This window comes from Natator depressus, chromosome 2 (assembly GCF_965152275.1).
Source record: "Natator depressus isolate rNatDep1 chromosome 2, rNatDep2.hap1, whole genome shotgun sequence".
In the NCBI taxonomy this organism is placed as follows: domain Eukaryota; kingdom Metazoa; phylum Chordata; order Testudines; family Cheloniidae; genus Natator; species Natator depressus.
Genome location: NC_134235.1, coordinates 208,955,061 through 209,243,418, shown reverse-complemented (window position 1 = coordinate 209,243,418; position 288,358 = coordinate 208,955,061). Strand labels below are relative to the sequence as shown.

Below are 288,358 nucleotides of genomic sequence, written 5' to 3'. Positions count from 1 at the left end.
GGAGAGAGACAGGCACTTGAGAATGGGATCCACAAAGGCTAGCACACTAGACAGGGAGACAAGAAAGGCATCATTTTCACTGAGATTCATCTCGGGCTGCGTTTAAGTAACGGAGCAGAACAACATGCCATGCAAGTAAATGAAAAACTTTTACTTTTCATTTCAGCCACCTGGGTACGAATAATGTTAGGGCTTACCGCTTTTATTTTATTTGGAGGGACTATTTAAAAAAAAAAAACAGAAGCAGGAAGGAGTTTTTGGACCCAGTAAGTCACAATGTATAAATAGCTCTACTCAGAGCATAACAAAGGCTCTATTGTACTATTGCATTAGCACAGCCAATAATATCTGCCATTTAGGAATATAAAAATTCCTTACCCTTACTTATGACATCTCTAACTTCAAATAAAAGATTACAAAATCCACTGTAGAAATTCTACCAAAAGTACATTATTTTTGATGTACTGTGTAGAAGATATTAGAAAATAATTGGACTAATTTAATTTCTTTTAAAATGTTTTTCACAGACACTTAAGAAATTTGCTGTTTTGTGATTAAATGAGGTCATGGTTAATTCATCTTGAATCATACTACACTTATGAAAATATAAAGTTTTCTCCATATGGTTTAATATTTATTTCTGCAAGGTGAATATGACTGGAAAATGTTTTTTCAAAAAACTACACACATACACACACCAAAAACCCAGTAGATTTCCTAGTAAGCAAAGAATTCTCGGCGTTATTCCCAGCCAGTTGAAGGAGGTCTGAAATATATTGGCTTAAGTACATCCATCTTTCCAGCCAAGGCCCTTTAAAGAATGGTTTCATCTGTTTTATTTACATTCAGGAATTTCATCTTTCACATGCCAGGACTGTCAAATCCTTGGGCTGCTCATTCTTATCATATATAACCATTAGGAAACGTTTTGGGGGTGATTTTTAGCCAAGTACCATTTTCAAATCCAACTCAGCTTATATAACAGGCCAATTTTGTGCAATAAAAAGTAGCTAATTTAGTTTTCCAAGGTAACAAGTATAAATGTGTGTCAATTCATTAATTGTTTTAAAAGGTCTAATATGTCAGTTTCCATTCCCCCCGCCCCCCCCCAGTATAGGTCAGCTCATGTATCATGCTCTGTAAGGACTTGATCCAAAGTTCATTGAAATCAGTGGGAATCTTTTCATTGATTTAAAAGGACTTTGGCTCATTGCCTAAAACCCTGGCCCTGCAAACACTGACACACCAGTCATTTTGATGAAATGCATCCTAGAATACTCAAGGACCTGACTGAGGAGATATCTGAGCCATTAGCAATTATCTCTGAAAAGTCATGGAAGATGGGAGAGATTCCAGAAGCCTGGAAAAGGCCAAATATAAAGCCAATCTATAAAAAGGGAAATAAGGACAACCCAGGGAATTACAGACCAGTCAGGTTAACTTCTGTACCTGGAAAGATAATGGAGCAAATAATTAAGCAATCAATTTGAAACATCTAGAACAGTGTTTCCCAAACTTGGGACACTGCTTGTTCAGGGAAAGCCCCTGGCGGGCTGGGCCGGTTTGTTTACCTGCCGTGTTCGCAGGTTCTGCATCTCTGGGGGTCAATGTGGACCACAGCTAAATATAGGTCAACAGTGTAACTCTGTTGCAAAAAAAGCAAACATCATTCTGGGATGTATTAGCAGGAGTGGTGTAAGCAAGACACAAGAAGTAATTCTCCTCTACTCCACTCTGATTAGGCCTCAACTGGAGTATCGTGTCCAGTCTGGGCACCACATTTCAGGATGGATGTGGACAAATTGGAGAGAGTCCAGAGAAGAGCAACAAAAATGATTAAAGGTCTAGAAAACATGACCTACAAGGGAAGATTGAAAAAACTGGTTTGTTTAGTCTGGAAAAGAGAAGACTGAGGGGGGACATGTTTTCAAGTATGTAAAAGGTTCTTATAAGGAGCGGGGAGAAAAATTCTTGTTCTTAACCTCTGAGGATTGGACAAGAAGCAATGGGCTTAAATTACAGCAAGGGAGGTTTAGGTTGGACATTAGGAAAAACTTCCTAACTATCAGGGTGTGTAAGCACTGGAATAAATTGCCTAGGGAGATTGTGGAGTCTCCATCATTGGAGATTTTTAAGAGTAGGTTGGACAAACACCTGTCAGGAATGGTCTAGATAATACTTAGTCCTGCCACTAGTGCAGGGGACTGTACTAGATGACCTCTTGAGGTCACTTCCAGTTCTATGATTTTATGCCTGTGATTTGTCATTGAGTTGTGGGCTGGGTAAGGACCCATAGTGGCTATTGAAGCCAAGGGCTGCAGAAGCTGCCACTGGGCTGCTCTGCAGCTTCTCTATTAGAGGTGTGTGAATAAACAACAAAAAAGTGGGGGTGGGGGTGGGGGGGGAATTCATTTCGAGCGGACCCAAAATAAAAATTTGTTCTTTTACTTTTTGGTTTGCAAAAATAAAAATAAAATAAAAAAGTTTGGGGGAGAAAAGGTTTCATTCAACCAGAAATAAAACATTTCATTTACTTTTCAGGAGACTTTTAAGTAAAACTTAAGTAAAATTGAAAATTAAATGTCATTTTGAATTGGAAAAATCGAAATGTTTTGTTTAAAAATGTTGAAACAAAACATTTAGATTTTTTTCAGAATTGTTTTTTCTGACGAACAATTCACCAAATAAAAACATGAATTCAGAAAGTGTCTTGGTAAACCTGGGTCTGCATTTTTCACCTGAAAAAAGTTTCAGCTGGAAAATGTCACCCAGCTCTATTCTCTGTAGCTCTGGGCAAAGGCTTTCCACTATTTATGACAAGTGATGGATTAGTCCCATGTTGCCAAAAGTGTGCTAAGGCACTTTATTGCAGCCTATTGTTAGTGACTAGATAACTAATCAAGAGATAAATCTCAGCACCTCATTTTTCTCTGCCTAGTAAAATAAGCCTTTTCCCATTTGGCAAGAAGCAACAGAGCATTGATCCAGGCTTCTACATAAGGTGTTGATTTGCATTTCCAGGTCAATGAGTATTATTTTTTTAGCTGTCATTATGGCTTTTGGGAAGCATTTCTTTCTTCCTGTATTTAGAAAATGTAAAGCACTATTATTTCCAAGTTTAAGAGCAAACAAATCTCAAACCACGCTAATCCCTGAAGTCAAGAAAATTCTAACTTCTTAGAAATAGTGCTAAGAGTACCAATGACTTTCTTCCTCTGCTTAGAATGATGCAGATTGATAGACTGATGACAGTTGCTTCTGTTTTCTTTTGAGAGTGAATTAATGAGCATTACGCCAAAATTGAATTATGGGCTTAGCATTTTACTCTTTTTGTCAGTACATTTACATTTTTAAAAATAAAATATTTATGTACTTTTTGAACTAAGTAAAAAACAAGTCAACTGCAAGCTCTAGTAGGGTACTCTGTCTAACCAATCTACAATTTTCAAACTTTTCATTGACTTTCTTTAAATATAGTTAATGAAATACTCTGAGGTAGAATATGCTGATGAAATTGTTTCTGGAACTGAGTGAAAGGTTCTACAAACTTCCCATCATTTAGATAGGAAGACTATTTGAAAATGGTTTGTGGGTTAATATATTTTGGTTTCCAAGTACTCTCTAAATGGGGCACCATCACCAAATGAGGGTGTTTCTTAGGGGGGCTCCACAGGGATTGGTGCTAGGGCTTATGCAATTCAACATTTGCATCAATGATTTGGAAGCAAATATAAAATGTGTAGATGACAGAAAATTTGGCAGAATGGTCAATAATGATGAGGAGAGGGCAGTTGTTTAGAGCAATCTGGATCACTTGGTAAATGGGAGCCATTCACACAAAATGTGTTTGAATGCAGTCAGACATAGAAACAAGGAATTTAGGCCATACTTGCAGAATGGGGATTGTATCCTGAAAAGCAGGGATTCTAAAGAATTTGGGGATCAGAGCAGACAAGCAACTCAACCAGCTCCCAGTGGGTTGTTGTGGCAAAAAGGGTTAATGTGATCTTTGGATGTATAAACAGATGAGTAGCAATAGGTGATTTTACCTCTGTATACCCATACAGCATTGGTGAGACCCCTATTGGAAAACTGGGTATAGTTCTGGTATCAACATTTCATAAAGAATGTTGAAAAACTGAGAGGGCTCAGAATATTTTTTAACAGTGAGGGTGATTAACCGACCATACAAACTGCCAAGGGAAGTGATATCTTCAGATCAAGACTGGATGCCTTTCTTGAGATATGCTTTAGCAAAACCACAAGTTATTGGGCTCAATGCAAGAATGCATGGGTAGAGTAGTTCATAATCAATCAACTGTAATAACTTCATTCTCCAAAAAAAGTAAATTAAGATAATCCATTTTACTAAATATGAATCACTGAGGAGTTCAGCAATATTGTAATGAAAAAGAACATTCCTCCCAATCACTCCACACACTCCAGTGCTCTTGGCTACGAGTTGGGACTAAAACTGTTCATGACTTATTTATATTACAGTCGCACCTACATGTTTCAGGTGACATCAGGCCCCATTACACTAGGTGCTGTATATACATAGCGAGAGACATTCCCTGCCCCCAAACAGTTTACAATCTAAATAGACAAGACAAAGAGTGCAAAGTAAACAGAGGCACACAGAAATTAAGTGACTTGCCTAAGGTCACACAGTGACAGTGGCCATAGCAGGAATAGAACCCAGGCCTCCTAACTCCCAGTCTAGGACCACATTGCCTAAAAATGAGCCTGTGATTAAGCGAAACTCCAGAAGCTATCTACCCCCGCCAGAGTGGAGAATAAGCAAAAAATTCTTCACTGTATTTCAGGATATCTTCACTTTCATCGGAGAGTAAATAAGATCCTTCTTACATTCACATTTGAAAGACTGTTGTACGTCCAATGAAAACAGAAGCTGAAGCCCTACTGAAGAGTACTTTTAATTTGATAGAGTCTCTGAAATGTCTGGGGAAATCTGCTGTCTATGAATGACTGCATAAATCCTGCTGTTGCTTTGTACAGTACAGCAAAAAGAAAGTTACCCAGCATCATTCACAGCAGGAAATACTTTCAACCTACTCCTATCCACAGCCAATAATTCATAAGTTAATATCTGCCCCTCCAAGCATTTCAAATTGTATGCTTTATGTGGTAGTCTAGTAAGAAATGTGTAACCTCCAGAAATGGAATGTGTGATCTGTACCATCTCTTCAGGAACTGTCTTCCTTTTCTTATTGATCTTGTTTACTGTATCATAGATGGATGTTTGGATAAAAAAAATTCGATGTTATTATGGTTAAAGGAGATTTTCTTGAATCTCCTTTTTAACTTTAATTTTTTAGCCAAGCAAAGACAGAAATATCCCATGCACCCACTAGCTTATCTCCACTCCAACCTTACTCAAATCCATCCCATCCACCCAGACTCAATCATCAGACACTGATTCCATTCATTGAATATGTCAATAGACATCTATTGACATCACATGGCTATAGAACATAGGGGCAGAATTTTCAAAAACTCTGAGCACCACCCTAACTTTGTTCCCACTGAAGATTACCATTGACTTCAATGGGAGAAGAGATAAACCACCACTGAGCACTTTGAAAAAAAATTTCACTGGAGCTATTTATCAAATGTGCCATACAAGGTAAAGACACTTTTGTCTTAACCAAACATGAAATACAAGGTGTACCAACATTCCACCAGTCATCTTCGGGTTCTCACAGGTGTATGATTAGTAGATAGTCAATGGGACCAATGTATATTTATCTGGTGCATGTGTATTATATCCACTCCCACACCCACACATATACAGAGACATACATTTCACATATTTGGTTGTGAAAACTGCATTTATCCTCCCCGTTTGATCACCTCACTTTCAATCTACCTACTAATCCAGCTTTACCAGGCCTACTTCTAACATACAATAGCCAAATCCTGAAGTGATTTAATGGAGCTGACAGTTTACTCCAGCTGAGGGTCTGGCCCCAAATCTCTAAACAGTTCAAAAAGTTGTCATTTAAAACTTACCAGAGAGATATCCATGTGATAAGCATGAATATAATGAAAAATGCATTAGATAGTTTGTAAGTACTTTTGGATTCTGTGGGATGAAATGTGCAATATAAATGACAGAAGATATTTTTATTTATTATAATGCACTTTCTCTGTGAACTTTGTAAGACCTCTCAAAGACAACACAAAAACCACAGGCTAAAAGATAGAACACTAAAGTCTCTTGATGCTATACATTTGAGTTGTTTGGACGATTATGCTAAAAATGACTCATTTGAAATACTGTCTTGTACTTTACATTTTAACATTAGTTTAAGGATTATGCATTTCTGGAGCAGACAATATCCACTCAGAAAGAGATCACCATAAAAAGTCTTTTATATGAAAAACTGGGGAGAAGTATGAACGTTAAGCTCAAAGCTATGTCTATTTTAACCGTGCTGACCCAATCTGTGCTTAGTGCATCTAGGTTGAAAGCCTTGTTGGATTTGAAAGGTCAGAAAGTGTAGGGAGTTATTCTTTATGGACTGTTTTGTTGCTGTTGGATGTTTGATCATACAAACTAGACTTTGAAATTGCTCTAGCAAATAGACCTGAGAGTTTTAATATATAAAATCATATACTCTGACTTAAAAAAAAAAAGTATCTCAATCTGTAATAGAACCCTCTAAGGATGATTTTCCCTTATTTGTTCAGATTTTGAGTGACTGCCTGTTTCATTCAGGCCAAGCAGCCACCACTCCCAGTTCCTGGGCCACAGCCAGAAGTCTCAGGCTCATTCACAATTCCAGCACTAACTTTCCACAATTATTTTATTTCCTTAATATTCTCAGTTGCTGGTTCTGCCCCAGGTGGGCCTCCCTTTACTCCAAGTTCAATAAGACTGAGTCTCTTAGTCCCTCAGGTCTCCATCTCCTCCAGTTCTGACTTTTGCTGGCTGCCTCATGGTATCTTTTCTGTTTCTTTCTCACGCACACACCCACCCACATCGGAAATATCACTATAATTTTCAAAAGATCAGCAAAAAAGACAGACAGTTCTCCCACAGCTAGCAAAGGGGGAGAAGTAAAACAGAAGATGCAGTGAAAAGGAGGTTTCAGGGAGAAGGCAAGAGCAAAAGAAGTGGAGGCAAAAAAAAGTAGACGGGTGCAAATCCAGCAGCCAGTAAACATTGACAAAGCATTACCAAACAGACTGAGAGGAGGAGGAGGATGGGAGCAAGGGATAATAGAAAGGGACAGAAAAATCAAAGGATGCGTAAAAAAACCCAAAACCCAAATGGATGAATATAGCTATTGCCTTTTCTATTATCCATCCACCCTGCACTAGTTATTTCAAGTAGTACGTAATCTTTTGTTGGCTAGCTTTGTTATCTTGTAATTTAATAATTTTTGTCTACATATGAACTTACGATATTTTCTTTTCAGTTTGTTTCACAGTTTTGTAACACTCCAAAAAGTTAAGCATTGGGCTTTTTTCCCACAACATGTAAACCTCAAATGTGATGTATGTGATTATGCAAATATCCTGGTTAGTCTATCAGGCCTCAACTCAGCTAGATATTTAAGTAGGTGGCTTACTTGAAGCCAGTGGGACAAAATGTGTGCTAAAATTACACTCGCACTCAAGTGCCTTGCTTGCTGAATCAGAGCCTTGGTAAGAAACAAATTATAGCCCCTCATAATATTTTGTGCATCTAACTTTTTACAATATTATCTATTTAAAAATTTGTAGTGGTAAGAGAAGCAATAATGTTGGATATTACAAGAAGAAGTAAGGTCACTTAATTTAAAAATAAATTTTAATCTAATGTGTCATACTTAAAAGAGAATGGAATTACAACAGGAAAAAATGGTAAATGACACTTAGGACTGTTAATAACAGCAAGATCATTTATGTGCTCAAATCACCATGCACTGTGCTGGAAATGTATTCCTAGGTGTCACTAGTTTATGCACGGCCATCTGTATTTTGTCAACAATGGTAACTCACTTTTTAATGAACATTTAAACTCTCAACTCTCACAGGAGCAACAGCTATTGAGAACATCAGCTATTACTGAAAGAAATAAAATTCAAGGAATAAACTAAATATTCCAGAGTGGTAAACTGGAATCAGTGACCTCATTACTCTGGAAAATATCTCCTTTTGAACCAGAAGGAAATTTGACAAAGTGGAAAGATTTGATCTTGAACAATGGTGTTTCACAGAAATTCTGTTCTTAATTCTGTATCGTATAACATCATCTTGTGCCTTGCTTTAGCTTGGCTGAATCTTTATTAGAAAAGGGCCAGAAATAAAATACAAATATAAAAACATACCAGAACTTCCAAGACATTTGGGTCCAGATATGAAATGTGCAGCTCAAACCCATTACTAATATGTCTGGTTCTCAAAGTTGTATATCCTTTATCCTTTTCCTGGGGTGTTTTTTTTTTAAAAGGAAAATATTTAAAATGGCAAATAAAATTTCAGTCTTAAAATATTTATTCACTGATTTTGTTTGCTTTTGTTTAAAAGAACAATGTGAAGTAGGTTATCCCCCAAATTTTCCATCTTTAAAATTACTTTCTTAGCCATAATTATTCCTTTATCTGGCAAATAAAATCAATAAAAAGTTTCGCACTATAGACTTTAGCACTCTATGGATACATGTTATGCTCTTGTCCTAAAGTGAAGGGATTTCCTTTTTTTGGGCATGAATTATAGTTTAGTGTCTTGCTGTCCGACATTGTGAGCTGCACTGGATTACTGAGTTGTTGGACACAAAACCGTATAAAGCAGGAGATGTCATTATTCCAGCGACAATGGAGGAGAAAATATCCAGTGCTGACAGGCCTACTCACTTACAAGTCCACTGGTGTCAACATGCAGAGCAGAAGAGACAGAATAGCTTAGGAAAGGTTTGCTACATCTGGTAAAAAGGAAAATGTAAGCGCTAAAAGGGAGCAATATACTGTATGTCAATATTTGCCCTACCTAGGAACAGCAGACTCACACTGGATCTGAAAGATACCATATATAAAGTGGTAACTAACTACACGTATTATTTCAGCCTTGTGCCCCAGCTGTAAAACATTACTTGAAGTTATAATGGTTGCACAGCTGTGGGAAGGGTGGGGGTCAGCCATTGTACATATTCTAATTAGGAATGCAGTGCTCCTGGCCCGGAGCAGCCGCACAGCCGTGAAGTAGGCATGAAAGAAAAGCCAGTCATGGGAACTAAGGGAGCTCCTTTCCTAATTACTCTTAACTTTTTAAGACACTTGATTACCCAGAGATTTTTTGCTCCTTAATTGGTGGGTCCTCAGTCTCTGCAGACGTAATTCTATATTGCATCCTGTTGTGGTAGAGGAGACAACAGGAGGCACTAGAGGCCTTTAAAATGGTGAATACTACCTTAAAATACAGGAGGGAGGAGAGAAAATTCAATATTGTCATATCAAAATTAACTGCAATTAATGAAGGATAGATTCTTCCACTCTTATGCAGGCTGAGCAGTCCCTTACTCAGAAGTAAATCATGGAGCAGGTCCTCAAAGAATCAATCCTGAAGCACTTACATGAGAGGAAAGTGATCAGGAACAGTCAGCATGGATTCACCAAGGGAAGGTCATGCCTGACTAATCTAATCGCCTTTTATGATGAGATTACTGGTTCTGTGGATGAAGGGAAAGCAGTGGATGTATTGTTTCTTGACTTTAGCAAAGCTTTTGACACGGTCTCCCACAGTATTCTTGTCAGCAAGTTAAGGAAGTATGGGCTGGATGAATGCACTATAAGGTGGGTAGAAAGCTGGCTAGATTGTCGGGCTCAACGGGTAGTGATCAATGGCTCCATGTCTAGTTGGCAGCCGGTGTCAAGTGGAGTGCCCCAGGGGTCGATCCTGGGGCCGGTTTTGTTCAATATCTTCATAAATGATCTGGAGGATGGTGTGGATTGCACTCTCAGCAAATTTGCGGATGATACTAAACTGGGAGGAGTGGTAGATACGCTGGAGGGGAGGGATAGGATACAGAAGGACCTAGACAAATTGGAGGATTGGGCCAAAAGAAATCTGATGAGGTTCAATAAGGATAAGTGCAGGGTCCTGCACTTAGGATGGAAGAATCCAATGCACCGCTACAGACTAGGGACCGAATGGCTAGGCAGCAGTTCTGCGGAAAAGGACCTAGGGGTGACAGTGGACGAGAAGCTGGATATGAGTCAACAGTGTGCCCTTGTTGCCAAGAAGGCCAATGGCATTTTGGGATGTATAAGTAGGGGCATAGCGAGCAGATCGAGGGACGTGATCGTTCCCCTCTATTCGACACTGGTGAGGCCTCATCTGGAGTACTGTGTCCAGTTTTGGGCCCCACACTACAAGAAGGATGTGGATAAATTGGAGAGAGTCCAGCGAAGGGCAACAAAAATGATTAGGGGTCTAGAGCACATGACTTATGAGGAGAGGCTGAGGGAGCTGGGATTGTTTAGTCTGCAGAAGAGAAGAATGAGGGGGGATTTGATAGCTGCTTTCAACTACCTGAAAGGGGGTTCCAAAGAGGATGGCTCTAGACTGTTCTCAATGGTAGCAGATGACAGAACGAGGAGTAATGGTCTCAAGTTGCAATGGGGGAGGTTTAGATTGGATATTAGGAAAAACTTTTTCACTAGGAGGGTGGTGAAACACTGGAATGCGTTACCTAGGGAGGTGGTAGAATCTTCTTCCTTAGAGGTTTTTAAGGTCAGGCTTGACAAAGCCCTGGCTGGGATGATTTGACTGGGAATTGGTCCTGCTTCGGGCAGGGGGTTGGACTAGATGACCTTCTGGGGTCCCTTCCAACCCTGATATTCTATGATTCTATGAAGTAGAAGTTTTCCCTTCCATTAAGATGTCATCGAGACTACTTGGAGAGTAAAGGGCTACTCAGCCTGAGCAATGGGACACAATCTGGTCTCTAATTTTTTATATTAAACTAACAGTGGGTCTTTTTGAAAAATAACAATACATTAGAGAATCATGAACTTGGAGCTCCTGAGTCCAGTCTCAGGGAGGGAGCATTGGCAGCCATAGCCTTGTAAAAAGAAAAGGAAAGTTTTTTTGTTGCCTAAAGTAAACAGCCACTCAACAGTAAAATTGTGTGAGGTGTGATCCTTTCTGAACAATTTTTGTTGTAAAAGGTTATTGCTGGAGCATAGACTTGTCACTTGTTCTAATGAGATGACAGGTGATGGTTCAAGCTCCACAATTCTCCTTGTAACTACCCTCTAATAGCTTTACTAAAGTTGGCAATTAACCTATGAAGTTACCTGGTGTTCATATTGACAAAACGTTTTACCACCTATAGAAAACGATAACACCTAGGATGAAGCAAAAGAAGTGGTCACTGAGATAACTTGGCTCTAGCCCATTCATCTTTGAAAATAAAAAAAGAACCTTGAAATTGACTCAGTTGATAACTAATGTATAGTAAAATGCAAAGACCCCTGGAGAGGTGCTCATATTGCTTAGAAGCTCATTTGCCTGTTCAAATAGCTACACATGTAAATGTATGACCTGTATGTACAATGCTCTATACCTGTTCTTGCTAGATTCACAGCAAAATACTTTTATGCTGGAAGGTGTTAATGGCTGCCATCAGTCGAGTCTTTGCTCTATAGACAATCAAGGACCAATGTGTGCGCTAAACGCTGTTCTTTCAGGCTAAATGGAAGGAGCAATTAAGCCTTCTTATGTAGCAAGATATCTGGAAATAGTGGAAGTCACCATCCAAGACAATGGGCCTCATAGCAAGACCTGATCAAAAACTAAGCCATGTGGTCTAAGGGATCCCTGAAGGTCAACACAAGGGTTGGCAGATTGACAAATTATGTGGGTTAGAGGCAGAAACGCCTGAAGAAAGTCAGCAGATAGCAAGAGAAGTAGTCATGACTGTGGCCCTGAGAAAGAACAGAGGGAGAGAGCACCTCTGGACACAGAGCTGACTGGAGGAGAAGACTTGGAGACCATGAGCAAGGACTGCTGCTTTTCTACTGTGTTCATAGAAACAGAACTTTATGTACAATCTTTGAAAATAATCAGGATTGCACCAAAAATACACTTTATATTGGACATTTCTCTTCCTAATGGGAATAAACCTTCAAGGTCCCATGCTCCAATATTAGCTAACCACTCTGGACAAAGAGGCAACAATACTGAAGATTTATGAGGTTCAGACAACATAAATAAAGGGTGAAATCCAGGCCCACTATCCAGTCTTTTAGGTTCTTCTCCAAAACAAAACTCCAAACTTTTTGAGGTTTGTCTATCTTATCCAGAATCACAAGAGATTGGAAAGAAAAGGTGGGTGAGATAATATTTTTTACTGGACCAACTTCTGTTGATCAGAGAGACAAGTTTTCATGCTTACATAGAGCTCAAAGGCCCAGAAGCCAATAATTAACTAAGAAGATTACTCAGCACTTCTAGCCCACAAGGGAGAATCAGGATAGCCAGAAAAGGCACCATAAGAATGGGACATGAGCACATCATCAGCCTGTGAAATTCACCTTTGCAGGTTATTGTCAGGTAGGGAAGCCATACATAAAAAAGGAGAAAGGATTATAATTTTAGGACCAATTAATTATATTTTATACAACTGGGTGGAAAATGGTTTTCCTGTCCTGCAAAGGTTTGAGATGTCAAAAATTTTCCTGTTTCACATTGGGATGAAATCAAGACCTTTGAAAATTTTATTGTTTTTTGTGGGGGTTTTGCACAAAAAGTTAGAGAGAGAGATAGAGAGAAGTTAGGGATGTGGGAGGCACAGGTTCAAGTCCTGGCTCTGCCATTCTCCCACATGTCAGATGGATGTCCTAATCACTAAGCTATTGGCTATTCTGAGGGGAACAGGGATCTCTTTGTATAAATAGTTAAATATTCATTGGAGCAGGTACTTGCATCTGGGTCTCCTACATCCCGGGTGAGTACCCTAAGCACTGGGTTACATAGTCAGTCAGTTTCCCTCTCTCAGGCTTTGTGAACATTAAATTACGTATACATAGTGGAAGAGCTCCAGCAGGAGAGATTGAGCAAGACCAACTGTGATGCTATAGCCTGATAGTTAGGACACTCATCTAAGTTTTGGGGGATGTAGTGGCTGATTCAGAGCAGCGACTTGACACTTTTACATCCCAGTTGAGTGCTCTAACCACCTCTCTGTCAGTTATTCCATGTGTGAGTTCTCTATCTCCTGTCCTCCAACCCAAGAAGATCCATACTGTACTTGAGAAAGCCACCCAATGAAATTCTGTCAAAATTCATACAGTCTGGTTAAAAGCTTGTTTTGTCAAAAAAAATTCCCCAACCTTTTCCAGTACAGGAAACAATAAACTGAAGTAACAATCTCACAGTTCAATCAGCTGATTACTGCAGGAGCCAGAAACCAACCTCCCTTCCTACATCAAGTACATTATTGACTGAACTGACCAGGGCACCCACCTTCTGTTTAGCACCCACCGGCAACCAGCTCCTCCCCTGCTCCACCCTCCCAGTGCCTCCCACCCACCGCAATCAGCGGGACAGGGCACGCTCGGGGGAGGGGGTGGAACTGGTTGGGAAGAGGCGGGCGGGTGGGGGGGGTGTTTGGGGGAAGGGGTGGAGTGGGGGTGGGGCCTGAGGTGGAACAGGGTTTGAGCACCCTCGGGGCAAGGAGGAAGCCAGCACCTGTGTCTTCTGGGGTTATTTTTAACCTTCTTCTGAAGCATAAAATTATAGACCACTGCCAGAAAAATATGTCAGGGCTGGTAGACTATTGATCCAATCTAGTATGGAAAAATTTGGGTTTTTTAAACAATAAGGGGTTTGTCTGTTTTAATAAGCCCTGAAAGCCCAGGCTTCTGGTGAGTTTTCGCCATAAATGAAGAGTTTCATTTTTTAAAAGTGGGGGAAAAAGTATCTCACAAGACCAAAAAAATCTCAATTTTGAAAAATTAGTTGAAAAGTTTAAAAAAAGAGGGAGGTTTCATTCATTTGGGTAGAATGTGTGTAAAGATCTCACAGCTCTAACCAGCACTAGTTGTAAAGGCTAATGACTAGTACCTAAAGGCTCCTGAACTTACTGGATTTTACATCATGGATTCAGTTTTCCTCCTGTGTGTGGAAATTCCTGTGGGGTTCAAAACGAAGAGCAAAGCAGGAGTTGGGAGGAGGGAAATACAGAAAGCCGCGCTACCTGACCAGCAGGAAATTCAAAGTGCATCAATTGTAAGAGTCCAAAGAGCTGTTGAAATGTAAGATAAGGGGATTAGGGGTTCAGAAGGGGATTACTGTGTCCTGAATGTGATTTTTTTATTGAGAGAGCAGTGGTTAAATTACATTTTTATGAGCCAGCGTGGCATACCATCACTTTTTCATTTTACTGGGAAGCTTGCTGGTACTTCTCTGGTTCACAGCTGCAGAGCAACTTAATTTTATCCTCTCTTAAATGAGAGGGTCAATCCTACTATGGCTTCTAACTGGGAAGCAGCTTGTTAGGTTATTTTGAGGCCCGCCCCAATGATTACATCATCAGATAGAGAGGAAGAGACGAGCGGACCAAGCATTAAGGTGTTAATTCAGCAAAACAAACACTTAAGCATAGGCTTAACTTTAAGCATAGCTCTTCAGCAAAATACTAATGGAGAACCAGATTTACAATGGTGTAACTCCACTGACTTGCACCAAGGATGAATTTGGCTCTGTGTTTGAGCCCTGATTTAGCACAGCACTTAAGCATGTGTTAAAGATAAGCACAAGCTTAAGTCCAATTAACTTCAATTGAAGTTAAGCATCCTTAAAGCTAAACATTTGCTTAACTTTAATTATGGTCGATGGGACTGTAAGCACAAGCTTAAGTGTGTGATAAATCAGGGTTCAAAACACAGCCAAATTCATCAGTGGTGCAACTTCATCACTGTAAAACTGTTCTATCCCCATAAATCTGGCCCTCTTATTTATTTTGGGTATGCATTACTAAAAAGCATGTAAAGAACTGTGTGAAGAGAGGAATGGGTTAAATGTGAATTGAGTCTTAAAATAAACACTTTGTTTAACAGAAATGTCTAACAGACTCAGAGTCTGTTTCAGTGTACAATCAGGGGCAATTACACTAAAGTCAAAGCCAATGTAATTAAGATCAATCAGGTCCTAGAGAAAGGAGTTTTCTAAAAGTATTGATAAAATGGAGGAAGGAATTAAAAATGGAGAATGAGTCCCCAAAGAATATGATAAATGATGATGAGTTAGAAAATATAGACCTGCTTCCAAGAGAGACTTACGCCTCACTCAAGAGTAGATTTAATGCCATGAAATTAACTTATTTACTCTGAGAGCTTCAAGAGCATCAAACAGATACTTAAAAGGAAAGGTCACATTGCCACTGAGGACTAAAATGACTACTTCCCTTCCTGCAGACACAGAGAATCAGAAGAATGCTGGAGAAGCAACTAACAATGCAATGTTTCCAAAGTCAAATCCGTCTATGAGGTGTCTACAGTCACACCAGCTTTTTGAGCGTTTCCTTTCTATTCCAGATTACTCTCATTCAATCCCTGTGTCTCTGGCGCACTTTTTCTATCATGCTCAGCAGAAGAATCTCTTTAACAAACCTTACCTTTGTGATAAGATCATCCCAAGCCACTCTGTCATCTCAAACTACCAAAACCTGTGTGGTTACTGCAGAATTGTAGAAGGTGGCTATAATTTAAGAGCAGGGATTTTCCTCCCCTGCCCCCACTGTAGTGGTTCAATGTGTGTTGTGTACGCACGTGTGCCTCAGTGCAGATGGAGATTCAGATGAATATCAGACTCTTTGGTGTGAGTTCAAATATCCTGAGGTGTTGGAATGTCTGTAAAACATCAGATGCCCTTTAGGTTGTTGTTGGGGTTTTTTCTAAATACATTTGAAAAATGTGTCGGGGGGGAACATGACAGCATACTAAAAATGCTATTGTGGAAAAAAAGCTGAGAGTCTCTGGCAGCTACCTGCCTTTCTTAAATAAAGCCACCTAACTTTTCTATAGCCATGAAAGAGCCAGGTTTTCTTTGTGCTCTCTCCAGAAAGTAAGTTCAAAATATGTACGTTACTCCAAAGCGTTTTTCCCTTTTTTTTTTTTCAAAAAAAAAAACAAAAAAAACCAAAGATTATTGGTGGGAGTAGATGACCATTGTCATCTTTCTTAAGTTTACTCCTCATCTTCAGGAATCCTTTACATAAAGACTGAGGATAGTCTCTCTCTTCACCCCCTTTAGTGACTAAAAAAGCAGTTAGTTACCCTGTAACTGATTTGGTTTTGAATGAGCTACATCCGTTTTTGAAGAATAAAGGAAACCTTCCTGGCCTGTTGTCCTTATAGCAGTGCACAGCCTGCTTTGGTTGCTGCCAGCTGCCTTCGTCCCAAGCCTGAGGTGTAGTGTGTAGTTGACCAGTCAGCACCCTCCCTCCACCGCTGGCCAACAGGTGCCAGAGACTCCAAGTGTGGGGAGGATGCTGAGCTACCTGGAGTTGCTCACCAAGTGTCTGGCTCCTTCACTGCTGGGACTGTCCCCTTTCACCACCAGCCCCATCAAGTTACCCTACCTGTCTCAGATTTTTTTAAAAATTTTTTGGGATAGATTTTCTTCCTACTATGTTTTTGGACTATCAGGGGGAAAAAAGGGTTAGTTAACTAAGGGCTTGTCTGTATGTGAGAGTACCATTTTTACAAAATTGGTTTTAAACCAAACTAGTTAAACTGGTGCAAACTCCTGAAGTAGATGTACTTGAGCCAGTTCAAATCAGTTGAGATTATTTCAGTAATCAAAGTGAGGTTTAAGCTGGTTTAAGCAAGTCTACATTGGAGTTTTGCATCAACATTTATTTAAATCTAGTTAAACCAGTGTAGTTTTCTAAAGTAACCACGCCTAAAATGCTGCATTCCTGCTTGTTTCCAAAAGATGCACAAATGAAAAAATAAAACATTGTATACATAATGTGAGCAAAGCCAATGCTGAACAAACCTTTGTTTTAGATATATTCCTAAAAAAAGCAATAAATTCATCAATACATACATAAACCAAATGTGTCTTTCTACAAAATATACTTCTAAACTCATTTTGTCTGAGAAAAAACTCATTTTCCAGTATCACATATTTCATTTGCTACAAAAGAGGATTGACTGTAATGTAAGGTGAGTGGCTTCTCTAGAAGAAAGAGAAGCAATTTAACATGGTAGATCTATCATCCCTCTGCAATATCAAATTAATCCCTAAATTTTCAAAAGGATGCATTGGAATTTAATCATATGCTTCAATTAAAGCCACCAGTGCCTGCTCTCATGTGGTTCATGACGTCACCAGAACTTCCTGATGGACTTATAATGTAGTGTTGCATGGTTGGTTGTCTTTTATTTGCATCACACACAGCGGGGGCCTTATCCAAAGCCTATTCAAGTCAATAGGAGACTTTGCAGTAATTTCAATCTGCTTTAGCCCAGGTCTTGATTGTGGATGTATAGATATTTAGATGAATGGATAGATGAAAAAAAAATTACTAAATTGGTGCTAATTTAATGGCACATCGTGGTTTTTAGTATACTTCATATTCCTGCATAAGTATCTCGATGGAAATAATTTCTTCCGTTGGCCCTGTTGGAATTATCTGGTGGATGAGAAGAACACTAGGGAAAGTTATTTGGAGAAAGAACAGGACTTGCTGTGAGAATGCAATCTCAAAGTAATTCTTTCGAGTCCTAGACCCATTACACAGTGTATGATATACAGTATGCTTGAGAAATAAATGTTTTCCAGTGGACTATTATCTGTATATTTAGATTGTTTGTGTATTCACTGGGACAAATACTTGAATATCCATCAGATGCCAATGATCATCTGAAGACTGGCACCCATTTTAAGAACATAAGAACAGCCATACTGGGTCAGACCAAAGGTCCATCCAGCCCAGTATCCTGTCTTCTGACTGTGGCCAATGCCAGGTGCCCCAGAGGAATAATCAGAACAGGTAATCATCAAGTGATCCATCCCCTGCCGCCCATTCCCAGCTTCTGGCAAACAGAGGCTAGGGACACCTTCCCTGACCAGCCTGGCTAATATTTGATTAAATAAATTGAAAATGCCATATTTTAAAGTGATCTGTCATTGATATAACTGCATGGCATATTGATTTTAATAACTATTTCATAGCTTGAATATAAAAGTTTACTTTAGAGATACACTAAACACACTTAAAATTTCATTCCTGTTTTAGAGATATTCCAGGTTTCTGAGATATTCTCTAGAGTTGCACTAGGAATACTACTAGTAATCTCTAGAACTACCATGAACTTTAATGCCTCCACTGTATGCTTATTAAAACTGGATTTATTAGACCCTTTCCTAAGTGACAAACAGCAATTTTAGTTATTAAAATAAGAAACTGATTTTCAGTACATTTCTAGGGGAGTGTGTGTGCGTGTGTGTGTGTGTGTGTGCGCGCGCTTGTTTGATTTTGAGCAAGTGTTTGAGTGGAGTTCCACCTGATGACACCTTGTGTGAACTGGGTGACAAGCGAACCTAAATCTCTTGGTAAGCCATGTAGTTTAGTAATGTGGAAGTGTAGTAGTTGACATGGAAGGATAATTTGCAAACGAGATGCAAATATATATTCCAGTTATATTTATATTCCAAGTTCCTATTACTTAGCTGTTGTTCAGATACTTACATACAAATCTTTGAATATTAAATATATGCAGTAATATATTACATTTTTCGCCTGATTTATAGACCAGAGAGATTCAAATAAGCACCAGAACTTTTTGATATTCTTCAAACATTCAAGCCTTCTTTGCATTGTTCTTTACAGAGGTTCACCTGTGACATCATTATGAGATTTAGTAACATACCATTATAGTTCTTTTTATGCAGACACACATTTTTTCATCAGTTCTGATTGGCTGAAATATCATACCATGTGATTCCCAAATAGTTTTCAGTAATACTTAGTGGCGGGGTGTGCAGTATTTAACAAAAGAGGTATTTGATACCCTTGACTGAAATGACATGTGACCAGCTAGAAATCTCACAAGTATAGGATTGGCTGAAACCAGGAGGCATAGAGCTAAACAAGTATTAGCTGTTAGTAGATAGCTGGCTCTTATCCTTGCTGAGACCAACCACAAGAGGGAGACATGATCATTACTTTCTATTCAAGCCAGTGTGTATTACAACAGCAAGATGTGGGAAGGGACATAGGAAAGTGACGTTTTTCTATATGTCACAGTCTACATACACAGATTTTTTTTTTAATTTACTGAATGGTCCTGCTATAACTACAATATGGAATATATTGAACATCAATATGGAGGACAGGCTGATAACCATTCAACTAGAAATTGTTTTAGGAGAAAATCAACACTCAGACAATGAATCTTGGACAAGAACATGGAAATTCAAAGTCATTGCTGTGGTTATCACATTTAAGCTACTCAAAATGAACTTCAGTGTAAGATCTTCAGTTTGTAAGTGCATGCAACCTACATGCTGAAAGAAAAATTACTCCATAACTTTCAAGAGGCAGAAAGAAGTAGAGATAGAAGACTCCTTTTCTATTATTCCAAATCCACGCTTCCCCATAAAATTCAGCTACTTTCTTCTTATTGAATATTTTTAGTTAATTGTGTTTCTGATTATTTAGCAGCTTAGAGTAATGTGTATGTGGAAAAAGACACATATGATGTTTGGAAATGGGTTCCTAGAGAGAGTGAAAATAGAGCTGATTTTTACTAGCCAGTTTTAGAATACTAGTGGAGAAAAAAAATATTCTTAAAAGTACTATAGATGAGGGGGAACCATAGCCTAGATCGTTATATTAAGTTTGAATTTGTTCTATGGCATTTTGAACTTCTAGACTATATTAGTTATAGTGGGCTTTGATTCTGGAGAGGTTGACAGACAGAAGCAGAGGAGTGAACTGAGAGGCATATAGTATCAAGCGATAGAATAATCCATTGTTATGGGTTTATTGATTGGAAATTCAAACCCCTAGACAAAGGAAGCAGGAAAGCGGAACCAGGAAGTGGCAGGGATTGGTTCCAAATACTGTTTGACATGCCTACCTGGAGAGAAGCTTGTGATGTTCTTCCTGTATCTGAGCCATAACCAATGTTCTAATAAAATTGATGTTTTGTTTTAAGATCAAGTTCTTTCCATTTTCTCCCAGCACAATGAAGAACACAAACACCAATTGTAAGCTGGTTGAAAAGACTCAGGCTATTGATTAGTGTAACATCTTTCTCCATCACATGTGTTTGCTGTACACCTCTACTGCCTTGGTCAGCTCTTTTGTAAGTTTACTCTCCTCAAATATACTGATCTGAAACAGGCACTTGTAAGGCTTTTGAGTCCACAGATTAGCTAACTTTTACTTTCAGGAGTTTTCTCCTCTGTCCTACCATCAATCACCACCAACTTGTTTCTCTGATTCTATTTTAAAAAGTATTAATAGCAATCATTCATAATATGTGGAATTACAGTCTTCCTTATAGGAGAGGTGTTTACTAAATAAAAAACACTGCAACTTTTACAGACACAAATAAAATTACTTCTACACTCCTTGATTCTCAGCTTTGTCTTTTATTTACCAAATACCGCACCCTGTCTATATAACAGAGACCTAGTGACTAATACACTGTACACAAAAGATATGTTACCAAAAGAACAGACAAAACATACAGCATACATGACACAATGGCAGTAGACTGAGAAGTAAAATAAATAATACCATAGTGTTTTTATGTCAAAAGAGCAAGCCCATTGATTTTCATACTGGTTTAAGAGTTGAGATGTTGGAGCGGGTGATGATATTTTCCCCTTCTGCTAGAACTGCAAAATATCTGAAAGATACACTTCATGTGATTGCCTATAGAGTAAAGAGGAGGAGCTCTCCCCAGTCTTTCTGCAGCATACGCAATACAACTCATTGAAAACGCTTCTCAAGATTGTGTAGTACTAGACGGTAAATCAACATAATCTGCATTTCTGCAGTAGCAGGAAACTTTCAAATGATTACTGTAAATGGAGCACACTTTTTACGTATAGGTTACTATTTCTGGCAGTTCATCAAACCTCTTTGATCCGTACCCAATGGGATTTTATCCAGTGAGCAGGACAAGAATAAGAGGCCCAGATTCTTTCCTGTCCCAAGATCCATTCAGAACTGGAGAGAGGAAGCCAGTTACAGTCACACAATTTCCTGTTTGCTCCAGTGTCAGCTTGAGCCCTGGCATAAGTTAAAGAAGTTTAGGGGATTTTGGCTACTCTAATTTATGCCAGCTGGTTATGGCTCCTGTCATAAATATAAAGGGAAGGCTAACCACCTTTAAATCCCTCCTGGCCAGCGGAAAAACCCTTTCACCTGTAAAAGCGTTAAGAAGCTAGGATAACCTCGCTGGCACCTGACCAAAATGACCAATGAGGAGACTAGATACTTTCAAAGGTGGTGGTGGGGGGAAACAAAGGTTCTCTCTGTCTGTGAGATGCTTTTGCCGGGACCAGAGCAGGAATGCAGGTCAGAACTCCTGTAAAGAGTTAGTAAGCAATCTAGTTAGATATGCGTTAGATTCTGTTTTGTTTAAATGGCTGAGAAAATAAGCTGTGCTCAATGGAATGTATATTCCTGTTTTTGTGTCTTTTTGTAACTTAAGGTTTTGCCTAGAGGGATTCTCTATGTTTTGAATCTGATTACCCTGTAAGGTATTTACCATCCTGATTTTACAGAGGTGATTCTTTTATTTTTTTTCCTTTAATTAAAATTCTTCTTCTAAGAAGCTGATTGTTTTTTCATTGTTCTTAAGATCCAAGGGTAGGGGTCTGTGTTCACCTATGCAAATTGGTGAGGATTTTTATCAAGCCTTCTCCAGGAAAGGGGGTAGTGCTTGGGGGGATATTTTGGGTGGGAGACGTTTCCAAGTGGGCACTTCCCCTGTTATTTTTGTTAGACACTTTGGTGGTGGCAGCATAAAGGTTCAAGGACAAAGAGGTAAAAGTTTGTACCTTGGGGACGTTTTAACCTAAGCTGGTAAGAATAAGGTTAAGGGGTCTTTCATGTAGGTACCCACATCTGTACCCTAGAGTTCAGAGTGGGGAAGGAACCTTGACAGCTCTTGAGACACATCAGTTAAAATTTGCAGAGTGCAATTACACTCCATCCCACCTCCTAGCCATTCCCACATGCTTCTGACTGACCCCATGTGTCAGGGGAGGGGATCAGTTGGAGCAGGAGCTGTTTATACCACTTTACACCATCTGAAAGGTTCCATGAACAGGGAGAATTCTCAGTTGACCAGTTAATCCAGCACTTTGCACCACCTCAGCAACACAAAGTGATGGAAGAGGAAGAGAGGATCTGGTCTTCAAAATGGAGAGAGGGAGATGAAAAAAATGGAAAACCAGATGGCACTCTAAGATTAAAAAGAAAAGACCAGAAAGAAAATCCATAAAATAGAGTAGGTAACTTCCTGGCTGCAATGGGAGCGGAATTCTAAAATTCTAGTTGGTTCAGAATACTGCTGAGCAAGACAGGCCAGGGAAAGCATTTCACCCAAGTGCCAGCTCTCTGCACTGACTTCTCACTGAATACAAGGTTAAAGTCAAGAGCTGGGTCTTCATCTTCAAAACACTTTTGAAGGCTTAAGTGAGACTTTCAGTGGAGTATAGTCCATGGGCTGGCCTTCTGGAAAAGAGTGAATTTCAGCCTCAGTGCACAAAGAGAATGACCACAGTTAGCTGTATTGACATTTGAGGTCGCGCATCGGGATCCGTAGGACTGAGTGCTCAGATCCATAAAGTCAATTCGATCACTATAGAAAAGTTTCTTCTGGCAAAGAGAATTTCAAATATCTAATTTGCCTACTAAGATCTCATAGCAAAGTCACCTCTCGCTCTGAAATGCATTACATTTGTGGCACATTTATAAAATGCCTTTTCATTAGCCCTCCTTCAAATTATTCAAACTCTGAAATCTCTCTGTTGTCCAGAGTGACACAGTAATGCTCAGCAATAACTATTGTAGAGGTGTCTGGCTGCTGAACATGAAAGTATGGGTGCTGTTTGCTGGCTGGCAGCTAGCCCAGCATTTAACCCTGCTGTTTTAGAAAGTCATAAAATAAGCACTGTTTAATCTTTTGAAACCTTTTGGTCAGGGACTGATTTCCACTGAAAAATGACTTCAAAGAAAAAGACAGGCACTTTTGTTGATACCTTTTAAAGCAGTCATGCGTTCCAAAGTATTTTTTTTAAAGGAAGCAGAAACCTCAAATTTTATAACACCTCCTTGGGATTAGATGCTGAAGCAACATGTAGACAGGGCTTTAAAAACCACAAACCCATGATCCTGTACTAGTGATGAGCTCAGAGTGATATAATTAAGAAATAATGTCAATGGAAAAGAACATCACCGCAGGTAATGGTCTCCTGCTGCCACATAAATGCAAAGCCTTTATTTTATGAAAAAATACCAATATGAAGTTAAGGTATTTTCAAAGCGGGCTGTATGGAAAGCAGTCAATTACAATTGCTGTATTTCCACTTTGTCAAGGGACAGATGTAGATTTAACAATTGTACCTTGATGTACCAGTGTAATAGAATAGGGGGTCAAAATGCCACTGTATATTTGACGAATCCTGCTTGAACTATTAAAAGACAGCTTGTCTGTGAGAGTGCTGTTCATTAAAAGTACATTAAACTTTTATTAATAAGCTGCAGGTTTATAACTTGCTGAAGAATTGCTGTTTGAAGTTTAATTTGTGGGCAACTGTCAGTCATCAGATGGTTTGACAGAGATTTCATTTGACCTAAATCAGGGACCATGGAAATATCTAGGTATCAGCATGCCTAGGGAGAAAATGACTTCTTAGCTCTGTCAATTCCAATGGCATTATATCATATACGTTAGACCCTCAGAGTTACGAGCACCTTGGGAATGGAGATTGTTGGTAACTCTGAAATGTTCGTAACTCTGAACAAACGTTATGGCTGTTCTTTCAAAAGTCAATGTTCCATTGTAAACTTAATACATCTTTGAAACTTTACTATGCAGAAGAAAAATACTGCTTTCTTTTTATTTTTTTAGTAGTTTATGTTTAACACAGCACTGTACTGTGCTTGCTTTTTTTTTTGGTCTCTGCTGCTGCCTGATAGGGTATTTCCAGTTCCAAATGAGGTGTGTGGTTGACTGATCAGTTCGTAACTCTGGTGTTCGTAACTCTTGAGGTTCTACTGTAGCAAGAGATAATCATAGCTAGTTTTCCAAAGTGGAATCAGGGAGAGGAAGATACTCTGAAAAATTAAAAGTTATTCCCATTTCTGGGAGCTGATTTTTTAAAAAGCGCACAATAAAATACATTAGAATGTCTTTTGTTTGTCTGAACTAGAAGACAGAAGACATGACAGCTTGGTTTGACACTGGCAAAACAAAGCAATATGAACTGAGATATAGATAAGCCCTAATGTATCTTCCAATACTACAAAGAACTGTTTGCATCTTCGTGGCAGAGTTTTTCTGTTGTTTCACATTAACATCAAATCTCAAATTATCTTTTGCCTCTGGGATTGTGGTCTCACTCCCTTTGAACATTTGTAGGGTATTCCTTTGAATTCTGCCTTTTCACCCAAGCATTCTCTTGGTGGAGCTGTTGACAATGAGTGATTGGGGGGAAAGGATATAACTGCTAAGTAAATCAGCTCCCTAAAGAAATAATCAGGAGGCAGAGCTCAATATATAACAATCTCATGTAACCATGAAACTGGGTTAGCCAAGTGGAATTTGCTTGTGGCAATTCCTTGAGAACAACAGGTATGATCTTCTTACATTGAGTAAGGTTCATTGGGCCAGAATTTCAGCTGGTATAAATTGGGTAGCTCTTTTGAAATCAGTAGAGAGTTACAGCAACTGAGAATCTTGCCTGCTCTTTTTAAAAGTTCATTCCAAACCTAGAAGAAACAAATACCAAGAATATCACTCAAATAATATTGATATTTACATCCTGGGATACTGGTTGTTGTTATCACAGCTTCTGATATATTTAGTCACCATCACTTTCTGCTAGCTTACCCAATCACAAACTTAAAAGTAATTACTCTAATAGAAACCACAATAAAAATACCATTATTATAGAATATTGTAATATTATTTGTAAGCAGAGCTGTAATTCAGACTCAGTACAAAGCTCTTCATCCCACTCCTAGGGACAAATCCTGCTCTTAGCAGACCACCCGCACCTCCCTTTCCACTAAGGGCATGATCCAATTCCCATTGCAGTCAATAGACGGACTCACATAGACTTAAATGAGTTGGATCAGATGCTAAAATGAGAATCATGTGCATCTTTATGCAGAACAGCCACTAGTATTTATTTATAAGGCCTTCTAGTAGCATTCCTCCACTAGCACCACTAACTGACAAATAACATGCCTGATGGAGTCCCCCAGAACAGGTTAAAGTCCTCATCCAATCCTTCCTAACAGTTCTGCAAAGGTGATATTTACCCCGTGCAGAAGGCCAGCACAGTTCTCATGCACCATTTAAGTAACTGAACTGGTTATTTGGAAAGTCAAAAGATTTCTGAGGGCTGACAGAAAGAATGACATTTTTAATATAGAATAAAAGGACAACAGTGATCAATAAAGTAATAAGCCTTTCAGGGTTCTGGTCATTTCTTCTTGTCTCCTTGACCTCTGCTCAGGAGGTCATGAAAGCAACTGGCATATTCATTACATTGCATCTATACACTTGTGGTGGTAGTTGGTGTATAAACATTACTAATAAGCCTCTAAAAGTAGGAATGGGAAGCAGAGATTGTTGGTTATTAACTACTGGCTAACAATGCCTAGGGCATTATAGCACTCTCAGATATACTGTCATGTATTTCGGTCCCCCCCCCCTTTTAAAACAAAATAACTTTAAAATGAAAAAAAGTTACAATGTTCTGTAGTAATAACAGTGTTACTGTAGATCATGGGGCCAACAGTGTAGGATTTTGTTGAAAAATAAGTGCTATTACTTTTAAACATGTAGACTAGGAAACACACCAAGAAGTGCTAATGACATGCGATGTGGTGACCACCTCGGTCTTCATGACAGACTGCCACAGCTGCAGTAAGCAGGGGAACCGAAGCCAGATCCCCCTCACTATAAAAGGGAGGGGAAGGCTGGCAAGGCATTCTCGGAGGGCTCCTAGACTCTGGAACCTGTTCCCTCCCCTTGTCCATAATAACCCAAATTTGGTGACCTTCTGGGCATGTTGCAAAAATGGTTAGAAAGGGGTTTTGGAGAGGGCCGAGGGTATGCTTGCCACATTGATAAAGGGGTAGGAAATGAGCTTCTGTAAGTGTCAGGCTGGCTGAGATTCCTGTTGGAATGACCGTGTTTGGATTTCACTATATCGTTAGTGAAGTTGTTGGGGTACCTAGAGCCTTTGATAGATGCCTTTTTAATAGTTTTAAATCTAAATTAAAATGTTAAAAATAATCATAGGTTTTAAGTAGAAAATATGGTTTGCATGGAGACAGTGTGGCCTACTGGTCTGGGACTCAAGAGACCTGGGTACTGTTCCCAGCTCTTTAATATTTGGGCCAGTCACTTCACTACTCTGTAAATCCCTGAGATCTATGGATGAAAAGCACTATTGCTAATGAGTAACCCTGTAACAATGTATATTGTGAAGGTAACACTATATAAGAGCTAAGTATTATTATTATTTTTGTACATACAAAAAGTCAAACCTCCCCTAAACTGGAACCCGACCCAAAGCCTATTGAAATCCACTGAAAGATATCTACAAATGTACATGGACTTTAGATCAGGTACCTGATGACAGGAAACAGAAGATTACTTCTACACTAGAGTCTGTCCACTCTGAGTTTAGAAGAAGGGCTGTCCCTGCCTTTGGTTAAGTCAGTTTTTTAATTTTAAAAAGGTTTCCCTTTTATTTTCCTGGTACAGTTTCTCCTCCCTACCCCCAATGTTTTACAAGAAAATACTGAATGTCCTTATTAGCTTCAGGCCATAAATGCCACAAAACAGATTTGTGCACTGAAATAAGCCCAACCTAAATGCTTACTATTGGTGAATGTAAGGCCATACAAAACAGAGCAGTAAAGTCACCATACAATATCAGGAAAACCATTAAAAAAAAATCTGGAAAAGCATCAATATGGCTGGCCTCTTTGTAGTTTCAGCACAAAAATTGAGCCTTATTTCTAAATATTTTCCCTAGTGGGAAATAACAGCTTGAAAATAATCCCAGATGTATTCATTTGTGTAACATTTTGCTGCTTGCAACATACAGGCATGGAAAAATTATTGAAGGTTTCAATTCTGGACTTGTATTTTTAAAATGTCAACCTTTTGAAAAAAATAGCATATTTTTTTCTTTAAAAGCTATTCATTTACCTGGAATGTTGACCAGAAGGCATACATTATGGACTTGGTTTCGCGAAGATTGAAAAATTGCCCCAAGGCAAAAAAATGAAGTAGGCAATTTTTGGGGATCAAGCTAAATACTAATTCCAAATACAGCAGAGTAGATTTCTGCACTAGGGTATAAAACTATTCCACAAGAATGGGAGACTAAAAGTGGCCAAAGGCTATCTGAATTCTGTAAATAAAAAGATTGATTTTAAATAAGACAATAGAAACAAAATCTCTACCTTCAGATGCAAACAGTTAGCAAGCTTTTTTAAATGGCTGCTGAAAACAATACAAAGATACAGTAAATGCCTATAATATCTAAATAGTAGTTTGCATACAGGGTCAGCTGAAAATATGTTTCTATTTTCTTTATAGAGAAATTCTTTTCTAAAATGTTTCTGTTCTTTTGGATAAAAAAATACTAAAAGCCACAGGAAGATTTTTTGCTAAAGGAAGCATATTTTTCCTTTGTATCATATAGTCTTGACTGTGGGGCTTGAAAAGCTATTTGGCTGGGTGATATTTACAGTCCACTATTTTCCATGACTCATTTTCTATGATATACAGTAAGTAGTCTTATAATATAGGCTATTATAAATCACTTTAATGGGAAGGACCTATCAGTTTCTTTTCCTGCTGTGTGTGTGAAGTCTTTTAAATAAATAAATAAATAAATAAAAAATTAGAGCAAAATTCTGGCTTCGTAAGCCAGGGGCTTACTGGGAGTAAGCAGTTATAGTAGCTAATTGTACACATGGCAGCTCTAGAGGACTCAAAATCAGCACGTTCACCAGTTGCCTTTCTACCCTTTGAGGCCCTGATTCAGCATTTAGGCACACGCTTAAGTCCACCCCTGTTCAGTAAAGCACAGAGGTAGGTGCTTATTCTTAAGCTTGTGCTTAAGACCTATTGAAGGTTTTTGCTGAATTGGAGGACCTATTTCTGCTGCCACTAAGATCAATGGTAAAATATCCATTTATTTCAAATGGAACAGGATCAAGCCTTAACAGAAACAAAAACAAAAAAACCCCAAACCCATACACACAATGTGCGCTCTCCTCTTGACATCTAGCAGGCACACAGATAGCAGGATCCTAGTAATGCTCCTATGGTAGATGGTCATGCCCTCTTTGGGGTGTTGAGCACAGTTGGCCACACTATCCAGCACCCTCCTTGCACTCAGAGGGCTAACACAAGATCTGGGCGCTATTTAAGTTCTGGAAAGAGAGTGTATGTAGGGCTTGAGTGGCTTATAGGGCTTTTGCTGGCCCTCTACTGAAGGGTAAATTTCACCCAGACAGAACAGTCGTGTTCTGGCTGCCGACCACTTTGGTGCACAAGCTCCGTGTACATTTAGGTGTGCATGCGTGTGCATGTAATGACTCCCTGCCCTCTAACCCCCACATCACACCTGCAATTTTGCCACAATTTTGCCCTGAAGGTTTTTTAAACTGTTTAAAAGTTTCTGCCTTCTCTGTTCTCTAGTGAACAGGGCGTTAACTGCAGTTCAGCTTCCCCTTGACTCGCAAAGGGGCTTAGGAAAAGGTAGATAAGAAGTGGACTGCTTGTTAGACAAAGTAGGAAGAATGTCTTTAGGAACAGATGGTGCTACACTCCTAGGTATGAATACTTTTTCTGTTTATGCTAAAACTATTTTATCGACTTAGTGGGAACATCACTTTTAAACCCTCAGGAATAAATCTTAGGAAGAGAGCTTCCTAGTTTCTTTTCTGCTGAACTATTCCTCCATCTTACATGCAATTAATCTGGGGGGTGGGGGTGGTGATGTAGTAAAATGATGTAGCTATTAAGGGATTTATCTAGTGCCCACCAAAGCTAATGGGAAGACTCCCACTGACTTCAGTGGGCATTGGACCAGGCCACAAAGGCCTGATTTTTAGGGTTGCTGAGCGTCCACAGTTCCCATTGATTTGAATGGCATATGCAGGTGATCAGTGCCTCTGAAAAATAAAAAAAATCAGACCAATAAATGTTCTAGACAGTAAATAAAAAATTGAATTGATTTACAATGTATTTTTGCCCCTCTGCTGAGCAGTAGCAGATATCTGGGCTCTTGCAGGTCAGTTTCTCAGTGCACGAGAAGTCAGTTACATGAAGTCTGGCTATATTCTAAGTGTAATTCATTTCACTTAGATTTAAAACACCATCCCCAGAACAAAGGTGGTCAGACAGCATGCAGAAAATCCCTACTTTCAGGAATCTCAGCTCAAACACCAGTACCTTGATCCTAGGGTGCAATTCTGCTTCAAAAATTGAATCTATTCAGACCAAGACACAGAGCAAATTCTCCTGTCAACACACAAAACCTTGCATAGCCAAAACTAACAACAGCACACTTTCTCCCAAGACAGAACATTGGCTTACATACTAAGAAGAAGAACTTGGAAAACTCTAATAGTACCAAATGGTGCCACTTGGCATAACAATATAAGTGGATGCATTCTGAGGGGTCTCTGATAATGAGGCTGCACTTCTTTTGACTTTATGTTGAGTAGGCCAATGTATGATAATAAAATCCTCTGAGAAAAAAGTAAAGCCTTGTTAGGGGGCTTATTCCTTCACCCACCTACTTCCCTGGTTCTTCTCGCATGAACAGAGAGCAACAATACCCGAAGTCCAAAGGTGCAAACAATTCGATGTTTATTGGGGTGAACTTCCAGCAAGCATGATTCCAGTTTCCTTCCTTAGTATCCTCCTTCCCAGCTCTGACACCACAGAGCCTTACACCTGTGTCCCTGTTCCCATTTCTCCCTTTAGCCAAACAGGATTCCAGTTTCCTTACTCCCATTCCCTGTTCCCATTTCCCCCTTTAGCAAAACATGGTTCCAATTTCCTTACCCTCATTCCCTGTTCCCATTTCCCCCTTTAGCAAAACATGGTTCCAATTTCTCCACCCCCATACCCTGTTCCCATCTCTCCCTCACACACACACCCACCCCCTCCCACCAAGGCCCCCTCACTTCCTCATTGACTACAGATTATATAGTAAAACTTCAGTTCTGCTTAGCTATACCTTAACCAATCATTTTCCTGAAATTTAACTAACCAATCCTAACATATTGTAACATGATTATGTAACCAATTATATCCCACCACCTTAATTAGTTTACACCCAGCAAAATTAATTATACAGCAGACAGGAACAATCACAGAACCAGACAGAGATTATACAGACAAACAATAACAAAGTGGGAACTATAATGACAAAACAATACAGAAGTGAGGATTTCACATCCCAGTATTGATAAGTGAGTTCTTGCCAGACAGGATGCTGTTTCCTTTTTACATTTTCTAGGCACTTCCCTTTCTCTGGAGGCGATAGGCATTATCAGGACAGGATTGTATTCCTAACAGCCCAATAGCACCTTCTTTCAATGTGACTAGTTTGGAATGTGAGGATGTGACCTGTCGCTTCCTAGCTTATGGCTGCCTCTGCTGCTTAGCCAAAGGCCTTAGCCTAAGCACAGGGCCTCAGACTGTCACAGTAAGAGAAGGCCCTTACACCAGCAGACAGTGATTTTGATTCTTTCTTTTATACTTCTAGAACTAGCCAAGTGATAAGAATACCCCTAAATTCTTAAAGTACAGGCCTTTACAGACAGGCCTGAATATCTATATCCTAACAAGCCTTGATTAGGCCAGCAATTTTTTCCTTCCGTTTACATTACTTGCCGTGAAGATAGTGTAGAATGCAGTGCAATTTGGTTTATGCTTGAAATTTCTGAATGAAGTTATGAGACTTTCCTTACTCAAATTTATAGCTCAGTTCAGACGATTGAGCTTACAAGTAAAATTTATGGCGAAAGAGCAATAAATTAGAATTGGATAGAAACATAATTTTAATCCTCCAGCTGCTTGTACAGTTAGATTTAACACAAAAAATTGAGTATAATACTAACTTGTTAATAAAAGGAGTACAGCGCTGACATGTAAAAACAGTTTTATAATTGGTTGGTCCACTCCGTTAGCCTTGTTGACAACAATAAATTTTCAAAATGCTACCTTGGTAACATTAAGCTAACATTATAAATGCAGAAAGCTCATAAATGCATACAGCAGAAATTCATTTGGTCTTTGATTTTTGTGTGTCTGTCTTTAAAGTAAAAACTGTAAAATTACCACATCATAAAAGCCAGTACACTGAACACTAATTGCCCATTTATAAAAATCTTTTCCTACCATCATGAAGGTGTGAGGCATAAACCTTTTGGATTTTACTGAGCTACTATTTATGTTTTCAGTTCTGCTTCTCTCCATTGCATTTCATCTTAAGCATATAAACTAAGAATTTGATTTTATTAATCTTCATCAGCATTCACTGGACATTAAGTCTATGAAGATCCCGGCAGGGTTTTAATTGTGACTGAATTGTCAACAATAATTGGGCCTCCTACTAGCCACTGAGACCAGCCCACCCTGACTGCTGGGCACAAATGCTAGTTTTAAAAAGCTAAACCCAGTCACGATAGCCCAGTTTGTCAGCTGCCTGGAGCGAAGTTGTCAAGTCTGGGATCCTGCTGCTTTATTCCTATAACTATGTTTTAGAAACACCTCACAAGTGGAATTGTGGTTGCCTCATCCAGAAAATGTGGAAAGGATTAATGTGGCATGTAAAACAAATCACTCCTGAGCTCAGCTGAGAAAGTGGGTATTAAAAGCACTCCAGTCAAAAGAGCTTTAGTGAAAGGGTCATGGTGATATACAGTCAGCACATGTTGTGCTGGTAAAGCTGCAGGGTGTTTGGAAATGGTAATGGTCCATGGGTGTAAATTCTTTCAAGACCTCTTAAAGGCACATGTGTTTCTTGAGCATGTTCTCCAAACAAGGACCTGTTATGGGTTAGATTCACTGGAGCTTTTAAACTTTATTGATTGGTTCGTGGTATTCCAAGTTCACTTACTTTTTTAAAAAAATGCTGTTGATAAACACAAGAAAAGATCCTGGTTGAATCTAACTCTTATACAAAATCGATAAAGTATGTGGAATGTAGCCTTATTGTAACATATTTTTTCCATTATGGCAGTAGTCATTGGCTTCACTAGAGTTAAGAATTTATCAATATTTCATTTATGAACATAGGTTGAAACTTTTTTGCTTTTGAGGTTAAAAAAAGTCAGATCCTTAACTTTAACATCATTGTTGGGTGTTTATGTTGGTTTTAAACACACAACATTTTGTAGCATTGTTAAAAAGATGGTTTGAGGCAGCTTTTCTTATAAAGTTGAGATGACCTAAAGTGCTTAATTAAAAGCTTTATTTTACAAATTGCACTATTTCTTGCAAAACTATGCGGCACTCCATAGAATATCAGGGTTGGAAGGGACCTCAGGAGGGCATCTAGTCCAACCCCCTGCTCAAAGCAGGGCCAATCCCCAACTAAATCATCCCAGCCCGGGCTTTGTCAAGCCTGACCTTACAAACTTCTAAGGAAGGAGATTCCACCACCTCCCTAGGTAACGCATTCCAGTGTTTCACCACCCTCCTAGTGAAAAAGTTTTTCCTAATATCCAACCTAAACCTCCCCCACTGCAACTTGAGACCATTACTCCTCGTTCTGTCATCTGCTACCACTGAGAACAGTCTAGATCCATCCTCTTTGGAACCCCCTTTCAGGTAGTTGAAAGCAGCTATCAAATCCCCCCACATTCTTCTCTTCCGCAGACTAAACAATCCCAGTTCCCTCAGCCTCTCCTCATAAGTCATGTGTTCCAGTCCCCTAATCATTTTTGTTGCCGTCCCCTGGACGTTTTCCAGTTTTTCCTCATCCTTCTTGTAGTGTGGGGCCCAAAACTGGACACGGTACTCCAGATGAGGCCTCACCAATGTCAAATAAAGGGGAATGATCATGTTCCCCTCCATCTACTTTCTTCAGTAGGAACTTCATTGTTATTTAGTATTATTAATAAAAATATAACATTTGTATAGTTTATAGCTCCATTCTTCCCAAAGAAACCATTATCAAAGGTGTTCACGATTATCAAAGGTGCTGAGCAACTGCAGCTGTTATTGACTTTTATTGGAGTTGGGGGTACTCAATAATTCTGAAAACTAGACCCTGGATGTAGGGTGTGCTTTACCCAAAATTGAAATGCAGCCACTTCTGAGGAGAGCTAGTCATTTTTTTGTTTTGTTTTGACCAAAACTCCCATTTCACCCTGTCAAATTAAGCGTTCTGCAGAAATATTTTGCTTGCCACAAAAGTAGCATGGGGAAGTTCTCTCAGGTTCACAATAGAATTTCTGATTGAAACAAGACTAAGGAGACCAGCTAATAGTTTGGTGGTTAGGGCATTTGCCAGGGAGGTAGAAATCCCTGCGCCAAATCTGGCACAGCAGAACTTCAGCTTGGGTCTTCCATCTTCCAGGCAAGTGTCCGAACAATCTGGCTGTTGGGGGAAGGGGTATCTTCCTTCCCCCTCCCACTTGTGATAAATTTGGAAAGGTCTCATTTTTGTTCCACATTGGAATGAAAACACATTTCAAAACAGTGAAGTTGTTGTGAAAAAGAACTGTTGTTTTCCAGCCACCCCTAATTCAGAAGCTGCACGTGCCAGGTGGTTAATGGCACACAGCAATAGTTTTGGCCTGTGGTTGAGAAGTGGAAGTGAAAAAAAGAACACCGTGTCCAGTTATTCATTCTGTAAGGGCAAAAACTGTGAGGTCACATTATGGTTCCCCCACACACCAGTTATTTAGAGAGAAAAATGCATCCCCATTACAACTGGCCCAAATTCTGATCCCACTGAAGTCAATGAGAGGTCTGGCACTAACTTCAGTGGGATCAGGATTTGGCTTGGAGTGTGCAGCTCAGCTTAAGCACATTACAGACTGATTTGATTTTTCAGCCTTATTTATGAGCCTCTGCGGTACTGCATCTATACAATGCAGGTAGAAACCATTTACCCGGCCACTTAATTCATGCTCACATTAACATACATCTATCATAGAATCATAGAATATCACGGTTGGAAGGGACCTCAGGAGGTCATCTAGTCCAACCCCCTGCTCAAAGCAGGACCAATCCCCATCTGAATCATCCCAGCCAGGGCTTTGTCAAGCCTGACCTTAAAAATATTTAAGGAAATCTATGTCAAGGACCTTGAGAAATTTGTACTAGGGAACGTGAAAGTATGAGCAAAGGCTGCAGTTAGATGAGGTATGCAGCAAATGTATTTGTATTTAGAATCACTGATGCATTGTTCCTATTTTTGTTTTCCTGGAGACCCTCAGGACTGTCAAGCATTCAAGCTGCAGTTAAATGATAAAAAAAAACTACTCAGTCATGTTAAAAACAAACAAATGTATGAACATGGAAAGGTTTGGGTTCTCTTTAGGTTCCAATTCAGTGCCTTGGAGTTTGGCTCCAACTACAACCATGACTACAAATATTTTTTCACCAGCTTCAGCAATGACACCATTTGTTACCTCTGCTTTACTACAGTGCTGGCCAAAGTTTAAATCAATCATCCTCCCGCAGCATTTCCACTATGCAGTGAAGTTACAGTCAGAAAGGGACGGGACACATGGTAGATACGATGTCACTGTCTGGCACCTCTGTAAAATATCATAAAACATTGGAAATGCTACATTTCAATCCTGAGCTTCCTGTCCTCTTCCCTCCAGGAAGGTAGAATGCTGGTGTGTTTGTAATATTTTGTAACAGATGTCCTGTGGCTAGTTAGGTAAATGGCCAAGATACTTTTTAATGGACTGTGGAAAGATCTATACATGAAGTCTGAAAGGGACTCAAAAATGGGTGGAAGGCTAATAAGAGGTTTGTTGTTAGAATGTCATTGTTCCACTTTGCAAAAATGTACAGAAAACTGGACAACATTGTAATCTGTAAACCAAATTACTGGTTTTCTGCCCAAACATTTTAAACCCAACTATCTGATAGAAGCAGCCAAATATGCTAAACAGAAGTTTAGTTCTCCCATTTTACTTTTTTATTATTATTATTAATGCTGAGACCTAGGAAATGATTGAGTCTAACATGAAGAAAAGATTTTGAAGAAAGAATTTAAATTATTCCTATTAAGAACGTATAATTACTCTTTTAATCCAAGCATAAAATGTTTTCTGACCTTGTTTCTACTTTGGTTTTCATTTTTTAACAGAGTTATAACCAACATTACTATTACAATGTCTTCTCAAATGGCCACTTGAAGCACCAAAGACAACTGGGTAAAAGTAGATTTAATTCAGGGCAGAATTTGCTCCCTTGTCATTTTAGTCAGAGAAAATTCTGGCCTGATGCAGGAGAGCAGGTCTAGAAAGTTTAGATTCAGATTCAAAAAGCCATGCCAGTAAAAATCTGCTATGCCACTCAAAGGCTGAAACTGGGCTAAGAGGTAAAGAATCCTAGCTTTCATTTTTTTTAAATGATGAAAGAACCTGCATTACACTAATTTAACACAGTAACTTGATGGAGGCCATATGTATCTTTCTCTTGTGAGAAAGATAACTCTGAATATGCACAACTATAAAGTGATGTATACAGGTCAGTAGAGTTTAACATTTGTTGATTTTTTTCCCCCCTAGAAATCATCTCTCTCTTATCCCTGGAGAACATATTACATTTATAACATCAATCAAACAGCGTTCTTAACAGGGCAGGGCAGTCCGGATTAATCACTGTACACTACCTAAGAGAGTTCATTTGGAAAGTTCCTCATACACAACTCTTCTGTGCACCAGACTAGACAGATGGCTGGGGAGCCCCATGAATTCTGATGATTTTCTTTACAAGATTTTTTTCTTCACAGAAGAGGTCACTGCTAAACCTCAATGGGCATGTAGAGCAGGGTATGGCAAGGAGTTAGGAAAGCTAGAGCCTCCTCTAATTTATTTATATTGTGATATTTCTCAATAGACCCAATCAGGAATAGGGCCTCCCATTAGGCTAATCACCATACAAACTCATGATAAGAAGTGGTCCCTGCATGGAAGAGCTTACAGGTTTAACATCTAATAATAGCAGTTAATGAGCTGATTGACCCTTAACTGGAAACAGAACTCAAATGAGGAGATCACACAATGCCATGGGGTTTGTTAGTCTCTTAAGCAACTAGCAGACGGACTGCAGCACTGTAAATGTAGAATGGCCCTTCTACTGCCTTGTACAAGATGAGGATCAGCGTACCAAGAGCTTGAGCTCAGTTTCTGAAATATTCAGACAAGACCCCAGAACAAAGTTGAGTGGGTGGCTATCCCAACAAGAGCTCTCAGAGCACAGAGGTGTATGGTATTCAGGGGGAGAAAGATATTGGCAAGGAGAAAAAAGAGAAGAAAGGAGACAAAACTGTTAGGCTTCAGGCTGAGACTGTAATATGGGTGGGTGGGCGGGCAGAGAGAGAAGGAAAAGAGTAGTGTTGCTCATACGTTTTCTGATTGAACAGTTTAATTAAAAAAATGCTTATTTGCTGAAATCAATACATCTCAAAAGGAACATAGATTTAGTGGAAGTTTTCAACCAAAAATTATTGAAACCTTTCATCCTGATAAGATCAAAGTGCTTTGTTTCACTAAGGTCACAGCATGTCAGTTTGACTTTATATTATAATATACATTCAAAACAAAATTTAAGATTGTTTTTATTTTCTCCCCACCCCAATTTTCCTTTTCCCTAAGCAAAAAGTAAAAAGGGAGAGGAAAAAGTGCAACACACACCTCAAAACCTTAAATCTTCACAAAACTAATACAAAATTAAAATGTTAACATTAAATAAAATTAAACAAATCTTTTCATTTATGTTGGTTAAATTTGTGGACAAAAAATGAAGATACTGTTTTGTTTCTTTTAAAATCTTTCATGAAATATCCTTACCACTTTCTGCCCAGTTCTCTTATAGAGCTAAGCAATCCAGGACACAAGAACATTATTGCCCAGTCTTTCTTCAGAGACCCCACACTTTCTTTAACATCCCTTGTTAAAAGCTGCCACATGATAGGACTGCAGCGTCAGGGTACCTAATCTCAACAGTAGTAATCTGCAAGGGCCACACAGAAAAATAATTGTAACTCCCCTTCTTTTATCTCCTCCACCACAAACCATCATATCTTGGGTTGACAGTGAATGGTTGAACCACTGTCAGATAAAATCAATGGACCACTCATACTTAGGACTGGGCACTTAAGTACCTTGTTGAATCAGTGCCTCAATCATGACACTGGATGTGAGAAACATTTTACAGACCTTGTTTGATTGCTTTTGGGGTGTTGGCTGGTAGTACTTTACTATTCTCACTAGTCCTGGAAAAGTTTGGGGGCGGGGGCAAGTCTTGGTTCTCCCATTCCAATCCAAAAAAGCCCCAAGCACCACAAATTCAAGTCCTTTTTATAAATATGATTGTCATTGTTTTGTCATGAGAGAAGCACCACCAACCTGTGCTGCAGGGCTAGTGCAGAAAGTGTAACATTTGGAATGCCCTCTAATGATAGCTCATTATAATTCTTCTTAGTACAAGAAATGTGTATTTGATTACATTATCCAGATTCCTTGAGAGGGAGTAGGCGGTATCCATGTTTGGACAGTGAACAATGGATTTTTAGCAACACCAAAAACTTACAGACTCTTTCCTTATTAAAAAAATAACCCACGTGTGAACAATATGCTACAGTGGGGACTGTGGGGTGGGTGGCACCAAAGATAAAAATCATACCAGACCCAAACATACTCAGCTGAGTTCAGAAATATTTCAGCTTCAATGCTAGGGCTGTCTAAATCTCTATGCAGTTTCATGAAGGATATGGACACTCATACTGGGCCTGATCCAAAACCCACTGAAACGAAAGGGAGTCCACCTGGTGACTTTCATGGGCTTCTGGTCAGGCACAAAAAGGGCAAGGCAGATCTTCATGTTCTTCTCCTCTCTGCCTTCTCTTTTGATGCTGCTGTCACAGGTCACTTTCTGAAAATTTTCAGTGAGTGCTGCTCACCCAGGATCTCATGGAGAATATGAGTACATATCATTTAATAAAATAAGCAATCACAGATCTACTCTTTTGTCTGCCTACTTTTGCCATACTGCTAATCTTCCTCATTCTTCCCCCCCGCATCAGACTTCATGTTTACCTGACCAGTGCTCATATTTCTGAATATTCCCCTACTAACAAGACCTGAGAATTTGACTAATCACAATCCAAATATGTGAATGAAATTCTCAAAATGGTATTCCCTACATTGCATTAGCTATGGATTTTCTCATTGTAAGGGCTAAGAAGTCATCCAAAATTAAGATTAAAATATTACACAAAACAGAAGCATACTATACACAAAAATATTTTAAATTAGCACATTAATTGTAAAGTGCTCAGAATCACAATTTCTATTCCTCCATTCCCAGTTTTATATTTAAAATCCTCTTTTATTAGATGGCTGTTATCAAGTAACCTGAACATGATATTCATCTTTAAAGGGCAAATCAATAAACTGTACTAATCTCCCTACAGTTCTAAAGCTAAAGCATCGATTCACAGAAACCTGGTAGATGCGATGGAAAGAAAGTGCAATATGTGCACACCTGTACACCAGATGACTAAGTGATTAAGCAGAAACAAGCATTTATTCCTGCTTGTTTTAGTTTTGCATCTTACTCCTTTATATGTCTGCTAGAAAATCTTTTGGGCCAGAATCTCACTAATCCTGCTGATTTCCAGCAGTATACCTACTTTAAAATTTAGCAGTGGTAATTATTAACTTCGAACAACACCTTTAGACTCCAGGCTATTCTTCTCATAAAACTCCCCCCCCCCCCGTTTGTTCAAATGAGATCTAATATGAAAACACTGTGCTGGCTAATATTTAAACTACAGCCCAATGCAAATTGTGTTTGGGAGTGTAAATATTAGGATGAAATCTGTATTGTTAAATTGAGACGGAATCAGGTTTATAGCCTAGAGGCAAGTTGTGAATCCCATAAAGCATTGTTTAAGGGACCTGGTTAGTGTTCTGTACACCTGCTTTATGTTTTTTTCCCCTCCTTAGTCACAAAATGTCAAACTGCTCAGTAACGCATTGGAGTTTGAATGACAGCCATGCACTAGAGCAGCAGTTATGTTTTTTCACTACCAAATTGGACCATAAATGATGAAAAAGAGGTTAGAAAGGAAGTATGGAAGAATACAAATTTGAAAGGGGAAACTGCTAATAGCCATAAACCCTGTGCAATCAAAGGACTGGCAAGTCATTGTGAATTACCAGCTCCATGAATTATTGATCTAACTGCATTATGATATGGAATTTTCTAACTCCTTTCATCTGTGGTACCATGTTTTTTAACAACTCCCAGATCAAAAGCAAGGCTCTGCCGGCAAGATCGGGCGGGGAGAAGCCCATTGAGTTACATTAAAATACCCTATTTATTAAAAAATGTTATATGCAGGATTTGTTATTTATTGATTGGATGTAATGTAAATATGGTGCTTATCAAAGTTGAAGTAACAAAATAAAATGTGTTGCTTTTGCATACAAGTCAAAGAAGAAAGAATACTTACATGTACACATTGATGGCTTGAGATAGCTGCACGAGCAATAAGATACAGAACAAACTCTGGAATTATATAAACAATTAAGTACTTTGGAAGTGGAAAATAGGTTATAAAGCATATACTGCTAGTGCTATTTATTCTATAAGGACGATAGGACGGTGTGTACTTAAACAACAGTGCAAGATTAAAGACTATTCATTTCTAGGAGTATCCAGTATGTGCACCTGAGAACCGAATTTGGCCCATAGCTTCAATGTCACAACAAGTATTACTGTTAAACTGAACACAAAAAATGTTGGCCAGAGCACCAAATATTAAAAGAAATTCTCATCACCAACCAAACTCTTGAAAAATATGGTTTTGTGGCTTTGTTGCGAAAAAAATTGAAGCCTCAATACTTCTGCAAAAATTAAATGCAGTTTTTGCAGGCAGATCATCATTTTTCTTTAAAAAGCAAGTTAATTTCTATTTGGGACAGGTTTAGGATTTTGCTCAGAGGTGGAATTGTGAGCTCATTTTGATACGGTGACAGAATGAACACTGAACATCTCCTCCATACCGGTCATAGATAAATGTAGTTAGAAATAAACATTATGTCTGAGAGTTTGTAAATGCTCTGTAGACAACTAACCCCAAACCAAAGCTTATATGAAATTACCAGCCAGCGTATTGTTAACTTCACCTAAGCATCCCTCAGAGATGCAACAGAAGGACTTAAATTTAACCTTCCATCTGAAAGACAGTGAGCCAAGTTCTTCCCTGGCTTATTGTCTATACCACAAACATGGGCTTAGACTGGGATGTTTGGGACACTGAAAATACCTGGTTTCTCTTGAAAATGGCCTATGTTTCTGCCAAGTTGGAGGAACAGCTGCCATTTTAAAAATTTAGTATCTCATGAACCACCAGGGATAGAAGTGAATGCTAGGGACCATTGGAAAGTGAGGAATTCCAGTTTTGCTGGCTCTGGTGGTTCATGAGATAGCAGACCTTAAAAATCAGATCAGGCATCACCTTGCCTTGTTCGTTCCCACTTCAAATCCAATCTAATTTTACCAGCCATTATCTAGGCAACTATTAAAGCTAGAAACAAAGGTGAACACTGTTTCAAAGTGTGTCCTTCCAGTTTTCAAACAGAATGAAGTATTAATCTTTGTCTTCAGAGGTTAAATATGGCAATTAGAACTGAAAGAGGGGAGGAAGATTTTAATCAGAATAGTCAATGTTTAAAAGTGGACATTATGAATTTATGTTCATATTCAATAGTGTGCTAACATAATAAAAGGTTTCCATTTTCATTTTCCAGAGAAGCCTCAACTAACTGTACAATGAAGTGAGAAAACGTTTTTACCTAGAAGAAAAAGGAAGTGAAATCCTCTTAAGTTCATTGGGCCACTGCAGGTCCACCTCTGTGTGGAAGCAGTTTATGATGCACAAGCAGCACGGACATGGGACCAAAATGATCTCTAATACTTTCCTGGGTGCAAGAGTCACCTATAGGTCAAATGGTAAAGGGACAAAATCAACTTAAAATATCAATTCTCTGTCTGAATTTAAGCCATAGATTTTTGTTTTACTAATGTGGTCTGATTAGAGAAAAATCTTTTTCAGTCAGAGCAAACTAATTTTTCCATTTGTTTTCTTTATACATTTGACAGTACTTTGGTCCCTTCCATGGCTAGCCATTCCACATCTTTGTGTGTGGGTATCACTTAACAATGAAGAGAAAATGTGCATTAAAAAAGAAACTCATTGTAAAACCATAAAGTTTTAGAAAGGGTTCAGAAAAGTTACAGAATTATCTGAGTTTTGCAAGACATACCTTTAGTGAGAGACTTAAGAAGCTTGATCTAGTTAGTTTATCCAAGAGAAGGTTAAGAGGTGATCATCACTGTCTACAAGTACCCATCTGGGGAAAGAGATTTATAGAAGATGGCTCTTTTATCTAGCAGAAAAAGACCTAACATGACCTAATAATTGGAAGCTGAAGCTTGACAAATTTAGACTTGAAATAAGACAAATATTTAACATTGAGGGTAATTATCCATTGGAACAACTTACCTAGGAATGTGGTGGATTCTCCATCATTTGAAATCTTCAGACTGGATTCCTTCCTATTACTCAGCCAGGAGCGGTGGACTTGGTGCAGAAGTTATTGGGGGAGGCTGTTGATAGCCTGTGTTGTACAGGAAGCAGGGCCAGATTACACCTTATGTGCCCTTAGGTGCAGCATCTTCAGCACCCCCATCACATGCCTACAGGTGACCTTCATGTTGCAGACAGTTTTAGAGAGGTAAGATGTCCCTAGAAGGCTGGCACCCCAGACACATGCCTAATCAGAAGTCTGGCCCTGGCAGGAAGTCAGACTAGATGGTCATAATGGTCCCTTCTAGCCTAGGAATCTATAAATCTAATAACTGGCAGGAGACGTCTGGGGTGGGTGTAGTACTGGAGACTGCTTATAATTTAGTTTTCGCACTGACTGGATTTCACAACTGATGGTGTCTAACACTTCAATTTTATGAAACTATTGCGATTTTGTATAACAAACATTCAACAAGTATCTTGCTTCACAAGCACTTTCAGTTTTAGTGTGACTGTTCATGAAGTGTGATATTAGTTAACATGGGAAAGGGCAGCAGGATTGGGCCCTAGATTATTCCTTCGATATTTGTTTATATTGCATGTTAATTATGCAAAAGAAGGCTTTAATAGGTGTTTTGAGGTCCAAATGTGCTTTCTGACTCTGTAAACTTTTTACTAAGTACTGATCCTAAATTCAGTGCTTATGGACCAGCAGTCCCACCCATCTGCATCCACAGAGCACCACTAGACCTATAAAGCACCCAGCAGTGACAGCCCTTACCACACACCACTGCCAGCCGATGAGGTGGGTGATCTGTCTGAAGGAAGGAGGAGAATGTTTAACCAGTCACCAGAGCATGTTGCATGGCTCACTGGCCAGCTTGCAAGTGGCTGGCTGGAACAAGGGCGTGGAGGGAAGAAGGAAGAATGGAAAGGGGGATGAAAAAGAGGAGAAAGAGGTAATGAAAAACACGGCGGGGAAAGGGATAGATAGCTGTAAGAGGAAATAGAAAACACCGGTGTAGAAAGAGCAGAACCGCAAAGCCCCCACAACACTGTATTATAGTAAAAGTTACAGAACCAAAGCAGACCATCCCCTCCATCATCACAGAATCTAGAGTTGGGCCTGAAATAAACCCCAAATTACCAGTGCCCAATGTTTGGGGGCAGTTGGATCTGAACTTTGCATCTGGCACTGGTGTCTCTGCTCAGGCACTTAGAGCAAACGTAAACACCCTCAGAACTACCTTTGACAGGAACACTGGGAGCCCGGCTCACCTCTTATTCACTGCCAGGTCTTCCAAGTACCTCTCAGCCTAAAACATTCTTATACAATATATCACATATATACACCATACATCCAACATACAATGTCAAACATTTTGTACTGTGCATGTTTTTTGTAACAATTTGGCACCAAGAATTTCATAAAACAATTTTAAAAGATTAACTTGACCTCTCCTGGTTTTTTTGCTCTGCTCTTTATCTTCGCTTGCTTTTTCTACTTCCTTTTTTGGCTACTGGTCTCTTTTCAGCCCCTCCCGCCGCTTTTGTACAATCTGTTTTCCCTCTGATTAATGTTTCTTTTCCACTCTTCTCCCCTCTGTAAATCTCAGGAAAAATACTTTGGTCACTGACAAAATATTCTAGTTCAGATTTCATAATAAATCCCAGGTAGCCTCACCTTTTTACACACAGACACACACACACACACACACACACACACACACACACACAAAATCCCACACTTTGGGGGGTTTCAATGTTTTTAAAATAGTCTAAAATTCAGGAAATGACACATACTATTTTAAAGTTTCCCCAAGGGAGACCCCACAACCTAGTTCTCATGAATGATAGTGATACATGTATACATATGTGCCTCTCTATTTTGGCTTGGATATCTCTGTGCCTGAATCTAGTGTGTGACGGACTGTTCTTGGAAAGCAATATAAATTCACACATGCAAATAATTGTGCTAGAAGTGCCTGCACAATCATTCAATCAGGAAACAGAAATAACTTCTTGTAAGATTTATCTGACCAATCACAACTAAGAACTCCCTCATTTCCTTTTTTTTTTTTTTTTTTAATTTAGTCTCTGCCTATCTTTTTTGTTTTCCACCCTTGACAAGCTCTCCTCTCTCCTGATTCAGTGTTGCTTAGTGAGGAGTCATAGGGTATATCTAGCTGGAAGTTTCATTTCTGGCTCAGGTAGATGTAGGTATGTTAAGTTAGATGGAACTAAAAATAGAGTACCCCATGGTGGCACAGGCTAGCTGCCTGTCAGAGTGCACCTAGGGCTCCGGGTGGGCTCGTATTCATTCGCTAGCGTAGGCCACAACTACACTTCTATTTTTTAGCTAACTAGCCAAGGCCAGATTTACACCTTACACACCCCTAGGCACAGCATCTTCAGCACCCCCACCCTCTGCCTACAGCTGACCTTCGTGTTGCACACAGTTTGAGAGAGATAAGGAACCGCTAGGCATGCGCCTACTGTGCCTAATTGGAAATCCGGCCCTGCAACTAGCTCGATCAAAGTTAGCGCACAAATGCCTTCCCCAGCTAGACTTTACACCTCCAGCTCAAGTGTAGACAAACTCTGCCTGTAAGGGGAAGGTCAGAAGGGACCACCCAGATCATGCAGTCTGATCTCCTGCATATCAGACCATTCAATACTATCGCGTTACCTCTGTATTGACCCCAAATAACCTGAATTAAACTAAAATATTACAGCCCTCAGGAGACTGAACCAGCACGTACCACAGTTTAACAGTAATATTTATGTTTAACATTGAAGCTATGGGCCAAATTCTGTTCAGGTGGATATACTGGATACGCATATCAATAGTCTTTAATCTTGCACCTATCGTTAAGTACACAGTGATTGTCTTTGTAACCTTACATAAATGAATAGCACTATCAGTATATATTTAATTGTTTATAATGTAAAGTATTTTGGGTGACTTGAAGTCAAGGTCATACTACACAGAGGCAGCTAATTTTGTAAATCTGATGCGTTTGTGGAGCAGGCTGTATGGAGATGGCTGTGTGAATACCAATTTTGGCCATTTGCACCATCCAGTTGTGCAAGCATCCAGCTGAAGGGTTTTGATGAAGAAGACCCTTATCTGCGGGCAGCAGCCTCATCAACAGAGCATCCTCTTTGCTCAAGCTGTTAGGAGCCTGTGATAGCCTTTTCGGAGATGGGAATCTGCACTGGCTTGTGCGTCTCTTAAGGCAGGGCCCATAACTTCTTTTATGTCATCCTGAGTACGCTGTTGGTACTTAAAGATAAGAATCATTTTAAGTCACCATCTCTGTGCTGCTCTAGTATGATCACACAGTCTTCCTAAGTCCTGGCCTCGTTTGATTAACAGTGAATTCTTCCGACTTGTTATAAGGGCACAAAGGACACATTTTTACACAGAGTGTCTGCTTCATCCTCCAGCAGTGAGTCTAATGATGCAGTTATGAGCAAAACACACACCAAGAAATGTGCTCACAAATATGAGGAGGCTTCTTTCCTTATGGCTTAACCAGTGTTTTGGTCAAGGGCGAAGAAAGCAGCATTTTGGCTTATGTCACAAAGTTATCTAGCAAAAGCATGAAGCCTAGTAAACTTAAATGAGACTTGGAACCACTTCACAAGGAATACACAGGAAAACCAGCACCAGCAATTGCAATTCATGAGAGCCATGTCCATCTCTGACCAAGCTCAAAAAGGTATCATTTAAGGTGAGTTGCCACATTACATAGGCCAAGAGACCTCATACAGTAGGACAGACTTTGATTTTGCCAGCTGCAATTGATATGGTGAATATAACTGTGGGGGAAACTGAGGCAAACAAGCTCAAACCCATACCACGCTCCAGCCACACAGTGAAGCGAAGGATTGAAATGATAGCAGCAGATCAGGAAAACACACTGGGGGAGCATCTGAAAAACATAGATGCTTTTGCTTTTCAAGTTGAGGTGAGCACGCAGGATCATGATGCACATTTCTTGCTTTGTGAAATACATCTGGGAGGATGCAATTCATCCCAAACACGAGACAGCGCAAGGAATGTTCTATGTGAATGCATGGTGGGCTTCTACACACATGGAGCTTCATCTACCGAAGGCCACAACGCCGGCCTGCGTGCCTTGATACAGAAAGGTGCTTCGTCCCCTTTGTGCACCCACTGCCCGATTCACAGAGAACAACTGGCATCTAAAGCCCAGAGCTCGATGAAGTTTTGCAGCAGGTCTCATCTATTCAAACTACATAGAGACCCAGCCTCTTCACACAGTCATGACATGTTGTTCTACACTGAAGCTCGAGAGGAAACATTCTGGGATGATCTTCTGAACTGAGAGACAATCTGCATGCCTATGCAGCAGACTGCAAAGAGTGTGACTTCACTGATTTTCTATGTGGCCACAGGAAGATGTGCCTTCTTGCATAGGTGCCAACTCTGTGGGTGCTCTGGGGCTGGAGCACCCAGGGGGAAAAAATTGTGGGTGCTCAGCACCCATCAGTCACAGCTCTTTGGTAGGGCCCCGCCCAAACAGCTGATGGGTGGGGCTGCTGATCAGCCATTTGGCAGATGGGGGAAGGGCAGAGAGCAGCAAGTGGCAGGCAAGGACTTCGGGGAAGGGGTGGAGTGGGGGCATGGCCTTGGGGAGGGGTATGGAGTATCCCCAGTGAAAAGTACAACTCAACACTTACGCCTTCTTGCCTATGTCAGACATATTTGGGAAACTGAATACAAGCCTTCAAGGAAAGAACACCCACATCCTTCAGCAGAGTGATCAAATCACAGGCTTCATGAAGAAAATTGTTTTCTGGAAGAATAATCTATTGAAGACAAACTCTGAATCCGTCCCACAGCCTTGCAAATTCTTGGCTGACAAAGAAGTTATTCAGCCTCCCACACAGGTGATCTCAGCCAGCTGGAGGAACAGTTTGTCATGTCCAATTTGGGGGGGAAAGGATGCAAAGTATGATTGGGTGCAAAATCCCTTTAAGTGTAAGACTGATGCCATGGTTTGGCCAGCAGCTGAAAATCGAGCAATTCTTGCAAGAAAACATCTGCCTAACTTTCTCTCCCAGAGTTCTGATTCACTAAAAAGAATGAATATCTTGCACTCTCAACACAAGCCTTGAAACTGATGGAGCCATTCATGAGTATGTACTTGTGTGAAGCTGGATTCAGCACACTTTTGTCCATCAAGTCTTGGTATCGATGTACTGTTGACAGGGCTGGCCTTACCATGAGGTGAACGGAGGTGACCGCCTCGGGTGCCAGACTGTGTGGTGGTGCCACTAGGACCCAGAGTGTAGAAAATTGTGCCTGCTGCATATGTATTCTCTCTGCTCCGGATGCACAGAGATGGCAGAGTGCCCTCCTTTCTCCAGCACAGCACAAGAGACATAACAGGCCAGCAGAAGAAAAGGTGAGAGGAAACAGAAAGCAGCAGCAGCTGCTGGGAGAGAGAGGAGGAGGAGCCTCTTATGTACCTCTCTAGCACCCCCAGGAGCCTGGACTGATTAACACCAGCTTCTCAGGGAGCTTCCTGTTTCCTGCTGCTTCCCTAAACCCACTGGAGGAGAACCAGCAGTCAACTGAAGTAGTAGGAGCCAGTTAGGCCCTTAAGACTCTGATGTCTTCCCTCACTCAGGCCCTGCTACCAGCTTGTTTGTTTGTCCCCTTCAACTTAGTGTTGAGAGCCACTGTAGCTGGCACAGAACAGCAGTCATGAGTGAAAGAAGAAGACGCCCCTCTGGGGCAGCATTCAGAAAAAGAAAGAAAGCAAAGGAAGTTTTTCTATCTAAGCAGGAAGGAGTTCTCCTGAGATACATAGACACAAATGTTCACGGTGAGCCTTCTGGCCCCAGTGAGGATGTGAGTGGTGAGGAGATGCCTGATCTTCCAGTTAGTCAGAGTGCAGGTGACCTGGCAGCTACTGAAGCATCCATATCTCCATCTCAAATGGATGTAACCATGCACATTCCTGAAGAAAAAAGTGTAGATCAGAGAAGAGAGTGTGGTGGAGGTGCAAGAAACAGCTGCTGCTGAGTTTAGTTTCTTAAGTCTAGATGATCCAGGACTGTGGACCCACTTGTGCAGTAGCCTGAGGGACTTCCTTGTACTGCATGGGCCACAGCAAGTGAAAAACTTCATGTTCCCCAAAGACAATGAAAATAGAAGTTTCCATCCAACTCATTACTGGCGTGAAATCCCCAATGGTGACAAAGTGGAGAGGCCATGGCTTATGTACTCAAAAACCCAGAATGCTGCATACTGTTTTTGTTGCATACTCTTCCAGTCTAATGTTCCAGCCACATTGAGTTCTACAGGAACAGGGGACTAGAAAAAACTGGCTAGAAATCTGGCATGCCATGAGAAGGCAGCAAATCACGAGAGCATTCCATAGGTGGAAAGAGCTTGAGATGAGACTAAGGTTAAAGGCTACCATAGATGATCAGCATCAAGAGACGATTGCATCAGAGTCCCTTTACTGGCAAAAAGTTCTGAAAAGGTGTATTGCTGTTGTGAGAATGCTTGCTATCCAAAACGTAGCACTGCGTGGCGCTTCAGATCAGCTGTGTGTGCCAAACAGTGGAAACTTCCTTAAAACTGTGGAGCTGATGGCTGAGTTTGATGCTGTACTCCAGGAGCATCTAAGAAGAGTTACCACCCAAGAAAGGTACACACACCACTACCTTGGAAGAACAATTCAAAATGAGATCATACAGTTATTGGCTACAAAATTCAAACAGAAGATTGTGGTAGTTTGCTACCTTGTGGTAGCTTGCTTCAGAAGATCTGAAGTCAGCAAGATATTACTCTGTTATTCTGGACTGCACATCTGACATCAGCCATACAGAACAAAATGACTTTAATAGTGTGTTTTGTAACAATAGAACCTAGTGAAAATGTCCCCACAATGGTGACTGTCAGAGAGCATTTTCTAGAATTTATTGACATTGATGATACTATAGGAGCTGGGATGACAAATGTGCTTCTTAAAAAGCTGGAAGATACGGGAATTGCGATAGCGGACATGAGAGGTCAGGGCTACGATAATGGTGCCAACATGAGAGGAAAGAACAGAGGAGTGCAGAAGCAGATCCAAGAGTTAAACCCTCAAGCTTTTTTTGTCCCATGCAGTTCTCATTCATTGAACTTGGTGGTCAGTGATGCAGCATCAACTTCTAGTGAGGCTGCTGAATTTTGTAATGTAATTCAAAGCATCTATGTATTTTTCTCTGCATCAACCCATTGATGGCAAATTTTGAAGCAACATCTGGGAACATCCTCTCTGACGCTGAAACCACAGAGTGCCACATGATGGGAAAGTTGAGTGGAGGCGATAAAGCCTATCAAACACCAGATTGGGAAGATAGATGATGCCATAGTTGCCATTATGGAGGGTAATGCTATGACAGGAACTGTTCATGGAAGAACAGTGGCAGAGGGAGATGGAATCACCAGAAACATACATAACTTCAAATTTCTGTGTGGCTTAGTGTTGTGGCATGACATACTGTTTGAAATAAATGTTGTAAGCAAGAGGCTCCAAGGTGTTGACCTTGATATATCTGGAGCAATGGAACAACTGGACAAAGCAAAGTCATACCTACAGTCTGACCGGTCAGATGAGGGATTTCAAAACGTTCTGAAGCGTGCACAGAAGTTGGCAGAGGAACTTGACACTGAAGCTAGTTTCCCACCCATTCAAGAATACAAGAGTTACTGAAGACGATGACATTTTGATTACCCCAAACAACAATTCAAAGTTGAATTCTTTAGCCAGGTGCTAGATTGTTCAATACAGTCAGTTGAACGTTTCATGCAGTTTAAGAAACACAGCAGTATATCTGAGATGTTGTATGATATCCCCAAACTCCTCACCATACCTGAAGAAGACCTACACCAGCAATGCAGGGCACTACAGACAGTGTTGACACATGAGGACATGCGCGATATTGATGAGAGTGATTTAGGTGATGAACTGAAAGCCCTTTCAAGCAGGGCCGGCTCTACAGTTTTTGCTGCCCCAAGCAGTGAAAAAGACTGCCGCCGTGGATGGCAAAAGGGAGAAGCTGCAGCTGATTTGCCACCGGGGCCAGCAGAACGGAGAAGCTGCCACCGAATTGCTGCCGCGGCCGGCGGGACAGTGAAGCCACCACAGGAACACTGCCGCCCCTTTCTAAGTGCAGCCCCAAACACCTGCTTGGAACGCTGGTGCCTGGAGCCGGCCCTGCTTTCAAGATACATTTCAGCAGGATCAACTCCAAAGGCTGTTCTGGAATATATGTGGCAAATAAGATGACCACCCTCTTTCCAAATGCTTTCGTTGCTCTGTGCATACTTGTAACGCAGCTTCTCCAAGCTGAAGTTAATAAAAATACATCTACGCTCCACAATGACATAGAGGCTAGTCAGCCTTGCAACCATCTCAGAGCATGAGCTGGCCCAGACTGTGGAACTTCAGGAAGCAGTTCAAATCTTTGCAACCAAGAATGCACGGAAAGCACCACTTTGATTATTCAAACTGATAAAAATGTCAGTGTTTACTACGCAGACAAGAAAAGTTACCTCTGTTGCTCAGGCGTTTGAAAGTTAAGTGTTACTAACAATTTTTGAACAAGGCATTTTAAGTTGTTAGTTCTCCTTTATTGGAGTAGGTAGCAGAGCAGTACCATGAGAGGAGTAGAACAGGAAGAGGGCAGAATCAAGACCTTCCAAAGTTTTGGCCCAAGAGAGGGGGTATGGAGGCGTCATTTGAGCTCCCTGCCTCGGGTGCCAAAGTGTTGTGGGCCGGCCCTGACTGTTGATATCACAGTGATTAGATGTGCACTGGACTTTTGAGAAGGCTGTGTTGCAACACACAAGCCCATGTGTCACATTAAAGGACATTAAATGTACTTAATGTGTAAATTCCTTGGTCACTATGTTGATTTGTTGCTACCTGGAGTCACGGGAACTAAGTCTCAAAATGGGGTCAAGCATGCAAAAAGTTTGGGAACCCCTGAATTATACCCTGAGCATTTGACCAAGACCCACCAACCAAGTATCTGAGATTATGGATATGTTATTTCTCAATTGCCACACAAAGACTTGGGATTCTAAGCTGTTAGAATGCTGTTTTGATACAAAAAGACCATGGAAATTGTTACATCTTATTATAAGCACTTTCCTTCTATACAAATTCTAAAGAAGATACAGAGAAGAGCTATCAAAAGGAAGATCTCTGAATAAAGGAACAATAGGAAAATATGGACACTCCTAGAATAAAAAAAAGTGAAACTGGCTAGACTCAAAAATAAGTCCACCTGTCAAAAGATGACTCCAACTAGAATTGCTCAGGGGAACTCAGTTACCACCCATACTGCCGAAAGCTGAAGGATCCAAGATGAACACATCAAAACAGACCTGACCATGACCTCCCAGTCCTAACACTCCCTTTGGCAGACTCCCTCTTCACCCTGCTCAACCACCATTTGCTATCTTACATGAATTCAGCCCCCCCAAGAAGGTCACATGACTGTGGCCTCTTCAGTTTAATTCCACTTTTGCAAGCACAATTTTGATCAAGCAGAAGAGTTATTCATTTGCTGGATTCTTTAACATTTCTTTTGTTGAAATCATAGATCTCATACAGTACATATGCACACTTAAGGCAACATTCTGATCTCTGTTATGCTGTGGTGAATCTGGAGTAACTCCATTTACCTTAATGGAGTTAATCCATATTTACCTTTCCAAATGAGATCGGAATATGGTCCCTAGCATGAGGTGTACCAGACCCTTCCCAGCACATTCCAATTAAGAGAACCCTGAGCAGATAACAAAAGAAGTTTAGCATGGTCTTTTAATCACTGTCACCAGAAAATCCAAGTGTCTTCTCCATGTGCCTCTAGAAATTGGTATGCATTTGCGAGTTCCATTTTAATGCGAGGTGCTGGACCAAATTGTATACAGCCCTGTCATCTGCAAACACACACACATACACGGAAAAATAAAAGTAGTGAAGTGAATATGCCTTGTACTCAAACTTACGAAGTGTTTTCATATTGCCTGTCACATATTTGATTTGTAGAAACAAATATATTATCCATGTTTTTCTAGCACAAACATTATTTTCCACATGAGACCAGACTTAAAAGTGCTTTTAAAAAGGAGATGCAATAATCAGTCCTGAAACTTTCACTTGAAATTCAAAACAGAACCTGGAATAAGTCTTCTGGGATATTCCTATATGCTAAGGAATGTGCACCTGCTGTTACCTAAAGCAGCCAATGAATGGCACCATTGCCTCACAGAAATGCAACAGAAGAGCCTTTATTTTTTCTTAGCTGTAGAAAACAGTAAGGCCAAAAGTCTAACACTGCACTGGATCTGAAAACAAAAAAAGCAAAACACAAAAAGCCCCTGTGCTTCCATTTCTTTCTTGAATAGAGTCCATGGACAACAGTAATGACCACACCTCTCAGCCATCCCTCTTCCCTAGGGATGTCACTCATTTTAGTCTCAAAGTTCCACACAAAACTTGGTGTCCCTTCATGCTTGTGGCTGAAGACTGTTTACATCAGAAATACAGAATCATGAAACAGGGATTACAGAAAGCGTCACTTAGACTCCTTCCTTTAGCGTAACAACAATTTCCTTCACGATTAATTTTTTCGTTTCTCTCATTTTGGGCCTTTATCACACATTGCACTTCGTAGAATGAGAGGGACAGAGATGGCTAAGTAGTACTCATGTGGCCAATGAAGAAAGAAGACTTACTCAGCAGTACGGCGGGTTCTTCACTAGTTTTCCCATTGTATGTTGCCACTTGTGTTACCACCTCGTACCTTCCCCATCTCTCACCTCCCTAACACTGGTGTCCTTCGGGAAACTTCTAGTAAGCCAGTCTCTATTGGGATCAAACAAGTACCTAGTCACAGCACTGGACCTTCAGAACATTCTACAATATCCCAGGGTCCTAAAGAGAGTTGAACTCCAACGAAGAGAGTAGGGCAAACAGGTAGTGTGAAAATGCAGAGGCAAAATTCTCAAAGAAGCACAGATACTAGTAACTTTTTGTTCTTCGACGTGGCCTTGGTATATTCCCATTGTGGAAGTCTAGTTAGCAGTATAAAACACAAAGGGAGGTAAGCTGAGGAGTTCTAATTAAACCAGTCCTTGTATATGGGGTCCCAGATTGAAAGGAGCTAGGTGAAATATTTACCAACCACACTACTTGGACTGAGACACATCATTAGTCACCACCCCAAGAGCACAAGACACCCACCTAATTTCTTGATCTCATCAGATCGAGAACAAGGGGTAGGAAGAAGGAAGGGGAGGACATGCATTAAGGGCTCCTTTGCCATACCTTCCAACCAAGGAGTGACTGTTTGCAGAAGTTTGTCTCATATAAACCTTCCTCTGCACCATCGAGATGTTAAAAGTCATTGGGGATTGTTTTAGCAATGTGTCACAGCAAGGGCTCCGATAACAACCTGAACCTGCATGTGCCCTCATATTCCAGTGACCTCAATGGGAAACAAATTTGCTCAGCACTTTGGACAATCAGTCCCTAAGTGAGGCTGAATAGTTCCATCTGTATAAGTGTAGTCACCATTAAACAAGCAACATTCATTGTGCTAAGGTATTTGACTTCAGTGCAGTGTTTCCTATAGGAGTAGCAGAGCTGGGAATGTCTAGAGCGCTGTCAGTTCTCATTGTAGACCTTGATCCAGCAGAGCACGTAAGTACATACTTAACTTTAAGCATGGTTTTAGTCCCAGTGGGGTTAAGCATGTGCTTTAAAGTTTGTCTACACCTAGTGACAGGTGCAGTTAAAGTAGAGTTAGAATGGTAGAGTGATAAGAGAAATGCTTTGCTTAATTTTGGATCTGCCATCTCTCCCCGTAATTAATTATCTTGCAAAGGGAACAGTATTGCCCCAGACCCCCTTTAGCTCAAGCTGTATATAAAATAACCTCAACTTTTTGTTGTGATTCATTTAGAGTGAAAATGAAATAATTAAGAGCTTAATGGGCCAGGTTCTGTCGTCACCTGAAGTGGTGCAAATCTAAATTCAAATTAACTCCCTTAGCCTCACCAGATTTGCACCAGCATGCATGAGATTAGAATTTAGTCCAAGGTTTACCAATTCAATTTTCATATCTGTTATGCTGTAGCTGAACCCAAATTATGATCATTAAAGTATCATTATTGCATTCAGATAACTAAAAAATCTGGATAATCTGTTCCCTTTAATTGTTTATCTTGACTATATTGAGATTGTTTCTTTCAAAACCTTAATGAACTACTTTTGCAGTCACCTTCATAGATAATTTGAATGTGTGAATCAAGTGACCATGCAGATTAAAAAGTAAAGCAAATTCCCATTGTGTATATATGGGTGTGTCACAATCACCACCACAGTTGGTCACCTTTTTGGCAGTGTCAATGGAGGAATGTCATGGAAACAAATCTCACAAGGCGGAGAGGTTCGGTTTAGAGAAGTACATTATATAACATAATATTGCCATAACATTCCACCTTTGATCTCTCCATGTAGATATAGATTATAGGCGAATCTGGTAATACTATTTATTAAGGTGGCCCAACCCTTTCCATTATCAAACCCTGTTTTTAGTTGCTTGTAATTCTGCCAACTGTTTGGGCTGACAGTTTCAATCTTGGGTGTTTTCCTCAGGCTGAATGTTTTTGGAAAATTTCAGTCAAAACAGTGCAGCTGTTTCTGAGAACAAAGCTAGAAAGAGATACATTGTTCTGCCCATGTTAAAAAATTCTTGTGACCTTTCTTTGAAAAAGCTCTAGCACTGGTGTGCTTTGAAGCAGGGGCTTGACATGTTGCAAGGGGTTGGACTTTGTGTCAGGGACCTGCCTATTCCTGCCCTCATGAAAAGACGTTGTTGGGGGTGGGCAGGAAAATCATCTTGCACATGCTCAGTAGAGAATTGGATTATAGTAGCTAAATTCCCTGAATATTCCATTCCCACCAGACCTGCTCCAGTCTGGGGTGAAGCAAATGACCTGGAAGCAAGGACACTATGTCCTGTGCTCCCAGTGACACACGTACACACTGGGCCCAGGCAGCACGGAGGACGAAACTACCCATTCAACTGCACAGGGGACAAGAGCCAGAGGAAGTAGACTGGAACAAGGAGTCTGGAAGGGGCAGAGAATGAGAGTTGGAGGAGAGATTGGGACTGGCTGGTCAAGGAGACTGAGACTTGGGGGAAATGAGGACTGACTGGGAAAGGAAGTTGGGGCTATCATTTGGTGGGGAAGGCTGCAACTGGATGGGCAAGGAGGAGGAGTTTAAGGCCAGAAGCGATCACTAGATTGTCTAGTCCTACCTCCTGTATATCACAGGCCACCAACAACACCCAGCACCTGCACATGAAACTCACCAACCAAAATAAGACTAGGACAAGGAAATTGCAATACAGCCACTGCAAGTAGTGCCATGAGTGGGGAAGAGATAGGAGTGGGACAAGGACAGATTGGAGAGGATGAGGCAGAAGGGGCCACACTTGGAGGAATGGGCAGAATAGTCACTTGAGTACACTGCCCTCTACAGCCTGGAACAGTGGGCTGTTACTTCATGTTCTTTATGGAAATATGCTTATACTATGGATATGACATAACTGAGATATACTTTATGCAAGATGGGTCTTGTAAGGTATCATTGGAAAGGTTTACTGAATTTACTGAATGTGATTATCCAATTTGTATGCATGTGTCATTTCTGTATCTAAAGTTAGGAATATGGACTATGTAACAATTACAACTGGGTGTGTATTGGGAAGACACCCACCAGATGACAGGCCATCAGATTTGATGGGCCATCAGGAAGGAATAACAAGGCCATGAAGATACTAATCTCTCTCTCTCTCCTGGGAGGTGTCTGGGAATGTAGTTGTGATACTACTAGGTCAGGTGGTCTTGTCACCTGATAATAAGCATTATCTGGGACTTCTTGTAACTTTCCACTGGAAGGGAAGGAAGGGGGTCAAGTTTGGGAAACAAAGGATTTCCGCCTTATGTAAATATTACAGAGAGGAAGACAAATGGGACTCCTCTCCATGGCCTGTCTGCCCAAGAAGAAAGATTGCTAAAGACACCTGAAGGGAAGGCAGGTGGGGAGTCCAGATTGAGACAGGGGTCCAGTCTGAAAAGGAATACAACCGGAATTCTAAACCACAGAAACTTTGCAACCTGCCTAAAATAATATTTAGGGTAAGAAATTATATTTTGTAACCTGTTTCTTAAATATATACAGCTCAGCTTGTGTATTTTGTTTTTTTGCTCAGTAATCTGCTTTGTGCTGTCTGTTATTTTTAATATTCACTTAAAATTCACCTTTTGTAGTTAATAAATTTATTTCTTGTTTATAACATAACCCCATGTGTACAATTCATAATTGTGGTGGGTTAAGAGGCTGTGCATACCTTCCTTCACATTGAGAGAGAAGGTAGATAACATAATACACCTTGGGTCCGCACTCCAAGGGAGGTGGACATCTGTGTGCTGGGGCAAGTCCCTTAAATTGAGCCTTCCCAGAACTCATCTCAGTTTCTGTTTTGTTCTGCAGTTGGGTGTGGCCCTGCCTGTGTGTGTGCTGGAGGAGGCTTAATAGTTTGCTCAGCAAGACAGGTAAAAAGGGTGTCTAGGATGGCATAACCGACAGGCTCAGTGGTATCTCAACACATCTGGTGACGTCCTAAGGGGGGCAACCCATCACAAACGGAACCTAAGATTCCTGAGTCTCACCATTTCTCTGCTGTCAGCAAATATCTATGAAACTCACTGGCAAAAAAAGTGTCCCATCTCCTTCTTGTGCTGGTCCACACAGAGGATGACAACCTAGTATGGGTGAAAGATCCTCTGTTAGTTCCAGTGGCAGAGGTCTGGGCTGTGAATGTAAAGATTCCAGTCCTGCTAATGACCCATGTGAGTGCCAGTGTGATGCCACATGATGAATTTCTGGGTGTCTTCAATTTGCTTTTTTAAAATATCTATGAAATTATGCACCAAAAGCCTACTAAAAACATTACTAAAGTTGCAAAGTCAAGTACTAAAAAAATTAGTGCCAGAACTAAAATTTCCTGCACTTCACTGTCCAGTGCACTCAGTTCTGTGCTTTTCATGAGCACTAAATTCACAAACAAAAAAAATATTCAAGAGACTAGAAAAAGTCACTTTATAAATATGGATAATAATATGTAAAAGATTGAAGGATGGTGAAATACTCATAGCAGAAAGATAGCAGTAATGAAGGAGAAGAACAGTACTTCTCTTTTCTATTATCTGTACATCCCTTGAATGAAAATAGACATGTTTTGGGCCATTTTATGCATCTGATATTCCCATGAAGCAAATTAGGTCTCCTACCATTGGACATTCTACACTATGGAAGACAGGCATCCACTTTCCTGCCCTGACCTCCACAAACCACCACATTTTGACTGTCTAGACCCTTGCAGCCCTTTCCCTAAGCCAGCAATTAAAGCCTAATTTGAAGCTGCACTTGTGAAGTTGGAACTTCCATTTTATCATTTTTGAAATCAGAGAGGTGTGGAATTGTAAAAATTCTACTTTTGAGGCCATATAAAGCACATAAAACAATAAAAAACAAACAATGACCATCCCTAGATAGAAACACTGCCCCAAATTGAGATAAAACACAATCCGCAAATATAAAGGAAGAAAGGAGAAGCAACAATAATTCACTCTTCTCTAGGAAGTTTGGCACTCCAGTTCTAAGCACAAGGAATGAGCTGCAGAGGAAAACAAAAACTAGAGAATATGGAAAGCGGGCGATGAGATCATCCCTCAACAATGCTTCAAATTCATAGACACTTGTGGATTCATGAGGTGAGAATGACCAGCACTGAGGACTGTAAAATTAATTTGTAGCTTTAGCATTTGTTAACATACATGCACAATATATCTGTCTTATAGAAGGCAGACCACGAGCTGCACTGGTAAACAGGGACTGAGCAAAGTAACCTTTCCAAAAACACTTCTTCAAAAGTGTGACACAATAGTTTGCATCCAGACATTCTCTTTCATAGCAATCTACACCAGGCTAGATAAAAGTTACCCCTATTTTTTAAACTTGCCACCAGTGTATTATGATTTTGTAAAGGCCAGATCCCGCAAATGGTTCCTCCCCCATGTATCAATATTCACGTGTAGCCCATTGAAGAGAATGGAATTCAGTGCATGAGTAACTATTTGGAGGACTGAGCTCTTGAAAGGGTTTCTGCACATGAGCGGGAGTTGCACATTTGTGAATATATTTCACTTACATGTAGGCAGATCATTTTGTTCACTCAAACAAAATGGAGAAAGGCCTATGCCAAGGTATCTGTAGAGAACACCCTGAACTTTGAAGATGCTTCAAAGTCAAACCCAGATCCAGATCCAAGTTTTGCAAACGCGCTCTGTCTTTGTAAGAGGCTGGACTTAGATCCCACATCCAGAAATTGCCAGGTGTTTAAAATATGGAAGTAAATTTTGCCATTTGAACCATCCCTAAATAAAAGCATTAGAAGAAATAGTTCATTACTATACAGTGCAGCATTCACCTCTACACACACCACACACACACACACACACAAAAGGTCTGTCCTTGTACAAACAAACACCAAGAATTTGAAGAGTGACAAGTGATTTTGGATACTTCGGTTTTTGGAAGCCCAACTTGTAACACCTTAAATGGGCCTAATTTTTAGAGAACGAATGCTGTGTGTTTTCTAAAAATCAGGCACCTTTAAGATGTCTTGGGCATCATCCTAGTCCTCTCTCTTTTCCAACCACAAGCTACTAGGAAACCTTCTCCTGGTCAAACACCTCCTGATTTTTTTCACCCTGTTCTCCCCATCACCCTTACAAACTTGTGCAACTCCGTATTTATAATAGCATACACCCCTTGGGGGGGGGGGGGAGAGAGAGAGAGTAGGTATCTTCCCTCAGAGAGATCTCTCCTGGCTCTGACTCTCAAAAGCCAGCCGGTCTCTCTTCCCCCAGCACTTCCTGCCTGTGCCTTTTCTACTTTCTGGGCTAATGGGATAGCCAGCCTTGTAACTTCCTCTAGCCTATCTCCAATCTATTAATTGGGTACAGCTTTGTCTCTCAGGTTTACTCCAGGATAATTTAATAGGGGACCCAGTGATCAGAGTGCTGGTGCAGCAGCTGTTACCCAGCCATAACTACTTCGACTGTGACAGGTTGTGGCTCCTCCAGAACCTTCTCCTCAGGTTCTGGTTGCACTTTTCCACGCACTTCCTGATTTATGCACACCCTGTCCATGGCCCCACAAAGTCACGAAATCTTCTTGTCATCCTCCTCCTGGCCATCCACCATACCAGAAGGAGGATGTTGGATGGGGAGGTGCTCTGCGATTGTGGGGGCTATTTCCACTCCTCCCTTTGATCATGTATCCAGGCAGAGTTCCTCTGGACCATGTCTGCTGGCTCCCTAGACACCTTCAAAGAGCAGTGGGCACTGTCTGGGGTTCTTTGCTTGGTGTCCTCCTGTGGCTCCCTGCTTATGACCCTCACTCCTGTCCCATCATTTGTTGCCCCCCAAACTTGCTTGAGTCCTGGGTTCAGAAGCTCCTCCCCTTAGGTTGGGGAGGGGCCTTCAGCTGAGGGCAGTCTTGGGCCTGCCTGCTCACCTCCCCCGGACATCAATAGGTGCTATTGCCCTGCACTCCGGCACACACCTCCCACCTAAATTTTTTCTTACGCCATGCTTTCCATCCCTTACTGGAGGTGCTTCCTTGTGGGGTTTTCCCTCTGTCTCCAAGGTGATCATCTTGGCTCTTCTTATATGGTCCACCCATTCTCCACAAATCATACTTTGTGGGCGGAGGTTGCCCCCATAATTCTGTTTTGGAATATAGGTTCTCACACTATGGGTACCTGGGACTGGTGGTCTCTTCCCATGCTCCTGCTCACTTGGAGTTATTGATTCTCCTAACCATATGAACAGTGCCTGAGCTTTTTCTCCCTTGATGCCAATGCGGGAGGGAGGAGATGCTTCTGAGGGCCACTCAACCCCATTAACAAGTTCAGGTTATCCTTATTTTCCTTCCTTTCCCCCCTCAGCCTCTCGGGGCTCTTCCCTTACATCTTGGCTTGGATTCTCCTGTCTAGTAGTATCCAAATCTTCTACCTCATTTTCCTTACTCTCCTAATCAGTACCTTGGGGAATTCTCTTTTCTTACTTCTCATTTGGCTTGTGTCTTCTTGTCTAGAGGCATCTACCTCAGGTTTGTCCCTTCCTTTCCCCTTTTTCTTCACCTGAGGCCCCCAACACCAACTTGTTTTCCCAATGGGAAGGGCCTTTAGTTGGTGCCCAACACAAAGGAGTAGGGTAACCTATCCATTCCCCTTACCTGAGGGATTCCAAGTGAACCTCCCCTGGACGTCCATAGGGACGTCTGCCATAGGGTGGTGCTTTTTGTCTCCATAGACCTATTCTAATTTCAAAATTGCTCCTAGAATCATCCAGTGGGGTTTTACCCACTCCCACTATACCAGAGAGCAAGCTGAGGTCATGTCTATCAAGCTCTTTGACACTTCCTCCTGCCATCAGAGTTTCTTTCCCCAGCCCACAAGTCCTGACCCAACTGATGACTTCAGCAAAACTCCACTCCATATAAGAGCAGTGTCTCTTTATGCATCCCTGTCACCCACACTGGTAGTCAGAAAGGGTAGAAGTCTCTGTTGGAGCTCCTTTTCCGTATGCCCTTCCATTGTCTAGATTCCACCAATCTGCTGTCCCGAATGGTCAGCCCTCTTTCCTGGGAAGGTCCACCTATGTGAATTCCTATCAGTTTAACTGGTACACCTAGTTACATGGCTGATACCACCAGACCCATATCCATACCTTCTTGAGGAGGCTCTGGAGGAACCACTCCAGAGTCAAAAATGTTAATAATCTTCCCCAGTTGGAGTGTCCAGTCTCAGCCACTAGGTGGCCAAATCTATCAGGTTTGGGGCAAATGTCCAGGACTGCAAACTCTTACTTCATCTCATGGCTCAGAACTTCTGTCCACACTGTTCAGTGGGCAGAATCACCTGACCCAGGATGGCCATCTTAACTGCCTGCTCATCATTTAGAGCCATATAAGCCACTTGGGCTTCACCAGTCAAATAGGGGGCTAGCCACAGTGCCCAGGCTCCCCCATCCCAGCCTGCAGTCATAGCCACCCTCTTGAAGGTGCCCAGGAACGCATCAGGGTTATCTGTAGGGCCTATCTTACAGAGGCCCGGACCCTGGGCCCCAATTACCCTTCCCCTCCACGAGACTCACCACCCTTTGTAGTAACTACTGCTGCATATTTGCTTGTGCTCACAAAGTTCTGCAGACCCTTTTGCCGTGCCGCCTGCCAGACATACAACAACTGCCAGTCCAGGTGGTGGGGCTGCTGGAAACTTTGCAGAGTTGTCTTGCTGTTTCACTGGTATGGCAGGGTCTCCTCCATAGTCTAGGCCCCCAAACTCTTGCACCAGCTGTGATCCCAGACAAGCTCCCACATGCAGTTTGTTTACATTTGCTCTTCCCATCACCTTTCTGATCCATACACCATAATTATTTACAGTTTCAGTTTCTCCTCAGTCCTCTCAGGAAGGAAGAGAAGCGATCACTCTACCCAGACAGCTTTCCTGGTCCTGGTCCTGGTCCTGGTCCTGGTCCTGGTCCTGGTCCTGGTCCTGGTTCTCTATCCCCTGCACTTCCTTCCTGCACCTTTTCTACTTTCTGGGCTAATGGATTAATTAGCCTGGTAACTTCCTCCAGCCCATCCCCAATCTATCAATTAGGCTTTGCCCCTCTGGTTTACTCTGGGCCAATTTAATTGGTGATCCAGTAATCCAGGTGCTGGTACAGCTGCTGCCCAGCTCTCTGTCACAGCATCCAAAAATTGAAGTATCCAAAATCACTAGTCACTTTTGAAAATCTTCACCTAAAACAATATTTAAATTAAAACAAACCCAATGGTGCAGAAATCAGATGTTCTTACACAAACAAAAAGGACAAAAAAGGAAAACAAAAAAGCCAAAAGAGGATCGTTTGGGGGAAAGAGGTGAATATGGTCAGACAAATTCACCAGAAATAGAATAATTGTGCCAGGCCTCGAAAACAACAAGTGGATTCTAGTGGGCACGGTAAGACAGTGAGGAAGTTCAGTGAGGAAGAACTCATAAGTTAAAAAAAAAATTCTGCCTACGCTAGATAGAACAGCCTGATAATCAATCCAGTCTTCATTCATCTTGGAAAAACATAAAGGAAGGGATTTGTCCAAGTGATTTGAATATTTCTTTTATACATTTCTAGAAGATAACTATGTAGTGGCTTAATCTTTCATTTTCTTCAGATGAAAAATTAATCAACATAAAAGATGAAAGTGCCATAGAGACAACACATACATAAAGTATTTACAGTTTTACTCCTGGCAATGGCCAAACCCAAGGCTTCCTGGTTCCTCCAGTCTGTCTGAACTGTGTTCAATGCATGACTGTGGGCAGAAAAGGGGCTTTATCCCATCTTTGTGTCTTCTCTATCCTGAGGCTAGCCGCGGGGCATGATTTCAGCCCCTACTGTAGCCTCTGTCCAGCAGCTGAGGCTTATGGATATGTAGAGGGGCCTATGCTGTGCCTCCTTTTCCTTGAACAAGGACCCTAAACATATTCCAGCTACCACTCAGGAATTTCCCTCTATACGGTACTTTAAGAAATCTCAATGCACGGGTTAAGCCTCATTAACCCCCTGTGCCATCAGAGTATCAGGGTCAAAAGTCTGGTCCACATTCCAATAGGTTTAGACTTGGTCGTATGCAGCTGGTCAATTTTTTTGCACCCACATAGAATGACACTAAATTGGATATTGCATGTAAAGGGTGGAGACCCAAGGCCTTGATCCAAAACCCACTGAAGTTTGATGAATTTTACCACTGACATCAATAGGCTTTGGATCAAGTGATCAATAGGCTTTGGATCAATAGGCCCCAAGTGATATGTAGCCCTTCTCCTCTCCCTCGTCCTATTCTTCTTCCTCAGTCAGCAGCCCCTTCCCTTCCCTTTTTTAAAAGTGGCTAATATTTCTCTCCCTTCCTTTTCTTTATATATAGGGCTAATTTTGGAGACAATGCTAATTTATACCAACTGAGGATTTGGGCCAATATTCCAAAAAGCATTTCAGGCTCTCCAGCAATAATATAATCCATAATCATTGTCTTTTCTTTCAACAAATAAATCAATTAAATACTGGGAAACAAAACTGCCTCAAGAAATACAGGTCTCTACGTAAAAGAATAAATGGACACAAATCAGACGTCAAATGATTTCAAGGTCTCTTTAGGTGACCCCTTTGTAACCTGTTGTCTCTGTGATACATCTTTGTAAGTTGGAGCATCAGGTTTTATCTTTGTCTGCAGGAGTCATGCTCTACAAAGGAAGACTATTTGCAGAACCTATTAATTCATTCTCATATTGACTGCAGAAGGCTGATGTCTCTACTGAGAAGGCGTGTACTGGTATGAGGGGTTAGTTTATTTTTAATTTGAAAGGGATCCCAAATAGACTTTTATAAAGCACAATTTGCTTTTACGTTTTGGCGTTACTCCTACAACTGTTTATAAAATCATGCAAGGAAGTAATCTCTCTTAACCAATATGGTTCAGACATATTTGCAATGTTAATTACACTGTTGGTCTGACATTTCAATGACAGTCCTTCATTGTAATCAGCTGAGAGATGGTGCTTTAACTTACTCAGTGCAGGTATAAACTCCTCCAAAGTGCATGTAACGAGTCTGGAAATTATAAACATAGCAAGCAATCATTTCCCCAGAGATCTTGGATTCTGACTTTCACAATGAACTCTCGCTTATAGTAATAATATGCTGGAATTCTACAGGGCAATTATCACTAAATTATAATTACAATAATGGATGTGCTAGTCACTCTAGCAAGACCAATATCCTGAAAACAATCACCTAAAAGGACACAAGGCAATTTTTGCTCTGACACACTGAAAATGTTCAAATATGCCTGTGATTTTTTTAAAACAGTAATATGCATTTTTGGTATTTTCTAGAGAAGTGCTTGTTAACCCAATAATAACCAAATGCTTGTTATTCTATGAATATTTAGTATACTGCAGCATGGCCCTGTGCACTGGAATCTCATCTCTGAATTAGCTGACTGGTGAACAGTTGCATGAAGGCTTTTCAAAAATATATTTTTGGAAGTAAATTTCCCAACACGAAAAACAGCTGTCGTAAAATGTGCTGTGACAAAAATATCCCTATGTAATGCATTTTTAATAAATATTCCAGGCAGCGTGGGAAGTACTGGAGTGATCAGTTTTAGTCTAGCCCGTGTCACATTGCAGTATATATCCTTTATGTTTAGGATGTCCATGTGTAATTCAATTTTTCCCACTCCTGTGCATATTCTAGTTTTGTGCACATTTGAACACTAGGGGCTCAATTCAATACAAATAGTCTATTCCAGACTCCTTGGCTAGGCTATGGCAGATTCAATGGCGGATTTAACAGTTTAACCAGTTTGCCGGTGACCCCCTGCAGGCAGCATTAAACAGTGTGCTATGCTGTGTCCCATGCACCTTCCACTCTGAAACCAAAAAGGCTTCTCATCCAGCAGTTACTGAGGAATGAAACTGGAGAGTTACATCATATTCAGGGGCTGTCCTGAAATCCTTCCACCCTGGTGCAATCCCCTCTTGACCTTTCAAAGGAGGCAGCGATGACAGTTAGCTGAGACAGTTTCAGAGAAAAAAAAAGATTTCAAAATATTTCAAAAATATTGAAATTAGAGCAGAGAGAGGACAGAAACAACAGGGCTGTTCTCAAACCATTCCAGGCCTAAAGAGCCTTCTTCCAGATTTTCACATCTATCAATGTATTCTTCTCTAATTTAGACCAGTTTTAAGCAGGTGTAACTCCTTTGACTTCAAATGAGTTACATCTGTTTTATACCAGTGTGAGTCTAAAAGAGTCAGAGAGTCTGAAAATTGTAACAAAAGGCAAACAACCCTGCAACAGAGAGGAAAATGACCTCCTTGTCAAGAAGCAATGTTTGTTACTAAAAAAAGATTTTGTATTTGGGCCGCCAAACCTAGATCCTGTTCTGGTAGCTGCACAGAGTAATTGCCAGAGCTAAAATAAATTTGATGCACTGCTCTGGAACATCCATTAAACTGTCTGTTGATTCAGGTATAATGCTAAACAGGCTAAGGGGATCTTATCATTCAGATTAATGTAACCCAGGCTCACAACCCCGCAAAAGTGTCTTCTGTAGGCTGGCCAATCTTGATACTAAATACATTTATTTGCAAGAAAGCAAAGATTTGAGAGCATTCGACACACACAGAAGTCCATGGCTATTTCTACTGGATTGAGTCACCCTGTAAGCATGTAACAAAATGGATACCACCATTAAAAAGCAAGGAAAACTGCATGAATTTGTACCACCAAGATAATATCTTAGCAACATGATAAAAAGCTATATAGAGGCTGACCACTTTTTGGTGACCGTTTTTTAAAAATAGGTCTGGCTGTTGATGTAATCACCATCTGTTCTAATCAATGAGCATCTAAGCAACTAACTCTGTAACTGCCTGAAAAAAATCACCACAGCTGTTTGCTACCTGAATTAATTAGCATAGAGTCATAGTTTAAGGCCAGAAGTGACCACCAGATCAACCAGTCTTCCCTCCTGTATATCACAAACCACCACCACCATTGGGCACCTGCACACTAAACCCAACAAGTGAGGGTAGATCAAAGTATTACAGCCCTTGGGAGACTAGCCAACAACTTCACTAGTACTGGCATTCAATTAACAAATGTTTAGCAAACATAAAAGCATTTTTAAAAATAAGTTGGGGTGAGTGTAGCTTTGCACAAAAAATAAAGGAAATCATCTCTTAGCTGAAGGATGTTGCAGATTTAGGGTATGCCTACACTGCACTCAGAGGTGTGACTGCGCCACATATAGGCATAGCTGAGTCACTTTTGCCCTAATTAGTTCAAATAACAATAGCAGTGAAGCCATGGCAGCATTCACAGAAACATGGGTTAGCTGCTCAAGTACATACCCAAGGTGTCTGGTCAGTTTGTACAGCCCAGACTGCGTCTAGTGCTGCCGTGGATTCACTGCTATTGTTATTCGTGCTACATCAGAGCTAGCTACGGTATGTGTACACATGCTGCATTCACATCTCTGATTGCAGTGTGGACATACCCTAATAGAGTTTAAGGCCAGAGGGGAAACTCTGGGACATCTAGCCTGATGGACATCATTGAGACAAAAAGAAGGGACCAAGACATTAACTAATGTACATGCCAAAATGATTCCTTCTCCGCCAAAGAAACCAAAAATCTTAAAACTGAAATAAAAAGCTTTTCAATTTTAAGTTTTGCCCCAGCCTTTACAGGCACCATGGTTGTGTAGTTGATAAAAACCTGAAGTGTCTGTCTGGATCACATTACAATGAATAGGGGTCTGTGTTATTCCATTACAAAGATCATTCAGGAAGGAAAAAGTCTGACAGTGCTATAGTTATTAATTTTAGTTTGTAAATTAACTAACTAATTTCCTTGTAAATTCTCAGAAGATTCATTCTGTACTCCAAGAGTATGTGCTATCATTTTGGGGAGGATACACTGTATGCTTCATACTTAACCAAGGGTTGAATCACTGCTTTAACTCCAAAACTCATCTCAAACTTAACTCTTCAACCACCATTGGTGTGGTCCTGATGCACCATTCCAGCCTTCTGTTAGACTTACTTGCTCAACCCCTCCGTGACATGTGGTGCATAAGCCTGATAAGCTTAGCGAAATATGGGAACACATTTCACAGTGTTTGGCCCATCTCTATGTGCCAGGCTATAGAACTAACATTTTCTTCAGGATTATTTTATGCTTGCTCTGAAGAATACAGTGGGATGTATTCTTACCCCTTTTCACTCAGTGTTAATTGCTTCTCTCACTTCCCAGTATTTTAGAAAGACATCCAGGCATGGGCATGTACTGTAGCTTATAGTAAGTGCAAATGTATGCCTTTGGAATCCATATACCGGTAGTTTCTGTGCTACTTTATATCTTACTGTCAAATTCATACCTTAGAAATTGGAAGTGTCATCTACAGATAACGCTGCAAGTGTTGAGACAGTGAGGAAAAAACTTACCTCTCTGCTCTGCTAAAGAAAAACAAAACAAAAACAAAGACAAAAAAATAACTTAAACCAAACATGGCCATAGGCAGCAACAACCCCCAGTGGATATTCACCGCTAAGGACATCCATCAAACAAGCAGCAGTGAAGTACGTGAACAGATTGTTTTTATGACACGTCCTTTCCTGGCACCAAAAGTAAGAAGTCTTCATCAGATTGTGGAACTATTTGTTTTAAACTGCAGCTAAAATAGTTAAATGGAGTTTAAAGTGACAGGTCAAAAAAGAAAAAGAAAAAAAGGCCCCTGTGTGTGTGATTTGTAGACTTAGCATAGTAAGGGGTAAACATAAAGGCCATTTGTCAACCAGCATGTGGAATCACTTACATGCGATCCAGTCATCTACTCTAAATGGGAAGCACTATCCTCACACTTTCTGAATTACACTCAAATTGCAAAAGCATGCACATGGAGGAAATAAATAGACAGCAGCAAAAACTAGACCTGTTCCTCTTTCATCAACTCCTACATTTACACCCACAACTCCAGCAGAACACAAGGCTGCCCCAGTTACACAGCCACACCAAAGAGCCAGGAGTCAGACTAAGAAACACCTATCTCTGTACTACAGTTGTTTCAGTGTCAGGGAACAGCAAGTTCCACTTTCCTAGTTGCCAGAAAACTGAGTGACCTCTCCTGATGGAAGTGATAGCCGGAAATTTACAAGCCATTTTCTTTTGGCTGACAATTTTGTTTCCAAACATCTTCTGCAGTAACTGACAATACTGTCTTACTGATTTGAACTAATTTCAGCCTCAGTAAGTTCCCAATCATGTAGGAGAGGTTAGAAAAATTAAATCCAGATTTTACAAGTAGTTAAAAAGTGGTTTGTTGCTGACAACTAGAGAAACATTAATATAGATACTTCATAGCTGCCCTTAAATAGGATACTATCAGAAACAGATATTCAGGGTTCTCATGGAGGGGGAATAAAGGAGGATTCAGTTCCTGTCAGGAAAAGATTTGATACAATAAATTCTTTTAATATATCTAACGAGAAGACAGAAAAGGTTAATTCTCTCTGTTAGTTGTTTATTATTTGAGCCTATCAGATGTGTTGGTTCTTTCATATTTGAACATAGGATTTTTGCTACATGCTTCTGAATGTATATAGTGGTGAATAAACAATTTTGCTTCTTAATAATGTTCTCTCTTAAAACTCTTCCACTTACAGACTTCAAGATTGTTGATCAACTATGCCCCATTATAATGACCTTTGTATATGTAACTCACTGGTCTCAGTGTGTATTATGTGTATCTAATGGTTCAGCTAAATAATAAAGTAAGTACCTACTATTGCTACCAGCTAACAGAATTGTTCCTTGAGCTCAAATGATTGAGGCCTTTCTTTTTAGTGCTGAAGGTCCAGAATTCAATCCACACTGATGACCCATGTTGGGGACCATGTATTTACAGCGTGTACAGTTTATAAGCATAGTGTCATATAATGCATGTAACCAAACTGGATGCTCTCTGGATGTCTTAAAAGTGTAATGTTTCACTAACAGTCACATTCTTGAAAATCACAACATATCATAGGTGCTAGAACTAGGGGTTCTGGGGGTATTGCCACATCCCCTGGCTTGAAGTGGTTTCCATCATATACAGGGTTTACAGTTTGATTCAGTGGCTCTCAGCAACCTCACTATAACAACTGTTCCACCAGCCCTCCAACATATTGTCGTATCCTGCAAGTACAGCAAGCGTCATTTGTCCACATTGTGTCTAGGGACTCAATCAAGTCAATCAGAAACAAAGAAGATGCAGACTTCCTACAAAGCCCCTGAAAGAGGATGCCATGTCCTAAGAATTAACACCATTAATTTAAAGCATGTGCTGTGACATATATGTACCGCCAAATAAGATTTATTAAATACTACACCACCTGTTTTGGCATGCCAATGATGCAATACAAGGAAAAGAAATCATATAGCATGCTTGTTCTTTGAGACTTTTAGATGAGACAACCAGCGAGCCCAGGGCAATGTTAACTTATACCAAGAGTCTGCAACTGTACCAGAGTGGAATAATTCTAAAGCAGAATTATATGCCAAGAAACAGTGTCTATAAAATCCATGGTGTTTTTAGCAGAAATACACCTGTAGTTTGAATGTATTTCTCGAGCCTAAGTGCTATGTTACTGCCACACTGCTTGGCCATATTATTTACAATCTTTGCCTTAACTGATGGGTTTTTTTAATCTGTCATATGAGGCCAGGAAATGATGGGCTAATAAATCAGGAAACTAAACAAAAGCCGCTAGAAGCATTTGACTTTTTGAGAAAGATACTGAAGCCAACTCATGTTTGCACCAGAACAACTCAATTCAAACCTATTTCAACCATTTTAAATAATTCAATATGCTACATGGTCAGTTTTCCTGAATGATCACATAGCTCCCCTCTTCTCGCACTCCCATTTCATTGCTTTTTTTGGCGTTACCCCATCACTTTATCACATATGATATTAGATTGTGAGCAATTGGGGGAAGAGATTTTTGTTGTGATTTTAATGTGCTGAGAAGTGCCTGGCACAATTCTGGCTGCTGTAAAATTAAAAGCTAAGTACTTTTCTGTTATTCAACTCATTCATTGATGAATGGATTATTTTTTCTTTTTTGGTGAGATTTTATTGTCCTTGCTCCCTCACTGCTCGGCATCTCTGCTTAGACTGCACATTAATGCTCACTCTGATGGTAACTTTTGTGATGAGGAGTAGGACCTGGACAGATTCCACCACCTTACTGCAAGCAGGCCTCTGAACAGCAATCAGATAATAATGACTTCTGGCTGCTGTTCATCTGAACTGGTGATGTAGAGATGAAATGGCTCTTGAGTCATCAATCCCCCGCCACTAAAAGATTTTAATTTAATTTTCCAAAACAATGCGTGTCTTTCCAAACACAAATTCATATCTGCACAGAGTTACAGGACACTCTTCAACTACTAATATCGTAAGGACAGGCTCCTGCACTCCCACCGGCAATGCAGTAAACAAAGGGCCAGCCCCTTGTAGCATCCTCATGGAGTCCCGTTTGAATATTAATACCAAGTTCCTTTTTTGTTACCCATCCAAATGCCAGTAAAAAAGAAGGTACCAACAAAAATTCAAAACATAATAAGCAAGTTAAAAATACAATAAAACACTTGTTTGCATAAAAATAAAGTACTTGCTTTCATTTATCCAAATAATTACAGTAAAATACTTAATTGCTGAATAGTTTTTAAACACTGTCCATTAATATCCTTGATCCCACTTGTACATACAGATTCCTTTTTAGTGCTACTCTGCTGATGTTGATGGAATTTCATCAGGGATGTATTTGTCCCCTGCTGTTTTCCTTTGGAGCAGTTTTACAGCTGGACACGAGATCATAAAATTGTGTATGATTCTTAAGTTATCACTCACTATTAATAATACTTAGTGATATATCAGTGCACATCTTCAAAGCACTCTGCAAATGGTAGTCCTCACAGCGTCAGTATAAGGTGGGTATATATTACAGTATTAAGACCATGTTACAGCTGAGGCTGGGAGATTAAGTGAATTACTCAAGATCACAGAGGAAGTCAGTTCTGCTCTAGCTATGTGTATATATAGCTCATTGCCATAGGGTCTGACCCTATTGTAGCAGGGTATGTTCCTCTCCCACCTTTTAACATTACAGAAGGCAGCTCAGACTCTATTGGTTGGGTGAGCACACCATGCTGTTTGTTTATGTTCCCTCCATCCACACCTTTACCATTCCATACATCAATGCTATTTACAACATTCCTTGTATCCTCAGCCCTTCTGCCATGGCCAACAAGGAAAAGCTATCTCCCTTCCTGGAGATTGCTCTGTCTCTGAGCTCAACTAACCCTATTCCTCTACCTTGTGATTCCTTTCTGTGCCTTTCTAATCAGTCCTCATCTGATGGGCTAATTAATCCTTTAGCTCACCCAGCCTGCTATCCTGATCAGCTGATTACATTGACTTCCCCAGTCAACCCTCTCTGGGGGAAGCTAAGTAGTCAGAGTGATCAGAATGAACACTCAACCTGTTAACTCACTGCACTGTAAAAAGAAAAGGAGTACTTGTGGCACCTTAGAGACTAACAAATTTATTTGAGCATAAGCTTTCGTGAGCTACAGCTCACTTCATCAGATGCATTCAGTGGAAAATACTGCACTGTGTCACAACCATACGTTAAAAATGGAGTTCTAATTCTCACATCACCTTAGTGTAGCAGGGAAGTAGGATGGTCATTTTACAGATGGGAAACTGAGGCACCGGGTAAACTAAGTGATTTACCCAAGGTCATACAGAAAGTCTGACTGAGCTAGGTACTGAACCTAGGTCTCCTTTGGCCTACTTCAGTGCTATTCTGTTGGCCCAGAGCAGAACTCAAAAGGCGCTGGCTAGGAGTCCCATGCTGGTTGCTTACAGCTGGCCCTCACAAAACTAGCTGGTTGTCCCTGGAGAGTTGGATGGTCACATAGTGCTGACTCTGCGCCTTGCTTCCAGCTACTCAAAACACCTACAAATAAATCCTTTCTGAAATTATTTTTTCACAGAAGCAAGTGCTGTCGTTTCCAGAGGGCTGTTGTACAATTGCAAATGGGAGAAAAGGTAGTTTGTGTGGTTATGAATAGCAGGAGAAATAGTCCACAAGACAAGCTCTCTATTAAGTTGTGCTCCAAACTATGATACAGTTTAAGAACCCATAGCTTTCTCACAGGATATTCCTAGTCATGGCTTTTGTTATATTAACGACATACAAACAGAGAAGTTAGATAAATCATAAAATACTTTTTCCAGAAGTATAGAGAGTAACACTGCTTTATTTCTTACACTCCAGAACCCTAACATACAAGAACCCCAAAGCAGAGAGGCTCAACTTACCCCACCTTGCTCTAAGCTGTCTCTTTTCAGAAAGGTTGCTGAAGAACCAGATTGCATCAATTTGCATGCTTCCCTACAGAGCCCTCTAGCCTGCAAGCAGGACCCAGAAACTCCTTACACTTAAAGTGATAGCTTGTAGTTTTAACACAGTTTTCAATGCACCACACCTTTCAGTGTTATTATTTTCCAAAAGCCTCTGTTAATCATTATAGGACCCATGCTATCGTGCATTTGAGAAATATAACATTGTAGTACCACTATTTAGGAATGCAGGTAGATCCCAACATGCAATTTCACCTGATCTGAATTTTACCAAGTTTGCCAGACAGCTGTAGCCTTATGGTTAGTGCTACAAACTGAGAGCTCTAAGGTGCCTCTCAGTGCTACCCCTTTTGTGATTTGTTTGCAGAGTTACAACTGGTTGCTGATGTGGCTGTTCTTCAACCAATAGCATGTGTGGAATCAAGCAGTGGGTTCCTTTGTCAACAGGCTTTCATAATCAGTTTCTCTGGTTGTGTCTCCCTTTTGTTCCATGCTTTATGCTCACTCTTGCAAGGTGCTGCATTCCAGCACCAGCCCTGCTCCACCAAAGCATTGCAGCATACAGGGAGAAAGGATGGTCTAAGGCACAAGATACTGCACTGGGCTTGGGAGACCTCTGTTCAAGTCCCCCCTCTGCCAAAAACTTCCTATATGATCTTGTGCACATCATTTACTCTCTCTCTCTGCCTCAGCTCCCCATCTGTAAATTGGGAAAATACTTCCTTACCTTAGGACATGGTGGATGAAAATCCATTAATGATTAGGAGGATCACATATGAATAGACAGTTAGATTTGATGGGAGTACTCATGTGCCTAAATACTGTGCTAGATTGGAGTCAGAGTCCTTAGCATTGTACAAGATCAAGCCATTAGATTTCTTTCAAGGGGTTCTAAATTTCCTTAAAGGGAGGCAAAGAGTTCTTTAATCCTCTGTTTCTGTGGTTTTCATGTAAGTGCATATCTATTACACACTATCTGCTTTTTGGGGGGAGCAGAACTCAAACTCCACCTGCATTGCAAACACTACCCAGAGGAAGCTAGAAATAGAGAATAGGGCTCTCTAAACTCACACTGGAAGTGACTAACCCATGTTTCCCATCTCTGTTGGCTTTCTCTTTCAGCCTGGCAGCATTTCTTCTTCATTTGTACCTCCCTAAAACATGCAATAGAGAGAACAAATATTCTAATCATCCAGGGAAGGAGATGTAATGAATTCCAAAGCTGTTCACTTTACAAGGAAAGTTCCCTGTAGTAAAAATGGTGTGCTTTTTAGATGTTATATCAAAATGCATTCAGATCTGCTTTTTGTCAAAATATAGGGCCAAATCATTTCTTCCACCTTTATGGGCAGAAACCACAAAAATTAAGGCCTCTACAGATTTGGGGTCAGTGACAGTCACTATTTTATTATGGAGGGAAGGTAAACATCCAATATTCAATTTTCTATTTGTAAGGCATATATAGAAATAAATATACATATATGTATTTCTATCCATAAGCCTCCTTTATTTGAAAGGTGAATTAGAAAAAAGCATTAATCCAGTTTACCTGCTGGAGGGAATACATAGGGGTAGGAACGCATTTTCGTGCTTAGTGGGAATGTGATGTTGTCCAGTGCTTCTGGAATCATACTTTAAATGTGACAGAGCAGGTGATTGGAGTGTCCCTAGAGACAGATCAAAAGGTTCAGCTGATGGAACTGGATGGTGACCTGAAACAAGCTCCTTTAAGGAGAACATAAATGTGGTTGCTCAGAAGGCCCACTCAGCATGACACACCATTGCTATAGTCTAGATATTGGTATCGGGGGACAATCGGTGAATTAGACAATTTTATTACTGTAAATGATATTTCTTCAGTGGATAATGTCAATCTCTACTTGAATGGGGTTTTGGTCACATCACATTGGAACAGGCTTGAGTAACCAAAGGAACAGCAGAATGTTTGAGCAGCAACACAAATTGCCTCAAGGCCCCCATTGGCTTCCCAAACATGAATCCCACAGCACTTATTATAAAGGGAAATATTTACAAGCTGGGGGGTGGGAGACACCTGGGTGGAATGAAATTTATAACAGGAATAAGAGCCTTAGCTTATAGTCAAGCTTAGTTACAGTGAAAATCTTTTATCCAGAAAGTCCAAATGATAAGACATTAATAGAAACTGTGCTCAGGAGATTTCTCTCATAAGTATGACAGTATAGTAAGGAAATAGTATCATTAATGCCAACTGGCAATAAAACAGAAAGACAACGAATGGTAGAGTATTAGCGATTGATTTTGAAAAAATACCAATTACAAGTAAGAAATGTTAGGTGAGATTCTCACACCTGCTCCAGCCCCTTTATATGGGTATAAAGGCCAGAGAAGTTTAAAGGGGCTCTAAAAGCTCCAGATCTGACTAGGGGAGGATTCCCCTATGCAGGCACTGCAGAGACAGCCCAAGACTGTCCTTCCAAGGACCTCCTTAAAAGCCCAGATGTAAGGTATATACCAGAGGCAGGGCAGCAGCACATAGCACTGTGAAAATCTGGGCAGTGCTGTGGCCCATAGACCAGGCAACCATTAGACAGGGTTCCAGGGCTGTGTAAATTAATCTGGATGCTGCTTCAATCCTTAGACTATCTCCAGATTGCGAGGGTGGAAAAGTGGATTAAAACGGCATTAGCTTCCCTCCCACTGGGCTGTCAGTTTGGTGCTGCAACTCTCAGAAGTGCAGCTTAGGGCGTCTCACCCACTGTTTATTCTCTGCACAGGCAAGGTCAATCTCTGATTAAATGGGGTCTATACAGGGAGTCCTCAGACTTACGACCCCCAACTTACGTTGGACGCCACTTATGACGCTTTTCAATTGACTGCCCGTTTCGCCCTTACGACGCTCGATTTGCATAAAGTTCGTTTGAAATCACTTCCTGGTTGCATTATACTGGTATGGAGCTGGAAGAGGTCACTTCTGATTGGCTTCGAGGCAGCAGGGTAGCTTGTTGCCCAGTAAGGTTGCCACTTGTTTTTGACTGGCTCCCGGCCCTGGGCTCAGCCAATCAGAAAGCTTGAACAGTGATTGGCTGAGGCTTAGCATGTGCGCCTTTCTCCCTGGCTGTCTGAGTAGCATATGTGAGTTGCCAGCATTCTGAGCAGCATATCTGAGTTTATCTGTTTATTTGAATGCTGTTTACCAAATACAGTGTACAGTACATACATTGATGTTGCAACATTAGTCATCTATAATTCATTTAGTACAAAAATCTGGGTTATTGTGCTGAAAATAGTGTATCAAGCCTTGGTTCAGGAACCAAGCCCCTCTTCATTGATTCCTACGGGAAAGGCAGTTTCAATTTGCAACGTTTTGACTTACAACGCAATTCTGAGGAACGAATAGTGTCATAAGGCCGAGGACTCCCTGAAAAGCGTTCCCTTTAAATTAAAGAGTGGGACTACTTCTTAAGAACAGAGACTAGAATAGTTGGGCCAGAAGCTACACATGCAAAGGAATGTGTGTCCGTATTCTAACAGCCTGTGGAAGTGTTCAGGTGTGAGTCATCTGCTTAGTAGGTGTGTGTGTGTAAGTCTAACTAGAACTCAAAAGAGTTGCTTGGCCAGAGAAATGATGTTGACCAACAGTGTATGCTGACACCTTAGGGAACTGGTGATGTCTTCAGCAAAACCTTGCTGGAAAACTAAGTCTTTAGAGAAAATTTGGTAGAACACTAGAAATTCTTCTAGACCACTCTTCAATAGAAAAGGGATGTGGAAGAGCCTCAGGATTTTAAGAGAGTCTCCTGGAATGCAAACGGGGCCATTCTTTTAGTTCTAGAATATTTATGTGAAGCCATAACTCAGCAAACATTCCCATGTGCTCTACCACCAGACAGACTTGCATCTGTTGTTATAACAGTCCAGTGACACAAAGCTCCCCTTTAAATGATTCACATCTTGAAGCCACTATGACAGAAAGCTTTACTTAGAGAAGGATACCTATCAGTTTGTCCAAGCTGGTTCTGAGATACTGCAGTGATAAGCTCATTACTATTGCCTAAAAAGAAAGAGCGGGAGATGGATTTGCTCTGGTTGACTCTCACTTGCAGAAAAAAGAGTTGTAAATCTGAAGCCAGAAACAAGCCAAGGGGAGTACCTGGAAGCAGGATATAAGAAGACTAAGCAGCTATATTTCCTGTAGGTCCTGAACACTGGGGGATTTTCCCAAGGTGTATCTGCTGGAACAACGTAACACAGTTATTTCATTGAGCGCTGTTCACCAAATCAAGACTTTTGCAAGATTACTCGGTGTGCTACTGTTAGCGAAGCCATAATTCTAATTAAAAATTGGAGAAAATCTTTGGCTATATATTGTAGATATTTGGATACATCATCTAATAATATGAAGGGACTGTACGAGAAAGCTTGTAAGGAAGATAAAAATACTCAAAGGTCATTTTATAAGTGTTATAGACTATACCAGGTGAAAACAGAATTTGTAGAATATCACTTTAAAAGCTGTGCATACATTTTTTCCCAAGGCATGTGTTGTTGCCCTGTGTTAGAACAATTATTTTCCTGGAAAACTTAAGTTTAGCCTAATTCATCACAGGGGCAGCAGCCCCCTCAGCTTTAGCTCCTTTGTAGAAAGAGAGGGCATTAGCTTGAGCTGCTCAGTCACATTTCACTATGTCACAGGTAGATCTCTGAGAGCCAAATGCCTAGCCTCTTGCGGGCAGTCTGTTCTATGTATTCAGGCTCATTTTGATCCATATTAGGAGCGGTAATTACAGATGAATGTGAGGTAACCAACAGGTCCAGGTTAGTGGTATATGGAAATCTCTCAGTGGGCTGATTAAAGAGTTGATTTAAAGCATGAAGAAGTCAGTAAGAGCTTTTCCACTGATGTCAGTGGGCTTTGGATCAGGACCTCAAATTGCAGTTTATGATATTTATGGAAACAATAGAAGACAGAGGAATTATTTGTTTATTATGAATTAGCCCAGAAGCTGCAATTAGGATCAATATCCTGTTGTGCTAGCTGCTGTACAAATACATAAGAAGACATGCTCCATACACTGAAGAACTTACAATTTAAAAAAGAAAAGTAGGAACAACTTTAGCTTTGACTGGTGGTGACAAACAGACTTTATCCTTTACTGTCATCTTCTTTTAATCAAATGCCTCCTTAAACTGCCTCCCCCTTTCATCTAGATATGTTACACTTGGTGCTGGTATTACTTTTTCAGATAAGCCAGACTAGCCTGTACTACTGAAGACCAGAGGCAGGCATGCAACATGTGCTGACAGGTTACCCCAGTGATGATAATTATCACATCCACAATATTGATAAGCTAGTGAGGTTAAGCTGACATTATCAAGGATAGTTTGTGTAGTGTTAATATGACATATAATCCAAGAGAATCATACCATATTATATCATGATCAGTCATTAATCAATGAATCTAGTGAATCTAATAATTTACTATGATGCATGGAATATTTTATAGTTTCACATGCATTAGCTGATATTTGCAAAATTAATATCTTCCAATATTTTAGCATATCCCACTGTCCATTATTACACTACTCACACACAGGATTGCCTCCACAAAGTCCTGCCACTTACTCCACTGATTCATTAAGATACTTAACATATATCTAACTTTAAGCATGTTAGTCCACTAGCTTATGTACTTTGTTGAATCAAGACCTAAACTCTAAATCAATGGGAATCTTTCCAATGGACTCTGGGTCAGGCCCTTAATCCTCGAGTAGAGGACTGCTTTGCTTGAGTCATCTTCACCCAGGAAGTGGAAGAGGTCAATGTGTCATGGGAAAAGAGGAGAATAAGGGACAAAGATTACCGCAAAGATAGAGAGAAAGTAAGAGGAAGTGTAATTGCTAATTTTCTGACTTTTGTGAGTTTTCTGGGTTACTGGAATCTTAATTCAAAGTCAGGCTTGTAGCATTAATTTTAACAGGTTTAATGATATATTAATGCACAAAGGAAGAGAGATACATTGGTAAAATACATGAACGGCTAAATTCTCTCTGGTATAATTCCATTGACTATAATGGAATTACACCATCAGAGAATATGGCTCATAATATACAAAATACATATTTCATAACGTACAATTAGGCATAGATAATGATTTTCTTTGCCACCTAAAACCCAGGAATCACATTTGTATTTGGCAGCTTGATAACAGTATAAATGGAACAGATCATAAGAACTGTTATTAGTATGCAGATCATAGTAAAAAGTTATAAAATATTATTATAAAACATTGTCATTAGGAGACTACACTGAAATGATTTACATGCAATCTCATAATCTGTGATAGATTTATAGACATTTCAACTATAATTTTCAGAAAAACCAAACAAGGTGACTTAGTTTCCTTTAACATACAGTACATTGGGGGGGAGGGGGGGCGAGTGAGCCTCTATTTTGAAAAGCCCAGATTCTTACCTGATGATATGCTTGATAGATTATATCAAATAGGAAAGCCTGAGGCATTTCACTTGCTCTGTACCTGGAACGTTCTAGTGAATGGTCTAAGGAACCATCTGCAGAGGAAGCAACAACAGTAGAGACGAGAGGACGGATTGCTCCTGTAACTTTCCATTAATTAACTGTATTTCATTAACACCATCTTGATTGAACTGAAAAATTTGGAGCAGGAGATTCTAATGAAACCTTAATTATTTCACCATTGTCCCCTTTGATGTTTTCTTTCATTTGCCTCACCCTACACTCAGACCTTACTGAAAGCACTCCAAACTCTAATCTCCAGGCTTCACTTCCTCTTCACACATCAACTTGTGGAGAGTTGCCTATCATCCAGGGATCTCCAAGGCTGGTGCCTGGGAGCATGAGATTTCTTCACTTGCCACTTGGCAGGAATTCTTTCAGTGCACTAATGTGTAAAGCCTGGTACCTCATGGTTGAAAAGAAGAATCTGTTACAAATCTTTTGCAAGAATAACAACCTGTGTTGTGGGGGCAAAAGATCTATCTGGATTTAAGATTAAACTCAATAAGTTTATGGAGGAGATGGTAAGATGGGATAACATGATTTTGGCAATTAATTGATCTTTAACTATTCATGGTAAATAGGCTCAATGGCCTGTGATGGGATGTTAGATGGGGTGGGATCTGAGTTACTACGGAGAATTCTTTCGTGGATAGCTGGCTGGTGAATCTTGCCCATATGCTCAGGGTTTAGCTGATCGTCATATTTGGGGTTGGGAAGGAATTTTTCTCCAGGGCAGATTGGAAGAGGCCCTGGAGGTTTTTCACCTTCCTCTGTAGCATGGGGCACGGGTCACTTGCTGGAGGATTCTCTGCTCCTTGAAGTCTTTAAACCACGATTTGAGGACTTCAGTAGCTCAGACATAGGTGAGAGGTTTATCGCAGGAGTGGGTGGGTGAGATTCTGCGGCCTGCATTGTGCAGGAGGTCAGACTAGATGATCATAATGGTCCCTTCTGACCTTAATATCTATGAATCTATGAAATATTATAAACTTTATGTATGAAGCACTCGGAAAACCTCTTTGCAACCTTCTGATCCAAGTTTACTATTCATGTGGTGATCCTTTTCTCCAGAGTTATTTTACAGTATGAATATACTGTAGCAGCAGTAAGACTGATCTGGTATGATGTGTACTTGCATTTTATTGGTTTGGATTTTTTTCTATTCATTTTGTAGGACAGGCTTTTGTATGTATTTAACAATAACACCACCTTTTAGATTTCTGCAGTGGCTGAGATAGTGTCTCAGGCAAAGACCTATAGGATTAAAATAAAAATAGCAAAGAGTTCAAAATGACATCATGTTTTATGCACTCAAGACGTGACCACAAATAACCTACAATAACCTTTAAAATTAGTTTTTTCCTGACTTCATAAAACAATATTTTATTTGGCAGGCCCTTGCTGGCAAGCACTTTGAACAGTTCTATTTGTTTTCTGTAACCAGGAAGACACAACTAGTGTTTTCACATAGGCTTCCTTTAGAACTGTGGTTTTGCCATTTTCTGCCTCTTTATTACTGCCTGCTGCTGTTGAATGTTTTTCTTTGGGATGTTTATTAAGAACAAGACTCTGAATAAAAACATCCATCCATCCATATAACAATACTAGTGGGTTTCTCCCACTGTAATATTGCTGTACTGAAAACACAGAAATAGATACTATGATCTAATCGCTTTATTCTGAAGTTATGTAACAACATACAACTGGGTACATGTATATTATGAGAAACTGGTGGAAACAGGGACATATGTCCTTTGATGCATTAACCAAAACCAAGATTTAGAAATCCAGAATAACTTACAATACTGTATGAACTGGAGAAAAAGGTTATATCTAGTCACTGAACTGAAACACAAAATAAATAATAAGAGCTTGATTTAAAGAAAATTAGGACTGTCACACATAAAAAGAACCACACTTTGTTTCTAATGCAGTCCAATCTAGAATGTGTTAATATTTTGAATTGCCACCCGTGGTTGTCATTATAATGAGAACCACAAATGGAAGGCTGTGTGTTTGATCGTGCCTCCTGTTAATAAACATGTTTGCATACCCATGAATGAGGATGCTCTGAATTTCATTATTGAGGGCTCTGCTAGACTGAGGCTGAGGGGAATTTTACAGTTAGCTGAGGAGGTTTCTCGCTTTCACAAGTGCTCTGGGTATTTTAATTTTTAAATTTCACACACTATTTTTATTTACTACATTCTGAGATATTAAATAATTAGCATTTCCCAGTATAAATACCATAATATAGCAAACATTTCCCCCAAATTATTATATTTATGAAAAGAGGGGATATATTTACTAAGGAATATCAAATCCATCCATTTACTAAGGATGAAAATTTCAGCTACTGTACACAGTTCTGACTTCCTAGTAACTTCTCTTTCTGATGTACAGTATGCAGCTTGAGCGAAAAAGGAAAGTTCCAATAATTAAACTTGCTCTATTGACCTAACCAAAATTAACTGGTTATGCAACAATGTAGCTGTCCATGTAAAAACAGGAAGTCAGATTTCCCCAAGTATTCACCATGAGAAAAACAGCTGGTGCTCTCCCTTTACATGCAAGTCTGTAGGGCATGGATAAAAGGATGTATATTTCTGATATCCTCTTTTTTAAATGGGTGGTTTTTTTTCCAATGGAAGTTTTCCAGCATTCAGTTCCTGAGAGGTAGGGCCCAAGACAGTCCGGTCAAAATAGATGGAATTATATCATTTTAAGGAGAAGGCTGTGAAAATGAACAAAGAAGCCACATCAGTGTAACATGAATAACACTCCCCCACGTCCAAAAAGAAAAATAATAAAGGAAGCATATGCTTTTTTCCCCCTAAGAAGGATTAATAAGAAAAATACTCCCTAAAAAGCAACAATACCCACCATTTCAGAATCAGAGCTTTTGTGTCACTGTTTTTCAGTAGTTATGCTACATTTCCCCTGGTCCACTGCTGGGATTTTTTATTTTTTATTTTGCTACGCATGCTCGCACATCTGCTCCACATGTGTGATCAGCGACTAGATTTTTTGAGCTGAACGTCTTGTTAAATGGACAGAGTGGGCAGATCAGTCCTTTGAGAGCAGAGAATCTGCCTCTGGTGGGTTGCCGCCAAATGCAATGGTGTAATAAAGAAAAGAAATCTGCTTATTCAAATTGCTCTGAAATGAACTGTGTCCTCTCCTAAAATACCATATGGTTATGATCCCTAGAGGCATAGTCCATAACACCTAGGTCTGGCAGACTATGTTTGATGGCTGTAAATGTCTCTGCAGTCAGACTGTGGGGAAGGCAAGATAATTAAAGAGAATGAGAGGTGAAACAATTGCACTCTCCTACTCTTTGACCAAGTGAAATCTCATTGTGATAGACAAGGAGAGTGATCATTTTGTTGTAATCAACAAATACTCCTCTGCTATTATTTAAAAAAACTGTCTCAAGCATGAACTACAAAATAATATCTTGGTGCCCGATCCTTGGTGGGTATAAATTGGCTGAGAGCCACTGAACTCAGTGGAGTTATGCTGAGTGCACCAGCTGAGGATCTGGCTCTTTGTGTTTTATTTTAAGTAGCAGGAAGAGATGCTTTGTAGTAAATTGTGTAAAGAAGACGAAGGGTACTGTGCAGTACATATGCAAGGCAAAATACAGGTTCCTTAATCAAACCACACCAATGGCTGCTAACAGATGTATAAAGTCACAAGAGAAATCAACAGATGCGTCTCAGTTTTGGCCATTATCACCAATAAATATCATAATTTCATGTGGTCCATCGGCCCCGCTAAAGAGTCTGTGCAGAAGAATAAGGTTATTTTATGGTGTTGCATTAAAAATATAAAATAATGTAATGGTTTTGTGAAGTGACGAGCTACTATCCTGTTTTAGGCATAGAAGGGCAGGGCCGGCTCCAGGCACCAGCGTTCCAAGCAGGGCTTGTGGGGACCCTGCTTTTGGAAAATCCCTAACATTTTCGAGTGGTACTAAAATAATAGTCATAACTGGTGATGATGATGATGATGATAAAAATGAACTTCAGTCACTTGCAGTCTAATATAAATATGGCTTCACTGAGCTTTGAAATTGACCTTGAATTTTGCAAATTCAGAATTGCCATAAAAGATACACTGACTAAAGTAATAATAGAGTGATGTACGTCTGTACAAAGCATTTTGCAGAGATTACCTGATTGAGACTTATAATAGCTCTGTGTGGTAGGTATTTAGGTAAGTAATAACTACAGCTGTCTAGAGGATGACAGTTATGTTTCATGGCAACTTTTAAGGTTTTGAAATTTGTTTTCATTCATTCAAAAAAAAAATCTTTCAAATGTTTTCACAAAATGGTACTGCGTCAAAATGTCCATTTTCGGATCAAAAACCGAAGCTTTTTGACTCTTTCTCACTCACCCTAGACCAAAAAATCATTACTGATGAACTTGCCAAAAAGCCAAATTAGGAGTCAATATTAAAGCTGGGATAAGAACTTGGGAACTTGCTGACCCTAGTTCTGTGCTTAGGCCATTTGATCCTGACTCTCTAAAACAATTCCCATTCCTCAGACCTTTTCATAAAGCTTTTAACAATTGGGTCTTTTTGATGTACTCTTTATCATAATGAATTGATAAGGGCCTGGATCCAAAAACCAATGAAGTCAATGGGAGTTTTTCCACTATTTTCAGTGGGCTTTAGATCAGGCCCAAAATGAGACTGGATCGAACTGCAGATTCCTACTAGTGAAATAATGGTCTCCTGCATTGGTTGAGAATGATGGTATCTGCCTTGAGAGTCCATTCAGTAGGTAAATTGGGTATAATAAATAGCTGGCTAATGCAAGGAACAGAGGCTCTCTGAGAAACTCTGGACAGAAAGTTTTCAGTCTTGGTCTGAATCAGTGTTTTGTTAATAATAATGTAACTGGGTAATAACCAGGGATGAGCAAAGCAGTTCAGATAAAGAACTGACTCAACTCACATCTTGAACTAAAACCACTTTAGTTGATGGTTTTCATTATTTTCCATGTCTCCGGCTTGCATTCCTGTCTATGCTCAGTCCTCTCACCTGGGTAGGGTTACCCACATTTCTACCACTGCAGGAACGTTCGTTCCCTTATTCCTGAGCCCCACTGTTAGTTGGTACACACTTGGTTCCTGCTGCTATGGAGACGCTGCAGTTCCACACACTCAGCAGCCACAACAGAGTCTGTTCGTAACATCCTCCTCCAAGTCCTGTCATAGCCTAAGCCAGAGGGTAAGGGAGGATTTTAAAAGGAAAAAGAGGGTGTTAGAACATGCTGTTAATTAAGATAGAAATGATCTTATTTGGATTCCCTGATTTAGCAAATCATAGTTGGGACTAGGCATGCTGATTATGTCAGTCCACAAGACCATGATATAACCCTACTTAATTCTAATTTTTTCAATGTTGAAAAAATACAAAACAAATGAAAACCAAGTAATGCCTTCTACAGTGTGATTCGGGTCAGTTGCTTAATGCTAAATATTCTCACAGTTAAAAATCAGCTTCCATCTCTTTCATCCATGGACCTGGTGATTCAATGCCCATTGAAGTCAATGGGAGTCTTTCCATTGGGTTGAATGGAAACTTCAGCCTCACAAAGTTGCGTGTAATTGAATTACTTGAATTTTCTTAGTTCTTTTAAAATATATTTAATAATAATAATTAAATACTTAGCCCTGGGAGCTAAGTCATCTCTAATCTAACAGCACCTTAGCAAGCTGGTCAATAAAATGTTACCCTCATTTCACAAATGGGAAAAATGACATAGAGAGAGGTTAAGTGACCGAGCAAGGTAATGGCAGAGCCAGGAACAAAATCCATGTCTCTTGACTCTTAGTCTGTGCACTGCACAGTGATGTGCTGTTAGAGGCAGGCCCATGATAGAAAGAGCTTTAGAAAAGGAGGTGGGAGGGGGAAGGAGGAAAGCCTAAATTGGTTTCTTAACTGCTCAGCAAATTTAGATAAAAGATAACAGCTGAACAGACCTGGGGAGTGAAGACTTCTGTAAATCTGCCCACAGAAAATATACAGCAAAGGAACCAATAGAGCAAGCTTCTCCACATTGCTTGGGCAGTGTGACTCAGTCTTAACCTAGGGGACCTCTGCTTTAAGAAAGTTCAGTCTCCATGACCTTCCAGATCCTGGCCTCTGCACATTTGTTCTTATCTCTGTGAATCTATCCTTCCCCTCTACTTTGTGCTTCAACATCTGGCTTAATGAGACTTAGGCTACTGTTATTGTTTTGAACAGGTCTGGGGAAGCAGCATCTTTTATAGCTCACCTGAAACCTGGTTTTAACTGTTAAGATTTTAAAGAATAAGTTATCGGATTTGTTTTTCAAACTATATATATATATAGAGAGAGAGAGAGAGAGAGAGAGAAAGAGAGAATAGAAACATATAAACACATATATGTATTTAAGAGAGATCAGGCTGCAGATTCCAATATTCCTTTGGTTTTACGTACCAGCTTTTACTAATTTATCATTACTATAGGCTGAAGGGCAGAATGTTTCTCAGGAAATGCAGAAGGACTTTTTTGCTCTCTTGGCCCTGGTCTACACTACGAGTTTAGGTCGGATTTAGCAGCGTTAGATTGGTTTAGCCCTGCACCCATGCACACCACGAAGCCATTTTTTCCGACTTTAAGGGCTCTTAAAACCAGTTTCTGTACTCCTCCCCGGACCTAGAAGGCGGAGAAGGGACCTCTGGTGAGTGTACCTTTGTAAATATAATACACGGTTTAAAAGCAAGCGTGTTTAATGATTAATTTGCCCTGAAGAATTGGGATGCATTCGCGGCCAGTACAGCTACTGGAAAAGTCTGTTAACCTGTATGGGGATGGAGCAGAAATCCTTCAGGGACATCTCAATGAAGCTCTCCTGGATGTACTCCCAAAGCCTTTGCAAAAGGTTTCTGGGGAGGGCAGCCTTATTCCATCCTCCATCGTAGAAAGAAAAGGAGTACTTGTGGCACCTTAAAGACTAACCAATTTATTTGAGCATAAGCTTTCGTGAGCTACAGCTCACTTCATTGGATGCTGTAGCTCACGAAAGCTTATGCTCAAAAAAATTGGTTAGTCTCTAAGGTGCCACAAGTACTCCTTTTCTTTTTGCGAATACAGACTAACACGGCTGTTACTCTGAAACCTCCATGGTAGGACACTTTACCATAGCAGGCCAGGAGCACATAATCTGGAATCATTGCATAACAAAGCATGGCAGCATATGGTCCCAGTGTTTGCTGAAATTCAAGCAACATCCGTTCTTTATCTCTCTGTGTTATCCTCAGGAGAGTGATATCATTCATGATCACCTGGTTGAAATAGGGGAATTTTATTAAGGAGACATTCAGAGGTGGCCGTTCCTGCTGGGCTGTTTGCCTGTGGCTGAACAGAAATCTTCCCTACTGTTAGTCACGCGGTAGCGGGAGAGATGAAGCGATCATCCCAGAGAATTGGGTGTGTGTGTGTGGGGAGTTAGTTGGGTTTGTGCTGAACGTTAACCCGAAAACCGCAGCCCCTCCTTTTAAATGGCCAACCCATTTTAAAGGGCCAATCCAACAGGTGCTTGGTATGTGAAACGAGGGCGCTGCTGTTTGAAACCATTCCCACATGTTAGGAAGGTTAAAGAAGCCAAAAGACTGTGGCTTACCATGTCTGCCTGCAAGCCGAATTCTGTTGCCCGCTGGCCCTGCGTGTGTGATCTCTCACACCATACCAGCAGGCCCTCGATATAAGAGGCAAAATGTGACCTTGTAAAGAAATCACACATGCTATGTAATGTTAACAGCTTGGTTCACCTTGAAAGAGTCTACCCATTGTTCTCTAAAATGTCTCTTTTTAAAGACTAATCTCCCTTTTTTCCCTCCTGCAGCTGCAAATGTTTCATCGCTCCACATACCGTCTCCGTTTCAGAGGTTATCAAAGATTAGAAGCCGAAAAAAACGCACTCGTGATGAAATGTTCTCTGAGCTCATGCAGTCCTCCCACGGTGAAAGAGCCCAGCATAGTGCATGGAGAGAGACAATGTCAGAGTCCAGGAAAGCACAAAATGAATGCGAGGAGAGGAGGGATGAGCGAGAGGAGAGGTGGGGTGAGCGTGATGAGAGGAGGCAGGATGCAATGCTGAGGCTACTGGAGGATCAAACTGATATGCTCCGGCATATGGTTGAGGTGCAGGAAAGGCAGCAGAAGCACAGACCGCTGCTGCAGCCCCTGTGTAACCAACTGCCCTCCTCCCCAAGTTCCATAGCCTCCTCACCCAGACACCCAAGAATGCGGTGGAGGGACCTCCAGGCACCCAACCACTCCACCCCAGAGGAGTGCCCAAGCAACAGAAAGCTGGCATTCAACAAGTTTTGAAGTGCAGTGTGGCCTTGTCCTTCTGTCCTCCCTTCCTCCACCACCCCACCTAATGCTTCCCTTCTCCCCTATCCCTCCTGGGCTACCTTGGCAGTTATCCCCCCATTTGTGTGATGAATTAATAAAGAATGCATAAATTTGAAACAACAATGATTTTATTGCCTCTGCAAGTGGTGATCAAAGGGGGAAGGGGAGGGAGGTTGGCTTACAAGGAAGTAGAGTAAACCAAGGGGGCGGGTTTTCATCAAGGAGAAACAAACAGAACTTTCACACCATAGCCCGGCCAGTCATGAAACTGGTTTTCAAAGCTTCTCTGATGCGCAGCGTGCCCTGCTGTGCTCTTCTATCCGCCCTGTTTTCTGGCTGCGCGTAATCAGTGGCCAGGCGATTTGTCAAAACCTCCCACCCCACCACAAACATCTCCCGCTTACTCTCACAGATATTGTGGAGCACACAGCATGCAGTAATAACGATGGGAATATTGGTTTCGCTGAGGTCTAACCGAGTCAGTAAACTGCGCCAGCGCACTTTTAAACATCCAAATGCACATTCTACCACCATACTGCACTTGCTCAGCCTATAGTTGAACAGCTCCTGACTACTGTGCAGGGTGCCTGTGTATGGCTTCATGAGCCATGGCATTAAGGGGTAGGCTGGGTCCCCAAGGATAACTATAGGCATTTCAACATCCCCAACGGTTATTTTCTGGTCTGGAAAGTATGTCCCTTGCTGCAGCCATTCCCACAGACCAGAGTTCCTGAAGATGCGAGTGTCATGTACCTTTCCCGGTCATCCCACACTGATGTTGGTGAATCATCCCTTGTGATCCACTAGTGCTTGCAGCACCATTGAAAAGTACCCCTTGCGGTTTATATACTGGCTGCCTTGGTGGTCCGGTCCCAAGATAGGGATATGCGTTCTGTCTATCGCCCCACCACAGTTAGGGAATCCCATTGCAGCAAAGCCATCCACTATGACCTGCACATTTCCCAGGGTCACTACCCTTGGTATCAGCAGACCTTTGATTGCATTGGCTACTTGCATCACAGCAGCCCCCACAGTAGATTTGCCCACTCCAAATTGATTCCCGACTGACCGGTAGCTGTCTGGCGTTGCAAGCTTCCACAGGGCTATTGCCACTCGCTTCTCAACTGTGAGGGCTGCTCTCATCTTGGTATTCTTGCGCTTCAGGGCAGGGGAAAGCAAGTCACAAAGTTCCATGAAAGTGCCCTTACACATGTGAAAGTTTTGCAGCCATTGGGAAATGTCCCAGACCTGCAACACTATGTGGTCCCACCAGCCTGTGCTTGTTTCCCGGGCCCAAAATCAGTGTTCCATGGCATGAGCCTGCCCCATTGCCACCAGGATGTCCACATTGTTGCAGACCGTACTTTGAGAGAAGTCTATGTCCAAGATCAGTATCCTCACCGCGCTGCCATCGCCTACTCGCCTGCGTTTGCAGGTTCTGGTTCTGGTTCTGCATATACTGCTGGATAATGTGCATGGTGTTTAGAGCGGTCACAGCTGCCGCGGTGATCTGAGCGGGCTCCATGCTTGCCATGGTATGGTGTGAGCAGGAGAGCAAAGTGGCAGCAGAAGCGGTGGGTGGATGACGATGCTGACAGCAATATGGCGCCCTCATGGAAAAAGGCGCGAAACGATTGTCGGCCATTGCTTTCATGGAGGGAGGGAGGGATGGGGGACCTGATGACATGTACCCAGAACCACCTGCGACAATGTTTTTTGCCCCATCAGGCACTGGGATCTCAACCCAGAATTCCAATGGGCGGTGGAGACTGCCGGAACTGTGGGATAGCTACCCACAGTGCAACACTCCGGAAGTTGATGCTAGCCTCGGTACTGTGGATGCACTCCGCTGACTTAATGGTCTTAATGGTCTTAAGTGGGGACACACACAATCGACTATAAAATCGCTTTCTAAAAAATCCACTTCTATAAATTCGACCTAATTTCGTAGTGTAGATATGCCCTTGGAATTTAGTAGAAAGATTCAGAGCTTTGGCAACAGTTTGCTCTTTCAAAAACCAGTAAGTACAAAAAGGACATGAATGCTGTGCTCTTTTACACCAGCTAAATACGGATAAATCACATAGTCTTCAACACAGTCAACTCTAATTATTCCCTGGAGCAGCTGGGATAAACCTGACCTTGGTTTTTTTAATGCTGCCCATTTCTAGTTAGGAAGCTAAGACAATGCAGTTATAACAGTTCAAAACCAGAATGAGATCTTTACACAGTACACATGGAAGATAGATGCCAACCCATTAAAGAAGCTTCCTGGTGCTCCTTTACCAGGCCTCATTTAGCTGCAGATAAATGGATGTTCAGGAATGTCGGCTTTTTTTTTTGTCTGTCTGAAAAATGGGGATAACTGTCCTAAGCAACTTCTCAGGGTTGTTGTCACCATTAATGAACATTTGTAAAGTATCTTGGGATCGTCAGATGAAAAATGTCACTTAAGTGCAATTGATAATTAAATATTTTATTATGTGCTTCTTTGATCCAATACTAACAGTTAACTGTGGAAAACTTCAATCCCTGTGTCTCAGAAAGGTCAGAATAACTGGAAAGCAGGGCACTATCTGGCTAAAATATGTGAAATCTGAGAAAATTGTCTGAACAGTGTTGGGTGTCTTGAGAAATGGATGGGGAACAGGAGCCTCTCTTTTCATCAACATTTAAATTTCTATTTATCTATAATCTGATAGAATAAGAGCATTTTCAGCATTACCCACCTAAATGTAGGTAATGTTTATAGACTTAGGCATCTAAATTGGGCACCAGGATCCTGCCTCACAGGTACATGTAGGTATCCAAATGAGGGATGTTGATATATGATTAAGGAGATACTTATGAAAATTGGGTTCCCTCTGAATTTGAAGGAGGCACAATTTATTACTTACTACATTGTTTTTTATACTGCTAACAGTCCAGTTTAAGACAAAATACTACGAGTGTAATGAACAATAGAGGGCAAGAGCATGGAAGAATAAGGACAACAGTGATAATTTAATAGTTCAAAGACATTACTTATAAATTATATATATATACACAGGTGTGCGCGCGCACACACACACACACACACACACACACACACACACAAGTGGGTATGCTGATTGGATCAGCAGGGTGTGGAGGAACCTTCCAGGGCCTGTTACAGTTCCATAAGTTTCTGGCTAGTCCTGGCAGTGTTTGGAAATTGGTAACAGTTTCCAGAGAACCAGCTGCAGTTGTGGGGATGGGTGCAAGAGGCATACCCTGGCTCTACATTGCTCAGCACTCACCTATGCCAGGTGAGTTCCCAGGGGGGAAGATGCTGCATGTTTCTGCTTCTTTTTTTGCAGCTTGAGTGGCAAAAAGGGAAAGGTGAGGACTAGAGAATAAGCCCCAGAAACTATTAAATAAATATATATCAACAATCCCTGCTGGTCCTCTATCTAGCAATTAACCTATGATTAAACGCCTTGTTTACACAGTATTACCATGAACTACATTTCAAAAAATCCATCTGATTAAAAATTGGCTGAACAGTGAATAGCCTTGTTCCTACAGACATTGAACTGCATAGAGCTACTGTATCAACCCTAGATTCCGTTCCCCACTAAATCCTTTAGTTAAGAATGCTGTTGTTACAGCAACGTGATAAATCCAATTTTTACCTACACTAGGGGCCCAGATCCTTCATTTGGATAGGCAATGGCCATGCCTTAATTCTCCTCTTCACACAGTTTTACTATACATAATTGTTTCTTGCTCTCCAGGTTCCATCTCATTAACTAACTTTTATCATATATATGGGACAATTTGATCATGTTGCTAAATGATTCAATAACATTAGAATATGTATACTAGAGATATAAGTGGTGAATAAAAGGCATGTACTGTAAAACCTTCTGGAGTGCAAGGCTTTTAGCTGACTAGATTCCTGTTTCCAAGCACCAAGTGTCTGTTCAGCATGCACCATTTATAATGTTATACTCCCTCTGCTGGACAAACGGGAAACTGAAGCAGGCTTGGAAACTGAGAAACACATTTGTTTTAGAGATTCTTCATCTTTAGGCTTTTATTTTCTTGTAAATGTTTAAACTGAGTGAGGCTGTGCACTAATATTTTTAAAAAAACAAGTATGCACTGGAATTATATATTTATCCTTCAGCAAAGAAAAAGACATTATAATCCCTCCCTCACTTTCTCTCGCTCACCTCTTCTTCACAGTCCCAAATGTTCCCTCTTTCCTGGCAGTTTCCTGCTTCAGTGACTCCCTACCCACGGTTCCTAGAAGCAGAATCCTCCATGTTCTGGGTGCCTGTTTTCTGAGATCCCCTTCCCTCCAGCCACCTCATGATCAACTGCAGAAACTCCTGACCTATTTCCTCCTCCCTCATTTCACTAAGAACTATATTCACAAAGGGATTTAGGAGCCTAACTGCCATTTTAGGCACGTAAGTCCAACATTTAGGCAGTCCTGGCATTCACAAAAGCCCCCCCGAGCTGCTGCCTAACCCTAAATGTAGGTGCCTAAATTTCCTAGGTACTACATTTCCACCACCAAAGTCCCCTAGGTCCCTACATTTCTGCCGATGGGCGTGCACACTGCCACCCATATCCTGATACCCTGGAGCAGCTCAGTGCCTAGCTCATGTCTAAGCCCTGGCAGGATTCACAGACTAAGCATTTCTCAACCTATCTCACTGGCTGGGTCCAATCTGATAGGCCTGCTCTGAACATGCCTATCAGAAGACAACAGATGTGACAGTCCTGTGATTAGAGCACTCACCCAGCCTGTGGGAGACCTAGGTTCAAATCTCCCGTCCCAAGTTAGAGCAGGGATTTGAATCCTGGTCTCTCACCACCAGGCCATATAGTCACTGTCTGGTCTAATGATTATATAATTATTTATACACAGTGGAACTGTTCCAACAGGAGAGCTTGATACAGCCCCACCCCAGAATAACCCTATAGCTGACTGGTTAGGGCCCTCTGCTGGGAGAGGTCAAATCAGGCAAAGTGGGGATTTGAACTTGGGTTTCTATATCCTAGGTGAGGGCTCTGATCACTGGGGTGTTATGAGTAAGGAAGAGGGGTTTCGTCTCTGGCTTTGTGAAACGCTGTCTGACCTGGCTTAGATGCCCACATTGCTTTGAGGGGCAGGGTTTTGGACACACCACATCCTTTGCATTTCCTACCAGCTAGATAAGGAGTCTCCTCACTCAGCTTGCTGCCTTCTCTGAAGCCCTAGTTTAGGTACCCAACTCTCCCGATGCACTGCATGGGGAGCTTGGCTGCCTAACCTGGGGCTGTGGATTTCACGAAGTGGCAGGGTGCCTAAAAGTTGGATGCTGCCAGTGATGAGCTGCCAGAAGCTGAAGAACCGGTTCCTTCAGTTGCTCCAGGTCTTCGGCGGCACTGAAGAACCTGCCGCCGAAGTGCTGCCGAAGGCCTGGAGCGAGTGAAGGACCCACTGCAGAAGTGCCACCGAAGGCCCGGAGGGCCGTGGGGTGAGTAAAAATTCTCAGGGGAGCTTCCCCAGCCGAGAGCTCAGGAGGGACGGAAAGGATGGTCCCACTGGCCGCATGTGGCCCACGGGCCACAGTTTGCCCACCCCTTTAACAACTGGTTCTAAACTGGCTTCAAAATTTAACAACCGGGTCGTGCGAACCGGCTCCAGCTCACCACTGGATGATGCAACACCTAAGTCCCCCTTGTGAATCTAGCCCTAACTTTCTACCTCATCCCCAGGGAAGCACAGAGAATTAGAGAGGGAGTCACAGCAAGCAAGCCGTTCCACTCCCACGCTGTGGGAGAACAACAGGCAGGGGGTGGAGCAGTGCAAGTGTAATGTGATGCCCCTGAGCAGATCACTGACAGTGGGGATGGAAGCTGGCCTCTCTCATCCTAAAAGCCCAAGCATCTACTCCCTGAGTTAAAACACCTCAGCCTGGGCTCTAGCAGGCTCATCAACCTCAGTCAGTAGCCCAGCTGGAGACAGAACACCACCCTGAGTGAGTGTGGGTTACACACAAAATGGCAGGGATTGTTCCAGTCCAGAACTGGGGAGATGGATGAGCAAAGGTAATGGGGGGGGGGGGGTGCCGTGAATCAGCGTTTGCTGACTACCCATGCTAATTATTGGATAAATACTGAAACTTTATCCCTTAAATTATGGCATGTTTCTAATCCGTTGTGTTTTCTCAACTACTGGTTTCTTTTTGGCACATCTCCGAGTGGTAAACTTAACATTCATACAAATTGGTTTGAACAAAATGTTCAACACTGTTTTACACACACGATGTGCCAGCTCTTTGCCATTGTCTTCAAGGGCCTCCACAATTTAGCTCCTGCCTACTTTTCTGCTTTAACCTCTTATGCTTCCCCATATGCTCTGCCCAAGCCATCCAATTGTCAGAAATATTTGTACAGCACAAATCGGAAGTCTATTTTCCTTGAAGAATGTTTTCAAGAAAATATAATTGCCAACAGCAATGGAATTAGTACGAATGATTGTGGAACTGTCCAAGAATGTTATCCTTTAAGTTCAGTTCATGTTCTTAGTGCAGAACACAACTATGAACATACCTCCACTAACCTATTGCATTGCACAGTCATGTAAAAGACACCATTGGATAATTTTAATATGTTGACAAAAAAACCAATTTACAAGCACTGCTAATATTCCAGATATATGAGTCATATCATCTACTTTCTCTACAGTCACTGAAAAGCAAAATCAATACCAGAAAGGATTCAGCTAGGAATTCAAGGAGTTTCCAATATACTATTGAATTGTTTTCTGCACCGAGGTATGTTGTAAATAATACTAAAGGTATCTACTGAGCGTTGATATAGTCCCATTTGAAACAGTACTATGTTAACACGCCCAAGGAAACTTTTAGAGTGTGGCAGCAGGGTCTACACAAGGCAGTTCGAGCATTTTACAATTTACACCCCTCTGGTGCACATTGTGGCACAGTGTAGACAAACCCTACCTTGCCAAAAAAACAATAGGGAGTCTGGTGGCACCTTAAAGACTAATAGATTTATTAGGGCATAAGCTTTCATGGGTAAAACCCCACTTCTTCAGATGCATGGAGTGAAAATTACAGATGCAGGCATTATATAATGACACATGAAGGGAAGGGAGTTACCTCACAAGTGGAGAACCAGTGTTGACAGGGCCAATTCTATCAGGGTGGAGGTAGTCCACTCCCAATAATAAATGAGGAGGTGTCAATTCCAGGAGAGGCAAAGCTGCTTTTGTAATGAGACAGCCACTCCTAGTACCTATTCAAGCCCAAATTGAAGCCCTACCTTACCAAGAGTCACAGAATTGATCTTTAGCAGAGCTGGGAGGAGAGCCCAGGATGCCTGGTTCACAGTCCTGTGCTTTAAATACCGGACCATGCTTCCTCACCTCATCACAGAGAAACTGCACCTTGTTGACTTCTGCAGACAAACCAAACCAATATTCATACAGAAGGAGACAGTGTAGGCTAGTAGCTATGGTGCTGGACTTTGAGTTGGGAGACCTAGGTTCTGGTCACCGTGCTGTCACTGACTTGCTGTGTGATTCTGGTCAAGTCATTGCCTTTCTCTATGGTTCTGTTTCCACTTCCACCCTGTGCCTCTCATGTCTATTTAGATTGTAAGCTCTTTGGGGCAGAGACAATCTCTTACTCTGTGTTTGTACGGTGCCTGGCACAATGGAGCCCTGATTTTGGTTGGGGCCTCTACTGCTACCATACTGCAAAATAATTAATAACTATTCATCAATTTTTATTTATCTTAAAATTATTTGTAATAATGTAACACCTGGAGTCCCCAACAGAGTTTGTGCCCTCCTTACAATAGGCCAGAGGTCGGCAACCTTTGGCATGCGGCCCATCAGGGTAATCTGCTAGTGGGCTGCAAGACATTTAGTTTATATTGACCGTCCACAGGCACAGCCCCCCGCAGCTCCCAGTGGCTGCAGTTTGCCTTCCCCTGCCAGTGGGAGCTGCAAACCGCGGCCACTGGGAGCTGCAGTGGGCCGTGCCTGCAGACAGTCAATGTAAACAAAATGTCTCATAGCCCAACAGCGGATTACCCTGATGGACCCGTGCTGAAGGCTGCTGACCTCTGAAATAGGCACTGAACACACACAATAGTAAGAAACCATGCCTGCCCCAAAGAGCATGCCAGACAAAATTGGTAAGGGGCATGAGAAAGAAAGTTTTATTATTTCCATTGTACGGATGGGAAACTGAGGCAAAGACTAAGTATCCTGTGACAGTAACACAGGAAGTCTGTAACAGAGTCAAGATTTAAACCCCTGTCTCCTGAATCACAATCCAGTGCCTTACACTTGAGACCCTCTCCTTCTACTATGTGGTCCCATGCTTGGAACCCTCTCCCTGGCCTGACCTGCATGCTGCTACCATCTCTGGCACTGTACAAACATACTGAAAAATCTATTTTCAAGATTTTACAGTCTGTGGTCTAATCCAGCAAAGCAAACAAATAGTCAAGAGGGACTGCTCCCATGCTTTTATTGAGGTATACGCTTAAATCGTTGCTGGATCAGGGCCTGAAATCATTTTCATATTCCCATTATTGTTATTTATTATTCTACTTCCAAGGGACCATTCTTATTTTTAATCTTTAGCCTTGCTTAGCTGCTAAAATTAATGATTAAAGAACTTCCTCTTAATTCATACACAAGCAATTTATAGTAATTTAGATTATTAATTTAATGATACTTTTATTTGCGTGAATGTGAGCAGCAATAATTGAATCTGGCACACATTTTTAAAACTGATCGTTAGTAAAATGAAATTTATAATAGCAGCTCTACCCATAGCCCTACTTATTTCAAAGCAGTTTGGACAGTCATCTATATTCAAGATCTGCAATTTTCATTTAGCTTTGAATACTGCAGGTGTATGTTAACCAGTGCACAGATAATTGCGTGTGCAGTGATGTGCAAACTTGTGAAGTTAGTCATGCCATCAAACAGTACGTGCAATAATGTGCTTGTATTTCAGTGCTCTGAACTACTTCTGTGAATTAGACTATGTATAGTACAAACTTATTTTACTCTGTAGCATTTGCTTGTCAGTGGCGGGTGTGAGTAACAGAAGCCACAAGAGCATTACCCCCCCGATGTACTGGTATTTACCTGAGGTAAATTGCATTAGCAGGAAAAACAACAGATCTTAATTTGACTGCACATACACAAGAAATAGACTTAACTGCAGAGGGCATGAAAGAGCTGCTGAACAATTACGTGTCTTACTTATAAAACATTCTTTCAAGTGTAGCAGCTTCCACAATAAAGTTTAAATAAGACTGATTTCTTCTGTACTGTCCGCCTCACATTCTACATTAGTTACAAGTGATCCTCTAAGGAACAATATCCAATCTGGTTTCCTGTGTTTGCTTGAAAAAAACAAAACAAAACACACACGCTGATAAATGTGACTCCAAAGAACACAAGGCACCAGATTTACACAATGACATTCGTAATGGTCATTTCTTAATGAGAATCATGGTAGAAAATTCAAATTTATTTTGTTGCCCAGAGGCGAGTGTAATAAACATCTCACTTTGTGGAAAATCTGCCCTTGTGGAGATTTTTTTTTCTCCCACTGACCAAAACTTTTTGCATCAATTAAGTACAATTGTGTTTCTTTAATATCAACTGATATTAATCGATTTCTCATTTAATGTCAATTTGAAAATCACCAGGTGCTTGTGTTAAACAGCCTGGAACACCGTCTGGCTGCCTGGAGTGCTGTGCATTGCAAGCTGTGTTCTAAAGGCTCTCTGCTGTTCAGAAACAGTTTCAAGAAAGCCCAGGAAGATTTTTGCAAGAAACGACCCTTATTTAAGCTGTTGGCTGTAAACCATGCAGAAATCTATGGTTTCAACCCACATCCAGGCAAAACTTTGGCCAAGTTTGGGGGGTTTGTTCAAGCCTGAAAAAAATGAAACTCAGGGTCTGTACTGACAGAAACTGACAAAAGTCTGAATGAAACCCTGGGAACTGCAGAGAAACTGCCTCCAAGACTATACATGTCCGCCAAGATAATCCATTGTATCCTAGCCAATAGACACTGCATTTACCTTGCCCACCCACATGGACTGTTTGATTAACTGTCTGGCAGCTTGTTGCTACCCAATGGGCTAATAATATTACTGAGCATATTTTCCAGCACTCTCTGTAAACTAGAGTTTACAGTAATGATTGCACTTTTCCTTTTTACATTTTAGTAACTGTGAATGATGCTGGATTGATAGCTCTGGAGCCAAATGCTTTCTGTATTTTTTCAGTCTTGCCACATTGTTCAAACAGGTACCCCATTTCTCATTAATCACCACAGGCACGGAGTTGTGTTGCTAGGGAAGAGATTGGGAATCAGTGATATTCGAGATCAAGGTGATGATTTAAAATCCTAGTGAGCAATCACTGCACTGCCAAGCTATTCATCAGTACTACAGGCCTTCTGATCAACTTTAGAAAGGCTTTTTTTGCTAGAAATTCATAAGGCGGCACCACCAGGTGGTGCTTTGCTGCCACTGTATTTTGTCCTCTTTGGCGCGGGAAGTAATCATACTCCAGTACTGTGAAGCTTTGAACAAACCCTGCACCTTCAGTTTCTGTGTGGCTGCCTACACAAAGATACACATTAAATACGTGGGATGAAACAAGGAAGGCTGATGTTTTTAAACAATAAGAGACTGTCTTTTGTGATGTGCACTCAAGACATTTGGAAGTTTTTGTTTAAATACACATCATAACAAAACTTCTTTGATCTGGTGTTAAACAACCACTCCCAAAATGGTTTACAGACATTTTCCGTCCCCCCACCCACCCCCGCCATGTTAGAACACAGTTCAGACTCTGAGCATTTTGAGAGAGATCATTTTCACAGAAGACTTGCATTTCAGTGTACACAGGGCATGGATAATTTCAGTGCCTATGTTTTAAATGTTGCACATGTAGCCAAGAGCCTTGAGTTCAATAAATGTACATGAATTCACTACTTCTTTACTTACACACAGAAGCCATTCTGAAGGTCTGCATCAATATATATATATATAAGTGTCCTCCCCAACAAGTGGTGAAGTACGTGGGTGCTGCATACACACACACCTCACAATGTAGCATACGTGAAACAGCCTAAACTAAGTAGTGTGGTTACGTGTAATGTTAACAAAACATGGCAGGAGGGAGTAGATGCAATAATACTTAAGGACAGGAAGCAGTGATTTCAGTGGGTTTTGGATCAGGCCCTAGATGGAGTTTTGCTGTGAAAAAGGGACTAACACGGCACTGGTTTATTGTCTCATAGTGACTCCAAATCTGCTGTTTTTATACCTAAACATTTTTCCAGTCGCCAGAGCCCTGGGAGCGCTCCCTGAATTCTGAGAGTCAAGCTGGGTTCTTTCTGACTCATGCAATCCGGCTGCTTATTTGTCTGACTTTATTCACCCAAATTTGCTTATTTTGGCCTATCTGACCTGGAAGGAGGAGATCAGTTTCCATGTGACAGGGAGCTTGAGGCTTTACTCAGTTAACTGGTGGGGCTCAGTGTTGCTCTTAGCAGCTATCCATGCAGGAAGTCTGTCCTTTCAGGCAGCTATTGCTTAAATGTGCTCAGCTACCAATGGAGCACAATGGAAGGGGAGAAGGTCTTTGGATGCTAATTCATGTCAAGTTTTTACAGTAGCTTAATATGCAAGGGATTACAGGTAGTTACCTGCATCTGGCTCAGTAGAGCCACAGGTTGTAACTATGGAAGTGACAGCTGCTCTCAGTCCCAGCTCTGAAGAGCACAGAGAAGCAGAAGAATGACTGCCTTAGTTCTTGATCCAGGCAGGCAAGGAAGGCATTCTTGTGCAAGCCCACAGCCTGGCTTTGGGGAGGAGGGAGTGGATTGTCTCCTTTGACCATGATTGTCCGGGAGGAAAAGAAGGATATTGACAAATAGGGAAAGACAGAAGAGAGACAGCGGGGAGGAGGAGAAGACAAAAGGAGGGGAGAAGGGGGAAATAAATGTAACCCACACACCTCCTGGGTGTGGCGTTCTGTCCCCTCTAGTGGCGTGAAGACCACTTAGAGATTAATGAGTCTGCTCTACAACCTTAGCTAAGGGCCATATGCCTTTTAGCTCATGCCATAGAGGCTCCTGCATTTAGCTCTAGAGGTCCCAGGTTTGATTCCGCCTGCACCAACAGACCCTGGGAGGTGTGTGGAAAGATAAGATTCAAAATGAGACAGAGTTGAGATATGATGATATAAAATAGAAGGAAAGAGGAAGTGCCATGAAAGAGGAAGAGATGAAGTGATGCGAAGAAGGAACAAGTAATTAAGAGAGAGAAAATCAATTACCAGGAAAGGGGAAACACAACTGCAGCCTGTGGCTCTACTGAGCCAGATGCAGGTAACTAACTATAATCCTCGCATTTTAAGGTACTGTAAAAACTGTTTTATACTGTAAAAACTTGACATGAATTAGCATCCAAAGACCTTCTCCTCTGCAGCTCCTGCCATCTGGAGGAGCTTTCCTATATCTCAGTCTCACTGCCTCTTGCTCATAGCCATTTGCTCCTATCTATGCCTCTTCATTTCTCTCTCCATCTGCTTTTATTTCTCTCTGTAACAGTGTTATTTAACTCTGTGAAGCATTCTGATACTGAGAGTATGTGACAGATGATGTAGAAAATAAAGTTGTGTTCTATGGTTTAATTCATGTAGGGGATAAATGCATCAAGGAATGCCACACCTCCTCAGGCTGGTATATGTAATCAAACAGTCAACGCTGCCATAAACTTATTTGCGAAACAGGGACTTTGGAGTCAGCACTGGTACAGAAATTGCATTTTTCAGGCTCCAACTCAATTTACAAACTTTATCATTATTAATTAGCATTAACATTCATATTGTAGGAGTGCCTAGAAGCCAACAAGGTTGAGGCCCGATTGTGCGAGGCATTGTACAAATCCAAAGTAAATCACAGTCCCAGCCCCAAAGAGCTAACACTCTAAGGGACAGAACAAGTGGGCTGAGGTGGGGGTTGAGGACATGGGGTAATAAAAAGAACAGTAAGTTACAAGCCTAAAGATGGAGTCACAACTCCAATATTGTCCACATGGATATCCATGCACAAGGACCGTACTGACCACCTAGAAATCAGGTAGTTACACATCTAACTGCGCAATTGCAAGAGCAAGTAGGTTTTTTTTAAATAACAAAGCTACACTATGTCATAATTTGGACTTACCACGAGGTGAAAAAAAACCTGAGTGATTAAATGAATGGGCCAGTAGTCAAGTTTTGTTTTGGGGTATCTCATTCCTGACCTATCTAGTTACTGCACCAAGACTGGTATCTAAATAACAGCTTTATAGTGGAGTCTTTTGCATCACAGCAAATATCAACATCTGAGCATTTCATAACTAATTACCCTAAGGGGGGCACTTAAATATTCTTTCTTTTTACAAGTCTCAGCATCTCTCCAAGTTTAAGCGAACAGTCAAAGAGTTAATTGTGGCTTTTATAAGTGATTCTTGAGACAAACAAGAGGAAATGCCTTTGAATAGCATTCTTTCACTACCAAGTCATACACAAAATCTTCCATTTAGTGAACATTGTATTTGAATTCCCGAGTTGGAAAGATCCCAATAACACATTATAAAAAAATAAGATGTGGATTAGGGGTAGTGATTTCCTTGTCAAAAGGAGCATAAAAAAATCAGGTACGTGTCTTTAAAAGGACGAGCAAACAAAATCACTCTGAACTGCTACATGAATCTCTGCAACAAATTTTGTTTCACAACTGTTTGTCCCTTTCATTGGGCCAAATCCTGGCTCTACTGAATTTAGTGGAAGTTTTATCTATCAATGGAATTCATTTAAATTCACTCATTTAGATGTGTGTTCAATCCATCTAGATTCAGCGCCTTCCACTTCTAATTCAAAGTATCCTTAATCCTAGATAAAATATGATGATGTGAATCATTCAAATCACTTGTTTTAAAAAAATAATTTTCAGTAAGAGGTGACATACAATAGGAGAGCACTAACTAGCAACAGGGAACCTCAAATGGTTTTTGAAGCTTCTGTTTGGATAAGCACCAAAAAGTCTATTTTCATGTGGATATAACGCTGAATGTGCCCAAAACTTAAAGGCTTTGGACACAGAGTTTTGTTGTTCAGTCCATTATACTGAGAGGGTCAGCCACAACCTTCATGGGTGAAATCCTGGCCCCTAAGGGCAAAATGGGAGTTTTGCCATTGATTTCAGTAGGGCTAGAATTCCATCCCCTATCTGGAGGTTTCTGTATTATGTTGCCTTCTGTGCTTTTCATTCATGTAATTTTTTTCAGTGAAACAACCAAATGTAATTTTCAAGTCAGATGGCCTGGAAATATAATGAAGATCAGGGTAGAAATTTTTCTACCAAATGACCTAGCAGACCTCAAGTTTTTACTTTATTTTCAATTGTGACAAGCAGGTTTGTTTCACTGTACAGATATATATATATATAACAATTATTCCATCAACTTTGCAATCATTATAATAATTACTAGGGTCAGATTCTGAAACCCTTATTCACATTAAATAGCATTTTACTCAAGAAATATTATTGGTTATTACTTGAGGGGTAAGGTGAGTAGGAGCGGCTGAATCTGGTTAGTGTATTATCTCTGTCTAGATATTCAAAGCAATATGGCTTGTGACTGATTACTAGTTAAACTCAAACAGCATGTGTACGTATGCCAGTTTTTTCATTTGTATAACTATTTGTGAGCTGCTGTGTGTAGATAAAAAACAATCAACCAGTTTCTTAATTTCACCGTACCTATTTATTCATATTTTAGATATTAACATTAATGAAAAAGGCACCACTTAGATTTGGTTGGGACACTCAAATATCATTAATTCTATTTTGTTTCATTCATTCCTACAGAAGCTTACTATTTTACCGTGTCTCAATAGCTTTGCTTTTGTAATTTTTACTTTCTCCATGCGAGTTTACTGGCTGTTTATGGATTGTTTAAAGAGAAACAACAGCAATAGCACATCAAGGAAACCTGTTATTTTATCCTACATTTCAGTTTAAATAAACATTAAATCTATACTGAGAACCTGAAACTTAATTTACATTGTTTATTTTCTTTTCAAGTGCTCCCAAATAGCCCATAGAAAATCATTTTTCATTATACAAGTTTATTGCATGAGAAATTTTCAGTTGTATCAAAACCTGTTCAAAATAAATAATTAGGTAAAAATTACAACTCAATATAAGTGAAATTGACATAATTGACAATTTTATGATAAGTCAGTTTCCTTACTACAATGCTTGAATTTAAGCACAGTGGCTATAATTACTGTAGATGTAAAACATAAAGGATTTTTTCTTTGCTTGCTTGTCAGTCCTGGGGAAACGCATCATATATTTTGTGTTAGAGCCTTTCTACATGTTATAGTGAAGCAGCAGTAAAATAAGAAGTCACTAGTAATCTAGGTGTTTGAAATCCAATTAGTAACTTACATCACATCTTTTGCAAGCCTGAGAGATGAATTACTGCATCAAACTCAATCTATGAATGTCAGATAAAAGTGAATTTGAAAAGCTTATTCATAAGTGAATGCAAATAACGTAAACTCTCAAGTTTCTCATTTGTCTAACTAAACTGCATAGATATTCTATAGCCATGTAAGGTGCTAACACAAATGTATTTGTTGTATAATGTCAAAGAAGGACAAATGATTCATTTGTGATAATTATAGAGAGGGAAGAGGAGCAAAGGAGAAAACAGCTAATACTGACTGCATGAGAAGCTTATAGCTCTTTTATACAGGTTTCTGTATTGAATGAAAATGTCTGCTCTGGATGAAAAAGAGGCAGTCATAATTATTTGTTGTACCTTGTAACGGAGGAAAACTTGGATCAACATCAGTTTCTTAGCAGGATTTTAAAGCAGAGACACACGTAGTTCATCCGGTGTCTAAGAGTACTCATTAGCAGAGCGAACCCAAAGTAGATTCAGATTCTTATAGGACCTTATCTAATGCACCAGATGAGATCTTCTGGAGCACCTAAACCTCAGAATACTGTGCTTGGGACTTCACATTAGGCCAATCTTCTCCTGCACCAGGTTTATTGCAAGGGCAAAATAACCCACCATCAACCCATGCTCCATGGCCAGGAGTGCACATCTAGCAGGTGAGCAGAAAGAAGTACGAAGATTTTACCTGCTGAGACACAAAGATTGTATTGAACATCCACCTTCCCCATGCAAGACTGCATCCTCTTCTCGACCAAACCTTCTCCCACTCACAGGGGGCCATGCAGGCAGTTGAATTTATTACAGCTTTAAGACTGCATTAGGCTCCTTACCTGGCACAGCTGGGAATCCGCAGGGAGAGAGGAGGAAGGGTAGCAGGCGGGGATTGTTTTATTTTTTGCAAACAACTGTGTTGGCTATCTTTCAATGGGCTGTTGCGCTGGCGAAGGGAGACATCCAACATTCAGTGATGGATGTTTGGGAGGGCTCTTTTTTTATCAAAATTGGGGCCCTCTTCTTCACAGGAATTTTGTGAGGTTTGCCTAATAGAGAAGGGGAGATCACTACTCTTCCCACCTGAATACCACTGAGACAGGGAAATCTTTGACAGAACGGGGTCTCCTGCCTCCTTTTTCTGGCTGAGACCCTTGAAAAAATTCCCCATATACCCGTAAGTCAGGGAACAATCTTCCCCCTTCTATGACCTCAGAGCCGCAGTGCATGTAACTGTGCATTCTCCAGCATTATGGCAAGGCCCAATTTCCATGCTGACAGACTTCATCCCTGGGAAGATTGCAGTGACAGGTCAGCAGCAAAATGCATTGCATGGCTGGTTTCAAGGGGAAATTTCCCCTTGGAATAGGAGCCATCTCTAAACCTGGAGATGGTGGGAGGTTCCTGGGAGCACATGTGGGACAGCTACTTATGCGCTGAATATTTCACAAAGTTCTTGTTCCAATTACAATGAAGTCAACAAGAGTTCCTAAGAATGTAATCTAACCTATTCACAAATTGGGGAAACACAGTACCAAAAAAACATTAAGACTGCAGGGGGTTACGTGCTGCCAGAGGCAGTAGAGAACTGTACATTTTAAGCTAGTAGAACATGTGAAAATATTCAACGCAGATAAGTGAAAACTTCTTATTCTACCCTCCTCCCTAAGCCATCTTCATTTAAATGTCAAAACACCCTCCATGCATTAGCAGTTATGATACTGTCTTCCAGATGATGGTCTAACAAACACATATATCAAACAGAAAATCAGAGTGACACAAAAACTGAAAGTGCAGCTCAATTACTGAAGAAGAGAGTCTTTCTTCCGTCTTGTTTCTCCACTACCATCAGAACTGATAACCTTTCAAGCTTTAAAAAGAATTAGTTCCCACCACAATGAATTCCTAATTCTGCACTCCCAGGATAGGCTATTACATCTCATATGGTATGCACAAATGTATTTTTAAAATTTAATCTTCATTCTCTGGGGAATAAGGACCAGATCTTGAAAACACTACCAGGATACTTTCATTAAAGTCCAAGGGACTATGTCTTGTATTAAAGAGCACCACTTGTGCTTTAATATCATATATGTTATCTGGTTGAAAAGAAATTTGTGCTTAGATCAAGTGCTTTGGACACGAAAGGACTAAATAGCACCACTCAGTTGTAGTTTTTGAAATGATTAGTACCTCACATATAATGCTTCAATATAAACACTTTAAAGTATAATACCTGGTGCACCTCACAGCATCTTCTATTTCATTTACACTTGCATCTCAACACAAGGTCAGACTTACATTTTATGTTGATAAAATATCCTAATAACAAACTTTGTAAGTCCAGTGGTTTTGTCACAGAGTAAAATGTTTCAAGAACATTGGTAAACACATGATGAAAAAGAAATACTTCTGTTAGCTACAAATGATTTAGTTATTCATGCTGCCAACAGCTGGCCAATCAGCTCCGGGTTTCTGTCCTTTATTAATGCAGAGATAATGGCAGCAGCAGAATTTATTGTCTCCTGAAGCTTCGGATCATCCTGAAAGAAAAAAGGAATAGCCTGTGAGCAATTATGAAAAAAGTTAATCGCACTTAACACCCTTTTAAAAATATGCACAATCAGTTTATGACTTCTGACACAAATTCAAAATGTGCTGCATTTACCAGTACAAAAACCTTCCAAAAATGTTGATTGTTTATAAAAGAAAATGTCATACTAAATGTCAGTTCTCCAATCTATACCATAAAAAAACATTTGTAGACACAAGTAGAATGTAAACAAACGGTAATGGAATGTATTTTAATTGTTTCAGGTTAATGACATGAGATTGCCTCAATTAAGAGATGATCCAAAATGAAACCTTTTTTCCAGACTCCCTCTCCCCAACTTGTGTTTGAAAGTGAATACAACTCCAAATTCCATGAGCAGCTTCCCAGGCAGAAGCAAAACCCAGAATCCTAACACCCTCACATTTTAGGGTTTGGGAAATCTGGATCCAAATTTAGGTCCAAACTAAACAAAGCATTTAAGCACATACTTAACTTTAAGCATGTGCTTAAATCCAGTCCTATTCAGTAAAGCACTGAAACATGTGACTTCAATGAGATTTAAACATTGGGACCTTAGTGATTTGAGCCTATCTTTGTTCAAACAATCGAAGAAGTTAGTCTGTTCTTGGTAGGCACGTATAAAGGCCAACAAGGGATGGTACAACATTACTGGCACTCTAGTACAATATGAAGCTCCTTAACAGGCAGTGGAGATGAGTTTTTCAAAGGGAATTCAATCTGGCTTCCAAATTTTCCTAATTATATGCAGATAAAAAGCCAAATCTTTACGGACAATTAGTATCTCCACCTGCACACTGATTAGATGTCAATAGATGTAGCCAGCAGTAACTCATTGGTGGGAGTGATATGCGTGCAGCCAAGACTAGCCCTAGACCAAATGGCGCCCCAGGCGAGGAGCGTGTTCAGCGCCACCCCGCCATTTATTAAAATTTTGAATACCTTATTTTTATTGCATTTGTAGGCCATTTCATGACTTTTATTTACGATTTGCATGCATGATTTATCCCGGTCATACAAGACAATACATTTGCACGCTAGGATCTGTAAATGTGTATTTATTCATGCCATAAATGCCGTGCAAATAAAAAAAGTGTTAGTGAAAAATGAATACATACATGGAATACCTGAACACGTTACTTCTATTTTCCCTTTTGTTACTAACATTCTATTTTCCCTTTTGTTGCTAAAAACAAAAACCGCATCCTGAGCCTGGCGCCACCCAAGCTCGGCTCCCCAAGCAGTCGCCTGGGTTGCCTGCCCCTAAATCCAGCCGTGTGTGCAGCAGTGGAACAAAAGTCAGATTTCTAAAGAGGAATCAGAAAAGAAGATGCTGAGCCAATGATTATAGATGGCATGTTCAAGAAACCTGGGTTAATGGATAAAGGGAAATGATATAAAAATGAAGATTGACTCAATTGCTTGCTTTTTTAAGGAGAGGGGCTACTGCATGGGGGAAGGCAGAATGAGTATACAAGTACAGGAGTTAGAAGTTAAGAGTAAGAGGCCTTGAAGTCTAACTGGGAGTGAAAGGAAAATGGATATTGGGCAGGGGGGCATTGGAGAAGCTCACTGTCATATGTTCATTTTTAAGAAAATAATGAGAACCAGGCCAGAAAGAGAAGTTGGAAGAACTAGAAGAGAGGGTTTAAAGAGAGGACTGAAGTTAGAGAAGGGGTACTGGGGGTTGTAGTTTTAAGTAGGGCTGTCAAGCGATTAGAAAAATTAATCATGTTAATCATGTGACTAAAAAAATTAATCACAATTAATTGCACTGTTAAACAACAACAGAATACCATTTTAAAAATATTTTTGATGTTTTCTACATTTTCAGATATATTGAGTTCAATTACCACACAGAATACAAAGTGTATAGTGCTCACTTTATACCATTATTTTTATTACAAATATTTGCACAAGAAAAAAACAAAGAAATAGTATTTTTCAATTAATCTAATACAAATAATGTAGCGCAATCTCTTTATCATGAAAGCTGAACTTACACATGTAGAATTATGTACAAAAAAAAAATAACCACTCAAAAATAAAACAATTTAAAACTTTAGAGCCTACACTTTAGTCCTACTTCTTGTTCAGCCGATTGCTCAAACAAGTTGGTTTACATTTGCAGGAGTTAATGCTCCCCTCTTCCTGTTTACAATGTCACCTGAAAGTGACAATGGGTGTTTGCATGGCACTGGTGGAGCCGGCGCCGCAAGATATTTACGTGCCAGATGTGCTAAAATTCATATGTTCCTTCATGCTTCAACCACCATTCCAGAGGACATGCGTCCATGCCGATGATGGGTTCTGCTTGATAACGATCCAAAGCAGTGAAGCAAGACGCATATTCATTTTCATCATCTGAGTCAGATGCCACCAGCAGAGGGCTGATTTTCCTTTTTGGTAGTTCAATTCTGTAGTTTCCACATGGGAGTGTTGCTCTTTTAAGACTTTTGAAAGCATGCTCCACACCTCATCCCTCTCAGATTTTGGAAGGCACTTCAGATTCTTAAAACTTGGGTTGAGTGCTGTAGCTATCTTTAGAAATCTCACACTGGTACCTTCTTTGCATTTTGTCAAATCTGTAGTGAAAGTGTTCTTAAAACGAACAACATGTGCTGGGTCATCATCCAAGATTGCTATAACATGAAATATATGGCAGAATGTGGGTAAAACGGAGCAGGAAACATATAATTCTCCCCCAAGAAGTTCAGTCACAAATTTAATTAACACATTTTTTTAACGAGCGTCATCAGCATGGAACCATGTCCTCTGGAATGGTGGCCGAAGCAAGGGGTACACGAATGTTTAGCATATCTGGCACGTAAATACCTTGCAATGCTGGCTACAAAAGTACCATGCAAATGCCTGTTCTCACTTTCAGGTGACGTTGTAAATAAGAAATGGGCAGCATTTACCTCCTGTAAATGTAAACAAACTAATTTGTCTTAGCAATTGGCTGAACAAGAAGTAAGACTGAGTGGACTTGTAGGATCTAAAGTTTTACATTCTTTTGTTTTTTGAGTGCAGTTTATGTAACAAAAAACAATCTACATTTGTAAGTTGCACTTTCATGATAAAGAGATTGCACTACAGTATCTGTATGAGGTGAATTGAAAAATACTATTTCTTTTGTTTATTATTTTTACAGTGCAAATATTTGTAATCAAAAATAATAATATGAGTGAGCACTGTATATTTTGTATCCTGTGTTGTAACTGAAATCAATATGTTTGAAAATGTAGAAAAACATTCAAAATATTGAATTAATTTCAATTGGTATTATATTGTTTAAAAGTTAATCGCGATTAATTTTTTAAATCATGATTAATTTTTTTGAGTTAATCATGTGAGATAACTGTGATTAATCAACAGCCCTAGTTTTAAGATGATAAGGGAATAAAGCAGAGCTATTCTGTTGCACATTGGCTCATCCCAGGTAAGTCACATGAGCCTTTAGTCGTTAGTTTGGAAATATGAATGATTGGCTCAGACTAGAATTTTGCCCTAAAATTCCATTTTTGGAAATAGTTATCGTGTATACAGAGAAAACATGGTAATTCCTAGATATAGGAACCATTTCATGTATTTTTGATACCTAGGAGGATTAGTCAATGTTATTTACTAGTAGCCTGCAAAATTCTCTGAGTTAAAAATAACAATCACAGCCATTGAGAACACAGATGTTTATTGTTCACTTATGGTTAAATCCTGTATTTCTTATTCAGACAAAACTCCCAATTAGCGCAGGGGATAAACAAGGAGTGCAGAATTGGCCTCATGGGGCCCAATTCTGCATTGTCTTTCATCTTGTGTAGACATTTACACGCTTGTGCAAAGTGGCTGTCAGAAGATGCCATTCTGGTTTTTGCCCATGTTGCACAGGTGTAAATGACGGCACAAGGTGCAACGGATGGGGAATCAGGCCCATAGGGCGATAAAAACATTTTAATTGTTTTCAAGATTCAGTAACACACTTCTTGAAATTCAGCAGAAACAATCTCCAGTCTCCACTTTTGTTTAGTTTGCGGCTGCAGTGTGGAGAAGTGTTTCACAATTACAGACATTACGTTTTCTAAATAGGCTTCCAGCCATATCTGAAGTTGGCCAAAGTTGTATACTTTTTTTTTTTAAAGGAGAAAAAAAAATACACCTGGCCAGGAATGCTCTTAATGTTTCTCCTAATAAATCTTTCCACATCCTCTGTTGGTTACTGGATTCTATACACATTCCTTTGTTGCAATAAATTATTTCAGTTTTTGAACATGAAAGGAAGCAAGAGAGGAAAATTTAGCTTCCACTATTTTAAAGCAAGGGACTTAAAGTGTCATTGGGAGGTCCAATTTGACTGAAAAATTAGCTTTAATAAAAGCTTTTACCAAACATACAGCCACCTTAAAGATTTTTATGATTATTTTAAAATTCCAAGGGAAAGATTTGAAAAAGAAAATCCTCTGGGGTATTTGCAACCCGCACACTGCAGCAGTGTGCTGTGTAGAGGAAGCTGAAAGAAGAACCCGATTAGAAATGGAGTAGTCTATTTTTCTTTGTGTAGGAGGAAAGAAATACAAAACATAAACAGCATAAATGATTAAAAGTAATATTGATTTTTAAAATTATTTCACTCTTAATAACCTAAGCTGTAACACAGTTAAGGAAATCTGTTGGTTCCTTTTTAATATGTTTAGCCTCACAATTTCCTTTTAAAATCAATCTTTGAGAACTACTGGAACATCTGAGCTGCCATTTCAGTTCAGACCATCATTCCATCCAGTCTGGTATCCCGTCTTTGACAGTGACCAGCAGCAGATGCATTACAAGAATATGTAATACTCAGTGATAAGTCTGGGTATATTCTAATATAACTTGTTTTATTTACACGCCTATACCAGTTCTGGAATGAGATGGTCAAACAGCATGCAGAACAATATCTTCTTCCCAGAATTTCAGACTGATACCAGTGCTTGGTTCCCAGGGACAAACTCTGCCTCAAGAAGAGACTCTAATCAGAGCCCAAGGCAGAAAAACCTCTCCTGCTGTTTGCACAGCTCCCACTTTCCTAAAGCTGTCTCTATACAGAAACTCAAATAGCTCAAAACTAACAACAACACAGTATGCTTTTCCAAAAGTCAAAACTAGCTTGCACACGAAGATACAGTACTGTGGTATCTGACTGTCATGGTATCTCCAGGAATATTCCTTTCTATTGCTCTTCCCTGGGCCTTTTCTATTTCTGCTATATCTTTTTTATATTCACAGTGGTTAACTTTTTGGAAGCCAACCCTGAATATGGTATTCATAACATTGACTTGTGGAATCATAGGACGGGAAGGGACCTCGAGAGGTCATCTAGTCCAGTCCCCTCCACTCGTGGCAGGACTAAGTGTTATCTAGAGCAGGCTAGCCTGCTCTTGAAAATCTCCAATGATGGAGATTCCACAACCTCCCTAGGCAATTTATTCCAGTGTTTAACCACACTGACAGTTAGGAAGATTTTCCTCATGTCCAACCTAAACCACCCTTGTTGCAATTTAAGCCCATTGCTTCTTCTCCCATCAAAGGTTAATGAGAACATTTTTTCTCCCGCCTCCTTGTATTTGTATTATGTAATTAAAAACTGTTAGCATGTCCCCTCTCAGTCTTCTCTTCTCCAGACTAAACAAACACAATTTTTTAAATCTTCCCTCATAGATTGTGTTTTCTAGTCCTTTAATCATTTTTGTTGCTCTTCTCTGGACTTTCTCCAATTTGTCCATATTTTTCCTAAAATGTGGCGCCCAGTACTGAATACAATACTCCAGTTGAGGCCTAATCAGCATGGAGTAAAGCGGAAGAATTACTTCTTGTATCTTGCTTACAACACTTGTGCTATTACATCCCAGAATGATGTTTTCTTTTTTTGCAACAGTGTTACACGGTTGACTCATATTTAGCTTGTAATCCACTATGACCCACAGATCCCTTTCCGCAGTACTCCTTCCTAGGCAGTCATTTCCCATTTTGTATGTGTGCAACTGATTGTTCCTTCCTAAGTGAAGGAATGGTAACGTTATGGTATTAATGGTAATGTTATATTTTCAGTGTTCTGTTCTATCTTTTCCTCATCGTAGCCTGATGATTTTATTGCTTTTCAGACCATTGGTGTTTACTGAGTTGATATTTGCATTGAGCCTTAATGATACCTAACTTTTTCCCAAGTGGCTACAGTTAATTTGGAATCCATCATTGTTTACACAGAACACAAACTAGAATTCAGACTACAAAAAATGAAAAGTTTAAGAGCCCTCCTAATTTAGGGGGGGAGCTAGTAAGTGAACGTATGAAACCCCACAGGTATACCTTGAGAACTCCCAAGTTTTGGATACTTGCGGTGTCATTCTTGGAATTAGTGCTGTATAAAATGGGTAATGCATCCAGGGACGCCTCAATCAGGATGCCACGATCAACCTAATCTACCATCCTACACACAGGCCCCCAAGCATCCTTTGTATTCAGTGGTACAGTACTGAATCTTTCAAAAATCTCATTACTGGTTGCAGAAAGCCAAATAATCAAGTAGAGCGAGGGCTTCACATGGCTAGTTGCTTGGGAAGTTTAGATGCAATGTAAACCATGGCACAGAATAGGATGTAAGAACAAAATGCTCAATAGAGATCTTGTATGCAGCCCTCAATAGTTATCTCATATTATTGCCCACCCACTGTTCAGTTCAGGACATTTAGAGGATAAAATGTACTGTAGTATCCTACTCACTCAATGCTTATAGATTAAACAAGACTAGTTCTTTTACTTAACAAAAGCCTTCAAAGTCTGATTCGTAGCAGAAATACCTTTATGAATTAATATGATTAAATTTCCCCAGGCTCAGCTGGCATGACCCAAAAACATCTTGTCTTAACCACTGTCTACTCACAGATTAGTCACTGGGACAACAGGGCCTGTGCCCAGGGGCCCCAGACAACAGGGGCGTCTCCCGGAAAAAATCTGCCACCGCTGGAAGGCCGGAGCCCTGGCCAGCGGGACAAGGAAGCCCCCCACGCCCTGACTTTGCTCAGCGGCAGCAGCTGCCAGATGGGGGAACCCCCCAGAGTGGTCCTCCATCCCCAGCAGCCCTCTATCCTGTCAGCAGCCTCAGGATGGGGGAAGTCCCTGCCCAGTAGCCCCCGAGCCTGTCCGCAGCAGAAGCTACAAGACAGGGACCCCACCCCTGGCAGAAGCTGCAGGGCGGCAGGGCAAGCCCCTCCCCTCAGCGACCCCTGACCCCATTCCCAGCAGAAGCTGCGGGGCGGCAGGGCAAGTCCCCATGCCGGACCCCCCCTCTGGCAGAAGCGCCTGGTGGATGTGGAGGCAAAAGCCCCAGCACCCCAACCGTGGTCCCCTGCAGAACTGCGGGAAGTGGCAGAGGAAACCCCAGCACCTGGACCCCTATGCAGCACTGGGACTGGAGGAGCTCTCACTCCCTGCTGCAGCCTCAGGGCTGTGGTGTGGGGAAAGAGCCTCTCTGGCCTTGGGGCCGCAGTGGAGGGGTGGGGGCAGAAAGGAGTAAAAGGGGTTGCGGTGCTGCAGTGAGAGAGAGACCCTGGGTGGAACAGGATCAGCCCCGGGGAAGGGGCAGAAAGGGGTGGGGCTTTGGGCAGGGCCACAGGCGGAAGGGGCAAAATGGGGGCAGGGCTGCAGGCGGAAGGGGTGGGGAGGGGTACCCACTTGCACCAGCCCAGGGCCCCAGGAAACCTTAATCTGCCTTTGTCCTACACATTTCATCCAGTTGATTTAAGTGAGTCTCTTGTAGAAACCCTTTTCTTGGCCGTTAAGAAAAGGATTTTTTTATTGTTGAAATGGATATACCAAGAACAAAACTTACACCATTTTATTTTTTAGTACATTGAAAAGAAAGTACTTAAAACATTACTAACTTTATAAATAATAAATCCATACATCAAAATTTTGATTCCAAAATAAAATATCCCCTTTCTGTCCATTATTAAATAGTAAAAAATTCCAAACACAGTAGTATCATATGATTGTCATTCACATTCATAATGTACATGAGGTAGAGCTGTTAGGTTTAAGAGGTTTTCTGGTCTACAGGATGAGGCTGGTAAGAGATACAGGAGCAGAGTTAAAAGTGGTGTTTGGAACGTGCAATGAGATATTTCACCTGTGTGTATTTATTTAAGAAACTGGGAGGATATTATAAAATTTATTGATATTCTCCTAACTGTTTATTCCCATACTTTAACATGTTTAGGACTTTTTCTTTAACTGGAATACTGCTTGATATGCATATATTTCATCTGAATATTAACTAGCTTAATTTAAAGCATAGCTTGAGAAATGTATCTGACACCCATAAACCTGCTATCCCCGGTGAAAAATACCTGTGCAGGTATCCTCCCTGTCTCTTAAAACCACAGACCTTTTAATATGACAGAAGTTCTCAAATTTCATTGCATCGCGACCCCCTTCTGACAACAAAGTTACTACATGATCCCAGGAGGGGAGGGGAGGGGGCTGCAGCTCAAGCCCCGCCGCCCTGAGTTGGGGGAAAGGGGGCCGCAGCCCGAGCCCCACTGCCCCAAGTGGCGGGAGAGGGGGCCGCAGCCTGAGCCCCGCTGCCCCAAGTGGGGTTGGAGCTCGGGCTTCAGCTTCAGCCCTGGGTCCCAGTAAGTCTAATGCTGGCCCTGGAGACCCCATTAAAATGCGGTTGCAACTCACTTTGGAGTCCCAACCCACAGTTTGAGAACCGCAGATCTAATCTGATGGCCTACCTCTCCTTAAGATGCTTCCATGCTACATTTTTATTGAAGCCACTTGCCAAAGAACCTACTGAGAAATGACATTTCAGACATAATACCAATGCAATTGTTTACCTCAGTAAGAAGATATTTAAGCAGATAATTTAGAGAGAAAAGAAAATTTTCACTTAACATCTTTAGTTTTCCTTTCAAATAATAAACAAAAAATTAATGTAGCATTTGGGTTCAAATACAAAGTACAATGTAGTTGGATCACAACACAAACAGTGCACAGGAGACAGACTGCAGGCAATGAACTTTCAGTCCAATCAAGTACTTCTTCACTTCCAAACTAACATTAGATCATTATTCACTATATCATAACTTGATACTTATTCTTACACTAACTACATTGTCTACAGGTATTGTCTGTCATGAGCAATGGGAAAGCCATCAACTTTTGAACTTAATGACTGTTTACAAAGTAGCAGAAAATAAAACTAAGCAGGACAATAATTCAATTTACTGATTCTTGGAAGCTTCTGGAGTTGATGGTAATACAAGAGAAAATATTGTGCAACCCCAAAGCTTCAATACTGCTTATCCTGGAAAGGTCTACATGACTTCCCTGCCCTCATTCTTTTCACGTCTCTCTAGTTTTTGTAAAAACGTTGTTATAGTAATTACTTTAAAAAACAGTTCTATGGCAAACGAAACAAAACACACCTTCCACAACAACAATAAAGGAGAGTCTTGTAAAGCCCCGTCTCCTAACGCCCGCTCTTTGTGGTTCAGACACAGGGAATGAGAGTCAGCAGAGTTTGGGGCTTTTGTTCCCCATTTACTATCCTCAACTCTACGCACTTGGCTTCACCAACTGCGCTAGCAGTCATACCAGGAGCTACCGTCCATTCCCCTTCCTGTGTTCAATAAAGTGACCTTATGCTTGAACTGGCAGCCAATTCTCCTTCTTGTATGTCACTAGTACAAAAGTATTGGCAAAAATCAGTTGTTTACAGACGTGGTCATTTAATAAAAGTGGAAGAATATTGTCTACTGTACATTTGAGAAGTCTCTGGGTGGATTCTTAGTATCGGATATTACCTATTATTAAAAGTGTTATGGTCGTGTATACAGGCTGCACCCAAAATCAGGGTCCCACTGTGCTGGGCACTGTGAAACCATGCTGTAAGCTTTTTCGGAGCAAGGACTGTTTCTTATGATCAAAATAGACAACACGAGGGTTGAAAAAAAAAGGTATAAATCTAAGGCACCGCAGAGTCACTTTCTTCTCCCCCCATGAGGTATGAATGTTATCTCAACAGTGCTCCAAATCGTTAAAACCTGAGCCTGGGACAAAGCCTATGGAAACGAATGAGTCTGTCCGCTGACTTCAGTGGGCATTGGGTCAGGCCCATAGGCATGCCCAAATTCACATGGGATTTCAATACAGGTCTCTCACAGAGTCGTGCATAGTAGGGTTTCCTTCTGCATGTAAGTGTGGTAGACCTTCTGCTGACTGATGGACTGTGGTAGTCTGTAAATGATTTCAATGGCTGGGATGTTATGTTTTGTGGGAGGCCAAGAATGCCTCGTAGACCCACCACATACACGCATTCAGAGAAACCTGCTACTCATTCCTGGCCTCCCATTACACATAAACACCCCAGTCATCCAAATCATTTACAGACTACTACAGTACAACTGGCCCCATCAGAAGCCTGAGTTACTGTATGGCTCACGTAAGGAAGTTCCTGACACATGGAGCTAGCAGCGCAGTGAAATCTGCTTAACACAGTCCGAGGCAGTTTCCCTTTATAGGTAAAACCATGTGTACAGTACATCAGAGATCAGCATTACTTGATGACCGTAGCTCTCCCTACTAGACAGACAGAGAGAGCCAGCGGAACATAGGACGGAGAAAGTGGGAAGAAGTGGGGAAAGAGAGAGATTACCAGAGAAAGAAGAAAATGTAGAGGCAACAGAAGTGTTCTAACATTGTTTTACTCAGACAGTATTTCGAAAAAAGGTGAACAAAACTTACATTTTGGTACCCAAGCAGACTGCCAAAAAATAAAACATTTCCCCCCATTCCTGATAAGTAATCTAAGGAGATTTGGGAGATATCAAGGGGAGAGTTATTTTATTTTTAAAAATCCTGGGACTGAGAGAGAGAAATATTCCTACTTCCTACTTATTTTCTAGTGGCCAGGATGATATTGACTCCCACTCCCACATTATTTAAAATCAATTGGGGATCTTTTCTATGTAACCAAACTAGCCAGTATGTTCTCTAATATATGATTTAATTTCATATTCACCATCTTTCAGCTTGTTCTAAACAATTATTTCTGCTACTGAGTGAGGTCACAAAGATGCTAATGTGATAGTCAGATACACTCTATAGTAACAACAGGCTAATATACAAGGAGTGAACAGACATATATGAACTCACACTTCTTAAGCAGGTACTGTTCCTAGATTCTACAGGAGAAGGGACCATTGTGATCATCTAGTCTGACCTCTTGTACAACACAGGCCATAGAACATCCCCAAAAGAATTCCTGGAGCAGATCTTTTAGAAAAAAAAAATCCAATCATAATTTAAAAATTGTCAGTAAGGGAGAATCCATCACTACCTTTGGTAAATTGTTCCAGTGGTTAATTACTCTCACCATAAAAAATTTGAGACTTATTTCCAGTCTGAATTTGTCTACTTTCAACTTTCAGCCATCGGGTGATACTATACCTTTCTCAGCTAGACTGAAGAGCCCATTATTAAATATTTGTTCCCATGTAGGTAATATAGACTGAAATCAAGTCACCCCTTAACCTTCTCTTTGTTAAGCTAAACAGATTGAGCTCCTTCAGTCTATCACTATAAGGCGTGTTTTCTAGTACTTTAATGATTCTCATGACTTTTCTCTGAACCCGCTCCAATTTATCAATACCCTTCTTGAATTGTGGGCACCAAAACTGAACACAGTATTCCAGCAGCGGTCACAACAGTGCCCAATACAGAAGTAAAACAATCTCTCTAGTCCTATTCAAGATTCCCATTTATGTATCCCAGAACCCATTAGCTCTTTTGGCCACAACTCACACTGGGAGCTCATGTTTAGCTGATTATCCACCACAACCCCCAAATCTTTTTTTCATTTACATTTAGCCATATTAAAATGCATATTGTTCATTTTTGCAAAGTATACCAAGCAATCTAGAGCGCCCTAAATCAGTGACCTGTCCTTTTCATTATTTACCACTCCCGCAATTTTTGTATCATCCATACACAAAAAATCAGTGATGGGTTTATATTTTCTTCCAGGTCACTGATAAATATGTTAAATAGAATAGGGCCAAGAACCAATCCTTGCAGGACCCCACTGAAAACAGATCTGCTAGATGATGATTCCTCATTTACAGTTACATATGAGACTATCAATTAAGCCAGTTTTTAATCCATGTTAACTTTATATCGGTCTAGATTTTTCATCGAAATGTTGTGTAGTATCACGTCAAATGCATCATAGATGTCTAAGTATATTACATCAACACTATTACCTTGTAATAATAATCAATCTCTTGTTCTTATATCTACTGTGGAAGGATCCTTATAAAGACTTGTCATTAGGAAATGCTATACAAATAGGAAAATTAAATTTTTAGACCAATTTGTAAGAAAACCATAACTTGCGTAATGCGTGCAAAATGCCAAAATATGGAACAGTAGTCTTCTAATGTAAATGGAGTAGAATTGTAGTTGGGAGTCAGGGTCCCAATGTAGGAGGGTACCTAAATAAAGGAGTTCAGACTAGATGATCACAATGGTCCCTTCTGGCCTTATAATCTATGAATGAAAAGGCATTTTCAGGTTATGGTGATTATAACAGAAACAAATTGTATCAATTGTAGCAATTTTGAATACATCAGTTTGATTTTTCACTTCATTTTCATACAAACACTGAAAATGTAGGTTGTTCTGTCATCAGTTTCAAGAAAATTTGACCACGCTGGAGTGCAAACAACTAGGATCAAGTTGCTAAAACAAAAAAGTACAGACCATGAAACGCTTCAGTTGTTGTGGATGATAGACTTTGGCATATGAAGGTATAAGCTCTGGTTTATACTGAAAAATGATGAACATTTGTTTTGTGATCTTCATATTATCAGCAGTATGCAGGAAAGCTGAGCAACATTTAGTTATTATTATTATTATTGTACCAAAATGGAAAGGTCTTTGTTGAGAAGGAGCCATGCATTAGAATCTCCTGTGGGGCACTGAAAAACAGTGCAGAGGAAATGTTAGCATTTTTTCCATTCCCTCAGCCTAATGCAAACTTCTTTGGTTTCCTGAATGTACTGATTTCATAAAGAATAATCTAAATGTTAAAACAGAACTCCTTCCCCTCCAAAAATAGAAGGGAAAAGAAGGCTACAAAACTTGTATACATTTTAATTTACTTATTTCTGATTAGTTGTTAAAATCTACATTAAATACAACTCCTATCGGCTGTAAGTAATTTGAAATACTAGCATAAGGTCGCAATAATTACTTAATTGATTAGAAACATTCCCCTTGATTATAGGTAATTTGTTTAAGATGGTTCACAGGAAATGCTGTAACAAAACAAAAATGAAAAAAATCTCTCCAGGGAGAATAATAAACTGAACACAAGAGACTCTGAGGGGCAAACCACATGTGAGTGCATTCTCTGGGCTATTGTTTATGTTGCCCTTTGCTGTTTTGCTCAATCGTTTTGGGCAACAGTGCCAGTTTAGTAGTTTAGAGGCCAGATTCCAATCTCAGTTACACCAGAGTTGCCATCAACAGAGTTACTCTGGTATTACACTGAGAATGGGTCTGACCCCAAGTCCTCAATTACACGCACATGCTTGCTGCACACTACACTATGTGCTCTAATTTCCTGTGGTGTTGATTGCTCTCTCATGATGTCAAGATCAAGGTTTGGAGCAGCCCAAGGTTCACTGTGTGCTTGTGTGCAGAAAACAATGAGACGTGGGCAGTTGCAGCACACAGTATATTCTACACTGCAGCTGGAAGCAAGCCTTCCAGCCCGGGGGGACAGACTTGTGCCAGTGGTGCTTGAGCTAAAGAGCTAAAAATAGAGGTAGATGTTGCTGCTCAGGCTATCAAGCCCACCTGACCTCTGAGTCTGAGCTCAGGTGGCTAGCCTGAATCTCTGCTGGAGCTGCAATGTCCACACGATTCCTTTTATCCCGGCTGCAGTGCAGAGATACCATAGGGGCTCACTGTTAAGGGGTTGGTGCTGCAAGATGCCCTACACAGATAGCTTCAATGGGAGTTGACTTCCCTCAGCACAGTTCTCTGCACTTTGCAGCATCAGGCCCTAATGTAAAAAGGGACAACCCAGTGAACAAGTCATGAAACCTTCATACTTCAATTGCATTTTGAAGTCAATGGAGCTACTTTGACTTACGCCAGCCGAATTGCAGCTTAATATTTAAAATTAAACATCTAGCCAAGTAACTTTCATCTTATCATTCACATCCCACTTTAATGATAATATAAAAGTATGAAGCACCATATATTTATTTTAAATTTTGAAAAAGTATGAAAAAATAAGCTCCAGTTACCAGTATTTGCTATAAGATATAATACCTCATTATTGCCATGTTTGTAGTCTCTAATACCATCACGTTAGCTAGCAAACAAAGGAAGAGAGAGGAATTAAAAAGGCATATAGTATATTTGGTTTAGGTTAGTGTTTCTGTGGCACCTCACACTTTGTCATACAGCCGTTCCTTCCCATCCTAACAACAGGAACAGTCAAGGACATACAGTATTATGGCTCCACCTACTGGAAAGCAAGTAAGCAAAAGAATCAAGACAATAAAGGCAAAGTCAAGAGCTGTATGTAGGGCCTAAGGATGGCCAACTTTCCAACAGAATGAGAAAACTTCCAGAGTGATGAAGAAGTTAATGAGTTGAGAAATGGGATAAAGAGATGTAAAGATGTAAGGTGGTACCTCTCCACAAGAGGAAAGGGGATGTTGAATGGAAGAAGGGAGAACTACAATGAAAGAAATTAACAGTAAGTAATCTTCCTGTCTGTCTCTCTCTTATACCAATAGGATGCTAATTTTAAAATTTATTAATATTATGGTAGTGCTGAGAGACTCTGATTGTACTTAGGGCCCCATTGTGGTAGACATTGTACAAACAGCGGTAGACACAATCCCTGCCCCAAAGAGCTTACATCCCAAGATGTGCATTGAATGTAGATAGCGAGAAGGGGCCTGCCTTTACTGTGAGAGTTGAATAACTCTGTGACCAGAGGAGGCATCCACCAATGTAGATAGATCCAAATGATAGAAACTGGGGGTGGGGAATGACTACACTGCAGCCTTACACACTTTGGAAGTCAAAGTCTCAGGTCACATGTGGCCCAGGGAGCTATGACCTCTTTGGCAGAATGATATTTGACCATCTATGAATGTAGGCCCTTACTTCTCATAGGTAAGTAAGATGCAATCCTTTTATCATCTGGCATTCCTCGAAACAGACTGACTGCATAATGTTTCTGAGCTCTTGTGAACAAGAAAGAACTTCAATACATGTTTAATCCTCTAGAAAGGGTATAGAGGATAACAGGTTTGTTGATGAATTCCATGTTCATCTTCCTGATGAATTCTGGCAGGAGAGGGAAGTCCACATTTTCAGGAAAGAACTGAAGATTCAGGCATGTGTATGTAACAAAGTTCATTTCTCTCACCCATCTAGTGATGTCACAGAAACTAAAAAAGGTCCACCTCTGAAGACAGTGGTTTGAGGGGGACCTCTCCGAGGGATCTGAAGAGTAAACCTGTGAGCACTTGCAAAATGAGAAACAGGTCTCATTGACGAATCACTGGATGATGTCAGACTCTCAAACAAAATAAACGAACGAGATCTCTGGGATACCAACATCACTGCTCCCAGTATGACTCCTTGTAAGTAACCTTATTGTGATTGTTACATAACACTCCTGGATCCCTTTTCTGTGTTCCAAGGTAAAGTATTTGAGGCTGGCAGAGTATGTTTCCATATGGTACCGTATCTCTGACTTGATCATCACATGGATGTTATGCAAACAAATATACGATAGCCACGGTATAATAGCTGCTTGCAAATTAAGTGATTAAAAATAGCATTTCCAACATCCTTAAATTTAAAAGGTCAAATATCCTTTTTTGAGAATAATAAATTTTATTATCCTTAAGGGGAAAGATATCCTTATTTTTACATTCAAGTTCTCTTCTAGACTGTGTTAGTTCAGTCAGATAAGTATGGATGTCACTGATGTTCTCTTAAATAAAATCTATAGTTTGTCAAGATGGGTAGTTCATATCTTTCTGCCAGCTAATATCAATCATCAATCCAAACCCATTAACACAATAGTCTGTTCCTATACAAACACCCACACTCAAACTAAAATTAACTTCAAAAGATAAAACACTTGTAAAATAACCAGGACTTTTCTAAAAAGCTAAAGCTATTTGAAATGACAGATTGAAGAAAAAGGTAATGAAGAACCAATTATAAAAATTAAAGGAACAACAAACTAATTTTGCATTAACGGTTTAAGGATGAATTAACTGCACTCAATAATTACAGTATTTTAATAAAAATGAAAACAGATGAGTAGTTCATGACCTATGAAGGCATCCACAACTATATGTTAACATTAGTACTCAATACTAACCTACACCTTCATCTATGTTATACGTTAATCTGGATAATAAAAGCAGCAAAAATGCCTACCCCTGGGAAGTTTCCATGCTGCACAATCTTTAACTACTATTTAATTGTTACCACAGTCTCCTTTCAAAATATCTTCAAAACCCCAGTCACTTTCCTATGGATACTTGCAGTTTTATACGTCTCCAAAGACCAAAACTTTCCTGCAATAGGAATTCAAATAAGGAAATGATTCTTAGAAAAATCAAAACACATTTCCCATTATTATGATTAAAACAAGTTCTATTATAAGAGTGAAATTCACTCAAGCACTGAGTGCCTCACAGCATTTAGCATTTGGTTTGATCCAAAGTCATTTGAAATCAATGGGAACCAAAGACTTCCACTGATTTGAATGAGTGTTGGCTCAGACCCTCTGTGAGCAGCTCTACCACCTACATGAATTGTGGAAGGTCACCCCACGCCAGCCTCAAAGCTACTGAAGCTATTCTTATACAGATCCAATGGCCCTAACTCCAGCCATAAAAGAGCAGTGGCCAATATTTTAACCCAGGGGTGGGCAAACTTTTTGACCTGAGGGCCACATCTGGGTATGGAAATTGTATGGCGGGCCATGAATGTGCGTGAAATTGGGGTTGGGGTGCAGGAGTGGGTGAGGGCTCTGGCTGGGGGTGCGGGCTCTGGGGTGGGACCAGAAATGAGGAGTTCAGGGTGCAGGAGGGGGCTCCGGGCTGGGGCTGAGGGTTGGAGTGCAGAGGGTGGTGAGGGCTCTGGCTGGAGGTGCAGACTCTGGGCTGAGTCTGGGGAGTTCAGGGTGCAGGGGGGGCTCTGGGCTGGGACCAAGGAGTTCAGAGTGTGGGAGGGGGCTCCGGGATGGGGCAGGGTATTGGGGTATGTGAGGGCTCTGGCTGGGGGTGTAGGCTCTGGGGTGGGGCTGGGGATGAGGGATGCAGGAGGGTGCTCCGGGCTGGGATCAAAGGGCAGAGGGCAGGATGGGGATATGGGCTGGGGCAGGGGATTGGGGCACAGAAGAGGTCGGGGTGCAGGCTCCAGGCAGTGCTTACCTCAAGCACTCTCCCCTCTCTGGCTCCTACGTGGAGGCGCAGCCAGGTGGCTCTGCGTGCTGCCCCGTCTGCAGGCACCATCTTGCAGCTCCCATTGGCTGCAGTTCTCGGCCAATGGGAGCTGCGGGGGTGGCGCTTCGGGCAGGGGCAGCATGCGGAGCCCCTTGGCTGCCCCTATGCTGGGCAAGCCCTGGACCCCGCTCCCCAGCGGGAGCTTGAGGGCTGGATTAAATCAGCTGGCAGGCCAGATGTGGTCCACGGGCTTTAGTGTGCCCACCCCTGTTCTAACCCATAAGCTGGAAGAACTGCCAGGAAGAGGCTGCGTTTTTTGCCCTACAGCCTGACTGCAGGTTGGTGGGGGTGACTTCCCCCTCAGATTCCTCTCTCCTTCCACAGAGTTTCCCACACAATGTTCAGTTACTTGGGTGTGGTGCAAGGAGTGAGTTGGACTCTAAATAAACACTAACTCCCTTATGACATATTTTGGATGTTTCTTAAAAATAAAGATGAACTGAACATAAAATTGCAAATAGGCGCACAAATAATGTATAAGATTCAACCTATTTCTTGAGGTTATTTGCTGGCTATAACTGTCAAAAATGAAAGAGTAAGCAAAATCCTCTATTTTCCCCATTTCCTGGCAATTTTCTACATTACAGAAATGAGACACAATTTTTAGACCTGTGGAAAAAGTTTAAGTTGTACCCTTTAATACAAATTGTGTTACAATTACAGATGTGTGAATGACCTATTTTTCAATTCAGTGGCAATTCTGAAAAATGAAAACAAAAATGGTCCGACCTGTATCAAAAAAAGCTGAAAAATGTCAGCAAATCAAAAAAGTCAACAAATTTAGTTTCACGTCAAATGGAATATTTCATTCAATCTACAATGAACTGCTTTGATTTGTTGCCACACACTTTTCAACATAAAAGCAAAGGAAATGATGAGCTAGACTCACACAAAGGGAGGAGGAGGAAGTAGTGGTGAATAATGAGCCAGAGAAAGCAAGTGAGAGTGACTCTATAGCCAGGTGATTAGGGCACTCCCTGGGAGGTGAGAAGATCCAAGTTCATGTCCCTATTTTTTATACCCAGTGGAACAGATTCAGCAGGAGAGATTGAGAAAGACGCACAACACAATTTCCCGCAGCCTATTGGCTAGGGTACTCTCCTGCACTTGGAGAGATCCCTGTTCAAATCCCTACTCCACACTAGGCAGAGCAGGGAATAAACTTGGGTCTCCCACATCACAGGTGAATGCCCTAACCACTGGATCAACAGTTGAAAGGCATGCAATGGGACCACCTTTTTTTCCTCCTGTAGATATCCTAAATATTCCCTGCCTCCCCCTCAAAAAAAACCCAAAAAAACAAACAAACAAAAAAACCCCAAACAATTTGGCCAAAACTATTCAGCAAATTAATGTCAAATTTGCAAATAGTTTCGAATTGACTGAAACTGCATTTTTCGGCAAATAAACTATTTGTCTGAGAAATTTCACACAGTTGTAGTTGGGCATTTCAGGGTGATAACTTTGCTGGCTTTTGGGCTGATTTTCACAGCAACAGAAGTTGCCACTTATTTATTTAGGTGTCTAACTCTGGATTTAGGTGATGGTCAAGGATGAATATTCTTGTGCTAACGTTTAAAGAGCTGTTTTTACCTCTTCTCTGATATTTACTCTCACTCATCTTTTTTCAAGTTTAGCTTTAAGCTTCTACTTTCACAATTACTCTTAAATGCAATATCTTTTGACAGTCTAATGACTCTACGTTATCCACCCTCTCAGCCTGTATTGATAATGAGAATTTATAGTTTGTCTATATGATTTTCAGCCAGGCCTCAAAAACCAAAAAGCATTCTGTGGGCAAAAAGAGCAATCTGGAGTACAACTTCATTTCCTGACTCAAAACTCTCCTTCATCTCCAGTAAATTTCACTCCCCTATGTCCGTAATCTTGACCTCATTTTACACCCTCAACTCTCCTCCTCGTTCTGTAAATCTGCTGCCTATCCAATAATTATTACTATGTCTATAACATTGCTATGTACACATCATACCCATCATCAAACAATTCATTGTTGCATTTCTCCATTCCCTTCAAGATCCAATTCCAAAACACCCACCACCTTTTATTTTAAGCCCACAATGGACTAGTTCCTGCCTGCAGGTGGGCTTTGTATATATTTGCTCTCTCTGTTCCCCTCCCCGTCCATCTATCAATGGTTTCCACGTGGCTTTTTCTTCAACACAGCCTCGTTATTACTGATGCAAAACACTTTCTGTATACTTCTACCTTAACTCTCCATCTCAGTTCAAACCTCAGCTGAAAAAGTAGCTTTTCTTTCTTGCCTAAGCCTCACTTCTCTCTTATTGTGTTATTTATTACTGTAATTTCATTACTGAACTCCGCAAATCACTTCTTTCATACAAAGTATATGCATGACATTACACAAATTAAAATTCTACTGTAAAATCTTTGCTTTCTTCCACTCCCTGAAGGTTTTGGAGGTTTTTCGAGACTGAGTCCTCACCCTTTCCCAACCTCCTTAACAATCGACTAGCAATATTCTTCCCAGAGGACCACATCTGGTGTCTCCCTCAGAACTGGGGACTTTTAATTCTTGTTTTCCTTCAAAAAAGCGGAACCACAAATTTTCCAGATTCAGATTTGTTTTAAATAAGTAGAATCATGCCCTTTAAATAGCAAGTGAAGTAATTCTTACTGGCAGTACTGATCCAGTATATCACCAAGGATACTAGCTAATCGGACTGTGGCAGATTAAAGATCAAAGGTGGCAATCTTTTTCATTACTTATTTTCCCAAATAAATACAAAATCATAATATCTAGAAATTGTTCAAACAACTTGGGATTTCTATGCTGCTGAAACACACAAACATACATTTTATTCTGGGGTCATTTTATGACCAGTCCCACAATTCTATGGAGGAAATTCAAGCATGAATCATTTTATTTAACCACAATTAAAAATAAAAAGTAGTTCCACCAGCTTGATAAAAGGGCTGTTTACATTCATGTATCATAAACTTCCTTCAATGAGGAACAATTTAAATAAAACTGTCATTGTCCTTAAACAAATTAAAAATGTTTTCAGACACCAAAACACAAACAAAAGAAAAAGAAAATGTCACTTTTTAATTGCACAGAGACATTTACCAAAGCAAATGTAGCTTCAGGGCAAATTCTTCTTTTCTTAAGCATTGTTAGTTTAATAAAATACATGCCATCTCATTGGAACTCTCTTTGGAAGCTCAGTATTTTAAACAGTTTTTATAAGAAGCTTTGTTTTTACAGCTATTATTATCATGGGGTAGGTGGAAGTGGAAGCCAACTATAGTCGTGTAACCCATATTCTGCAGTCTGCAAACACTCGACACTCCAGAACCAAGTCAATCAAAAGAAACAATCCCTTAATATGGATTTACTTGCTAATGGTTCTGAGGGAGCAGTCACAGACAACTGCATCAACGATCTACAATTCTGAAAGACCTGGTATAGGCATGTAATACACAATATTGCTCACTGAGGCTATTAACATCTACTGTGTCAATAATATACATTTTAAGTGATTAAATTTATAGATACACAATAGATAGTATTTAAGGCATAATAAGTCATGACAGGCAGTGTATTTCAAGGCACTTGTAACTTGCCTCAGGGAGCATTATAAGGCATGAGACTAATACCTAGTGAGTTTAACCACCCAAGAAGTGCTGTGAGTCTTGAACTGAAGTATCTGGATTGTATTACCATTATAAAATACAAAACAAACATGAAAACAGGACCACATATTTAATAGGCATCATGTATTTGGGAATAACATAATTAATAGTCAGTCTCAGAGCACTCATTTTATACAGAGCTGTGAAACTATTTTATAATGACAATTGCAGTCTATCAGATCAGTTCCTGTTTCTTAACCTACTAGAGAAACAAAAACACAATTCAGACAGAAACAAATGTAAAAGATATTAAGGTTTCTTAACCAATATTATGAAGTACAGGTGTTGTGAGATTCCTCCAGTACATGATACATGCTGCAATACCTGTGCTTTCATTGGGCATTTAAAGGTGATATGTTAGCCTTCACTCTGAATTTTCTGGTGTGTGTGTTAACTTTATGCTTGTGACATTGTTTCCCATAGGCTTTTGTGTGTATACATGTGTGTTCTGAGCAACTAAAAATTAAAAACTTGAAATCAGGATTGTAAACTGGTCAAATTAATACATTAAAATAGTGTTAATTCATGTCAAAAGGCTCACATATCATGTGAGTTCATATCAAAAGGGTCAAAATTCATGACCTCTATATGTACACATCCATAAGAATAATCCTAAAATTCCTTGCATTTAGGGGAGGTTTAAATATGCAAACTGTGTGCTGAACTTCATGCTTTATAGTTACAGTATATGAAACGTTATTTGTGAGACTAAGTCTATTCTGGATTTGGTTCCTCCTTTTACCCAAAAAGTAGATAATTATCACAGCCTGTTTTCTTCATCAGGTAAAATAAACTTAAATTAAAACAATGTCACTTATGTTTATATCCTGTCTGAGGTCACAGAAATGAAGTTTGTAATTTTGAACCCAGAGTATAAAAATTTACACAGATTGCAAAAGCCTTGCAACGCCCCAGTCAACCATGTTGTGACAAATCAGTTTCCACATGAAAAGCCACAAACATTTCTTACTTCAGTGCTAACCTATCATGAAAAAATATCTCCATGCTTTTTAAAACCTTGGCTATGAAAATAACGATCAGTTTATCTCTAAGGCATGAGAGTGTCATTTGTCAAATGTATGCACTTATCATTTTATTGTGACCTTTAAAACACTCTTTACAATGTTTAGAACTCATATCTTCAGTTGCCCGGTAAAACAATCTCTATTCCAGCTCCAAACATGGGTTATCAAAGGGAGGCATACGTAAGCATGTGCCTGTCCAAAAAGTGATTTGTTCACCATTTTTGTAAATTCTCTACTCTGCTCACTCGCTGCTTCTCCAAAATGAGGGTATTCTCTTTTGCTTGTCTTAACTCCTATGCCATTCTGGGTTGTGAGATCAGATGTAAAGTAGAGAGGCCAGAACAACAAAAGTTGTACAGTTTGCACCAGTGAATTGTAGAAACCAGTTTATGGAGCTAAATTATCCATAGGTTCTGTGTGGAACATTCAAATGTGAGAAATTTGGCGGGCTTGCAATTAAACATATGTTATCTATCCTGACAGGAGTTGAAAGTTATAGTGGAAAATTATTGCCTCACAGGATATATATCACTATTATCTGACAGTAAAAGACAACTACTGACTGCGAGGGATATGTGTGCATATGCGTGCAACTACTTTATAATTTGTATATAGGGTACTTTTCAGTACTAAGTGTATTTGCACACAACAAACATTATTTCAGAAGGGTTCATTTGTTCCTGAAGTGTATTCTGTACCTGTAATCCTAATTGCTCATTTACTAGCAAGCAACTGTAGTGTTATAGACAGAGAATTATGATTTTTGGTGGATATAAAAAGGAATGTATTGACACTTAAGGAACAAAGATCCTGCACAAATCCTTTGGAACAAAAAACTTGAGATGAGAACTACATGACATATACTATACACAGAACCGTTTCTAAATAAAATGTTTTTCCAAGTTTTCCATAAAGCATCAGCAGCTCACAGGGACATGCCAGCCATGTTAAACTTTTAATCACACATCGTGAGTTTGGACCTGAATGGATCTAAATAGCTCAAAGTCAGGAAGAAGGGAAAGAGAGAAGCAGCTGAGAACCTACAACTAGTCACGATTCCTGGATTTTTTTGCCTCAGATCAGGTTAGAACAACCTGGGGGCTGCTCTAATTTGCATAATCTGACAACAATCCCTATTGACTACATATCAGATAGGAATAACCACAGTGCAGAACTTTCAATCTACTCATCGTCCTTGCCTCCTAAGCTAGGAGGATTTGGGGAAGAAGGCTGAGGAGCCATCTCTGCTGGTGCCATGCCCACTAGGGAGTCCCCCACACCACAGGAAGCCGAACAGGGAGCAAGTGGATGGTTTCTGTTCCCTTTGCACCACCTGAGCTACACAGATGGAGCAAATGGTGCAGGAAATCTGCCCCAGAATACTGACCCTTTGGAATTTATTGAAATAATGTTTGGCGCTCAGAGCAGAGGTGTCTAATCTTTCCAGTGTATGCTATATACAGAGCCAGGGCTTAAGCGAATGGCCAAGAGGTAGGGAGAGAAGAAAGAATGGAGAGTGACCCGAGACTGAGGGCACGTCTTCACTGGCAACATTACAGCACTGCCGCAGCAGCGCTTTAACGTGGCTGGTGTAGTCGCGGCAGAGCACTGGGAGAGAAAAACCACCTCCAGGAGAGAAGTAGCTACCAGCGCTGGGAGCTGGTGCACTGTCTACACTGGCACTTTAAAGCGCTGAAACTTGCAGCCCTCAGGGAAGTGTTTTTTCACACCCCTGAACGAGAATTTTTCAGCGCTGTAAAGTGCTGGTGTAGACAAGCCCTCAGTTCTCCTATTGTTGACTGACCGGCTAGCTGTTCCAGCTTTGTTTCCTCTATTTTTCTTTTAAGTTGCATGTCTGTGTTTGTCCCTGTAATGATGGTTGTAATTATGGTAACTACTTTTAACTGAGGAGGATTTGCTTGTAGTGACACTGTGAAAAGCAGAGAACTTGGATATTCAGGTGAGGTTTTAACATCACAATAAGCTGTGCACAGCGCATATTAAAAAGCACTATTTGCTCCATCTTATGATTTAAAATACAGTCAACCAACATGACAAGACTCATATGCCATCTATCCATTATAAAACTAGCGAATGAAAAGACAGCACATAAAACAGAAACTAAAATTCACTCATAAGATCATTCAAAAGTCATCTGACAAATGTATACAAGACTAACTCCCTATTTCTGATGCTTCTACTGCCACTTTGCCAGGAGACATCTGTTCTATCTATTACATCAACCATAGGGCCTGTGCATTCCTTTTTTTTTTTTTTTAAGGGGGATTTTGCACTATTGTTATACCTTCATGTGAAGGCCTTCCTGAGCCTAAAATAGGGAGCTTCATTTTATCCTTTGCAATGGCAAAGTAAAGATCCATAAAAAAAATATGAATTGATAACTGAAGGTTGGTCTGCGCTTAAAAGTTATATCGGCATAGCCATGTCGGGTGGGAGTCTGAAAAAAACCCACAGCCCTGACTGACACAGCAATGACAACAAACCTCCAGTGTAGATACAGCTATGTTGATAGAAGAGCCCTTCTGTTAATGTAACTAACTTCATTCAGAGAGGTGGTGCTACTATATCAAAAGAAAAACTCCTCTATTGGTGTAGGCTGGCTACACTAGAGGGGTGCGCTAACACCGCTGTGTTCCATCGTGCAGACAGAGCCTGTGGCTGGTGAGTTTAGCAAGGACAAAAAATAAAGACTTGAATCCTGTATGTTGAGAAACTCAAACCAACAAATAGATAAACCTTTAAACCAGTTAAATCGTTGACAAGGAGAATGATGTGTGGGGATACAGAATATCCATGTAATTTGGATAAAATGGAAATTTCTAATATTGCATTTCTAAGAGGAAATGCATGCTCTAATGTGCTTAAACTGGAAAAGCTACAGGATCTGATGGTTTTAAATATTTCAGACACTTCCCTTTTTTGTCCAATTTCATTTCTTTGTATTAAGTTGCATACCTCTGCACCACTTAGTGGGCATGGAACTCTTTCTGTGCATCTTTACAAGAAAAGGTGAGGGTATGGTTTCAGTGAAAATAGATCGTTTATGCAGAAAAGATGAGCATCATACTTTTGCACCATTACTGGAGCTCCTCCAATGAAACTTATCCTTTATGTCTGAGTTTCTATTCATTTCTAATAAAACATCTGTTATACCAGGCATGTGAGGCATAATGAATTGCCTTCGGCTATGGAAACTATATGCACCTATCATTTTCACTTTTTTACTGGTTATTATGTGAGCAGTAGCAAATTCAAACAACTTTGCAGCAACCCCAACCATTGGTTGATACCCAACCATTTGATAGCCAACCATTGTTAAAATAATAAATAAGGTGCCCATAAGCAGCTTTGGGTAAAGTTGTAATGGTGTATGATTGAAATATGATCATTTATATCATTAACATTGCCATTGTTAGACAACTGCAACAAATCCTATAGAAGTATGTCATGTAAGGTATCGATGGAAAAGTTACAATCTATCAAATATGCTTATTTGTATGCTGGTATCATCTTTGTATCTAAAGTTATGAATAGTGACTATGTACCAGTATTTCAAATGTGTTTGCTCCTGGGGTAACACTCCCAAGGTAATTTACATCCAGTCTGGCCAGCACATTTGTGAATGAACTATTCAAGTTGATGGCCCATGAAAGAATACTTAGCTCTCAAATGGGTCATAGAAGAAGCTTGTCCCCATCCGGTGAGTCTTCCTCTGGCCACTTTAGCCAAAATGGCTACTCCTATGAATCATCAAAGCATGAAGGGCCTGTAACTTGCTCATGTGCCCCTGGACTTTCCACAAACCTATCCACAAACTTAAATTTTCCACAAACTTAAGACTGAGAGCAATCCCTCCATATGTGAAAAGGTATACAAGTCCCTGAAGCATCTCCATTTTGCCTCTTTCCTGATCTGATCTCTGGGCTACGGACTTAGACCAATGGACTGAGGACCTTCCAATCTTTTTGGAAGTTACCAGAGACTTTACAGCCAGCAGTTTATTCCATCACTACTACAAACCTAATCCAAGAACTTTGCAATGATGGTACGTATATGATTTCTTTGATGATTTTAGCTCTCTCCTCCTTCTTTTCTTGTCTAAATAAACCTTTAGATATTAGATATGAAAGCATTGGCAACAACATGATTATTGGGCAAGAGCTGAGCTATATAGTGATCTGGCTATGTGGGTGATCTCTTGGGATTAGAAAGACCCTTTGTTTGATTAAATTGGCTTTAAATAACCACACATTGTAAGTCTAGGTGGCTGGGTGATGAAATGAGTGCTGGAATGCCAAAGGAGACTGCATTTTTTACTTTTTGTTAACCAGTGTGGCGAGACAGAAGTTTCCTTTTACTACTGGCTAGGTATATCTTATGATAGAATAACCACCAGTTTGGGGTGAGTTTGTCCTATTTCTCAGCAGTTTGTCCTGAATCTGGTATTCTCTGCTGCGATCCACTGAGGCACGGTGACTGAAGTGCAGACATTTTCTTAGAGCTCTACAACCAAAATGGTCTTCTCACATTTAATCTGCTACATACAAGGCTTGTGTACTCTGCAATTATGAGTAAATTCTGCAACAAGGCCTCTCTGGTTTCTGAAGCACTCCAGTGTAGAGCTGGCCAGAAAACAAGAATTCTGTTTCACAAAAAAAGAGGTTTCTTTTACACGGGGATGAACCAGACATCTCTGAAAAAATTTTGAGAAATTTTTTTTCAGACGAATTTGAGAGACTTTATAGCCTGGGGGTGATAAGGCACTGACCTACTCTCAGGTTATTGGCTATTCCGGGCTCTCTCTCTTATTTTGACAAGAATCTCCATCCTAGACCATCCATCCATTGCAACAAAAGTTATGTTTCCGCAAACCAATGTGTTTCCACATACTGGTATTTCAACGAATCTGCACTTTCCAACAAAACATTTTACTGAAAAATTCCCAACCAGCTCTATTCTAGGGTGTCAAACTAGAAATTTTACAGTTCTTGAAATTCATTGTGAGTGCGGGCATGTGGGATTTGAATGACAGAGTTGAGGCAAAGTGGAAGTGTCCTATTGAGTAAAGATGCTTTGTTGAGTACAGATTGAGCAAGAACACATTTGTTCAATAACAGTATAGTCTTTCCTTCATTGAGTGGGTGAGACAGGTGTGGCTTGTGACCAGAATATACACATGTGGTTACAGCTAAAACAACAGAAACATTGTTCAGAGTTCTATTGTTTTTTAGGTTAAAATGAACCTTCAAGTAAACATGTCTGGTAGTTTCCAGGTGTACAACATACAGTGGGATTTATTTACTGTTTCACTGTTTACCTTGCATGAATTAAGTAACTCTACCTTCCTGTAGTATGGCATTTTTGTGATGTGCTATGTAATATGATACAGTTTGTCCTCCATATATTAAATCAAAGTATTTAATAAATGAAAATATGGCATGTGAAAAAGTCTCAAAGTGAAAGCTGAAATTGTATTACAACCTTTTAATTAAGGCCTGAACATTCTCCAGGAACAACAGGAGAGAATGAAAGTTAGATGCTGTGCAGCTATTTCTTCAAGAATATAATATTGACTACTTTTGAATCTATAAATAAACATAAATATATAGAGAAATTAAAGGCCAACAAGATACTATGGGCCTGATCTCTAGCAGTGGAAAGTCTGCCAGGAGGGGTGTAGCTGCACAGGTCTCCTACAATATCTTTTCCCCCCTTGGAACCAGAAATGGCAGCAAAGTGGACAGGGCTAGCTGCGGAGTGGGTGGGACTAAGACACATAGGAGATGCACTGATTTAGTTGAGTATCCACTGCAGATTGAGAGGAAGTGTGGACCTATATGTAGGAGTTGAAAGAGAGCTATGAACTATGGAAACAATGGAAAAGCTTATTAGTGGCATGAATACCTACTGCACAGTTAGAAGGGTCAAGTATTGTCTTCAATTCTGACATCCTAAAATGTACTAGAGAATCTAGCTGGATGCAGAATAATGTAGTAGAAACAAAGGTGTCATTTTAAAAACAGTTTCTAGCCACCGCAGTTATAAATAAATAATTCCAAATGCAAACTGAATGTAAATCTATGCCGTGTTGTCTTTCTGCATTTGCAAACCAACAGCTTGAATCAATATGTCTTAGATGTAGGAACTGTTCCATTCTGCAGCACAGCATCTCCCATAATTCTGAAACGTATGATTCCCCTCCTGTCTGCAGGTTCTGAAAGTGGTTCAGAACCTGCAGACAGGTTGGGGTGCAGGAGGGGCGCTTACTTCAGGCAGAGGCACAAAAATATATCCCTGCTTTCCTGGGCTGTACTACTTCCTTTAATCTAACAATATCTGAGTAATAGAACTTGCTTGGGCCCTCTAGTCTTCTCTGTCATTCAGCAGTGTGACTTTCCTTATTACCTGACAACTTTCTATCACCAGTGATTTAAATAACCAAATAATACTCGTTATTTATATTACAAATAATTTGATTCAAAAATTATTTGATCAAATTAGTCAGGGAACAAATTAACTGAATGGCATTGTATGTAAACTGTTTAAAACTGTTTTCACTTAGATTAAATTTTACATTACTTACTTACTTACCAATAACTTTAAAGATTATCTAGTAGTACATTTTAATATTCAAATAATATAAAATATATTTAAAAGAGAGACAGCAACAAGATATCTGAATGGCAAGAAAGACAGTACCAAATTCAAATATTTAAAGGTGAAGATTTAAAGGAGGTAAGCAAAGGAAAAAGAGACAGCAATTTCAAGGATCCCTAGACGAAGCATCATCAACGCCATAAACATGAACAGTTTGCTAAGGCAAATACCCCGAGCACATGACAATGAAGACACACACAAATCAATGAATGAAAAAAAAAAAAAGATTTGAAAAGGCAGCATCTCTATTAAATGAAATTAAATTAGGCAGCCCAGAAGACAGAACTCCTAGCAGCTCCTAAAAGGTGGAAGGTGACAGATACCTTCTGAGGTGCAGATTGAGCAGGAATGTGGCCATCTTTGTCCCTTCACTGCAGTGTTAGCTTGAGTTATAACTCAAATGTCCTTAACCGATCCCAGTGTACACAGGTGAGTCTCTAGCTCTAGTTAAGTGGCATTTTAAACTTGAGCTAGCTAGCCCATCGGGGATGGAGCCAGTTAGGGCAGTGAGGAATCAGTTATTCTGCACTACTACTACAAAAAGAAAAGGAGTACTTGTTGCACCTTAGAGACTAACCAATTTATTTGAGCATAAGCTTTCGTGAGCTACAGCTCACTTCATCGGATGCATACTGTGGAAAATACAGAAGATGTTTGTTTTTGTACACACAAATCATGAAAAAATGGGTGTTTATCACTACAAAAGGTTTTCTCTCCCGCCACCCCACTCTCCTGCTGGTAATAGCTTATGTAATTGTAAGAAGAGTGATCACTTTAGATAAGCTATTACCAGCAGGAGAGTGGGGTGGGGGGAGAGAAAACCTTTTGTAGTGATAAACACCCATTTTTTCATGATTTGTGTGTACAAAAACAAACATCTTCTGTATTTTCCACAGTATTCATCCGATGGAGTGAGCTGTAGCTCACGAAAGCTTATGCTCAAATAAATTGGTTCCTTTTCTTTTTGCGAATACAGACTAACACGGCTGTTGCTCTGATACTACCACAAAAACTCTGTCTTGCTACTACAAACACTATGTGCTGTTCAGTGTTTTGTAGTGTGACTTGTCTTATATGAACCATTTTGAGAAGAGTTAACTCAAGTGTAGATTGATCAAACAACATTCCAGTGAAGACAAGCCCTAAGGCTAATTCCTGAGCATGAGGGAGGCAGCTGGGATTTGGCAACGGCAGTCTGCTTTTGTGAAGTGGTGAATTCCACTAACTAGTAGGAAAATTCCATGCAGCAGCTTCCTCAATTTCCTGTAATATCAAGCAGTTCCTATAAACAAAGAGGCTATCTCTCTGTTGATCAGTATAATGTTCAGTGCTAAATTGGTGAAGAGGCACGAGTTCCAGGATATAATTTAAAAAATTAATTTCAGTGTCTGAAATCCATGCAAAGTAAAATGGTTGACAAAAAATCTTACCCAATTACCATTATATGGTCACACATTATGCTCTTTTCGCTTGAAACAAATTGGCTAGTGCATCCATCTGCAACTAAAGATGTAAAATTCAGAAAAGTCCCTATTAATTCACTGCTGGCTGAAATATACTTGTGTGGAGTACAAAATTAGAATGTTTCAGAAATATCAAAGCTGCCTTCATACAAAATTATATAGATTAACACCCATGAAAGCCAGAAGAAATAAATTCTTAATAGCCTTTGAGACTATGAAATGTGTATCACCACAAAACCAAAATGTTTCGGAAGCTGACACTGAATGAAGAACTGTATTAAAAAACACAGCAGAAAAAAGTAGTCATATATATGAAGCACAACTATGAAAATGTTGAAGATTAACACTTTAAATAAAGGTTTCTCACCAAGGTCAATTTTACCATAAAACTGCCAAGAAATCCGGTAAAGAAAAAAAACACTGTACAAGCTTCATTACTTTACATATTATTTTTAAAAAGTTGGATATTTGAAATGCGGGTGTTTTTTCTGATCATGTAAATTGCACATTTCAGCATGAAACTGAATTAAATTTTAAAAAACAACATATTGATAAAGAATGATTCAGGAAAACAATATAATTTATTTCTTTTAAAATAACAATCACCTTATATTTCCTGGTAAACAAGGAACTACTGGTCATAGTTCATTCGTAGTTTTCAACATATTCAAAGGTTTCTGGTATATACTCACACATTTTTTCCTAATGAGATAACTCGCGCTGTACTAAATAAGATTTCTATTAACTTTCATAATATCAGGTAGCTATTACTCCAGGTAGATTAAGCTGATATCTCCTATCTTACCCTAAACATAACTTTCTACATGGTCTGTTACAAATTCCTTCATTCAGGGAGTCCAGACACATTAGGGAATAATGATGCTAAGGACTGAACAGATATGGTAATTACTATGCCAGCAATGTTACTTATAGTACTATAACTAAGCCCTGGTCTACACTAGGACTTTAGGTCGAATTTAGCAGCATTAAATCGATGTAAACCTGCACCCGTCCACACGATGAAGCCCTTTATTGCGACTTAAAGGGCTCTTAAAATCGATTTCCTTACTCCACTCTTGACAAGTGGATTAGCGCTTAAATCGGCCTTGCTGGGTCGAATTTGGGGTACTGTGGACACAATTCGACGGCATTGGCCTCCGGGAGCTATCCCAGAGTGCTCCATTTTGACCGCTCTGGACAGCACTCTCAACTCAGATGCACTGGCCAGGTAGACAGGAAAAGAACCGCGAACTTTTGAATTTCATTTCCTGTTTGGCCAGCGTGGCAAGCTGCAGGTGACCATGCAGAGCTCATCAGCAGAGGTGACCATGATGGAGTCCCAGAATCGCAAAAGAGCTCCAGCATGGACCGAACGGGAGGTACGGGATCTGATCGCTGTATGGGGAGAGGAATCCATGCTATCAGAACTCCGTTCCAGTTTTCGAAATGCCAAAACCTTTGTCAAAATCTCCCAGGGCATGAAGGACAGAGGCCATAACAGGGACCCGAAGCAGTGCCGCGTGAAACTGAAGGAGCTGAGGCAAGCCTACCAGAAAACCAGAGAGGCGAACGGCCGCTCCGGGTCAGAGCCCCAAACATGCTGCTTCTATGATGAGCTGCATGCCATTTTAGGGGGTTCAGCCACCACTACCCCAGCCGTGTTGTTTGACTCCTTCAATGGAGATGGAGGCAATATGGCAGCAGGTTTTGGGGACGAAGAAGAAGATGATGATGATGAGGAGGTTGTAGATAGCTCACAGCAAGCAAGCGGAGAAACCGGTTTTCCCGACAGCGAGGAACTGTTTCTCACCTTGGACCTGGAGCCAGTACCCCCCGAACCCACCCAAGGCTGCCTCCTGGACCCAGCAGGCGGAGAAGGGACCTCCGGTGAGTGTACCTTTTAAAATACTATACATGGTTTAAAAGCAAGCATGTGAAAGGATTACTTTGCCCTGGCATTCGCGGCTCTCCTGGATATACTCCCAAAGCCTTTGCAAAAGGTTTCTGGGGAGGGCAGACTTATTGCGTCCTTCATGGTAGGACACTTTACCACTCCAGGCCAGTAACACGTACTCGGGAATCAATGTACAACAAAGCATTGCAGTGTATGTTTGCTGGCGTTCAAACAACATCCGTTCTTTATCTCTATGTATTATCCTCAGGAGAGTGAGATATAATCCATGGTCACCTGGTTGAAATAGGATGCTTTTCTTCAGGGGACACTCAGAGGAGCCCATTCCTGCTGGGCTGTTTGCCTGCGGCTGAACAGAAATGTTCCCCGCTGTTAGCCACAGGGAGGGGAGAGGATTGAGGGGGTAGCCACGCGGTGGGGGGAGGCAAAATGCGACCTTGTAACAAAAGCACATGTGCTATGTACGTAATGTTAACAGCAAGGTTTACCCTGAAAGAGTGTACCCAGTGTTTTATAAAATGTGTCTTTTTAAATACCACTGTCCCTTTTTTTTTCTCCACCAGCTGCATGTGTTTCAATGATCACAGGATCTTCTCCTTCCCAGAGGCTAGTGAAGATTAGAAAGAAAAAAAAAAACGCACTCGAGATGAAATGTTCTCCGAGCTCATGCTGTCCTCCCACACTGACAGAGCACAGACGAATGCGTGGAGGCAAATAATGTCAGAGTGCAGGAAAGCACAAAATGACCGGGAGGAGAGGTGGCGGGCTGAAGAGAGTAAGTGGCGGGCTGAAGAGAGGGCTGAAGCTGAAAGGTGGCGGCAGCGTGATGAGAGGAGGCAGGATTCAATGCTGAGGCTGCTGGAGGATCAAACCAGTATGCTCCAGTGTATGGTTGAGCTGCAGCAAAGGCAGCTGGAGCACAGACTGCCACTACAGCCCCTGTGTAACCAACCGCCCTCCTCCCCAAGTTCCATAGCCTCCACACCCAGACGCCCAAGAACGCGGTGGGGGGGCCACCGGCCAACCAGCCACTCCGCCACAGAGGATTGCCCAAAAAAAAGAAGGCTGTCATTCAATAAATTTTAAAGTTGTAAACTTTTAAAGTGCTGTGTGGCATTTTCCTTCCCTCCTCCACCACCCCTCCTGGGCTACCTTGGTAGTCATCCCCCTATTTGTGTGATGAATGAATAAAGAATGCATGAATGTGAAGCAACAATGACTTTATTGCCTCTGCAAGCGGTGATCGAAGGGAGGAGGAGAGGGTGGTTAGCTTACAGGGAAGTAGAGTGAACCAAGGGGCGGGGGGTTTCATCAAGGAGAAACAAACAGAACTTTCACACCGTAGCCTGGCCAGTCATGAAACTGGTTTTCAAAGCTTCTCTGATGCGTACCGTGCCCTCCTGTGCTCTTCTAACCGCCCTGGTGTCTGGCTGCGCGTAACCAGCAGCCAGGCGATTTGCCTCAACCTCCCACCCCGCCATAAACGTCTCCCCCTTACTCTCACAGATATTGTGGAGCACACAGCAAGCAGTAATAACAGTGGGAATATTGGTTTCGCTGAGGTCTAAGCGAGTCAGTAAACTGCGCCAGCGTGCCTTTAAACGTCCAAATGCACATTCTACCACCATTCTGCACTTGCTCAGCCTGTAGTTGAACAGCTCCTGACTACTGTCCAGGCTGCCTGTGTACGGCTTCATGAGCCATGGCATTAAGGGGTAGGCTGGGTCCCCAAGGATACATATAGGCATTTCAACATCCCCAACAGTTATTTTCTGGTCTGGGAATAAAGTCCCTTCTTGCAGCTTTTGAAACAGACTAGAGTTCCTGAAGATGCGACCGTCATGTACCTTTCCCGGCCATCCCACGTTGATGTTGGTGAAACGTCCCTTGTGATCCACCAGAGCTTGCAGCACTATTGAAAAGTAACCCTTGCGGTTTATGTACTCGGTGGCTTGGTGGTCCGGTGCCAAGATAGGGATATGGGTTCCGTCTATGGCCCCACCACAGTTAGGGAATCCCATTGCAGCAAAGCCATCCACTATGACCTGCACATTTCCCAGGGTCACTACCCTTGATATCAGCAGCTCTTTGATTGCATGGGCTACTTGCATCACAGCAGCCCCAACAGTAGATTTGCCCACTCCAAATTGATTCCCAACTGACCGGTAGCTGTCTGGCGTTGCAAGCTTCCACAGGGCTATCGCCACTCGCTTCTCAACTGTGAAGGCTGCTCTCATCTTGGTATTCATGCGCTTCAGGGCAGGGGAAAGCAAGTCACAAAGTTCCATGAAAGTGCCCTTACGCATGCGAAAGTTTCGCAGCCACTGGGAATCGTCCCAGACCTGCAACACTATGCGGTCCCACCAGTCTGTGCTTGTTTCCCGAGCCCAGAATCGGTGTTCCACAGCATGAACCTGCCCCATTAGCACCATGATGCATGCATTGGCAGGGCCCATGCTTTCAGAGAAATCTGTGTCCATGTCCTGATCACTCACGTGACCGCGCTGACGTCGCCTCCTCGCCCGGTATCGCTTTGCCAGGTTCTGGTGCTGCATATACTGCTGGATAATGCGTGTGGTGTTTAATGTGCTCCTAATTGCCAAAGTGAGCTGAGCGGCCTCCATGCTTGCCTTGGTATGGCGTCCGCACAGAAAAAAGGCGCGGAATGATTGTCTGCCGTTGCTCTGACGGAGGGAGGGGCGACTGATGACACGGCTTACAGGGTTGGCTTCAGGGAGCTAAAATCAACAAAGGGGGTGGCTTTACATCAAGGAGTATTTCAGGCAGGACTTCACGGAGGGTTCCAATAAGAAATGGTGCACCTAAGTTATTGTTCTTATTGGAACAAGGAGGTTAGCCTGGCCTCTGATTGATACATGGCTAGATTTACCTCGCTGCACCTTCTCTGTGAGTGACTGCAGTGTGACCTAGAGAAATGAGTCCCCTAGATGGGGGAGGAGGCAAATGAGTACAAAACAAATCTGGTGTATTTCTTGTTTTGATCCACTCCATCTATCTTTTACATCTTTCGCTGGCAGCAGACAGTGCAGAAGGACTGCATGCCATCCACATCTCATGGCTGCTCGGCAGAAGACGGTACAATAGGACTGCTAGCAATCCATATTGCCTGCCTGCTCACCATAAGACGGTTCAATAGGACTGACTGCAGGACTAAAGAGAATGACCTGGTCAAGTCACTCCAAATTTAGTCCCTGCGCCCATGTCTGCCCAGGTGCTCCCAGCCGACGCGGCCAGGAGCACCTTGGACATGACGATGACGGCTACCAGTCGTATTGTACCGTCTGCTGCCACAAGGCAATGGGTTGCTGCTACTGTGTAGCAATGCAGTACCGCGTCTGCTAGCACCCAGGAGACATACGGTGACGGTTACCTGAGCGGGCTCCATGCTTGCGGTGGTATGGCGTCCGCACAGGTAACTCAGGAAAAAAGGCGGGAAACGATTGTCTGCCCTTGCTTTCACAGAGGGAGGGAAGGGGGGACGGACGATATGTACCCAGAACCACCCGCGACAATGTTTTAGCCCCATCAGGCATTGGGATCTCAACCCAGAATTCCAATGGGCAGCGGAGACTGCGGGAACTGTGGGATAGCTACCCACAGTGCAACGCTCCGGAAGTCGACTCTAGCCTCGGTACTGTGGAAGCACTCCGCCGAGTTAATGCACTTAAAGCATTTTCTGTGGGGACACACACACTCGAATATATAAAACCGATTTCTAAAAAACCGACTTCTATAAATTCGACCTTATTCCGTAGTGTAGACATACCCTAAAATACGGCAATACCAATAGTAAGGGTGAAAATCTTGTATAATTGAAATCCAGAGGATATTTTCCCATTATATACACCATTACTTGACAGCAAAATTACACGATCAAGCATTGTGACTGCAGACATCTATACATATGTTGAAATCCTGGTCCCATTGAAAGGGGCCAGGATTCCATCCCTAAATTCTGACACACTTTATCATGTAGGACAGTGCATTACTTACAAATTTAACTATGGCTTGGTGCAGAAAGTCACTTAGTTATATTTACTCAAAACAACACTAAACTCCTTGATGATAAGAATGAAATGTCTTGGCAACACATTCCAATTGTGGCAGTGGAATACACTGTGATCACTTATTCTAATAAGATTAAATACACACACAAGCAACTTACTACAATAACATTAGGGCTCTAATATCATCTCATGAAAGCAAGAAAATTCTGAGTTGAAGCTGCTAAAGCACTATTGACTATATGTTAACTATACCTAACAAACATAGTACTAATGGTGGCTGATGATTTGGAGGAGATGGATTCTTTGCAGCAATCCAGCCCCTTTGAACGGCAAATGATCTGGAAGCAGACAGATTCAGCTAGGATCAGCTGGCCACAGCTGAAAACATGGCCCAAGATCTCTATCACATGGTCTCAGAACAAGATACTACATTTTGCTGTAAATATATAAAACGGGTAAATTAGGAGAGCTGCTGGAGCCTTAATTGGGGATATTTTTACTCTATGTATTTATAGTAGAATCCTAGAGTTATTTTAACTGGGTTTAGGATTTGAGGGTTTTTGAGGGTTTAAGAGCATAAATTGTACTGATATTATGATGCTGAAAGAAAACAATCATAATGCTGTCATTTATAATAATGAGTTGTCTATGCTCTTGCATTTTAACAATTTTGCTGTCATCTCAGTCTAGAAGCACAGCAAATTTTTGCTCTTCAAACCAGACATAACTGCATTGTCATGGGTCCCTGGCTAACTGACACTGAGATTATTTTGCCATCATCATCTCACATTGTAACTGGGTCTCCATAGAGAGGCTCCATCAGTCATGGGAGAACAGCATATTGCCATGTATGCACTGTGCAAAATAACTGCTCTGGCTCAGTTGTTATTTTTCAGATTTAAATATCTGTTATTTGAGAATTCTTATTTTCTTAAATAAGAACATAAGAATGGAGATTGAGGGAGCAGGAACAAACCATCTCAATGTGCAGAAAGAATAGCAAATATGGCAGGCGACCAGCTTGGCTTAACAGTGAAATCTTCGGTGAGCTTAAACACAAAAGGGAAGCTTACAAGAAGTGGAAATTTGGACAGATGACTAGGAAGGAGTATAAAGATATTGCTCAAGCATGCAGGGGTTTAATCAGGAAGGCCAAAACACAACTGGAATTGCAGCTAGCAAGGGATGTGAAGAAGGGTTTCTATAGGTATGTTAGCAACAAGAAAAAGGTCAGGGAAAGTGTGGGACCCTTAATGAATGGGGGAGGCAACCTAGTGGCAGATGATGTAGAAAAAGCTGAAGTACTCAATGCCTTTTTTGCTTCGGTCTTCACAGACAAGGTCAGCTCCCACACTGCTGTCCTAGGCAACAAAGTATGGGGAGGAGGTAAGCAGCCCTCAGTGGTTAAAGAACCGGTTAAGGACTATTTACAAAAGCTGGACATGCACAAGTCCATGGGTCCGGATCTAATGCATCTGAGGGTGCTGAGGGAATTGGCTAATATGATTGCAGAGCCATTGGCCATTATCTTTGAAAACTCGTGGTGATTGGGGGAGGTCCCGGAAGATTGGAAAAAGGCAAACATAGTGCCCATCTTTAAAAAAGGGAAGAAGGAGAACCTGAGGAACTAGAGACTGGCTAGCCTCACCTCAGTCCCTGGAAAAATCATGACGCAGGTCCTCAAACCCATTTTGAAGCCCTTGGAGGAGAGGAAGGTGATCAGGAACAGTCAACATGGATTCACCAAGGACAGGTCATGCCTGACCAACCTGATTGCCTTCTATGATGAGATAACTGGCTCTGTGGATATGGGGAAAGCAGTGGACGTGATATATCTGGACTTTAGCAAAGTTTTCGATATGGACTCCCATACTATTCTTGCCAGCAAGTTAAAAAAAAGTATGGATTGGATGAATGGACTATAAAGTGGATAGAAAGCTGGCTAGATTGTCGGGCTCAATGGGTAGTGATCAATGGCTCGATGTCTAGTTGGCAGCCAGTATCAAGCGGAGTACCCCAGGGGTCAGTCCTGGGGCCGGTTTTGTTCAACATCTTTATTAATGATCTAGATGATGGATGGATTGCACACTCAGCAAGTTCTCAGAGGACACTAAGCTGGGGGGAGAGTTAGATATGCTGGAGGGTAGGGCTAGGGTCCAGAGTGACCTAGACGAATTGAAGGATTGAGCCAAAAATAAATCTGATGAGGTTCTACAAGGACAAGAGCAGAGTCCTGCACTTAGGACGAAAGAATCCCATGCACCGCTACAGGTTGGGGACTGACTGGCTAAGCAGCAGTTCTGCAGAAATGAACCTGGGGATTACAGTGGATGAGAAGCTGGATATGAGTCAGCAGTGTGCCCTTGTTGCCAAGAAGGCTAACGGCATATTGGACTGCATTATTAGGAGCATTGCCAGCAGACTGAGGGAAGTAATTATTCCCCTCTATTCCGCACTGGGGAGGCCACATCTGGAGTATTGCATCCAGTTTTGCCCTCCCCACGCCCCAAGTACAGAAAGGATGTGGACAAATTGGAAAGAGTCCAGTGGAGGGCAACAAAAATGATCAGGGGGCTGGGGCACATGACTCACGAGGAGAGGCTGAGGGAACGGGGCTTGTTTTGTCTGCAGAAGAGAAGAGTAAGGGGGATTTGACAGCAGCCTTCAACTACCTGAATGGGGGTTCCAAAGAGGATGGAGCTCGGCTGTTCTCAGTGGTGACAGATGACAAAACAAGGAGCAATGGTCTCAAGTTCCAGTGGGGGAGGTTTAGGTTGGATATAAGGAAACAGGATTTCACTAGGAGGGTGGTGAAGCACTGGATTGGGTTACCTAGGGAGGTGATGGAATCTCCATCCTTAGAGGTTTTTAAGACCTGGCTTGACCAAGTCCTGGCTGGGCTGATTTAGTCTGTATTGGTCCTGCTTTGAGCAGGGGATTGGATTAGATGACTTCCAGAGGTCTCTTCCAACCCTAATCTTCTATGATTCTGTGATATACTGAAAATGTAAATAAATCTAAGAATACAAATAACAATAATCCAAAAGATTATTCCTGTTTGTAAAGATAAATTCTTACCATATGGGTAATCACAAATGGCTATTTACTACACTCAGTTTCATGCTCCCAACTGAAGGAAAATCTAACAGAACTAAAGGATGGAAAATGTTGAAGGAGTAAAAACTAGCATAGTGTAGCGGGGTGGCTACTCTGCTCCTAAAATAGAAGGGGTTAAAAGCAGCCCTGGAGAGGGCTGGGGCTGGGGATGGCTGATTGGGGAAGCAGCCCCAGCTGGCCTATATAAAAACGCTGTGAGCCAGAGGCCTAAGGTGTCTCTCTCCAGGCTGGGAGAGAGCAGGGCCTGCTTGACAGGGTACTGAGGATGGTGCAATGCTGGGGAAGAAGCAAGCTGAGTAGGGTGCTCCAGGCTGGGAACTCCATGGGCTGTAGGGTCTGGTCCAAGGCCCACAGAGATACTGGGAGGCAGAGGAAGGCAACAGGTCCAAACTCCATTGCCTATGATGAGTGGCCTTTACACTGCAGTCTGCCCCAGGGAGAGGGGGCTTGGTGATGACTGGGAGTAGCCCAGACTGAGGTAAGGTGGGGATAGGAGGTTGGGGGTTCCCCAGGAAGGGGAGACCCAGAGGCAGAGTGTGTAGGTACTGCCAGGGGGCAGAACCCTAGGGAAAGGGGCACTGAGGTCTGAGGGACATGGGGGGCCAGAGCTGTGTGGATCACTGGCCTGCAGAGGGTGCTCTGCACTGGAAAAAGCTAATTCCCCAATGACCAGTAGGGGTGATTCTGCTTCTTTACACATAGACACATGAGATGTACCTAAGAGGTATAAAATATTAGTGCAGCAGAGATGCCAATTCAGATATATTTTGGGAGGGGTGAGGGTTACAAATTAAGTGGTTCACCTTTAATTGATATTGTTAATTTCTTAATAGCTAAACACTAATTGTACAAAATAATAGCTGAAAAGTGAGAGGGGGTTCATTTGTATCATATTTCTTCTGTGGACATTCCAAGTCCACAATAACCCTCTATATGTATGTGCATTCACAAGCATGCATGGGAATGTCTTGTGTCGATATAAAAATTAGAAACTTGGGCAATACATTTATAATCACCGAGATAAAACCAGGCTCTGCTGCTTGCTACTGTAATTACATTAATAAAAGCACTGCTGAATGATGAAGAAATATGATATTTATGCTTGAGGGATTAAAAATCACCATTCATTTACAGCCCAGCAGTTGATAAATCCAGTCTTTCACCACAGATAATAGTTATTAATATATTTTAAACATAGGTAAAACAATGCTTCAGTATGTTAGATTGACTATATTCAAACATGCCTACAAGGCTCAATCCTCAAACTTCAAATCTCATTTTAAAACCATGTCTTTAATCTTACTTTGCTCAGTATATCCTCAGAGTGCATATTAAAAAGGAGGCCAGTTTTACTACAGCCAAAGGGGAATTCATCAAATTTTAATTCAGATAGGTAAAAATGTGACTGGTGTTTTAATCTATATTTATGAACTGATATCGTGTTTCCAAATTCTGCCAAGGAGGTTGGACCTACATAGGTTGGGCAGAATTTGATTTTTTTATATATATAATATAAATTTTCAAAGGATATCAGCAATGCTTCTTTTTAAACTTTTATTTTTATTTATTAATTTCCCTCAACTGTGAAAATATGTGGGGAGGGTCAGACAATGAATGGATGGGCTCAGGCAGTTATTTAATGGCAGTAGACATTGAGATTCAAAAAGTTAAAGCTTTATAAACATTAAAACAAACTGCAAACATCAGATAATAAAATATAGGAAGTAAATACCCGTAAATCAAACTTTCATAAGTTCTTAAGCAGCACTTTTTCTTACTTTTACTATCTGCAAATTTTGATTATTACCAATGTAAATATTTTTCCATCAGTTTGTGTGCATGTGGTGAAATTGACGTTTACCCACAAAAACCTAATCCTTCCAAACATCCTCTTGAATAGGAGAGCCAAAATGGACATAGAAACCCAGTGTGGATATAGAGACATGACCATCTTTCCCACACTTAGTGGTAAAGTTATAGGGAATGGTCAGCCGTTAATTGAGCAACTTCCTCTAGAATTATGATAATTTAATTTCACTTTAGATTTACTTTTAAATCCTTAAAAACAAGTATGGAAAAGTACTGTTTATTCAGATTACACATACAAAAAACTACATTAAAGAATGATAGATTTGCAAAGCCTAATATCAAAAGTTAGGAAATATCAGAAATAAGACTGCCCATAAAACCTTAATTCGGCCCCCTTGTGCACTTGCATTATGATACAGTCTCCAAATACAAGTTCACCTACTTTTTTTTTCCCCCTCACTAGATCCTAGCTTCAGTCAGTGAATGGGTAGTCTATTCACTATTTCTTTTTATTCACATTCAATGTATGGCCCAGATCTTCATCCAAACCTTGCACTGAATACAGAATTACTCATTTCCCTGTAGGTGTTTCTATGTTGCTCTCACCATAGTTTCTGAGCACTTCACAAACATTAATGAATGTATCCTCAAAACAATCTAGTGACATTAAGTTTTACATTTTTCAGCTGGGGAACTGAGGAACACAGAGATTTAGGCCAAAATAGTCAAAAGTGTCCACTAATTTTGGACACCAACTGGAAACACCTAGAATCTGATTTTTTCGAAGTACTTAGCATTTTTATCAAACTTTTATCTGTTCTAAATAAACTCTAACTGACTTCATTTGTAGTTAGAGATAAGGTGGGTGAGGTAATATCTTTTATTGGACCAATTTTGTTGGTGAGAGACTAGCTTTCAAGCATATACAAAGCTCTTCTTCAGGTCAGTTACAGTTGTGAGTGCTCAACACTCCTGCAAAAAAGACCCCAGGTGTCTCTCACGGGGCACCCAGAAAATAAGGAACACACTATTAGTGGCAAAGGTGAACATTTTGGGTTAAGTGACTTGCCCAGCATCACACAGGAACTCTGGCAGAGGAAGGAAAAAATCCAGTTCTCCAGGGCAACATTCAAGTCTCTTAACCATGTGACAACTCTCCCTCTTCCTGCAATCTCCTGCCTTATTCTCTACATACCTTCCAACTTCGACCACAAATGAAGCTGGGATCCTATAGACAATAGCCTCCTTTACTACACAGCCTTGATTAATCCCCAGAGCACTGTCCATTGGGTGCACTCAATGAAGCAGATGCCCTGTACACTTATCCAATCCCCTCCAAAGACGGCTCTTGCCCCCCACCATCTCCTGAAACACCTATCCAGCACCCTCTATTCCTTACCCCTCTGCATTCAAATCAGGTTGCTACCTCCTCCTTGCTTCCTTTCTGGGCACCAGCAGGGGGAACACCAAGTATATGGAGAGCCAGACTCCCTGTATTCAGTTCCTGTGCCTGGTGTCACAATGGCCCCCCATCAGCTGGGAGGAGTAATTGCAGGGGAAGGCCTGCTAAATCCCTCACAATTTGTGCTGGAACTCGCTGGCTTGCTTTGCAGGGATGACACAGACAATCTGGTCACACGTAGGAGCTCAGAGGGCGAAGCATGCTTAGTGCAGACAGAATCTTTGGATTATAACTGCAGTGCCAAACTCTACCAAGTTGCTCTGAGCATGCATGAACTGTAATTTTTAAGAGGCTCATAACTTGATCAAATTTGGGTGAATATTCATAGGGATGAGGAAAGACTTAACTTGTAATGCATTTATTTTCACATGGGCAAAACCAATGTGTTTTCCCCGAATCTTGTTCTTGGAAATGGCTGATCTTATTTTTTTCTCAAAAAGAAAAGGAGTACTTGTGGCACCTTAGACTAACAAATTTAGAAAGCTTATGCTCAAATAAATTTGTTAGTCTCTAAGGTGCCACAAGTACTCCTTTGTCTTTTTGTGAATACAGACTAACACGGCTGCTACTCTGAAACCTTATTTTTTTCTGAAACTTTCCAAAAAAATTCAGCCTGAGGCAGGCAACTTGCATCATCACAAATTCCAGTCTAGAAAGTTAATCTGGCAAAGTTATAAGCCACTGACAACAGGAAAGTGTCAAGCCGCCTTAATTTTAGGTGATGCTAACAGCTCCACCTATAAACTAGATTTGGACTTTGGCCAAATTGAAGTCAATGGCAAAACTCCCATTGACTGCAAAGGGGCTGGGTTTCATCCTTTGTCTAGTCCTGTCTAAGGAGTGGTAGCTTCACTGCCACAGGAGGAGCCCAGGGAAAAATCTGACTCAGTAAGGTATGGCTGGTTTTTACAGGCTGCAGTTTACTTCCTGCCTTGTGTCAGTTCAGCTGGCCATGCATTTGTGGAAAAGGGAGCCACAGGGGTGCAAACAAAGCTCCATTCACTCACTGCCCGTCTCCAACCCCTTCCTGTCCTCCTGCTCATGTAGGGCGGTAGTGGTACCATGGACCCTATTCTCCCTCTACACCTGGACTCTATTAAGATACCCAGTTGCAGGGGACTGGGTCCCCTTCTTCCATGTGGGCTGCAGAGGCCTAGGTTATAATCTTGCCTTTAAAGAGTATTAAATAATATAAGAATTGGATTATGTTCAGCTCTCATGGGAAGAAAAAAAAAAACAGGGCAAAACAAAAATATCTGCCAAGTCAGTATAAAAAGCCACCCAAGTAGCCACTGAATAGAAGCACATTGTGTACTACAGGAAATTCTACTGTCATCTGCCTGAAGCTACACAGATGAGAACATTCTTTTCTTATGTGTAGTACCACTTTAATATCTCTCTGTAATATTCCTATTCTGTCTTCATAAATGATGTGTTGTGGTCAATTACTGCTTCACAAGTATCTATGAAGGTCTTCTGGGGTTTTTTTGCAGTAGAGCCTAATTATTTAGTAGACAAAAATATCTTCACAACCAGCGAAGGAACATAATATTACATACATGCAAAGAAGTAATTCTTCCACTGTACTCTGCGCTGATTAGCTCTCAACTAGAGTACTGTGTCTAGTTTTGGGCACCATATTTCAGGAAAGATGTGGACAAACTGGAGGAAGTCCAGAGAAGAGCAACAAAAATGATTAAAGGTCTAAGACACATGACCAATGAGGGAAAATTGAAAAAACTGGGTTTGTTTAGTCTGGAAAAGAGAAGATGGGGGCGGGGGGGGGGTCTAGTCTCCTCCACTCAAGGCAGGACTAAGTAAGTGACCTCTCAAGGTTTTTTCCAGTCCTATGATTCTATCAAGTCTTTCCAGCTATGCCCTTTTTATCTTGCAAATTCCGAGTCACCTCCATCATTGTTGGCATATTTTATCATTGTTTAATAAATAATCATAATCATGATGGTAATCCATTGTGGCATATGGCTTCCAATGTGGGCAGAAGAAGGTAGGACATTCTTTATCACAGGCACTCTGGAATTAATTCCCTACAGAAATACACTTAAGCACACATCTAACCACTTTCAGAAAGTTGCAAAGATGCATTTTTTTTCTCAGATCATCTCAAATTATTAGACTCCAAGTTGGCCTAGCTGAAAGTTGTTCACAGCACAGTGTTTACTCTGTTATCAAAATTGCCAGTATTTCCATGTAACCTGCATAAGAGGTATCCAGATACTATAGTTATGGGAACCTATAATGGGTTCACAGCGTTCTGCTGTTTACACACCTTATTGGCAGGTGCTGGAACCACTGGCTGATTCCTGCTGTCTCACTGTGACAGGTGGGGTTTAAGTCCACCCCTCTAAGAGAAATAGTTGCTCTTTGACCTAAGAAAGAATGGTCTTTTCAGGAAACTACTAGGAAAAGCTAAGTTTAAAGGGAAAAATTAAGGTGTACACATTTATCCTTGTCATTATTTGAGATACTAGTAAAGCCAAATCCCAGGAAGGGCATAAGTCTGGACTAAATACGTGTACAGTTTCAGTTCAGTGCAGGGTTAGACCTCCACCTGTACTATAAATACCTGTAGTGATGATGATGATCATAATAAAATGAGCATGTTTGGAGAGTTATAGATTTGTACTATCCTAGGCTGATTAACACCAGTCTAAGTACTGGATGGTAAGTATATGCTATGTTAAATCCCCAGTATATAAATACTTTTGCTAACTTCCTCAAGTGCATTTTCTCCTCCTATCTTTGAGTACCTAGGTCAAGTTTTGAACACTGGTATAACTTTGAAAAGGATGATTATGGGGTTGGAGCAATGCTCTAGTACCTTTTTCCTTAGGTACAATGCTGTTCTGAATCCACAGCTGACCCTATCTCTGCCTGTGATGTGGGAGAGTTATTCAAGCTACTCCTATACTTCCAGGTCTGCTCCAGCAGAACTCCCTCTAGTTTGTTTTTTATTTCCCACTATACCTGCAGAATGCACTGATCACAGAATGGTGCACAGATCCAATGAATATCTGGAGGAATGAATTAGTATTCTGGGAACAGCATGAAGAACATTCCTAACAATATGAACTAGTATCCTGTGTATGGCTGGGGCAGAGGACTGTACAGCAAATGGGAGACTCACTAGCAGGCATCATAAATATTTTTGCAAGTTTGTGTGTCTGAACTGATGAGTGTCTTCTCATGTCACACTTAAAAAGGAACAAGTGGCCAATTAAATTACACACCTTATTAGGCACCACTCCAGGTGCTGGTGAGCCTCTTATTGTGCTGTAATATTTATAAAGACAAAAATATATCCGCTGGATAGCGGGTGAAAGAGACCTAATTAGGAATAAAAACTGTTAAAGGAAGAAAAATATCCATTCAAAGTTAATTGAATAATCGTCTACCAAAAAATAAAACTGAAATTCAGAGAAATAAGTGCCTTTCAGGGGTAGTATAGCATCAAAAATATCAGTTACGCAAGATGTATTAGAACACTATAACCACCACTGAAGTAATACAGACATAACATGTACTGTGAGGAACAATCCTTTGTTGGGAAGGAGGTGGAAAGGATGACCTATTAAGGTTTTTCCATCTCTGACTTCTGTGATTCAGTATACAAGGAAGGAGGTGTGTCCATCACAGAAATATCAAAATCTGACTATTCTACAAATAGACAAGGTCAGGCTCTAACAAGACAGAATCTATTTAATATTCTCACAATAATAATAAGGTGGTGTCCGTGGTGGGATTATTTCTTAAGAACAGATGCTACTGATCCTCCAGAATGCCTCACCCCTCCCCACTCACCCACATTGCTGAGGAAGAAATGCACCAAGGTCATCAGGTCTCTCCTTTTTTTTTTTTTTTTTTTTTTAACGATATCTAAAAACTAATTAATAGTGGCTGAATAATTTCTAGCTATTGGAATGGACTCTTTTCCATCACTGGGTTAAACAAATATAAGCTTTACATCTAAAAGTTCACTAGAGATACATGCAAGTTAAGATGTAACATCTGCACATAAAATATTGTTTTCTAGCTACTGCAGAAGGTATCATCAATGAAACTATCATTTGTCTCCTTTTCCCAGGATATAACAATATCAGTGACCCTTGATTCAAGCATCAAATTCTGATGTCAAGAAATGTTTAAGTACAGCATTTACACAAAGATTTGATATTTGATCATAAAGTAACAATGTGATTTAAATTAGTTTTGTCATGAGTTTCAATAAGTAAGGGCTCTGACATAGCAAACATGTTTACTAAGCTCTAGAAACTCTAATACAAAAGCACAATCAATACATTTTGGAACCTTCTGCACCAATCGGAAATCATATTCTCCTTGCAGAATCAGGAAACAAGGAGATTCAGAACAAGAGCTTCACATTAACTCCATGTAACATATTTAATTTAAAGGTTATTCCATCAAAACATACACTTGAATATTATTTCATTGGGATAGGCATAAGGGGAGCAGAAGAAGTTAAAATAGCAACAAATCTTTAATTGATTATAAAATTCATATTAAGTCTCCCAATGGAGAAATGGGAATTTTATTTTTAAATCACCATTTGGAGTGCCCTTATGAAGGACTGTACATTCCTCTTGAAATGGACTGTATTTCAAGGCATGTCAGGGCAAACAGCAAAAATGTTTTTGCGAGGCCCAGGCTTGGCACAGAAGGCATTGAAGCAGTTAATTTTTTAGGAGATATTTTAGAGTCCTGCCTCCACTGGATGTTTGACGTTTAGAGGCTCTTAAATTGGTTCAGTCTTTCAAACAATATCACTTTTAAACCACTTAAGTCCCTAAAATATTTCAAATGTAAAGCAACTGAGCATTTATATTTATTCAATAGTAGACAAACACCTTCATATCATCAGTTGCACTGGTTGTAATTACTTAAATGTGTTCATCAGAGTTATAGTTATCTTTATTAAAATTGAAGTTATTTTCAGTTAAAGTAAAAGGTTTATTTATTTCTAACTTGCACATGATGGTAATTAATCTATCAGAGCAATTAAATTACAAACCTCTGCACTGCTTTAGTATGTGCAAGGTATTATACAAATAGAATGATCTGTGCTGCAACAGAATCTTATTTATCATCTTATTTGCCACTTCCCTATTCAGGATGGCCAATATTTATAGCCTTTATCCAAAACTCATCATACAGAGAGGTATGCACATCGGCCTTCCTGAGGTACTGAGTCTTTGGTCTCTCCCTTGTTCATCTTTCGTTCACAATCATTCCAAGAGACATCCTAATGATATGGCTCTCCCTCAACTTGTCTTCAATTGGAGCACCTGCATTACATCCTATACAGCCTCTTTTTGTTTCCTATCACAGAGTGTTCAACCATTTGACCATCTCAAATCTTCATTTCTGTGGTGGAGAGCGTATTTATTTCCCTTCCTGGCCAAGTCTCTGCTCTGTATATTAAGATGGGTCAAATTACAATTTTATGTACTGAACCAGAATCTGAACAACTTTATTTCTCTTGAAGCATATTGACTCTGAAAAATGAGCATTCTGAGAGCCAGAAACAACTCTGATAGAGGAATATATCCAAGGCTTGCAGGAAGGTTACTGGCAGTCAGGAGATGGGTCAGGCACAAGTTCTCAATCTGGAGGTTGCAACCAACCTGCTTCTCCCATATTGCTAAAGGGGAAGGAGGTGTCAGCTAGATGAGAAGGGGGTTCTGGTCTGAATAAAGGGGTTTCGATATGAAAAAATTGAGGACCACCACACCTAAGGCAAGCTTGCTGCTGGAAATCTTCCCTACTCCCTAAGCCAGGGTTTGTTTGTTTGTTTTTTTTCATAACAGAACCCCTTTATTCAGATCAGAACCCTCCTTCCCATCTAGCTGGGACCTCCTTCCCCTATAGCAATATGGGGAAAACAGGTTGGTTGCAACCTCCAGGTTGCAAACCTATGCATTAGATCATGAAACCAGAACCTCTCACCCTCTTCCCTAAACAGGTACCAAAAAGGAAGGGAGTGAATTTTGGCAACTGAAAGACCAGCTTAAGTGGGAGGATAATCAGGTCACAGACTATTTTTGGAAGAAAGCAGTGGAGAATACTGACAAATAGCAACATCCAAAAGCTCAAGGTTCAAACTCATGAATGTAAGTCTTCTTAAAACCAAAACCTTCATCTCTCTTGATCCAAATGAGGATGAAGCTTCCTCTTTGAGTACTATGCCCTCTCCTCTTGTCTCTCACGCAAATCAATACATGTACCAACAGCTGTGGGGAAGATGGGGGTGCTTAATGTGAAAGGTCAGTTGTTTCCTCCTCACTATACAGAAACTGGGTAATGAAAGGTTCTGGACAAATGGGATCCAGTTTGCAGACTCTTCTGTTCCCCTCTAAAGTATGTCACTGAGGGCTTGTCTATACTTATAGTGCCACTGTGGTGCTTAGTGAAGACACTACCTCCACCGACAGGAGAGCGTCTCCCACTGATGTAAGGCAATACACACTACACTCTGTATTAGGTCAGATTTTCCACATCCCTAAGTGATGCAGTTATACCAACCTAAGTCTGTAGTGTAGACCAAGGATCAGTGAAATAGGAGCCACTGATCTCCCTTGCAGGACAAGAAGAGGAACTACTGCTACCTCCATCACTCTCTTCTGCTCCAAGAGGTGCCACTGCATTGGATGAGAAGGTATTACACATCAAATAATACTAGTCCTCAAAACTTTTTCATTGATAGTAAATATGTGGAAGCTAATATAACTTTACAATACACAGTTTAACACAATGAGTAAAATTTTCAAAGGAGTCTCTGTCCCATTTTCAAATGTGACAGGCCCTTAAGAGCATAAGTCCCATTGACCAGCAACAAGACTTAGGTATGTCTTCTACAAGCGCTACAGACACTTGCTACTGCAACAGAAAGGGGTTTTTCCACCACTGTAGTAAATCCATCCCCTTGAGAGGTGGGAGCTAGGTTGATGGAAGAATTCTTCCATCAATCTACCTTGTCTACACTGGGGCTTAGATCAGCCTAACCATCTCTCTCAGGGCTGTGATCTTTCCACATCCATGAGCAACATAGTTAGGTTGACCTATATTTTACATGTAAAGCAGGCCTTAGGCTCCTAAGTTGCTTCTGAAAATGGGACTTAGGTGGTGCTTTTCAAAAATTTAACCTGAATCACTAATATGTCTCCTGCATTTTATGTTCTATAAATGTTTCATGATTTTTGGTACTTCATTATAAATCTATTATCCATAAGTTTCATACAGTATTTATTACTATAAATTCAAGTTTCAAGAAGTCAAGGCACATTTGGCAGCACACAATGTGTGCATAGACTTTACTTATATCCTTTGTCAGTAGATAGTAAAAAACAATTTAAAATATTGTAGGTATTCTTACACTTCATGTCAATTACTACAATAAATCCTTTTATATGAAAATATGGTTCAGAAACACTTTTAGCTTTTGTTTTAGGGAACATTCATTTATTCTCCAGAAAAGACTGTATAACAATTTGTATAAAAGAAAACAAAAGGAAAAATCACTCCTTTTTAAATTTCACAAAAGGTAATGTTATAAGAACATAAAGAATGGCCATACTGGGTTTGACCAACAGTCCATCTAGCACAGTATCCTGTCTTCCGACAGTGGCCAGCGCCACATGCTTTAGAGGGTGTGACGTTGCACTCCATATTAGTTTATGAAAATATGCTAATGAGTGTGAATAAGCTTCATGCAAAAGGTCTCTTCTAAGGTATCATTACAAAGTTTATAATCTACTGAGTGTGTTCATCCTATTTGTATGAATGTATCATTCTTGTATCTGACACTAGAAATATGAAATATAACTCTGAGGTCCTACTGTAATTATGCAAAGTGTGGGTCATTAATGGTGGTTTGGAATCTTGATGGTTCCCATTAACCAGGACAATTGACTGTAGATGGCTCTGTTTACTTGCAAGCCTTTCTGTGAGTCAGGCTGGGAAGAATGAAGGCTTGGGGTCTCACAGGACATGTGACCATGTCACCTGGTACTGGAATCTATCTTAAACCTGGTGCTTTTCCATTAGAAGGATGGATGGAGACCCAGAGAGACAAAAGATTCCCGCCTTGTGCCAAAACTATATAAGGGGGTGGAACAGAACAAAGGGGCTGCAGTCATGTGAAATCCCCTAGCTACCACCTGAGCTGGAACAAGGACTGTACCAAGGGAAAGGATTGGGCCCAGACTAGAAAGGAATCTAGTCTGTGAAAGAAGCTTATTGGAACATCTCTGAGGGTGAGATATTATCTGTATTCAGTTTCCTACTGTATTAGGCTTAGACTTGCATGTTTTTGTTTTATTTTGCTTGGTAACTTACTTTGTTCTGTCTGTTATTACTTGGAACCACTTAAATCCTACTTTTTATACTTTAATAAAATAACTTTTTGCTTATTACTGAACCCAGAGATAATGACTAATACCTGGGGGCGCAAACGGCTGTGCATATCTCTCTATCAGTGTTATAGAGGATGGACAATTTATGAATTTACCCTGTATAAGCTTTATACAGAGTAAAACTGATTTATTGGGGTTTGGATCCCATTGTGAACTGGATATCTGGGTGCTAGAGACAGGAGCACTTCTTAAGCTGTTTTCAGTTAAGTCTGCAGCTTCTGGGGGACATGTGTCAGACCTGGGTCTGTGTTTGCAGCAGGCTAGCATGTCTGGCTCAAGAAGGCAGGCTTCTGAAATCCCAAGCTGCCATGGAAAATGGGCTCAGAGGTAGTCTCAGGACAACAGGTGGCAGTCCTAACGGTGTTTCTGTGACCCAACCAGTCACAGAGGGAATAACAGAACAGGACAATTTATTGAGTGATCCATCCTCTGCCATCCAGTCCCAGCTTCTGGCACTCAGAGGTTTAAGGACATCTGGAGCATGGGGCTGTGTCCCTGATCATCTTGGCTAATAGACACTGATGGACCTCTCCTCTAGGAACTTGTCTAATTAGGTTTTTTAACCCATTTGTACTTTTGGCCTACACAACATACCCTGGAAACAAGTTCCACAGGTTGATGGTGTACGTGTGAAGAAATAATTCCTTCTGTTTGTTTTAAACATGCTGCCTATTAAATTAATTGGGTGACCCTGGTTCTTTTGGTATGTGAAGGGGTAAATAACACTTCTATATTCATCTTCTCAAACCATTCATGATTATATAGACCTCTATCATACCCCTTATTAGTTGTGTCTTTTCTAAACTGAGCAATCCCAGTCTTTTTAATCTCTCCTCATATGGAAGCTGCTTTTCCATAACCCAAATCATGTTTGTTGCCCTTCTCATATGTTTTCCAATTCTAATATATCTTTTTTGAGATGGGGCAACCAGAACTGCATGGCAATATTCAAGGTGTGGGCATACCTTGGCTATATATAGTTGTATTATGATGATTTCTGTCTTATTATCTCTTTCCGAATGGTTCCTAACATTGTTAGATTTTTTGACTGCTGCTTCACATAGAGCAGATGTTTTCAGAGAACTATCCACAAAGACTCCAAGATCTGTCTTGAGTGGCAACAGTTCATTTAGACCCTATCATTTGGTATATACAGTTGGGATTATGTTTTCCAATGTGCATTATTTTGCATTTATCAACATTTTAATTTCATCCGCCATTTTGTTGCCCACTCACCCAGTTTTGTGAGATCTTTGCAACTCTTCAGTCAGCTTCGGACTTGACTATCTTGAGTAATTTAGTATTGTCTCCACACTTTTTCACCTCACAGTTTACCCCCTTTTCTAGATCATTTATGAATGTGTTGAACAGCAAAGATTCCAGTACAAATCCTTGGGGGACCTCACACTTCATCTCTCTTCATTGTGAATTTATTTCTACTCTTTACAGTTTTTTTCTTTTTGGCATAAAGGATCTTTTATTAGCATTTCACATTAGGAAACTAATCCAGACTAGTGTAGGTATTGTAGCAATGCAAACATAGGACAGATGGAAATTCCTCATTTCTTTTTCAAGCATCATTCTTTGTTTATGTAAGACATACTAAAATCTCATTACTTATTATGTTTGTACTGTGACCCATGTATTCATATTGCTGTCTCTCCTTGAGATTATGCAGCACAATAGCTCTACAAACAGGAAGACTTGTATATTCACTCTTTTCATTAAAAAGAACAAATATTAGTTGTCGTCAGTATCTTGTCAACAATTTAAAAAGGGCCATCAACTTGTACAAATTAATATTTAATTTATAGAAGCTTTTTTAAAATGCATACAGAAAGTATTTGTTCTACATAGCTGTTAGGAACAGTCTTAAGTTACGTTCTTTGCTAATTCAGTTTGGAAAATAGTACTATAATGTTGGCAAGCTCTGGAATATTTTCTATTTTGATTTGACACAAGAATGCAGTACCATACCACAACATCTTCCACAAAAGAGAGAAACAAATACTTTGCCCTTAACTATTACTCTGTCCATGAGCCAGCACTACTGACCTTGGCTCAGGTGCCTTTAATAAATATAAACAATTTTATACTCTACCTCCCCCAAACTATGGGATCCCTGGAGCAACCCAGGGCCTGATTCTACAAACCTTCACTCCTATGCGTCGTCTTATTTACTTCACTGACTCCACTGGGACCACTTATGAGAATATGGGCTTACCAGACTGGGCCCCAAACATTGTCATCCTCTAATCTCTTCCTTTGGTCTCCTGAAAATGTACATGTGAAACTAATTCTTGAGATATTAATCTTTCTTATACCGTATTTGCAAGCCTATATAACAATAAATAAAAGTTTGGGGGAAGATGCATTTTCCTGAACTATTCTTGTTCCTGATTTCTAATAGGGCCCTCTTAACGTTCATAGTATGACACATTTACCTACCACAGAGATGTGTTAAATAAGTTCACCACCAGAAAGTAGATGGAGTATAATCTGTACCACTTTAGTCATTCTGAAGTTATTTACACTAAGCTTTTCATTAGGAACTACTTCTATTAATATTTTCAGGTCAATAGAATTGTCACATTGACTATTGGTAAATTCAGTTTGCTGAACTTTGAGCACTACAACACACATTCATAATTTTCAATATTTATTTGAAGATTGTATATATTTACTTGAACTTTGTAGTATTTCCTCAGTGAGATTAAAATACAGGTCAAAAACATTTTCAGTGTCCCATCTATCCCTGATAAAACAATAACTGTCCCATCCATCATGCCAAGATCTTATTATGGTTGGTTCTAAAAATCTTAAAAAAAAAAAAAAAAAAAAAAAAGCAGTGCTGACTCTATTTAAAAATAGATGCAGTGGTGCAGTCTCAGTAATGACCATTCAAGCCAACTGAGGAGTGATAGTGACAAACTCCAAAAAGAATCCTGCTATGATGGACTGGGAAGAAGGCAGTCTGGCCTAGTAGTCAGAGCAGGAGTCCGCTCTAGTGGGCACATCACGCAGCCAGGTTGGGGAACAAAGCCAAGGGTTAGCACCAGAGTCAACTACCAATTACCAGAGCCGGGGGTTAAGCCAGAGTCAGGGTCAGAAGTCAGAGCTCAGGGTCAGAACCAGGACTGGTAAATGATGATTGGAGATGAGGTGTAAGTAGGGTGACCAGATAGCAAGTGTGAAAAATCGGGATGGGGTGGAGGGTAATAAGAGCCTATATAAGAAAAAGCCCCAAATATCAGGACTGTCCCTATAAAATTGGGACATCTGGTCACCCTAGGTGTAAGGGTAGGAAGTGGAGGAGAGGCAAGGATCAGGCACAGAGCAGGAGTAGGGTGGGGACAGGAGTGAAACCAGGACTGAGGCAGGAGCCAAGAGTGGAGCAGAAATGAGGAATATGGTTGGGTGTATGAAGTGGGCACAAGCAGGGACCGATGCAGCCACAACCGAAAAGCACCTTGTTGCTTGACAACTTCCTGTTCCTCCTTCTGGCTTAAATAGTATGGTATGGTTGGACCAATCAATGGAGCCGGGCGATCCTCCAATCAGGGCTCCTGTGGGTGGTGCCTTGGCTGAGGCTATAATCCTACTAGCTTCTTTGCCCACTAGGTTTCAGCAGACCCTGGGTGGAGGCCAGCAGCTGTCAGTGGAAGTCTAGATCAAGACAACTCTACGGCCACTTTCACTAGAAGAATAGTGGCTGTGGCCAGATTCTGAGTAGTACCTCACAGTAGTTCAATTGATTTCAATTATACTATTTTTGCAAAGTCAGGGTAGAAGAATCTGGCCCTAGATAGAGACCCTTGACAATGGAAGATTGGGGTTAGGAGGGTTAAACTGAGCATGAACATGACTGAGTGTGTGTCATGGGGGGAGGTGGAGGGTAAGATAGTGTAGATAATCTTCATGTCTTCTGAAGAGATGCAGAGTAGACCCTATTCATTCAGTAATTCATTGAAACTACAATACAGAAACATATCTCCTGCATCCCTCAGAAGCAGTGCAAAGGCTTGGGGAAGTCAAGGATAACAGAGCAGCTTAGGGAGAGGGACGGAGCCTGGGAGTGAACCTGGAGGGTTGTTGGGTATGGGTAGGAGAAGTATGGAACAGGTTTGGTTGTGTGTGTGGTTTGTTTTTTTTTTTGGGGGGGGGGGGGTGTTTGAGTAAGAGATACTGTGCAGGCACATGCATATGCATGGAAACATTGAATAAGTAACAAAGTCAAAGGCAAAAGCTCTGCCAAAAAATGAATATGCATGCTGTTGCCAGTACCACACAGGTTGAATCAAATTCCAGTGTAAACAATTTACTTTTATTCTTCTACAAAAAAAAAAAAGATTCTGCTTGGTGGAAATTCAAGGATCAAAACACAGTCACAGTTATAAATCAAGTATATTTACTTAGCACATTGCAAAGTAATGAGTCTGTGCCTCTTAATTCTAGAAAGAATGACTTTTCTGAACTGGTGGGAAATTACATTGCACGGAATAATATAGAGTAAACATTATTTAAAAGTATGGATAAAAGTGGCCAAAACAAATATCAGTTCATAAGAATGTTTTAAAATCAATATAATTAGTTCAGACTGTGAATGTTGGAAATTCTATGAATGATAATGAAGTATTTCCTTTTTTTTTTTCTTTTAATCCAAGCATCTGGTAGGAAATACCTTAAAGAAATTTGTTCATATTGAAATGTAACTGAAAATGTCCTAATCAATATCCTTTTCTTCTATAAAAACTATACAGAAGTTTCTGAACACGGAAGTAATTTTAAATTAAATCGTTTGTTACAAATGTAACAATACATATTTTATACCTAATAGTATAGCAAGGCTGTCTAAATTACAGCAGCGCATCCCTCCCTGCTTATCGACAGCAGCACTGCTCAGAATCTCCAAAGTGCTACCAGCTGCAGCGCAGCTCCCGCCATACCCTTCCCGCCCCCCAAGGCGTGCCCTCTAGGTCAGAGCTTGTAAGGGAGTCTCCTGAGGACAACCTGATGCTCTCCCTCAGTTTCCAGAGGGAAGAGTTCACAAAAGCCAGGTGGAACTGCTACAGTGTAAATCTGATGGCCCCATCCTCTACGCAGGAGTTTCAAGAGCTACCATAGACTTATAGCTGTAGTAACAGCCACACTGCCACTACATAGTTTAGTGGGGGATTTGTCCCTGTCCATTTAAATGGTTGAAGCATTTCATAAGCCCTGCAGTTAAACACAGGAAATATGACAACAAAAACCCTCATGATAAAAACTCAGAAATATAAATCAGAAAAAGAGGTTAAATGGTACAACCTCTTGTTGTTTAAAATAGTATAAACTTTTAAACCCTATTTAATACATTTAGTGTTTGGTACAATGAAATTAATGGAAATTATTACTAATACTGCCTGAAACAAATCAAGTTTGTATAGGCATGCTACAGTAAAGTCGGTGCAGAAATTCAACTGAAGCCAGAAGGAAACAGAAAAATGTCTTAATGTGAATTTTTAGGGACATGAAAACTCAATTTTAAAATGACTAGAGTGGTGAAAATTTACCAGTTACGGATTAAACAGAGTATCATCTATAATATTCTCTCCCTATATCGCCCAGATTTTAGAGATTGATGCTTTTATTAGCAAAAGGATGTTTAGATGAGATGTCACGTACATTGAGCCTGACTATCTCAACATAACTAACCATTGCTTTTCACCATGGAGCTGATCATGAACTCCCCCTGCAACTGAGAAAAATCGTCATTGTTAGGAATAGTATTTTTATCTGTAACCAGTTGGTGAGGCGATAAAGTTACTAAAATACTCTGAACTGTGAATATAAATTTCAATTTCAATACAGTTTAATGTGCAATCTATAGGGTTGAGAATATAAGTACTGGAAACCAAATAAAGCTTTATAATTTGATCAAAATGTTAACTGCTCTATAAATGCAGAGAAAAAGAGTGATTCATCTCAAGTTAGTGAGGAAAAAGTGTTACAACCAGCTCTTTTTCATTTATGCGGATATAAAAAAAGACACTCAGTACAAGACAAATTTCAGTAATAGTCTGCAAAGAAAAAATACAGACAGTAAAGATAAAAATACCATATCCAAAAATGAGGATTCTTCCCACTTACTGTACATATTTACATAAAGATATAAATAACAAATCTGTATATTGTATTAGTTTAAGTACTTGGTTCAGTGTATACAGCTATTTATTGGTTTAAAAAAAGTCTGCCACAACCAAATAGTTCACCTGCAAATTCAGTTTGGGTTCAATGAACTGATTTGTTTTTAATCTTCCTGGTCTGGTCCCTATGTATCTCCAGTACTGAAGGAGCACAAATGAAGGTTTAAACCAAACACTACTGCACCAACAATCTGAAGTGAAAGTGCCCATGAACAAGTAAGACTGACATCACTGGATTCCGTTGTTCATGCTGAGTAAAATGCAAAAAAACAACATAGCTAAAAATAATTTGTTGGCAACTGGTGGTTTTTTTTCCTATAAGTCTGTTATTTTAAATATCTATATATTTCTGTTATTAAGAGGTAACAGTCCAATACTAAAACCTTTCAGTGTATTGAAAATATTTCAGAGTAACTACTTACAGATTTGAAGATGAAACAGCTCAAATTTGATACTTTCCTTATTTATTTTCACAAACTGTTCCAATTCAGTGTTTATTTCCTATCTCATTAAACTATCAAACATAATTACAACAGACACATTTTTGCAGCTTGCCATCTTTATGTGCTGTATATTTTCCTTTCTTCTATTTATCCTGGAATTACAGCTCTCAAAAGCATTTTTTTCCACATTTCCTTCTCTAAAAATCTCAAGATTCAGAAAAATGCACACTATAAAAAAAAAATCTAGGTAGCATAACCTTGTTTAAACTTCATGAGTAAGAAAGCAAGTTTATAAACTGGGTAGTCACATTATTTTTTATGACAAGTCCATATGCCTTGATCATTTTGGCTGACAAGGTGGTGGGAGAATTCTCAATTGGCAATTAAAAGTTTGATAGTTGAAACAAGTCTAAAAAGGTCATGTGTAGAGACAAAAAATAGTAATCTCATCATTTTCTATAGAGCTTGTTAAACTCCTAGAAACACTAATAGTAGAGACAAATTGAGCAATTCTTTGACCTTTCCAAGACAAAAAAAAAAATTGGATAATTATTTAGTGAAAACCTAAAAGATTACCAATTATTTCTCTCAGCAGCTCATCTTACTCAGATTGGCAATTCATAATCACAGTGGAAAGTTTGTTTGTGGGATGCTTCATCTGAGCACTTGCATTCCTTTATTAAGATTCCACAGTTGTAATGCACCAGGTAATTTATTGTCTGCTGTGTAATGTTTACAGATGTAGAGTTCTCGATAGACGCACTAATTAATACCCATAAGGGAAAGGAAACAATGCTTAACTAGCAGGGTGATGGGCAAGCTGATCTAAAGCCAGTCCTTATAATTTCTATTATTCTGCAGGACTACAGACATTTAGCTGTACATCCTCTTGTGCCACCCAGCCAAACTCATTAGTGCAACACTCCGTTCCAGAATTGCCAAAAAAAATCCTGAGTCAGACCCAGAGCATGAGAAGTGGCCCAAAAATCATGAGGTTTATTTTTAAAAAGAACATTGTGTAGTTTGGTGTGTCTTAATTTTTGACCTCATCACCCTCATCCCTCCGAGTGTGTGTATGTGACAATTAGTGTCACTAACTCGCCCAAATGCACATAACGTGATTATGGTCCCTGCTGCAGGAGGTCTCACCCCCACATCTGCCTGCCAAATCAGTCCTGTCCCCATAGCTCTCACATCAGTTCTGCTCCACTCTCACCTGCCCCAACATCAGTTCTGTCCTCCCTGCCTCACCTCTGCTCCAGGGGCAGGACCAGCTCTAGGCACCCGCAAACCAAGCACATGCTTGGGGCAGCCCATTTCCAGGAGCGGCATTCCGGCCATCCTTTTTTTTCAGGGCAGTTGCGCTCTCGGAGCTGCGCCACTTAGACGGGGCGAGGGCACCACACCCCCGGCTGTAGGGGGAAGGGGAAGCCCCAGCCCCGGGATGTTGAGCTGCCAGGGCCCAGCCGCTACCTGGGGAGGAGAAGGCGAGTCCTGCCAGGGAGCCGGGGCTGCACCATTTCATCTGCGCACTGGCTGCTGCGCTGCCTTGTGCCACCCCTTATAGCGGGGCTTCTCTGCACAGCTGGGCGGGGAAAGCCCCTGCAGGTGCTGGGAGAAGGTGACATCACTCCCTCCACTTCCAGCACCACCTGCGAGCCCCAACCCCACCTGAGCTTGGGGCGGCAAAAAAACTAGAGCCAGCCCTGCCCAGCGGTGTTGCAAGGAGGGAAAAGGAAGGTGGGAGAAGCTGTCTTGTCATCTCACAGGAGAAGAAGGGAGCAGTGCCATCCTAACCTAACTCTTTAGCTTACCCCTCCTTCTCAGAGAATGGTGTTGGCTACTGAGGGGAGGGAACAGAAGCTCTACCTACTTCCTGCAGCAGCTCTGATTGGCTGCTCTTCATTTGGTCAGGTCTAGAACCCAAGCTGCAGTCACCAGGGAGCTGGCATCTCCATGCTGAAACCCCATGGTAGCTGTAATCAGCTTCCATTCCACTGCCCATGACCCACGGTGGACACAGACCCTGGGAAGCGTCACCTCAGGAGATCTGATAGCCAGCAGCCTCATGGCTTCTGATAGGTTTATATAGGGCAGGGAGCCAAAGGGGCATTCCAAGAAGTTTCCAAGCAACCATGTGGATCTCCTATAGCTGCCACGACCACTCCTGCTCCTCGTTCTGACCTCAGCTTGATTTGGATTTCGTCTCCTGACTTGGACCCTGAAACCTTCAGAGGAGTCCAAGAGAGTTAAGTGCCTTTGACCACTGGTATCATTCCTGGCCTGGAACCTGACCATGCGCTCATCCGTACTCCCCGCCGCAGGTTTGCCCCTGCTCTGACCCTTGGCCCCGACTGCTCTTGTTAGGGTCCTGACATCCCCAGGAGTGAAGGAAAGCATCCAATCAGAGGTGGTTTTCCCCAAGGCAGGGCTGAAATTCGTGAGAGGGCTAGAACTCACATCATTGCAAAACTGGCTCCAGCCCTGGCTAAAATCTTGTCATTTGTGGGGGGAAAAAATTGTGAGAGCTAGCAACGAACTCTCCAATGCTTCCTTTAAGCAAAATTAAAAGCAAAGGGACTTAAGCCCATACCTATGTGCCTTGATCAGTCATTTCAAGCATAGTAACAATTACAGATAAATTCATAATTTAGGTCCTAACCATTCCTTTTTTTTTTAATCTCCCCGCAACAACTACACATTCTTAAATATACTTAGTGCTCTGAGTATTTGCAAATAACAACATGCTTTGTTCAGAAAGCGTACTATCACAAAAATGAAGTCGTGTGGAAGGCACCTCCTTTGCCTTACTGGGCTCAGTGTTTCCCTCTCTGATAGTGGGGGGTGGGGGTGGGGATGCCTGGAGTAAATCAGTCCAACTCCGGAGAGTTTCAGAAGGATGTGCTGGCTGCTGCTTCCCGCAGCTCCCATTGGCTGGGAATGGCGAACCGTGGCCATTGGGAGCTGTGGGGGGCCGTGCCTGTGGACGGTCAGCGTCCGCAAAATGTTTCACAGCCCCAGTCAGCTTACTAAGGTGTCGCAAAGGGCAAAGTTTGCCTTAATGTCTACATACAAAACAGTTCTTAGGGATTTTTTGCTGAAAAAAGATGCTATTGTACCTTTGCTGCTTTTCTAAATAAGAAACTATTTTTCCCTATTAGTACAGGATATTTCTCCAGCAGGGAAGGTCAGTTTTGATTGAACTCTCTCTTCTTCAAAAAGCACAGAAGACCAATTGCAGAATTCTGGATAAGCTTAAGCCTCCTTTTAGCACCCCAAGTTAGATGCCACAGCACTACAGTTTTGGACACGTGGTTGATGCAACTCATTCTACAGGGAAATGGGAAATTCTGATCCCTAGTTTCAGCTCTGAGCAGAGGTCTATGCGATCTTTGTCATAAAGTGACTTTTATGGGTGGGAGCAGAGCTCCCTCTGGGCTCTCTCCCCAAACCTCGCATCCGTGACTTTCTTTTGGATAATCTATTGTCCCTTCACTGGTACTTCTGTGAGGATGAGACCCGAAAGGAGCTGTACTCTCTCCTGAGGGCACTTCATGACAATGGGAGGGACTGCTCAGATTTTGCAGCATTATCAGCCACTACCTTGTCTAGCTTTTCTCTGAAAAGGAGGGAACCTGTAAACTTGACAAAGAATAGGACCTGCTTAGAATGAGTATCCAACTTCCAGGGTCGGAACCATAGATGACACCTGGTTTCTGAGCTGGAAGCCAGGGCCCTGGCTGAGAACTTCATTGCATTCATTGAGGCATCAGCATTGAATGCTGTTGCTAGGGAGATTTTCTTTAAAATGGAGTCAAAAGTCAGGATGATCCCTGTCCTTTAGGGCTTTGAGATCTTCCAGCCAGGAAAGAGATGCCCTTGCAAAGAAGGTAGGTGCTACAGACACTCAGAGAGACCGAGGAGGACTCAGAGTCCTTCTTGAGAGTGGTCTCTACTTCTCTGTCTATTGGGTCCTTAGGATAGCATTCCCCTTCTGAGAGAATGACTGTATCCCTTGCTAGAAATACTACAGTGGCATCTACCTGAGGTACCTCAGAAATAGAGGCCTTTGGTTCCTTTATAGAACCTGAGGTCATTTTTATTAATGTGCTTGCCCTAATCAGGCTTGTTCCATTCATCCCTGACCATGTCCTCAAAGGCAGACTGCAGGGGAATTGTAGTCTCAGGGAAGGATTTTGAGGGGCAAAATTTACCCTGAGGCTTGCTCTCAAGAACCTGTTCAGGTTGGATCTGAATCGTGGAGACAGCCCTTCTGAACATGGCCTCAAATTTCTCACGGGGGGAAAAAGCTCGTGTTCCCCCCCGCAGTCCTGTTTGGATTCAGAGTCCCACAGTTCGCCTTCCTCAATGGAGAAGAAGAAAGAGGAGCCAGAGGGCTCATACCACCAAGATTTTTTGCAATTTTTCTTCCCCTTTTTTTTTCCCTTTTTTGATTTCTTTGCTCTTTGCATGCTTTGCAGGTGTAGGAGCTCTGTTGTGGCTTTGAGGCCTTTTGCGGCTTGCCTTCTATAGAGCCTGAAGCCCTCAGGAAAGTCCTCTCTCTGATTCCTCCCCCTTCTTGGTCCCATTCCCATGCGGGTGGGACTCATTACCAGAGCCCTTCTGTTCAAATTGGGAAGGATGAGGGCTGTTTAAGAGCCCTGCAACTTTTCCCAGAGCACTCAGGACTCATTCTAAGACTTGGATGGGGAGGGATCTGTGGTCCTGCAAGCCCTTCTCTTTGTTCCCTGGGGACTTACCCCCTGAGTTGGGTGGCTGGTGTCCTTCTCTTTATAGCCTTTCACTGATCTATTCTTCCTGGTCCATTTTTTCCATGCTGGAGCCGTGACTGCTTTGGTGAGTATGTGATCCCACCTACCTGTCCCTCTCAGCCCTGAGACCTAAAGCAGTTAGGGTCAGCTGGCTGGGTACAACTCACCATCTGCTGAGCTTGGGAAGGCTGCCTGACAAATGGAGCACTTCTTGAATCTGACCCGGTGCTTTCTTGGTTGCTCTGCCATGCCTGTACAGGGGCAGAGGAGCCGACAGAAGATGCTGCAGCGGAGGCTCAGAGAGAATTGAACCATCAGGCTGCTTAAGACCGACCAAGGGAAGAAGAAGAAAGAAGCCTGAAATAGAGAAACTGATCACCACTTCCCCCCAGAAAGGGAGAAAAATAAGGATAGAAATAAAAAAAAGTAGGAACAGTGTAACCGCCAACTGACCACTGCCGCAGAGAGTGGGGGAAGTGGAAGCAAAGGGAGTGTGGCCAGGCTGTGAAATACCAAATCTCTGATCACCTCTGTGAGCTGCAGAGTAGAGGGGAGGAAACCAGACATGCAGAATTGTGGGAGACGATGGGGTGCAGAAAACAGAGACTCAGGGAGCCATGTTCCTCTGTGAAGAATTGTCTCTCCATACATCTCTCCAAATTCTGCTGAGTTCCAGTTGCTTGGACTCTGAGGATTGCTGGCCATGTCCCTGTCCTACACCATGACCCTGCAAACAACCCTAAATATTTGACCCTAAGTATAAAATGAACAAATTTACTAATTAACAATATGACTTTTTTTTTAACTCCTTTCCGGGGGGCTGGGGGGAAGAAGGGATGGGGTTGAATTCAACATTATATTGTGGATTTCAGTAAACAAGATTTAATTTGTGTTTGCCCATGTTCCACAAGACTGTGTCTTGGAAAATATGTGTTTGGTAAGTAGTGAAGGAATAAATTCCATGTAATCACTCAGAACACAAACAAGAGTTGTTGCTAAATGAATCCAACCTTTGTATCAATATTATTATTTTAGAATTTCATGCATAATTATATTGATAGGTCACCCTTTGTTTACAAGCACATGCTCTTTTTGAATGACTGACACAGTATTTACAGGATACAGTACAGATCATTTGTACCAGTTATAGAGGCCTTTAGTTTTGCTTCACTGTTTCTGAGTAACTCCCTAGAAACCTTTGGTCCATAAAAAATATAACTCTTTAGTAAATCAAAAAAATTCTCAGCATCACTTTATAATTAGCAAACAAAAACTATACTTAAAAGCTGCAGGATACAGTCCATCCATCCAAAACACTGGTTCAGCAGCTGTTCAACTCTCTGGGATTAAAATCAATTCAAATATTTTGTGGTTATGATCTTTGCCTGTAGCAGACATAATACAACTATTCTTAACTTTAAAAGGATATACTTGGTATGCTCATGTCCCATATTTGATCCATCTATATATAAGAAAGGGCACTCTGATATATCCTCTAACAGGAAACTATAACCTGCATTTGAAGGATGATGGCCTAATAGGTCCATATTAGACTTAATAATTTTTTTTAGTGCTTACTGCCTGCTTGAACGCCTCCAAATGACATTTCAGCAGTTATATCAGTGTTTCCTGACCCAAGAATGCCGAAGTCTACTCTGAAAGAAGCACTGCCTAGTAAGAACAGGAGGAATTTAGAAAGCTTTATGACACCTGTTCTCCCCCTCCCTCTGATCTCCCCCGCCCCATTAAAAGTGTGCTCCCACAACAAAGCAGAATGTGGTTATCTGCAAGCCACCCATATTCTGTCCCCACAACCACATTCTCCTTAATCCAGACGGCCATAGGGCTAGAAGTAAAACTAAATTTCTTACCCCTTAATAGTTACATTTATTTAAAAATCATTCAGAAAGGGTTTAGGAGTTGCTACAACCAACTAACTATATGACTGTAAAAGATGCTACATTACACTGTAATTTATAAACTTCTTAAAATGAAGATCTGCTGCACTGTTTTGGCTCTATAGGACCCATTATGATCATTCATGTAAATGTAAGTTAAATTATTTTAAAGTTCCCTTATGTTATAAGTAGTAACAGATTAACAGAGATATTACGTTTTATTATTTAATACAGATTTAGGGATTTCTTAATATGAGGATTAGTGATTTGAGACCTTTCTGGAGACCTCAAGGTCCTCAAGGAAACCATTTTGAAGCACTTGGAGGAGAGGAAAGTGATCAGGAACAGTCAACATGGATTCACCAAGGGAAAGTAATGCCTGACCAACCTGATTGCTTCCTATGATGAGATAAGTGGCTCTGTGGATATAGGGAAAGCAGTGGACATGATATATCTTGACTTTAGCAAAGCTTTTGGTACAGTTTCCCAGAGTATTCTTGCCAGCAAGTTAAAAAAGTATGCATTGGACTATAAGGTGGATAGAAAGCTGGCTAGATGGTCGGGCTCAACGGGTAGTGATCAATGGCTCAATGTTTAGTTGGCAGCCAGTATCAAGCGGAGTACCCCAGGGGTCGGTCCTGGGGCCGGTTTTGTTCAACATCTTTATTAATGATCTGGATGATGGGATGGATTGCACCCTCATCAAGTTCACAGATGACACTAAGCTGGGGGGAGAGGTAGATATGCTGGAGGGTAGGGCTAGGGTCCAGGGTAACCTAGACAAATGGGAGGATTGGGCTAAAAGAAATCTGATGAGGTTCAACAAGGACAAGTGCAGAGTCCTGCACTCAGGACAGAAGAATCCCATGCACCGCTACAGGCTCGGGACTGACTGGCTAAGCAGCAGTTTTGCAAAAAAGGACCTGGGGATTACAGTGGATGAGAAGCTGGATATGAGTCAGCAGTGTGCCCTTGTTGCCAAGAAGGCTAACGGCATATTGGACTGCATTATTAGGAGCACTGCTGCAGATTGAGGGAAGTGATTATTCCCCTCTATTCTGCACCGGTGAGGCCACATCTGGAGTATTGCATCCAGTTTTGGGCCCTCACTACAGAAAAGATGTGGACAAATTGGAGAGAGTCCGGTGGAGGGCAACAAAAATGATCAGGGGGTTGGGGCACATGACTCATGATGAGAGGCTGAGGGAACGGGGCTTGTTTTGTCTGCAGAAGAGAAAGGTGAGGGGGGATTTGATAGCAGCCTTCAACTACCTGAATGGGGTGTCCAAAGAGGATGGAACTAGGCTGTTCTCAATGGTGGCAGATGACAGAACAAGAAGCAATGATCTCAAGTTGCAGGTCTAGGCTGGATATTAGGAAACACTATTTCACTAGGAGGGTGGTGAAGCACTGGAATGGGTTACCTAGGGAGGTGGTAGAATCTCCTTCCTTAGAGGTTTTTAAGGCCCAGCTTGATAATGCCCTGGCTGGGATGATTTAGTTGGCATTGGTCCTGCTTTGAGCAGGGGGTTGGACTAGATGACCTCCTGAGGTCTCTTCCCACCCTAATCTTGTAAGATTCTAGGGCCTGTTTCAGTAAGTTTATGTAAATCCTTTCATCTTGTGAATTACAGAACCAGTAGACAGAAAAGATCTTACAGACTTATCTTGCCTATATAGCTTCGATGTACAGAATGAATGATAAGGAAGTTTATAATTTCTGGGGGGAAAAAAATCACTCAACGCTTAAACCTAGCATTCAAGTTATGCAAGTAATATAGCTGGTTTACAATAGATGAGTCAGTGCACACATGTATCAAAACAAGATTTAATCTTTGAGAGTCTGCTAAATATTTTTAACTTTTCAGTTAAAAAAGTAATGCACAGTAGTTACTTTCTAAGCAAAATAGTTTGTGATTAAATTTTTATTTGCCACCATATTTAAAGATACCCTGTCATATTACATTTTGAAAACCTAAGTCATTCTGAAGCCCTATGTGCAAAAGGTGTTTGAAACCACTAAATTATTTTATTTGTGGTTGTATAATTTAATAAGGGTCATCTTGATTTTTTCGCTCCAAATTTTATTTCAAAACAACTTTTGACCTTCATCTGAAACTTTGAATTTTAAATTTCATCTTAAAAGGATTATATAATCTGAAAATATACATCTGAATAAAATACATCCTTCTACAGAGGGGTTGATAATAGAAGTTAACAGAAGGAGAATTACAGTTATTTATAACAGTATTCCTGTAATAACATTAATAAGTCTTTAAATATAAGTGACCTGATTTTCAAAGATATTAAGTATCCACAACTCTCATTAAAATCAATGGGATTTTTGAGGCCTCAGCACTTTTGGAAAAAAAGGCTAAAATGTTATGAACTATAGTTGTGATTAGTCAGCCACATCTACTCTAAACTACCATATTCCAAACATTCAGTAAAAAATACATTTATTCCACTTATTTAAACATCAGTTGAATATTGAGTATTTGCATCTCTTAACTGGTGGCTCTATGAAGCTATAAAGCTGCCAGCACAATGAAAACTATATATGCACTAGTGGCAAAGTAGCCTACTCTGTTTTGTAAGCAGAACATATCCCCAAACAAAAAGGTCAATTTTAAATAGCTTTTCTAAGTACAAAGATGCTGTAGATTGCCTTGGCAATCTACTGCTACTGGAGATATGGATACTGTTTGTTTCACCAGTTATATGCCATGCCCTTTTTGTTACCTGAATACCAAACATTGTTCTGATGCAGGAACGGAACACACTTGAAAAATCAATTTTGATTACAAATACTTCTAATATTTTCCATTTTCAAAAGCTGCAAATGCCAAGTTTTAAAAGTTAACAACAGGAAAAGAAAGGCTCAAGCATGGTCACGATTTTTTTTTTTTTTTTTTTTTTTACTATTTACCATTTTTTCTCTCTAATCAAATCACTTACATTTTTGCCTGTAACCAGAGGCTCTACTGAATATTGAACATGAACAGGCAAGAATCTTTTCAACAAAACTTTACCTTGTCATATTTATTTCCCTTTGATTTTTTTAAATGAAGAAGATTCTTATAATTAATCATATAGTTTACAAAAGTAGATAATTTGCAGGTATAAAGAGAATTACATACCTTATTGTAATGGATGAGAAGACCATAAACCAAAATATTTTTCTTTTTCACTTCCCTTGCAAATTCCTTTATCCAAGCCAGTTCTTCCATTCCTTTGCTGAAAGACATATTTTCTGAAACATTCAAGTGGACCTGCAAAGGGGTACAAAAAGCAAACCATTACTACATTATATTACAAAATATATTCTGTTAGATCTCCAGATTTTTTTAAAAAATTGTTAGATAAACACACAAATAATACAAGGTGGCAAGGGATTTATTTATAAATTTGTATTAATGTCATGCTCCATGACTCAATTATTTAATAAGAGGAAAACTTTTTCAAAATCTAGATAAATCAACATGCCAGAAGTGATGGAATCTTTAAAAATTTATTAATTAAAAAATAATCTCTAATCTCTGACCCATCTTTCATGCAATTGTTTAGTATCAATGGATTCACAAATCGAATTCTCATCTGAAGAAATCAGAGAAGAGTACAGATGTTTTCCTTTAACATCTTTTAGTTTTTCAATGTGGAATCACATTCTCAAGAATATTTGCTGTGTCTGTTTTCTGTCTGGGACATTGCATTTGTAAGGGCTTGTAAACATTACTCGCTGGATCGATGGGCAGCGATTGATCCAGCGGGGGTCGATTTATCGCGTCTAGTCTAGATGTGATAAATCGACCACCGAGCGCTCTCATGTCTCCTCCGGTAGTCCATCAGGACAAGAGGCGCAGGTGGAGTTGACAGGAGAGAGTGTCAGGCATTGACTTACCACAGTGAAGACACCGCTGTAGATCTAAGTAGATCTAAGTACGTCGACTTCAGCCACATGAATAATGTAGCTGAAGTTGTGTAACTTAGATCAATCCCCCTGCAGTGTAGACCCCTAAGTTGCATTCTATACAATACTGCACTTCAGCATTGTAAAGAGAAGTAACTAGTTCTCAAACTTTGACTCAGGCTTGACAACAATCCAACTATTTTGATCTTTACCTCTTCACAAAGTTTCTATTAAGCACAGAAAACCAAGATTGAAGAAGGACATTTCTTCATATAAATGTTTACATTTGTCCAGTGAAACATATACCTACAAGTTTATACAGAGTTTAGAGCAGCTGTGTTAGTGTGGGAATAGAGATATTGGGTCCAAAGCTGGAGTTTAGCTGTTCAGCAGAGAGCTCATGTTTGGTGTAGGAGAGGTGGAAAAACTGTGTAAAGTTTACCTTTGTGCTCTTCTGTTCCTAGTCTAACCCCACCCTTCCCTTCCCTGTTGTACTGGGTTATAGCAGGCCAATCAGTGTTCACTTATGCTGGTTACAAAAGGGTCCAATGGGCCAAAAATGTACTCAGGTATCAGTATGATATAGTGACATCCTGGCCACACCCTGCTACTGTATCAGTAAGGAGGGCAAGTGATGTAGGAGCCCCTATGCTGCCTGTACGCCACTAAAGGGTCACCCTTATACTGTGAAAAGAAAAGGAGTACTTGTGGCACCTTAAAGACTAACAAATGTATTTGAGCATAAGCTTTCATGAGCTACAGCTCACTTCATCAGATGCATGCAGTGGAAAATACAGTGGGGAGATTTATATACACAGAGAACATGAAACAATGGCTGTTACCATACAGACTGTAACAAGAGTGATCAGGTAAGGTGAGCTATTACTAGCAGGAGAGCCGGGGGGGGGGGGGGGAACCCTTTGTAGTGATAATCAAAGTGGGCCATTTCCAGCGGTTGACAAGAACATGTGAGGAATAGTGGGGGGCGGAGGGGGGAATAAACATGGGGAAATAGTTTTACTTTGTGTAATGACACATCCACTCCCAGTCTTTATTCAAGCCTAAGTTAATTGTATCCAGTTTGCAAATTAATTCCAATTCAGCAGTCTTTCGTTGGACTGCCAACTCTATGATACAACCGCGTTTGCTCAAACACCTACAAGATCTCTATCAAGCGTTCTTACAACTACAATACCCACCTGCTGAAGTGAAGAAACAGACTGACTGAGCCAGAAGAGTACCCAGAAGTTATGGGCTACAGGACAGGCCCAACAAAGAAAATAACAGAACGCCACTAGCTGTCACCTTCAGCCCCCCAACTAAAACCTCTTCAACGCATCATCAAGGATCTACAACCTATCCTGAAGGATGACCCATCACTCTCACAGATCTTGGGAGACAGGCCAGTCCTTGCTTACAGACAGCCTCCCAACCTGACGCAAATACTCACTAGCAACCACACAACAAAAACACTAACCCAGGAACCTATCCTTGCAACAAAGCCCATTCCCAACCGTGTCCACGTATCTATTCAGGGGACACCATCATAGGGCCTAATCACATCAGCCACACTATCAGAGGCTCATTCACCTGTGCATCTACCAATGTGATACATGCCATCATGTTGCAATGGGGGAGGTTTAGATTGGATATTAGGAAAAACTTTTTCACTAAGAGGGTGGTGAAACACTGGAATGCGTTACCTAGGGAGGTGGTAGAATCTCCTTCCTTAGAGGTTTTTAAGGTCAGGCTTGACAAAGCCCTGGCTGGGATGATTTAACTGGGAATTGGTCCTGCTTCGAGCAGGGGGTTGGACTAGATGACCTTCTGGGGTCCCTTCCAACCCTGATATTCTATGATTCTATGATTCTATATGCCAGCAATTCCCCTCCGCCATGTACATTGGCCAAACTGGACAGTCTCTACATAAAAGAATAAATGGACACAAATCAGACGTCAAGAATTATAACATTCAAAAACCAGTCGGAGAACACTTCAATCTCTTTGGTCACTCGATTACAGACCTAAAAGTGGCAATTCTTCAACAAAAAAACTCCAAAAACAGACTCCAACAAGAGACTGCTGAATTGGAATTTGCAAACTGGATACAATTAACTTAGGCTTGAATAAAGACTGGGAGTGGGTGTGTCATTACACAAAGTAAAACTATTTCCCCATGTTTATTCCCCCTCCCCAAACTGTTCCTCACATGTTCTTGTCAACTGCTGGAAATGGCCCACCTTGATTATCACTACAAAAGGTTCCCCCCCACCCCAGCTCTCCTGCTGGTAATAGCTCACCTTAAGTGATCACTCTTGTTACAGTCTGTATGGTAACACCATTGTTTCATGTTCTCTGTGTATATAAATCTCCCCACTGTATTTTCCACTGCATGCATCTGATGAAGTGAACTGTAGCTCACAAAAGCTTATGCTCAAATAAATTTGTTAGTCTCTAAGGTGCCACAAGTCCTCCTTTTCTTTTTGCGGATACAGACTAACACGGCTGCTACTCTAAAACCTTATACTGCAGCTATCCTCCCCTCACTAGCTAAATTGGTGGTTTGGTGCTAAGCAGTGCAATGCACCAGAGAATCAAAAAAGTTAAACACTAAAAAAAAAAAGCAAAGTAATACAAAACCAATTCTGCCAGTGATCGGATTCTTTTCTTCATCAGAGAAGGTGTTCTGAAATAAGTGCAGAGTGTGTGAGAACTTTCTATTTATACAAAAAAGGAAATAAAAAGCTTGTCAGCGCGGAAGGAAAAACCCTTAATACAGGTTTTTCTATGTTAGATTAGAGGAAGTCTGCTGCTTCTTTTCACCTATCCCTTCCTGGCTCCATGGCTCCTGGAGCTCCTGGCTCCTGGCTCCCGGCAAGGGATAAGTTTACTTCTGGACTCAAAAAGGGAAATGTTTATCAGTCAACCAGTATCTAAAAAAACATAATGACCAATTGTGCCAACAGCCTCATAATACCATAAGTTTTGACATTTATTTGTCTGAGAAATGTACGTATCCACTTTTACATCAAAAGAGCAATGTTATACAGAATAGATTTCTAACACTTCATTCAGGTTCTGTAAGTTAAATTTATTTATTTTTAAAAATAAAAATATCAAACTGAGAAGAATTTCTCTATAGTTGCCATTATTTAGGAGTACACCCAACACTGAATAATTAAAGACTGATGAAAGAAATTTCTATCCCCCAGCTATACCATCTGTAGTGAATTTTAGGGATCAGAAGTTTAAAGGATTTAAATAGTTCCCAGTGATTAATATGAGACAATGATTTGTTTAACTCTTTATTAATTAAAAACATATTTTTCAGACCTCTTTCCATTTTCTATTTCTGAAAATAATGTGGAAGCTCCATAAACCGAGAATATGAATAGGTAGCAATAAGAATTCTGGACAAAGAATTCTATACAAAGCTTTTTTTTTAAGCACCAGGTCTATTTATTTTTAGGACATTGCTCTATTTTGAAGAGAGACTTCGTGTGCATCAAAACTATGTTTCATAAACAGGCAATTTTGTGTATCTGTTATTAAGGCTATTCCCAGGCTATCTAGGCCAGGGATATTTAGAATGTACTGTGAGAATAACTTAACAGATGAATCAGATCCCGTAGTTTAAAATGTATCTTATTCTTCTTAGAAGGTATTAACAGTTTAACAATTTGGGATTGGGAGGCAGAGCAGAGAATCAGAGCTTCTGCAAAGATGGTGCTGCACCGCAGGCAGATGTCAGGATCTGTGTAGTTTGAGGGCAGAACCCTGACAGAAGTTTCCTTAGTGAGTTCTTGTAAGGAATTTATGTTCTCATATATTTTTCTTCAAACATTGACATGAGTCTGGTATGTTTTATTATTGCTACTATCAATCCTTAGCCCTTTCATTTTACACCCCAGACAAGAAAGAATTTAATACCCATCTGATAACAGACAACAGCCAGGACATCTACTGCAAAAGATTTTAAAGTTATCGTGTTATCTGGCTGATTGATAATTCTATAAAGATTCACTCATCATGCTCCTCCTTGGGCTTTATATGTAGAGAAAGTGATTAAAGCAGTTATTCAAGGGATAATGCAAACAATATTCTGCCCCAGAGGGAAAGTATTTTGTGTTACCACATAGCTGAATAGTTGGTAAGAAAGAAGAGTCTTTTATGGAGGCCCCTAAATACTGGGTGCAGGAGTGAGAGATCTGGATTTTCTCTATTTCTCATAGGTAAACAGAGGAAGCCCACCTAAAACTTAAGAGGTTGGTACGCATGGAGGTCCCTACTGAATTTCCTCATAAATGTCCATAAGCAAGTAAACACTAAATTCTCAGATGCCAAGGATCAGCACTCACACTAGCCCACTGTGTGCAGTGAACACTTGGGGCAGATAAGGATGTAGTACTTGTGATGTGCTATTCACTTGGAAAGTGTTTTATAAACATTAACTAATGAATCTTCACAACATCTCTGTTAGTTGGTAAAGGATAAGTGATTTGTTCTGGATACAGAGAAAATGACTGTCAGGGCTGAGACTAGAACTCAGGAGTTCTTGACTCCTAGCCTTACCCTTAGATAATGCAATCCTCTCCGACTAGCTGAGATTCTACTGCCAGTGGCTTCATGTATAACATCAACCTATATGTTTACAAGTACCTTACTCAAAGAATGATATTTAAAGTAACAGTCAGTTGTGATGCACTATTTCTACCAAAACCTTTAAGTACAATACAGCAGCATAATCCTTAGTACTAGGTAGAACTGGTAACTCCCCCGTCTCCATTCTCTCAGCAAGGCAGAAAACTAGTACAGAGAACTATGCACAGCTGTTCAGTAGAAGCAGAGGCTTGCAGAGCTGCTCAGTTGCATGGAAAATGCTTGTCTCACATTTTGTGTGGATATGAATCCCTCTGCCCCTCTAGGTGTAGAAGCAGCATTCAGCCCAAACTCTGAAGATATCCTCAGCAGCAGTAGCAAATGACCCATGTAACCAGAATGTAAGCCACATACAGATTGATAATATATACGCTTAGAAAGACTAATACGTAATGAAAGTTTACGCATAGCTGAATCTATTAGGTCTTAAGAGATGCAGGTAGGTAAATGACATTTTTAAATTATACTGTACACAGTTTTTCAAATTTCCCTGTAGTACATGTGGCAGAGAATTATCATAATTTTAAAACTTTGATAAATCCACACAACATAACTAAAAATTCCATTTATCTGACACCCGATCGGCTGGTTCCACACTCTTACAGAGCTCTATGCAATCTGCAGCATCGCCAGAATGAATGGGGCATAATAAAGCAGTGGGATCCACTAGGACTAGACACCATGAAACCTTCAAGAAAGTAAAGTAAATTTTCAACTAATGCTGTACCTTTTATCTGCCTCAGCTTGGCTCCTGGCAGCATTAAGTACATATTGATGAAGTGCAATGACTTTTTATAACCTCATTTACAGTTCACCATTTAAAAACACTTAAAATCCCAGGGTGCATCACATGAAATATTTTATAAACTATACAGATTCTAAGAAAACCATTTTATATTTGATTAGAGGTTTATTATATTAAACTTATATAAGTTAACCTACCGAAATGAGAACAACTGGATGTAAAACAGAAATTCTTGCTTTTTCAAGTTTATCCACTAGTTGCTGGGTTTCCTTAATGTCTGATTTTTTAGCCTAAATAAAAGCAAATTTTAAAGTTACCAAAAGAAAATAAAGCAAAGCCTAATTCACAAAGTGCAGCAAAAGTTTCTTTTATCCACTGGAAAGGGAAATACACCCTTAATATACCTCTTGTATTTGTAATGCTTTGGATTGGTGAAATTATAGCCATATATAGTGCACTGTCACAAACTCTGCTACATTCTAAGGCATATAAGTGACAAAACTGGAATCTAGATGTCGTTCAAATTAAATCCTTCCTGCTCCAGTACAGGAGCCTAGCCAGAGGTTTAGCAGAATGGATTTGTCAGAGCCAGTAGGTACCAGCACAGACCGTGTGATGGATGCTGAGTTTGATGGCCACAACAACATTCTGAACCAGTCACATAGCCACATGAGGCAATCTCAGTGGACTGCAATCTCTGTGGAAGCATCCATTACAGCAGTGGTTCCCAAACTTTAACAGCCTGCGAACCCCTTTCACTAAATTGTGAAATCTCGTGAATTCCCTCCTAAAAATGAAAATTTCCAGGGATTTAAGTTTAAATTTCCTCTGCACTCCACGGGGCTCCTGCTGCTGGACCCCATTGACCGCCCTGGTCAACTGAGCTCGGGCTGCAGGTCCCGCTGCCAGCCCCAACTGCCCAGCCGCGCTCTCCCTGGGGCTCAGGCTGTCAGCCCCACACAGAGCACTGGGGTTCGGGCGGCCAGCTCCCCTGCTGATGGAGGCAGGGCTCAGGCTGCCAGCCCCAACCGCCCGGCCCAGCTCTCCCTGGGGCTTGGGCTGCCAGCCCCGCATGGAGCGCCGGGATTCGGGCTGCCGGCTCCCCCACTCACAGGGGGAGGGTTCGGGCTGCCAGCCCCAACTGCCCTGCTCCGCTCTCCCTGGGGCTTGGGGCTCTCTGCCCTGCAACTGGGGCCCACCTGCTGCCTCCAATGCCCGGGGTCCTCTGGCCGCCATTGGTGAAATTTTTCTGGCGAACCCCAGTTTGGGAACCACTGCATTACAGGGAGTCTCAGATTTACTCCTGATGTAATTCTGTGCTAGGGTGACCAGATGTCCCGATTTTATAGGGACAGTCCCGATTTTTGGGTCCTTTTCTTATGTAGGCTCTTGTTACCCCTCACCCCCTGTCCTGATTTTTCACACTTGCTGTCTAGTCGCCCTATTCTGCGCCCCTGTAGCAGCCTGCCTACATAGTAACATTGTTAATGTTCCTATTGTTAGTTAACTGTTCCCATTCTCAGTCAATTACCCCAAGAGCATAAAACCTGGACAAATCCATTATGCACTTCACCTAACGTCTGTGCTGGTACCTACTGGCTCTGACAAATCCAGTCTGAGTACTCTGTTGTTGAGATAGCACAACAAGAATCAAATAAGTACACTATCAACCCTATGATCCTTTACAGTTTATTTTTTCAACTGGTGATTTATAAGAACTCTTTATCTCTCCTATGCAATATCTCACTGGCTGGTTTTACAAGGTGCTTGTGATTGGAATGAGTGCAAGAATGCAGGGTAGGCCAGGCGCATAGTCCATAGTGTCTCAATGGTCTATGACTTGAAATATAAGGGAATTTCTGGGCCTATCATACACTAGAAATACAAACCTCAGGAGTGAGATTCCTATGTGGCAATATTGATTTTACTATTGTTCAAAACACATTACCCACAAAAACTTATTGTGAGTTATTGATTTATTTAAAAAAAAAATCAATAAATATTTTAAATGTGAAGTGCATAATTAGCATATTTGTCCATAATACTCACATTTATGCAAATAAAATTGTAGCATTGTCCTAAAAAGATGTTCTGTAGACGACTATCGTTTTTACATAGAAACACTGATATACCTTTAACCTGCTGAAAAAGCAAACATATATTGTGTCACTATACAAACTCAGAATAGTATTACTACTCTCTCTTTTAAAACCACCACCACTCAATGTCTGTGAGCATTTTACATGGCTTAAAATTCACAATTAACATTCTAAATATGCAACTCAAAAACTCCCTGCTGCTTAAAAGAGAGGGCAGAGCCAGATCGGCTGAGACAACTAAAAGCCAGGACACCGTATCAGTTGAAAAAACCTGGACAAATAGGTGCATCCTTCAAATCTTTATCACCCTGGCCAGATTCACATTTAAGTGCTATTGCTGGAAAGAGCAAGTCTAGAGATATAGGCCTGCTACTGAGAATACCCTGCCTCCAGCCCCTGTAAGCTTCAACCCTGGAATGGCAAGTTCCATTGTTTCCAATAGATAGATGGGGCGTTGGAGATGGAGAGGCTGTTTTTAGGGTCGAGAACTTTTAAGTTTCTATATACAGTGATTAACACTTTGAATTTCTCCTGAGGACCATTTTTTCAATTAATACTTTAAAAGAGTCTCTAATTGTATTACGGCTAATAAATAATGATTTTTGCATAGTATCAGTTAAGAAGTGTTCTCATCCTAACAAAAATGACTCCAATACAATATCAACTTCAGGCTTGCTTTATGTTAAGATAAAGCTTCTAATTACAGATCAGAGGGGGAAATGTTTGCTAACATAAGACATTAATTTGGAATAAATAAAAGGCCAGCCAGAAATAGCTTCATGCTGCCTTTTGTTTTGCCTGGAAACTTACTCACAAACTTTAATGTCAGAAGAGACCATCATCATCTAGTCTGACCTCCAGCACATTGCAGGCCACAAAACCTCACCCACCCACTCCTGTAATAGGCCCCTAACCTCTGGCTGAGTTGCTCAAGTCCTCAAATCATGGTTTAAAGACTTCAAGTTACAGAGACTCCACCATTTACACTAGTTTAAACCTGCAAGTGACCCATGTCCCATGCTGGGAAGGAATTTCCTCACAGGTCAGACTGGCAGAGACCCTGGGGATTTTTCACCTTCCTGTTTGGAAAATAAGTTATAAAGTAGATCATTTTAAACAAGTTATACAGTTATCTTCCAATATTTTCCTTACATTTAAAGAAACAGTAATCTGCCAGTACAATAAACTCAAAAGAAGTTATTTTTTTTTAATATTGCATCACATCCCAATAGGATTTCTTCGTGGTATTCATTGTCAATTTGTTTGGTACACCGTATACTCTGGAGTGCTGATCAGCTGAATTCTCCATATATTTGCTGGGGAAGACAACACCTGATTCCAAAATGCTGTGCCCCAAGGAATGATAACATTTGAGTTGGTGTTTCGGTTTCTCATGCAATCCACCAATGCAGATCTGTCTCTCTATCTTTTCCTTACAATTTGCAGTATCTAGTATGTTTAGTGTAAAATTCTGAAAGCTGTAAGTCAGACTATTATCATTCTTTGTTTCCATTCTATGGCATTCCAGGCTTCTTGCCCAATCATCTATATACTCTTGGAGAAATACTGGGCATTCGCACTATAGGAGACACAATGTCAGAAATGATAAGCAAGTATCAATCCCACTTTAGTTCTGGTTTAACAAGTGAAAGAGGATACTTTTAAACAATGACTTGACAATTATTAGAGTGGGTCATAAAGGTCTCCAGAGTTTTAGCAATCTGAATTTTCAGCTTTCTCATCATTTTTTTACATCTGCATTCTACAATTCTTTTTTCCTTCCCCTCGCCCCCAACCCGCAATTCATGACCAAGACAGCACTCACTCTTTGGGGCAGGCAGGAAAGATGAGACAAACTGAGCATCGAACCTTGGAGACTGAAAACATTACATTAGGAATCCCATAGGGTTCAGTTCTTGTGCACCTGTATTTAACATTTGTATTGATGATCTGGAAGAAATCATTACTGATAAAGTTTTCTATGACCCAAAGATTGATTAGGTGTTAGATAAGAACGGGTCAGTTACAGACAATCTGAATACTGGTAAGCTGGATGTGATCAAACAACATGTAGTTCAACATGGACAAATATAGGATCGTACATCTGTGAACAAATAATGCCGGCCAAGCACATGTGGTAGGGAACTGTATCCTGGAAAGCAGTTATTCTGAAAAGGATTTAGGGGTTAAAGTGGCTAAACAAGACAATATGAGCTCCCAGTGAGATACTTTTGCCAAAAGAGCTGTTGTGATACTTGAATGTATGAACGTGAACATCAAATAGCAGTAGGCAGGTTACATTACTGCTGTATATGTGGAAGAGAATGGGGCCCGTCCAATAAAGTCCTCTTTCTGCTGGACCCTGGGTTGCTCATGCTGAACCAGTGCCCTCCCGGGGGAATTCTGCCTGGAACCTTCTCACCAAGCCCAGACAACGTAGTTTCCAGTCTTCTCAACGAGATCAAAACTTCCTTAAGTCTGTCCCTCACTCCCCATAAGTTCCTCAATCCAAAGTTCCTGGCTCTTACCTCAGAGCCTTTTTGATAACAGGATTTCCCACAGTCTCCCTTCTGTCCATTTTTTATTTCTGGGAGCAGTTCCTCATACCAGTAGCTCCAGCCTATGGCAGTTCCCCCTCTCCATTTCCTGTTCCTCCTTTTATGAGGATCAGCCAGTTAAGCTGCAGGTCTTTTCCCAGGTGCAGCAGCCAGCTGCTGGCCTTTCACCTCAGTCGAAAGGTGTCCCTTATACCTTCACAATAGGACACTAATGAAACTACTATTGAAATATCATGTCCAGTTTTGATGTCCACGCTTCAAAAAAAGGAATCTGAAAAATTGAGAGGGCTCAGAGAAGAGCCACAAGAATGATTTATAAACTTGAAAACATTCCTGAAAATGAGACTTAGGAGATCAATCTATTTAGCTTATCAAAAAGAAGGTTAAGAGGTTACTTGATTACAACCTAAACACTTACATAAAGAGAAATTATGTGATAGAAAAACATGTGTCAGCCTAGCAGACAAGAGCATAACAAGATCCAGTGGCTGGAAATTGAGGTTAGACTTTCAAAATAGAAAATCATGTTTTAACAGTAGATAATTAACCATCAGAACAAATTACCACAAGATGTGGTGGATTCTCCATCTTTGAAATCTTTATATCAAGACAGGATGCCTTTCTGAAAGATATGCTGCAGTTCACCCACAAGTTACTGAACTATCCACAAAAGCAGGAATCTAAGTGTCATTGACCCTTAGGTTTCTAGTTCAGCAGCAAATAAGAAATGCAGCAGCCAAATGGAGCTGATTTTCAGTCTGTGTGCCAGTATTTTGAATAAAAATGTTTTTAAAAATTCTGAGGGATACGAGCTGGTGTTTTCAGTTAAGCTTTGATAACACTTGGTGAGTAAACAACATGCAGAAATAACACCTGATGAGTAGAGTGTGCTTATGTAACTAAATGGATGGAGATAAGAAGTCTTGCCAAATCGTTACTGGATTTAGGAGCAATTAGCTTTCAGTTATAGAAAATGGTCCCAAACATGCCATTTTGATTCATAAGATGGAAATTTTAAACAACCTTGACATTTTGTAATATAAAATGAATTGTATAGAAAACACTATTTTTAGAGAAAACACATTTTTCCTACTTACCTTGCCACCTATGTTACGGTTTCAACTTTCTTTTATTTCCGTATTTATAAAAACACATTAATACCCATGCAGCAGGCATCCATAAAAAATGTTAAAATATTACAGTTGAACTTTATTAAATATATACATAATTAATACCATTCCAGAGGACTGTGATTAATGCACTGAAAGGCATTAGTGAACCTGGCCTAAACCCCAAGTGAAATGAATGAAATAGTTTCAATCTAGTCCCTTGTGGATATTTATTTAATCACAAAACTAGTACACAACTTAGCCATATTCATCACAATTGGCAATCTTTGGATAGGAGAGACCCGGGACTGAGGAACCAGCGGTGCATAATTTTCGAGCACAAAGAAGGAAACATCTTTAGTCTCCTTATAAATTTACTTGTTTTAACAAGGCAATGAATAAATTAACAATTGCAATGAATAGGAAAGGTTGTTGACCTAGTTCTTTTACAGTAATAGATATGTGAGTTGTGAAAAGTATCTTTCAGTAACAACATTAATTTATGAGTCACGTATTTAATTATAAAGTTCTGGTTAAAAATCATTGTGAGAGGTGCTACTTTGCATGAGATGAGGTAAGTGTTGGAATTCTCTCAGAAAAGTTGTTGTTTGCATTTCCTTCAGTTCACTGATACAATTTTTGAGGTGTTTTTTTCTGTTGGTATTGGCTTTTGGAATCTCTCATCACAATCTGTCCTCTGGAGAGATGAATTAATTGAATAATCAGAGAAATCTATCTCACAATAGTGTAGCCAATGATTCTTTAGACTTTGCATGAAGAAGTAAGCACAAATACTTAGTGAATCCTAATATGTTTGCTCTTATGGACTAGAGTGGCAAAGCTGTCTCAAACAAATTGAGGATATATTTCTCAAGTGCTGAGAGCCAGTAACGCACTTTTCAAAGTTTTGGCAAGACACATGTATGAAACTGGACGCAGAATAGCTGATTAGTTTCCTTTTCCCATTTAAATTATTCTAGTGGCACAGAGGGCCTTGGATACCGTCTTTAACACAATGGTGAAATTTGGTCCATTTCCTTACGAGTTGATGGCAACCAGAAACAGACTATTAGTAATATTACTAACACATATGCTATGTATTAGTACTTACTTTTACTTCGTTTTTCAGAGTTTCTTGAAGGAGAAAACCTAACTGCACAGCATCTTCTTTCATATCAGTGGTAACACAAACTTGTTGTGATAGAGTGTCTATGATCAAGAGAAAACAAGAACTGAATGTTTCATATAAAGACTATATCAAACAAAATTATTCATCTGCTGAACTCTACTTTCAACTTCTTCAGCTGTTGTTTTTCGATATAGCCTTTTCAACAGCTGAAAATCTCATTTTAAGAGGCCCTACTCCAAGGCAAGTCAGCACAATTAACATAAATCAGAAAATCAAATTCGCAGTTTATTCCCTATTTCCTATTTCTGCAGAATTTTGTAAAAATCTCACACACAGGGCCTGATCTAAAGCTCACTGAAATCAATGGAAAGATTCCTAATTGACTTCAATGAGTTTTGGATGAACCCCACATACTTACATTTAATGACTATCAAGAGAATATGATAATTTCCTGGTATACTGATTTCATACAAGCTTAATTCTTCCCCACCCCAGCTTCCAACTGGACACTAAATACATTATTAGCAATGCTGCAAAAGGTATATTATCAAATGGGCAAGAAGCATATGGGACAGCCAGATAAACTAAGTCCTGAATCAAACAACCAGCTCCAGGTGAGTGTTTGCTCACATAGAGCTCTATTGAAATCAATGAGGTTTTGGGCACAGGGAGCAACCCACATGGAGCAAGTTGTAGAATCAGGTCAAAGGTTGCAATCCATCTGATTATGAGACAACAGCCTCACAACTGGGAACTCATTACTACCACATTGGTCTAGATGAGAATAACAAATTTACTACTACTAATAAAAATAATGCAGTTAATGCCCCGTCAGTTCCATAATAACAACATTTCAAAGCAGGAACTCTGTCTCTAATTTTAAGATTCAACAAGATTTTTCCTGATGGGTTGTTTCTGTTGTTGTTATTTTTTAACAACATTTTTTAATCCAACTCTGATTTAATGCAGTTTTTATCCTTTTGATGCCCAATTAACATGCATACTGACATGTACGGTTTGTATTGTCTTCTGGGTGCCCATTCTACAAGCATCTAAAAAATAATAAATGTGCAGTATAATTATACTGAAAACAGATCTGTACCACACTTCAAGGACAAAAATAAACAAACCTAAAAAATTAAATTAGCATTGAGGGATTTAAAAGAAATTATACAAATATGACCTGAATGCTCATCAAAACAACATTGGATATAAAAATATATACTAGCCTCATGTGGAAAGGTTTTAAATATTTAAACACCAAATGATATATTTATTCAGATGTCTTTAACATTGTCTAAGAAAACTTTCCCTCCTTCTCTATGGCATATGATCAAGCACTTCCGTATAAAGGGTAACAAATACAGAACAAAAAAAATTTTAAAACTGCTTATTGCTGGAGTTAGTGTTCTTGGAAAATGAATGAGATTTGTGATAATTTTCAAGCAGTTTTTTTATTAACATTAAAACTGAATTAATCGCCTATAAGCTCTAAAGAAGTGGTGGAAGGATGCTGCTATACATTACATTATTTACAATGCCACCAAAGCACAATTTGACAGTGAAGAGAATGGTGGTGAAGTTTTTTGGATTAGGCTACAAAGAAAGAAAAATAAATGAGAAACAAGAAGCATCTTCTTACAGACTACAAAGACCAGATGAAAGCGAGAATGAAAAATGTATGGCCCAATTCTCAGGCAATTGGAAACCATGGGATACCATCCTTATGGGAGAATTTATATTCCTATAGATTTGTTGGGCAGAAAGTGAAGCCAAACATGCATCAAAGCTGTCTTCTACATAAAAAGGAAGAATTTTATGATGTAAAAAGTGGGACCTGCGTGTACAGGAGAAGCATCCTGAATTTACTTCTTACCAGCAGAGAGGAACTGGTTGAGAACAGTAGAGAAGCTTGAAACCAGAAACCACAAATCACATCAATTTAGCATAGTACAAAAAATGAAGCAGTACAAGATATGTGTACATAATGGAGCAATTCAAGGGTAGTAGATTTCAAAAAATGAAGTGTGGAGGAACTAAGTATTTTAGTAAAGTCAGATTAGAGCAATTTTGAAAATCAACATGTGGAATATGGCTGTGGAATCCTAAAAGGCAGCAGAACTAAGACACAACACACAATTTCTCTGAAAGAGGAGTCTGCAAACAAATAGTGTCCAATGTAACTTCACAAGGGGCTGCTCAAAGATCTCAGTTTAAAAAGTCAACTCCTCACCCCTCAAAAATCTCCTATCCCCTGGACTTTAAGGGGTAAAGGGAGAAGAATACAAAATGGCAATTAAGATTTCTAGGTTAACCTCAATAGAGAGGAGCAAAACATCTTACTGCTATCAAAAACAGTTAGAAGGAATAACAAGTCATTTTATTAAAAATAGCAGGTGAGGGAGTAATATTACAGAGAAAGTCCAAAAGTGAGGAGAGTAATAAAATTAATGATAATTCAAACACCAATGGGATATTGAAATCATTTTTAAAAGATGGCTTCAAGAAGAAAAATAAAGAAGTTTGGACAATTAGAATTTATAGAAACAGCTAAAAAAGAGGTACTGGATGGTTGGAAAACTTGATGATACACAAAGTCAATTGGTTTGATGATATGCATCTCTTCACATTAGGAAAATCTGCATACAAACTTATTGTACCACTAACGATGCCTCCTGACTGCCTCTCCTCTCCCCTCTCACCATGCCCTATCTTCCCCTTCAACTGCCAGTTGGGCTGCTTTTCTTCCCTTTTCCTGATCACTATTATATTGCCTCCCTCCACCTTTCTACTGCTTTGGCCTCCCCTTCCCTGTGCTCAGATGACACTCCTCCTTATCTCTCTGGAACACAACCCAGCCTCTCTCCCATCTACCCTTGACTTCCTCCGCTTTGTCCCTGAACATGGAGTAAAATGTAGCTGTGGTGGGATTAAACCTCCAAGTGCTGCTTCCTTTTTAACCTGTACTCCTATCAGAAAGTCTCTGTCCATTCCATAACCACAGCTAAAGCTCTCCATGCTGTCAGAATATAATGGGCCAAATCCTGAGGTCCTTAAATCAGTGAAGTCAGGGAGTTTGTTAGACTAAAATTTAAAAAAAACAAACACTTTACTGGGGACTTGCTCTGGTATGTTTAACCCTTCTCTCCAACATAGTAAGACTCCTTTGTTTGAATCCTAAGGCAGCCCAGAGGTCACCTCAACCCATTTTCTGAATCTTGCCATGTCCCAGTTATATCATTGCCTAGTCTTGCCACATCCCAATTTTGTCAAGCTTCATGCAAGCAACTGCCCTGACAGTTTCGGACACAGGTGTTTTCTTAGGCACTTGCCAATTAATCCAACTTGTTACCTGCATTGGACTGTCTTCTGCACCAGACTTAACACTTCGCTGGGACATTCTTTTCTTTTCCACTCACAGTAACATGTACTAAAGTTAAGCGTCATGTCTTCCTCAATTTTGCCTTAGTATCATTTCTGTTTAGTAAGGCATTCTCACTTCAAATTCAAGATTTCTTATCACTGCTATTGAAAAAGATATAGCAATTTCCTGCAATATCCTTGGGAGACCTAATTGAATTAAATTTTTAAGTATCTTTGGGGTCCATTGTATTAAATGAATGGTCTATTATTGTCTGGATATAACAAAAGAAGGACAGCAGACACATGATATAGAATTTAATCAGGCCACAACTTTATTATATAGATGTCCGGGACTACCCAGCAGATAAAGTGTACAGTACAGGCAAATCCACGTTTATTCAAATCATTATCTGGGGCTTCCACCAGCCCCGCTTCATTTTCCATCCCGGTCCCCGCAGCCAACCTATGGCTTGGAACTTACCATCCACCCCCCTCATAGGAGGGTTAAGGTGGCTATGAGAATGGGGGGAGGGGTTGGCTCCCTGCCGTACCAATCACAGGAGTCCCCAACTTCCCTCCCCCATTCTGTTCCTTTATCTAGCACCTCCTTTTAAGTCCTTTACCAGGCCATTTATCTGGTCACTGGATGCCTTCCCTATGGAGAACCTGCACTGGACATCTGCCAGAAGGAGGTGCCAGCAATTTGCTTGGCAGCCTCCCCCCAACCCAGTCAGGTTCCCCGACATCTCCCAATGGCCTCTTGTATAGCAACCCCAATAGGTGAAGCCCCATTCTCCCGCAAGAACCCACTGTCCCTTGCACCATGCCAGCATCGTCAAGGGGCACCAGCAGCTGAGTTGTCCTCAACCAGGTACCACAACAACTGCCTTCTGCGGGGCAGTATAGGTGACCAGCACTCTGGATCCTTAAATTGAAAGAACTCATTAAAAAACAATGTCTTGCACAGCTCAGCTGTGTGCCCGGAGCCAAGAATCTCCATGCCACCGACTACATCATATGCCAAGGTTCGATAGAGCTCAGATTCGTTGCTAGCTCCTGGTGCAAGCTCACAAAATCTGTCAAACTGGAAACAAGACAAGGCGTCTGCTATGCCATTATCCATGCCTGGCACATGCTTGGGAGAAAAACCGATGCTGAGGTGTAAACATTGTAGAACAAATGCCCTCACCGACTTTATAACCCTGTGCGATATGGAAATTTGCAATTGATAACCTGTACCACTGCCATGTTGTCACACCAGAAGCACACCCTTCTTAGCCAGCTCCGGTCCCCAAATAACCACCGCAATTAAAATGGGAAAAAATACCAAGGAAGTCATATCATGCACCACTCCGTTTTGTGTACAAATGGCAGGCTGTTTCTGGGCACACCACCTGCCTTGATAAAACACCCCAAAACCTGTACCCCCTGCAGCATCCGAATGGATTTTTAAACCCCCTTGTAATATCCATTCCTCCCTCCACAATGATACTCCATTGAAGTGACTTAAAAAAAAACGTTCCCACACCTTCAAATCCTCCTTCATCTCTCTAGTGACTCGTATGTAATGGTGTGGCCTGGCTACACCCGCTCTTGCCACTGCCATCCAGGCACAGAATGCACTCCCCGGGGCAACAACCCTGCAGGCAAAGTTCAGGTTCCCCAGAACAGATTGCAGGTCTCACAGTGTGAGTTTTTTGGCTCCTACTGCTCTCCTGAGCAATCCCAATAGCTCCTGAAGCTTATCCTGAGGGAGCCACGATATGCCCTCCCTGGTGTCCAGCTCGATCCCCACGTAGGTCAATGTAGTCTGTTTTTTCTTCCACTAGGGGTACCCCCCAACTGTTTAGCCAGGACCTGAAATGTGTCCAATAGGTGAACACAGTCATTTGACCCAGTTCGTCCTGCAAACAAAAAATCATCCAAATAATGCACTGCTTGGCATGGTCCCACTGCCCGCACCACTGTCCAGTGCAACATTGTACTACATTTTTCAAATGCTGAACAGGATACCGCATAGCCCATGGGCATAGCCTTGTCACAATAAAATTGTCCCTCAAAAAAGACCAAACTCAGGGGGGAAATCCTCAAGTTTTCTATAGGTAATTGGTCAAATGGCCCAGCCAACCTGCCCTCCTTGAATTCCTGTGTAATCTTCTGTTCAACAATATGTTCCATTCCAGTTACTGACTTAAATTTTTTTGACATCACATGAGTCCTACTCCTCACAAAGGGGATCCGAAATCCCACAGTAAACCCCTCCCACAAATATGCCCCATCTGCCTTGTTAGAGTAATCCCATAGGAGAACCCTTAATACCTCCAGCCTAACAAGCGTCGGTGCCAGTGTGCATTGCACTGCCCCCAGTTTGTCCCCCTCCCCAGCTTGTATTCTGTGTCCCAGACCCTGCTCCAACCGAGCCAGACCTGCAGTTGGCCCTTGAGCCACGCCCACTCCTGTTTCCTCCTTGTGATCATCCCTTACCGCTCTGGCAAGAACAGGCTGAATGGGTCCCAAAACATGCCTTACAAACGTGCCTGAATTTACAGGTGCTGCCAAAACAACCATAATCATTAAATGCCCAGCAATTATTATTATGTGACTCAGGCCCCTCCCGAGCTTGCTGTGGTATGAACAAGCCACTGTCTGTGTGAACTCCTTGGCGTCATCCACTCCAACCACAGTGTGTGATGAGGTATGTCCCACTGGATCCAGTTGGTGTTGCTGTCCTTAATCGAAACTGCTCATCCCTCCTTAAATGCGGTGCAGTCATTAATGTGGGCCTGGATTGTATGTAATCTCTTGATGGGGAATATGTGACATATGTGACACCTGGGGTTTCAAAGGACTATATTGAACAATGTGTCAGGCAACAATGGACTTTTGAAACAAAAACTATTGGGTTTTCCTGAGGAATATTTAGGGAGAGGTGAATGCAAATTCCTCACCTCTGGTTATGCAAAAACTCAGTCATTTGAAGCTACATCCTGAGGAGTGGGGCTGTGTCTGCTGATCACCTATTAAAAGGGGCCCAGCTCAAAGGCCCAAGCTGTATAAAGGAAAGACTGAACTATTCCTGGTTGTTCTGATTCTGAGACAGTTACGAACTTGTAACCACAGGAAAAAATGACTTATGCATTTTGAAAGACTGACACCTACTGTTTTTGATATGTTTTCTCTATAATATTTTCACCTTAAGAATAAATGTGCTTGCTTATAAGTAGCTGTGTGGTAACTTATAACTGCAGGCAATATACTGGACGTAACCTCTGGAGAGAAAGCTAAATGCAGATGATGGCCTTTTAGGCAGTCTGGCTTGCTGGGGATATCGCAATGTGGGTAGGAAAAACCCCAGTCAGGAGGGAGAGAGACACGGGTCTTCGCCCAAGAGAGGTAATAATGTCTGCGAGACAAAAGCCTGAAAGTGCATGCCCTTGGTGGACCATAGGGAAACAATACAGGTGCAGTTTCCCTAAACTGTGAAAGCTACAAAGTACAGTACAAAGGTATCATTATAAATGCAAAGAAAACAAATTTGCAGCACTATGATTCACCTGTCTACAATGTATTAGGGATGGAACTGAATAAAATAGTAAAAAAATTGTATACAAATGTATGATCCACTCAAAATAAAGGGTAGTTCCACTCTCACATTCTTCTAACAGTAACTGTAAGTAAAGTAAGAATTCACAGAAATACACCTGCATTTATACAGGAGTGTTTAAACATATCAAGAATGAGAATTTCCCCTTCCCTGCAAAGACAAATTAACAGCGACTTTTCTTTGTATTACCCAAATACTGAGAAATCTGAGCTGCAAACTTCCAGTTTCACTGCCATAGTCATATCAACATTACGAGAATTCATAGTTCATGCTGGAACAGTATGTAATGCAGCATATTAGGCATTTAAGATCATTCAGTGTTCAATTAACTTCAGGGCAAATAGAATTGATACAGATTTATTTTTAAAACTTGCTGTGAAAATATATGAAATCTGTTTTCACTAAAAAATGATGCTTTCAGAAACTTGAAAGAACATCGTTTGAAGTGTTTAGGAAAGTGTGAAAAAATTATGGAAATTATAGCCTGCAGACTGAGGTATCTGAAGTCTGAAAAATTAAAAAGGAGGGAAAAATTAAATAATCTACAAAGTCAAGAAATCTACAAAAGCAAAAAAATCTAGGTTAAAACTGAGACTTCGTTCTTAACTGGACCGCTTTGTGCTGAGGTACTGTAATCCATAGAATGCTTCAGATCAGATTATTCAGTGACATCTCTCATCGCCTCCTCTCTAGAATTATACCCAATCTTTTAAATTAAATGTGTGTATGTATATATATATATTATTATGTATTCACACACACACACACACACACACACACACACACACACACACCAACCAACCAACCCACGGCACGCTATCATTTGAGCAATGCCTAAGTCAAGCATAAAGGTAAAGTTGGTAAAAAAAAACTAGTCAGATTCTTGCAAATCTACAAACAAACAAAAAAATCTATAAAGTTTTTTTTTGGCTTCATTACCTGAATGGAGATTAATACCTTATCAAGGTCCTAGAAAATTAATTGCAAACAGCAGTCGTCAGCTTTTAAGCATAACATTTTTTAATTACACACACACACACACACACACACACACACACACACACACTTTCTTTTGTAAAATATTTGCATGACATGGCCCCCTCAAACCATCACTGAAATGCTTGTCCTTTATAAGCACCTGTTTAGTTTAGTTGACCTGTGTTCTACCTCAATTCTTCAGTGAATTCAACAGAATGTCCATGCTGTGGCTGCAACATGTCAAGCTAATTTCTTATGGTTCTACTGTCCCTTACTACAGAAAAGCACACAAGAGTTGATAAACTACTCTGGAAACTTGATATGGTTCATCCTGCAGAACTTCCAAGGTATCACTTTCTCACGGAAGAAGGGTTTCTATCTGTGCAGACGTGGGGGGTGAGGGGATGGGGATTGACCGCCATTAGGTGTCCAGTCTGTGGGTATAAACTTTCTTCAAAGCTCCATAGTTCTTCATAAAACACAACAAATCTAACCAAACCTATGATTGCCCACTGAACAAACACAAACACAAAAACAACTATCGAACTCAACACTGTGCATACTATTATTAGCATATAAAGAAGGGAGGGAGCAATATTTGTGGTGGCAGAGAAGGAAGAGTTTACTTCCATTCAGCACTGATTATTATTATGCCTCCAAAATTGGGATTTGTCCCCACACATGGATAAGCAGGTGTCTATCCAGCCAACTATGCATGCAGAATGCCCAGTCTGCATGTGCACATTGATAAGCACGCATGTTAAATTAGTTACAGAAGCAGGGCTCTGCTCATTAAAAAAGTTCAGGCTCTAAATTACAAAATTCTTGTTGATAAGCTACTTTTAAAGTTTACATGTTTGAACTCGAGTTCAAAGATACTTATCCTAGGGGCAGTAGTCCTAATAGAGATTTTTTAGGATATTTTGTATTATCCAGATCTCATTTCCAAATGAGTCAGCCTGACTACAAGACGAGGTTTCCTTACTTATAGGCTATTAAAAAATAGACATGTGCCACCTTGTCTGCATACTCTGCAAGTTCATACCTGCTGAACTAAAGAAAAGCATTGTTACTGTTTACAAAATGAATGGTGCTGGGGTTTTGTGACTTAAGGAAGTGAGAAAATAAATAAGTATGTTTTAAGAAAACAGTTTCAGAAGATAGTGACTCATGAAGCTATTTATATATTGCACTGCACTGAAAATGAAAGTTATATTTGTGTTGTCCTTACCTACATCATAGTTCAGTTTAGTGGGCTGGAATTTGTCTATCATCAGGTCTCATTTAGCCAGCAGCTGAAAACCTAGTTCTGCTCTTCTGAAGCATTTGGGGACTTGTTAGCTTTTCTTGCATAGGTAGAATTACATTTGTAACGTGGATGACTAAGGAATAAGTCACCTAATTACTGTCAGATGATGAATTGTGACTTCTTTCACACACTATTCTACAGCCAAGTACTTATCTTTACAACAATTTTTCTTTTATTTAATTATATTAAATTACAATTAGGCAATTAATCAAAGAAAAATGATAGAAATGCAAGAGTATCCTGTAATAAATAAAATAGCAAAATAAGTCATTGTTCAGAAAGTCCATGAGACCATCACTGGAAAAAGGCAGTAAAAAGAAAACTATTCCTTAGCCAAGCTGTGCACAGCCATAACTATAAATTTGACATTTTGGCTCATAAAGAATAAACTCTTTAAAGATTTGTTTATCCAAGATCATAACTCAAAGCAAAAAGATACCATCTGTAGTCAGAAAGTGAAGACTTCTCCAAATTATTCTCATCAGAACGCACATAATTTAACTTAAATGGATTAAATGCCGTAACTTAAATGGATTTCCTTACTGCCTGAATTAAAAGAAAAGTTTTAGTATTGCTCAAAGGTCAAGGATGTCGTCTGTGACAGACAACGTGCACTACAGAACTTTTAGTGTGTACGTAAATGATGGCCTGTTTTGAACAGGGGCCTAAAGGAGTAAGGAGACACCAGCTACCTGTAGCTTGAGTAGCAGCAGGAAAGGGGAAACAGGCTCTGAAGAGCCACTACACCATAAGAGGCTCCTGTCCCTGATGTGCATGACAGTAAAGCTGCACCAGTGTGTCAGGTGGTGTGCGCTGCACTGCATCTGGATCAGGTGTAGTTTGCTCCCTCCCAGAAGAGCCACAGAAAATGGAGAAACCACAGAAAATCATAGTCTCCTTCTGGGTTGCTCAACAGTGTGCTGCCTCTTACTCTGGGCTTATGGTAAAGCCATGATTTAGCACAAAATTATTAAATATTCTTTACCCACAAATCACAAAACATCACAAAAGTCGCTGAAAGAAAATTAATGCTATCTTTTATAATTCAATAGGGCTATACTTTTAACTGTATTAAAAAAACTTTGAAACTTTGGCAGATCCTGAAAACCCTCACTCAAACTAGTAGCTCTTAGTCATAAAAGTAGCCCCATTGATGCAGTACAACATGAGGGCCCTACATGTGCAATGCAAAAAATAAAGCATAGGTCACTTTAAAATTATGTTAAAGGCAGTAAAAATGAAGGCAGTACAAATGAAGAAATAATTTAAGGTAATAGTTATTGGATAAATTGCCATTTACGTTTGTGATAGATGGGATAGTTAAGGGTGAAATGGTGCAGGAGGAGTGGAAAATGAGAAAAACATATATAGAGACGTGGGTATGGGTGGGTTTTTAAAACTAAATATTGATCCTTTAGCCAAGATATGGTCAGCCTATTAAATTAAGTACGGTTTTGGACTGTTTGTATTGTTTATGTAAATCTAGTTCAGCTAAGTTACTCTTGGCATGTCTAACCACTTAAATAATTTATGTCAGTTTGAGCACGCAGATCAGCCTTGGGTGGGCTCAACAAGTTTGAGTGACAAAATAAAATGGTGCTTTGTTAAGTGGACATTTATAAATTCAGTATCAAAACAAAACATGTTAAGGTAAAAATCACAAGCCCCGTACTATACACACTCTATTGATTTTAATGTGAATTCTTCTCATGGAGGGCTTGGATCTGTCTGTGGCTAGCTTCTCAGCTGGCATAAATTGGCATAGCTCCATTCACATCAATGAAACTCTGCCACCTTATGCCAGCTGAAGATGTGATCACTGATTATATAATCCTTAACTACTATTCTGTTACCAGTTTATTGCCCCAGTTTAACTTTGATCCCCCAAACACATATGTTCTTAACTGCAAGCATATGAGAACTCCTGCTAAAGTCAGTGAGCATACTCATGTACTTAAAGTTAAGCACATGCACAAGGGCTTGTGGGATTTGGACCTATATTATTCAAACTGAAAAAAAAAATCTAATTACTTTTCAGTATTATATCGTCTGGTTAATTTTTGCATTTCTGTTAGTATAGAAACCTCATTTTTATTACTTTCTATCTCTGAATTTATGGTATAAGCATAAACATAATACCTAGCCAAATACAGGAATTAAAAGGAGTATTGTTATCAAGTTATATTATCTGATCTTCTTCCTGATTTTACCAGGTCACAAATTCCAGTTAATTTCACGTTAGAGTTCTCATGCACTAATACAGTGCAGCAGTATTTTACCCATAAACCAAACATTGTTATTTGTTTTTCAAAAACAAACTTTTAAACAAAATTTGTGGAACCATTCCTAATGGACTTAGATTTTTCAAATTCTTGTTTTTACAAAATCTGAGTTTCACATTAAATGTTACCTGTCAGTTTCTCTTTAAATATTAGTGGCAAGAAAGAGGAGGAAAAATACAGTAATCGTAGAAGAGTCAAGCAGGGCAATTTGTACTACGAATAATGTTTTGGAATAAGTCTGTACAGTATAAAGCACTAAATATACAAAAATATGTGCCAAAATTGCATAAATTTTAAACTGACCTTTGTGTGTACTCAATATAGAAAGGTTATAAATTAACTGTCTTGTTAGTATAATAAATAGCCATATCTTTTTACAACATTTTCACCTCTAAAGTCACAAATATTCCACATTTTCTTTATAGTCTAAATATTCTTTAATCTTTACACATATGAGTAAAATATATACAAACATTACAACTATATAAATAATAAATAACATAAATTTGGTATTTTTAAAAGAACTAACCAAAGCAGTTGTATGGTTATTGTTTCTTCTGGTGATAAATTTAAAACAGTGTCAAACTAAATTCTGGGTTTGATTTGAGAATTATACGAACTGATGGTCACAAAGACAAACACATACCCTTAATAACTGATTCAGCAGCATACAGATCCCGCTTGTAGGTCACCTAAAGGACAGATAAACCTCATTAGATTTAACAGAGCAGGAAGGAATGTAAAACCAATAAAATAGTGCCTTGGAGGCAATTCTTTACATTTGAAATACCACAAACAAATGATATAGTCAATTTCTTAATTATAGTAAATACTACCGGCAAATGTGAGAACATAAGTTACAAAAATCACAAGAGATGCTATAGAATCACACTTTGTTGTTAAATATTTAGATCTATTTCGAGATAATTTAAAACTATCACGTTTTGTAACTCTTTAGGGAGCCTTAACAAGCTTGTTATCCTCTAGATCAGGGGTCAGTAACCTTTCAGAAGTGATGTGCCAAGTCTTCATTTATTCACTCTAATTTAAGGTTTTGCGTGCCAGCAATACATTTTAACGTTTTTAAAAGGTCTCTTTCTATAAGTCTATAATATATAACTAAACTATTGTTGTATGTAAAGTAAATAAGGTTTTTAAAATGTTAAGAAGCTTCATTTAAAATTAAATTAAAGTGCAGAGCCCCCTGGACCGGTGGCCAGGAGCCGGGCAGTATGAGTGCCACTGAAAATCAGCACGCGTGCCATAGGTTGCCTGCCCCTCCTCCAGATATTTCACTATGATTTCATACTGAGATTTTCATAATCTAGACTAGGTGGTAGTACTGCTGAAAAGGACCAGGGAGTTATAGTGGATCACAAGCTGAATATGAGTCAACAATATGATGCAGCTGTGAAAAAAAAATAATATAATTCTGGGGTATATATTAACAAGTAGTGTCGTATGTAAGTTATGGGAGGTTATTGTCCTGCTCTACTAGGCACTGGTGAGACCTCAGCTGCAGTACTGTGTCCAATTATGGGCCCCACACTTTAGGAAAGATGTAGACAAATTGGAGAGAGTCCAGAGGACAGAAACAAAGATGATAAAAGGTTTAGAAAACCTGACCTGGAATGACTGGAAGAAAGCTAATGTAACGCCAATATTTAAAAAGGGCTTGTAGCAGGGTGCTGGTGCAAAAGCACCTAATTAGCCTCTGTCCAGTCAGCTCCAATCAGGGGAAACAGATTGGGGCTGATGGAAAAGGCCTGATGCTGGCCTGAGGATTGGCAACACCTGCAGGCCTGACAAACCAAGGGCTATAAAGGCTGGGAGGGAGCCAGATGCCAGGGGGGAAAGCCAGAGAGAAGTCAGTCAGTCAGTCAGTCAGGGAAGGAACTGGAGGTCTCCTAGCTGAAGGCTGACTCTGCCTGTAAAGGATGTGACTAATCCTGCAGGGCTTGTATATAGATAGACACTGGTGGTGGGAGAACCTTATGTAAATAAAGACACAGGTACTGCACAACCCTGAAGCCTATCTGAGCCTTATTGGAGCAGCAAGCGGGTCCCAGGAAGAGGGGTGGGTCATGGATCCTGTTACAGGGCTCTAGAGGTGATCCTGGCAATTACAGACCGGTAAGTCTAATGTCCGTGCCGGGCAAATTAGTTGAAGCCATAGTAAAGAATAAAATTGTCAGACACATAGAAGAACATAAATTGTTGGGCAAAAGTCAATATGGTTTCTGTAAAGGGAAATCATGTCTTACTAATCTATTAGAGTTCTTTGAAGGGGGTCAACAAACATGTGGACAAGGGGGATCCAGTGGACGTAGTGTAGGATTTTGAGAAAGCCTTTTATAAGGTCCCTCACCAAAGGCTCTTATGTAAATTAAGTTGTCATGGGATAAGAGGGAAGATCCTTTCATGGATTGAGAACTGGTTAAAAGACAGGGAACAAAGGTTAGGAATAAATGGTAAATTTTCAGAATGGAGAGGGGTAACTAGTGGTGTTCCCCAAGGGTCAGTCCTAGGACCAATCTTATTCATAAATGATCTGGAGAAAGGGGTAAACAGTGAGGTGGCAAAGTTTGCAGATGATACTAAACTGCTCAAGATAGTTAAGACCAAAGCTTTGTGAATGATTCTCACTCCAAAAATAAGTATGTTACAAACTTGAAAATAAAATTAATACATAACGCATTCATAGAACAAAGGTAGCAAAAAGGCAGTGCTCACACTTAAAAGTGTTGCCAAGATATAGAGAACATAGGCAATCATGATATAGAGAACAGTTAGGTGAAACGACCTGAAGTAATTAAAAGGAACAGTAATATGCATACAAAAATTACCTTTTCTGTGATTGTATCAGGTTAAGCCATACTTAATAGGCTGCAGATAGCATTCCAAATAATTCAAGGGTGGTGGCAAGATGGCAGAACTGCTTTGAGGCAACATCAGATAAGGAATCTTCCTAAGACAGGGCTTTTAGATTCAGTCACCCTGATCTCAAAAGGTGGGATGGAAGAGATGGCTTACTAATGGACCTATCTCCGTTAGTAGCATCTGTTTAGTGTAGCAGCCTTTGGGTGAGTACCCTGAGATTGGCCCACACTACTACAAATGCCTTGGAAAGAATTCAATGAATGGAAAAAGGACAATTTCTGTCAGACAGAATCCAAAGGTAGATACTGAAGATTATGGGCAAAAGAAAGGTGTTCTGAAGGACTATCAGTTGATGGATTGTGGCTTACTAAGGACCTAGAAACCTCCACAAAAAATATATGCAGTTGAGAGAGAGAGACTTCCTCAGCATTTTTAATTACTTTAAAAACTGTTTCCCATCATATAAGAGATAATAGGCTGAAGATATTCTATTCCAGATTCTCTGAAATTTCAAGAAACCTTTGAAGCATCATTACTGTGTCAGTTCTTCTTCATTACAGTGGAGTTCTTTTCCTCCGTTGGAAGTAAGAAGACTGATGTTGATCTCTCTGAAGACATATCAGTTCTTGGCACATGTAGCATAACTCATCAAAGCACCAAAAAGCTTCACAGAAAAGCCAGTAACCATAATACATTATACATTCACTGTGTGTAACAAGCTAATGTAGAGCTTAATATATAGCTGAGGACAATTCTGCAAGATGATGAGCACAATGCAGATTTGAGCCTGAAGACTTCAACTCCCCTGCTAGAGGCATTAGTGATATCTGAAAATGTTATAAAAAGGATTGAATGAACATTCAGGGCCATATTCTGTCACTCTTACAGTGAGTAGTAGTACCTTACTTTACAAGTAATCCCACTGAAACCAGGGGTGTTGACTCAAGGAATAAGATACTTTTCAATATGAGGAAGCATGGCAGAATCTGTTCTTTAGGGAGGATGAATAAGATAATAGATGGTAGAGATTTTGTGCGTCTGAAAAAACATTCTCCCAAAAAAATTATTTTAATATTTTTGGTTTTATGCAGCCAATGCATAAGGAATGTCTTAAATTCTGCTCTAAAAATGATAGCGTTGTACAAGTAGTGCTGAAGGTTCAATAAATCACCTCTTCATCTAAGACTTACTACTGTCTTATTAGAAATAACGTAGGGTGGAAATTTACGGTGCAAGATGGATGATGTGTTTTGAACTGGCTCCAGACCTAGCAATGTACTTATGAATCCTAAAATAATACACTGCTGAAAAATTTCATGATACAAAAATACAATAGCTACTCTGAGAGAAGAAAAGTCTTGAGGAATAATGCTTCACAAACCCCAAACCAACAATAATATCTTTAAGCTGCAGGGGCACAGTCTTGGGCATCTGAATCCACACCAACCTTGACAATAGCGAAGGATCTACAATCATCATCAGACATGGTAAACAGTGGATTTCACAATAAAATAAGTGTCTGAAGAGACCTCAATCAAGAAGTTTCAGATCTTACTGAATGCAATGCAAGGCATGCTTGATACACTCTCCACTAAAACCCACATATCAGAGCAGGAGAACAATAACTGAGGTGCTAAAAGAAAATGGGGGAACTTAAACAAAAGGATACAGAATGATCAAAAAAATTATTACCAAAGTAATAATTATGTTTTCTATGAAGACGGTTTCGGTGGAAATCATAAGATGACAACATAAGACTCATTGGAGTATCAACAGACAACAAAGTATCACTATTAAGTTTGTAGAGTGGTTTCTAACAAGTCAATCAACTTGGATGTTAAAAGGTCCCTATAAAGTACACAGGACGCAAGTTGGTGACTCAGAAGAACAGGTACACCATGCCATCACCTCTTTTAAGATGTCATCTTGTTCTCCAGATTCTCAGATTTCATTTTAAAAAAACCTAAATCTTTAATCTTTACGGTTGCAAGGAAACCTCCAAAAAGCAACCCATGTGCAGGATGGATAAAAATCAATTATTTTAAAAAAAAAATTTTAAATCTTTTTTTTATTTAAATCGGATTTTTTTGATAAAAAGCTTTTTGAGGAGAAAACTTATCTACAAATAGTTTTAATTAAGATACATTATAGCTCAGATATCACACCATGGAATAGGGATTATAAATTCTAATTCTATCGTATAAGACAATATATTCATGTCATGTTTAAGAAAAGTTTTGTAAATGAGTTCCAATAGTTCATGGATTAGGGACCCAATCTTATGGGGTTTCAGGGGCTTCTGTATAGATTATTTAGGTTAATCATTCTATCTACCCAATGGGACTCAGTGCCCAGTCTAGAAGATACCATCAGAGACCACCATCATTAGTTTTGCAGTTCTCAAACTGTGGATTTGTGTCTCCAGAGAATCATAGAATATCAGGGTTGGAAGGGACCTCAGGAGCTCATCTAGTCCAACCCCTGCTCAAAGCAGGACCAATCCCCAACTAAATCATCCCAGCCAACGCTTTGTCAAGCCTGACCTTAAAAACTTCAAAGGAAGGAGATTCCACCACCTCCCTAAGTAACGCAAAGAGGTATCACCTCCCAGAGATAACCATCATTGTGCTGCACTTGGCGCATTGCCAGAGGTGGAGAGGCAAAAGTAGCTTCACACCACCTTTGTGGTTCCATTATCTTAAGACCAGTGAGGGAGAGAAAGCAGGGTTCTGTTAGGAAGCAAGCCTAGTACTTTGGAAATCTGTGTTCAAGAGTGCAAAAAAACCCACCAAACAAACCCCTAACCAGAGCGCAGAGTGATATGCAGGAACAATGAAGGGAGGAAAAGAGCTTTAGTTTGCTACAAAGGAATACTACTGAAAAGACCTGAAGAGCAGCATCTGGACATGACTGGACTGGTGAGTGAGAGATACTCTTTACAACTGCATTTTTGATAGACTGAAGAGGGAGTGAAGAAAGAGTCAGGAGGTCACAGAGAGATTGCTGTAGATGATCAGGACACAGGGGAGGGTTTTGGTGGTGGAAACAAAAAAGAACAGATGCATTTGAGGGCACTTCAGAAAAAAATATCAGCACATTTTCAGGTACAGAACTGATGTAGGGAAAGAAGGCAAGAGTAAAGTAAAAAGAAAAAAATTGGCCTACAAGCCTTAGGGTCGGAGGGGATGGCAAGTTGCCTATTTTATTAAAGAGAAGAGGAAAGATGAGGACTTCGAGTTTTAGTAATTTTGAGTTTGGGTTGGCAGCTGACCTCCAGGAAGAGATGTTGAACAGACAGTCAGAGACACTCTGAAAGGGTAAAGGTCAGGCTGGAAAGGTAGATATGAAAGTCTCAACATAAAGACAGCAAAGAAAGCTGATGCACCTACTGAAGTCAACCAGGAATAAAATGTAGAGGAAGAGGACACAGCACTAGGGGACTCCTACAGAAAGAGGGAGAAGACAAGATACATTCAAAGGGAAAAGAACCAAGTGAGCACAGTCTCTGAATCCAGTAGCAGAGGAAATTTCTGAAAAGACAAAATAATTGACAGTGCTGAAGACGGTGGACAGATTGAGAAGTATGAGAATACCAAAGAGATCTCAAGACTTACCTAGAAAGAGGGCATTCCTATTTCTAGCAAGAAAATCTATTTTCAGTGCTCTTTGGTGTCAAGATATGACCATCAATTCCACAGTCTCTGTAGCAATGTGTTCCTCATACTCTCATTCCTAACATTCTTACACTCTTCTTCCTCAACCCAGGTTAGTCTGTTTTTCTGTTGTAACAACCCCAACAGCCCTCTTTGTCTCCTGGAATTGCTTCTGTCAATGCATTCTTCCCGCAAGACTGTTCCCCAAGCAAAGACCATACTCTGTCTTTTCTCCTTTACAATCTCTTCCTTTGTTTCCCAACAGTCCTGATGTGGTTTCTGTTCATTAGCTGTGGGGGTCTCTCTGCATTTGAATGTCCTACATCCTCATTATGGCTAATGGTTCATTGTGGTTTTGCATCTATGGCTTTCTAAGACCTTCATGGCTCCATTGTTACCAAGACTCTTTTCTGTTTGTTAGTACTGTTGTCATTTTTATCTTATTGTACATCAGTGCCATACACATTTTCTGCCTGCCACCTTACCCCATCTCTGTACTCCTTTAGGTGCATTCTACTCCTTTCAGGGGCGGAGAAAATTTAGTTGAATATCACTAATGAACATCTCTATTTTTTATGAGTCAGTAGAGCAACCTCACTTCAACACAGCACCTCTGTTGAGTTTCCCTTCACTTGAGGGCACACTGGTTTCTCAGAAGAGGAGCTGGCTCAGTTTGCAGCATATCTAGTGCCATCAGCAGAAGCCTAGGAGGCTCCTACAAAGCCAGAAATTGGTCAGGGGTTCTCAGTACATAAATTAATTAATTAATTAAAAAATCAGGAGACCTTTGGGCTTCAAAGTTTCTGGGTCATTGTAGGGTGAACCATAAATAAGAATTGTTTTGGAAAAAATCTCCATAAAAAGCTTACAATCAGAGCCTGTCTTTACAGTGAAATCTACTAGAAATTGTAAAATGAAGTCAGATATTAGCACTGACATTTAAAGTAGGGTGGGTAAAAATCAATGATTTAAATAAATAAATAAAAAAATGGATTTTTTTTTTTTTTAATAAAATGAGTTTTGAGGAAAAAACCTATCTAAAGATAGATACATTATAGCTCAAAGATATCTCATAATGGAATAGGGATTATAAATTCTAATTCTATAGTATGAGACAATATATTCATGTAATGTTTTTAAGAAAAGTTTTGTAAATGAGTCCATGGATTAGGGACCCAATCTTATGGGATTCCAGGGGCTTCTGTATACATTATTTAGGTTAATCTTTCTATCTACCCAATGGGACTCAGTGCTCAGTCTAGAAGATACCATCAGAGATGAGTAGTTTTGCAGTTCTCAAACTGTGGATTTGTGTCTCCAGAGATAACATGCTTGTTAACAGCAAAAGTGTTTTTAAATAAATAATTAAATAAATAGAGGTGAGAAATAACAGACCTCAACCCTACTGTTCCTCTGCAAATTTGTGTACACAAAGTCAATCCCTTACCTCTCTCTAAAAGTGCAAAGCTTCAAAAAAGTTCAATGAATAGAAGATTGTTGGGGGCGGAATAGATCTGGACAAGGAGAAGAAGACTGGAGATGAATGTGAGAAGGGAGGGACAGGCAAAAGAAACAAAAGTGGAAAATCTTTGAGCAGCATATTCCAGAAGTCTGAGTGTAGCCTTCATTGATTTGAGATCCACCATACCATTCTCTCACTAGAAGGGAAAAGCTATAATGGCAGCAGGCCGTAAAAGAGACCCAGTTTGGGATTATTTGAATGAAGTTTCTCTACCTGTGGGTAAGACAGGCATGCGTGCAAAATGCAAACAGTGCAAGAAAAAAATGCAAGGCCTGGTTGCCCGAATGAAACAACATCACGAGAAGTGTTCCTTCTCAGGAGGAAGCTGCGTTGAAGATGATCAAAGGAACATGTCTGAACATGCAGGATCTTCAGGTTGGTAAACTTTTTTATTTCAGACTTCTTTCTTAAGGACTGCCTGTCTTCCTTCTGGACTATTCTTGAATTCTCATGTTTGAGCAAAAAATATAGTTGTTACTCTATGGTACTATCATTTTAGATGTAGCTGTGATAAAAAATAAATAGATGAAATAGGCAGATCTTCCTTTTACAATTTCACTTTTAAAGTAGTACTGAGTGTCAGTGAATGCAACGAGTAATACTAAATGAGCAGTATGGTAATAATAATAATTAAATAACTGCATTGACTTATTTTGTTTAGGAGAATCCATCCTCAACATACAGGATTCTGAAGACTATCCACCTTCAAGATCACCATCATCTTCTATAGTTTCAGAGTTATCTGCCAATGATAGTGTTTCAGTCACATCATGTATGTCACATAGCCACAGTTTATCACCTGCAGCAAAAAGAAAAAAGAAAAAGCCTCCTTCATCCAGAAACAGCCATAGATAAGCTTGTAATAAAACCCAGCAAATTACAAAAAGAGGTAATTGTCGAAAAAATTGCCCTGTTTCTTTATGCAACAAACTCTCCCTTCTGTATGATTGAGAACCCACACTTCATTAACTTGGTTCAGTCATTAAGACCAGGATACAGTCCACCCAACAGAGCAGATGTCGCAGGCAAACTGCTGGATAAAGAGTATGAAAGAGAAATTGAGCAGTATGCAAAAATTGTAGAGCATTAAATTGTTAACCTGAGTCTTGATGGGTGGAGTAATGTCCACAATGAGCCTGTTGTATGTGCTTGTGTGACAAGAGAAGAAGGGAATGGCTTCCTTACAGAAACAATTGATACATCAGGAAATGCACACACAGCAGAATACTTACAAGAAGTAGCAGTAAAAGCTAGTACAAACTGTGAAAAAAATGCAAATGTCTAGCATGCAGCTTGGTCACAGACTATGCTGCAAATGTATCCAAGATGAGAAGAAATCATTTAGAAGAGTCCCACACTAATGACATACAGTTGCAATGCTCATTTGATGCACCTCCTAGCCAAAGACTTCAGTGTTCCAGAAATAAAGGCTAATGTTGTTGAAATTGCAAAATACTTCCGTAACAACCACTTTTCAGCAGCTCTCTGAACAAAGTGGGAGGAACCAAACTAACTCTCCCCCAAGACGTGCGATGGAGCTCAGTAGTGGACTGGTTTGAGCACTATATCAAGAACTGGCCTAATCTGATGACAGTTTGTGAACAAAATCGTGGAAAAAATAGATGGCGCTGTCACAGCCAAAGTTCTCAACACTGGGCTTAAGAGAAACGTTGAACACATGCTGAGTACCCTGAAGCCTATTTCTGTCGCCTTGAACAAAATGCAGGGAAATAGCGGTTTTATTGCTGACGCTGTTGAATTTTGCAAGGAACCGAGTGAGATCTTAAAAAGAGAAATATGCAATGACAGAGTTAAATTACAAGCATTAAAAAAACGAATGGGTCAAGGACTATCTCCAGCTCATTTTCTTGCAAATATTCTCAATACTTGTTACCAGGGTCAAACTTTAAATGCTGAAGAGGAGGAGTTGGCTATGACATGGACAATCATCCCTCCATAATGCCAACTACAATAAACTTCAGAGCTAACGGTGAACCATTCAAGAAATATACGTTGAACTGGTGGAAGTCACTTAAGCATTTGGATTCAGAGACTGTTGAAGTGATAATCTCACTTTTAACAGCAGTAGCTTCTTCTGCCGATGTAGAAAGAATATTTTCTTCCTTTGAACTAAATCATTCCAAATTGAGAAATCGTTTGGGGCCTGAAAAAGCAGGAAAGCTTGTTTTTTCTTTTCCAGATTACGAACAAACAGGAAAATGAAGGTGAAGACGACTGAGTTAGCTACAGAAGCCAATATTTTAAGTTCCTCATGTTGACCTGGCTGACATAGTCGATTTAATTTTTCTGGGTTTTTTTTAAATGTCATTTAACTATTTTAGTTAAAAACAATTTTAACAAAAGCAAACCTGATTTTATAAAACTTAAATGTTTAACTTAATTCAAAAATTCATATGCTTGTTTTTGTTAAAATATGTTTGCTGTTAAAGAAAAAAAATCCAGAATACATAACGTTGTTTTAGTTAAATAAAACAATTTAAATGTCTGTCTGGTGATGTTCACCTTCTAATACAGCATGGCAAGAAAATCTTCCAATTATTAATGATTAACCTGTTGAACTGGAGATAGTTCACCTCCCAATGACTTCATAAATAACTGCTTCAATTACCTTTTGTAAATGAAATAACTAAACAATCATTCATTTTCTGATATAGCTGTAAAACTAATCTGAAAAGTTTTCAAAATAAATCACTTTAAAAACGTATAGTGTGTACCTTCTAAAAATGAACCCTACATCTATCTCTTAACTGTGAAGAATATGTACTAAGGTGATAACAACCAACAAGAATGCACTTTTATGTAGAAATCCATGATTAAATCGAGGCTTCCTGTCTAATGATTTAAATCATTAGACAGGAAGATTGTAGGGAGCCTAAAATAATAGTGCCAAACGGCATGATTTGCTCCTCTTCAACTCAAGGAGATGCCAAATAATAATAATTTGAAGGTCAGAATTATTTACCCTGTCACTGCTGGTTAAAATATGTATGAAAGGAGAGGGATGACCATATTATGAATATGTACTATGAGTGACCTCTCTTTTTGGCACCATAAATGGATGGTGTGCTTGGGCAAGTTCCCCTAGTCAAAATGAAGTCAAGACCAAGGAGCCTAGAAGGGCATCTGAGCTCCTTCAATGTGGAACCAAGTCCAATGAGCTCATTATCTATGAATACTAACTGCACCTGTTCAAAATTTTAAAAAATGACAAAAATCTGAGGCCTCCTAAATTTTCATAAATCTATTGCTTTTTTGGTACTTTGTGGCAGCAAAGGCTTCTCTTTCCCATGTGTACCTTGCTTGTGTCAATTATTTCTTGGTGACTTTAAGACTAGATTACAGCGGTATACTTGGGACTGCATCTTAACTCTATTCAGAAAGTGACAGAATGCATGTTTAAGCAGGGAACCTTGATGTTAACATATTGTATTGGTGCTCTGTGGTCTGCACTGGTTGCCTGTTGGTTTCTGATTGAGTTTAAGCAGTTTGCATTTACCTATATAGCCTTAAATGGCCTGATATTTGTCTAAGAGACAACCTCTCTCCCCTTGCTACACTGCCAAGGTTGTGATCGACTGAGACAGTCAAAACTGAGTCCCTTTGATATGAAAGAAAGGAAGTTGCTGTCAAAGAGTTATCCAAAAGACCCTATAGCGTTGGAACTTGTTTCTCACTTATGTGAAATAGCTCAAAAGTGTTGACCTTCAGTGTCTTTTTATTGGGGTTTTTGTGGATGAAGACCTTTTTTGGGGGACAGTATTTAAGGAGGCTGAGATACTTTTTCCTCATCTTGCTGTACTGTTTAATTAGTTACTACTATATATTATCGGGCTGCTACATTTTAAATAGCTCTTAAGGACACCTAGAGTTTGGGATAGCTACCGTTTTATTCCACCTATATACCCAAATAAACATAGAGAGCCGCGACCTGGAGCTCAATCCACATCATTATGCAGCTTTGCTCTCTTAATATGGTTTCCAAATCTGATGCTTGCTTCAGGAGAGCAGTCCCAGTTACTGTTCAATACCCACTGAAGTCAACTGGACTCTCTCCACTGAGTTTAATGGGCAGTGGATCAGGCCCTAAGTTTCCTCCGCAAAACCAGCTTCTTAGAAAGTTGTTTCTTTTATCCATTTCCAAAGGATGGGAACCTGTACTGGCAATATTGTAAGCAGGAAGAAGCAACCCATCTTAAATGGAACTCTTCGAAGTTCCTTGTTGGCACAAATGCACACTCACCAGCTTCCATCTCCACTCTTGTGGAGTCTACTCAAGATTCTGAGAAATTAAAAAGACCCAAGGCTGCATGTGGGGGTCACACCTCTTGATATGACCTCTCATGGAATGTTGCAAAGCTTAAGGTGAACTCCACGAAGCCTCACAATATTCAGAACTTTCCAAAGGGTTCCAAGCCAGCAGACTTCAAGAGTGTGAATCTGTACTGACAATCTACATGAAGAACTGCAAATATAGGAATAATTTCTTTCTTCAACCCTTAATTGGGTAAGAATTATTTCTTTAAATACCTCCAATCTTTATTATACATTACCCCTCAACTGTTATAAACCATTCCCAAGTTTTTAGAATTTTTAAACTTGTAAAACAAAGGCATAATTACTGTAAATCTTAAGGAGTTTTAATATTTTGTAATTATCTGATATTTTAGCTGGTGTGGTGTTTTTACTAAACAAACAAATAAAAGAAAATCAATATTGCTCTTACCTTCCAGAGATCAGGCGATCCTTCAATAAGTTTGGCATTTGTTTTACAGTATTTTAGAGCCAAGTGCAAACATTCTGTCCCATAATCCAGGTCATAATCAGTACACTGTAGCAATTAAAACAAGAACAAATTTGTTATTATATTTAAGAGTGTAATTACCATATTAATGGTCTAAATGACAAAATATTTTGTCTAGTTTAACCACATTTTGTGTCCTTAGAATCCTATCCATAGCACTGGCGCCTTAACAGTTGTGTAGGTTAGGACTGAGGCGCTTTGGCACAGTTATGCCAGGAAGCCGACCCTGTTCACACGATGCCAGACTATAGTAATTTATGGACTTTCATGAGTCTAGATAGACTTGCCACACCATTAGGTACTGAACTTTGATGATCAGAAGTTACAGTTATGAAAGGCTGCTGATGAGGCCTTAATTTCTAACAGGTATCATGGAAATAGTTTAACAGTAAACTTCATAAGGATGTGGAGCTGGGTAGCTAGCCATGGAAGAATGGGCTTTTTCATTTAAATACATTGTTCATTTTGTCTTTTGAAGCGTGGGAGATGGAGGCCAAGGGAGTTAAATGAGACTTCCCACATCCCTTACAGATCTGTGCATATGCCATTTATTTGTTCCCATTTTTACACACATACAGAACCCTAGAGTAACAAGTCTCCATGTTATAGCCACAAGTTTTCAGATGAAGACAAGTGGCAGGAATTCCATTTGCTTTCCTATCAGCATGAAAGGGTACTCTCCCAAAACATCCTCCTTCTTCACCCCTCACACCTTTCAAGCAGCTGTGCACATCTAATGATCGAGGACTTGAAAGGCAAGAATATTCAGACTGGACAGCAAAATTAGGGGACAGATTCTCCCCTGAGCAAAGCTACACTCATCACAAAGCATGGACTGAGGTACATGACTCCCTGAATCTCAAGCTGTACTGGCCCTGATGCAAGTGAAACAGCCCTGAGTCTACATTACATTCCCTAAAGGACCACAAACCAGCTCAGAATTGTGTTAGAACTCTGCACCTTTCATCTCCCAGCACAGGGATGTAAGGGGTGAGGATGGCATAGGCGACAGCACTGCAGGGGAAATTCCCTAGATTATGTTCTGTTTGTACTGCTCAGGCAGTGCAAAGTGTCCAAACCTCTAGAATCTAGCAGGTCTCCTATACACAAATTTCACTATTAAATTCTTCTTCCTTGGATTTGGTGGGCACTGCAAAGGCGCCAGACTCAGTGGAGAGAAGTTGTTTATCATGTTCAGTTTAGGAACACACAGTTAACATAAATAGTTCTAAATTCTGACTTAGGGTATCACTCAGATATAGCTGCAAATGCTCCGGAATAACTGCAGATATTATTTCAAAATAAGAGTTCACATCAGAGCCCAGGGAAAAATACATAGGAAAAAGTTTTCTTCCTCCAGGCTCTGAGTAATTAAAATATAGCATGACTACACAATTAAATGTAGCAGACAGCAATTTAGAAGAGGAAAACCAAACCAGAACACTTTAACACAGCAGTGGGCAGGGGGTGAACCCAAACTATTTATACTCATATACTTCAGTCCTGACATATAAGCAGGGAGTATGAAATTGAGAATTTTATGGAGCAACAGAGAAAGTAACCCAATACAGTTATTTTAGATTCCTTCCCCGCCTTCCTTTTCTCTCTTGTTCCATTTAGGAAACAGAAAACAACAACAAACCCTAACATGTTAGCTGTGAGTTTCTTTAAAGTCTATTAGGCTGACTACAGAAGGGAGAAGCAACAATGCTATAATGTGACTCTCAATAGTCTTGTATTTCTTCAGTAAGTTTAAGTGTAAGGGTATGTCTATATTTAAAATGCTACAGTGGCACAGTTGCAGCAGCTTCATTGTAGACATTCACAACAGCAACAGGAGCGTTCTCCCATTGCTGTAGTTAACCCACTTCCCTGAGAGGCAATAGCTAGGTTTATGAAAGAACTCTTCCACAGGCCTAGCACTGTCTACACTGCGGGTTAAGTCAGCATAGCTATGTCTCTGCAGCTGTAGATTTTTCACACCCCTCGGAGACATAACTAGGCCAATGTAAGTTCCCAGTGTAGAACAGCCCTCTGACAAATAACAATGTTGATGTAAGATTCCCTTTGTTCCTGTCTATCTCTTGCAAGGTATCTGTGAAATGCCTGAAGGAATATATCAGATAAAGAAAACAGAACTGTATGAAATTCTAATGGCCTCTTAGTGTAATACTTAAATGAATAAGAATAACTGTTTTTCCAGTCAGTCATCTTGCAACCAGCAAGAAAAGCTTTTTATCCCTCCAATTTTTTTTAAAAAAGCTGAATTTTAGCAGTATATTTCCATAGCCATTTTTAATAGCTTTAGGTAAGAAAATAAAACAGGAGCATGAATTAAGGTGTAACACACCTAAAAAGAAAGGGAACTTGTTTCAGGAAACTATTCATACAATCATAACAAGAGCAATGAAAAAAGTTCCACAATTTTATTTACATTACACAAAGCTGTTATATGCCATACACTAAAGAACTAAATCACATCCGCAACAAATATACTGCAGCGTGGAATCAGGCTTTCCGATATATATAATATGGGATTGTAAGTTACGCACACATTTGGATTTAGGGACAAAATATTCAAAAACATCAGTAATATTGGTGGTATTTCAACTGGGTCTCAATGCCAATCAATCATTTATTATTAAAAATTTTCCCTCCTTAAGAGGTATGTATACACAAATTATTTTCTAGTAACACAGACTTTAAGGACAGAAGGGACCATCATGATCATCCAGTCTGATTTCCTGCACACTGCAGGTCACAGAACCCCATCCACCCACTCCTGTAGAAGTGGGTCCATAAACTCTGGCTGAGTTACTGATGTCCTCAAATCTTGATTTAAAGAATTCACGTTACAGAGAATCCACCATCTACTCTAATTCAAACCAGCAAGTGACTTGTGCCCCATGTTACAAAGGCAGGTGAAAAACCCCCAGGATCTCTGCCAATCTGACATGAAGGAAAATTTCTTTCCAACCCCAAATATGGCAATCAATTAGACCCTGAGCATGTGGGCAAGACCCACCAGTCAGACGCTTAGGAAAGAATTCTCTGTAGTAACTCAGAGCCCACCCTGTCCTATAATCCTGTCCTATCTATGGTCACTGGAGATGTTTGCTATAACAGTCACAGGTGGGCCACATGCCATTGTAGGAAACCTCATCATACCATCTCCTCCATAAACTTATCAAGCTCAATCTTGAAACAAGTTAGGATTTTGTCCCACTACTCCCCTGGGAAGGCTGTTCCAAAACTTCACGCCTCTGATGGTTAGAAACCTTCTTCTAATTTCAAGCCTAAACATATTGATGGCTAGTTTATATCTACTTGTTCTTGTGCCAACATTGATCCATAACTTAAATAACTCTTCTCCCTCCCTGGTGTTTATCCTTCTGTTGTATTTATAGAAAGCAATCATATCTCCTGTCAATCTTCATTTTGTTAGGCTAAACAAGCCAAGTTCCTTAAGTCTCCTCTTGTATGGTAAGTTCTCCATTCTTCTGATCATTCTAGTAGCCCTTCTCTGCACCAGTTCCATTTTGAGTTCATTTTTCGTAAACATGGAAGACCAGAATTGCACACAGTATTCCATATTAGGTCTCACCAGTTCCTTGGAAAGTGGTAATAACACTTCTCCATCTCTTCCAGAAATACATCACCGGATACATCCTAGGACTGCATTCGCCGTTTTCTTGTTGCTAGTCCCTAAGTGCACGAGCTTTCACTTTGCACTAATAAATTTCATCCCATTTCTATTAGTCCAGTTTTCAATGTCATCCAAATCTTCTTGTATGATATCCCAGTCCTGCTTTGTTATTAGCAATACCTCCCAATTTTGTGTCATCCACAAATTTTATTTGCACGCTCCCACTTTTTGTACCAAGGTCATTAATGAAAATATTCAATAAGATTGGTCCCAAGACTGATCCTTGAGGAACTCTACTGGTAACCTTCCTCCAGTCTGACAGTTCACCTTTTAGTATGACCCATCACAGTCTCCCCTTTAACCAGTTCCTTATTTACTTTTCACTTCTTTTGTATTAAATCCCCAATCTTCTCCAATTTAACTAATAATTTCCCATGTGGAACTGTATCAAATGCTTTATTGAAATCCATGCAGATTAGATCTACTAAGGGCTTGGCTACACTTGCGAGTTAGAGCACATTAAAGCAGCCCCGGGCGCCCTACCCGTCCACACTGGCAAGGCACGTAAAGCGCTCTGACTCCGCAGCTACAGCGCTCCTGATACTCCACCTCGGCGAGTGGAATAATGTTTGCTGTGCCTTGGCTACAACGCCCAGGCGTCAGTGTGAACAAGGTGTTGCATTACTGCGCTCTGATCAGCCTCCGGAAACGTCCCATAATCCCCTTAAGTCAAGCGGCCACTCTTGTCATTGTTTTTGAATCACTGTAGGAACGCGGATATGCCCTTTGAAAGCTCCGTTTCTGACAGCCGGCTGCTTATCTGCTCCGAGACAAAGCAACCATTAGTGTGGAATGCTGTGTGAGAGGGAGAGGCGGGGGAGGAAGGGGTCTGCTGCTGTCTGAACTTACAAGACAGCATGGTGACATGCTCTTAGCCCCCCAAAAACCCACTCTCTCTCCCCCCACATACACACAACACACTCCCTGTCACAGTACACCCCACCCCACCCCCTTTTGAAAAGCACGTTGCAGTCACTTGCATGCTGGGATAGCTGCCCATAATGCACCGTGCCCAATGCCGCTGCAAGTGCCGCAAATGTGCCCACGTCAGTGCACTTGAAGCTGTCAGTGTGGACAGATTGCAGCGCTTTCCCTACTGTGCTCTCCAAAGGCTGGTTTAACTCAAAGCACTCTACATCTGCAAGTGTAGCCATACCCTAAATTTCCATTAATTTGAGTTTCTAATGTGAACAATCTTCTCAAAGAAAGAGATCAGGTTGGTCTGATGTGTTCTTTCATAAAGTCATGCTGCATTTTATCCCAATTACTGTTCACCTCTATGTCTTTAATTACTCTCTCTTCCACGATTTGTTCTAAGACTTTGCATACAATCGCGGTCAAGCTAACAGGCCTGTAGTTTCCCAGATCACTTTTTTTTCCCTTTCTTAAATATAGGTACTATATATTTGCAGTTCTCCAGTCATAGGGTACAACCTCTGACTTTAAAGATTCATTAAAAAAACCTCATTATTGGCCATATCCTTGTTCCCATTAGCCATACCAGGATTATATTTTATCTCTACCTCATCTTCAATCCTTAGTGGTCCCACTTTTCTTTCCCTGTTTTCTTTTTATTTATCTGGTTAAATAACCTTTTACTATTGGTTTTAATTTCCTTTGTAAATGCCAACTCTGCCTTGCTTTTGGCAGTTCTCACTTTATCCCTACATATTCTGCCCTCCAAGAGGTAGCTTTCCTTGCTGATTCATCCCTTGTAGGCTTCTTGCTTTCTCTTAATAACCTGTTTGAGTTGCTTGTTTATCCAATTTTTTTCTGTAACCCTTCCCTACAAATTGTTTCCCCTTCCTTGGGATAGAGGCTTCAGATAGTTTCTGCAAGTTTGACAAAGTAATTCCAAGTCTCCTCCATATTCAGATCCTGGATTTCTTCAGTCCATTTCCATTAGGGATTTCTTCCCTAATTCCCTTAATTTTTTTTAAGTTTGCCCTTTAGAAATCAAGGGCCCTGTTTGCAGACCTACCTTTGATTATCCTTCCATTTAATTTAAACTGAATTAACTCATGATCATTCTATCCAGGGTTGCCCTCTACAACCAGTTGTTCTATGAGGTCCTTGCTACTTACCAACACTAAATCACTTTGTTAGTCCAGTGACTATTTGGTGAAGAAATCCATCATACCCAGGAATATCTGGGCTCTATCATTATTAGTAGCACTTGCCCTCCAATTTATATCTGGGAAATTAAGGTCTCCCATAATCACACAATTCCCAGTAGTCTTTATTTCATTACAAATATGAAAAAGTTCTCTCTATATATCCAAATAGGATCCTGGAGCTCTGTAGCAGATCCCAAGCACTGTCCCAGTGGAGCCTCTGTAACCATTCTTCCCCATAGTGATTTGACACACATAGATTCCATTTTATCCATTCCATCACTTCTCATTTCCTTAGTCTACTTTGTCATTAATATACAAGGCTACTCCACCATCTACACCTGTATTTCTGTCTTTCCTGAACAGCACATATCCATCAAAACCCGTATTCCAGTCACAACTACTATTCCACCATGTTTCCCTTATCCCTATCATATCTGGTTTCACTTCCTGCACCAGTTGCTCTAGTTCTTCTGTTTTGTTACCCAGGCTCCTTGCATTGGTGTACAGACATCTCAGTTGTTTCTTCTTGGCTTCAACCATATTCCTTGCCCAATTAGGTACAATCATTTCACTGCCAGTATCACCTACCTGTTACTGCCAGTGGTATTGGCACAATCATTCCTCTTGTTGTCCATTCTCCTACACTCTTTTGTTCCCTTCTCCATTGCTATATCCTCTTTACTTGATTTTCCTCCTGTTCAATATTTGAATCAGGCATGGAGATTGCATGAGCATCTCCCAACTATCTCCCCCAAATTCCTAGTTTAAGGCTCTTTTAATCATTTGTACCAACCTCTATCCCAGACGTGTATTACCCTCCTTATTCAAGGGCAGTCTACGCGACGAGAACAGTCCTCTGTCCATGAATGCCTCCCAGTGGTCAAACATCCCAAAGCCCTCCTTATAAACACCACTGCCTGAGCCATCTGTTGATCGTCATAATCTTGTCTTACCTTCGCTCTCCTCTATACAATCACAGACCAGAAAGATGTAAACCTTACTATTGTCTTAGAATAGATGAAGGAGTTTGAGGAAGGAAGATCTTTGAAATCACTAGCTTACAAATAAAATTAAAATTTTATTTTTATTTTAGTAGTGTATTAATTATACATCATTATGGGGGGAATTTAATCTATGGGATAAACCATCTTTAGGGTATGGCTGAATTCAAGAAATTAAATATGACAAGTATAGTAATAATTAAAAACATATTTCACTAACACTTGTACTCCATGACATTTACCACTCTGTTCACTACCTGTAATTGTTTAAACATAAAAACAGGGTGGTTTTTTTGTTTTTTTTATAATAGACTCCTTTGCAAGTCTATGGAGATGATGCACTGATGCCAAGTGAGAAATAGTGAAATGAAAGGAACATAGTTCAAGGACAGCTCAGATTAATTCTGCATACAAGTGAATTTTTAAGTCTGTTTTTAATGTGCTGCTTTTGGAAGCTTTGCTACTTCTTTGAGAAATTCAGATAATGAGATTCAGCCCTAACCATGAAATGTCTATGATTCATAAAAGCAGGACATTTATAAACAAAATTCTCAGTGACCCATGCATCCCAAATACCATTATTCTAATTTCTACATGTTTCTTGCCCTGAATAGCCAGAGCCTCAAAAAGATAGGCTATCCAGATAGATAATAATATAAGTTCAGTTTGATCAAAACTTTTCACATAATGCCTGACATAGTACAGTTGGCCATAACAGTTATGGATGCCAAGCTCGATGAAATTATTGGCAGAGTTTAAATTTTGGAGCAGAGATTTGAGTTGGTGGAAACACAGCTGTGAACTCTGGCGTCAAACACATCCACAACAGAAAGAAACCAGATGGGTTTGACATCATGAATAAAAAAGAAGAAAAAACAGTTATTTAAAGATGCTTTTGAGCTGTTGGATAATCAAGAAAGTAAAATGTGTATATTTGGGGTTTTCAGAATGGTTTGAAGATGATCACACCCTATATTTGTATTTTATTGTATTCTATGTCAAGATACATACACAGCTCAGCAACAGTGTACAGACTAAAGTTTACTAAATTTTGTATGTTCTTTCTTGTGTTTTGACACAGATCCACAGTTTTGTAGTGATTCATTCCCAGATGGTTTGCAATAGATTTCAGTGTGGAACATTAAAGTCTGGTCCTCATGCTAGCACAAAGTTAAGCAATTTTCAAATCCTGTTTAATCCATATACCCAAGTTAAATGAAATCATGTTTGCAACAATTATATGGCCCTATTACTTTAGAAGCCTAGTGAGATGTGCTTTGCAAGATGAGACAAGGAATGGTAGTATCACAGGGTTGCTGACTATTTACACCAACATACAACATGTCCGAATAAGGTGTAATCAGCTGAGTAGTATCCAGACCTTATCATTTTCATTTGTAAATTACATACACCAACTCTGGAGTTTTTTATGCACATTTTTTTCCTTTGGATTTTTCTGAAAACAGAGCACAAATGAGCACAAATCCTAAAAAATTAACTCTACTGAGATTCCCTAACATAACATTCCCTAACATAGGAAACTGAGTTTCTCCGCAACAGCAGCTGCAGGTTACACCTTACCATCTTCCTCCTCTGCGTATTGTTATTTGCTGAAAACCATAAAGTTGTTTCTGATATATCTCTTCTAACAATTCAAGAGAGAAAAGCTTTGAGTTTATTCTTATTTTTATGTTAATAGCCATTAACCCTTTTGGTCCCTATCGCTGATTTTGAATGCAGCTGTGAGATGACATTTCATGGGTAACTAGAACAGTAAGTCTATTACATTTACAGTATCAGAAATTCTCAGCAGTTTATTGTTTCATTGTCCTTGAAATAGGATATTTATTGTTTTTCACATATAAGTTAATATTTAAAAGTATTATTGCTTCAGAGCTGTTTCTTTATGTGTCTGTCTATCCTGTCTAGTTCTGTGGTACATTTTTACTCTAATTTTTGACTACAGAATTACCAAACATATCATACAGAATCATTCCCCCGGGGCCCTTCTGAACTGACACAAATAAATCTTGTATTTTAACTATAAAACCAATTAGCTACAGGCAAAGCTTTAGGTTATGTTTTTTGTTCTTGTCCCTTGCAAACTGAGCAAGTTTCCATTATTGATGTGCCAGAGACAATAATTACCAAAGACAGTTATTCAGTGTCAAAAACAGATTAATAATTTCAAAAAAATCAATGCATCCACCCAGGTTCGTGCCATGTGGCTTATACTTCCTTTGTCCCAAACACAAACCTACAGTATGTGGGCACGGTAAAGCATTTGCAGTCCCCTGTCCACAGACATGTCCTTACATCTCCTGCTGATTTATAGATGTAACCCCTGGCTTCTCTCAGTGGGTTCATTGCTAGTTGATTGTCTTTGATAGGCCATCAAGCAGGCTGAATAGTGCTGATACTAATCTGTCTGGGGGTGTCACCGAGATACACAACACAAGTTTGAAATACAAATATACCACACATATTTATAACTCACAATACAAAGATTATACATACATATAATCATGTTTATCATATTTAGCCACTGATACCTTACATGGAATATCTTGTAAGATTCTTTGCAATTTCTACAATATTGGTATCAATATTATAATAAATGGTCATCCATATTCCATACAGCGTCACAACCTGTTCTTCACACAGGCTGCACAAAAGAGAGCATTTTACAGAATAATTATTTTCTGTGGTTCCATTCCATCAGAGCAGAATGAGGGATAACTCCTCAGCCAACAGAAAACAATTAAACTGCTCTGCTCCCTTGCCCGTGCAGTTTCATTCACTTCCTGGGCCAGCCAGTTTTAGTACTTCCCAAACGTATACCATCATAACAGAGTTAAACTTCTCAAACTGAAAGAAACAGTGTTGCTGAGTCTCGTAATATTTGGTGTTACACTTACTCATTCTTGGGGCATACATGGCTAAATAAAATAAATAGAAACCATAACTTACAAAAAGGTAAGGTTCCAGTTAAATGAATCTTCAAGACCTTTATACGGTTATCCATTTTTGATTGGAATGGGTACCCAATTTTCAGGATCTAATGGGTTGTTTCCATTTGAAGGAAAGATTGGTGATGGAGTCAAGTATTTCTTTTGTACAGTCCTGTTTATTTACAAAGAATGTTCAAAGTCTTGTTTCCCTCAACACAATAAAACTCAAACAACAGGAAACAGTTTCTTTGCTCACAGTTTAAAGCCTCTTTCTCTTTACCCAACAGCTCTCTCTCTCAGCTTCTTTTTCCTCAAGGTCAGGCTACTCAGGCTTCTCTGGCTGTGTCTGGAACCTTCTTTGTTCTTTCTCTGTGTCCTGTGTGTTTCTGCTGCTTCTCTCACACTGAGGTTACAGCTATACTAACAACTATACATGTGTCCATGTTTGCGGTTGTGCCATAACCCCCGTTGTCTACATCTAAACTCCAGAAGCACATGTCTGAAGGCAACAGAGAACAAGTAAATTAGCACATCTGAGGGATGTAGGTAAGTACACACCATTTACTGAGGGCAGAGGTAAGGGATGTGTGTCAGGTCTCAAGTTTCAGTAGTCTTTCCCCCATTCCCACAATGCTCTAAATGCGTTTCTTCCTGACCCTTACCCAATACATAAAGATCCCTGTCCTCATTTTCACCGGTAGTAATGAGCTGTATTACTTCTTTCGTATGGCTTGGGTAGGTAGCAATGATTACAAATTTATATCTAGATTTGATAGCTAGCATGTTCCTGCAGCAGTGAGCTGGTGAATGTCCTTCAAGCTTCCGGCAAAAGAATGAAGGGGGATACTCAGATATGATGTACTTGATCATTTATGCCGTAGAACGTGCCAAGACTATTGTTGCGGTTTGTAGGATCCATGGTCTGGAGCCCCATGATGTTTCATTATAAGTGACACGAGACCTAACCTTATCGTGCGTGATGTTTACGAGGTATTGTTGAAAGGTCAAGTGTAATGCCGAGATACTTTGGGTTAGCCTCATGGCTGACACTCTCACCACAGAACTGCACATTAAGTTTGGTATTAGCCATTTTATTGTTCAGATGGAAAGCGGTCACCATGAATTTTTTTCAGGTTAGCTCAAAGTTTCAGCATTGGAAATAATCAGCCATTTTGCTAAGATCTTGGGTTAGAGTGCAGCTGATTATATGGAAACTTGTGTGCTGAGTAGCTAGGGCAATGTCATCAGCATACACAAAATTTCCTCAACTCTGTCTCTGGTATATACGTGGTGTATAGAAAAAAAGTATTGGGGCCAGTACAGTGCCCTGAGGGGTGCCTGAGTTAAGAGTTCTTGGTCTACTGATCTGGCCATTAAGGTGTACCTTAAAGTGGCGGTCCCTGGTCATCGTCACCAAGAGACAGATCGTTCGCCAGCAGTGAATGACGTGGGAGATCTTGAGGAGGAGGCCGTCTCTCCAGACAGTATCACATGCCGAGGACAAATCAACAAAGGCAATCCCTGTCTTCAATTTATGTTGGAATCCTGCCTCAATGTGGTCGGTGAGTGAAACTATTTGATCACAGCAGTTTCTCATCAGGCAAAATCCTTCCTGCTCCACTGGGAGGATATCTTTGATAATGTCAGACAGAAGGCGGAGCAGTGCCCCTTCCAAGAGCCTGCTGGTGGTTGAGAGGAGAGAGATGAGACGGTAGCTGGCTGCATCCTCTGGGAGTTTCCTAGACATCAGCAGGGCAACTGTTGCCTGTCGCCAGCTTGTCGGCACTTGTTGGTAAGCTGCACTGACTACATCAGAACAGCTTTCAGCTGCATGAATCCTGCTCAGAGCAGCTGCTTGGCTTGCTGACCCAGGTACTGATCAATGTGTGGCTGGAGTACATCACTCTCCATGACTTCACACGGAGCAGCAGAAAAACAGCTCTAACAGGAAATTTCACAAAGACTAAAGCAGTCATTCAGCACGCTCCAGCCCAATGCCAAGAACACCTGAGGCTCTTATATAGGAGGACAAAAGACTCAGTCAGGAGAGCTTGTTGTACATGCCCCTTCTACAAGATGGACAAGGTGCAGTCAAGGGCTGCACAACCCCCTCCTCATGCCTACCAGCCTTCAGGATGCTGATGAGGGTCAAGACAAGGAGGTAGGGACTATGGAGGATGTTCTGGAAGACTTGGTGGATGAAGAGCATGTGACTCTGCACTGCTACTCAGAAGATCCAGTTGAGAAAGCCCCCTCAATGAACCCAAGGATGAACACTGGAAAAAGACCGGCATAGAACATGATTTTATCGAATCTGAGATCTGGCAAACTCGTACCAGCATAGGGCTGCTTTTAGCTGCCTCTTTCTGGTCTAGGGTTGCCAGCCCTCCAAGGTTGTCCTGGAATCTCCAGGAATTAAAGATTCATCTTTTATTAAAATTTGTCATGTGATGAAACCTCCAGGAATACATCCAACCAAAATTGGGGACCCTATTCTGGTTACAGACTTACAGCAGTGTTGTAAAATATACAGTCTTGGATGACTAAGTCAGACTCTTATTCGAGAGAAGGAAAAAGGAGAAGACATAAGGTGGGTCAGGAAAAGAACACACAAAAGCATTTTTGACAGTCTTACATCCCAAGTGGTGTTTGGGATTCTGCTGGAGCTGGTAGAGATTGCAGTGTCATCTTGGTCCTTTGTGCGGCCCGCTCTGGTACAGCCATCTGTCAAGGATAACAAATGACTGGTGTCCCAAGAGACAGGGTGGGTGGCAGCCATAATGGTAAAGCTCACGCCAGTAGTCAGCTTTAGTTTTAGTAGTTTAGTAGTTTTAAGTTCCCAAAACCTTCTTAAGGACCCACAAAGGGAATGGTGGATGGAATAGTCCATCCCCTCATTATGTTGTCTATCAATTAGGCCTAGTTTCTGACACACCGATTTTGGTTCATTGATTTCTGGTTCCACGCTTCTCTTGTTTACCAAGCATGATTTTAACACAATCCTTGAGTTATATTAGTAGGCATTTTTGTGTGGACTAATTCAGTCTGTCTCCCTTTTATACTTTTTGCCATTAACATTTTGCATTAGAATCATAGAATATCAGGGTTGGAAGGGACCTCAGGAGGTCATCTAGTCCAACCCCCTGCTCAAAGCAGGACCAATCCCCAATTTTTGCCCCAGATCCCTAAATGGCCCCCTCAAGGATTGAACTCACAACCCTGGGTTTAGCAGGCCAATGCTCAAACCACTGAGCAATCTCTCCTCCTAATTACTATACATTATTGTGCCATCTCATGAACTTTCATGTACTTTATACAGTTGAGCTCACAATTAGAATAAATTTGTAGGCCCAGTTATCACAACAGTACCAGGACTATATATTTTTCCTGTGACCCTCCACACTTGGAAAGATTGGCATCCAGTGTGATACAGATACTGTATGGATCCCGAATGGGAAATTCCCTGAAAGTTTCCTCCGATCCAGCCACCAGATAAGAGATTCCCTGACTAGCTAAGGAGTGAGAAAAGATATGGAGTTTACAGATTGTCATCATCTACCCCTGACCTAAGGAAAAATTGCTGAAAGTGTTTAAGGTTGAAGTAGGATCAGGAGACCAGATCCTAATATAACACTGTGATAGACCAAGGACACTTGGAGAGCACTCTAAGAACTGAGAGAGACTCTGGATAATAGAAATACAGATCTCATTTTAGGATTCTTTTCAGAGAGTGGAATACAATCCTTTGCTGTGCCTCAGAGTATCCTAGGGGAGTGAATACATTCTTGTCCTTTTTTGTCCAAAAAAGCCAATCTGAAATCTTAGCCTTAACCTGGCTGCTTCTTGTTCTGTCTCTGCAAAGGAAGTGGTCCAGACAAATCAGTCATCAAGATAAAGAAAAACACCACATCCCCATCTTGCTTAAAGATGCCACATCCACCAATATTATCTCTGTGGAAGTCCAGAGGGCTACTGGAAAGCTAAAGAGAGACCTCTGACCCCTGCATACCCAGAATATCCACAGATGAACACCTCCACAATGAAATACCAATTCCGTGTCTTTCCAGTCCAAATCATTGCTGTACTGTGGAAAGGAAAAAAAATGGGTATGACTTCGCTGCTAAAGAGCTACCATATGATGCTGGGTGACCAGGGCAGTCTAACATAGCAAAGGGTGGTAGTGGGCACCATAAAAGCCAGGGAGCTCAGTGTGGCTGCAGATAGGGCTGAGAGGAGGCTTTCTGCAGACTGACTGACATAATGAAAGCCAGGATGCAAACTGGTTGGCATAAGATGTGAATTTGGGTATAATTAGGAGATGGTCTTCTGCCTTACATAGGAGGAGGAGTAGTTACCTACCAGTTGTCCCTGGTAAAAATGGAATTCAAAACAATCTACTACTGATCTCTGAAGGACTTAAGAGGCATGTTGTCTTTAAAATGGCAAATTGACAAATTGGAAAAGATTCAGAATAGAGGTACAAGAATGATTCAAGATCTGAAAGCCTGCCTTTCAGTGAGAGACTAAAGAAGCTCCATCTGTTTAGGTTTATCTAAGACAAGGTTAAGAAGTGAATTGATTACAGTCTACAAGTGCCAAAATGGGGAATCGATTTCTGAAAATAGAGGGCTCATTAATTTAGCAATCAAAAGCATAACAAGCATAACCATAACATAATGGTTGGAAGCTGAAGCCAGACAAATTCAAATCAGAACAAAGGTGCACCTTTTTAACAGTTAAGATAATTCACCATTGGAACAATTTACCTAGGGAAGCATTTGGTGAAATTCTATGGCCTGTGATATGCAGGAGAACAGATTAGAATAGATGATCATAATAGTCCCTTCTGTCCTTAAAATCTATTAATCTATTAATTGATGGATTTGAACTACTGACCAAAAAGCGAAAAGCTCATTGTTCTGAGAGCATCTCACATCTCAGAAGCTAAGCAGTATAACCAGAACAGAATTTGTATGAGGGGAGGATTCCTGCATGAATTGGTGCGGATTCAGTGGCTAGCATTCTTCCCTCTGAGTTAGTACAAAAAAACCAGTGGTTATGAGAGGCACTATGCTGTTGCAGGTACAGTCTACTTGTGACTTCTCAGGACAGATCCCTCCGTACTTGTGAAAAGTGTGCCAGTTTCCAAGTGCATAATTATAGTATGTCTTCCTAAATTATCACCCACCAAGTTCCACTTGAATACAGTACTCCTCTTCAAATCCTGCCCTAAATGAAGTGTGCTATTAAGCAGCTGCCAAGTTTCATAAAAGATGTGGCATCTTTTCACATTGTGGGGAGCAATATTGGCACAATATAAAGAGTTAGTACAGTGTTTTGGGATCCTACAAGATGAGGAGTACCATCAAATGTGAGTAATTATTCCATTAGCAAAATGATTTTTTTTTTGTAAATGGTTCATACAACTTCTCTGAAAAATTCCCCAACTTATCCTAATTAATTTTCATCACAGGATTCACACAATATCCTGGGTCTACTTCTGTGCCAAAGAACTAACTAAGTACAGAACTTTCTAAAATAATCAAGGCTACTCAATAGACCACCAATCTTGCTTCAGATTTTGAATAAATTAAAATATTATTGAACTAATGTCAAATTAAAATATAGTTCTTCTGAAAACAGATTAGCAAGACTCAATTGGTTTCCAGACGGGAAAAATCCTATTACTCAACAGCCCAGGACGATTGAAAAGCTGTGTGGGCAAAACATGTCAGGGGAGGCAACTGTAAAATCTCTTAGGAAAGTGTCAAAAATGCATACTAAAAGTTAGATTTATTATCAAGCCCGCCGATGGGCTATATTCGAGCAGGAGTCAGTGTGTATCAGACAAGAACTGGATGGAGAAAAGCCTGTTTTGTGAAGGATTCTGGTTGTTCAAAATCTGGTTTTATTCTGATTTGGAATGAAAAACAAAAATTTCAAAATTCTCCATGAAAAAGAACGGAACATGGGGCAGTCCAAACAGAGAAGTCTGTGTGAGTAGCATTAAACACACACAAAAACAAGAAAAGCCTGAACACAAACAGAACAAGCAGAATACAGAAAATGCTTTTAGATAAATCAGCAACCCTATTTCATATGAGAGAATGAGCCTTACAGCCCTGAAACAGAAGAACTATGTTTTCTTGTCAAACAATCATATCTGAAGTCCTAGCTGCCCATGGACGTATGATCACAGAACTAAAAATTAACTGTAGCTTAGGTATAAGTGATCATTCTTGATCACATTTATAAAGTGCAAGTAGAATAAAACCCAAACCAATAATATACATAGGCCAATTTCACAAAGCTGAAAACAATTATGAGCAAATTAGCTGGGAGGAAGTATTTAATCAGAAAAATGCATATGATAATTGGGAATCATTTAAGAACACCTTACTAGATGCTCAAAAAGTGGAAGAAAGCTATGCTGGTTAAAACACGACCTGGGCTTCAAGGGTAGTGATGGCAGCTCTAAAATAAAATAAAATACAAGAAATGGAAGAACAGGGAAGTTGTGAGTAATTAATATAAATCAGAAATTAGAAATTGTAGAAAATTGATTAGGGAAGCCAAGGGACACAAGGAGAAATTTATGGCCAGTAGAGTTAAAAACAATAAAAAGGAGCTTTTTAAAAATATATTAGGAAAAAAAGGAATCTTGACAATAGTACTGGTCTATTACAATATGGAAATGGTATAATTATCAATAATAATCCAGAAAAGGCAGAAGTATTCAATAAATATTTCTGTTCTGTATTAGGGGGGGAAAAAACAGATGCTATAGTTTCATCTATAGTGATGATAACATTCTTTCCATCCCACTAGTATCCCTGGAGGATGTTAAACAGAAGCTTCTAAAGATAGACAATTTAAAATCAGATAATTTGCATTCAAGAGTTTTATAAGAGCTGGTTGAGGAGCTCACGGGACCATTAATGTTGATTTTCAATAAGTTTTGGAGCATTGGGAAAGTTCCAGAAGACTGGAAAAAAGCTAATGTTGTGACAGTTTTAAAAGGGTAAACAGGATGACTCATATGGGACCCAGGTAATTATAGACCTGGCAGTCTGATATCAATCCCAGGCAAGATAATGGAGCAGCTGATCTGATATTTGAATAATAAATAAGTAAATAAGGGTCATGTAATTAATGCAAATCAACATGGGTTTATGGAAAACAGATCCTTGAAACTAACTTGATATCTATTTTTGATGAGATTACAAATTTGATTGATTAAAGGTAGTCGTGTTTACATCACATACTTAGACCTCTGTAGGCAAACAACTTGGTACCACATGACATTTTTATTAAAATACTGAAACGATATAAAATTAACATAGCACACATTAAATCGATTAAAAACTTTCTAACTGATAGGTCTCAAAATGCAACTATAAACAGGGAATCATCCAGGAGCAGGTCTGTTTCTAGTGATGTCTTGCAGGGACTGATTCTTGGCCCTATGTTATTTAACTGTTTTATAAATGACCTGGAAGAAAACACAAAATCATCACTGATAAAGTTTGCAGATGACACAAAAATTGGCGGAGTAGTAAATAATGATTCAGAGTGATCTGAATTGCTTGGTAAACTGGGCACAAGCAAACAATGTGTGTTTTAATATGGCTAAATGTAAATGTATATATCTAGGAACAAATAATGTATACCATTCTTACAGGATAGATGTTCACTGCTGGAATACTGTGTCCGGTTCTACTGTCCACAAATCAAGAAGGATGTTAATGAATTGGAAAGAGAAGAGCCACAAGAATGATTGAAGGATTAGAAAACATGCCTTTTAGTGACAGACTCACGGAGCTCAATCTATTTAGTAACACAGAGAGTAAAAGGCAACAATTTCAGTCTATAAGTACCTCACAGGGAAGAAGTATTTAGTAGTGAGCTCTTCCAACTAATAGAGAAAGGTACATCAAGATCCCGTGGCTGGAAGTTGAAGCTAGACAAATTCAGACTGGAAATAAGGCATACAATTTTAATGGTAAGAGTAATTAACCACTGGAACAGTTTACCATGCATCATGGTGGATTGTCTATCACTGACAATTTTAAAATCAAGATTGAATGTTTTTCTAAAAGATAAAAGAGCATAGAATCTACGAACTGATCAGAATTTTCTTCCCCTGTCAAGTTGGTTTTATGTTTAGATTACACATAGAAAAATTTAAAATTGTTCAAGTATACATATTCCCTAACTTTACATTATCATGCCACTAAATATTATAATCTATACAGATTCTCATGTTTGTAGAAGATCCAGTGATGTGGGATTTTGCAAACTCAAATGAACCCATGCTACTTTACTATACCACTAAATATCAATGCTTCTGTTTTAGAGAGAGAATGAGTACTTCCATATTCTAAAAACACTTTTGAGAGAGCAAGGATTAAAATCCAGCTCTTTATTAACCTAAGAGGCAAAAAGTGTTACACAAATAAATAACCCTCTGGGATGCTTCAGAAAACTTGAAAAGCACCCAGAAACTTAACACATAAATATAAGTACAGCAATAAAAATAAAGTTAAGTTTTTCAAACATAACAGTATAATTACTGATTATATTTTGTAGGCAGGTTGAAGTAGTCTACATCACGGACTCCATGTTAGAAAGAATCCAGCATTGCTCTGTTTGTTATTTAGTTGGCTTGTACAACTCTATTGAGTATATTTCTAAATATATTAGGTGATTTTACCCAGTTCCTGGCCAATTCATTATTAATTTTTTGATGCACTATCATTGTGTTCCATAATAGAGTTGACGAGAGGCAGGACAGCCCACACACACATATTAGTGTAGTAAAAGAAAAGTGCAATTATCATCTAAATTTTGAGCTACAGGTGTAAATTCCAGCTCAAGGAGACATACCCACACTAGCTCTCACTAAGACAGCACACTAAAAGTAGTGTGTGGCTACGGGAGCATGAGTGGCCGTAGGGCCTAGCTATCACAGTATGTACCCATCCAAGATGCTAGGTACGTATCCAAGGCAGCCACTGCTCATGCCATGATGGCTATACTCTACTTTTAATGCACCAGCTCAATCAGTGCTAACGCAGATATGTCTACTTGAGCTGGACTTTACACCTCCAGCTCAAAATGCACATATACCCTAAGCTGTAACACAACATACAGTGATTCTCAAATACATACGGGATGGATTCATAGAGGTTGACTGACATCACTACTGTAGCAGATCATCCTTATGGAGGCAATATGTTTGCTATAAATATCTCTCCAAGTCCTCCTTGAAAAATATCAAAGGGTTTGCATCATGACTCATTATGGACTATGGTTAGATCTGTCCATCTACCTCACCTTAATGTACAACATAATGTGATTCAACACTACTTTCAGTGCTTTTACAAACATCTATACTCCACACAATCAATTCATAACCAAAGGATTTCAAGCAAAGATTTAAGTACCTTTTGTGTCTGAATGGATGTCAACCTCCAGCCCAATGGATCACATTTGAACAGGCATGAGTGACCAATGGAGCTACAGAATGTTTGAAATGTGAATCTGACACACTATTTAGCACCACAGTCTCACAAAACGTGTGAGCAGCACTGACTTCTGAGCTCCCACACACCCTTTCCAGAATTTTTCTTAGCTTGCTTTTCCTAGTTTAGTTACACCTTTCCTATTTCTTTTAAAAAAAGGAACAACAAAAACAAATAGAAAAAGACTAAGAAGAAAATCAATAACTGCTTCCCATGATGATGCAGTGTAACCTGGCCTTGTTAGTCTGTCATTTATGCCAAGTCTCTGAACCATTATCTGCAACAGTTTGACATGTTACAATCCTTAGCTACTCCACAGCCACAACTTCAGGTGACAAGGAGAATGTCAGCAGTCCAAGATTCTTCAGAAAGGCCACAATGAATTACAAAATGTCTATATACAGGGAAGTGGGTTTCCCCATTATCCACAACCTCAGTTCTGTCACACTCCACCTCCTTACTGACCACAACCGGATGTTACTACCTCCCTTCCAGACAGCTACATTAAAAACAACAAAAAGAGCTTATTATGTCTGCCATCAATGCTTCCCTCCAGTCATGATTAAATATATTTCCACTTACTTCAGCTCCTACTGATAGTATTACCCTAAGTGTTATGGGCCTTTGGAGTACCTAAGTACCAATGTCTTAGTTAACAATTAGTTTACTACTTTCACTTAATCTCAATTGTTACAGGCAATGTTAATTTAACAGACATTCATTTCTTCAGCAAAGATGGCACCCACATAAAGTCCCAGAATCAATCTAGATATTTTGCCTGAAAGAAAAACCCTAATGATGCTATTCCCCTTCAAGATGTACACCAGAAGTTTACAAATCACACATACGTAGCTCCCTATACTCATGTACGTGCTGAAAAGGTAAATCTATGAGTAACTACTACTACAGTGGACCTAGCAATAGTGAACTTCCTTTCATATTTCCAGCCAACTCTTCCCTGCATAATCCCCAGAGATCTGCTATATAAGAAAATTGTTAGTCTTTGAAAAGAATGTTTGAGATAGAGCCCTGATTGAACAGTTTGCAGAACTTCTCTTCTCTCCATCCCATCCCCAAATTCTGTGGATATCCTGTAATGGTTCCAGAAGAACATCTGCTTCTAAGGATATGGCATTTAAGTATTTGCATGATTCTTCCTGACATTATATTATTTTGTCTGCTTATAATCAGAGGTCCTCACCTATGCAGGCAGATTTTGCAAACTCCCCTCACCAGGTGTGTTTGCCACCACTGCCCGAAAAGTGGGTTGTGCTGGCTGGAGGAGGGGCATGAACAGGAGATGTATTAATTTAGTACATCCCTGAAGAAGCCTCCAAACAGAGGAAGAAACAACATATAATCTGACCTCTCTAGGGCTGAATCCTGGAACTGATTTTGCTCCCCACTGCTGTTTACAAGGGTCTTGGGGGCAAGCTTGAGAGCAACACTCCTAAACAGGCTCAGGGCTAACCCCTTCTCAGTGCACACGCCTACCTCTTGGTTGGTCTATTTCAACTTCACTTTCAGCTTTGCTGTTGTGATCACTGTTAAAAACCCTCTTGCAGTGCCAGGGAAAGGTCCACCATAAACAAAACTGTCAAATTGACGATACATGAAGTAAAGTCAAATGAACTAAGTATAAACACCAAAAAATAGAGAAGCTGTTTTTACTTTAAGCTCTTTCGGGTATAGTAAATAATAGAGGTTACTTATAAAATAGATACAACCTTTTCAGATGGAAGTGTGATTTTCAAATAGAAATTGCTCCCTTAAAAAAGGAACATGTTATTTAACCTCCACTACTCCCCTTTAATGGAGAGTAGAGGCTTCTCTGTACAAAAAACATTGCAGTGTTCTTACACTACAACCCTTTGAAATCTGCTGCTCCCCATCATCTGCACGTACTTGCTGCCTCCTAGAAGGCACTCAGCTTGTCAGTGCTAGTCCACTAGCAGTTAGCTGTGTCTTCTCCCGATTTCTTATTGCGGACACCTCTCTAGACTCTATTCAGGCTCTCCTGCTATTCCACTTCTGTTCATAGCTGTCCACTTGCCAGAAAGCAAGGCTCTGTAACTGTTTACAACTATCCCACCTTGATAAATATACCTAGATAATGAACACCTAACCTTGACACAGCATACAGTATGAAATGTGTATTTCAGCCTTTTCTACATAATGTTCTGCTACTTTGTTACAATAATGTGACATGACATAACATGATGTTTTGTATTACTACTCAATACAAAGGGCTTCTATGCATTGCACAATCTGTCAGGATCAGGTCTGTATAGAAATCAGCCCAAGCATAATATGATGGAAGGAAACAGATAGTCTACTTGACTTTCTGATACTCTAATTCCTCTTAAGAATTGCTCTGCGGAATGCCTAACTTCCACGAAATGATGTACCCTTTCTTTTCAGACTTCAAGAGGATTCTTGGGATATAGGCTCCTAGTTTAATTTAAAAATCTGAACGGAAAACTGAAACTTCCTTAGGCAAAAAAGAACAAGTCTGGTCTAAGAAATAAGACTTTTAGCTATTCTTGGAAAGGGTGGATTTATAATTAACACTTCTAGTTTTCTGATTTCCCTGGGGGCTGATATGGATAGAATAAATGTCTGTTCCTAAAAACAGGAATTCCATTTATATGAACCTAATAAGTTAGAAAATGCCAGAGTTAAGGTTGCATATGCAACAATAATTCAGTCCCCTTGCATGCATGCATTGCAGTACAGTGTCTTACCCAGCATCACAGAGGATGTCTAAGGCAGAGCAAAGAATTTAACCCAGTTGGTCCTGAGTCCCTGTCCAGTGCTGCAAACACAAAAGGAAGTTCTTTCTCTTTTTCTAATTCTCTGCCTCAAGTCACTGACCTCCAAGGGCACTGAATGAAAAAAAAAGTATATGATACTGTAGTTAACAACTGTATGTAGTAATATTGAAAGGGCATGAGAACCTATGATCTAGTCCATGGGGATAATGCACTTGGAGGGGAGGAAGTCATTGTGTTTCTGTCCCATCTAGAACTCTAACTCTGCACCATGCAGAAAGCTGAGTGAGGCCTGGGAGCATACCCAGTGCAGTGGGCATACTAGGGCTGGACCAAACAGCTCCACTGACTACATGCATATGGTGATATGAAGAGGCTTTTAATTTAGCAAAATCTCAATGGATTTTCATTAGGGCAGCAAAAGGTACCTCCCTGACAAATTTCAAGTTCCAGCTATAGGAGATGGCGATATTAGAACACTTCAATAAAGCAGATGAAATTTTTTAAACAAATAAAACATACACATTTTCCCCTAACCTTGTTTTCAGAAACGGCTAAGCTATTTTTGCTGAAACTTTGCAAAATAAATTCATTCTGAGGCAGACAGCTAATATGTAAAATTTCAGGCCAAATGGCTAGCACTTGGCAAAGCTATAAACAACTGAAAATAGAGGCTTATACTGGAAAATGTTAGGCAATCTTAATTGTAGCTGTTGCTGCCTCTTTCACCTATAATATATGAATAGGTATAATGGGATTATGACAAAATATTGTCTATAACTCAGCTATGTCAAATCTGTGGCCTTTGAGGGCAACTGTGTTAAAAAGAAATATATAATTATAATTTGAAAATTTGTCCTCTCTGATTTTTAAATTGAAGGGTCTGAATCAGCCCCATCATTGTGGGAAGAGGTATAGCCATTCTCTGATCAACTAACTCCAACTGCTTCCCCTGAAGCCCTAGGTGCTGCTCGCATGTGAGCTGAGAGCGCTCTGAACAGTTGTCACTTCCTTGCTGCATGTCCGTTGGCTCCTTGCTGTATCACAAGAAAGGGATAAGAGAGAGTACTTCTGGTGCCAGTTTTCCTGTTGGACAGTAGGAACCTCAGGGAAAACAGGATAGGAGCTGACTGGCTCTGCCTAAGCCTGAGAAGTATCTATCCAAGGATGACTCTCCTCCCCAAAACAAGGCAGTAAAGGGGAAAGGGTGCAAAGGGAGAAGAATAGGACAGAAATATGGCCCAAAGCATTGATTGTAACCTTTTGACCTTTCAGAAATATGTTTTGCCCAGAGGCTCAAAAATTTGGACACTGCTGATATAGCTGTTTATATTGTCATAATTTTTAAAAGAAATATTTACATTATTTTCCCAGGAGACTAAGCAGTTCTTTTTCAATCATTTGCATTCCTCTAGTAAAAATGTGAAAGACTCAAATGTCTTCTCTCTTTGAGATGTGGGTGCAGACGTATATTCCACGACCCACCCTCCTCCACCTGTCTGTATCATTGTCTCTACTCTTGACATTCAGTGCAAAGGACCTGAAGGTGGGGGGGGGGGGTGGGGGGGATGTCGCTGCAGCCACTTTAAATAGCCACAGGAGGAGCTAAGGGCCATAGGGCACGAGCGGCGTCCCTACAGATACTGCTAAGCAAAAGTTTTCCAGTTTCAGTGAGCACTGGGCATGCACACATCTGAGTGGAATGCACGTCTGCAGCCATGTGAAGAAGAATAGCTCTTTTTTCAAAACACAAATTAAATATCTGAAACCATAGCCATCACACCTATAAATGTTCAATAGCCAGTCAAATTACTGTTTGTTGGCATTTCTAGTTATTTCTAGTTTATTTTGTTTCAAATATATTTATTCTTTTAGGGATTAGTGGGTTAGATCCAATCTCATTTAATATCTTCATTAATGATCTAGAAGGGCAAGCAAAACAGCCTACTAATGAGATTCACATGTTCCAAGTTAAGAGATGATACAAATACCTCTGTGGACAGAACGGTAGTAGAAAACGGACATAGAGAAATGAGAGACATGAGCAAACACTAAAATGAGATCCTACTTGCAAAAATGTGATGTACAATATCAGACAAAAAAATAAAACAGCACACATATATTCAACTGGGACACCCGGGGAACCAGTAAAGGTGAAAGTGGCCTTCAACTCGTCTCCAGTGTTATGTCATAAAGGTCACTATTGTGTTTTCTACACAGAGTAAGAGCATAGTCTAGTATGCAGATCACAGAAGAGCTGGACTCCATTCCCAGCTTTGCCATCTGACCTGCTGTGTGATCTTGGACAAGACATTTAACTTCTCTTTCTGTATCTGTAAAATGGTGAAATGATACCTACGTTTTTCATTAGATTTTTGTGAAGATTAGTTAAGGCTTGCAAAGCACTTTTAGCTATCTTCTTTCCATCTCCACCTCCAGTCATAGAATCAGGCCCCAGTATCATAGAATATCAGAGTTGGAAGAGAACACAGAAGGTCATCTAGTCCAACCCCCTGCTCAAAGCAGGACCCAATTTTTGCCCCAGATCCCTAAATGGCCCCCTCAAGGATTGAACTCACAACCCTAGGTTTAGCAGGGCAATGCTCAAACCACTGAGCTACACAAAGCTCTTCTACAGTTAGATTTTAAGGTCTTCAGGGCAGCAGCTATCTTTTTGTAATCTGTTTGTATAGTTCCTTGCACAAACAGGGCCCTGATCCTTGATTGGAGCCCTTAAGTGCTATTGCAGTACAAATAAATAACAACAACCACTACCACCTGCGACCAGAAATATTTAAGAAGTTTTAGTGAAGTGTATTCTTTTCCAGAGCTCCAAAGCATAGAGCATTTGTGCGTGTTGCACCATCCCTTCAGATGAACAGCATGTAGTCAATGCAATGGGTGTGGGGAAGGGATCACAGCCCTGGTTCCTCAATGCCCCCTTTTGGAGTTTTGCTCCTGCAAGGGGAGAGAAGTGCACACTCTAGGTGGGAGCATTCCCAGTACTCAGAGAAACAGAGATTGCAAATATGGCTGGCCATTGAACAATGCAGTGGAGGGACAGCAACACTCCTTTACGCCCTTCCCAGCTCTCTAGTGTACCTGCACATGGGGTATCCACAACCTAACCCTAGAAAAACAGAGTACAATATTATACAGTATGTTTTGAGAAATAGTATATGACCATGTAATTAAAACCAGTCACAACAGATACTCATGGGGGGAGAGGGACATCTCCTGAATTTTGAGAGTTTACCAATGCAATGGTAACATCCTTTTCATGTAGATTTCATGTGGAAAAAATACTTTATTTCAGTGATTCCCAAACTTTTGTACTGGTGACCCCTTTCAAATAGAAAGCCTCTGAGTGCGACCCCCCCTTATAAATTAAAAACACTTAGATTAACCATTATAGTTAACACCATGATAAATGCTGGATGCAAAGCAGGGTTTGGGGTGAAGGCTGACAGCTCGCGACCCCCCATGTAATAACCTCATGACCCCCAAAGGGGTCCCGACCCCCAGTTTGAGAACCCCTGCTTTATTTCATTCATAGTAGATAAACAGGAGTGATGATATGGGGGTAAGCTTCAGCTAAGATACTTCAGCTAAGATAAGATACTCAAAATACTTCATAGATTCATAGATATTAAGGTCAGAAGGGACCATTATGATCATCTAGTCTGATCTCCTGCACAATGCAGGCCGCAGAATCTCACCCACCCACTCCTGCGATAAACCTCTCACCTATGTCTGAGCTACTGAAGTCCTCAAATCGTGGTTTAAAGACTTCAAGGAGCAGAGAATCCTCCAGCAAGTGACCCGTGCCCCATGCTACAGAGGAAGGTGAAAAACCTCCAGGGCCTCTTCCAATCTGCCCTGGAGGAAAATTCCTTCCCGACCCCAAATATGGCGATCAGCTAAACCCTGAGCATATGGGCAAGATTCACCAGCCAGATACCCAGGAAAGAATTCTCCATAGTAACTCAGATCCCACCCCATCTAACATCCCATCACAGGCCATTGGGCCTATTTACCATGAATAGTTAAAGATCAATTAATTGCCAAAATCATGTTATCCCATCTTACCATCTCCTCCATAAACTTATCGAGTTTAATCTTAAAGCCAGATAGGTCTTTTGCCCCAACAATACAGGTTGTTATTCTTGCAAAAGATTTGTAACAGATTCTTCTTTTCAACCATGAGGTACCAGGCTTTACACATTAGTGCACTGAAAGAATTCCTGCCAAGTGGCAAGTGAAGAAATCTCATGCTCCCAGGCACCAACCTTGGAGATCCCTGTATGATAGGCAACTCTCCACAAGTCGATGTGTGAAGAGGAAGTGAAGCCTGGAGATTAGAGTTTGCAGTGCTTCCAGTAAGCTCTGAGTGTAGGGTGAGGCAAATGAAAGAAAACATCACAGGGGATAATGGTGAAATAATTAAGGTTTCATTAGAATCTCCTGCTCCAAATTTTTCAGTTCAATCAAGATGGTGTTAATGTAATACAGTTAATTAATGGAAAGTTAAAACAGAGATTGTATTCACATATATATCATGATCAGTCATTAATCAATGTATCTAGTGAATCTAATAATTTACTATGATGCATGGAATATTTTATAGTTTCACATACATTAACTGATATTTGCAAAATTAATATCTTCCAATATTTTAGCATATCCCACTGTGCATTATTATACTACTCACACACAGGATTGCCTCCACAAAGTCCTGCCACTTACTCCACTGATTCATTAAGATACTTAACATATATCTAACTTTAAGCATGTTAGTCCACTAGCTTATGTACTTTGTTGAATCAAGACTTAAACTCTAAATCAATGGGCATCTTTCCAATGGACTCTGGATCAGGCCCTTAATCCTCGAGTAGGGGACTACTTTGCTTGAGTCATCTTCACCCAGGAAGTGGAAGAGGTCAATGTGTCATGGGAAAAGAGGAGAATAAGGGACAAAGATTACCGCAAAGATAGAGAGAAAGTAAGAGGAAGTGTAATTGCTAATTTTCTGACTTTTGTGAGTTTTCTGGGTTACTGGAATCTTAATTCAAAGTCAGGCTTGTAGCATTAATTTTAACAGGTTTAATGATACATTAATGCACAAAGGAAGAGACATACATTGCTAAAATACATGAACAGCTAAATTCTCTCTGGTATAATTCCATTGACTATAATGGAATTACACAATCAGAGAATATGGTTCATAATATACAAAATACATATTTCATCATGTACCATTAGGCATAGATAATGATTTTCTTTGCCACCTAAAACCCAGGAATCACATTTGTATTTGGCAGTTTGATAACAGTATAAATGGAACAGATCATAAGAACTGTCATTAGTACACAAAACATAGTAAAAAGTTATAAAATATTATTATAAAACATTGTCATTAGGAGACTACACTGAAATGATTTACATGCAATCTCATATAATCTGTGATAGATTTATAGACATTTCAACTATAATTTTCAGAAAAACCAAACAAGGTGACTTAGTTTCCTTTAACATACAGTACATTAAGGGGGAGAAGTGAGCTTCTATTTTGAAAAGCCCAGATTCTTACCTGATGATATGCTTGATAGATTATATCAAATAGGAAAGCCTGAGGCATTTCACTTGCTCTGTACCTGGAACGTTCTAGTGAATGGTCTAAGGAACCATCTGCAGAGGAAGCAACAACAGTAGAGACGAGAGGACGGATTGCTCCTGCTGCCTAGGGAACAAAAAAAATATCTTAAATATATACTTGGATGTTTATCTTAGCTAATTTCTTCACAGAGAACAAGCCAAAACAAATTTAATATATTAACCTCTATACACTATAGGGCCCAGTGTGGCCAGGTGTTAAGCTCTTCTTGAGACATACTGAGCATCCCCCATTCCCAGTGACTTCAGAGCAGAGCTGGTGCAGTTTTGCTCTGCAGAGGTGGAATAACCTATTATTGAAACAATAGTGATATTTGCCTTCATCTCCTTGACCTTCCATTACCAAAATGTGCTCTTGGTTATGCGAGAGTGTCTCTCTTTGACTTCAGCTGGAACCTCACCTGGCCATCTAATAGGAAAGTACAACACAGAGCAGGTTTTGAAAGATTTTTGTTTATTTGAGAAGAAATCAATCAATATTGCTGCTTTACCCTTCCTCCTCTAAACCACCTAATAATGAAGCAGGGAGGAGAAAGCAAGTACTATAAGTATATAGTTAGATAAAATTCAGTAAGTTGAGCCTTTTATAAGTTATTATTAAGAAATTTACCTAGTACACAATTTTATGTGCACGGAGGGAAGACACATAACTGAGGTGAACCCCCGGTGCTTGAAGCCTGGTCCCTGTGCATAAGATTACAAGGGGCAGCTCAAGGGGAGGGGACCGGAGGATACAAATGACCGAAAAAGGATCTGAACAACTTTCTTGTGTGAAGAGCTTCTCTTCTTCATGAGAACGGGGAAGACAGGGCCCACAAAATTCTGCCTGGAGTAAAAGAAAGCCTTTTTCTCATATCCCAGGGCAGAACATCATAGAATATCAGGGTTGGAAGGGACCTCAGGAGGTCATCTAGTCCAACCCCCTGCTCAAAGCAGGACCAAGGCCCAACTAAATCATCCCAGCCAGGGCTTTGTCAAGCCTGACCTTAAAAACTTCTAAGGAAGGAGATTCCACCACCTCCCTAGGTAACGCATTCCAGTGTTTCACCACCCTCCTAGTGAAAAAGTTTTTCCTAATATCCAACCTAAAACTCCCCCACTGCAACTTGAGACCATTACTCCTTGTTCTGTCATCTGCTACCACTGAGAACAGTCTAGAGCCATCCTCTTTGGAACCCCCTTTCAGGTAGTTGAAAGCAGCTATCAAATCCCCCCTCATTCTCCTCTTCCGCAGATTAAACAATCCCAGTTCCCTCAGCCTCTCCTCATAAGTCATGTGTTCCAGTCTCCTAATCATTTTTGTTGCCCTCCGCTGGACTCTTTCCAATTTTTCCACATCCTTCTTGTAGTGTGGGGCCCAAAACTGGACACAGTACTCCAGATGAGGCCTCACCAATGTCGAATAGAGGGGAACGATCACGTCCCTCGATCTGCTCGCTATGCCCCTACTTATACATCCCAAAATGCCATTGGCCTTCTTGGCAACAAGGGCACACTGTTGACTCATATCCAGCTTCTCGTCCACTGTAACCCCTAGGTCCTTTTCTGCAGAACTGCTGCCGAGCCATTCGGACCCTAGTCTGTAGCGGTGCATTGGATTCTTCCATCCCAAGTGCAGGACTCTGCGTTTGTCCTTGTTGAACCTCATCAGATTTCTTTTGGCCCAGTCCTCTAATTTGTCTAGGTCTCTCTGTATCCTATCCCTACCCTCCAGCGTATCTACCTCTCCTCCCAGTTTAGTGTCATCTGCAAACTTGCTGAGGGTGCAATCCACACCATCCTCCAGATCATTTATGAAGATATTGAACAAAACCGGCCCCAGGACCGACCCTTGGGGCACTCCACTTGATACCAGCTGCCAACTAGACATGGAGCCATTGATCACTACCTGTTGAGCCCGACGGAACTAGCCAGCTTTCTATCCACCTTTCATCCAGCCCATACTACTTTAACTTGCTGGCAAGAATACTGTGGGAGACCATGTCAAAAGCTTTGCTAAAGTCAAGGAACAACACGTCCACTGCTTTCCCTTCATCCACAGAGCCAGTTATCTCGTCATAGAAGGCAATTAGATTAGTCAGGCATGACTTTCCCTTGCTGACTGACATGGAACTTGCTTTCCATGCTGACTGTTCCTGATCACTTTCCTCTCCTCTAAGTGCTTCAGAATTGATTCCTTGAGGACCTGCTCCATGATTTTTCCAGGGACTGAGGTGAGGCTGATTGGCCTGTATTTCCCAGGATCCTCCTTCTTCCCTTTTTTAAAGATGGGCACTACATTAGCCTTTTTCCAGTCGTCCAGGACTTCCCCCGATCGCCATGAGTTTTCAAAGATAATGGCTAATGGCTCTGCAATCACATCCGCCAACTCCTTTAGCACTCTCGGATGCAATGCATCCGGCCCCATGGACTTGTGCATGTCCAGCTTTTCTTAATAGTCCCGAACCACTTCTTTCTCCACAGAGGGCTGGTCACCTCCTCCCCATGCTGTGCTGCCCAGTGCAGTAGTCTGGGAGCTGACCTTGTTCGTGAAGACAGAGGCAAAAAAGCATTGAGTACATTAGCTTTTTCCACATCCTCTGTCACTAGGTTGCCTCCCTCATTCAGTAAGGGGCCCACACTTTCCTTGACTTTCTTCTTGTTGCTAACATACCTGAAGAAACCCTTCTTGTTACTCTTAACATCTCTTGCTAGCTGCAACTCCAAGTGTGATTTGGCCTTCCTGATTTCACTCCTGCATGCCCGAGCAATATTTTTATACTCATCCCTGGTCATTTGTCCAATCTTCCACTTCTTGTAAGCTTCTTTTTTGTATTTAAGATCAGCAAGGATTTCACTGTTAAGCCAAGCTGGTCGCCTGCCATATTTACTATTCTTTCTACGCATCGGGATGGTTTGTTCCTGTAACCTCAATAAGGATTCTTTAAAATACAGCCAGCTCTCCTGGACTCCTTTCCCCCTCATGTTATTCTCCCAGGGGATCTTGCCCATCAGTTCCCTGAGGGAGTCAAAGTCTGCTTTTCTGAAGTCCAGGGTCTGTATTCTGCTGCTTTCCTTTCTTCCTTGTGTCAGGATCCTGAACTCTACCATCTCATGGTCACTGCCTCCCAGGTTCCCATCCACTTTTGCTTCCCCTACTAATTCTTCCCCGTTTGTGAGCAGCAGGTCAAGAAGAGCTCTGCCCCTAGTTGGTTCCTCCAGCACTTGCACCAGGAAATTGTCCCCTACATTTTCCAAAAACTTCCTGGATTGTCTGTGCACCACTGTATTGCTCTCCCAGCAGATATCAGGGTGATTGAAGTCTCCATGAGAACCAGGGCGTGCGATCTAGTAACTTCTGCGACTTGCCGGAAGAAAGCCTTGTCCACCTCATCCCCCTGGTCCGATGGCCTATAGTAGACTCCCATCACAACATCACCCTTGTTGCTCACACTTCTGAACTTAATCCAGAGACGCTCAGGTTTTTCTGCAGTTTCATACTTGAGCTCTGAGCAGTCATACTGCTCTCTTACATACAGTGCAACTCCTACACCTTTTCTGCCCTGCCTGTCCTTCCTGAACAGCTTATATCCATCCATGACAGTACTCCAGTCATGTGAGTTATCCCACCAAATCTCTGTTATTCCAATCACATCATAATTCCTTGACTTTGCCAGGACTTCCAGTTCTCCCTGCTTGTTTCCCAGGCTTCGTGCATTTGTGTATAGGCACTTGAGATAACCCGCTGATCGCCCCTCTTTCTCAGTATGAGGCAGAAGCCCTCCCCTCTCACGCGCTCCTGCTCGTGCTTCCTCCCGGTATCCCACTTCCCCACTTACCTCAGGGCTTTGGTCTCCTTCCTCCGGTGAACCTAGTTTAAAGCCCTCCTCACTAGGTTAGCCAGCCTGCTTGCGAAGATGCTCTTCCCTCTCTTCGTTAGGTGGAGCCCGTCTCTGCCTAGCACTCCTCCTTGTTGGAACACCCATCCCATGATCAAAGAATCCAAAGCCTTCTCTCCGACACCACCTGCGTAGCCATTCGTTGACTTCCACGATTCGACGGTCTCTACCCAGGCCTTTTCCTTCCATGGGGAGGATGGACGAGAACATCACTTGCGCCTCAGACTCCTTTATCCTTCTTCCCAGAGCCACGTAGTCTGCAGTGATCCGCTCAAGGTCATTCTTGGCAGTATCATTGGTGCCCACGTGGAGAAGCAGGAAGGGGTAGCGATCCGAGGGCTTGATGAGTCTCGGCAATCTCTCCATCACATCGCGAATCTTAGCTCCTGGCAAGCAGCAGACTTCTCGGTTTTCCCGGTCGGAGCGGCAGATAGATGACTCAGTCCCCCTAAGGAGAGAGTCCCCGATCACCACCACCCGCCTCCTTCTCTTGGGAGCAGTGGTCATGGAACCCCCAACCCTAGTACAGTGCATCTCATGCCTTCCAATCGGCGGAGTCTCCTTCTGCTCCCTTCCCTCAGACGTATCATCTGGTCCACTCTCCGCATTAGTACCTGTGGAGAGAACATGAAAACGGTTACTTACCTGTATATGCGTTGCTGCTACATGGACGTTCCCCTTTTCTCTTCTGGAGGTCACATGATGCCAAATTTCTTCACCGTCCTCCTGTCCCCGATGTGCAGCCTGCTCTGAATCTTCAGAACCTTGTGCCCATAGAAGCATATCCTGACGTCTGTCCAGGAAATCTTCAGTTTCTCTTATGCAACGCAGGGTCGATACCTGTTGCTCCAGACCTTGAACCTTCTCTTCCAATATGGAGACTAGCTTGCACTTTGTACAGACAAAGTCGCTTCTCTCCTGTCACCAATGGGGGCTGTGGGAAGGGCGGCCAGCACGTCCCTTGTCCCGCGCAGCTTCCTGCAGCCCCCATTGGCCTGGAGCAGTGAACCGCGGCCAGTGGGAGCCGCAATCAGCTGAACCTGCGGACGCGGCAGGTAGACAAACTGGTCCGGCCCGCCGGGGGGCTTTCCCTGAACAAGCGGCAGACCAGCTTTGAGAACCACCGGACTAGATGATCTATGGCACTGGGTCTTTTCCATCTCTAATTTCTGATTCTAGGGTGCTGGATCATTATTCCTATATCCCAGCTTCTGGACTTTTGGATAATGTTATATGCTTTGTCATGTTTTAATTGGCCACATACAAAAAAAAATTTATAAAATTCAAACCCACAACTTTTCCATAATTAGTTACGTCTATTTAAATGTCTAATACAAGTTTTTCTGAAACAGTAATACCAGAAAAAAACATTTTGTCAAATAAGATTTCCCAGGCTTATGCAATATTATGTTAAAATCTCTTTGTCAATCATGCAAGATTACATTCTAACCATAGGAACATAGGACTGGAAGGGACCTCATGGGTCACTGAATCCAGTCTCCTGCTAGTGCAGGCAACCCCATCGTACAATGCTGTTCATAAACGTATCAAGCTCTATCTTGACCAGTTAGGCAGATGCCCCCACTACTCCTATTGGAAGGCCATTCCAGAACCTTACTCCTCTGAGGCTAGAAATTTTGTTCTAACTTCCAGTCTATATTTGTTCGTGGCCAGTTTGTGCCAACAGTGTCCATTACCTTAAATAGCTCTTCTTCTCTTCCTCCTTATCCTCCCAAAGTATTTATAGAGAGCAATCACATCCCCTCTCAGCTTTCATTTTGCTAGGCTAAACAAGCCAAGCTTTTTTAGTTTGCTCTCATAAAATAGGCTCTCCATTTCCCTGATCATCCAAGCAGCTCTTCTATATACCTGCTCCATTTGAATTCATTTTTCTTGAACATGGGTGACCAGGATTATACACAGTATTCCAGACCAGGTCTTACCAGTGCTTTGGACAATTCTTCCCTATCTCAACTGGAAATACCTTGACTAACACATCCTGGGATTGCATTTGCCTTCAGCGTCATTACAAAACCAGACCAATGTAATGCAATGTGGTTTACCAAATCAGATTTCATAAATCAGACACATATTGAAAAAAAGACAATTGCTTAAGAAATTAAAACTGTATTCTTAAAAGCACTTTGAAACACTATTTTAACAACTGTTTTGTACACAGTATAAATTCATATTTAGTGTCTGTATCTGACAGTCTTATTTGTTGATTCTAAAACCAAAAAATACCAATATGATCATGTAGTCTGATCTCCTGAATAGCAGAAGCCAAAAAACTTCTCCAAAATAATTCAACAGTGAACCACATCTACCATGGTATTTGCTAAGTGCCTAAGTGGAACTGCTGTAGGTGGACAGGTTAATGGATTCAAATTATTTTCACTCAGCTACAGAGCCAAATATTATTCCCCACAAGTAATTTTCAAGTTCTTGTGTGGATACAAATTGCTCAGATCTAGATTGCCTCCCTATCAGCAAGGAAAAAAACATGAATTTCAGCTGGCATTGCTCACTGCAGTTCTAGAAGCTCTCAAGTAATGTGAACTGGACTCATATTCTTCCTGGCTGAAGATCAGTTAAGAAGCACTGGTCTGCACTTTGTGGAGACCATCAACACTTACCTTCAGAAGGACAGGCTGCCTGCTACCCTTAAGAAATCCATTATAAAGTTTCTGCTCAGGATGACTGTCTCGAGGCTAACAGCCTTGCTAATTATAAATATGTCTATCCCCTCTTTTGGGGGAAAGATGGTGAAGAAGGTTGCAGTGGGTCAATTGAACAAGTGTCTTGACCCCAGCCCACTGGATTTCAGATCTGAGTACATTCCAGTATATCAGCTGCAATGGTAGAGTTGGTTTGGAGATGGAAGACGATAATGGAGTCTTATATGTCTGTCAATTGCTTACAATATTATTAATCAAAATGTATTGTGGGCATATTTTTGATCCCTAAAAGGGTTTGGTGGAGTCACTCAAAGCTCTTTTCTTTTTCTTTGCCAGAGATCTTAGAGGTAGTTTGGGCAATTGCTCATCTGCTTCAAGAGTTCTTTCATGTGCTTCATCCTGCTTCACACAGACAAGAAACTAATAGGAGGGGCTGTAAAAGATATACTGAGGACACCCAGCTCACATCTTTATCTTGTCTCTGATCCAGATGGTGCAGTCGAGCAATTCATCCCAACAGTTGACTCAAACTGGGGCATGTTTAAGTCTTAGACTATGCAAAATTGACGTATAGTAGACAGAACAAAAGCAACTAGAAGTGCTGACAGAAACCATATCAGCACCTCTGATTTGCTACTTTGGTTACTAATTTGTGGGTATTTGGCCTGGCTGCTTAGGTAGTAGGTTTGGCCAAGAGCACTTTAAATAAATAAGTACATAAATAATGGTCTTGGTGAAAATAGTGTGACCTTTACTTTCAGGGGGGAACCTGGATACAGTTTCCCAAGTCTTTTTAGTAGTCTAAAGTTGTAGCCATAAATAGGCAGCCACTAGGTTTAAAATGGAGAGGGATCTTGTGCCAGCACGTTTTCTGTGCAGGGTCATTAACTCAAACTCATAATCACTTTGGATCCAACAGAGCCTCAATTTGTTAACCTTTAGAACACTATGCAACCCTGATCTACATTCTTGGGCTTTTAATGAAGGCAGGGTTTGAGTTTTGAGGTGGTTAGTTATACACATTATTATTAGTCAAGTACTATTTTCTAGTGGAGTTGACTTGTATGGGAAGTTTGCTTGATTTTCTTTAGCTTTTATTCTTTGTTTTTTATGTATTTAAAATATTTGTTAAAGTGCTTAGAATTACCAGGGGCAGGCACTTGAAAATAATCTAAATAAATAGATGTCCTGGTTTCACACAAGTATTGTTAAAAGAAAAGGAGTACTTGTGGCATCGGATGAAGTGAGCTGTAACTCACGAAAGCTTATGCTCAAATAAATTGGTTAGTCTCTAAGGTGCCACAAGTACTCCTTTTCTTTTTGCGAATACAGACTAACACGGCTGTTACTCTGAAACAAGTATTGTTGTTCCTTTACATTAATTAGGTACCACTAAGAAGTTTTTCTTGGGTCAAATCATTAGTAAAAAAAATGAAGCCTGTCCCTTTAATTTCTCTTAGATCCAATAATTCACTTGGAATAGTTCTAAATGTGCAGAGCACCTGCAATTTTCACTGACTTCAGAGGGAGCGAGTACTCAGTCTCTCTCAGCATCAAGCTCTATTTGTCTTCATAACAGTGCATCTGCTGACTAAACAAAAGATCAATCTGTCTTTGGGTACTTCTATCATTAATAGGCTCATACCCTAACTCATTTAAAATTTGCACTAATCCAAAACATTTATGGTCAAACCTTAAGGTCCGTATTCAGTATTTACTTGGGAGTTTGAGTGAAAACAGAAGACATTAGCACATCTACAATATTCAAAGATACAATGATGATTTAAGGGAGGGTAGGGAAGGATATGTACATCACATAGTCCAATGTAAACAAGGTACTACTGTAAGTATTCTCACTGATTCACACTACCTCCTTCCATGAAACTACCAGACAGTATCTGTCTCATTTTAATGTTGTTATACTGCAAGCTGGAGCAGCTGATCATTTAGATATGCGTATTCAACAAATAAATAATTACATGCATGGATTTCATATTATCTTGAAATGTTATTCAATTCATGCACCAAATTAACATAGGGTTCAGGTGAGTGTACCATAAAGTCTTCCATCTTCCTACCATCAATTTCAAACCGTGGGCCTCAATCTTTGGCCAACCCCAGGCTTACGTAGTTCTGCAGTGGTATCAACGTTCAGTACAGGCAATATTTTGGATACATTTGTTTTTGTGGGATCTCATCTCCCAGCAAATACATAGTTCTGCCAAGCTATCCTTCTCCAGATTTCCCCCAGTATTTGCACAATGTTTCTAAGCTTCCTTTCTTATTTCAAGCAGCATGAGTGGAATACTGATCATATTCCACAAGAGCTACATGCTAGAGCCTGAAAGAACATAACATTAGCACAATCAGTTTAAAACATCAAAACTCGAAGCAAATACAAGGCTTTTGCTCTCCTGAGCAATAATGATAACACCATATACTAAGAAAGTGAAACAAAAGGAAGGAAAGGAATTTGTGACACAATACAAAATAACTTATATTTTTACAAAATATACATATTGAAAAGCCATATATTATTTTTTAAAAGAATTAATCTACACCTAATAGCCTAGTCTGCTTACCTGTATGAGTAACTACTTTAAGTAAGGTTTCAGAGTAGCAGCCGTGTTAGTCTGTATTCACAAAAAGAAAAGGAGTACTTGTGGCACCTTAGAGACTAACAAATTTGTTAGTCTCTAAGGTGCCACAAGTACTCCTTTTCTTTTTACTTTAAATAAGTATTCATTTATTTATTTGGATGTATACTACGAAAAAAAATTAAAAAAGAGAAAGAGAGAGAGAGAGAGAGAGATCAGCCATCCATCCCAGCCTGCGGGTGCCCTCAGCACTCTGTACACATTAAACACAGATTCCCAGACATAGTTGGTCTCAGAAAAATATACCCTAGTCACAGCAAGTTATCAAAAAAAAAAAAAAAAAAAAACACCTCCCCCCCCCCAAAAAAAACAAAAAAAACCCACAACATCCAAACCGCCAGAGTCCCCTCTACTACCCTGCCTCACAAATCTGTCTCTTCCTCATAGCCAGAGTAAAAATGGAACCTTTCAGCACATCCTGAAGCTTAACTACTTTGAGTGATATGAACCAAGAAGGAGTGAATTCCAAAGGCACAAAAGCCCAAACAGAAGACACCAACTGCCAGGCCCAGAATAAAGAATTTTGGGGGCAAGGTGCACAATGCTTTAAAGAGGGTGCCCCCCACACCATCTTTAAAGCATCTCAGACCCATATATATCCCACCCCACACAGACCTCCAAATGCCCCTCCACCCCACATATACCTCAAAAACTCTCCACCACCCCCAATTATCCTGACAGCCCACACACAATCCAGCACCCGGACATACACCCTGCTCACCGCAGCCCACAACACCTCAACCCCACTGGCCACAGCCCTGCAAATCCCCCACTCGACCTGAACATCCTGGTCCCCAACCCCACCACCTCCTATGCCCCCCCAGCTCTCACAACTCACCCTGCAACCCCCAACACCACATTCTCCCCCAGCCCCTCAACTCCCCCCCCACCAATACTCCCCACTCACCTCATAGCCCAACAACAACTTTCCCCAGTCCCCCTCCCCGCCACGAGGACCTTCCTAGCCACTCACTGGCAACCTGCCCTCCCCACCTACCCCAGCTCAGCTCAGTTCTTCACTCCCATTCTGGGCTAGGGTGGCTCCTTCCAATCCTGGCTGCCCACCTCCACTTTATCCTATCGCCCGCCCTGCACTCACATGGCTCTACGTCGCTCAGGTTTGGCTCATCTGCCCCTCCGTCATGATAGAGGGACTGCTGGGCCAAATCTGAGCGAATGATATTGCAACCTGGTGCTAGGGGTTGCAACACCACTCAGGTTTTATTTTGTTTTTTTGCCAGTGGTCAGAGGTCCTCCTGAGATGGGGGCCCTGTGCAAGTGCATTGAGTGCACACAGTTTAATCCAAGCCTGACAGCTGCAGCAGCTTGGCCTCAGAAGAGAGGCAGTATGTTAGGCCCTGATCCTGCAAGCGGACCATAGATGCCCATGCAGAGTCCCACTGAAGTCCATCTGTTCAAATCAGATTGTTGTATTGGGGCCTTAGATAGGTGGCTCACGGGCCATTTAGGCCCATTAGTTTGCAGCATCAGACCCTAAAGTGAGGACTCTTCTGATTCTCTATTCTGACACCTCTTCTCTCCCTTTTTCCTGCTAGCAATTGTTTTCACTCTACTACCTAGCTTCATATATCCTAGCACTCATTCTCCTTCCACCTTGAATCTCCCTCAGCTAGATCTACCAACCCAAAGCATATCTTATATATATTTTAATCATGTTTTAATATTTAATAATAGGCTCTTCAATCTACCAGAGAAAGTATAACATGATTCAATGGCCAGAAATTGAAGCTTGACAAATTCAGACTAGAAATAAAGTGCACATTTTTAACAGTGAAAGTAGTTAACCTTTGCAACAAATTTACCAAGGGTTGCGGTAGGTTCTTCATCACTCATAATTTTAAAATCCAGATTGGATGTTTTACCAAAAGATCTGCTCTAGGAATTATTTTGGAGAAGTTCTATGGCCTGTGTTATACGGAAGATCAAACTAGGTGCCTTCTGGCCTTGGAATCCATAAATCTATGTTAATAGATGAGTTTCAGATTTTTAATACACAGAGTAGGTCTGATGTCAGATTCATGTATATCATGGTTATGAATGACAATTTAACAGTAGGAAAACGTTAACCATCTCTACATTTCTTAGTGTTAACATATCTTAATATTAACATTTTTATCAGAACATGCTGATTTCTTTAATCAGAGAGTTATTCTCTGCTCTGACAAGTGCTGCAGCATGGAAACAGAGTTCTGAAAATTTTGCATTACATTGCCTTAAAAAGAAATAAAATTTCTGTCTTCATACATACGGACCCAGAATTTAGAAGTATATTTAAATCACTTAAAATGAGATTAATCTCTTTGAAGCTTTATACTGAAATCAGTTGGGACAGTCAGACACCATAAGACAAATAAATTCATGGTGCAATGTCATTGAAGTCAATGGAATTGTGCTGAGGGTGAATTTGGCCCAGTATGTCCACTAAGCTTAAAAAAGCTTAATTTAGTAGAAATGCAAGTGACTTTATTTTCGTCTTCAATTAATATAAGAGTCACATAAAAGTGCTGTTCAAACAAACAGCTCAAACTAATAACATACATGAATGTAGACAGGCTAGATATATATCCAACAATTTACAAAGCTGTGGTGGAATTTTTGATTAGGTGAAAGATTATTTGCAAATTATCAAATACTTCTGTCTCTTTGGGAGTTAGCCTAAATTAGCTCTGGATATGAGCCAGACGAAACTGCTCAAAATCACTGTGATTAATTTCTTCTTAACCTAATCTATCAAACTGTTTCCACATGTTAATACATGGAAAATATTCTTTTACACAAATCAAATGACTTGCAATGGTGGGCATTCACAGCTACATACACTTTCAAAAACAGAAATGAAAGCAATACCTGTGGATCTATGCATGACACAGGTAAAAACATGCACGTCTATTCAGACATCTGCACTCAAGCTAATTATATCTGTAGTAATCAACATGCTTCAGCCACATACAGTAATTACTATTCCAGTTAGAAGGGCTATCTTCAGTGAATGACTGCTTACTCCAAACTTATAGAATAGCACCTTCAAAGCTAAACCAACCACTGGTAATTATGAGATTAAAATATTTCACATATTTAATGGAATATTCCTTTTAAACCTTCTGCGGTTGTGAACCTGAAATGGAGAACGTATTAATGAAACAGAGTCCTATAACTAGCTTTGGAAGAACTCCTCTAATCACTTTATTACATACAGCTGGTTTACAGTAATTTAAGATATCGAGTCTCACTGTATCATTTTTTATGCTTCTTTCTTATTTAGCCCTTTTTCTTAAAAGCACTTTCCCCAAATTCTATCCAGTTGTTATTAAGGGTAACATCCTACTTCATCTGCAGACTCAAGACCATGTGCTAGCAGAAATGGCACGGTTCCACAGCAGAAAAGTAGAAGAGCATGATTTCGGGAACCCTACTAAAAAGATCCTTGCTCTTGTGCCATTGCAGCTCCAGGTACCCCAGTGAACAGGTGAGGTTAGGGAATATGGCTCGGGTAGAAGATATGACTGCACAAACTCTCCCAGCCATTCTCCTCCTTGAAGTGCACCAGCTCCTGGGGCTGCAGAAGCTGGTATGGAACAGATGATTAGAGCTGTGCAAATAACTGACTTTTTGGTTTGCTGGGAGTTCCAAATTTTTTTAATTGTTTCAGGTCAAACTAAACATTTCATTCAATCCAAAATTAAATGTTTCACTTCAGTTTCAAGCATTTAACTTTTTCAGTTTTTTAAATAAAACTGAAGACATTTTTTGAAATAGTCATTTTGAATTAAAAAATTCTAAACATTTTGTTTCAAAAACATCAAAATGAAACATTCTCACTTTTTCCTGGAAATTATTTTTGCTCCCTCCCTTTTCCCTCAGACATGAACAATTCAATGAAACCAACACAAATTAGCAACACACTTCAGTTTTGCTAAATCTGCATTTTTAGTCAAAAAGCGTTGGCTGAAAAGTTTTGCCCTGCTCTAAATATTCGTTTCCCTGCAGAGAAGTCTAATGCCATGCCCGGTTAAGGATTTGACCGAGAGGAGCCACAAGCTTCATTTTTATTTTAAAAACAGAAGAAAAATATCTTAATTACCTTCTGTTAATCTGCAAGTTTCTAACTGAAACTTATTTTGAGAATGTAGAGCAGAATATCAATTATTCACATTAATGACTGGAGGACCCACTGTTAATTTCAGAATTTGATGAAACAGTGTGGCATGTCCAATTCTAATTTTACTTGATGTATGTGTATTGACCACTTTTATCTATTAATCTGGAACCCAGGGACCAGACTGTTAGAAAAACTGGCATGAAACTGGGTTTGAAACATTGAGTGTGCTCCAAGAAAGACACTAAACATCCTCTTTAGTCAGACAAAGAGAGGGTCCATTAGAATATGTGCAAGGAGTTCTGAACGATAGGGAACGATTTGTATGTTAAAATTTACTTAATTTCCTTAAGGTCTGTTTACCCAGCTGGGTAAGGACAATGGTGGAACTCACTGAAACTGGACATATGTGAATCTTAAACCAACATCAGGAAGGAAGTTATAATTGTGTTTATTCCTAACTGCAGAAGAGGGCTGTTTAATCAGAAACTTAATATACACTCTGATCCAATACTAACCAGCTGACACCAGGTTGTATATTGAATGGACTTTAAAAAGACAGGATGGCTTAAAGAAATGTAATATAAATTTATGACACCATAACTCTTCTAATGAGGTAACCTTTATCACTGCATTATATTGAATTGAGTAATTGAGGAAAGGACACTTAGAGCAAGAGATGTCAGAACCCACATTAGTTCTGAAAAGCTGGGAATAGAGAAGACTCTAGCAGAAACTGTTGATCCTTAATTGAGGTCATCTGGGTTTCCTTAGCTTTCTTCTTGTACATAGTTATATATTAAAGTCACAAGAATAAAAACTAACATTTCTTTTTATCTCTCTCTGTAAAATGCCAGTAAATACCACTATGATTTATTCTAAAATACACTGGATTCTGAATGTTTAATCGGAGAAAAGTACTAATAAGGGTGTGAAAATGGGGGTGCCGGGGATCTGTCTGTACAACTTATAAATTCTGCTTGATATTATGAAATTGTTACTATGAAAACTGCTATAACTTAATAACCTATGTAAATGTGGAATCCACCATTGCTGGCAGGACTGCAACAGGTACAAATCAGGCTGAGGACAATGGGGAGTACTTAACTTTAACAATTGTGCTTTGACCTGACAATAGCTATGCTAAGGGAGTTGAGCACTTTAGGGTGTCTCTCTGAGAGTCCATTTATAACCTTTGGCTTTGGTCATCTGACTCTTTGTTAATGCTATCCATTCCTCCTCCTGTCTTAAGGGTGAGCTGGGGAGGAATCAGAAGGTAATATTTTTGGGCGTAGTTCTCGGAGATGGTGTGTTTAAGCTACCGGGGGAGCAGGAGGAGCAGAGGTAGGGTTGACAACCCTCCGGGACTGGCCTGGAGTCTCCCGGAATCACCACTGATCTCCCGGTGACCTTTGAAAGCAATCCAGGAGATTTTAATAGGATATTTAAAGAAAATGACATTACATCAAGTTGGGGGGAAAAATCTCCCGGGAATAGCTTCAGTCACAGCTGGCAACCCTAGGCAGAGGGGGAAGTGTCAGCATTTTCCAAGGGCTGGGCAGGAGACTGCATGGCTGCAGCTGACAGTACAAGATGCTGCATGGGGGATCTGCACCCAGAGAGTGTACCTAGGGACCCTAAAACAGGGACAGTAAGTAGGCTCTGTTCAGATGCCAGAGGCTTAAAACCCAGGGATTCAATGACTGGATCACGTCACTGCAGTCTGGTGAGCTGCATCCGTGACAAAGGGTTTTCACAGAAAATGGAAATCTGCATTCAAAAAAGGCAGTGAAAGGAGAGAGTGAGTGCGAGCGAGTGAGTGCGTGTGTGTGTCAAAACCATGGCAAGGCTGCAATTTTTCAAATGAGCAGCATCCAAAGAGGGGCTGAGGATACCAGTGCAGACAAAGGAGGATCAAACAACCAAAGGGAATGATATGGCTGGAATGCTAAATATCACGTAGTAATTTGGGCATTTTCTATCTTTCATGTTATTCTTCCAAGTGAGTTGATGGTGCTTGGCAATTAGCACAAAATCTCATTTTAGAAGACATCAGAAAACCCCCTCAAAAAGCCATTTCATAAACAGGGATCCCTGCCCTACCATGGAGTGTTCTCTTTTCTCTTGGGAACAGCTTTCTACTCTTATTGTTTCACATCTTCAGATCTGTTCTTGACCCAGTCTTGCACCTGTTTGCAGTTTAGAAAAGAAGCACCTGTTTGAAAATAAATAGTTTCCAAAAGCCCAGATTCTATACAATAGGGGAAGAACAGAAGCACTTCTTCATTTCCATAAAATTCTGAGTTTCCTACCTTATCATGTTTCAGAGTAGCAGCCGTGTTAGTCTGTATTCGCAAAAAGTAAAGGAGTACTGGTGGCACCTTAGAGACTAACCAATTTATTTGAGCATAAGCTTTCGTGAGCTACAGCTCACCTCATTGGATGCATTCAGTGGAAAATACAGTGAGGAGATTTATATACACACAGAACATGAAAAAATGGGTGTTATCATACACACTGTAAGGAGATGTCTGTCTCTCCAGTTTGACTCCCATCCTAAACAAGGGCTTGAAACAGAAGGGGGTCTAATGCTTTTAAGCAGCTTTATGAATCAGCTGTGTCTTTGCCTTCTGAAGTCTCACAGCCTCTTCTCATACCCTTTGGTCTTCTTGTCTCTGCTCTTTGTAGATTCTCACTGCCTTTCTCCTCTCTGGCTTCTTTCCCCTAAAATGCTGCATCAACACGCACTGTGTGAGTTCAGTGCGCACACTCTATGCACATGGAATTGGAGAGACCTCCTTCATCAGGCCTACACTAATTCCTACTCACATCTCCCCTACATAGACTACCTTATTTATGGGAGACCCAAGTATAAAAACCAAAGAAAGACTTGATTCTACACACTAATACTGTACATGAAATCTATTGGCTTGACTTTCAGGAAATGACCTACTCCTCATTGTTGTACAAACACAGCAACTCATTTTTATGAGACAGAATGAGATGCAATGCAGATCAGAAGGCAAGTTCACGCCCTAAAGCTGATCAACTCTTGAACAATGGAGTTGCACCTGTTGATAAAATGACAAACTTCAAAGAAACTTTCAGCTGGTCCCTGGAGCCTCCTTTAATGGTTCCAGAGGGAGCCATAAACCTGCCATTCCACAAGACAGAATACAGCAGAAGAATTTACAAATCATTTTACTATCCTTGTTCCACTCACTAAACACACACTGTAACCAGAAGTATAATCAAGCTATCATGAGCTACTATTTAAAGTGGTCACCATCACAAACTAAATAACTGACAGCAATTATTACACATGGGTATGACCGATGCTGCCACACAGGGGTATAAGACCCCACTATGTCCCTGCATGGCCTCCCCACTGGGGAGAAGAGTAAGGAGGGGCTGTGCAACACAGTATTTCCCCAGCCACACGAACAGGAAGTGGAAGAGAAAGGGCATAGCCTTGACTCCATCCCTCAATTGCTCTGGCAAGCCCAAATGAGCCAACTCTGTGAAATAGTAATCTCCTACTGATATGGGCAGCTTATTACCTTCAGGAGCAAAGGGGCAGCAAGAAAGGAACCAAGCCATATGCATAGAACACATGCCTAAGTGCAGGGATTGGACAATTTCCCTGACACCACTATTCCAAAGGCTAAGCCTACTAGTCGGGAGTGAAAACTCTCTCTGAGGCCATTCCACTTTTTGCTAAAGGCCACATTCCCTTCAATTTAAAAGAATAAAACTGTTTTGTGTTTTTATTTTGGGGTGGGGCGCAGGATGATAGGGGATTGGATTGTAACATACTGTTAATCTACTTTCCATTTAATAAATGTTAAAAGGATGTAACTTCCTTCTAAGGCTGACTGAATAGCAGGAAAAAAAGTCAAAAACATTGGTCAACAATTTTTCCACTGACCGTCTGAGAAGTTATTTGCTGAGTAGTATTTTACCAGCTATGTCAATAAAAAAAATTGATTCGTGAGGCACATAAATTGTCAAATGGCATCAGGCTCCAAGGAGTTAGTGGAGAGAAGCTATGGCGCTGTGTATTTCCCCAGTACAGAGCAGTGAAGCTCCTCTCCTATGCACATGTGAAGTTCCACAAGGGGAGAAAAGGAGGTGGCTTCACAGCAATTTAGGAGGTGCTCAGAAGCATTGCTCCTCTCCTGCAGGACATCAAGAGCTGCAAGGAAGAATCTCTTTGCACCTTGGGCCTGACAGAAAACCAACTAAGGTTAATTAAAAAGAACAGGAGTACTTCTGGCACCTTAGAGACTAACAAATTTATTAGAGCATAAGCTTTCATGGGCTACAGCCCACTGGATCGGATGCATAGAATGGAACATAATAAGAAGATAAATATATATACATGCAGAGAAGGTGGAAGTTGCCATACAAACTGTAAGCGGCTAATTAATTAAGATGAGCTATTATCAGCAGGAGAAAAAAAATTTTGTAGTGATAATCAAGATAGCCCATTTAGACAGTTGACACGAAGGTGTGAGGATACTTAACATAGGGAAATATAATCGAGATGTGTAATGACCCAGCCACTCCCAGTCTCTATTCAAACCCAAGTTAATGGTATCTAGTTTGCATATTAATTCAAGCTCAGCAGTTTCTCGTTGGAGTCTGTTTTTGAAGCTTTTCTGTTGCAAAATTGCCACCCTTAAATCTTTTACTGAGTGGCCAGAGAGGCTGAAGAATATGCAAAAGAATAAATGGACACAAATCTGACATCAGTAATTGTAACATTCAAAAACCGGTAGGAGAACACTTCAACCTGGTAGTGGCTGGGTCATTACACATATCGAATCTATTTCCCTATGTTAAGTATCCTCACACCTTCGTGTCAACTGTCTAAATGGGCCATCTTGATTATCACTACAAAAGTTTTTTTCTCCTGCTGATAATAGCTCATCTTAATTAATTAGCCTCTTACAGTTTGTATGGCAACTTCCACCTTCTCTGTATGTGTATATATATATCTTCTTACTATATGTTCCATTCTATGCATCCGATCAAGTGGGCTGTAGCCCACGAAAGGTTATGCTCTAATAAACTTGTTAGTCTCTAAGATGCCACAAGTACTCCTCTTCTTTTTGCGGATATAGACTGAGCCCTGGTCTACATTAGGAGTCGAGGTCGAATTTAGCAGCGTTAAATCTATTTAACCGTGCACCCGTCCACACAACGAAGCCCTTTTTTTCGACTTAAAGGGCTCCTAAAATCAATTTCCTTACTCCACCCCCGACAAGGGGATTAGCGCTGAAATCGGCCTTGCTGGGTCAAATTTGGGGTACTGTGGACGCAATTAAACGGTATTGGTCTCTGGGAGCTATCCCAGAGTGCTCCATTGTGACTGCTCTGGACAGCACTCTCAACTCAGATGCACTGGCCAGATAGACAGGAAAAGGCCCGCAAGCTTTTGAATTTCAATTTCCTGTTTGGGCAGCGTGGCAAGCTGCAGGTGACCATGCAGAGCTCATCAGCAGAGGTGACCATGATGGAGTCCCAGAATCGCAAAAGAGCTCCAGCATGGACCGAATGGGAAGTATGGGATCTGATCGCTGTACAGGGAGAGGAATCCGTGCTATCAGAACTCCGTTCCAGTTTTCAAAATGCCAAAACATTTGTCAAAATCTCCCAGGGCATGAAGGACAGAGGCCATAACAGGGACCCGAAGCAGTGCCACGTGAAACTGAAGGAGCTGAGGCAAGCCTACCAGAAAACCAGAGAGGCAAACGGCCACTCCGGGTCAGAGCCCCAAACATGCCGCTTCTATGATGAGCTGCATGCCATTTTAGGGGGTTCAGCCACCACTACCCCAGCCGTGTTGTTTGACTCCTTCAATGGAGATGGAGGCAACACGGAAGCAGGTTTTGGGGACTAGGAAGATGATGATGATGATGAAGTTGTAGATAGCTCACAGCAAGCAAGCAGAGAAACCAGTTTTCCCGACAGCCAGGAACTGTTTCTCACCCTGGACCTGGAGCCAGTACCCCCCGAACCCACCCAAGGCTGTCTCCCGGACCCGCCAGGCGCAGAAGAGACCTCTGGTGAGTGTACCTTTTAAAATACCAAACATGGTTTAAAAGCAAGCATGTTTAATGATTAATTTGCCCTGGCATTCATGGCTCTCCTGGATATACTCTCAAAGCCTTTGCAAAAGGTTTCTGGGGAGGGCAGCCTTATTCCGTCCACCATGGTAGGACACTTTACCACACCAGGCCAGTAGCATGTACTCGGGAATCATTGTAGAACAAAGTATTGCAGTGTATGTTTGCTGGCATTCAAACAACATCCGTTCTTTATCTCTCTGTGTTATCCTCAGGAGAGTGATATCATTCATGGTCACCTGGTTGAAATAGGGTGCTTTTCTTCAGGGGACATTCAGAGGTACCCGTTCCTGCTGGACTGTTTGCCTGTGGCTGAACAGAAGTGTTCCCCGCTGTTAGCCACGGGGAAGGAGGAGGAGGGAGGGGCTAGACACCTGGTGGGGGGAGGCAAAAAGCGACCTTGGAACAAAAGCACATGTGCTATGTATGTAACGTTAACAGCACGGTTTACCGTAAAAGAGTGTACCCACTGTTCTATAAAATGTGTCTTTTTAAATACCACTGTCCCTTTTTTTTTTCCTCCACCAGCTGCATGTGTTTCAAGGATCACAGGATCTTCTCCTTCCCAGAGGCTAGTGAAGATTAGAAGGCGAAAAAAACGCACTCGTGATGAAATGTTCTCTGAGCTCATGCTGTCCTCCCACAGTGACAGAGCACAGACGAATGCGTGGAGGCAGACAATGTCAGAGTGCAGGAAAGCACAAGATGACCGGGAGGAGAGGTGGCACGCTGAGGAGAGTAAGTGGCGGGCTGAAGAGAGGGCTGAAGCTGAAAGGTGGCGGCAGCATGATGAGAGGAGGCAGGATTCAATGCTGAGGCTGCTAGAGGATCAAACTAATATGCTCCAGCGTATGGTTGAGCTGCAGGAAAGGCAGCTGGAGCACAGACTGCCGCTACAGCCCCTGTGTAGCCAACCACACTCCTCCCCAAGTTCCATAGCCTCCTCACCCAGACGCCCAAGAACGTGGTGGGGGGGCCCTCCGGCCACACAGCCACTCCACCCCAGAGGATTGCCCAAGCAACGGAAGGCTGGCATTCAATAAGTGTTAAAGTTTTAAACTTTTAAAGTACTGTGTGGCCTTCTCCTTCTCTCCTCCACCACCCCTCCTGGTGCTTCTCTCCTCCACTACCCCTCCCGGGCAACCTTGGCAGTTATCCCGCTATTTGTGTGATGAATGAATAAAGAATGCATGAATGTGAAGCAACAATGACTTTATTGCCTCTGCAAGCGGTGATCGAAGGGAGGTGGGGAGGATGGTTAGTTTACAGGGAAGTAGAGTGAACCAAGGGGCGGGGGGTTTCATCAAGGAGAAACAAACAGAACTTTCACACCGTAGCCTGGCCAGTCATGAAACTGGTTTTCAAAGCTTCTCTGATGCGCACCGCGCCCTCCTGTGCTCTTCTAACCGCCCTGGTGTCTGGCTGCGAGTAACCAGCAGCCAGGCGATTTGCCTCAACCTCCCACCCCGCCATAAACGTCTCCCCCTTACTCTCACAGGTATTGTGGAGTGCACAGCAAGCAGTAATAACAGTGGGAATATTGGTTTCGCTGAGGTCTAACCGAGTCAGTAAACTGCACCAGCACACTTTTAAATGTCCAAATGCACATTCTACCACCATTCTGCACTTGCTCAGCCTGTAGTTGAACAGCTCCTGACTACTGTCCAGGCTGCCTGTGTACAGCTTCATGAGCCATGGCATTAAGGGGTAGGCTGGGTCCCCAAGGATAACTAGAGGCATTTCAACATCCCCAACGGTTATTTTCTGGTCTGGGAATAAAGTCCCTTCCTGCAGCTTTTGAAACAGACCAGAGTTCCTGAAGACGCGAGCGTCATGTACCTTTCCCGGCCATCCCACGTTGATGTTGGTGAAACGTCCCTTGTGATCCATCAGTGCTTGCAGCACTATTGAAAAGTACTATTTATGTACTCGCCGGCTTGGTGCTCCGGTGCCAAGATACGGGTTCCGTCTATGGCCCCACCACAGTTAGGGAATCCTATTGCAGCAAAGCCATCCACTATGACCTGCACATTTCCCAGGGTCACTACCCTTGGTATCAGCAGACCTTTGATTGCATTGGCTACTTGCATCACAGCAGCCCCCACAGTAGATTTGCCCACTCCAAATTGATTCCCGACTGACCGGTAGCTGTCTGGCGTTGCAAGCTTCCACAGGGCTATTGCCACTCGCTTCTCAACTGTGAGGGCTGCTCTCATCTTGGTATTCTTGCGCCTCAGGGCAGGGGAAAGCAAGTCACAAAGTTCCATGAAAGTGCCCTTACGCATGCGAAAGTTTCGCAGCCACTGGGAATCGTCCCAGACCTGCAACACTATGCGGTCCCACCAGTCTGTGCTTGTTTCCTGGGCCCAGAATCGGCGTTCCATGGTATGAACCTGCCCCTTTAGCACCATGATGCCTGCATTGCCAGGGCCCATGCTTTGAGAGAAGTCTGTGTCCATGTCCTCATCACTCTCATCACCGCGCTGACGTCGCCTACTCACCCGGTATCACTTTGCCAGGTTCTGGTGCTGCATATACTGCTGGATAATGCGTGTGGTGTTTAATGTGCTCCTAATTGCCAAAGAGATCTGAACGGGTTCCATGCTTGCCGTGGTATGGCGTCTGCTCAGAAAAAAAGCGCGGAACGACTGTCTGCCATTACTCTGACGGAGGGAGGGGCGACTGACGACATGGCTTACAGGGTTGGCTTACAGGGAACTAAAATCAACAAAGGGGGTGGCTTTACACCAAGGAGAAACAAAAACAACTGTCACACAGAATGGCCCCCTCAAGGATTGAACTCAAAACCCTGGGTTTAGCAGGCCAATGCTCAACCCACTAAGCTATCCCTCCCTCTGGTATTTCAGGCAAGACTTCACGGAGGGAGGGAGAAAGGGGGGAGCAAATGAATACAAAACAAATCTGGTCTATTTCTTGTTTTGATCCACTCCATCTATCTTTTATATCTTTGGCCGGCAACAGACGGTGCAGAAGGACTGCTAGCCATCCACATCTCCTGCCTGCTCACCATAAGATGGTACAATAGGACTGCCTGCAGGACTAAAGAGAATGACCTGGTCGAGTCACTCCTAATTTAGTCCCTGCACCTATATCTGCCCAGGCGCTCCTGACCGACCTTACCGAGGCGGCCAGGAGCACCTCGGACATGATGAGGATGGTTTTCAGGCCTATTGTACCGTCTGCTGCCACAAGGCAATAGGTTGCTGCTGCTGTGTAGCAATGCAGTACCGTGTCTGCCAGCACCCAGGAGACATACAATGACAGTGAGCTGAGTGGGCTCCATGCTTGCCGTGGTATGGCGTCTGCACAGGTAACTCAGGAAAAAAGGCGCGAAACGATTGTCTGCCGTTGCTTTCACAGAGGGAGGGAGGGCCTGATGACATGTACCCAGAACCACGCACGACAATGTTTTTTGCCCCATCAGGCATTGGGATCTCAACCCAGAATTCCAATGGGCAGCGGAGACTGCAGGAACTGTGGGATAGCTACCCACAGTGCAATACTCCGGAAGTCGACGCTAGCCTCGGTACTGTGGAAGCACTCCGCCGAGTTAATGCACTTAGAGCATTTTGTGTGGGGACACACAAAATCGACTATATAAAAACTATTTCTAAAAAACCAACTTCTATAAATTCTACCTAATTTCATAGTGTAGACATACCCTAACACAGCTGCTACACTGAAACCTGAGGTTAATTAAGAGTCTTTACACTGATTTCAGTAAGCTTTGGAAGCCCTTACAATGTATGCAGTAGAAGTTCCCACAGACCTGGGCTCCTTGAGTGATGTGTGAGTAGGTGCCCTACATGAACACTATCTAATAAGGTACTGGGATCCAACTTTCTCCGCTGCCTATGTATAAAGCAACAATCGTCACCAAGCATTTTATTAAGCATATAATTTTTCCCCAAATCCTAGTTTCTTCAGTGCATCACAGTGGCCACTGCTGAAAATTCATCCCTCAGCATACATTTTTCCTTCAGTTGATTCAATTTGTTCTCTGACAAATTCATCTTATCTTCAGACTCTTGCTAATTACGAACATAAGGATTTTTCTTTGAAGCCTATTGAAAACTACAGTTATTCATTAAATTAATTAGAGAGTCCACCTTCCAATTCTGAGAATGAAGCTTCTACTTTGACAGGTTTCAGAGTAGCAGCCGTGTTAGTCTGTATTTGCAAAAAGAAAAAGAGTACTTGTGGCACCTTAGAGACATCGGATGCATCTGATGAAGTGAGCTGTAGCTCACGAAAGCTTATGCTCAAATAAATTGGTTAGTCGCTAAGGTGCCACAAGTACTCTTTTGCTTCTACTTTGAGTTAGAGAAGGGATAAAAATCAGGTTTATAATCAAATCTAGTTGCAAATTTAACTACAGACAGAGGGACAAAGAGAGACTCTCTCTCGCTGTAATATAATTTTTCCAATAATAGAATTGACAGGTTTTTCCTTTTACTTTAATTGTAAACATTTTTTGGTGATACTGTTTAAAACGTTGGCAATGAGATATTGCTATGGGCTTTGGATTGCTGCCTTCTTCAGCTTCAACCATCCCCAGCTTTTACTGGCAATGAAGAATTTGTTTCTAGGAACGTATAATTTTACTTATAAATTTCCCCCAAAAAACATAAATGGATTTAATTGGTTACAAAGCTACATAATAAGGGGATTGTTTCAGAGAATTAATTTATAGCCATAATTTATTATTTTTGGGTAAGCGGAACATTTTGAATCCTACAGGCAAATAACAAACTGATTAGTAAATGTAATAAAGTAATTTATTTGTCTGACAAGTAGAATTAAGGAGCGCAATCCCCTATTTGATCAATTGCCATTTTAAGAACATTAAAACTTCATACAATTACACTATCTATATGGTATGCAGATGAACAACAGTGTAGTATTATCCTTATTGCATTAGTGATTTAATGTTTCTGCCAGATTTTATATCAGTAAAGCTTTGACATATAATGTAAGAGGAAATAATTACATTCTGTTATGAAATACTGAGGAGTTGACTCCTGTAGATATGGTAAGAACATGATTACAAGAGAGAATAGGAGAGGGTAACTTCTCTCTGATATTCTGAAACTGCAAGTGTCAATTTTGAGATGGAGAGTCTACGGCTGTCCAGTGGTTTCCTCAAAATGAAGTAAAAAGAAAAGGAGTACTTGTAGCTCACAAAAGCTTATGCTCAAATAAATTTGTTAGTCTCTAAGGTGCCACAAGTACTCCTTTTCTTTTTGCAAATACAGACTAAAACGGCTGCTACTCTGAAACCTGTCAAAATGAAGTGTAGCTGTTAGATGAAGGTAACTTTTCCCCTCCCCACCCCGCAACTAGGGGAGTTTGCCAACTTCTATTCCAAAGGCTTCTGTTACACAATCTGAAGGTCCTTTCAGGTCCTCAGATGCTCCTATGCTGACAGGTCGCAAGGGAAGCCAAGAGCTTCTTGGGTCAAATTCTCTGCTGGCATAACTCGACTGAGTTAAGTGAAGCTATGCCAGTTGAGAAAGTAGCTGTTTTATTATTTGTTCCTGGTCAGGAGGCATATTTTTAGAAACATACAGAAGTTAAATACATGAAAGTGGGCCAAAACAGCTCCTCTTCCTTGCTGCTCCAAACAAAGAACATAAGAACGGCTATACTGGGTCAGACCAAAGGTCCATCTAGCTCAGTATCCTGTCTTCCGACAGTGGCCAATGCCAGATGCCACAGAGGGAATGAACAGAACATCAAGTGATCTATACCCTGTTACCCATTCCCAGTTTCTGGCAAACATCCCTGCCCATCCTGGCTAATAGCCATTGATGGACCTAACCGCCATGAATGTATCTAGTTCTTTTTTGAACCCTGTTATAGTCTTGGCCTTCACAACATCCTCTGGCAAGCAGTTCCATAGGTTGACTGTGTGTTGTGTGAAAAATACTTCCTTTTGTTTCTTTTAAACCTGCTGCCTATTGAAAGACACTAGACAGCCAAGGAGCAACTTATAAATATCTAAAATAGATTGGATATACATTAGAAAAGGAAGAGTATGTCCGACATGGGAAACAGATGATTACGTGGGCAAGCCCAGAGCAGTAGCAAATTGGGGATTGATTATCTACTGCCAGGGGATGATCAGACAAACCAGGGCACATTGACTGGTGAAGAAAATGTTTATAAAGGTTGTCTTTGTCCTGTACCCAACTTATTTGGAAAGATTATGCAGCTAGATACTATAATCACCCTAGAAGAAAATTAGTGAGAAAAAAAAATCGTCCACTGTATCACAAACATACTATTACTCAGTTGTAAATGAAGTGTCTGAGTTTATTTCCTTTAGCATTAAGTGGGAATTTAAACATTCAAAACAGTAAGAGTCTGATGACAGGACAGAACAGATCCAAAAATATCCTTCACATAAACAAACACAAACACATTTAGAAAACAAAAATGCTAGTCTCATTGCAACATCAATCTTATCTGAAAGTTCACATCACCATAAATAATTCCATGCTTCTATCACTATTAGAAATAACCTTATGTTAAAATAGCAGATTTACAAAAACACTGTGTTAATTACGTGATCAGGATCTGAATAATCATTGATGCTCATTTTAAAAGACATTTGAATTTATAATGGAAAAGGATTTTTCAGGAAGAAAAGGAGAAAGGACCCCTGTGATGAATCACTGTTATCACTTCATTTGGTGGTTAAAGCTCATTGAAAGATAGCAGACTCTCCAGAACAAAGACTGAGACATGTTTTCCACTATACTGTAACCCACATTTGCCTCCTTCCCCCTAAAATTGTCACAGAAGACTACTTTTCCACTTAAATTTTGACACGTGTGGAATGTGGCCAGCAAGCAATATTTTCCCAAGTTTGAGATGATTAGGAAAATTATGTTGAGATATGGGACTCAAGAACAAAGTGACAATCATATTTGGAAAGCTCTAGTGCTTTTTGTCATCACCTATCTCAAAAATGGCCTGTGTTAGAAATTTCAAATTGGGTACATTGGTAACCTCTAATGGACAGGAACAATTCTGGAAATATATTTACTGGCAAATCAGGCAAGCCAACTGGAATGTAAGGCTCCAGCAGACTTTAAAAGTCTCCAAATGACTGGTGCAGATCCTAAACGACGAGATAACTGGCTCTGTGGATGAGGGGAAAGCACTGGACGTGTTGTTCCTTGACTTTAGCAAAGCTTTTGACATGGTCTCCCACAGTATTCTTGCCAGCAAGTTAAAGAAGTATGGGCTGGATGAATGGACTATAAGGTGGATAGAAAGTTGGCTAGATTGTCAGGCTCAACGGGTAGTGATCAATGGCTCCATGTCTAGTTGGCAGCCGGTATCAAGTGGAGTGCCCCAAGGGTCGGTCCTTGGGCCGGTTTTGTTCAATATCTTCATTAATGATCTGGAGGATGGTGTGGACTGCACTCTCAGCAAGTTTGCAGATGACACTAAACTGGGAGGAGAGGTAGATACCTTGGAGGGTAGGGATAGGATACAGAGGGACCTAGACAAATTAGAAGACTGGGCCAAAAGAAATCTGATGAGGTTCAACAAGGACAAGTGCAGAGTCCTGCACTTAGGACGGAAGAATCCCAGGCACCGCTACAGACTAGGGACCAAATGGCTCACTAGCAGTTCTGGAGAAAAGGACCTAGGGATTACAGTGGACGAGAAGCTGGATATGAGTCAACAGTGTTCCATTGTTGCCAAGAAGGCCAATAGCATTTTGGGATGTATAAGTAGGGGCATTGCCAGCAGATCGAGGGACGTGATCGTTCCCCTCTATTCAACACTGGTGAGGCCTCATTTGGAGTACTGTGTTCAGTTTTGGGCCCCACACTACAAGAAGGATGTGGAAAAATTGGAAAGAGTCCAGCGGAGGGCAACAAAAATGATTAGGAGACTGGAACACATGACTTCTGAGGAGAGGCTGAGGGAACTGGGATTGTTTAGTCTGCGGAAGAGAAGAATGAGGGAGGATTTGGTAGCTGTTTTCAACTACCTGAAAGGGGGTTCCAAAGAGGATGGATCTAGACTGTTCTCAGTGGTAGCAGATGACAGAACAAGGATTAATGGTCTTAAGTTGCAGTGCGGGAGGTTTAGGCTGGATATTAGGAAAAACTTTTTCACTAGGAGGGTGGTGAAACACTGGAATGCATTACCTAGGGAGGTGGTAGAATCTCCTTCCTTAGAAGTTTTTAAGGTCAGGCTTGACAAAGCCCTGGCTGGGATGATTTAGTTGGGGATTGGTCCTGCTTTGAGCAGGGGGTTGGACTAGATGACCCCCTGAGGTCCCTTCCAACCCTGATATTCTATGATTCTAAACTGTCACTAAAGAAAAAGTAGTCGAGTCTGTTTCATCTCTTACTAATGAAGACAACCTACCAAAATATAAGCCGATTGCCATGGAGCTTTATGTATTTGGATTTATAATCATAAATATACTCTGGGAGCTCTTACATAATGTAATGTTCATAATACATATTTTAACAAATGGCTCGTCCCACTCCTACAAGTTAAGAAATGCCACAACTCACTTCTAAGCCTGATACACCACTGCCACAGCTCCAAATACAGCTACTACTTCATGACTTCTTTTCCTTTACCCCACTCCCCAAAATGGACAGGCACCAGGGGAATTTTATTCCCAATATACTCCTGCCACTCTAGTATCCCAGTGCCTCATAGTCATAAACAGATTTTATCCTCACAACAGTCTTTTGAGATAGGGAAGTTATCATTTCTGTTGTACTCATGAGGAACTGAAACATATGGTTGATTTGCCCAAGGAAGTCTGTGGTAAATCAGGAACTCAACCCAGATCTCCTGAATCCCAGTTCAATGCCCTACCTACTACACCAACCTTCCCACCTGCATCAGTGCTGTCAATGCCCTTGCCCTGCTACCTGAGTCAACACAATTTTCATCAACTACTCCCTGAGGAAATGAAGTCCCAGTAAGGGGAAGTCTCTGTAAGATCTTTGTGGAAACTCCAAAAAATGTGAGGAATCTGAGACACTGCCATTGTGAGGATCTTAGGCATCGCCATTTCCATTGCACTGAGTCTGAAGCATTAGGCCTCATCCTCTTTTCAGCAGTAGCCTTGTCTCAGTGGAAAAGACAGACACATACTGATGCTGCTGACCTTCTACCGTAATGCTCACTGCAGGGAACAGGTTGAACATGAGACAGTTTTGTCTTCAGCCATCAGAATGGGGAAGGCTGGTAGCAATAAAACTTTACAACTTCCCAAGCTGAGTGTAAGTATCCAAATATCACATGCACCCAACTCATGAAGTAGATGCTTTCCAGTGTTGATGGTACTTGATCCCAGCAGTGGAGAAAGAAAAGGAAAGGAATCAGGCTCAAGAAAATGATGAAGAATTATAGAATGTATGATTTTCATAAGCACCATTACAAAATTTCTACTCTGTCTCATGCACAATGTGGATACTGTAGAATTTAAACATTTGGGTTTCTGTTTTGCTTAACCTGAACTCTGAATTTCTTAGGTGAGTGATTTTTAAAAATTATTATGTTCTTGTAACAACTGTATTATTATTAATTATTTAAAACCATTATGTTACTGATATTTATTCTCCTCAACTCTAGTTCAAGACATTTTTTTGCCTATACAATATACAAATATTTAGAATTTTACACCATGATCCTACAATCTGTTATGCACGTGAGGTCAGTGAGGCTCCACCTGAATACACCAGTCTACCCATGTACAATGAGTTGCAGGTCTAGGACCTTAATCTGGTAAAGAAAAAGGCTTGATCCTGCTAAGTGCTGAAATCAATGGCAGTTGAGATCACTGAGCACCTCTCAGAATCAGTGATCAAAAGAATAAAGCGATGACCCAAGATGGTTAAATATAGAGGTATGTAAAAATGCATTTTAATTTTCCCCAAGTGTAACACTTAAACCACGGACCATGTAAAAATCAGTTAATACAGAAGGTTACACTATGCTAATAATCCCATATTAAAGTATATGGTACGTAAGTGAAACAAATCATAGCAACGTATGACGGGGCACTCACCCTCACACTGACAGAGAGGAGATTAACAAGCTCCCCTGGGCCTGTTCAATTCCAATGTGGGGCACCTGCAAGGCTGGTGGGGATGGGAGGGGCTTAAAGGGAAAAGCTGCCACAGGAAGGGGTGGTGAACAGGAAGAGGCTAACCTACCTTAGATAGGTTTGCTGAAAGTGAGATAACAATCCTCTCTGCTCCTGAAGCGGCAAGAACCAGCCACAGAGCAGTACACCCCACAAGGAGAGGCTAGACCCCATTTAGACTAAGACCAAAGAGTAGACCCAAGAAGACTGCATGAGTTCCAAGCCACCCTTACCTCTCTTTATTTTCCCATCAACTCTCCTCTCCCATACAGGAAGAGAGGGGAGAGGATTCTTCTTTTGTTTGTTTGCTCCAAGAACCGGCTTGAGGGAAGGACAAAAAGACAGCATAAAGACCTGAAATGGAGCCTGGAGGGGACTTGAGGGGACCCCTGCCCCCCTAGACAAGTGGTAATAAAATGTGTTCACATGTAGAACTTTATGTAGCAATGCAGAAAATACAGTACTTTAATACTTTTCACATGCATAACTGAACATAAGTTTTACTATATGACTGTTGAATAATAATGTTAGGAGTTCCGTTAAAAATACAGGGCCAAGTCCTGCTCACCTTACTCACAGTCATAGTCCCCAATAATTTCACTGAGATTACTTAGAAAATTACAGATCATATCCTCCATACTTTGTCTGTGCATCAGATTAAAATCTGTCATATTTTAATTCCATTTAACTGATATTTATAAGATGTCTCCTATAAATCCTAACAGCATTCAGAAATATCCTGTTTTTAATGTACCAATGATTAGTGACTAGGAAAACACAGGTACTGCAAACAAAAACTGTATCAACAGCATCAGACAAAGCTCAAGACAACAAACACAAAAACTATTTTATAAAGGAAAACAATAGAAATAATGATCTCCAAAACAGGCATTTCCTGGCAGTTAATGACCAGGTGTGTTTAGGGCTTGCGGCTGATCATTAACTAACTGTTAGCTAACCTCCCTGCCATTTACTGCTTAAAGAAAAGGAGTATTTGTGGCACCTTAGAGACTAACAAATTTATTTGAGCATAAGCTTTCGTGAGCTACAGCTCACTTACTTCATCAGATGCTTAATTATTCCCATCAGCATAAGATCTCAATTTCATTGTATCCACACAAAACAACAAACATTGATCTACAAGACTTGTATGTAATTCTACACAATATGTCAGTGTTTAAGGGTTTTAAGGAAATCAGGTAATGTAATAGGAACAGTACTTTTGCCACTTTGTGAAGGAATTCGTGATGAAGGGTGAGATGGAAAAGTATAATAGGGAAAGCTCTTTGTTATGCCACAAAAATATTACTCTCTCTTCTAGATAACTATAAACTATGCATCACTGGAGTATCTAGGTATCGGTCAACAAAATTTTGCATACTAAAGGCCAGCAGGATCAAGCATACACAGTAAATTCTCATCAGGCTGGTAGCTTCCTACCTTACAAATTGCAAATTAATTCCATATCCTAGTTATATATTATTCTGTGTGGCAAATAAGGCCCTTATCCTGTAAGCACTTCCACCCAAGCTGACCTGCTTACATGACTGGGTCCTATATTTTGTTCCATTTAAAATGTATGGTACTATGTTGAGGTATTAATACAGTTCCTATTTTACTTTGTACCATGTAAGAGTTTAAAGAGTTCAGGTGTTGTGCTGTACATACCCCATGTTCTTTAGCAGCCAAAACCACTTTAAGAAGAATATCTTCCTCGACAAATGGCCTCACAGCATCATGGATAATCACTACTTCTGGTTTCTGGAGTGGACAGCTGGAAAGCTTGCTCTCTGGAAAGATTTTCAGTCCATTGAAAATTGACCGGTGGCGAGTCATTCCACCTTCTACAACCGTAATTCTTTTGTGGCCATATTTTTCAATGATAGACTTCATTGTTTCAATGTTCTCTAGAGACACCACCACCACAATATCCGATATCCAGTTTATTCTGTAAGAAATTGTAGAGAAGCATAAATATTGCTTGCATGTATTCTTAAATAAATCTTTGAGCACCTGGATTAGGATTAAAAATATTAACATAATGAAGCACTTCCCAACATTTTAAAGTTGCTATATCAGTTTGCTACTTTAAGGTTCTGATCCTGAAAAAAGAGCCATGTGGGTGGACCCTTCCATCCAGATGGAGCCCCAATGAAGTCAATGGGATTCTGTGCAGGAGTCTGCCCACACATAAATTGAAGGACTAGGGAGTAAGACTTCAGATATACCAGCCAGAAATCCCCTCGTCAACGAACCGTATCAACTAATTGAGTCCAATCCCATTCTGGGTCCCAATGACCTGTCACTTCCTTTTCAAATGTGTGTGCACTCTAACCAACAGTTATAGTCTTGCTGCTCTTAACCTCAATCTCATATCATTAGGTACACAGAATTTTGGACTATTCCAAGTTCTACTGTGTATCAGAGCACATACAACTGAATGAGAGTCAGACAGCAAAGAGACTCTGGACAGATGCTAGAAAGTGAATCACTGTCAAGGTAGAGATGGACAGCAATATGGAAGATGCTATGTGAGTCAAACAATAGTGGTAGAAGCTAGATGTTAAAACATGGTTATAATGTAGTATTGTAACAGTGGTCTGGAAATATTGGTATTCCGCATATATATTTACCTTTTTATAAAGCTAGTTTCACAAAATGTACAAATATTTAAGTCCCACAACATTGTTTTGACCATGAAGACAATAATCTGATGGTTCTTAACATTATTTAGATAAACTTTTTTTTGGGGTGGTGGTAGTGGCAGGGCGGGGGGGGGGGGCTGGGGGAGTTTGCTAAATGTACTGACCCCAAAAATAGCACTGTGATGGACACAGAGAAGAACCTAGCTAGATTAGATTTTAAAAATACACTAATTTGAACTGGTTGAAGTGCTGACTGAAGTAACATTATTTATATCTTGGTTATGTTCTATATATGCATCCGAAAATAAAGATCGTGTTCATGTACTGCATTTCAAAATATTTAACAGCATAATCCAAGTTCATTCATTTCCATGTTTGTTTCCTAAAACTCTACGCAGGCAGTACCTAAAAAAACCCAACCAAATAAAATGAGTATATCACTTCCATGTGTACAACAATTATTTTTAAAAATGGAAACAATACATGAATCTAGCGAACTGTGGAATGAGAAGGAATTTCCTCCAGCACCCTCCTTACACAAAAATAGGCAAACCCAAAAAATAACCCCACTGAAACGATGCAATAACTGGGTGGTTCCAGGGGGAATTTGAGGCAGCAAGGAGCACAGTGGCCAAAGCAACTGCCCAGGCTCTGATCTACTGCTCCCTCCTGCTGAATTTGATCATTCTCAACACAAATAACAAGTTAACGATACTTTTGGTTGGGACCATATATTTTGTCATATCTAATTCTTTGGATTGTTAAGAACAGCCATACTGGGTCAGACCAAAGGTGCAGCAAGCCTAGTGTCCTGTCTTCCGACAGTGGTCAATACCAGGTGCTTCAGAAGGAATGAACAGAATAGGTAGTCATCAAGTGATCCATCCCCTGTCGCCCATTCCCAGCTTCTGGCAAACAGAGGCTAGGGACACGATCCCTTCCCATCCTGGTTAATAGCCATTGATGGACTTATCCTCCATAAATTCATCTAGTTCTTTTTTGAACCCTTTTATAGTCTTGGCCTTCACAACATCCTCTGGCAAAGAGTTCCACAGGCTGACCGAGTACTGTGTGAAGAAATACTTCCTTTTGTTTGTTTTAAACTAGCTGCCTATTAATTTCATTTGGTGGCCCCCAGTTCTTGTGTTATGAGGAGTAAATAACACTTCCTTATTTACTTTCTCCACACCAGTCATGATTTTTTTTGACCTCTATCATATCCCCCCTTAGTCGTCTTTTTTTCCAAGCTGAAAAGTCCCAGTCTTATTAATCTCTCCTCATATGGCAGCCATTCCATACCCCTAATAATTTTTGTTGCCATTTTCTGAACCTTTTCCAATTCCAATATATCTTTTTTGAGACAGGATGACCACATCTGCAAGCAGTATTTAAGATGTGGGCGTACCATGGATTTATATAGAGGCAATATATTTTCTGTCTTATTATCTATCCCTTTCTTAATGATTTTCAACATTCTGTTAGCTTTTTTGACTGCCGCTGCACACTGAGTGGATGTTTTCAGTCCACACAGACTCCAAGATCTCTTTCTGGAGTGTTCACAACTAATTTAGACTCCATCATTTTATACGTATAGTTAGAATTATGTTTTCCCATGTGCACTCCTTTGCATTTATCAACACTGAATTTCATCTGCCACTTTGTTGCCCAGTCACCCAGTTTTGAGAGATCTTTCTGTTGCTCTTCACAGTCTGCCTGGGATTTAACTATCTTGAGTAGTTTTGTATCATCTGCAAATTTTGCCACCTCACTATTTATTTACCCCCTTTTCCAGATCATGTATTAATATGTTGAATAGGACTTGGCTCAATACAGACCCCTGGGGACACCACTATTTACCTCTCTCCATTCTGAAAACTGACCATTTATTCCTACCCTTTGTTTCCTATCTTTCAACCAGTTACCAATTCATGAAAGGATCTTCCCTCTTATCCCATGACCACTTACTTTGCTCAATAGCCTTTGGTGAGGGACCTTGTCAAAGGCTTTCTAAAAATCTAAATACACTTTATCCACTGGATCCCCCTTGTCCACATGCTTGTTGACAACCCTCAAAGAATTCTAGTAGATTGGTGAGGCATGATTTCCCTTTACAGAAACCACGTTGACTCTTCCCCAACAAATTATGTTCATCTATGTGTCTGACAATTTTGTTCTTGATTACAGTTTCAACCAGTTTGCCCGGCACTGAAGTCAGGCTTACTGGCCTGTAATTGCCGGGGTCACCTCTGGAGTCCTTTTTAAAAATTGGCATCACATTAGCTATCCTCCAGTCATTTGGTTCAGAAGCTGATTTAAATGATAGGTTACAGACTACAATTAGTAGTCCTGCAATTTCACATTTGAGTTCCTTCAGAACTCTTGGGTGAATATCATCTGGTCCTGGTGACTTATTACTGTTTAGTTTATCAATTTGTTCCAAAAACTCCTCTAATAACACTTCAATCTGGGACAGTTCCTCAGATTTATTACCTAAAACAAATGGCTCAGGTTTGGGAATCTCCCTCACATCCTCAACCGTGAAGACTGATGCAAAGAATTCATTTAGTTTCTCCGCACTGGCCTTATCATCCTTGAGTGCTCCTTTAGCATCTCGATCGTCCAGTGGCCCCACTGGTTGTTTAGAAGGCTTCGGGCTTCTGATGTACTTAAAAAAAAAATTGCTATTACTTTTTGAGTCTTTGGCTAGCTGTACTTCAAATTCTTTTTTGGCCTTCCTAATTATATTTTTACACTTCATTTGCCAGAGTTTATGCTCCTTTCTATTTTCCTCAATATGATTTAACTTCCACTTTTTAAAAGATTCCTTTTTGCCTCTCACTGCTTCTTTTACTTTGTTGTTTAGCAATGGTGGCTTTGTTTTGGTTCCCTTGCTATGTTTTTTAATTTGGGATATACATTTAAGTTGAGCCACTATTATGGTCTTTAAAAAGTTTCCATTCAGCTTGCAGGGATTTTGCTTTTGGTGCTGTACCATTTAACTTCTGTTTAGCTAACCTCCCCTTTTTGTGTAGTTCCCCTTTCTGAAATTAAATGCTACAGTGTTGGGCTGCTGTGGTGTTTTCCCCAACACAGGAATGTTAAATTTAATTATATTGTGGTCACTATTACCAAGCGGTCCAGCTATATTCACCTCTTGAACCTGATCCTGTGCTCCACTTAAGACTAAATCAAGAATTGCCTGTCCTCTTGTGGGTTCCAGGACTAGCAGTTCCAAGAAGCAGTCATTTAAGGTGTCAAGAAACTTTATCCCTGCTTCCCATCCTGAGGTGACATATATCCAGTCAATATGGAGATAGTTAAAATCCTCCATTATTATTGAGTTTTTTATTTTAACAGCTTCTCTAATTTCCCTGAGCATTTCACAGTCACTATCACCACCCTGGTCAGGGGGTCGGTAATATATCTCTAGTGCTATATTCTTATTATTAGAGCATGGAATTACCGTACATAGAGATTCTATGGTACAGTTTGGTTCATTTAAGATTTTTACTTCATGTGATTCTACACTTTCTTTCATATATAGTGCCACTCCCCCACCAGCACGACCTGTTCTGTTCTTCCGATATATTTTGTAACATGGTATTACTGTGTCCCATTGATTATCCTCATTTCACCAAGTTTCTGTGATGCCTATTATATCAATATCCTCATTTAATATGAGGCACTCTAGTTCACTCATCTTATTATTTAGATTTCTAGCATTGGTATATAAACATTTTTAAAACTTGTCACTTTTTAGCTGTTTCCCATTTCATGACATAATTGAATGAGACTTTTTTTCATTTGACTGTTTCTCATCAGATCCTACCTGTATTTTATCATCTTCTATGCTCTCCTCCTTACTAGGACATAGACAATCTCTGTTAGTAGATCCTCCCCTAAGGGATGTCTCTGTCCAAACCATATGCTCCTCTGCAGCTGTCGGCTGTCCCCCAGCCCTTAGTTTAAAAACTGCTCTACGACCTTTTTAATTTTAAGTGCCAGCAATCTGGTTCCATTTTGGTTTAGGTGGAGCCCATCCTTCCTGTATAGGCTCCCCCTTTCCCAAAAGTTTCCCCAGTTCCTAATAAATCTAAATCCCCCCTCCCTACACCATCGTCTCATCCACGCATTGAGACCCTGCAGTTCTGCCTGTCTAACTGGCCCTGCGTGCGGAACCTGGAATCATTTCAGAGAATGGTACCATGGAGGTCCTGGACTTCAATCTCTTACCTAAAAAGAAAAGGAGTACTTGCGGCACCTTAGGCACTAACAAGTACTCCTTTTCTTTTTACGGATACAGACTAACACGACTGCTACTCTGAAATCTCTTACCTAACAGCCTAAATTTGGCTCTCTCCTATCCTTCCCTATGTCATTGGTACTTACATGTACCAAGACCACCAGCTCCTCCCCAGCACTACACATAAGTCTATCTACATGTCTCGAGAGATCTGCAACCTTTGTTAAATGTGTAATCTTAACATTGTAATAGCATAATGATTTTGTACTGAAAAATCGGACATGATCCTCAGCACCAAGCCTCCTTTGCTCAGACTGACAGTTGAGGATTCTCTTATTACAATACCACCCACCCAACCCTTTGGGCATAAGGGGTTCATTGGAGGCAGGAGCAAAGCACAAGTATTCTGGTTAATCCTCAGGAGGCTAGTGTCGTATAGAGCAATCCCGAGACTCAGTGCTTAAAGTGGTCTGAAAAAAGTGGGGAGGCCTATCAAAACACCCACTGAAAATTTTCATGCACTTAATACAGACAATTCACAATTTCTTTTATAGTTGCATGTAATTATGTAAATATTACATAATTACATGCAACTTAGCTCCTTACGCTATTTATACTGATTTATTGTTATTGTTTTTAAATGAGTCAACAGGCCTCATACAAATTCTTAAAATATATCCTGGGGGGTTGCGGCATGGGGGGTGCAGTGAGATTCAGTGGGGTTGAAGTCTCCTTCTTGGGCTAGGGGGCTACACTAACATTGTGTGAGGTCTGGAGTCTCTCTGGGAATAGGGCGTAGAGGGGTCCAGTGAGATTCAGTGGAGTCCATAGAGAGACCCTCAACAAGGGGTGAAGTGACAGTTGAGGTTGGGGGTCTCACTGAGGGGTGAAATGACAGTAGGGTTGAGGGGATCTCTGGGGCTGGGAAGATTGAGTACAGCGACAGTGGGATTGGAGGTCTCTCTCAGGGGTCAAGGTGCAGTGACAATCAGTGGAGTTGGGGTCTCTCTAAGGCTGGAGGGGTGCAGTAACATTCAGTGAGTGAGGTTGGGGGTAAAGTGAGAGCAGGACTGGGGTAAAGTGACAGAGAGCTGGGGGATCCTCTGGGGCCAGGCAGGGGTATAATGACAGTCAGTAGAGTTGGGTGTGTCTTGTTGAGGTACAGCGACTGTGGGGTTGGGGATCTCTCTCAGTGCTGGGGTGCAGTGACAGTCAATAGGGTTGGGGGGTTCTCTCTGAGGGTGCAGTGAGTCCCTAGGATCTGTTCCAGAGGTGCTGCCTCTGCCCTCTTTTCCCATCCCTACTGTTTTGCTGCTTCTCACCCCATCCCTCCCTGCTTGCCCAGCTCTGATCCTGTCCCTACAAGGTGCTAGGTATCCAACAAGAGAATGACCCATGCCCCCTACTGCTCTCCCCAACTTCTAGGCTGTGCTGAGGTTGAAGCCCCCCAAGGCTACTACATATGCTGTTTCCCAGGCTCCTTCAGCTCCCATCCCCAGGCTGTTCTGCTCATCCAGGTACACAGCTCTTGGTGCGTGACCAAAGGGCTGACAGGACAATGAGTGGGCAGTGCCTGCACATGGGGGAGTAGAGCAGCGTCCTGGTAGCTGTATGGGGCAGAAGCAGGCACCTGGGTGCTGTATGAGGTAGCGGCTCTGCGCCCCTCAGCAACTCCCCCATTCACCCCACCTTTAAAAAAGTTTTCCTGGGATCTGTGAACTTTTCCCATGCTCCCTCCTCCACCCAGACCCTTCCAACACACACACACACACACACACTGTGTTAACATATCCTGTAAAGAACAGGATAGGGGGAACAGAAAGGTGGCCCCACTAGGCCAAGTGTAAGTATCTACTTCTAAATTAGAAGATTATCTACAATGATTTGAGTATTTGTTTTTTATAACTACGGAAACAGCATTAATGGTTTTAGCGATAATTTTTAAAAATTAGTTTCTGCTTAAAACAAAGAAATAAATGGGAACACAATTATTAAAATTCTGCAACATAAAAAATATTTTCTACTTATATGTGATCAGTCTGCTTTACTGTCGGGAAAAACAGGCCTCCACAACTCCCTAGTATTAAATCTGTGCAAAAATTGTTACAAAGCCTGAAATCATCTGACACCTTGGTTTCCCGTTTCATTCCATGTGAATCCTTCAAGTGTACTTCAGTACAGTCATACATCTAGCCATAAAAATCTTCCACTTTTGCATGATTTTGACTCAAACCTAGGACAAACTAACTGAACTCAACTTAACTCTTCTTTGCATGTTTTGAGTTAAAATTAAAGCAAAACTCAGGGAGAAAGGCATACTCACATCAATAGAAACTAAAGAAGAGATTTGTGCTATCCCTTGCTAAACTGCAGAACTCCACACAGTTGTGAGATGGTGCAAAAGCAGAATCTGGTCTGCATTTTCACTAGTGACAGACTGATACACGAACAGCATTCAAATTCCTTGTTCTGAAGCCAAATGACACTGACCACACTGCAGCTATCATATGCACAGTGTCTCGTGGAGAGGTAGGGAAAGTGGTATCTTAATTATCTTTTGAACCATCTAACGATAAAATTTCAAACTCAATAAAGGCAAATGAAAGGTACTTCACGTAGGAAGGAAAAATCAAATCACACTTACAAAATAGGGAATAATTCTCGTGGTGGTAGTAGTACTGAAAAGGATCTGGGGGCTCTAGTGGATCACAAATTGATTATTAGTCAACAATGTGATGCAGCTCCAAAAAACAAAACAAAAAACCTAATAATATTCTGGAGTGTATTAACAGGAATGCTGTATGTAAAACATGGGGATTATTGTCCCACTCTACTCAGCACAGGTGAGGCCGCATCAGGAGTACTGCGTCCTATTCCGGATGCTACACTTTAGGATAGATGTGGACAAGTTGGAGAGAGTCCAGAAGAGAGCAACAAAAATGAGAAAAGGTTTAGAAAACCTGACATATAAAGAAAGGTTAAAAAATTGGGTATGTTTAGTCTGAGGGGGGATCTGATAACAGTCTTCAAAATATGTTAAGGGCTGCTATAAAGAGAACATTCTCCATGTCCACTGAAGTAATGGACTTAATCTGCAGCCAGGGAGATTTAGGTTAGATATAAGGAAAAACTTTCTAACTATAAAAGAGTAGTTAAGCTCTGGAACAGGCTTCTAAGGTTGGGAAATCCCCATTACTGGGGGTTTTAAATATACGTTGGACAAACATGTCAGGCATGGTTTAGCTTTACTTGGTCCTGCCACAGCGCAGGGGGCTGAACTAGATGACCTCTCGAGGTCCTTTCCAGCCCTATATTTCTATGATTCTTTGATAATGGTAGAGAAGAGGGACAGTATCAGGGCAGACTATGATCAGCCATTGACTGTACGGTGTAGGAAGGCTCAATGCCTCCACTGATGCAATCCACAACAAAGTGGCAGGGAGGAGTCACAGCTGCACCCTACCTCTGCACAAACCCTGTAGAAGGCTGAGTGCACCCCTCTCCACTGAGATCAGGGACAATCCCTTCTTGAGCTTACTCTGGGATGGTGTGGCTCTACTTAGGGGACGGTAGCCAATTTTGGTTGGACATATTCCTGGAAGCTTCATCACATAACATAATCTTTAATTAAAGATTACTCTTTAATTCCTGGAGACTCCAGGAAAATCCTGGAGGGTTGGCAATCCTAATTTAGGGCTGTGCCTTAAGGACACAATCTAGTCGTATAAAAGCATAGGTGGCCCAGAATGATTAGAAAGGAAAGAGTCCATGCTTTGATCCATACAATGGCACTACATCCAAGTGATTATAAGAATGATGAAAAATATTAATATAGTATTGTTTTAGTACACTGCAGATTTCTCATTAACAGGAATTCCATGTCACACAGCTGCATTGACTGTTGAGGATCTGATTATAGACACATTTCAAAATTATTTAGTGACTCTAGATGGAATGTCAACAGACAGTCAATATAGCAGCAGAGTGATTAATTCTTTCCTGAAACTGTTCAACTTCTCTCTTTTGATGGTAAACTTCACCAATTTAAAAAAAAATTCAAAATCAGCTTGAAAAATTTGTTTTAAAATGTCAAATATCATTCTTTCCTTTTTTCAACTATAAAAAAACTTTTAAGCAGAAGCTTTCAGTCTGATCTGATCACATATAATATGAAAAAGAATCTGTACAATGCAGTAACTGAGAAAGAGATCTATTCTGAGCTCCCAAAATGCTTTATAGTCTGCCATATATATATACACACACACACATCAAAAATGTTATAGAACGGGATAATCCCCAGACAGTATAGACATGAAACCTAGTTTGGAAAACAACTTCCAAATGAGTAAACAAGAGATCAAAATAATGGGCCCCCAACTCTGATCACTGAAAAAATCTGGAGTAACTTCTTTGAAGCCATTTCAAAACTGAGATCACTGAAGTGCAGAGGATTCCCCCAGCCCCCACACCCCCTCCAGATTTCTAATGGTCACCTCTTAATGCAGTTCAATAATTCCTATAGTTACAGCAAGCCAGATCCTCAGCTGGTAGAAATCAGCAAAGTTCTCAGTGGAACTACTCCCATTTATATCTGTTGATGATTTGGCCCAACATATTTGACCAGCAATTTTTGCAGGTCTTTATTTGGCTCTATGAAAAATATTTATTCTTCAATAAGTTTAACACCACTGAAAAATGTTTTTCTGCTAAATGTACAATAAACAAAACTGCTGCATTAGTGTTATTAACAACACTACCCAAACCCACTGTTTAGATTTTTCTCTCCATATTGCTACTTGCAGAGTGAATGTGTTCCTGCTTAAATGAAGAATTTATCTCAGGTTTCCCTTTTCTTAAGAAATAAAGGAAGAGAAGCATTGGTGTTTAAATCAATCAAGTCTTCAAGCAATGGTAAATTATAGAATCTGACACTAGCTTGAACTCATCAAAAAAACATCTCTGCTAGAAAGAGTAATTCCAGAGGAAACAGAAAAGGAGTACTTGTGGCACCTTAGAGACTAATCAAAGTGAGCTGTAGCTCACGAAAGCTTATGCTCAAATAAATTGGTTAGTCTCTAAGGTGCCACAAGTACTCCTTTTCTTTTTGCGAATACAGACTAACACGGTTGTTACTCTGAATCCAGAGGAAACCTCTCTCTGTTAAAGTTGTTTGGCCATCACGAGGACTTACCATAAGAAACCTGGACAAAAACTGGATGAACTGACATATCCTAATAAAGATGGCCAGCATTGTGACAAATATGGCAATATCCTGCAATATCTTTGGGAGATCTTACTATGTTAAGTTTGTGTATCATTGTGGGATGGAGATTGTTTGTAATTTCATGGGAGAAGGTATCAGGGGAAGAGCTGGCTCTCAGCCTGGTCACAAGGCAACCCAGCAAGCTCAGCTGGGCCCTGTGAGCCCCTACCCCTACACTTCCTGATTGGGCAGGGGAGCCAGCAGGCTGCTATCTGAGCCTTGCAGCAACACTACCCCAGTGGCTGCTCAATATGTACCATGCCTGCAGCTGTGTTTATCCTGCTCTCACTACTGCTCCAAGTCCTGCTCTAGCTCAATTCTAGTTTCTGACTCCTGACTCAGACTCTTGGCTGACTTTGACTCAGTCTTACCCTTTAGCTTAAATGTGATTGCTGACTCCTGGCTCTGACCAGATGTCGGTTTACCCTTTGGCTTCTAACTCCAGTTCTGATTTTTGGCTTGGCCCCTCAACCGCAACTCCAATGTCACCTTTGGACTGGAGTCTGAACCCTGGATCTTTGCCTGCCATTACTCAAACTACCACCATAACCACCAGGGTAGGTTTGGCTCCACCTGCAAGGTAGGCTGCCTATACCCTGGCAGATTACAGTAGGTGACCACAGCCCTCCAGGAACTAACAACAGTTTGACTGGATTTCCCTAATCAGCCCCATCTGGAACACTTCTACAGAGGTACCACCATCGAGAGAGACTCACATAGAGTGGTTCAAACTGGATTCTCCAGAGACCAACAAAGAAAGGATTTTGGGGTAAATAACTTGAATTTAAACTCACACAGACCCTTCTTTCTGATCCAGCAAACACACAGGACCCACTGTCCTGCTGTCCAAAGGTGCTGGGGCAACTGTCCAAAGAGGTGCCCCACTCCTTAAGGACAGGTTTGAAGGACTGGCCACCTACCAGACCCCTTGTTGGAGTTGGGGCAGTCGTCAGTAAGCTTATTAGCATGCATGAAGGATCTATCACTGTTCGTAATGTTTTCTCTGTAAATGTTTTATTTTAAGAATAAACTCACTTGCTTAGAAAGAGCTGGGTGGTACCTTTATAACAGTAGGCAATTACACTGGTTATCGCCTTGGAGAAGAAGAGCAAAGCAGGCCTGCTTAGGCAGTCTGACTTGCTGGGGCACTAACAGTAAAGCAGGGAATTGTGCAGCCTTGAAAAACCCCAGTCAGGAAAGAAAGAGATGCGGGTATCTGCCCAAAAAAGGTGATGGCGGGGAGAATGAAGCCTAAAAGTGCTTCCTTGCTCAACCAGGGAGGGAGAATACAGGTGCAGTAGTTCTGAACGGTGGCAAGTGTCCTTAGGAAACTATCCTAGTGCAGAAAAGCAGCGAGGTCTATCTATCAAAGCATATATGAAGCTAGGAGTTAGGGCTTCTGGGCTTTATTCCTCAGCTCTTTTCATTGGCTTGCTCTGAGACCTATGGCAAGTCACTTAATTGCATTGTATCTCCATTTATTCATCTAGAAAAGGGGAACAGTAGCAGCATTTAACCTTAAGCCTGTCATGAGGCTTAATAACTCAGAATTAGTCAGTTGTCCATATTCGCATTGAACAGTGATAACACCTGACTCCACACACAACTGCAGTGAAATCAATGGGGCTATACTGGCAAAGTAAGGTATGGTTAACATCAGGATAACAATTCGGCCCCTAATGCTGTTTAAAAAACACAGATATTCAGTTAATATATACCACTTCTGAAATACTCTTATGTGATACCGACACACAAGTCTGCCAATGGAATTTGGCATGTGAGATTTCAAGTCAAGTAAGAATACGTTATGGGAAGCCAGAATACAATATGTGAAGGACATAACCGACAAGCCTCAAAAGGAATTTATTGTAGCAGATTCTTGGCAGCATGAAATCCTTTGACATACCTGTTCATGTTTAAACCGAGTAACTAGCTGGAGTTCAGCTTCCTAATCTTTGACAACACAGGTTTTTCTGCAAGATTGAAAATGTATGGAAAGGTATATTCCCACCTTTCTTTAGAATTGGAAAGTCTGCCTCCTGCCACTAGGCATATGTGAACAGACAAGACACTTTGGCGGCATTGGAACCAGAAGGTCCTGGGTCATTGCAAAGTCCCTTCAAGGAAAGTATTTTTTTTTCTGTATATTTTGAATATTGAATTCATAAATCAAATGGGTGATCAAAATCAAATGAGAAAAAAAGTGTGCAATTTTACTTTTGGATATTCATAGCAGATATTGGTCCACTAACTATATTCTGTTGCATTTGCACTGAACAGAATAATGGCCAATGAGTTTGTTAGCCCAGGACAGGGGTGGGCCAACTTTTTGGCCCGAGGGCCACATGTGGGAATAGAAATTGTATGGCAGGCCATGAATGCTCACAAAATTGGGGTTGGGGTGCAGGAGTGGGTGAGGGCTCTGGTTGGGGGTGTGGGCTCCAGGGTGAGGCCAAAAATAAGGAGTTCAGGATGTGGGAGGGGCTCGGGCTCCAGCTGGGGGTGCGGGCTCTGGGGATGAGGAGTTTGGGGTGTAGGACAGTGCTTCAGGCTGGGATCGAGAGGTTCGGAGGGCAGGAGGGGGGGGGATCAGGCCTAGGGCAGGGGTGCGGTAAGGAGTGCAGGCTCTGGCTGAGGGTGCAGGCTCTCAGGTGTGGTGCAGGAGGGTGCTCTGGGCTGGGATCGAGGGGTGCAGGAGGGGGATCAGGGCTGGGGCAGGAAGTTGTGGTGTGGGGGGGGGGGAAGGCTCAGGGGTGCAGGAAGCCCTTAACTGAGGCAGCTCCCGGAAGCAGCAGCATGTCCTATCTCTGGTTCCCACAAGGTGTGGCTTGGCGGCTCTGCACACTGCCCTGTCCGCAGGCACTGCCCCCATTGGCTGTAGTTCCCAGCCAATGGGAGTAGCACTTGGGGCGGGGGCAGCATGCAGAGCAGAGGCCCCTGGCTGCCTCTACTTCTGGGAGCTGCATGGAGCGGCCCCAGACCCTGCTCCCCCTTTGGAGCTCGAGGGCCGGATTAAAACAGCTGGCAGGCCAAAGTTTGCTCACCCCTGGTCTATAGTATGTGTGTCTCACATTTTAAATTACCCAAGGTCCAGGCCTGTGTAGTATGTTAATGTTTGAGACTACAAATTAAAGATTTATTACACATCCACAGACAGTCACATGTCTAAAATCCAGCAATCTTGTAAAATGGAAAAAATATTAACTGCCGAAATGTGCTGATACATGAATTCTTTGCTTCAGCAGAAACAAAGAAGAGTCACAGATGCAGCCTTACATTATGTTAGTTATCAATTTACAATTCAACTGAAATTTAATTAATTCCACAAGATACTTCATGTTTTCTATTAAGGTAGGGTATTAATGCATATGTGATGCCAGGGGCAGGCATAAAGGAGGCCTGTAGTGATTTCTGATAGAGAGCACTGCATTTCACACACACACACCCAAACTTGGAGGATGTGAATTCTCCCTCTCTCTCAGGAATGTCAATCAGCACTAACCCCACTTTCATTGCCAAAAGCTTTGGCTATGGGCAGAAAAGTAAACTCGGGAGAATCATATTAGGAACAGTCATAAGTGACTTGTTTAATTTAACTGGATTTGATTAATATATAAATATTTTGATGATATCAGAGAGAAATACTTGCTTGTCCCAAGTATGTAATTCTAACAATAGCTATATTGTTGTAGAAACAGAGCCAAATTCACCATCGTACAAGTGGATGCAGCTCACGCTCACCATATCAGGAGTTGCACTTGTTTACTCCAGCCCTCAGTAAAACCCATTAATTTTTTTCAGGAGTAGAAACAGAATTGGTTATGATTCTGAGTACAGGTGGCGTGGGGGGTTCCCAACTTTGCCAAGGGTATTTGGGAGCGGGCATGCAACAAGTGACAGCAGCTCCAGGGATATGACGCAGAGGACAGACAAGCCCAGGGGAGAAGATACACATAAAGGGGCAGCAAACGAGCTGAGTATGCAGGAGCTGGGGGAGCGGGAACTCAGCAGGTGACGAGTCCTGGAGCGTGAAGCCGGTGGCAAAGCGCCTCCGAACGGGGGGCGGCAAGAGGAGACTAGCTGGTGCCAGAACCCCAGGGCGGGATCTGGGGCTCAGAGGGTGGCCGCTGGGCTGGGGGAGGGGGTGAAAGGGGCAGAGCCCCCCAGGCTGCACAGGGCAGGGTGTGGCAGGCAGGTGGCTCGAGGTGAAGGCAGAAGGGAGCAAGGGGGAGTTTAATCCCAGAGGGTGGGGTGCCCAGTCTGGGGGCAGGGATAGGAGGGAGGGAAGAAGGGGTGGAGGCGGGGCGTGTCCCGAGGTGTAGGAGGGGCTGGACTGTGGGGCGGAAGGGAGGCGGCAGACAGAACTGGGGGGAGCGGGGTGTTTAGGGGAGCCATGTTCCGAGGGGGGGGGGTGCCTGGAGGGGGTGGGGCGGCTCTTTACCTCTCCAGCGCCCGCACCGTGTAGCTGATGAGCGGCCTGCCCAGCAGGGCGCAAAACTGCTTCGGGGTGGCGCCCCCAAGGCGCTCCCCGCTCCCGCCCGCTGGCAGCACCGCGGCCACCGAGGCTTCGCCGCTCAGGACATTCCCTGGCTCCATCACGGGCCTAGGCCTGGAGCGTCCGCTCCCGAGCTCCAGCGGGAGTCCCCAGAGCTGGGGCACGGCACGCTCCCGGCGGTGGCGCAGAGACCGGGAGCAGGGCAAGCGGCCGATTCCCTCGCCCACCCGCGTCACTTATCTCCCCTGCAACGTCCGCGATCCAGAGAATCCAGCCTCCCCCCCGGGACTGGCCCTACTCGCCCAGGCTGAGTGGGCGGCCGCTCCCCGCATGGGCCTGGCGCGTCACTCCCGCCTGCCCTGGGGTGGCCGGCTCCTTGCCCTGCAAGCGGATGGGACCCTGGGGGCAGTCCGCCAGCTGGCCTTTAAATCCCTGAAGGCGCGGGGGGGGGAGGGGCGCAGAGAAGGCTTCCGCAATGCGCTTGCGCAGTCCGGCTGCACGCGGGCGCTCTTGCTCTTCGCCGCTTGTCCCCGCATGTGGAGCGGGGCTGGGGTGCGGCCCCAGCTCCCGGACTCCCGCATCCGCCCCCTGCCAAGCCGCAGAGCCGCTGTTTGCAGCTCCCCATCCCCTGAGGTCCACGCTGGTCTGTCCCTGCGTGTAATTTAGCGCAGGCCCAGGGCTAGTGTAATCCTTGGCGCCCGACTGGGGCCTGAAGAGGCCAGCGTGCAGCAGTGCCTGGCCCCCGCGGGCTACTAGCCCTGTGCCAGGTGGTGAGTTGCTGGCCTCGTTTTGCAGTTACGAAGCGGGGCAGGTCCGATCTGGGCCACAAGTACAAGATAGTGGAGAATTCACCCCAGTCAACTGGTTCTAGCCCACTGTGGTGATAGATGCCCTAGAAAAGCATGTCCCAGTGCTTAGCTCATTTTTTCATCTTCAGATAGGGTTGCCAGGTGTCCAGTTTTTGACTGAAACGCACGGTCGAAAAGGGTCCGTGGCGGCTCCGGTCAGCACCGCTGACTGGGCCACTAAAAATCCAATGGGCAGCGCAGTGGGGCTCACGCAGGCTCCCTGGCTCTGCATGGCTCCCAGAAGCAACTGACATATCTGGCTCCTAGGCACCGGAATGGCCATGGGTACTCCACTCGCTGCTTCCACCCCAAGCAGCAGCTCCGCAGCTCCCATTGGCCAGGAACCGCAACCAATGGGAGCTGTGCATGCAGTGCCTGCCTGCAAGGGGTGGTGTCTGCTGGCGTGGGCATTGCACAGAGCCCCCTGGCCGCTCCACCTAGGAGCCAGACATGCTGGCCGCTTCCGGGAGCCACTTGAGGTAAGCACTGCCCAGCTAGTGCCACACCCTGAACCCCCTCCCATACCCCAACCCTCTGCCCGAGGTCAGAACTCCCTCTCACACCCTAACTTCCTCCCAGAGCCGGCATCCCACCCCCCAAGCCCTGAGCCCCTTCCTGCACCCCAAACCCTTCATCACTGTCCCCACCCCAGACCCACACCCCCAGCCGGGAGCCTGCACCTCCTCCCACACCCTGAACCTCTTGGCCCCAGCCCAGAGCCCCCTCCCGCACCCTGAACCCCTCATCCCGGAGCCCGCACCCCCAGCTGGAGCGCACACCCCCTCCCAACCTCTGGCCCCAGCCTGGTGAAAGTGAGGGTGGGGGACAGCAAGAAACAGGGGGGGATGGAGTGAGCCAGGGGATGGGCCTCCGGGCGGGGGTGTTCAGTTTTCTGCAATTAGAAAGTTGGCAACCCTATCTTCAAAGCACTTTTTAACTATAGTCTTCACAGCATTCAGCATGGTAAGATGTGGCATTTCTTTATCTAACACACTTGTCTCAATTACGTGATTCAGCATTTATGAAACAAATAATTTACTGTTTGTAAAAGGATGAAACCTGGTTCTTTGAGACCTGTCATTTAGATCCAAATTTCCCAGCATAAATGGAGCAGAAGGAAGGACTTAAAATTGCCCTGCTAACTGGAAAGTCAGCCATTGATACCCTCTATGGCAGGGTGGGAAAACTTACTGACCTTCTCAGCCACATATAACAATTTTCAGAAGTTCAAGAGCAAGGGCATGCCTGCTAGAGCTTGGGGCTTCAGCCCCCAAGGGGCACCTGCCAGGGCTCAAGGCTTCTGTCCTGCTATTGCTGAAGCCCCAAGCCCGAGCAGGAGTGCCCTACAGGGATGAAGCCCTGAGATCCTCCTTGCCACTGGGCAGAAGCCCCTACCCCACCACCCCACTGCAAGGCAGAGGTCCCAACCTCACCCCCGCGCCACCCCAGTCTGATAGGTGGGGGAGGGAGCCTCCGTGAGCCACACTTTAACTAAAAGAGCTGCATGCGACTCATGAGCCACAATTTGGCTGCCCCTGCTCTATGGTTTGGAGAACAGACTGAATTTGGCAGCACTGTGTCCTAATGTGAACAGAGGCTTACTGTAGCACCCCTTTTTAGTCCACAAAAGTATTGGTTCATTCCCACTGACCCCAGGAGAGAGATGCTCGAAGAGCAGCCATTGCATGAAGATACAATAGTAGCTGATACAGTTTATCCTTATGAATTTATAGGACCATGTTCTGGCTTCCATGAGGTTACATGAGGAAAAGTGAATGAAGTAAAGGGGAGCTGGTCCATATGTAAATGTTGCATCTGGGTAATAGACAAAATGCAGCATAAATTGATGTGCATAATTTCTTTACTCAAACTCCCTGCCGTGCAGTCTAAGTGGCTTTAAATCCGTGTGGATTCAAGTTAAATCATGATTTAAATCACTAGTTAGGAAGACTCGATTTAATCATGGATTTCTACATAAAAGTGCATTATTGTTGGTTGTTATGACCTTAATACATATTCTTCACAATTCAGAGATAGATATAGGTTTCATTTTTAGAACGTACACACTATACATTTTTAAAGTGATTTATTTTGAAAACTTTTCAGATTAGTTTTACAGCTATATCAGAAAATGAATGATTGGTTATTTCATTTACCAAAGGTAATTGAAGCAGATATTTATGAAGTCATTGAGAGGTGAACTATCTCCAGTTCAACAGATTAATCATTAATATTTGGAAGATTTTCTTGCCATGCTGTATTAGAAGGAGAACATCACCAGGCAGACATTTAAATTGTTTTATTTAACTAAAACAACGTTATGTATTCTGGATTTTTTTCTTTAACAGCAAACATATAATAATTAAAACAAGCATATGAATTTTTGAATTTAGTTAAACATTTAAGTTTTATAAAATCAGGTTTGCTTTTGTTAAAATTGTTTTTAACTAAAATAGTTAAATGACATTTAAAAAAAAACCAGAAAAATTAAATCGACTATGTCAGCCAGGTCAACATGAGGAACTTGATATATTGGCTTCTGTAGCTAACTCAGTCGTCTTCACCTTCATTTTCCTGTTTGTTCGTAATCTGGAAAAGAAAAAACAAGCTTTCCTCCTTTTTCAGGCCCCAAACGATTTCTCAATTTGGAATGATTTAGTCCAAAGGAAGAAAATATTCTTTGTACATTGGCAGAAGAAGCTACTACTGTTAAAAGTGAGATTATCACGTCAACGGTCTCTGAATCCAAATGCTTAAGTGACTTCCACCAGTTCACTGTGGTGACTTTCTTTAAAACGTCAGCAGCAAACGTATATTTCTTGAATGGTTCACCGTTAGCTCTGAAGTTTATTGTAGTTGGCATTATGGAGGGATGATTGTCCATGTCATAGCCAACTCCTCTTCTTCAGCATTTAAAGTTTGACCCTGGTAACAAGTATTGAGAATATTTGCAAGAAAATGAGCTGGAGATAGTGCTTGTCCCACTTGGTTTTTTAACGCTTGTAATTTAACTCTGTCGTTGCATATTTCTCTTTTTAAGATCTTACTCGGTTCCTTGCAAAATTCAACAGCG

General features: G+C 40.9%; 1 protein-coding gene across 2 annotated transcripts; it reads right to left on the bottom strand.

The window, feature by feature from the left end:
* Positions 1 to 102,023: 102,023 nt before the first annotated feature.
* On the bottom strand, positions 102,024 to 284,865 carry CRPPA (CDP-L-ribitol pyrophosphorylase A). Of its 2 annotated transcripts, XM_074945826.1 has the most exons (11): positions 284,384 to 284,865; positions 269,460 to 269,739; positions 238,092 to 238,241; positions 210,354 to 210,458; positions 198,201 to 198,246; positions 186,001 to 186,098; positions 181,173 to 181,265; positions 179,321 to 179,413; positions 172,950 to 173,081; positions 154,623 to 154,738; positions 102,024 to 105,272 (listed from the first exon to the last, which is right to left on the bottom strand). In XM_074945826.1, exons 1-11 carry the CDS (start codon positions 284,536 to 284,538, stop codon positions 105,245 to 105,247), a joined length of 1,296 nt encoding a protein of 431 aa, XP_074801927.1. In that variant the 5' UTR covers positions 284,539 to 284,865; the 3' UTR covers positions 102,024 to 105,244. The 2 variants fall into 2 exon arrangements, with proteins under 2 accessions (XP_074801927.1, XP_074801928.1); XM_074945827.1 differs by lacking the exon at positions 154,623 to 154,738.
* Positions 284,866 to 288,358: the final 3,493 nt, after the last annotated feature.

What these genes read in the sequence shown, in the direction of transcription:
- CRPPA (XM_074945826.1), bottom strand. Translation starts at nt 284,538, where the DNA reads ATGGAGCCAGGGAATGTCCTGAGCGGCGAAGCCTCGGTGGCCGCGGTG. An exon ending in ACGGTGCGGGCGCTGGAGAG is followed by an intron (nt 269,740 to 284,383) that starts GTAAAGAGCCGC and finishes AATTTCTTACAG; the next exon opens with AATAAACTGGATATCGGATA. An exon ending in TGCTGAATCAGTTATTAAGG is followed by an intron (nt 186,099 to 198,200) that starts GTATGTGTTTGT and finishes TCTTGATCATAG; the next exon opens with ACACTCTATCACAACAAGTT.